The following is a 212,080-nucleotide window of genomic DNA, read 5'->3' as shown; positions in this document are numbered from 1 at the left end:
GAGAGACTGAAGTAGCCTAAATTGACATAATTAGTTCAGAGAAGGAGAAGGGATAGATAGGAGGTGGAGCGTGGTAATAGCTAGCACTATTGGAAGGGTGTAACCAGCAAGGGATTACTCTATGGGCTAACTAGGGAGGTAGCACTAAGAGTAAGGGGGTCACATTTAGAAACCGAAAAATTAGACCAACTATTCAGGCAAAATTTCTTGATTCTAAGTCAGGGGTGGCCAACGCACAGCTCGAGCCACACGTGGCTCTTCGAGCCATTAAATGTTACTCCTCCTCAGAGCCACGCCCCTGGAGCGCCATCCGCTGCGCTGTGCACACTCCTCAGCACTTGGTGGGAGAAGTGTGTGGCGGCTGCGGTGGCAGCTTGGCGAGTCACCAGCATCGCAACAGAGCTGGGGTGGGGGAGATGCTGGGGATGCCTGGTTCTGGAGGAGAGGAGGCTTGGGTTAGAGTGGGAGGTGGGGGTGCCTTCCTCTGGGGAAGGGCATTGAGCCATATATTAAATAAAAATACATATCTATAGATATAATAAATATATAATACGTGCACTCTGAGTCCCTAATTGGTTGGCCACCCCTGCACAAAGCTGAAGGATTATCCCCCACGCCCACTAATCGTCTGAGAAACACTTAGAAAACCCAGGGTGGAACAGAGCCCAGAGCCCCCAGAGAGGTAAAACAAAGAAATTAGACCTCTTGGTTCCACAGTTGCTGCTGAACTCAATGGGAAAGTCACCCACCCGGCACCTCAGAGCGAGTCAGGACTCATCTATTTGACCAAAAAAAATTATGTCTGGTAAATCATAACGTGAAGTGTATTTGGGGACTTTCGGGGGCCCGGCCCTCTAGCAGGTCGTTCAAATGCTGCGTTGGATTTAATGGAGTTACAAAAAAATTTGTGTCTCTTAGAAGCATTTTCAAGTTCTCTCACTTGTAAAGCACAAACCCCGAGGGCTCTGGCCTGTGGTCCCTTTGCCGAGCTGCATCACTAACACACCAGAAGTTGGGATGGGGAAGACTTACATTCTGAGTCACTCTCGCAGCCTCTGGCTTTATCCTTTGGATTCTGGGGGGTCCCAGTCACTGAACCTAATCTCAAAGCTTTTGGCCCTTTTGGTCCTGTTTCTTATCAAGGTCGTTGCCGCCCTCCCAAACAAGGTTAGTTTTTCTTGTCACCATGGAAATAGAAGAATGCCACCTTATTGGCTTCTAATGCTCATTCCATCTTAAAGAGACAGTGCACAAAACTGTCTTGCTCAGAGAATTGCCCTGGAATTATTTAAGGGCGCACAAGAAACTTGCATGAGAAAAGACAGGGTAGAGTGTAAGAAGCCCAGGACTCTCCAGCAGCAATAAATGATTTAAGGTAGATGTAATTCACATGAGCAGCTCTGTCTGGACAGCCTAGAGACACAGATCCCATTTAAGAAACGATCCGTAAAAGCACAGGGACCATCTGTGCAAACCTCTGCTTGCTGGCCCTCAATACCTTCCTACCTCGCGCCAGGGCCGGCAACACAACAGAGGAGTTTGCTCACCTTGTTAAAAGTTGCAGTCCTTCCCCTATGAGGCTGGCAGAAAGGTGAACGCTGTTTGTGGCAGTGTCCGTTTGCAATGTGACCACATCTCTAGGAGCCAGACAGTAACCAATTCATTCTTATTGGCCAGTAAGCAGCTTTCCAATGGTAATGACTTTTGGACATCATCGTCAACCATGGGCTCAGCACTCCGATCCCTCCCTCACCATTTCATTCCATCTTTCCCAGTCCAGTGCAGAGTGGCTTAGTTTCTGTAGACTAATTTTGCACCAACCTACCCATTCTCTGTGGGGTCTGCCTCTCAGCAATTTAAAATTTCTCTCCCCCAATTGCTGTGGGGTTATTTGCAATTTTTTTTTTTTTGTGAAGGGTTATTTCTGGTAAGTTGTAACGTGAATCTATTAAGGGCCTTCCAGGGGCCCAGTCCTCTGCCTAGCTATCTCATTGAGCTGGAAGGGACCTTGAGAGGTCATTGAGACCAGTCCCCTGCCCTCACAGAAGGAGCCATCACCATCCCTGACAGATTTTTTTTTAAATGTATTTGACCCAGCTCTCTAAATGGCCCCTCAAGAATTGACCTCACAACCCAGGGTTTAGCAGGCCAATGTTCAAACCGCTGAGCTCTCTCTACCCCTGTCCCCAAGGAGTTTATCTGAATGCAAGTAGATTTAAGAGGTTTTTAAAAGCATTTGTGGATTCTAGCAGCAGTTTCAAGTTCTTTAGTTTCTAAAATGCAACCCCCTTGCAAATCTGAATTGCAAAACCACCCCATCCATGGGACTGGGAACAGGGGGGATGGAGCCAGCGGCCAGGATCCAAGACCCAGGTGATATGGCGTGAAGCATGGTTCAAGGGCCATGAACAAGCCATGATGTTTAGACATCTAGTTTTACATTGCTTCAGTATTTTGAGACTGACATGACTGTGGGTGTCAAGAGGTTATTTTAAATGGAATTCAAAATTGATAACGTGGTCCTGATCCTAAAAATAATCAAAACATGGTAACTTTACCTGTGAGACAACCCCTAAACCATTCCTTGACACTCCTGTAAGTGGAAGTTCCATGGACACTGTATATGTGGAAGTGGAGGATCACATGGAAGGCTGATGAGGTACACAAATAGATTGTGCTCATCTGACAGTGTGCGTGTGCTGATGATTGACTGCTGGACTAATTAGGAAGACAGGTAGTCAGGGACAAGAGGACTCAATTCAGGAAGTTTTAGAGGGACAGCTGTGCAGAGATGCCTTTAGGCTGACAAGGAAAAAGGTTTCTTTCCCTGGCATCCACAGCTGAAAAGCTAACGCTGTAAGGGAAGAAAAATTACTCACCATCAATGACAGGTGTGTGGGACACTTAGCATTATAATGGAAACAGTGGAAGATTTTTAAGGAGGGTGCTGAAAGCTCCCTGTCAGCCCCCAACCTGAGATCAGGAGCAAAGGTCTGTCTCGAGGGAGACCTGGACAGGGTTCAGGGAAGAAGGCCACAGCTGGGGGAAGGCACTGGGCATGGAGGAGTAGGTGGGACCCCATGGGAGAGACCAAGAGCAGAACCCTGGCTGTGGAACCAGAAGCAGAGCCCAGGAAATGAAGCCCTGACAGTGTGTGTGGGGGGAGGGGAGGAATCAGGAACAAGAGCCTGAGCATGGGACCAGTGGTTGGGGAGTGAAGTGGGGGGGTCCCAGAGCAGACCCCTGTGTGAGGGACCAGCATGGGACCTGAGCCCAGGCAACGTGAGGGACTGGGGAGCTGAGTGTGGGTCAAGGGCACAAGTGTGAGACCCATCCCTACTTCCTGAGCCTATGGATAACAACGACCAGGGAAGAGATAAAACCTACATGATCATTCACCTATTTATAAAAGGCTCGCTCAGTTCTTCCTTCCCTAGAAGCACAAAGTTTTCAGTCGCAAAGTTTCATCAAGGAGCAAAGATTAAAACTAACACTGTTTAGCCACGTCTAACTACATAGATCGACTGTATTTTATCAACTTTTTTTTTTTTTAAAAAGGCTACGCCTGTTTTTAAGAGTACCAATCATCATGATCCCTTCCTTCCCCCCTTCTGTATATATGAGTATTTTGCTGTGCACTCAAACAAAAATGTTTATCTTTTTAAATGCATACAAAAATGCATGGAAAAACCACAGTGCATCCAGAGTAATGTAAAAAGGCATGTTTGTACCTTTTATTATCAAATTTACATTCTGCTATGAAACATTAGGTGCAAAAAGCAAATGAACAAAGAAGTTCCCAGTTTCTCAAAAATCTTGTGCAACTATCCAATGCAGTGGCTAAAGAGACCTCAAACCCAAACATTTGCTCTTTTCTATGTCGTTTGCTTTGATTACATAGATTTCCTTCTGCTTAAAACATATTCCATCCCACAGCTCATGTGTGCTTTTAGTGCACAGGTTTGTATGTTGTTTCACTTCATAGAAATTCAGGTGGTGAAATTAAAGCCCCGTGGTTCTACAGGCAGGAAATTAAACGTTTACTTTGCTTGCTTGTCATAAATATGCTCAAAACCTGAATAAGACAGGCACCAAGGTTGGCCGACTGACACTGCAGGAAGTGCTCTTCCTGGGTTTGTCCTGAAAGCAACAGACAAATTCCATCCTGCAAGTTTGTGGACACAGAAATTGTTTCAACTGCAGTTATTTGTTGCTGTTACCACTAGCTCCACCCAGCAGTGTAAGACACCTTGAATAAAATCAAGAGACCCTTTGTAGAATTTTAGATCATTCACATAAATACTTGTCACTAATGGGAGGCCAGAGACATTTTTTTCCAACTCGACAGGAATTAAACAGGCTGCCAAGATCATCATAAAGGCCTATCACAAAATGTTGTCTTTTAGATTTGGCACAAACCACTGGTGCATCCTTCAGGTCTCAGTATTCTTTGACCACGGAACTTCAGTACAAGTATACAAAAATCTACATGAAGTGTTCAAAGATGTATACAGCCGCATGTGCACAAGTGCTGGACAGCCAGCTGATGAGACACTCTCTACAAACACTTTATTAAACATTAGGTTAGGACAACTTGGTATCATTCAAATCATAACAGGTTATTAAAAAGCTTAACTCCATAAATGCATTTAATTACTGCTTTTAAATGAATTTCAACAGCAATTTGGTCTGAAAAGGAGTCCGACTCAGTTTTGATTCATCTGCTAAGAATACACAGCGATGGCAGTTAATATGAAACTAGTTAAAATACATACACATTAATTCGATACATGTTAAGAGTCTAGCTGTAGTTTACAATATTTATATGATAAATGCACATAAATGGGATATTAATTTGACATAACTGCTGTCAGACTGCGTGGTGTCCTATTGCTTTGTCACCTGATATTCCCCTGGGAACTGCAAAACACACAGGTGACATACCAAATGCTTAGTTCACTGGAGAACAAGTACTCACCTTGCCAAGTGAGGTAAGACCCTACTCCTGGTTAGGGAAGTCCACATAAATGCTTTGAATCAAAATTAGGAACACTTTTTGTCGTTTAGAACAGAATTAACCCACATGCATTATTTTAAAATTAACAGATTTAATGGAACTATTGAATGCTAATATATACCACTGATGGTGGCTGCTGAGAAGCATTGCGAAGCAGTAGTACTTGGAGTGGTTACTACTTTTCTGTTTTAGAAACAAGCTTTAGATCAAAACGCATCTTTAAGACACCTAAAAAAGTGTAAAAGTCATGTTATAAATGACAAAACTCCACTTATGAAGCTATCATTTCCTGATATGTTCCATTTAAAGGGCTTTTTTTTTTTAAAAATATAACAGGCACCAGATCAGCATGGTTGTGCCTTTTGCCAGTTATAACCAGTCATATGTTTGTTTCAGTCCAGTGGACCAGAGAATGCCACAAAAAGCTCCAGGTACACAGGTCTTAGAGAGTTTAGCCACCCTAGTTAAAACATGGCTGTTACCAAACCCGATCTAACGTTGTATGACTGGTTAGAGTGAATGGGCCCAAAGAGTATTAAAGCCTATATAAAAATTATTCTAGTGCAGGTAAAGACTGTTCAGTCAAAACATACATAGTTTGGAACTCTGATTTGATCCCTTATGCTAACTCATACTGGCCAGGTCCCCCCTAGGCCCACCACAGCTACATTTAGTAACTAAAGTATAATTGATAATTCAGTTGTACAGAACTGGGGTCAAGCTCAGTGTAACTAAAGTTACATAACAAACTACTCTATTTCACTTGGATTAAAAGACTTGCTCACAACAAACACTTACAGAGACCCAGCACTAAGCAGTTTGGACAGGGTTCTCTCTCCTCTCCCCGACCCAGTGTAGGCATATAGTTTTTCAAAGGAAAAACTTTTTCTGCTTAGATTACCTAGGATTCTTTTAAGTCCACTGGGGGTGGCTCATAGTGCCCTGCTACTCAGCACCCAAAGATGCCAAAAGGTTTATTTTCAAGTAACTTGTACATTTTTGTCCATTAAGTTTTCCAATGCAGTGAGCTTGCATCCTGAGATAATTATTAGTGTCACTCAGAATAGGGAGGCTTAGAACTGCTCTCCATCAAAAAAGAGGTGGCAGATTATCTTCAGACAATGACAAAACTCATTCCTATTTGTTACAGTGGCTACAGAAACTCCTCATGCTATCTTGTTGCTTCAGTGCCAGAAAGTCTTTAATGTTCTTTTTTTGTGCTAACTACAGTCCCAGAACAATTTTCCTGCACTGCTTCCTCAGAGAAATCTGAGTAACAGAATCCTGCCTAGAATGAGAAAGTGTCAAATATCAACTCCACTGGGTTTATATTGCTAAAGTCTCTCAACCATAGAGCCCATCCCGCAGTCCAGAGCAGAGTCAGTCTCAAAACTTTTAACATTGTCAAGTATATGCTCCCTGTTTAGATCAAATAAAAACAAACCTAGAAGCAAGCATTTATGTTTCATTCCCTTTTACAACATTAGAATGTGCCTGAGATTGTGTCTGTGTGCAAATATACCGTCTTTCATTAAAAATATATACATAGCATGCTTTGGAAAGCTCTCTTCGCTTGAAACAAACAACATTTCCTAGAATATAATATTTTCTCAGCTTAACGCCTACTGATTGCCCTCACTCAGTGTGCTTTCACCAGCCTTCAGAAAGCCCAGTACAACATCATTCTGTTAATACTCTAAGAACAGCACCATTGCACTCATCCACAGTGAAATCCCTACCCAGTTTGTACATGCAATGAAAAGTATAAAACAATGAAAAAAAAAAAGGATTTAATTTTTCAGTTGCAAAAGCAAACAAAGGAATCCGAGTTGTTCCTGTGCTTGTTCTTCACCACAGAGATGGATTTGGACCAATTACTCTGGGGCAGTACAGAATATATTCCTTGTTCCTTTTACTAGTAGCTTCAGTGGTACCTCTAACATTTGGTAAAACAATACAGTCCTGGGGGGGTGTGGGCGAGATAGCGCATTCTACAGGACGGTTATTGCCCTGGATACACAAATCTGAAAGCTGAAGATACGGGCGTTTGTTATTGACGTCTTTCATTCAAGCCAGGAAATCAGATTCCTAAAAAGTCTCAATATTTAGCTTTGGTTTCTTCTTTCCTGTGATCTCGTTCCAAATCTTTCTTCTTCCTTCCTCAGCTCCATCATCAACTCTCCCATCTCCCTCTTTTTCCACTTTAAACATCCGCATTCCTTCTGCAACCATCCATTCCACATTTGTATCAGATGTTCAGCCTTAATGTGTTTGTCCTGCTACAAGTCTGTTACTGAGAAACCACTCCATCTTCTTTTAACATACCCATTACTTTTGATGAGGATGTACAAAATGGAGCTGCAAGTGCCCCAATCATGACTGGAAGACTCTGGTTTCTTCTCAGTCCACCCATCAGATTACTACCTGCACTTAAAAATATCGCCGAGTCCTGCTTCTGCAGGCCAATTTCTGACCCTTGATTTTTTCCACAGTCTCCTGCCTCAGGGGGTTTGACTGCTCTGGTGATACCCAACCTCTTCAATCTGTTCACCAGATTCATCTTCTGTTGGTCTGGGTTAGGTGGGTTATGGAGTGGTTTCAGGCCACACCTCTCCTGCAAGAATGTTTCCGCAGGTCGTGATGCCAGGAAGTTTTCAGAGAGAGGTGCTCGTGTCTCAAAAGGCAGAGGGGAAGAACAAGGTGAGTGAGATGGAGAATTTGGTGGAGTAGAGGGAATGGGAAGAGTTCGTGGGGGCTGTAATATAGGTAGCTTTTCTGGTATGGGTCTATAGCAAACCTTGGCAGAAATGCCTTGTTCTTGCAAGAGTTTAGTCAGGCTGGTGGTGTTGCTCAAGGTGGTGGTAGGATCTTTTCTGTTGGTGATGAATTCTCCAATACTAAGTCTACAGGACACTGCTGGGGAACTCATCACTGGATGGTTAGTACTGTTACCGCTACTTCCAAATGACAATGGAGTGTACATGGAGCTGGAAAATACACACAAAACACACACACAATGTCACTATTACTGTACCATGCTCTGGAAACTTTCATATAACGTAGAGAAAGCTAATAATAGACTCACAATTCTGTATCCACCTATAACAAGATTCATTGCAACTTTTACAACTTCAGACTTTAGAATATTCAGAAAAATAAAGGACACTAGAAAGCACCTTACTGAAGGGAAGCATTTAGAAAACATCAAACCTTACAGGATCCTACACAACCAAACTAAATGATAAATTACAGTGCAGCACTTTTAAGTGCATTAAAACCACCATGAAGAAAGTACCCTACTAAAATATATTCATTCCCCACTTCCTAGTGCGCTGTAATAATTTTTGCTGTCCAAAGTGGGTTATGGTACAATGAAACTTGAGAATCCCTGGGCTAATTGTAATTGGGAAGGTGGGAACAGGTTACTGGTGCAGTTGTTTATTGGAGGGAATAGGGCAAACCCAATGGGGTTGATTGCAAACCATCATGGCACATATAAAAGTGATTTCTTTGTCAAGCCTTAGTTTGGAAGAGTATACTTTTAAAATGTCCTTGGTTGTGAAGCCAGAGATTAATACCATAAACTAGAATTTTTCCAAAGCCTATTACTACTTAAGATTGTCTTGATACATTTGAAAGAAATATAATTATAGAAGCATATAACGGATTTGCTGTGCGGAAAAACACATTGGTAGAGGGAGGCTGAAGATCTAAGCAGTTGCAAACCTGGTTCACCACTGCTGGAACCTGGAGGATTTGCAGAACTGCCACTTCAGCTGGTAAGAAGCTAAGAATTAACACTCTTCAGTCCAAGTTTTTTCTCTCCCACATATCCTCTGTTTCTTAATCCTTCTTTTCCATCCCCAATGCACCAACACTGTCAGCACCTCCCACTTGTCTCTACTACTAGAACAACTCAGTGCTTCATGACACAACATCTAGTTCAGAAATTCTCAAACTGTGGGTCTGGACGCCATTTTAATGGAGTTGCCAGGACTGGCTTAGACTTGCTGACTCCCAGCGTGAAAACCTGAGCTCCACTGCCCAGTGCCAAAGACAAACCTGAGGGATTCAGCTCTGGGCGGCAGGGCTCAAGTTAAAGGCACCTTGTGTGGGGCTTGGTCTTTGCCTTGGTTTCCTTCCCACCTGGGGCAGCAGGGCTTAGGTGGCCTCAGGCTTCACTCCCGCTTTCTAGGGTAATGTAGTGATTTTTGCTGTCCAAAAGGGGGTCATGGTACAATGAAGTGTGAGAATCCCTGGTCTAGTTTTCATTGGGAAGGTGGGAGCAGGTTGCTGGTGCAGCTGTTTATTTGAAAGAATGGGGAGAAACCAGACCAGATTTAAAGTGCTTTCTGGGTAAGACATCTATGACATTCTGAAGCCTCAGAACACCAAGATCCAGACCACTGATTTGTCTAAACTCTCACCCAGCGCTATAACTCAGGAGAAAAACCACCAAGATCCAATATACAAGCAATTAATAATGCTCCTAACCAACTTCACAAGGTCCTACCTGATCCCAAATTCCACAGAGGGTCATCTTGCATGAAGTGTGATCACCTTCACTGCATTAGTTTGGATAACTACAGAGGTACTATGTGGGAGGAGAACTCCATTAAGTGAGTCCTTTTTTAAAAACCCAATTCTTTACAAGTCCCCCCTGCAACAGTGAATCCCATCAGTGGACTATCTGCTGCATAGAGTTATATTTCCAGTTGCTGGTCTAAATTTACTTCCACAATAGGAGTGGAACCAGTGAGTGGTGAAGTTAAAGAGAGCAGTGTCCAGGGATATTTGTGTGCAAATGAGTGAGAATGACAACTCCATTCTCATAATTTTCTTCATACTTAAAACCACTTTTAAGAACATCAGTCCCAACTGCTCCTCCCTGGGGAAGATACATTTGTCTCTCTTTTCTCTACCTGGTCCATGCCCCAGGAGCAACTGATTTCCTGCAATAACTCTGAATGTTAAGAGACATCTTACCTGGGGGTAACCTGAGTGACATCAGAGGGATGAAGGATCCTACAGGTAGTGAAGGTAAACGTGGAGTTTGTGGAAGAGAGACACTTCCCTGGATTTGAGGCTGCAATGCACACAGAAAATACAGCCAATGGAGGACAAAAAAGGACTAATGCAATAAAGGTACCATTATTTCAGTTTTTATTTAATTTATTTATTTATTTATTTTGGGGGTGGGAGGAGTGTTAAGGACCAAAAAGGGAAAATCTTCCCACAGAGAAATATGTTAAATGGAAAAGATACATTCCTTTCTTTTTACAATGTAAGTGTCTTAAAATAAAACAAGGTAAGATGAAGTGAAATTGAGACAACTCCATATTGGAGTTTCTGCTTCTTTACAGAGTGTGCATCTTGCACATTAGTGAGAGTGCTGTACCTTGTGTTTTGACTGTAAGATTGATCCTAGAATCTAGGTTCATTTTACACTCTGATGCAAACTCTTCCCATGACCCAGGACACATCAAGTATCCATGTGTTAGTTTTCCCCATGAGTAAGAAAGGGGAAAGAAATAGTTATATTCTTCACAGGTGTGGCAAGGACTAGTTGCTGTTTGCCAAGTGCTTTGAAGATGGAGAGCACAGGAAGTGATCATTGATTTTTACTGACATGTGCTTCAGTTAACATTGTATGACTGCTGTCTTCTGGTACCTGGATGAAAACAAAGACTCACAAGAGGCTACTTCCTTAAACAAGTGTAAAATGAAGTTCTGCAAAGAAGTTTGCCTTTAAATTGCCCAGAGACAAATCCAGACTTCTTAATTCAGAAATCTCATATTGCTCAATCTACCGGTAGGCCATTGTATAGAAACCACTCACAGAAACACCTGCTGCAGGCAAGCATTATCTCCTCATACCAATAACAAGGGAGAAATCAGTGTTTAAATGAGCAGTTTTATTCCCTTACCGTGGCCTTATAGATCAATGAAAAAATCTGAAGCTTCAGGTTTTCAAAAATACAGTGCTTTCCCCGCCAACTGCTTTAAATGCAGATTAAATTTCTTCCTGATGGAATCTTTTTCATGCCTTCTAGGAACATTTAAACAAACAAAAAACAGATTTCCACGGAATAATTTTTTAAATCGGATTTTTTGTAATTTTATGAAAGGGGCCAATTGCTTTTTATACAATCCTGGTTCAGAATAGAGGAGTTCCCCTTTGATGAGCATACTTGGTTAAGAATTCAGTTTTTGGTCATGTCGAAAAACAACTTCCCCTGCAGCTGCATGCTCCATGAAAGCCCAGGCTTAGAGGTACAGTGCCACCTTCTGTATTGCCAGTGTTATATCCTGCAAAAACCCTGTTCCTGGAGATCCTCCGTCCAAGAACTAACCTGACTTCACTCTACTTAGCTTTAAAATCTGGCAAGGGTAACATACAACCTTATACAGCAATGATAAGAGACACCTTAAGGCAGCATCAGGAGTGGAGTATAAACCATAATAAGAGATACAGAAACCCCGCCCCCCCCCCCCAAACATCCATGACTCTTACCAGTGAGTGGCACTGTTGCTGAAGTAACAGGTGGTAGGAAGATCTCTGACATGGGCTTTGGCACGGCATGTTTCCTTTCCTCCAGGGAAGGCTGCTGCACTTGAAATGTTATACCTCCTTCCCCTTCTTCCTCATCTTCCTCCAAGTCAGAGATGTGGTAGACGGCATCCTCGGGCAATGGCGTAAAGCCTTTTGTGACAACACCTGGCCGTGGGTCAAGGATGGTACCTAGGTTGGGTTGAGCAAGCTGCTGCCAGTGGAACAGAGTCTGAGATCCTGAGGAGGAAAAACAGGGTGATGGGATTTTTCTGTTCAATTCTATTGAATCACAGGAGCGCCCAGAAAACAATACAACCTGGCCTACAGGTCATAATGGTATATGAGAAGCATTTAGATCAAGAGACTCAGAGTTAAACAGCAATGCCTACTACTGAGCAAGTGCTACTCTCGAGTCTCTTACCCTCAAGTAAATTGTGCTACCTCCAAGGTAGCAGATCACTGTCTTGCTTCAAGGGCTTCTAATTCTTGCGTACCAACCCATTCCCAGAGAAACACCAATTTAATTACCATACACAGAGATTTCACCACAAGTGACGCACAATGTTTCCGTCTGCTAGAGGGAGAAGGCAGATTATTTCCTCACCTTCAAGAGGTTTAACAATTTGTAATTTCTCTGGCAGGAGCACACGGAGGCTGGGAGAGCTCCCAGAAAAGTCAGTGAATTCTGAACTTGAACCCCTGGACAGACAGCTCTCTGCTGATGTGCTACAGCAACCAGCCTCTTCTTTCTGCTCTGCCAGCAAATGCATTTTACGCTCCAATTCCTCCTCAAAGAACTGCTTTTCACTCTGGTAGTTCTGCTGACGGAGGCGAAGCGTGTGCAGAGCCGTGGCTACATCTTTGTCTCCTGAGGTTCCAGGTTGATCCAGCTCCTGGTTGCTCCTTGGGGAAACATAAAATCAGAATAGGGATTTATGACTCAATCTGCTAATGCAGACATTTCTAAAGTAAAAAGGGGCCCAGGTTGGACGGAGTTTTGGGCCAAGGAGAAAACAATGAAGTTGCTTTAAAGACTTATTTAATTGGTGTAGTCAGTATCACAATATCTTGCAAGATCTCAGGCCTAAAAATCTGCAGACAAAGTTGGGTGGAGGCAGAATCCCACAGATTGATTATTAAAGAACAAAGCTAGCCAGTGTACAAGATAACCTGTTTGTTTTTTAACCTGAAGTCACTGAATTAACTACATAAGGATGTTTGTAGTTCTTTCTATTGTTTGCTTGCTCACATTCATCCTCTTCTGCCTTATAAACACCACTTAATCTCTTCCCCCTTCAACCTTGGTTCACAAAGCCATAGACATATATGACTTGCCAGCCCAATAGGTGTGGATATTAGTATTGAAAGTCAGGTCATCAGTGGACGAAACCTGGATTTACAATATCCCATAAGATGACAGAGGGAAGTTGCAACATTTAGCAGTTAGTTAACAGACAAAGGGAAATAGTCTGAAATACATTGCTGAGGTGAAAAAGCCGGGCCCCAGCTGCCATGGCAAGTCATCTCTAGTTTGGATGAGAGCAACAGGATTCTAGTTCAGCAACGAAAACTGGTAAATCCTATGTATGCATATATACCACTATTAATACAGGTAACCTAAAAATCACACTAGCGTACTGAGTCTCCTACTTTGAGATTTCCTCGGAGCTGCTCCTCTGATGCATGTTGTCCTCCACTTGCAGGCCAGACTGAAAGGGCTTTGAGGTCATAACAACACTTGAACGATTAGATCCAGGGATTGGTAGCAGGGCAGGAAATGAAGAAGAGCGATTATGTGTAACATTAGCAACCTTCACAGTATCAAACACCCGCTTTTGCTGCACCCTGGGAAAGGGAAAGAAAAACCACACTCAACTCCCTTTTCATCCTTGGAGGAAAAAACTGACCAATGACCAATAATATTCTCTGAAGTGTTCTGGGTGGGATACATTTAAAAAAAAAAAAAAGTTTTAAGCAATCACAAGACTTCTGCTAGGCTATGCAAGTCCAGTAAAAAGTGTAGAGAATCAGAGCCCAGAAAGAACAGAGGTCTGAGTGATGAAGCTCCTGAGGGGTATGCTCTCTCCTGCTGGAAAATACCACCCTCCAAGGGCTTGAAATTAAAAAAAAAAAAAAAAAAAGGAAGTGGCATTAATATCATCATGCAAGAACTTTCAAGGTCAATAAAATGTATTAAGTTCAGCCCTTATTCCTGAGTAAAAGCTCCAGGAAAAGGTCTTTAAGTTACTGGAAACTGATAGCATTTCTCTTCGGTTCTAGTCTCCCTTATAGAAGGCTTCCAGAGATTTTAATAGAGTTGAAATCATTGTGGTAATACAGAAATTAGTTTAAAACTTACAGAATTTGTGAATATCATCCTTTCAGTACATTTTAACCATCCCAGAGACCTCAAGAAGAGAGGTCTGTACTGGACTAAATTCCATAAGATTGTCAACAATGCTAGAAAGGGGATTTTTCTCCTGAAGGATAAGGAACTTTCCCATAAAGGCACAAATATCTAGAGATTCAGCCACTCCCAGCAACTACTGGAACCTCACAGACAACTAGTCTTTCCCTTGTATTTGCCTGTCTAGCAAAATGTCAAAGAAGAATGCCTATGGGAAGGCAATGAGAGATAGCAGTGGTAGTCTAAACACTACCAAAACAAAAAAGCAGCCCAGTAGCACTTTAAAGACTAAAAATAATTTATTATATGAACTTTTGTGGGACAGACGCACTTCAGACCATAGCCAGACCAGAACAGACTCCATATTTAAGGCACAGAGAACCAAAATAGGAATCAAGGTTGACAAATCAGAACATTATCATCAAGGTGAGCAAATCAGAGAGTAGGGGGTGCAGGGGTAGTCAAGAATTAGATAAAGCCAAGAATGCATAAGAGCCCCTATAATGACCTAGAAAATTCCCACTCCGGTTCAAACTGCGTGTTAATGTGTCGAAGGCAGAAGATGAACTTACTTTTGTTTACCAAAAACAGATTCTTCGTCTAGAATCATCTCTTTCCGCATTGAGCCCTCAATTTCTGCTGCAAGGGACTCCTGTAGGGAGCAAACCAATCAATTCAAATGCTCTCCTCAAGAAGTTGGGCAATCGACACCCAGTTACTTGCGGGTGTACACACACACACACACACACACACACACACACACCACACCCCCCCCCATTGTTTACTGTCAGTACACAGGCCTTGAGACACAGATGAAGGAGGTCAGGCACACATCAGAAAACATTTGCTGGCACAGCTAGTCCACCACAAAAGCTTTAAGTGTATATGCTCTTTATGCTAGCATAAAAGTGCTTTGCATGTATAGCTTATATTGGCTGCCCAAGCAAAAGAAAACAAAACCAAAACCAAATTTTATGCAGTACTAATGCATCTATACCAGGGCTTTCACCAGTATAAAAATAAAAATCAACTCCCTAACCAATATTACTATACTAACAAAAATTTCCAATGTAGACCTGGCCAAAGACACAGTTCCCCAAAAACATGAATCTAAAAGAAACCAAAATTTGCAATCTTAAGTTTTCCACTGATCATTTACAATCATGTCAAGGCTATGCATTTCTATTGGTTTTCAGCCCTGATTTCCTAAGAAGGGGATGACAGAGTAGTATATCGTGAAGATAAAATTACAGCAACATAGTGCACTACAGAAGGGTGATAACTTTCAGGAGCTGTTGTTTTTAAAAAAAAGCAGCTGTCAAGCTACTAAGGCCTCACTCGCACTGAGGAAAATATAATGGCTAAACTGGGGGCACGTTTTTCTTGAATTTCCCCACAAGAAAATGACTGAAATTTGCCACACCCTGTATGCAGCAGAACAGCCATTTAAAAGTTCGATCCACAACATGTTTGATTGTCACTTTTCCCATATAATGTGCTAGCAGTCTAATTTCTTTAAAAGATTTAGGTGCAATTGGGTTCATATGACACTGGTTCAAAAAAATAAAAATCTTGTGAGGCATTTGGATTTCTTAGCAAGCAACATGTTATAAAAACTAGGATGAACTTAAAGAAGAGATGGTGGCATGTTTGTTGGCAATACAAGGGAAGGAAAATGTGGAACACACGTGCAGAATGCAGTTTTAAAATCACTTCATTAGTGATTAAATGGACCAAATGGGGAAAATTTAAGAGATTACTTCAGATCTTAGATTCAGAAATAGGAAAAAACAGGCCATTCAATCCATCCCTCTGACACTGGCAGGACTACTCTCTGTGGCACTCTAGCCATTACAGCAAACAACAATGATTTTGCCCTTGCAATTCCATGATACTAAAAGCTGTTGGTAGCATTACAGCCCTACAACCTAGCAGTGCTGATACACCATGCTAAGAAAAACCACAAGATTCATTACCAAAGGAAATGCCCCACATGACTGGGGGCGGCAGAGATGTACACCAGGGCTGGCTCTGCTGCGCAGTTCCTTCACTTCTTCTTGCAATTCATGCAACAATCCCAGACATTCTGCATTCCAGTCCTGCAACTCATGCAGCTGCAACACAAAACAGGCCATTAAATGTAGCCTCCATCCGTAACAGAAGCAAAGACAGTACTGCAATGACCAAATGAATTAATTTACCCTGTTCTTTTCAGACAGCCTCTACCAACCCTGGGTTAAACCCTCACCACCAAACACAAACCAAGCTTGCTCTCCTCTTCCTCGCCCTGCTTCAAATGGGCAAATGCAAGCCCCCCTTACCTCTCCTGTCAGCTGTCTCTGGGCATCTTTTGAAGCTTGTAAGTGAAGTTTCAGCTCCTCCTTTTCAATCACATGCTGTAGGTACAAAAAGCAAAGCAAAATAGGTCGCTCAGATTATTTCCTCTTTTTCTTCTGGGGAAAAAAGTTCTTCCTCTCCAGAGCATCCTCTGAAATAAGCACGCTCCTAAAACAGCGGCCTGTCCTTCAATCTCTCCTTGACCTACTTTATGGACAGGTTGGAACTCCTGAATCCAGCATTCTCCGGTCCAGTGACATCCCTTGTTCTGCTGAACAAGGGATGTACCTGGACCAGAAAGCCAGGCAGGAGGGTGCTGCCCATATCCTCTGGCAGCCTGAACGTGCAGGGGTAGCCCCTAGGGCTGTAGCCATGTTCCCAGCATTGAGCTGGAGCTGGCTTCCCCTGGCAGCCCTGCAGGGCCTAGGGTAGCTGTGTGGGGCTGAAGGTGAGCCCCAGTGAGGGCCCAAGCCAGCTTTCCCTGGCAGCCCCAGGACATGGACAGTAGCCTGGCAGCAGCACTGGACTGGTCCCTGGGCAACAGAAAGAGGTAGGGGAGCAGCCCAGTGGCAGTGGGGGTGGTGGCTTGGGGATCCTGGCAGGGAACTTCCCTGGTCCAGAAAAGTCTCTTGTCCAGGACCAGTCATGTCCCAACCGTGCTGGATCAGGGAGGTGGAATTCATACACACCTCTTTGAGTTTATGCTGAAGATCAACAATCTGAGACAGGAGGGTTGAGATCTCTTCCTGATAGCGAATCAGCTCTTCACTCTTTCCAGATAACTCTTCTGTCATTCTGCCAATCTGAGCATGTGTTTCCCCTAAAGAGAGAGGGGAAATTAAAAAACAAAACAAAACACCACACACATTCAGTGTACAGCACTCCCTGCCACACACTCCAGGCAAAAAGATGAACACTGTAGTCTTCAAAGAACTGTGGAAGTCCTTAAGAATCAAATTTACTGTGTACACAGCTGGCTCTTTGGATCGCCAATATGATGAAAAGCACAGGAAGGCGCTGAACGTTAAACTCATACCATCTGTGACTGACCTCACACAGCGTGTACTGCAGTAAGACTGCCTGCATTATGTTTTTACAGCAGATCAGCTAACACACATCAGTTATGCCAAGGCAAAACACTCTAAAAAGGGATTTAAAAAAAAAAAAAACATGGAAGACATAGTTCATAACGTCTACCAGCCCCTTCATCTCACACCCTACAAAAAAAGGACTCCATGTGTCTTTCAAAAGATGCAGCAACCAGTGAATGAGAAGCCCAACCCTGATCAGCCCAAGAGAGTTTGAAACAAAACACAGGAGAGATCTTCAATAACTAGAAAGGAGATGAGAGAAAGATCCATTTTATGAGTTTCTGAAGTGCCTAGAGCACCTTTGAGTGCTATAGAGAGTCACGTCCTCCTTGGTGGCGGTACAGCAAAGTGCTGTGTAGCACAGTATCTAGCAACCTCCAGTCACTGAGGTTACACAACTTCTATAGAATACAATGGGAAGTCCTGTGGCACCTTATAGGCTAATAGATTTTTTGGAGCATAAGCTTCATCTGACATAGCAGGTCATTGCCCATGAAAGCTTATGCTCCAAAAAACTTCTTAGTCTAGAAGGTGCCATAGGACGTCCTTGTTGTTTTTGCGGATACAGGCTAACATGTCCACCACTCTGATCGAAGGAAACAATAAAGCAAGTAGACAATCAGATGGGCATTAAACCAAAACCCTTTATTGTTATTCAAAATATGGGCAGGCAACAGTGCAGAGTACTTTACAGGGATTATGCAAAAAAACCTTCTCACAAGATAATCCTATCTTCCTAGTGAATATGGGAGGAGGAATAGATAGATCAAATGAATATAAGTTTAAATTGCCAGATTACATAATTACCAACGATAGTTAATATCACTCCCAAATGGACTAGAGCGTGATTGCTTACGTTCGTACAGGGTAGGGGAATTTATGTAACTGTAAAGGAATGCAAATCATTCTTGCAGAGATTTCACTATGAATGCAAATTGATTTCAATGCTCTGTTAGGCATTGTTTCAGGAGGGGAGTTTGTGTGTGTCCATGGAGCTATGAGCAGGTAGAATGGGTAGTCAAGAGATCAAATATTGATCAGTTTAATAATTGCAAGAACAAGATCTACTATTCACAATCTCAGATATGTCCTGTAAAATGATCTCTGGGGAGACTGAAAATCTGTCTGGAAGCTCTTCGGAGCACTAAGCTTAGCTCTGTTTTTAAGAGCTCAGCTCTGCAAGAGGCATTCCATTTTTGGCAAACATCTCTCTTCATCTTTTGCATACCTATACGTTGGTCTTCCAACCGAAGCTCAGAGCCATAGTGATGCAGGAAGAAATCAGAGCTTATAAAACAGAATTGTTACTCTGAACTGGTCAAGTAGTTAGGCTTACTCACAGTTCATGGAAATATATGAAACTCTCCTCTGAGTTTAGGGATAGACAAAATCTGAACACAGGGAGATCAAACACCTTTCCCCTGTTTCTACTATGACATACAATCTGGGTACTCACTGAGCTCTTTGACACAGTTGCTGACCAGCTCCTGCTCTTTCGCTTCATATGTAATGGTTTCTGTCTTTAGATGACAAGCCTTCAAAGAAAATTAAAGAGCCAACATCAACTTCAAAATTACACTTCCATCTGAAAACCTTTTGTACATGCAGAAATTACTAGTAATGTCGGATGGTCACTCAAAATTTAGAGAAAACAAAATTCCCCCCCACTTTTTCCCCCATGTTGATTATTTTGAGCAGTTGACTGTACTTTCTGCTGAATTTACTTCACTACAATTAAACTTTCTGGTAGTTAGACATAGAAAAGAGGGGAACAACCTAAACAAAAAAAGCAAACGTAAAATGTAGCTGTAAGAACTCAAAGTTTGGTAGGGGAATTCAGGGAGTAGGTACTGTACTTGGAACTAGACAACTCAAGTTTACTACTAATGAATTCCTCAAAACAGAGGAATCCTGTAGTCTGGAAACTGAATGGAACATCAGTCACATCCACAAAGGCCACAGAATCTTTGAAAAGCTCTCAGAATAGGAACAACACTTTCATTTCTCCCACCATTTATCTATCTAGAATTGTAAGTTCTCTGGGTCAGAGATTGTTTGACTGTGTAAGTATGTACAACAGAAGCATACAGGGACCTCCATTTTGGTTGGCGTGTCTGTGTGCTACTGGAATAAAAACAAAACCATTAATACTAATAGCCTCCTTCCAGAGAATTTTCATTTGCTACAGGTTGCTGATAATCAGGGTCGGCTTATCAGAAAGCTCAGCAACTGGACCTGGGGAATCTATTTCAGAGAAAGGAATTGTAGATAAAAACACTTCCACAGAACATTATCACAATGAACTATAAATAGATCTTGGCATTGCTCATGAAATCAGGCCAACCAACAAGGAGCTCAGAGTGCCTGGGGATATTTACAACAGACCAACGTGAAATTAAGTAAAACAATAAAACTATAAAAAGCGCCTCAGTTAAAAGGGCCCAGGCAAAATGGCAGGGTAAAATTTAGCCTATCATAAGTGCCATAGGTTTACTATAGGCTGGGTTAACTGCACCATTCATTACTGTTGCTGCCTGATGCTTCCTCCACTGTCAGAGCATTTCCCATTGCTTGTAACTTTGCCAAATTTTAAGTGTTTAAGCTGAAAATTTAAGTGCTGGGTACTTGCCTCAAGCTGATTATTTACTTATTTAATAGAGAAATTCAGTAAAAATATCAGTTCCTGAGAAGATGGTCGGGGAATACACATGGTTTTACTCCAGTTAAAAATAATTCTAGTGCTCTTTACTTTGAAAGGTGATCGTGCCCCCAGGCTTCGGGGGTAGGAATTTGAAATACGGCAAAGGGTGTGTGTTAGAGATGTGCCTTTTGGTTTCCCTGTGGAAATCAGACCCCCATATTTGAACATGTTCTTGGGGGGTGGGGAAATCACTGTTCACACACTCAGCTGATGTAGAGATGGCAGCTAGGATTACTGTACGTTCCCATGTAGAGGACACAGCTGGGGGTGTCGGGGCGGGGAATGTACTGAAGGGGTGTTGGAAGAGTATCTGGGGTCTCACACTCAAGGGAGAGGGAGGAATGTATCACACTAACTGTCATGGTATCAGGGCAGCTGGTGCAGGTGGGGACACCATGAAAGCCAGCGCTTCTGTGTAGGCCTCTCCTGCACCCCAGGGCAGAGAGCAAGGACTCTGAGATCCCACAGTGGAGCAGCTGGTTTGGCCAAGAAGTGCTTACCAGCGCTGCTTAACTAGGGGGCTGAGCTGGACCAGGCCAAGGTGGGCAGGATGCGGCAGGTGCAAATGCAGGAGAGATATGCAGGGTACAGCAATGGTTTCCCCAGACATTTCTGCTTGTTTGAAACATCTGCCTAGATGGAGGGCTGACCCACACTACCACGGTGAGCTGGCTCAATCTAGACTAGCCCAGCTCTGGTGACAACGTAACTGGAGTTGGCAGAGTGTAGGCCAACCTACTGAGGCGCGTACGTCACACTGCATTGATGGGAGACTCTTCCCTTTACTTCCCTTGCTCTTCTCAGAGTGGTGGAGTTGACCAGCGAGCGCTCTGATTAAGTCAGCAGGCTGACACCCACTGCATGGACTGCAGCAGCACTGACCTGCTGGTAAACAGAGACTGGGCCAGAGGGTATTGAAAAAGGTCATGGCCAGGTGTATGGCAACCCGAATCCAGGGGTGGGCAGTAATTTTTTGCTGGCAGGGTGGGAACACTCCTGAGTTTTGGCAAGTGGTCAAGGGCTGAGCTTTTCTGTAGAGGAGGTGCAGGGTCTGGGACGGAGGGTGGGTGCAGAAGTGAATTCAGAGTCAAGGGCTGGGGTTCAGGAGAGGGTGTTTAGGTGAACGAGGGGACTGTGACCTGGGGCAGGGAATTAGGGTGCAGGACAGGATTTTCTGGCTGGGGGAAGGTGTAAGAGGAGGTGCAGGGTCTAGGAGGGAACTGTGACCTGGGGTGGGGAGGTGGGGGTTGCAGAGGATTTGGGTGGTGTCAGATGGCAGAACAAGGAGTAATGGTCAGAAGTTGAAGAGGGAGAGGTGTAGGTTAGATATTAGGAAAACTACTTCACCAGGCAGGTGGTGAAGCACTGGAATGCGTTGCCTAGAGAGGTGGTGGATTCTCCATCCCTTGAGGTTTTTAAGTCCTGGCTGGACAAAGTCCTGGCTGGGATGACTTAGTAGGGGTTGATCCTGCTTGAAGCAGGGGGCTGGACTAGATGACCTCCTGAGGTCCCTTCCAGCCCGATGATTCTGTGAGTCTATGACCTGGGACAGGGAGTGGGGTGCCAGAGGCAGGTTCTGACCTAGGCAGCTGCCAGCCAGCAGCCCAGTGGGACTCTGAGGCAGGTTCCCTGCCTGCTGCTCAAAACAGCTGGAGGCTTCCTCCCTGTGCTGTGCCCTGTGTAGGGAGGGGGTAGAGAAAGACTTTGCACACTGCCCCTGCCCTCAGCTCAATCACTGCAGCTCCCATTGGCCAATTTTCAAGAAGTATCCCCTTTCCCCCCAGCCCTGCAAGAGGTGCATGGTGCCCAGAGGGACTCTCCAGCCAGTATGAGCAGTCTTGAGGTCCTGGCAGGATGAGCTGTGGGCCAGATCAAAAGGTTTGGTGGACTGGAGCTGACCCATGGGCTGTATCTTGCCTGCCCCTTGACTAAGCACAATTAAAATCCCAGACATCTCGGTCTACACTAAGCATGCTTCCACCTAAAGAAGAACAGGACTTTTCCCTCACAATTACAGCTTCCCCAGCCTAGATATCCAACTCTCTCATCCATCTGCCCACATGGCTTCTAGAATGGAACAGGGCTGGGAACGTACCAAAACCCTACCCTTAAAAGGAGAGACGTGGCCGATTCCAACACTGTTGGCTCACAGCACTGCCCCCACACAGCAGGCCTGGGGGGCAGAGAGAAAGGACAGGACAGTACGACCAGCGAACAGAACATGGCTCCCAGACCCCTGAAAAGCCAAACTTGCTGATGCCAGAGAAGAAGATGACAGCTCCCCACAAATCAACCTGGAAAATCCTACGTCCTTGGATTTGCATTGGTGATGTCGGCACCACTCTCTGGGCTACTGTTCCACATTGAGGTGTAACCTCGGGAATGGTACACTCCATACAACGCTCGTCCCACAGCAAACAGAATGACAATTAGCAAGACTGCCTGAGCCGTAATGGTGGGATATGAAACATTCCCCTTCCAATACCAAAAAGCTCTTCTGTTTCAGCCAACAGTTAGTCAGGCAATGTAGTCTGGGGAAAGGAGGTGGCAAGAGAAAAGGAGAAGCCTTCCCCCCCCGCCGCCCATTTCCTCTACCACGGTGCTTATGGCATAGGACCAACTGAAGTTCCCAAACATGTGTCACTTCAGCCCCAACCTGACATAGCCTTCTTAAAAAGATTTAATATTTCAAATGGAGGGGCTGGACAACTTGTGATTTTAAGAATCATCCTTTGTACTGCCAAAGAGATGATGCTGGTTTAAATCCTGCAAATGTTCAGTGTCTCCCAAAGCTGTTCAAAGAATCACAGGGTTTCCATCTGCCAAAGTCCAGCTATTTGACAGGGACTTTTAAAATATATGAGACATTCCACAGGAAAGAGAATCCCAGACAGCAAAAGAGAGATGGCTTTAAAGGAGGCAGGATTGGCTCAAATTTAGTTCAATTATTCAACATTTCTAATGTGACTAATTTCCAGGACAGCAATAGGTTTCTACGACACAGAGCTTATTTGTAATTAATGACAACTTTCACCACCGTTGAGGGTTTTGTAGATAACATCTATGACTGATATGGGTTTAAGTACATTGTGGGAAGTCAGATAAAGGAGAAAAAAATATGGCCTAAAAAAAGGTGTAGTTCTTACTCAGTTCCCACATGCTCCAGGCTTTAAGTTCTGACTAGGTTTTCTAGGTTTTCCTAGGAGCAAAGGCCCATCCTTGTTGAGAACTACAGAACCAGGGGTAAAACAAGATTTTCTCCTCAAGCTAGTGATAACGGAACACATCAAAATAAAATTATATAATCCTTAACTGGATCATCACAAACCTAAGCAACTACATTATTGTATTCCTAGTAGCCCCCATCCTCTAGTTCTGCTAACACCAAGTTAATTATATTTTGTCTTAAAAATTGGGTGTTGATCTTGCAGAAATTTAAAACACATCCCAAAAACCTAAGGAGAAGATTATTCCCATTTAAGTCAATGGGGACACTCGCATACATCAAGTAAAAGATGCACAAATCTGTACAAGTGCAGCAAATCTGGAGGGGTACAAGAAACCTCACCCCAAACCCCCATGCAACTAAGAGTAACGTGTCAAGTCGGAGAATGCAGGCCTGCAGCAGGATGATGTTTTTACAGCGTCTCTAGCAGGATGTCAGGTAGTCACAACAGCAAGGATTGGAAGCTGGCTGTATAAATACTGTTTTGCAACTTTACAAGGCACATAAAAAATGAAACACACCTTTGATCGGAGAGCCAGGTTCTCCTCCTCCAGCTCCCTGAGCTTGTCCTGCAAAACATCCAGCTGCAAGAGACTATGTGACAGGCTGAAGGAGTCATTGAACCGAAGGGGTGTAGAGCAGCTGGAGTCTGTCTCACTTTCCTCAGAAGCAATTGAAACAATACGAAGCAACTCATCTTTTTTCGATAGTTCATGCTGCAGCTGGTTAACCTATATGTAAAGATTGGTATGTTTTGTAAATAAATTAACATTGCAAAGTATATTGTAGCTATGTATACTGTGTAGTTTCTGAATTCTTGGAACAAACATTATAGTTTGAATAGAAGTAAAAAACAATCCCAAAATTGTGACCAGATTTTTATTTATTTTTATGCTGGAAATTCAGCTTTTGTCTCACTTTGAAGACTATGCTGCTACACAGGTAGTGAAATTATGTTGCTATAAAAGACTGGATCTAAGAGTTCACGTAAAAAAAGCCCTGGGAACACAGTTACAATCACTGAACCCTAATATGATGAAAGTCAGAAGCTGGAGGCTGGCTGTAGAGCCCAGGACTGAGGTTGGGTGTGATGCCCGAGCGGGTGAAGAAGAGAGACAAGGGGCTAGGCCAGGCCACTTTCAAAAAAGTGGAAGGCCATGGCAATTTGGCTCCTCCGACTTCCCTGTTCTAGGGCCCCTGGGTCAGATTTTCAAAGATAGGTGTGTACAATCTCACACTTCCAAATTCTGTTACAAATGCCTGATATCAACACACAAAACTAAACTAAATCTTTGAACATATATATGGCCAGTTGGGCATGTACATTTGGTATCTGTATGCATATCTGTGCTTGCAGTTGTGCCCATTTCACTGAAAAATCTGGCCCTGTGATTCACTAGTCACAAAGGGAAAAATGTTTTTGATACAGTTTACTGGTCCTGTGCATGACCAAAAACCTCTTGGTAACAATTGTCACTGGACATACGATACTATAGTTGAGGAATATGCATAACAACTCACCAAAAGGTGGTATGTAAGATTTCTACAGAGAGCCAGTGGCCCATTGCTAATCATAATGAAAATATGTATGGATAATATATAATGAGTTATATATTTATACCAAAAATCACTGTCTAAATGTTTTACAGTTAAAGCAGGTTACTAAAAGGTTACATGCTTTGGATATGTTCCTTTTAGGAAGCAGAAGAGATCACAAAAATCTATGAGAGGAAATTCACAGGAGAAAAACAAAGAGCAGAGGGTGTCCTGTTTACAACTACAGACATAGAATGGTTAGGGGGTGAATCCAAAGACACAAGCAAACACAAAATTCTTCACCAAGGATGCAAGCTAACAGCATCTTTGTCTTATGAAAGGTGGGTCACAGTCAGCCTGTCTGCAAATGCTGCAATGATTTTGGATGATCTAAGCCCACAAGACATGGGAGAATCTTGTTAATTAAGTCTTGGTTCTAGAATGTGTGCGCCATTTTTTTTTTTTAAAGTGGGTTTGGTGGGATTCAATTTTGTAAGCGTTGCCAATTTTTGTGCATACACAAAAATATTTCCATTGCCTGCCTCTACGTTTTGATGGTAATCAAAGAGAAAGTTTTTCCATAACTTCTTAGAATTTGACGTAAGGCTTTCTCCCTGGTATATTTTGACATATGCTATCAAATGAATTCTGAAGCAACAAGGAGATCTGCCAGACCTAGAGGGGAGCAATGCTGCCAAGGGCCAGTGGAGTTGGGGAGCTGATCCCAGACTTCCTCATTATAAGGGCCAATGGCAGCAAGATTCCTCACAGCCCTGGGTATCCCGGGCAAGTGTGGCACTTTGATTACAATTTCATCCTTCATTAGCTCCTCTGTTGAGATGGCAGCATACGAGATGGATTTGAGCAAACAGCGAGAAAAAAAATACAGTAAGACAGACTAAACAAACAAGGAAAGCTGGAGGCAGAATCTGCAAGAGATTCCAGGTCCCAACACTACTAGTTCTGTGATCCTGAACAAGTCACTATATTTCTTTGGTTGTTTTATCATCTATAAAATGGGATAATATCCCTTATTTCAAATGAGTGTAGGAAGCTGAATTACTTGTTTCTGAAAATACATTATATTTCTTTGATTCAGAATAAGACCAGTGAGTATATTTATGATCATTTAGCCCTACTTTCTTGAAAGACTTTTTCTAAGTATCTGCAAAACCACATTCCCCTTAAGGGCCACAGTACTGAATTTTCATTGCTGGTTATTGAAATGATGCACTTGATGGAATGCTTCAGTATAATAAAGCAATTACGTGCTTCAACTATAATAAGCCCCTTCACCTTACGTATCCCTTCTCTCTCTGTATTAAACACTCACTTGGTCAAAGGCTTGTCCCAGTTGTTCTTCTAGCACTTCATTCTGTTCCGCTAGGGCATGGTTCCGCTTAAGAAGGGCTTGCCCAATCCGCGCCGCTAGCTCCAGGTCCCGATCCCGCTGCTCACAAATACCAGGAAAAACAAAATTTTTAGTTTTGATCAATAAATTCAACCTCAACTTAAATTCAGCCTAATTTCTGATGCTTCTGCCTCATTCACAAAGGCCAAATAATATAGAACTGCCACGGCTTCACTTTAAACTGAAAATGACTCACCGCAGCAATACATGCTAGCATAGTCGAACCATTTGTGAGCTAGAATACACGCTATTTCTTGACGTTACTCATCCACTCCCATAATCCTTTGAAACATCAGAGAAGTAGAGTCCGAGTAAATATTTTTTTTTGGGTGCTGGAATTTTTATTGTAGCCCTGTTTAGTTTGATGTAGGGACTTTCCCAACTCCACTAAGGCATCATTTTAAAGAGCTGTAGATCCCAGCTTCACAAATTCCCTCAGAGTAGAGCACAGTCCTTGGACTGGGAGGACAAGAAAGGGGACACACTAGAGGAAATACAAAGAGAAGAGGAGAAAGCAAGTTGCTACTTTCCCTCCTCAGCATGAGCTTTCACTAGGTTTACAGGATTTCATTAGAGTATTTTGTTTCTCAGCTGACGAAACTCACTGTGCACTCTGATGCCCCATGCCTGCCGTTGGAAGGCTCCTGTGCTACTATGTCAAAGACTAAAGGGCAAGAGGCATTTCCTTTTCTCCTTCTAAGTGACCACTGACACTCACTAGAAAGACCATTCAGACAGGCAAGTCAGTGCCCGGTAACTCCTGAAGAAAAGTTTGTATCCACATGTATGCTTAGCACTTTACAAATCAATACAACAGTAATTGGAGAGGACTGTACCTCAGCTAACAGATGTGTGACCATGTCGATGTCATTGTACGTTTTTGTCAACTGCTCCACCTTTTCTGTGCCGAGAACTGAAAACCAAACCCAGAAACACTTACTGTAGTAGTTTATGTACAAGAAGAATACAAGCAGAGAGAGATGTAAAACTTGCATTGGATTACTTAACCAGTATGCTATGCAGGGAATTTTGAGACGACCAGACAGGCTAATAATATTTAGTTTAGGAAGCATCAGAAAGTTTGAGGAAACCCACTTCAGGCAACACACATATGGAGCTTGATCACATAAAGGTGCAATTCTCAATTAAGTCAGCTGTAGTTCAGGGAGCTTTGCCAGAATGTGGTTTTACTGAAGTAATGGAGGAAACTCAATTTTCTGGATGAAGCCAAACTACAGAATGACCTGATCTGTACTGTCGTTGGTTGTGGGAGGGGGCAGCCTTGCATACCCAAGTAGCTGAGGATGTCTGTGGGCTTTATTCTTGAAGTACAATGATATCAGGGTGACTGTGCGGCAGTTGCAAGCAGAAAGACAGAAACCTTGGAGCACTAAGACTGTGCATGAATTAGCCCAGCATTCTCTTCATGTGTGTTTACAGAATCAAGTCCCAAGATTACATGGAATAAGAGGAAAACATGCATCATTTGCACCTACACACAGCCTACAAGCACAAACTTGCTGGGGTGGCAACCATGTCTGATGTGGAAAGCTAATGTCCTAATGAGCTTTGACATGGTGTTGAAAACTATTATATTCAGTATTATTAAGAAGTAAAAACACGGGGTTGAGTCAGGAGACCATCTAAAGATCAAGGAGGAATCACTCACAGCCACAAAAACGTTAAGTACCAGTGACTGCTATCGTCCATCCTTTCAAGGAAAAAAAGTAAAAGAAAACCTGAATTACCTTGTGTAAATTTCTGAGATCCACCCAAGGAGGAGGATGGAAGTTCAACAAGAGCTAGAATAGCAGAAAATGAGAGAGAGAAAAAAGGGCAAAGAGGAAGAATTAGATGCTAACAAAAGCGCCTCTACATTTTTCAGTTACTATTATTGATGCACACATTTTATATATAAAAATCCTAATTTTCACTTCTAAAAACCTTCCATTAAAGGGGATCCTACAGCTCTTTATAAACAATAATGAATTATGGTTTTGAAGTATCTGTTTATTATTTGATACAAGCATCAACAGGTGAACTCTGGCCTGCACTTGCAAGGGATGGTGTAGGTGGTGGCCGCCATTTACCAGAGCTTTTCCATTTAATTCTTTTACGATCCAAACCCATAAAGCAAGTGGCAACACAATTAAAGTAGCAATAAAAGTTTAAAGAGAGCTATCGAACTTTTCCATCTGCCAAACGTCTCCATGATCCTGTGCTAAAATTACTCCTTGCAAATGATTTTTTCTTTTTTCCTAGAAGCAATGACACCACCTTTCCTCAATGAAGGCTAGATGTACATGAGCTAAAGGGCTTTAAATATTGTTCTTTAATTTTTATAAAAAGGTATAACTAAATTAAAACACACCTACAGAACACAGACTATGGTCTGTTCTGGGCCTCACACTTAATTGTGACACATGGGTGAATCTGACTAGGTAACGTACAGTATTATATGTAAAAATGATGTAGCAAGGAAAAAAGTTCACTATTAATCTAGGGGAATATAGGCCAGGGTAGGAATAAAGCACATTTGGCATTCAGTTTGGGAGTAATTATGCAGCAAGTTGAAAAACAGAGGAAAATAGGAAAGAATAGCAAAGAAAAGAACCAAGGTGCACCGAATTGTTTTAGACAACACTTTGCTAAAAACACCACAAACCAACCCCCCTAAATCAAACATTTCTTATCCAATTAGCTCAGCAGGCAATTAAAACTACCTTCCACCTCTTTGTTTTTTTTACATGTACATATGCATGTGTGTGCACTTGTGCTCGTTCTACTGCTAGTTCCCATAATACTGGATATACAGCATGTGTTTGTGACCTTACTAGATGCTTTACTCCTTCTTGCTTATGTCTCTACACTTCCATTACTTCTAGCTTAACTATAATGAGGCTACCATGAGCATATGTCAGCTAGCATAAAAGTTATGTTTTTGAAACAGCTCTTTATTTACATATATTCTTATGGACTGAAGAATATATTTATCACTGTTGCCAAATAATCCTATTACTGTGTGAAACAGCCAAGTGTCCCTACACCTTTGTTGTACGTATAGATAAATGCAAAACACAAATCATCTGGTCTGTGTCCAACCACGTACATTACAAATGACAAATCACTAGGAATAATAAAGATACAGAAATGTCTGTAACGCAGCCCTTGTAACAAGGAATAAAGGACAGGAAAACAAAGATTCCCTTGTGCAGCCCAGAGACATTTTTCTTTTCCGTGACACACACTACACCTGCTTAGGACACACTATCCCAGGCATATTTTCAAAATTCAGGGAAAAGCAGAGTTCTCATTTAACCTCTCTTGTTTAAAAGCTTTTAAAATACCACTGACAAAAATATTAACTAATTAAATTCTGAGACATTCACTGCAGTCAATACTTTTGTTCTGTTTTGTATTTTTCCCTTTGGGAACTCTGAATTTATTCCTAATTGTGTCTCTGAGCAAGACAGACTCAGAAAAGCCTCCTTGCCAAATGGCAAATAGTCACCTCTCTTATTAGCAAATTGTGCAGTGAGTTGGATTTGCTCTAGCACTTGAAGAAGAGTGAACAGTAATTACTGAATGAAGAGACTCCAAAGCAGGGGTAAGTCAATAAGCAGACCGCAAGACAAATCTGGACCACCAGATGCTTTTGAACAGAACCCCCGCCACGGTTTTTTTTTTTTTATTCAAAATGTAATTACTGTCATTATTTCCTTATTGTCAAAGATTTTCAAGTGGGAATCCTGCCTATCCCTTGCCCCAAAAAAAAAAAAACACCTCACTATGCCTGCTCCAAAACTTCATGTGCCCCCTAGTCCTCATGATTCATGTGCCCAACCCTACACAAGCTTTAGCCATTGCAGGAGAAAGAACATAAGCAACTCTGCTTTGTAAACGTTCCTCTCATAAATCATTTTAACCAGATCTAGTCAGGGTTCTAATCAATACTCACACTTCTCATAAAAGTTTTCCATTTAGCACCCGGGGCAATATTCAGTACATCTTGGGATGTCCACCCTATCCACAAATATGCATTAACTTGGTAACTGATAATTTATGGAGAGAGAATGGCTTTGGTGTTTTGCTCCATACTCTCAATGTTTCCAGACAGCTTAACACCACGATCACACACAGTTTGTTGTGCCTTCCTCTCTCCACCCACTCACCTTGCACAGCGAATGCTGTGAACAACTCTTCATTTTGATTAATGTCCTTGTTATCTAGAGCCATGTTGCTGTCTCCATCCACATGTACAAAGCAGATCTAAAGAAAGATGATTACCATGCTAGCATCTCCAGCTGCAGCATGGCCTCCCCCAGCTTACTGAAAGCTCTGCCCAGTGCATACTCAGTGGTTTATTACACAAACATTCCTTCAGGCAGCGGTGGCCATAAAAAGGAGGAGCTTAACAGCAATAACCTAGAGCTTCCCCTGGAATAGGGTGTAATGCTACTGACACATTGGGACCCGACCTACATTATGTGCTTCATAAACCCTATAAATCGCATTTTCTCTCCTATATGCAACAGACAAAGCTTTAACCCCAAACAACAAAAATGACCTGGTATACAATTATGGAAAAATCAAACCTACCAAACGCTTAGATATTAAGTGGCAGGGCACCCTACTACTAGGTTATACTTCAAGGATGTACTTACATATTGTTTTCATAGTGCGCATGTAACGTAAGATATCCCTCAAGGACAGGATGATTTTATTCTACAGTAAACTCTGTTAAATACAGGGAGAGAACAGACCATGGGAAAAGAAGGCCTAGGTGACATGAATGAAAAAATGGAGAGCGCTTCAGTGACTTTTTCCTTCAATGGATTGGTGACAGGGGATAGTGTTTTTCTACACAAAAGGATCCATAAGGTCACTCGGGTTTCACTGGACCATCAGTTAGAAAGAACACACTGTATCACATCTGTATCAGAAGTTCTTTCAGAAGATTGGTGCAAGACACCCTCGTGAGAAGGACAGATGTACGTTCAGACCACCAGCTGATCATGATAACACTCAAGCTCGAGAGATACCACAACAGTGACCAAACTGGGACTGAGTTTCAACACGGAGCAGCTGAAGGATTTAGACATAAGAGCCGGTTTCCAAGTGGACCTGTTCAACAGATATCACTTCTGACAAATCATATTCTGGAAGATGTTACCGGCGAACAAATTTGGGACCATATCAAAACAGCCTGGAAAGAGACCTGCAATAAAACACCGGGAAAGAGGACAAGGCATCACAAAGAAAGGATTACAGCAAAAACCAAGAAAAAAGTGAAGGAACGAAAGGACAGAAAAGAATCAAAAGAAACAGCAAAACAAGAGCTGCCAAAGTGGAAACTCAGACTGCATTCAGAAGCCAATAAGAGCAGTTGAAAAGGCTGTAAAATGGGACAAGAACGTTGTGAAAAACTTTGCAGAACAAGTGGAACAAGATGAGGGACAGAGAAACTTGAAAGAGCTCTATAACATCACACAGAAGCTAGTTGGGTCACAGCGTACAGTGGATCAGCCAGCATAGGATAATGAGGGGCGTGTGCTAACAAACCCAAACTAGCAGCTCAGTAGATGAAAGGAACACTTTGAAGAGCTACCGAACCACACTGCCCTCATGTAACCTTCCAAGTTACCACCTGCAAATATACTGCCGCAAATTAACAGCGGCAAACCTACAAACGAAGAAACCAGAAAAGCCACTGCACATCTGAAAGGCAGAAAAGCACCTGTTCCAGACAACATCCCCGCAGAAGCGATCAAGGCAGGTAGTTAGACATCAGTCAACATGATGCATAATCTGTTTGGGAAAATACGGGACACCCCACAAGACTGGAATCATGACTACTTTATTATCAAGCTTCCAAAGGAAGTCAACCAGAAGGAATGCAAGAACTGGAGGGGCACCACGTTACTGTCTATTCCAGGGAAAGTGTTCAAGAGGATTGTCTTGGAGAGAATGAAGATGGAAATTGATAGACAGCTCAGGGAAGAACAGATTTCTGAAGCGAGAGATCCTGTACTGGCCAAATAGCAATTCTCAGAGTGATCAGTGAACAGTCACTAGAGTGGAACTCCCCACTGTACATAACCTTCAGAGGCTATGAAAAAGCCTTAGACAACGTTGACAGACACTTTATGGAAGCTACCACAACACCGTGGCATCCCATCCAAAATTATTAAATTGATTCGTGCAACGCATGAACTCTCGACATGCAGAGGTGTTCACAATGGCGTCCTGACAGAACCCATTAGCACACTGTTGCGAGTGTGACAAGGCTGCCTACTGCCACCTTTCCTGCTTTTGATCACAATGGACTGGATTACGAACAGCACAATAGATGGCCTTCAACGCGGCATTCAGTGGGCACTTCTCAAACAGGTAGAGGACATTGATTTTGCTGACAATGGTGCCCTCCTTTTACACCGACAAAGCATGGAACAAAAGGTGACAACATTAGACAAAACTGTCTCAGTGACTGGACTGAGCATTAAAAGGGAAAGACCAAGACAACGAGGATCAGCCAGTCCAACACCATCACCATCACACTGGGAGGGGATGACCTGGAAGATGTGAAGCAATTCACCTACGTGGGCAGTATTATGGGCAGTGACAGAGGAAGAGACAAGGATATCAATGCCAGGATAGGGAAACAAGAAGTCCTGTGGCACCTTATAGACGAACAGATATTTTGGAGAATAAGCTTTCATGGGCAAAGACCATGAAAGATAGGATAGGTAAGGATAGGGAAACCAACACGTGCATTCAAGACTCGTCCTATATGGACTTCAAAAATAATATCTGCAAAGATGAAACTGCATATCTTCAAAACACAAATGTGCAGAGTGTGCTCTTATATGGATACTAGACCTGGTGTACTAAAGTCTTCAAATCACAAGCTACAGACACTCAAACAGCTGCCTGAGGTACATCCTTCACAACAAAAGGCAAGACACTCACAAATGAGGAGATTTGGAACAGAGCAGGACAGGAACCACTTGACAGTCAAATCAAGAGAAGAAAGCGGGGATGGCTAGGCCACGCTCTCAGAAACCCATCATCCAGCACAGTTCACCAAGCTCTCACATGGAACCCACAAGGAAAAACGCAAAAGAGGAAGACCTTGAATAACGTGGAGAAGATCTACTGAGACTCAAGGACAATAGCTGGGATACTCCTGGAACCAGCTAGGAATTTTGTCTCAAGACAGAGTGGAGGAGACTTGTACTCCAGGTGGAGCATAGGTCATCTACAAGGGTTTAAGTCAAGTAAGTCAAAACTATGTCTTAACCAGCATTCTATCATCTGGAACGCTCAAATAACCAATATTTTAACCATACATAAATTCTAGTTACATTTTCCAAAAGTACTGTAAAGTGAACGTAAATACAAATAAATACAGCAAATATGGTATAAGTTTGCAGTGGACAATACTATTGTATGCAGAGTACTTTATTTACCAACAACATTTGTTTAATATCTAATCTTGTTTTTCTTTAGCGTTATGCATTGCTAGGCATACTTCTCTATTATCCAGAATATCTGAATATCCAGCAACCTCCCAGTCCCAGGGCTGCTGGATATGAAAGAGCTTACTGTATTTTCAGTTTTGGCTCAAATCTCTTGACCCAATCTGCTCTATCATACAAAAGAGACAAGGTGGATAACGCAACATTTTTTGACTAACAACCAAAATGTAGAGAAAGCAATGTACTTCCGCATTTTCAATGTGCTTCATTCTTTCTCACTGATATGTAGCTTGGCAAGGTATACTTGGTTTCTACTCGGAGTCACTTTGCCCTGGATCAGCAATGGGTACAGCTGACAAACTAAGATGGAATAACCCAAAGGGATATTTTCAGTATAAAGACCATCATTCCTCTTTTTTAATCCCTTCCCTCACATTCATTCTCTCCTGCACCTTATGTCCACACACACCCACATTTATGTCCTACTGGAAAGCAGTATGAATGCTAGCATTTCCCAAGACATCCTAAGTTTTAGAATTCTACCCAGTAAACACCGTGCTTCAGATTTATCTGTAATGTTCCTAGTGGATAAATTATTTTAAGGCAGGGCTTATCTGCACTCTGTGGTAATGAGTTCTACAAGGGTGTGATTTCTAATGCACACTAATGTATTGCACATTAATTGTTCATGAAGACCAGTTGGTGCATACTGAAGAGCCCCTAGGGTGCTCTAATTTAGTTTAGAGCATTAATACATAGCGTGCATCATCTGAATCTACATCGGGGTCAGCAACCTCCCTCATGGGTGCCAAGAGTGGCACACGAGCCCACTTTCATCAGCACGTGAGATGGGAACTCAGCCCCACCCCTCCTACCCTATGCAACCAGTGGCTTGCTCAAAGCCATGTCACCTGTGGTTCAACAAAAGACCAGCTAATGCTACCAACCACTACCTAAATGGTAAAGCTCTGCATCTTAATTTATTAATGAAGCTGTTGTAAGTAGGACTATTAGTGACTTTAAAAAGTATCACCAACACTCAGTCCATAGAGGTCAAAAGGTCAAATTTTAGCACTCTGCCTCAGAAAGATTGCTGACCTATGGTCTACACAAATAAAAATCAAGTGCAACACATTAGTGTGCTTTAGGCAACAGTCTTGCAGAACTCATCATCCCCCTGTGTAGGCAAGCTCCTAGTGTCAAATTTCCAGTATTTAAAGCAGTATTTATACAATGATACTAGGATTAAGTTATGGTTAGTGTATTGGGCCCAGTACACTTTAGAATGGTCATTTTTACAGTAACACTGTAATACTGATTTGAAGATCTTAGAAGACATCTCAGAATAATTGTTTCAGCTGGCATACGAAAGCTCTTCAGAAGTGGTCTAGAAAAAGCTGCAAGCATATTGCAAAGATTGGCTTGTACTGTTCTCTACACAGAGTACACCAGACTCTACTCTCAAGTACACTGGTATAAATCCAGAATAATTTTCCTGAGATCAATTCAGTTGCTCAGGATTGACGCGAGTGTAACCAACTAGAACCGGGGCAAACAGTTTTTGAAGAGGGGGAGGGGCACTCTAAGACTTTGAAAAGTCATCAAGGACTGCATTTTTCTATGGAGGGGGCATGGAGTCCGGGTTGGAGTTTGGGTTCAGAAGGGAGCTTGGGGTAGGAGGTGGAGGCACAGCAGGGGTGTAGTGTATGAGAGAGAATATGAGTAAAGGAGGGGGGTGTGACATAGGGCAGGGGTGATTGGGACGCAGGTACAAGAAAGGATTGGACCTGGGGGAAGGGTTTGAGACAGAGCTGTGATCTGGGTAAGGGAGCTGCAGAAGTCTCAAGAAAAGCCCATTGCCTACAATTACCAGCTTCTGGAAACTCCAGGTCAAAGACTCATGAATTAGATGAAGGACAGATGAAATGCTTCATGAGTGTGTGAGTTTTGATCTGAGGCTATACTGAATTTGTGACCATGGAGGTTTAAAGGGCTAACCTCCTGACAGACCCTGATGGAGTTGGGGTGATGAACTCTGTTTCCTCTGTAATGCTTTTATTGTAACAACAAATCTTGGATAGAAATGTTTGTGTCATGTCTCAGCTGTGGCCAATTCCACTGTTAGTCTCTGAAGAGAAAGCAACCAGGGCTGTTCAGGAAGTCTTACTTTACAGTATAATCCCCTGTGCAGCCTGGAAATAGCCTGGCCAGAAAGAAGAGAGATGCAACCTCTCTGCTCAAGAGCGGCAACAGCTCGTGAGACAGAAACCTAGATTAGGTGTCCTGGCTGAACATCGAAAGGAACATACAGGTGCAGACACCCTGTACTACGACCTGTTCAACTATTTCATTCCCCATTTATTGTCACTTCCACTGCAGAAAGCTAATATGCCCAACAATTGATTAAATATATGCAGTACCCAAGATGTTTTAATATTGAATATAGTTAATATAGTTCTATCCATATCCTGTGATAAAATCCCTATTGGCTGGGGCCCTTCTGTTCATCTGTATGATTGGACTTGTAAGGGTTAGTATCAGGTCTTTCAAAATCCACTGTCTGGTAGCCAGTGTCTAAGTAATAAAATTTGCAAGTGTCCTTCAAAGCATCCAGCGTTCAACAGCTGCCTAAGTCATTAATGACAGGATTAACTATTGTGTTTAATGGCTACCTTTTTAATTTCTGTAGAGTGACTGGAAATCACTGTAGGGACAAATCCTAAACACAGAGACATACAAAGACATCCAGATTATATATGACTCAAAATCTTGAAATGGAATGGCTGTTAATAATAATTCCTCTTACTTGGATTGAGTTTCACTATTTTTAATAAATGCATTATTTTGAAAACTACAGAAACACTTCTTACGTAACTCCAACACTCGCTTTCCTTCTAGAATATTGTTTCTTTGAAACAGGGTGGATTGGTTTAAATCACAAAAAAAACCCACATTCCAAAACATCGATTTAAATAAAGTTACCAAAAAAGCTAATACTGAACATGCTTAGAGCACTTAATTTGGAGTAAGACCCATTGAACTCACTGCACTGTTTTTCTCAAAAAAAGATACAGGATGGGGTTCCATGGGAAAAGCTGAGTTACACTGCAAGAGACTTGTGACATCACCATTATGGTCTGTGGCTATGATATTCCATAATAAATGGTGTGTATCATGTATATAAAATAGGAAAAAGGACAGTGGCAACTGGCAACTCTAGATTACTTACTGCAGCTTTCTGTATTGTACACTTAAGTGAGACTAACAAGGATTAGCTATAAACTAAACTTGTTTTCTCCCCTAGCATCATCCAACCTCAGATACAGCTCGGGAATTCACTTACACTAAACGGCAGAGAGAGAGTCTTGAAGAATGATGCGTTGCAAAGTGAATTATTTAGGTTACTAACCAGTTGATCCACTCAGGCATATCCATGTCATTTCCCCAACAATCCTTTTTCCTCATATTTCATTCTTGTAACTAGGCCCTGCATCATCATCTTGCACTGCTTACACTTCACACTTAAACACACACACACACACACACACACAAAGTTTCTTCAAACTATTACCACTTAGGGACTCTGATACCCAGAAGCCACGATGGCTTCTCTCTGCCAAAAGTGAGAGGAATATACAAAGCTCTGTGTATGTGCGCGCACTGAACAATGTCTTTCCTTTTTCTTTCCAATCCACTCCACTATTCCCTTCTATATTGTCATTGTCCTTTCCTGTATATTGGCCCTCTGCCTTAAGACAATGTCTCATCTCTTTTGCAGGGCTAGGCCAAAGTCCACCACCACATAAAGGACAGAACAAAGTCAGTTCTATCCAGCTTGTACTCTTCTTTTCATGTTACTTTTCAGACTGCTGAGAAATAGAAAGTCCAGAAGGTTTAAGAGGCAAGAGCTCAGTTGTTAGGCTGGACAGACTAGAGCCATTAATTCAGTTTTATGATACTGTTTGTGATAAGAATTAACTGTAATTAAACAAGAAATTCAGTATTTCACCGATGATTTAAAAACAAAAAACACCAGATTTAAATAAGGTTTATTTTTTAACACTATCAGTTATTATCCAGTCTGCTTTGAAATTCCTTCTTCTAACATTTCAGAAAAAATAAATTCCACTGGATGAACTGAAAAGTCACATTTAGTACCACCTTGAGGGATTTTCTTTGGGAGGAAAGGAGTCCCAAAGAATGCATAACATTACTGTCTTTATTTTCAGAAATCTGACCCATGCTACTGCCTTGGATTACAAACAATTACCAGAACAACCAAATTTTCTGAATCGGATTAAATGGATCTTACCCATGAAAGCTCATTACCTAAGAAATAAAGTTGTTAGCCTTTAAGGTACTACAGAACTGCTTGTTTGGTTTTTTTTTTTTGTGACCCTAACTAACACAGCTATACCTTAGAGACTAAATTTCTGAGTGTTTTGATTGTTTCAAAAGTCCTGCATTCTACTCTGAAGGCTACAAAACCAGTTTCTGGTGGACTGCTCTAAGGGCCTCTTTTCTAAGAGCATTATGATGGGGCTTTCTGACAGACAACAGAAGTACCTAAAGTAAAGTTGTTTTCAAATCTATGTAAACTATGGCCTCACTTTTTTCAGGACTCAGCCAAGAACACACACCCTGTTGATACACACCAATGTGCTTCAAGGCAACAGTAAAGCTTTCACTTTACTTGTTTTCAGATAAGAAAATTTAAACTAGGGTAATAACAGAGTTTAGTCAATATTTACATATCTGACACTTAGAACACTGAACTGAACCTTTGGAGTGAGAGAACAAAATTTTCTTTAGCATGTGGGACATTATGTCAAACAAAATCAGATCATTCCTTTTTATTCACTATACTCCCAAGGAAGTACGAAGCCCACCAGACTAAAATGACAAGAGATTCCTAGTGCAGGCACATACAAGGAAAATGTATTATTTCACCGTGAATATATATTATATTATATCCAAGCACAATATTAGCCTCTGTTAAAAGGCGTTGCTTTCCAGTTGCTGTATGGGAAGTCATTCGATTGCCCTATTTTCCTGAGGAAAAATATATACCTTATGTTCCTACTAACTCATGATAATACTCGTAATTTCTCCTACCCCCACATTCACTCCATTGGCAACGTACTTTGCCTTTTCATTTCACAAATTCAAATTCCTCAGGAATACTCTATGACTGGGCCATTTTCTCCCTAAAAAGCTGCCAGCTCTACTGTCAGGATTGATGGGAACTTACCCAGTTGATTGCCACTATCAATTTGTCTGCTTTTCTGGCATGTGCTGATCGGATTCTAATTGCAGTTATATTTGCAACTCACATGGAGTCTTCTACCACACAAAGAATCCCAAAGCACTTTACATGAGTCCAGCCCTGCAAGAGACTGAGCACTCTTGCTTCTGAGCAACAAACAAGAAAAGAGGTTGTTTGGCATCTTGTGTAATTAGGCCCTTCACAAACACTGCAAAGATGAAACGTGGCCAATTTTTTGCCGAAGGCCCTGAGGCAAATCCTTTCGCTGAAAGCAATTGCCATAGAATCATGACAGTTCATGTGGAGTAGACAGCGACTCTGCACTGCCCCTGCCTCAAGCGCTGACTCCATGGGTCCCTTTGGCCAGGGAATGTGGCCAATAGGAGAGACACAGACATTACCTGCGGGTGGAGTCACCTCCTCACCCTCCCCACCACCCTTGGACCACAGGAATGAGATGGTTGCTTCCGGGAGCAGTGCAGACAGGGAGCCTGCCTTAATCCTGCCTCACCACCCTCTTCCCCTCCGGTACCCCAGACCTCTCTCCCAACCTTGAGCCCCCTCCCAGAGCCAGCAACCTGCACGCCAATGGCCTGTCCCAACCTGAGCCTCCTCCCAGAGCCTGCAGCCCAATTCCCTGCCCTAATCCTGAGGCCCCTCCAGCCTCCAAACTTTGTCTGACCTTGTTCCCTGCACCCCCTGCTGCAAGCTGTGATGGAGTGGGGGGAGTGCATGTGTGAGTCAGGCTGGATGTCTGAGGCAAGCAGCAGCTCCCAGTGGCTAAGGATGACCCTGGGGCTACAACTGGCAGGTAACACCTCTGCCCTGAACAAAGAGGAGGGAGGAGCTGAGCTGGAGTTTTGAATCGGGGGCGGCAGTTAGGAAGCTGGGGAAAGAGGAGCTGGAAGGCAGCCAGCCGGAGGAGGGGGAAAGCTACACCCCAGAGGGGCACCCCTCCGGGTCTTCTCCCCAGGACGGGTTGGAAGGACTTTCTCTGGCTGCTGTGCTGTCGCTTCTGTGAGAAACTGGGCATCTGTTGCCTAATAAACCTTCTGTTGTACCTGCTGAGTGAGAGTCAATCCTAACAGCAGATGGGGTGCAGTGCAGGGGGACCCCTCAACCCCACCACACTGGTGTCAGCAGTGGGATGCACTGCACCCACGGATGAGCTCCCAGCAGTGGCTCTCTGAGCACAAGAGAAAGAAGGAGCCTCACAAGAGCCAGAGGGGGAGCAGAGCAATTCCTGCAGCTGCTGCTGGTGAGTGGATACCCCGGGAGGCAGCGGGGAGATGTATTATACCCGACTCCTAAAGGCAGAGCTAGCGGGGCTGTGCAGAGAGAGGGGCCTGACCGTGGGGAAGGTGACCAAGGCCCAGCTGATTGCCCAGCTGGAAGAGAATGACCGATCCAGGGGGGCAGAGCCTGTCCTGGCAGAAAGTGGCCGGTCAGCCTCGGGAAGCGTTTCGGATTCTCCGACAGGAGCAGGGGCTCGACGCCGTCAGACAGACGCGGTGCCCGCCAGGTCGCGCTCAGCTAGTGGTGGTCCATCGCGGGCAGAGTCCCCCACCGCAGAGCTGCGACGGCTGGAGCTCGAGGTGAGATTAAAGGAACTGGAGCACCAGGAACGGGACAGAGAGCGTGAGCACGAGCGCCAGGAACAAGAAAGAGAGCGTGAGCACGAGCGCCAGCTACAAGAGAGACAGCGGGAGGAGAGTGAGTGAGAGCGGGAGCATGAGCGAGCCATGGCAGAGGTGAGACGCCAAGAGGCCCCAGCTGCGGTAAGCGGGGAGAGGGCCAGATGGCTCGGGGTGGCCAGTCACTTGGAGACGCGTGTGCTGGCCCAGTGTCAGGACCCAGGGGACATGGATGAGTTCCTTACCGCCTTTGAGCGAGCCTGTGAGTTGCATGAGGTTCCCCCAGATGAGTGGCTCCGGCACTTCACCCCCTTGCTGGGCCAGAAGGGCGCAGTGGTGCTCAGCCAGCTGGAGGGGCTGCAGCCTGGGGACTATGAACGGTTCAAACAGGCCCTGCTGCATAAGTTCGGGCTGACTCCGGAGATGTACAAAAAGAAGTTCCAGGAGGCGCAGAAGAGGCCAGAGGAAACCCATGTAGATACAACCGCCCGCCTGAAGCAATACTACCAGAAGTGGGCGTTCGGAATGGGAGTCCAGTCCGTAGAGGACCTGATCGAGCTGGCGGTCGTGGAGCGATTCTACGAGATGTGCGCACCTGACCTGAGGGTGTGGCTCGTGGACCGGAAGCCAGAGGATTCACACAATGCAGGGAAACTGGCAGATGACTTCACAAACAGCCGGGCCAGGTTTGAAAGTGAGCCCCATAAAGAAAGTGAGCCCCGGGGAGAGAGGGAGTCCCGGAGGGACCGAGAATCTCAGAGAGACCGGTCCCTGACTGTACGACAGAGGGGACCACCTCTTGGGCAAGCCCAGGAAAGAGGGGCCAGCCACCTACCCCCCAGAGAGCCAAGCAGAGCCTGGGCAGAGCAGCCGGCCCGAGGGACACAACAAGACCCAGGCTGTTGTCGCTGTGGGCGAAAGGGGCATAGAGCAGCCCAGTGCCCCAAGCTCCCAGACAGGTTGAGCAGGCCGGGGGGTCGTGGAGTCAACTGGGTGGAGTCCCAGAAGCCCGAGAGGCTGGCGGCCAAGGCAGGTGGTGCTGACAATAGGCACTCGGATTGGGCTGAGTCCGCCCCACAGACCAGCTCACCAGGGGGACCAAATGCTCAGAGGTCAGTTTACAGAGTGGGGGCGGCACCACCTCTGTGGAGCAAACGGCTCAAACACCTCGAGATAGACGGGAAAAAGGTCACGGGGTTCTGGGACACAGGTGCTGACGTGACGCTGGCCTGACCCGGGGTGGTGGCATCGGGCTGCATGATACCCAATTCCCACCTGATGATAACAGGAATTGATGGGACCCCTTTCAAGGTGCCCATGGTGAGGGTGCACCTGAAATGGGGGGAAGAAGGAAGGCCCCAAGGAGGTGGGCGTGCACAGCCATTTGCCGGCGGATGTACTGATGGGGGCTGACCTGGAGAACTGGCAAGGTGAACGCCCTCGTGCCCTGGTCCTGACCCGTAGCCAAAGAAAACGAGGGGTACACTCCCCAGATTCAGGGGTACAAGCCCAGCCAAAGTCACAGGAGACACAGGGGCCAACCCTGAGAGAAAGGGGGCCCCCAAAAACCAGATCTCACAGGCCAGGGGTGCTGGAGCCAGACAGGGATGGGGAAGTAGAATCCGCCCCTGCCCCAGCCGAAGAATTTCAGGCAGAGCAGCAGAGAGACCCCTCCTTGCAGAAGCTGAGGGAACTGGCCAGTCTCAGCTCAGCTCCCCAGCTGGGGGAGGGCTGCAGGGAGAGATTCCTGTGGGAAAAGGGATTCCTGTACCGGGAATGGGCTCCCAGATGCAAAGCGGAGCCATGGAAGGTCCAGAGGCAACTGGTGGTTCCCCAAAAGTACCGGCGCAGGTTGCTGTACCTAGCCCATGATGTCCCGCTCGCAGGACACCAGGGGATCCACCGCACCAGGAGAAGGTTGTTACAGAACTTTTTTTGGCCAGGGATCTTTGCAGCTGTCCATCTGTATTGCCTGTCCTGCGATCCCTGCCAGAGGGTGGGGAAGACCCGGGACAAGGGGAAAGCTCCCCTGAGGCCACTGCCCATCATAGAGGAGCCTTTCCAGAAAGTGGCTATAGACATAGTGGGACCCTTCAGCAAGGCAACGCGTTTGGGGAAGAAATATATTTTGGTAGTGGTAGATTTTGCCACGCGATACCCAGAAGCAGTGGCCTTGACCTCTATCGACGCTGACACCGTGGCGGATGCACTGCTGTCCATTTTCAGCAGAGTGGGGTTCCCCAAGGAGGTCCTCACAGATCAGGGGTCCAACTTCACGTCAGCCCTACTGCAAAGCTTGTGGATCAAGTGTGGGGTCCAGCACACCTGGGCCACAGCCTACCACCCGCAGACCAATGGACTGGTGGAGAGGTTCAATGGGACTCTGAAGCAGATGCTGAGAACCTTCATGAATCAGCACCCCCATGACTGGGACAAGTACTTACCCCACCTGCTGTTTGCATACAGGGAGGTGCCCCAGGAATCCACGGGGTTCTCCCTGTTTGAGCTGCTGTACGGAAGGAGGGTACGGGGACCCTTGGACTTGCTCAGAGAAGAGTGGGAGGGGACGGCCTCTCCTGAAGGGGAGTCAGTGGTACAGTATGTACTGTCCTTCGGGGAAAAACTCACCGAGCTCATGGGCCTGGCCAGGGAGAACCTCTCCATGGCCCAAAGGAAGCAAAAGGTCTGGTATGACCGTAACGCCAGGGCCCGAGCCTATGCCACCGGGGACCAAGTGATGGTCCTTGTACCTGTGCAGCGGAACAAGCTGCAAGCGGCCTGGGATGGGCCCTTCAAGGTTGTCAAACAGCTAAATGACGTGAATTATGCGGTGGAACTGTCAAACCGGGCCCACAGCCACCGGCTCTATCATGTGAACGTGATGAAACCTTACTGGGACAGAGAGAACTTGCTGCTGGCCGTGTGCAGGCACTGGGAGGGGCAGGGAAATGATCCCTTGGTGGATTTACTCACAAGGGCTGGAGCCAGCTCCTTGCTGGAGTCTATTCCCCTCTCAGACCAGCTGACCTCTGCCCAGCAGACGGAGATCAAGGAGGTGCTGCATTCGCATCTACAGCTGTTCTCTGACAGACCGGGACGCACTGACCTAGCTGTCCACCGAATACAGACAGGCACCCACACCCCTATCAAGTGTGTGCCATTCAGAGCCACAGGGAAGACGGCTCAGGACATAGAGCCGGAGGTTGAAGACATGCTGGCTCTGGGGGTGATCCAACCCTCGTCCAGCCCCTGGGCCTCTCCCGTGGTGTTAGTCCCTAAAAAAGATGGGTCTGTTCGGTTTTGTGTGGACTATCGCAAGCTTAACGCCATCACTGTATTGGACGCTACCCCATGCCCAGGCCTGATGACCTTTTAGACAAGCTGGGGGGAGCCCGTTACCTCACCACGGGGTACTGGCAAGTGCCATTAGATGAAGATGCCCGGCTCAAGTCGGCTTTCATCACCCCTGTGGGGCTCTACGAGTTCCTGGTCCTGCCCTTTGGCCTCAAGGGGGCACCTGCTACCTTCCAGCGTCTGCTGGACCAGCTACTGAAAGGGATGGAGAGCTTTGCCCTGGCGTACATGGACGACGTTTGCATCTTCAGCCAGACGTGGGAGGACCATGTGTCCCAGGTCAAGCAGGTGCTGGACCGACTCCAGAAGGCTGGTCTGACTATCAAGGCAGGGAAGTGCAAGGTGGGAATGGCTGAGGTGACCTACCTGGGCCACAAGGTGGGCAGCGGCTGCTTAAAGCCAGAGCCAGCTAAAGTGGAGGCTGTCAGAGATTGGCCCACACCCCAGACTAAGAAGCAGGTCCAGGCCTTCATTGGGATGGCGGGGTACTACCGGAGGTTTGTGCCCCACTTTAGCTCCATCGCAGCCCCCCTCACAGAGCTGTGTAAAAAGGGAAAGCCTGACAAGGTGGTCTGGACCGAGCAGTGCCAAAAGGCCCTCTGCGCGCTGAAGGAGGCTCTGGTCAGGGCCCCAGTGCTGGCAAATCCAGACTTCAACAAACCCTTCCTGGTGTTCACCGATGCCTCAGATGTGGGGCTGGGGGCTGTGCTAATGCAGGTGAACGACAAGGGGGAGAAACACCCCATCGTGTACCTGAGTAAGAAGCTGCTGCCCCGGGAGCAGAACTACGCAGCCATAGAGAAGGAATGTCTGGCCATGGTGTGGGCACTGGGGAAGCTGCAGCCGTACTTGTCTGGACAGCGTTTCACCGTGTACACCGATCACTCACCCCTGACCTGGCTGCATCACATGAAAGGGGCCAACGCCAAGCTCCTGTGGTGGAGTCTGCTCCTGCAGGACTACGACATGGAGGTGGTCCATGTGAAGGGGAACAACAACACCATAGCTGATGCCCTGTCACGCAGGGAGGGCCCCGAACTTCCCCAGGTCACTGGCTAAGTGACCCCGCACAGTTCGGTCTGGAAGGGGGGAGAGATGTGATGGAGTGGGGGGAGTGCATGTGTGAGTCAGGCTGGATATCTGAGGCAAACAGCAGCTCCCAGTGGCTAAGGATGACCCTGGGGCTACAACTGGCAGGTAACACCTCTGCCCTGAACAAAGAGGAGGGAGGAGCTGAGCTGAGTTTTGAATCGGGGGCGGCAGTTAGGAAGCTGGGGAAAGGAGCTGGAAGGCAGCCAGCCGGAGGAGGGGGAAAGCTACACCCCAGAGGGGCCCCCCTCCGGGTCTTCTGCCCAGGACAGGTTGGAAGGACTGTCTCTGGCTGCTGTGCTGTCGCTTCTGAGAGAAACTGGGCATCTGTTGCCTAATAAACCTTCTGTTGTACCTGCTGAGTGAGAGTCAATCCTAACAGCAGATGGGGTGCAGTGCAGGGGGACCCCTGAACCCCATCACACTCAGCCAGGAGTCCCCCACACATGCTGTGCCCCTTCACCCCAGCCCACAGACTGCACTCCATTCCATACCCCCAACCTCTTCCCTGACCCAGTGAAAGCAAGTGAGGGGGATGGAGGGCGCAGGGCAAAGACTCAGAGAAGGGCAAGGGTGTTTGGATCTGTGTGATTACAGTTGGCAACTCTAAAAACAAGTTACAACTGGGACAAATTATGCACAGCCCTTAGTAGTACCTAGTATACTCCAGGTTTGTCGTCACCATGCTTAAAGAACCATATGCACGAATACTGTTTCTGCTATTTCTCCTCCAAGCCCAAATGATGTCCGCTGCTGTGAAACAGGACTATACTTATGACTCTCCCAAAGCATTACAGCAAGGAAACGCCACTGCCTGCACATAGACTACCAGCTTCCTGAAACAAGGAATCACACACTTCCCTCTGCACAGAGCTTTTTGTTTTGCCTGTGTTCACAAGACTCAATCTTTCAGGAGCAGTACTTCACAATCACTTTGTTTCACATGATGCAAAGATCTCAGGAATGACCAGAAACACTCACTCATGTAACGGAAGGTCTCCTCCGCAAGAACAGGAGAGAGGGGCTTGGGGACATGGCCACGACGGATGGGGGACTGGAGCCAGTCTTGGTTGTCATACGGATACAAAGTGTCCACCCGTAGCTTATACTCTGGTAACTGTTCTTCCAGCATGTTCACCAGTTCTACTTCTGAAAAGACTTCATTGGAGCAGACATCTAAAGATAAACATGTGACATGAAACCAAAGCATGCATATTGCTATTAAATCTGCTGTTTTAAAAACCCACCCAGAGAAAGTTTGAAAAGAATTGTTCTACATTGGAGAAATTACACAAAGATAATTTGATCAACAAATGAATTTGCAAAGTAGCTTGATTTTTAATATTGGTATTTACAATGTCCTCACGCTCCTTAATTGAGCCTAATTAATCTAGTAGACTTGAAGATTCTCATAGGCTTCCTGTCTCTAGTATATTTAAGCTTTACTATCTGTTTTTATGTTTGGCTATCACCATGGCAACTCCTACCACTTAGCTCTCTTATCTTCCACCTTACATTTTATCTATTGTAGGTTCTGTAGCCTTTACTCTGGCTGCACTTCCCTTATCTGATAGGAATACGCCCATCTTGAATATCATCTTCCAATTTTAACCACACTTTTTCCTTGCATTTCTGTTTCTCTCAATTGACTGACGAGTATCCCTTCTGTTATACTCTAACAGTAGGATACACTTCCTTTATATAAAACCTTTTTCTAAATCTTGAGAAATGTTATGGATCAGAGCGAACACATGGAAGGACTCCTCCCCACACCCCAAAATGGAGGGCAGCCTCTAGTTCTAGCATTTTATCAATTGCAAAATGAAAGGAAAGCGTGTTGGAACACACTGCATTTAGACACCACCATTCAAAGTTCACATACACCTAGCTCAGAAGCATCAGAACCTTATAGCCTGAGTGCCAAATGTACTTCAAAAGGGACAACTCCTAGGAACAGGTTCTTGGTCTCGTTCTGGTCCCTTTGCACTGCTCAAGGGAGGGGACATGCCAGAGGCCTGCTCAGGATTCTCCGTGCTCAGAGGCCAACCCCAAAGAAGTGATACATGCACTCACCCAGTATAAGGGATGGGAAACAGATGGGGCTTCCTGTGCTCTGCCTATACCAAGGGCTGGACAAAATATGTCCAGCAGGCTGGATCCAAGCCCACCAAGCCACCAGGTCCAGGCTGCGGGACCTTCAGCCAGCTCTCTGCCTGCTCCGCCCTCACTTGGGAATCAGAAAAGCAGGCTGTGGGGCATTGTGAATGCTGAGAGGCTGCGGGGGGGAGCTTCTCACACTGCCTCCACCCCAGCAGCTCCCATTGGCCAGAGCAGCACCATGGACCATGCAGCTGCTCTAAGCACATGCAGGAGCATAGAAGGCAGGAACCTTGGCCAAGGAACCTACTGGGCAGCTGTCCAGGAGCTGCCCAGGTAAGTACCTCCAAACCAGAGCTTACCTCTGGCATCCCAGCCCCTCTCTCCCTCCCGCGGCCCTCCCTCTCCTACCCCATATAACCCCAAACCACTGTACCCAGTCTCCTTCCCAGACCCTGCACCCCCCTCCAGGTCACAACCTCCTCCCAGACCTTGCACCCAAATCCCTTATCCCTAGTCACAACCCAAATCCCCACATTTCTGACTGAGGTAACAACCCCTCCTAGACCTTGCACTCCTTTCTGCACCCTACCTTTAAGTCAGAATCATCTCCTGCAGCCATACCCTCTCCCAGACCCTTCAGCCCTATCCCCTGCCCACGGTCACAACCCAAACCCTCTCACCCTCCTCCTCAGCCACAACCTGAACCCCTGCCCCAGGTCACAACTCTCCCCCAGACCCTGGATCCCTTCCTACACCGCTGCTTTTCCGTCCTTTCGTTCCTTCAACTTTTCTCAGTTTCTGCTGTGATCCATTCTTTGTGACTCCTTGTCCTCTTCCCCAGTGTTTTATCACAGGTCTCTTTCCAGGCTGTTTTGGTGTGTTCCCAAATTTGTTTCACTGTAGCATCTTTTGGGATGAGGTTTGCCAGAAGTGCAAATCTGTTGGACAGCTCCATTTGGAAACCAGCTCTTGTCGCTAAATCCTTTAGCTGCTCTGTGTTGAATCTTAATCCCAGATTGGTCACTGCTGTGGTATACCTCCCGATATTGAGTTTTAATGTGACCAAATGGTGGTCAGTACCTACATCTGCTCCTCTTCTAGCATGGACGCCCTGCATTGATCTTCTGAAAGAACTGCTGATACAGGTCTGACCAATTTGTTTTTTTGACTGGTGGTCCAGTGAAACCCAAGTGACCTTACGGACCTTTGTGTGTGGAAAAGCGCTATCACCAATCCATTGAAGGAACAAAAGTCACTGAAGTGCTCTCCATTTTCATTTTGTTGCCTAGGCCTTCTTTTCCCATGGTCTGGTCTCTGCCCGTATTTGTGCTTCCAACTTTCGCATTGAAATCGCCCATCAAAAATCAAGACATCCTTTCTTGCTTCCTGGTTCACAACACTTTGTAGTTAGTCATAGAAGTCTGTTTTATTTTCCTCAGCTGCTTCATTGGTTGGTGCATAATACTGCAAAAACAATACCTTCCACACTTTGGTGTAGAGTCTGGTTGTGATGATGCATGGTGATACTGCTGTTCACTCCATTAAAGCCTCTCTTGATAACATCAAACCCACACATTCTCGGCATGGTGCACCCTCTTCTTTGTATCCTGAATAGATAAGGGTTTCACCAGTTGCGAACAATAGCTGTCAAGACCGTATCCATCTTGCCTCACACGAGCCCAAAACTGTAGGCTTGTCCTGTTTCCTCTCCGCTACAATCTGTGCTGTCTTCCCCACTTGACACATGGCCTAAACATTCCATGTATCAAACTGGGTAGTTGCTGTGGGTGAGAGAAGGGTCATCTGCAGAGCAGCTTCCTTTCGGCTTTCCCTATCACGTTACATCCTCAATCCATGAGGCCTGCCAATTTCTCCCAAGACTTCTGTAGTTGTAGGTTTCTTGGTAGAGGTTTCTGTAACTTTTGATTTTTACAGATAGGGTTGACGAGTACCACAGAGGTAGCCGTGTTAGTCTGTATCTTCAAGAACAGCAAGAAGTCCTGTGGCACCTTATAGATTAACAGATATTTTGGAGCATAAGCTTTCGTGGGCAAAGACCCACTTCATCAGATGCGTGAGCAATAGGGTTAGAGAGATGATAGATCGGGTTGTTAACCCTAAGCCAACCCCTTTTACCTCAGGGAGACACAGTCCAAATTTGTCTGGAATCCAGCCTTTGATCTGTCCAGTTTGGGTGACCCTTCCAGGAGCTGTAACTCTCACTGTCATAGGTCTCTGGGTCATTGAGACACAAGCCACCTCACCTTGACAAGGAATGGACTGTTGGGTGTCATCTTTGCCAAGCACTGCCCTAAACTGAGGCACAGTGAATCAAGTTCCTATCCTGCTCTTTCTAGGGCTCCCACAACCCAGTAGAGAAACAAGGAACAGAGCTGTTAGTGCTCCATTCTCCTCCCCTCTCTACAGTGCAGCCGGTGGCCAGTAGCAGCAGGCAAAGGACAACAATAGCTCTGATGACTCCCAGCTCTTATCAGGACTTCTCCTGGAGTTACAGTGGTAGCATGAGGAAACTCCCTCCACCATAGTGGCAGGCCTGGTTCAAACATTTCAGTTTATAAGTCACAGGGTATACGTAACAAATGGTATGCTTTTTTTAGTTCACAATCATATACAAGTTTTCCCTCTCTCTTCTTAAGAGACAGAGTTGGATAGCACTCCACAGGCTGTCTCAAAAAGTGCTGTTTTATAGCCCAATCTGGATTCTTTAGAAACCTCAGAGCTAGATCAGTGGACTTGGGAATTTTTGGCACACAATCTCCTTTGGGTTACAAGTATGAAAGAAGGCACTGAATGCAGGAGAATTTAAATAAGTTACAGCAGAGAGATCCAGAAGGAAAGAATTTGGCTGCAATTCTCCACTCACTGTGGATGGGAAGGGAGAGGCAGGAATGGCCTGGAGTAACATCAGGATTTTTATCTGAAGATATAAAGTATTTTTATGACTTCCGCTATCACATTTGAACTCACATATTTCTTCCTACGTCAATTCCAACCACTCCTTCAAAAATCACCTGGATTCTTTACTACTCATTCATTCTATCTTTGACAAAAACCACACATTTATCTACTAAAGAAATGTTTTAAGTGGTAAGAAAAATAACGTCTGGTTTTCACCCATGGGGAATTAATTAATTTTAGGTTTACGAAGTATCTAATGTTCTTGTTCATATGTACTACTAGTTAAGTGTAGCACACAATTTCAAGATGAGATCAGGCCCTTCAGGCTAGCTGCGCTAAAAATACTGCATGAATGAGTGGTTCAGATTGCAGTTGCCCTTCCAGCTTACCAGTGATGCTCTCCGGATCTCCGTGGTCGATATTCATGAGGTTTCCTTCACAATTCAGTTATTTAAGAATGGCATTATGTGTTCAAGTTGTGCACTGTCCCTTTCTTGCTTTGGCTGAAGGACGGCTTTGGTTTGAAGTGAGAACCTTCAAGCTACGCAGCCATTAATTACATTGGGTTTCTTAACTCAATTCTACAAACTTGGTCATAGTCTCAATCTGCTATTGTCTTAGTTGACACTTGATACTTCATCTGACGAACAGGCCCCATCAGACGTTTCTATGATATATTGGCAAGCTTCTGATACTTGACTTCATGTGATGGTTTCTCTTAGATCAGCCATCATCTAGAAAGCAAACACATAGAATATGTTGGATAGTAATTCATACATTAAATGCAAAGAGCAGCATGAAGTTAAACAAATTCTCTGCCAAGACAATAAAACTGTTTTGGTAACTCACAGCTCTCATCTACTGCATGTTCCCCTTCCACCAATAAAATATTTAATTTGATACAGCTTTGTTCACTGATGAAGGACATTCTCCTTAGCCTTAAGATATAGGGGCTTAAGCTATGTAGATTTCCAGCAGCATCAGACAAAGGGTTTAATTATTTTTCAAAGTAATTGTTTCTAAAAGGCAGGACTTAGACCCCTCTTCAGAGAGATCAAAAGAATGCTAACACAACTGTACAACTTTGCTCTTTAGCAAAATTATTTTAATGAGGAAAAATTATGTCTATGAGCCCTAATAAAAATCAAAGGCTCACCATAAAAAATTCTCATACAATTGGTTGTGCCTACTTAGCATCCCAAGTCTAACATAGAAATGATGTTGCAGTTTAAGACTGAAGTTAACGGCCAGAACAGTTTAAAGAAGCAAAGCTTTTACTGTCCTCTAGTTAGGACACTTAAAAAAGAGCTTAATGTAGAAAGGGAGGCTAAAGAGAGGCCGCTGCAGCCAAGCTCTTTTGCCAACTTCAGCAATCTGAAATTTTCTTGAAGTTGTCGGTAAATTGTATTTTTCAGATTTTTCCTCAATCTCCCGTTATTTACCACAACTACCAAAGATCTGACTCACTGTCTATTGTAACATCTCATTGGGCAGGATCAGAATAGACAAGCCAGAAACTTCCCAAAGGGAGTCTGTGGTTTTCTCTATCTGTAGAATTTGGCTGTGGACCCAAGAAAAGACTTTCATCCATTAAAGTTGATTTAGACATGCCAGTGGCACTATCTTTTTTTAGAAAAAGAAACTCAGATTTTAGCTGCTCTAAAATAAGAGAATCCCAGATAATATACATTACTGCAGACAGTCAAAATATTCTTGGAGTGCCCTCCCCAACAAAAAATTATAGCCTATCTCTGACCTATACCTACATGGTTTAAGGTCCTTTGGTGATTTTTTTTTAGGAAGATTTCAGAAGTGCTCATCATTTTCCAGTATTTTCAAAAATAGGTTAGTGTTGCTATTTACTTCATAAAGGCTATCAAGAAATAGGTTGAAGAAGAAAGCCTAATATGAGCACTGTATGTTCTTATGGTGTCAGCAACGGCTCTGTTTCAGCTGGTGCTGGTTGTGGACTCGGCATGGCAGGCGCAGCTTGGTCTGCCAGTGATGACCACATAGCCCCTTCCGGCATTGCCGGTACTGCGGGGGGTTGAAGCCACTTTATCCGACGTGCAGCTTTTGAGTTTACTGTGAGAGGCAGGCTTGGCCTTGTGAGTGCCCAACGTGCCTGGTTCATTTCCCATGCTCATGCTGGACAGGGAGTACAATGGGAAAGGCTTACTCTTTGTCTTAGTCCCCAGTGAAGAGGCAATCAAGTGCCTGACAGGAGGGACACTGTCCACATTAAAATGTGGGTCTCGCATTGGTTCAAGAGCTTTACCAAAAAGGAGCAAATTCAGTTGCAGCTCCCTGTCCTTTCTAGCTCTCGCAGTAAAGCTCTTACAATGAGAGCATTTCTGAGGCATGTGAACCTCTCTGAGGCAACAGATACATCGAATAGCCGTCTGAGGCAGGCACATGATTGGGGCACTTGGAGCATTTTCTTAAATCCAGTGCTAATGACATCGCTGTGTGTTTCTTATTGCCTTTTTCCTTGTTCTACTATTTTTTGTAACAAGTCACGTTAAACTAGGTAGCCCAGGCTGTGGTGCTGGGAGAGCCAACACCTACCATGGAGCATCCACAGGGACAGCACTCAAAGAGCCACAGGGTTTGCGTATGTGTACTGAGAATAGTAGTATCATAAGTTTATAATATACCTAAATACTCAATATGAATTCCCCCCCGCATTATCTTTTAGGTGTTTGTATTCCCCAAACCTACAGAGCCACCATCTGCCACTGCCTCTTTTAAAGCAGCAACAACTCCCTACCTCCACTCCTATTACACATCACTATCTTCCTCCACATCACACTTGTCACCGTAAGCATGATCTGGCCAGATGGCACATTATGGGTATACACCTAAAAAGCCTTAACATTTCTAAGCAGAGTTTCCTTCCACCCAAGAGTTAGCAAGACGAAAGACTTCAAACTGCAGAAGCTTTCGAAAGCCAAACAAGCAAAGCTTTCACTATCCGTCAGAGCTCTGACCCCAGAGCCCTTTGGAGCGTTGCCTGAAGCGTGACCCCTTCCCTGTCATGTACCAACTGCTTCAGAAATGTTGTCAAACAAATTCATAGTCTCATACCAAAGATTAAAAAGACAGGACTAGTTTTAAGAACAGCCTAATAGAACTGCTAGTTCTGAATACTTACAAACTCTGAGGCTAGTAACAAATCCCTTTAGAATTACAAGCCCATTCATAAAAAGTGACCCTGCCATGAGATTGCATTGACCAAAAGCTGAAATGTCTAGCTCATCTTATCATGCCTAGTGCATGCTATTACACTGCAACAACAAAACAGATACTGTTGGATTGATCCCCACAAAACACCACCCCGAAGGGGGGGATGGAGAGAACCACACAGAAATTTGATTTGCATACGGAAGCAAGGGAGACACGGTTTTTAATTCCCATTTACGTGAGAACAGTTTACAAAGCAGATTGTTATGCTTTTGTTTTAAGTCTTGAACACACATGCAGCCGTGGTTTGTAAAACTGACATTTTAAGTGTATGGGATAGTGCCATCTAGAGGTAATCACTATCTAATTTTTCTTGAATGCATGAGCTCCAACCTTTGGAAACAGTCTCTGAAAGCAAGCACTTACGATGTCCCTTAGTCAGTATCTACAGGAGTGCTTCGTCCTTCCATGAGTGCCTTTTGAGGTTCCTTCCAGTTCTAGCATTCTGCAACATGCGAGCTTAAGGTCCTTTACATCGTTTGAGAATATTTATTACAAAAGTCTCTCTGAGTTGTCAGATTAGGCTCTGAGAAGTATGACAGAGAGATGCTATTCATAACATCTGCAACACACAAGTGACTTTTCCCACACACATTGGTTCTAAACTCCACAGGTAATCTGTGTTGTGAAGCGATATTTTTCTTTTGATCACAATTGGAGGGAGATCTGGAAAGCTGTTGCAGCTACGGACTTAAGTACAATTCACTTTTCTTTGTAAATGACTTGGAAAGGACAATGTATTTCAAAAACAATTTAGCCTAGAAAGTACAGGATGCTGCTCGGAAAGAGCCCTTGCTCAGATTAATCCCACTTGCATAGAGTTGCTTGCAGGTCCAAGACCAATCCAATTTCTCTCAGAAGTGAGCATTTTCTTAACTTTAATTGTTAACTTGTTTGCACAGACACGCTGTTACCCGCCCTCTACTGTTGAGAAACTGGCATGTTTAGTGCTGCTATTATTCACTTACCAGTTGCATGCATGCAGTTCCCATTCAGTGCACCTGAAATTGTGTATCTGCAAGTGACTGGATGGTTGACCTCTCTTATTTTTTTGTTACTAGCTCAGATAACTTATGGCAAGAAAGAGCCAAGACATAAAAAAACCATGTGGTTAGCACCAGTGGTTCCTATGAGCTGAGCGCTTGGGTGGCCACCCAGGATAGATTCAGGTACCACCCAGCTGATTAGCAGAGTGCCCACAGCCACCCAAAATTGGCAGCATGTTTCTCGTGGTGGTGCACATACGCACATGCCTTGGCCCACATAAAATTTATTCTGGCCATAGGTGGAAAAATTAGGAGGAACATTGGTCTGCAGCCCAGTAATTTATGTAAGCTAGTTTCAGTCACGCTGAGTCCCTGTAAATGTCACTAGACGGCAATAAAAGACCTACAGAACATTCAATGCTAACATTCTCCTCTGAAACCCCTTAAGCTTTCTCATGTGGCCCACTCCATCCCACACAGAAGTCTATAGCACAAAAATTGTCTATGTCTTTCCTGAAGAATGAACAACTTTTCCCTTTTCAATACATGTGATAAGACAGGAAAGTCAACCACTAGGATTTTTCAAAATAGATTTGGCAGGCTTCCATTTGGACCTTAAGACGGACTACACATAAGAGACTTCTCCATCTCTAGCTTCTATTGTGCAGCAATATAAGAGCGTCTTTAAGATTAAGAACAAGTTGTACCTCCCTAAACCAGGACTCTCTGGTCCGACAACATCTGTGGTATGTTCCTAGACTACAGACCCATCCACCAGCCCAGGGCTCTGCTTTATGGGGGAAAGCGCAGCCCAATGCTCTCCAGCTCCTCTGGGCTGGGGAAAGAGCACAGTGAAGAGATGCCTGGAGCTTTTTCCCTGCTGCTCTGATTGGCAGAACTGTGGCCAAAAGGAGCAGTGGGTGTGTGAGGGGGCGGTAGGTGTAGCAGTGCCTGGGGGCAACAGGAGACACAAAGCCATGTGTGTCTCCAGGGAACTGTGCAGGTAAGTGCCCCCACCCAGAACCCTCCACTCCAAGCCAGCTCCTGCATACCACCACCCACCCAGCCCAAGCCCACTTCCTGGCAACCGTAATCCCACTCTGAACCCCTAATTTTTGGCCCTACCCTCAAGCCTAGGGGCCCACAAAATCTACTAGCTTACCCTACACCCCCGTTTCTCAGTTGGGAACCAAGTCAGTGTGGGTGGTGAGAGTTTTTTTTTTCTGCTTCTCACTTGTGTGGCCCCTGACTGACTCTTCTGCGTGGCAGGGACCCCGACCCAAAAGAGGTTCCCCACCCCTGTTCTAATGGAAGCCATGTCTAAAGGGACAATGAGAAAGAGACCCCTACAATGGGGTTGGTTAAAAAAGTACTTTCCAAGTACACGGGAAGAGACAGAGAAGGGTCCTAGGATCCTGTACAGTAGGCTATGGTTGTTGTAAAGATTGTTATGTCACATTCTCTTAAATTGTGGTGAGAGGCATCTGTCCTTCCCTCTCCATGAGAGGCAGAAGTATTTTCACTATACAGTCATTCTTAACACATGGTTTTATGTGTAACAGTTACCACATATTCTCTTCAGCACGAGCTAAGAGACTGATAGGTGAAAACCTTCTTAGAGTGCCAGATAGGAGGTGCTCAGAACCTTCAAGTTCTACATTCTGCTTCACAATTAGGAGGAGGAGGCTTCTCAAGTCTGGCACGAATAGTTCCATAGTACTAGAATACCCACAATACGAACAACACGGCCAATCAGCTTGGTCACGTAACCCCCATAACTCCATTTTCCCACCTGGAAATAGTACTTACATTCCTCCCTGGATGGTCTATGGCTAAGTGAGTGTTTTTATAGCACTTAAGCAGAGAAGGTAGAATTCTTTATGAGAACTTGTTCTAACAAAAAGTATTTAAGATTAAACCACCTTTCATGATAGGCTGAGGGCAGATCTACTCTATAAACTCACATCAACATAAGTATACTGCTCGTGGGTGTGAAAAGCCGTGCAATACAGTTATACCACCCTAAACCGTGGTGAAAACAGCACTATACATGGTAGCGTGTTTCTCACTGATGTAGCTACTGCCTCTTGTGCAAGCAGATTAACTGCGCTCATGGAAGAAGTTCCCATATAAGGGTTTTCACGGAAGCACTATAGCAGTTCCACTGGAGGAGTCTAAGTGTTGACCAGCTCTGACTGATTAAATAATTGAATACAAAGCATTAACCCAGGAGCTACCATTCTTCAAACAAATACATACTTCCATATACATTCCAAAAGATCATTAGGAACGAGAATACCGACCACCCGATGACACTCCCCCTCAAGAGATTACTTTTAGCCACCCAAATTAAGCCATAAATTAATTTACATACCTGAAAGGACTGTTTCTTTTTAATTATGTTTGAAATGTGATTTATCCAAATTAAGATATGCTAAATCAGTATGTTACAATAACCACACATCCGCCTCATGCACGGAAACGCAGGCAGTGACAAAACTCAGGCTCCTCACTTGTGCCAGCTGAATAACTCTGACCACAAAACATTCCAAAGCCCTAAAACCACTAGACACAAATAGGGAACATGATGGGTTAGATCACTGACATCCCCTGTGACTGTCACGCAGTGTGCTGATCACACCACTGACGCCACCTACTCATCCTCTGGAGCACCCCACCACTCTGTCCTGCTGGGCCAGAAAACCTGGCATCCCCCAGCAAAGGCACAGAGGTGAGGTAACAGCTCCCCCAACACAGTAACAATGAGGGTGCACTTATAGGAACTTGACAGCACACATGAGCACAGCTCTCAAAAAGAGACCAAACCCCAAATAAATCTGTCATACTCTGTATAAGTTTCACACTGAGAAAGCTAATAAGTTCACCCCCTTTATAATGAAAAAGGCACGCACAGCTGTTGCGCCCCACAAACCCCAGTAACAACTATTTACAGGGGGTTTGATAATAAAAGTGTTTACAGTAGGGTCTCAACATTTGCGAGGGATCCATGTTGAGAACCATCGTGAGTGTTGAATTTCATGAATATGGCTCCCACCTGGAGCCCAGCTGCTGGCGCTCCTGCCTGGAGCCTTGGGGGAAGTGGAGGCTACCAGCGCTACTGCCCGGGGGCCCAGGGGAAGCGGCCACTTGCAAGTAATTGAGTTCGTGACCATTAAGTTTGTGAATTGTGAGACCTAATGTATTATGTATAAAAATATGATTTAAGTGACAAAGTGAAAACAGATAGATCAAAATAAGTTACTAAGCAAAAACAAACAAAAATACTTGCCTACGAAGCCTGATTTACTCAGAAAAATTGTTACAAAGCATGATTTCTCACCCTGTGTACACCACCTTCTGCCAACCTTGAAGTCTAGGAGGCTGAAGTGCAGCTTCAACTCTGTCAGTCTTGCATACACAAAGCATACCCACTTAAATGCTGCAGGGCGTTGTAAATTAGCATCTATTAATGGTAAGACTTGCACCACTGTACTAGAAATATGTAAAGAAGTATCTCAGGGTATGACTGTAAAGTGTACATAAGAAGCTTTAAATGGGTCCTCCTGATTTTTTTTTTTTTTTGTATTAAAGAAAAACCCATGCTATAGAGGCAGAAATGGCTATAATAACTAATAGCTGAAATTTCAAGCTACTGGATAGGTGTAAGTTTATGCACTAAAGCCAAAAATGGCAGAAAAAAGTTAAAAAAAAAAGGATGGTAGCAGAACACAAAACCCAGCGATAATTCAACCTGATGCAATTCTGAATAAAAATAAAAACTGGGTAATTATCCCAGGAATATTTTAAGCAAAAGGAACTTTCAACTATACTTTAAACTGTTTTTATTGCTTCCCACTGACTAAAAGCCATTTCCGTTAGGTTTGGGGTTATTACACGTGCCAATTGCACATATTTGTGTGGGTCAAAAATAAGAGGCGTAATGTTGTGGCGTCTTGGAAGTTGTTGTACATACTGCTTGTGTCGATAGAGTGCAGGGGCTGTAGTAGACTTGTGATTTGTCTGAGTGGTGAATGACCGGTCCAGGATCTGGTGGGTGGGCAGATGTGTTTGAAGACACTGCATGCATTGTGTATGGGTGGTTGTGCTGGGAGATGTGCTCATTTGTGCTGGTGGCAGCTGAGCAAAGTAATTCACAGTTTGTGCAGTCTCTCTCATACAACCAAGGCAATTGTTTAATCCTTTTTAGTTGTAGAGGAAGGGTGGTGATCAGTGGAGCTGTCTCCGACATCACAATGGTCTAGAACTCTTGGCATAACAGATACGCCCCTTATTGTAGCTGTACTCTCACACGGTTGTAATTCACAAATACAAATTGACTGAGAACTTAAACTGCATGGTAACAAACCCATGAAATCCAGTGATGACTTAACCTGGTAATACTCTAAATAAAAGAGCTCTCAAAAATGCTTGTAGATGCTTTTCTCATTTCAAATACCCAACAAACATTTTAGGCTTCTGAGTGACATTCCTGGAATCTTGTTGTGCACCTTCTGGTTGGCTGTATCATTGCGTTTTACATCACTATGGCATACCAGCATAACATTCGGAGGGCTGTGTCTGCTTAGAACTCGATACTGTGCACTTAGGTATTTCTAATCCAGCATCTAAGCATGTGTTATAAAAGGTGGAAAACCTGTTTTTACAAACTACATATTTGTAGTTAAGGAAGTCAAAACAGAGGAGCCTTGACCCACATTACATTTTTCTAGGGAATATCCCAAGAAATGGTAGCAAAAGTGGGAACCCTAGTCTAGACAGGGCACTAGCATTTTTACACTGCATTACCTAGAACTATCTTTAATAGGTTATGATGATAATATGCCTACATACAACATCCACCTTTGTAATTATACCAATGGTAGTAGAAAATGGTCATCCTTCCTCCCACCAAGAAAAAAGGCAAAAGCCTAGCACTGGGATCAAAGGGTAAGCAATAACCGTCCCCAAGTCACGCAGTAAGTTAACATAAGAAGCAGAAACAAAATGTAGACCTTCTGTTTTAGATTCATGCTCTAGGCTACTCAGTTGTAGTCCCTCTGAAGCAAAGCACACAATAAACCAAACCTCCCCTGATTAATTTCATTCAGAAAATGCCAAGAATAAAGCATTCTATTGATAAAAATCTACAGAGAATCTGTAAACAGAATCAGCTTCGACACTAAAGCTACAGTAAGAGACCACATTTGAGCAAGAAGGGTGGGAAGGAGTTTCTAAATAATTAATGGACCTTAGCAATCTGTATCTTGAATCTTCCACAGAGAAAAGAAAACTGTTAAAAACTCCACAGACTAGCTACTTCAGGCCCACACCCTGCAACAGTCAAGCAGGGAGAGCTCTGCGTGCTGCCCCTACCCCCAGCAAAATCTCTTAGTTGCTATTCTCCAGAAACCAGCCAATGGGACCTCAGAGATTTTGCAGGGGGAAGCATACAAAGCCATGCCCCTCCCTAGTACAGAGCACCACGTGGAATAGCCAGGGGGCTTGGGAAGCTGGCAGGCAGGGAAGCCTGCCTGAAAGTACCACAGGCCAGGAGCTGCTTAGGTAAGCACCTCCTCACCACACCCAGCACCTCTGGGACTGAATCCCAACTCACCCACTCCCCAGATACTGCAAAAAACTGCTAACACCCTTTCCCCAGGCCAGAAACCTCTCGGGAAACCCTACTCCTCCCAGACCCTGCACCCTATCTTCTGCTGCATGTCACAACCCCCTCTTTCACTCAGACTCCTCCTTAGATCCCCACATCCTCTCCTGCACCCCAGGCCCCTACTCCATGCTCCCTTTTGCACCCAACCTCTGTCCCAGACACCGCAGCGCTTGACCACTTAGCCAAAATCTTGAAGTGGGTCTCCATCAAAGTGCTACAAGCAGGGACAGTTTATGACATTTTGAGGCCCTAATTTGTGTAAGCAGTCCCATACCATAAAAATCTTATGTTGTATATTCAGAAAGAACATTTGACTAGAGAAACACAAAAGCTTTATGGTCTCATGGGAAAACAGAAGCTATACTGTACATATTTTTATACAGTGAATAATGAAAATGATCCTTGTAATACAAATAAATGAAAAAAATATTTTGATGCATTTTGTTAGAGAAATACAAAGTTTATCCAAGTTATATATAAAATATATTTAAATATGTTTATTCTAATTTTTTTGGTACAAAACAATGAACTGATGAGATATTTGTTTTGCCATACTATAAAAATACATTGAAGATTACCAAACATGACAGAGAAGCCAACACAAATTAATCTTCAGGCTATTACCAGCCAAGGGGAATGTTGTACCTGCTGTCATTCCTAAAACAAGTCCCACATGAGTACGAGGCTGGCAGGATTACTTCACAGCACTGCTGCTGCTTACCTCATATTTTTCGTGGTTTTGTCAGCAGTGAGATTATTTAAATAAGTTATGAAGGCATGGTAAAAATGTTAGCAATAGCAGCTAGTTAAAAAAGTGCTGTCTTAAGCAACTGATAGCACACTTACTTGAAAAAATATTCAATTTTACAAGTACATTTTTTTTCTTGGCCCCAGCCTCCTCCCATTTGTCAATAACCAACAATCAATGAAGGTTAAGGGTAGAATAAGGACATTTGTATACTCAGATGAGAATATTTTCCTTATATTTGAATGAAAATGTATATAGTTAAACAAATCTTTTCCACCTATCACATTTTAAACAGAGTCCAATTTTTTTCTCTCTTTTAAAGGCTCCATATTGAAGCTTAGTTAGTTTATATCTTAATTCGGCAGGGTCTGGGAGACCATTAAGAGACCAGGTTTATGAATTACCCTTCCAATTCGGCACAACTCCCACACCCACTCTGTGGGAAGAAAGTCCCATTGCCCCCTCCTCTATGCCTGTGCAAGCAATCACAGCTGCTGAAAAATCATCCTTGAGCTTGCAAGTATGTACCCCAGCCACACAACAGGGAATTCCATTGGTGTTGCCCAGTAAAGGAACAGGTCCATTGTTTCAAGTCAACAAAGATGTGGCTGGATATAAAGTTGGAAGCAGGAGGATGACAGGGGCTGGGTGAGTGAAGGAAGATAAAGGTAACTGGGTATCGGGGTGAAATGAGGAAGGAGAATGAAGGAGAGGAGAGGGGAGAGGGAACAGAAGGGACCGAGCAGAGGGTGACCAGGGATGCAGTGATAGGGGGGTGTGAAAGAGCACGGAGAGTGAGATGACCCGGTTAGAGATCGGGTGGGGGGGGGGGGGGGGGAGGCGTTAGAGGGCCAGGCCCATGGAGGTGACTGGGGGTGGGATGAAGCTGCCAGGAGACGGGCGGAACGACCCGGCAATGGAACTGACCGGGCCTGGGGGTGACCAGACCAGGGGTTACAGCGGAGTACAAGGCGGAGGAAGCAGACTGGGCTCAGAAGGGAGCTTGAAGCACGGCGGACGAGGCGGCACGGAGGGACCCTGGGGTGGCAGGATCAGGGGATGGGGAGGGCAGGGGTCACAGTGGCTGAAGGACCAGGGGCCGAACGAGACGGGGGGTGGGGGCCGGAGAGGACGGGGACGCGGGCAGCCCAAGGGCCTGACGCAGACGGACGGGGGTCAGAAGGCCGGGGGAGGGGGAACGGGGGGCCCGCCCGGAACTCTTACCCGCTCCGGGGACGGGCGAAGAAAAACCCGCAGGAGCCCCCAGCACTCCGGGAGCGGGCGTCCCCCATAGGCCCCCGCAGGCGCGAGCGGAGGAAGGGTGGGAAACCGCTTTCCTGCGTCATAAAATAGCGACCGCGCGGTGCCTCCGGACAGCTCGAGGACTACATTTCCCAGCATGCAACGGACAAGGCTCGCCATGGAGACTACGAGACCCAGCGTGCACTGGAGGCCGCGCGGCAGCCTGGGGCGGGTAGTCTCGCCCGGGAGCCGTCTCCGGTCCGGTCTCAGCTGGACGAGGGGCGGAGCTCAAAGTTTGAGACCGTTGCCAAAGAGAGGTCGCGGAGCGGCTGTGCCGCGGGTGCGCCCGGGCCAGGAGCCCGTGACTCTGGCAGTGAGGGAGGGGCTGGCGGGTCCTTGTCCGCCCCGCCGGCCCGCCCGCGCCGTGCTGAGGTGAGGGGAGACGGCGGGAGGGAGAGGAACTCTGGGCGCGCGCTGCCTGCGGCCGTCCTGAGCCTAGTCCGCGGGAGGGGCTGGGGCGGTGCCAGGTCCGTTGTGTGTGTTGGGGGGGGGCAGCTGGACGGGGCGGAGATAAGGGGGTCATTTAGGGGGGATATAGGTGGAGGAAGCAGGGGCGGGATGGGGCAGGGATAAGGGGGTGCATTGGGGGGACTAGCTCATAGGGCAGTGGCGGGATGGGGTAGGAATAAGGGGGTGCATTGGGGGGACTAGCTCATAGGGCAGGGGCGGGATGGGGCAGGGATAAGGGGGTGCATTGGGGGGACTAGCTCATAGGGCAGTGGCGGAGTGGGGTAGGAATAAGGGGGTGCGTTGGGGGACTAGCTCATAGGACAGGGGCGGGGTGGGGTAGGGATAAGGGGGTGCATTGGGGGGATTAGCTCATGGGATGGGCAGGATGGGGTAGGGATAAGGGGGTGCGTTGGGGGGACTAGCTCATGGGACGGGGCAGGATGGGGTAGGGATAAGGGGGTGCATTGGGGGGATTAGCTCATGGGATGGGCAGGATGGGGTAGGAATAAGGGGGTGCGTTGGGGGGGACTAGCTCATGGGACAGGGGCAGGATGGGGTAGGGATAAGGGGGTGCGTTGGGGGGGACTAGCTCATGGGACAGGGGCAGGATGGGGTAGGGATAAGGGGGTGCGTTGGGGGGACTAGCTCATGGGACAGGGCAGGATGGGGTAGGGATAAGGGGGTGTATTGGGGGGACTAGCTCATGGGACAGGGGCAGGATGGGGTAGGGATAAGGGGGTGCGTTGGGGGGTATAGCTGGAGGGAGCAGTGCAGGATGAGGCAGGGATAATGGGGCCTGTTGGGGGGGGAAATAGCTGGACGGGGCAGGATAGGGCAGGGATAAGGGGGTCTGTGGATGGGGGGATGTAGCTGTAGGGAGCAGCTATATGGGGCAGGGATAATGATAGGTCTGTGGGAGTGGGAATAGCCAGATGGGTCAGGGACGTAGTGACACAGGCAGCTAGTGCTCACAAGGGTAGGGAGTCTGGGGTTGCCACCCAGTGGAACAGGCAGGGGCATGAGGGAGCCCCCCATTTAGTAATTAGAGTTTTGGCCGGAGTGCAGGAGGAGCATTGCAGCTCCCGGATACCTTACAGGATACTTGGGGAGGGAGGTCACTTCAGGTCAGTCTCCAGTGACCAGCCATATCCACCTCCCCTGAAAGCCTAACTAAGCAGTGACTGATGTAGTTGAAATCTGCCTTAACCATAAAACTCTATGTGGGAAATCTGGGTTTTAGTGCTAGTTTGGTTACAGATTTCATGTGGGGCTTTAGGCAAGTCACTTGGGACCTGATTCTTAGAAATTGTGACTCATCACCCACAACTCCTGCAATGTTAGGTCATGTTGTGGGTGTTTGTCATGTCTGAAAACCAGGCCCCTAATCTCACCAACTGTACACTGGGAGAGGTGGCAGCGCTTGGTCAGAGGCAATCCCTGCTTGGGAGACGGCGTTGGTGCTTGTGAACGTTGCAGTGCTGACAGGGCTGTATGCAGAGACCCCGACTGAGGATGTCTCAGCCTTCCCAAGGCTCCAGGGAGGGTAGGAAATGTCCCTAGGAGTTCTTGTGTCTTACATGGCCCCTGGCACACAACCCCTGACCCCAGGTAATCCTCCCCCTCCCATCCATAGAACAGCTGTGGGGGGCACTGTGGGGCCATCAAAAACGTGGGGCCTGGGGCAGCTGCCCACCTCATCCTATGGTTGGGAGGGCTCTGGGTAGCAGGCCCACTCGTGGCCAACAGTGGAAAGTGGAGCGAGAACCCAAACCTAGCTTGCTCTACTCTTCCAGCCATGTCCCCCAGGGACAGAAGCTACCCATGGGGGGCATAGGGAGTCTGGTGACCCCCAAACACCATGGGTGGAAGGATTACTAGAGCTGGAGAGATGACACCAGCAACAGGAGTCTATGCCCTGCCTCCTCCTGCACTGATCAGCAGTGGTGGGGGCATTTCAGGGTTGCAGCTGAATTACAGCATCTTATTGCTGGGGTGGGAAGAATGAAGCAGCACTGCCAGAACTATGAAGCAGCAAAAGAAATGCAGACACCTTTGCCAAGATATCAGAGGGTATAGTGGAAAAAGGATACACCAGGGATGCCCAGCAGTGCTGCATGAAAATAAAGGAGCACAGGCAGGAGTACCAGCAAACAAAGAAGCAAACAGACGTTCTGGAGCATTGTCGCGGATGTTCCACTTCTGTGATAGCTGCATGGGATACTAGGGGTGGAGCCAACCACTGTCCTCAAACAGTCCATTAATGCCTCCTGAGACATGCCTCGGGTAGCCTCTGGCAACAGCAGGAAAGACATGGCAGATGAAGAAGAGGAGGAGAACAATGGTCAGCAGGGGAATGGAGCAGCTGATGTCATGGAACCTTTTTCATCTTCTCTTCCCAGGACATTTCACAGCCAGAAAGTGATGGCTGAGAGGACACATCTGATAAATTCTCATTTTTAATCATACTACAAGTGGGTTGTGTCAGTGGGCTGTGATCTGTGGTGGGCGCTGTACCTACACAGCTCAGGGCCCCTGGAACAACTTGTTAACTTGTCTGGTACATCCTCTCTGCACATGTCCATAAAACTCAGACAGGTCGTCTTTAGTTACTCACAGGAGGTTTTTGGGGAGGTCTGCCTTATTCTGACCTGCATGATAGGACACCTTTCCTTGCCTAGCCACCAGTAAGTAATCTGGTGTCACTGCACCACAGAGCAGTGCAGCATACTGACCAGCCTTCTGCCCATATTGAGTCAGCACCTGTTCCTTTTCAATGTTTGTTATTCTAAGGAAGCTGCTATCTCTCTTTGCAACCTACAGAAAGCAGGGGAAGGAATATTAATCTATTATGATAGCATAGGCTGCTCCCCTGTGCCTGGACCACCTCACTCCTTTCCCTTCCCCAGGCTGCTGGGGGAAGGGAAACTTTCACGGTCCCAAGAGAACGGGGAGAAGCAGGCAGTGGCCAGGAGAGGCACCCGGGCCCATTAGCACAAGCCTCACTACCCTGCCCTGTCCCCCTCCCACTCATTACCTGGACCCCTGGGGAAAGGCAAAGGCAAAGGCAAGGGTCAATGCCTCAGAAAAGCAGAGAGGGGAAGCACACAGTGACTGTCACTGTCATGTCCCTTAGTGCCCACCCCTCATCCCCTGGCACCTGCTTGCAGCATGCATAGCTGCAGAAACTGATTTTGCAGTCGCAGCCTTGAAAGCACGCCCCAGTCCGTGCCTTACCATGCCTGGAAGCAACCTGCATCAAGTGAGTCCCTTAAGATCTCTCTGTAGAATCTGCTGCCCAGAGGATGCTTAAACGCCAGATTTTGTCTTTTCACAGAACACATCCCTGTTGTGTTCCACAGAGGTTCTTTCCTGAAATTCTTCATCTACAATAAATTCATGTTTTCTTGCCTTACGGGCAACAGTGGGCTTGGCCACCACTCAGCCCCCTCTCCTGCAGCTGCTAGACTGGCACAGATCTGAAGGAGAAAATGAGCGTGGGAAGATATGTTCCTAGAATGTGTGCAAGCTGCCTGCTTGGACAGAGCACAGTTAAGTGACTGGAGGAGAACCACGCTAGAGGAGAGGAGGACAGATGGAGAGGACCAGAGAACACTTAAAGAGCTCAAAGTCCAGGCCCAGGGGGAGATGTTGATGTTCATGGTGCAGCAAACAGAGCTCTTGAGGTGCCTGGTACAAGAGCACAGAGACCCACTGCAGCCCATGATGAACCACATGCCCTCCTCATAGTGTGGCACCCTAGAATGGGAGGTGAGGGGAAGAAGTCTAGGGCATCCGTGCATTCCAGTCTCGGGGATGCTTCTCAGAGCAGAAGGCTGGCATTTCCCTCCACCTGTAATAGCAAATGCCTCTTAACCTTGCTTACCCACCTGGAAGCTCCTGTCATGAACACCTTTACTGTTCCCTGAGTAAAAATGATTAAGCTCACAAAAACAGTGTCTTAATTGTATTGCATGTGGGGAGGGCGGTTTTACAGGTTTTAGAGGCCAGCACACATCGTAGAGTGGGCATCTCCCTAACAGCAACAGACATGACAGTCATGTCATGTTGCTGTCTGGTCATTCATAAAACTGTTTTTCAAAGCCCCTAGCAGGGCCCTTCACTGTTCTCTCCTTATTGCCCTGATGTCTGGCTGCTCATAATTAGTGGCCAGGTGATCTGCCTCGGCCCTGCAGCCAGGCATTAATTTTTTCCCCCTTACTCCCACATAAAGTACGGAGCACACATGAGGCTGCCACCACAAGGGAATATTGCTTTCGCTGAGTTTAAATTGAGTGAGGAGGCTCCTGAACCTGGCTTTTAAATGGTCAAATGCACATTCTGCTAACATTCTGCATTTGCTTAGCCTGTAGTTGAACTGCTCCTTACTGTGGTCCAGGCTACTTGTGAATGGCTTCATAAGCCAAGGTAGTAAGAGGTAAGCTGGATCACCCAGGATCACTATTGGTATCTCCATGTGTTCAATGGTAATTTTCTGGTCTGGGAAGAAAGTTCTGTTCTGCAGCTTTCTGACCAGAGCAAGAGTTCCTAAAGATGTGCATATCATGCGCCTTTCCTAGCCACCCCATGTTGACATCAGTCAAATGACAATTGTGATCCACCAATGCCTGCAACACCATCAAGTACCCACTGGTGAATTATGTACTCTGTGGCAAGGTGGTGGTGCCAAGATAGGGATATGCATTCCATCTATTGGCCAGCTGTAGTTAGGGAACCCCATCATGAAGAACCATCCATTATGAGCTGCAGATTTCCCACAGTCATTGTCCTTCACTGTAGAAGTGTATTGATTGCCTTGGCTACCTGAATCACAGCAGCCCTCACTGTAGATTTACCCACTTCAGACTGATTGCCCACTAGCTGTCTGATGTTGCAAGCTTCCACAGGGCTATTGCCACTTTTGTTAGAGCAGGTCTTATTTTGGCATTGCAGCATTTCAGGGCATGGGGAAGGAATTTGCAAATTTCCAAGAAAGTGGCCTTACACATGCAGAAGTTTTGTAGCTACTGCTGATCATCCTATACCTCCAAAACAATGTGGTCCCACCAGTCTGAGCTTGCTTCATGGCATTGTATCTAGTGCGCCACTGTGTACAACCCATTGAGTACAGCCAACATCTCCCGTTTTTGCCTCACCAGTGTTTCACGTTTGTGCATGTCTACATCTGCTCCAGAGTCTTCATGGCTCTGACGGCTGCTTAGGGTCTGCACATATCACAGCAGAGTGCATGTGCTCGTAATACTTGCCAGAACAGTTTGAAGCTGAATAGGCTCCATGCTAGCCTTGCAATGACATCTGCATGGGTATGATAAAAAGGGCATGAAAACACTTTTTGCTGTTGCTTTCCAAAGGGAGGGAGAGGAGACAAGTGCACTATCGGAGGCTAACACCACACCCAGAACCCCCATAATGCTTGTTTGTCCTGTCAGACACTGAGAGCTTAACCCACAATGCAAGGGGGCAGCAGGAACTGTAGCATAGGTACTCATGGTGCATTGCTGACAAAGTCAAAGCTGCCCCACTCAGTGGGGATGCACTCCATTGACTTCACATGCCAGTGTAGACACTCACCCTCGACTGTACAAATTCAGGTGATACAAAATAAACATTAACAAATTCAACCCCATAGAAGTCTCTGGAAGTTATAAATCCATATGAATTCTAAATGCTTATTTAGTTATTTTTATTCATATCTGGAGTCCCTAAGCAGTGCTGAGTTAAATCCTATGTCTTTTTTGTATTATTATTTTAACTATGCATTGGAGGCACTTGTGAACGCTTTCAATCTGTACATGATAATTTCAGAAGTTTGTCTGGAGAAAAGGGAGAAGTTTGAGATAAGTGGAAAGTGTGATGCTTTATTTTCTAGCAGCAAACAGACGTACTCAGGCAGAAATATGGTGGTGGACAGCAGAAGTTTTTCATTTCTTAGAAATCATCTTGTGTCAACATAGTTTGCCAAATGAATTTAAATAAACAAAGATAACAGAAACAAAGTCGCAGTCCATTTGAAATCCCCTTGCTTGTTTGGCTTAGGGAAGGCTTTAGGTTTTCCCCCCCTCACTCGTGTTACCTAAAATGTCACCCTAAATTCAGTATCACTGCTGCTTTAAAGTTTGGAATTAAAATGCAGTGGGAAAACTTTAAACGAGCTTGTGTTTTGTAATTTGTGTGTGCAGTAGTCTCTAAGGCTATGTCTGCACTTGTGGTTTTAGTGCTCTCAGTTTCACTGTGGTAGTGAACCACTAAAAGAAAAGCTCTGGTTTGTGTACTCACTAAGGGTCACAGGCTTCAAAAGGTCTTTACATTTGCAGCATTTTCATTGCTGATGAAAGCAGCACTTTGAGGACAGCAATCCCACATAAGAACATAAGAATGGCCATACTGGGTCAGACCAAAGGTCCATCGAGCCCAGCATCCCATCTGCCGACGGTGGCCAATGCCAGGTGCCCCAGAGAAGGAGAACAGAAGACAATGATCAAGTGATTTATCTCCTGCCATCCATCTCCTGCCCTTGTTCTGAAGGCTAGGGCACCATACTTTATCCCTGGCTAATAGCCATTTATGGACCTAACCTGCAAAAATTTATCAAGCTCTTTTTTAAACCCTAATAGAGTCCTGGCCTTCACAGCCTCCTCGGGCAAGGAGTTCCACAGGTTGACTGTGCGCTGTGTGAAGAAAAATTTCCTTTTATTAGTTTTGAACCTACTACCCATCAATTTCATTTGGTGTCCCCTAGTTCTTGTATTATGGGAAAAGGTGCACCTTTCATGGGAAGTGAGGTGGGAGTGTGTGATCACAGGGTATCCTGGGTCTCTTCAGCACCCCCTCCCCTCAAACACTTGTCAGCTCCTGTAACTCAGCATTGCTGCAAGGAGGGGATCCTTTGCTTTGTGGAGCAAGCATTGTCACCAGGCCAGATGATAAGGGAGCGCTCAGGGCTGCCCCAATCAATAGATGAACTATGCAGCTGTGGAGCACCACAAAATTTGGGACACCAAATTGTCCCACATTTGCTGGTGCCCTAATAGCTGCTGCATGCTGCATTTCGGCTTCTGCAGCTGGCCCCATCCCTGCTCAGTGCCTCCACCCCATTGGCTCAGTGTTGGCTCATGCAGTCACTTCCATACCCCAGCTAGTGTCCCAAAGGGCTGTGCCCAACCACTGCTCACTAGGTGGCAGTGAGCAGCATGAGCTTGCGGGCTGGAGGGCTCAGGAGGAGCAGTATGCAGCCACACTGCCAGCTGGAGAGAAGCAGTGCTTTCCCCTCCCAGGGCAGAAGAGGAAAACGCTACTTTTCACTGGCTGGTGATGCATTCTTCCTCCCCTGCTAGATCCTCCAGCCTGCAGGCTCATGCTGCTCACTGATACCCATGCCTCCCGCCTGCTCCCCCGAGACTGCAGGTGAACCTCTCTGCTATGCTGTGCTTCTGTGCCTGCTGCTTCTGCTCCACAACTCCCACCTGCCCCATATGGGTAGTGCAGGTGGTGAACTGTGTATGGCACCAGCCTTGCTGGGGACAGTTCTGTAAGCACTCGTCAAGAAAATAGGAAGGGGAGTTTCAAAGTTCTAGGGACTTTATAGGAGGAGAGGTGCACATCTGTTTACTTGGACTCAGAGCATAGAAGGTGCTGATTAGTCACCTAAATACTACAGGATATCCTAAGGAGGCTACAAGCTCTGTGTACAGCATGTACGTGTCTTTGATTGCACATCACCAAAAAGCTTCACATGTAAAAGCCATAGGCCTCTCATGTTGGTGGGTTTCTTCTTGCAGTGAAAGTTCTGAGTTTCAGTGTAAAATGGCATTGACGAGTGTAGATGCTCTCCTGATTTTGTGCAAAAATGGGACTTTTTCCTCAAAAACGGACTTTTCCTGCTTTAAATGGCAAGTATAGAAATGCCCTAATTATATCCACTCACTGAATCTCTGGTTAGGTTGCCCTGGCAGAAAATACATCTCTAACATAGGGGGATGTAATTTTACTCAAGTCAATAGAGTTTCATTGGTTATAAGTGTGGCCAAGTGTGCTTTAAAAAGAAATATTAATGTGAATCACAAGGATGACTAAGCACAACCTTTTACCAGTATGCCTTGCTTGGTGAATAGTCACAGAGGTATCCGTGTTAGTCTGTATCATCACAAAGCAAAAAAGCAGTCCTGTAGCACTTTAAAAACTAAGAAAATAATGTATTAGGTGATGAGTTTTGTGGGACAGACTCACTTCTTCAGATTGGGAAATTCTCCTAAATGAAAACTGAGATGAAGAGAATTTAACAAAGAGGGGAAAAAAAACGAAAGTAAAACAGTTAAATCAGCTACATGGGACAGAAGGAGGGGGGAGGGGGTTAAGAAAACTACTCACTGCAAGTGTCTAATAAGTTAAATGGTCTGCCTGAAATCACTACAAATATCAAAGATGGGGAAACTGTCCTTGTGATGCGTAAAATAATTGATATCTTTGCTGAGTCCGAGGTGTAAAGCATCAAACTTGAGACAACTCTGTCCACATATTTATACTGGAGACACCATCACTAGACCTAACCACCTCAGTTACGCAATCCAGGGCTCATATGCCTGTACTTCCACCAATATGATGTATGCCATCATGTGCCAGCAATGCCCCTCTGCTGTGTTTACTGGACAAACTGGACAATCACTTCAGTGGACCCAAGTCAGACATTAGGAATGTGAATACACACAAAACTGCCAATGAGCATTTCAGTCAAGCAGGCCATAGCATTCAAGACTTGAAAGCCTACATTCTAAAACAAAGAAACTTTAATGCCAGATTACAAAGGGTGACATCTGAATTGGAGTTCATTTTCAAATTTGATACATTATATTATAATAAAAACAAAGACCCCAATAAACTGAGTAATAAGCTGATATATTTTGTGTTTCTCCAACTTTTTTACAAATGGTGGTTTGCTTTACTAAGGGTAATTTGTACTAGTGACTAAAACATAATCATGTAGGCACTATCACTCTATTTCTAGTCCAACAACTAACAAGAACAAAAGAAAAACAAAAACTGCAAAGAGATACCAAAGGATCTCACAAAACTGGATGATGAATCAATAAAATGGCAGCTGAACGCCAGTGCTGATAAGTGCAAAGTAATGCACATTGGAAAACATACAAATGATGGGGTCAAAATTGGCTTTTACCACTCACTTGGAGGCACTGTGGATAGTTTTCTTAAAACCTCTGCCTCAGTGTGTAGCAGAAGTCAAAAAGAGCTATCTGAGTGGTAGGAACCAATAGGAAAGATACAGATAATAAAAAGAAAATATCATGCTACTAAATAAATCTGTACTCATACCTTTAAAATGGCATGTAGTTCTAGCTGCCCCATCTCCGAAAAGATATGTTACAACTGGAAAAAGAGAAGAGCAACTTCCACATGAGGAGAGGTTAAAAAGATTAGGACTGTTCAGCTTGGAAGAGACTAAGAGGAAATATGAGAGAGGTCTATAAAATCATGAATGGTGTGGAGAAAGTGCACAGGGAAGTGTTATTTACCCCTTCATATACCACAAGAAACTGGGATCACACAATGAAATTAACAAGCAGTAGGTGTGCAGCAAACAGAAGGCATTATTTCTTCACACAATACACAGCTGATGTATGGAGCTTATTTCTGGGGGGATGTTGTGACAGTCAAAAGTATAAGTGTTTTGCTTGTTTTTCTTGAAAAAGATATTTCATGGAGCTATTAGCCAAGATGATCAGGGATGCAATCCCATATTCTGGGTGTCCCTAAATCTCTGCCAGAAGTTGGGACTGGATGACAGGACAGACAGATCGTTCCATAATTGCCATGTTCTGTTAATTCCCTCTGACGCAGCTGGCACTGGCCATTGTTGCAAGATGTGATACTGGGCTAGAAGAACCATGGGAAAGAATGTATAAATCTCTACAAGAACAAAAGGTTGATCAGAGGATAACAAACTACAGCAGATACTCCATCCTAACACACACACAAAAACAAAAAAAGAGGCAGGAGGAAGAACAGGTCGAGTGTGGAACAAGGAACAAAATTAGGATCATAGTAGTGAGAAGGATGCTCTCTGTCATTCATGATTCCAATTAGAGCAATTTCAACTTAGATGAAGGGACTCTATAGAAGTAATTAATATGCAGACGATATAATAATGACATCCTGCTGTAAGCATTTCTGGAAAAAATCCTCATGTTCCAAGAATACTTGTGATTTCTTCTGTGTTGCCTTTTTGAAAATCTCTCCTTGCATCAGATTTAATTGTATACATTCAAGAACCAGTGGTTGGTGGTTAGTGAAAATTTTGGGGAGAAAATTAGCTAATAGCTAAAAAATTAGGCTATGCTCTTTCAAGCAATCTCCCACCTGACTTTTAAAAAAAAAGTTTTTTGGGGCATTTTAACAAGTTTACAAATCCCTATCAAGTAAATATTAGGGACAACAGAATAATTACAACAGAAAGCTTTTGTTTAGAGAAACATAGTTATAGTCAACAGCTCTCACTATTCAGTGCAGTGTTATCACACTACAGAATGAGCATCTTTGTACTGCCCATGACAGGCTGATTCCTTCCACACATTGCACATCAAAATGGAATCTAATTCTAGTTAGCAGTGGTCACCAACTCAGCTGAGAATGATAGAAAGTTAGAAAAACAGCACTTGTTAAAGTAATTCTGTTACTTCCACTGTACAATTTATCAACTTGAATAGGTTTTAGCTGAAGATGGGATATAATCATACTCTTGTTTTTTCATGTTTTCGGATTTTTCCAAAGTAATCCAATAGCATAATTATTTTCTTGGTCATGGGAGTTGGTGGTGAATGTTGAATTTCCTTTCAAATTTTGGTGTCTTTATAGCTTGAAGTAAGTAAAGTGAAGTGATTGTGTTGCCCTGAGGTCTTTTTTTCCAAGTGGGTCTAACATCAGTGTTATCATCTCTATTAACTTCTGAAATTCAGTTTTTGGCTTACTTTTCTTGAGAGCAAGCTCTTCTGGAACCTGATTAGCACAGTTAGCTTTCTTTTGGAATAACAATGTGGTTTTTCCCCCTACACACTATCAGTGATCCATAACCCCATTTTTTTTTCAGTGCCTCTGTTCTTATAGTTGATTTTTAGGTAAACAATCTATCTGTTCAAAGAGTGATTCCAGATACAGGAGTTGGAAGTGGGGACTAAGCTTAGAAGATGAGGTTTCCTATATGATACAATGAGCAAGTCTGACCAATGAAACTATATACTGTTTAAGACTAGTATATTGAAACTTTGGTGAGAATAAGCAAGTCACACAGCCATATTACAAGCATTCATCATTATGTACTTACTACGAGAATTAGTAGTCAAGGAGGATGCTTTGGTGAAACTTCTTATAAAAGATGTTGGAATTCCCACAGTTTGTGACTAAGAGGAGAAACTGACATTTAGCTTGTGATTTTTTTTTTTTTAATATTGACTTGCATGTTGACACAGAAACAGCTATATTAACTCAGACCAATGGTCCACCTAGGCCAATATCCCGTCTTCTGACAGGTGCATCTGAGGGAATGAACAATAAATTGATACATTCCCAGCATCTGGCAAACAGGCTAAACACACTTCAATTGATGCACCTATCCTCCCTTGAACTTTTCTAGTTGTTTCTGAATCCTGTTACAGTCTTGACCTTCACAATATCTTCTGGTAAAGAGTACCATAGGTTGACTTCCTTTTAGCATTGATATAACTGTAATATTTTATTTTTAGGCTAAATGGATATGTGTGACCTTTCCCTGAACTAAAGCAGTTCCATGTCTTGTTTGGTAAGTCTACATCTAATGGGGCTTATATTATGCCATAATTCTCACAGTAGCACCTTGCAATTCAGCCATAAATCTAACTGAAATAAAACCTCTGTTCAAATGCCTTGCTATTTGCTGAGGGAAAACTCTATTCGTGCAATAAACAATAACAAATTCCTCATATAGATGCACAAGCAAAGTGTTCAGGAGAGTGCAGGTTTTTCTTCTAGCACCATGCAATAGTTTAGAGAGCTAATTAGTCTGTTGGTGCTCACTCATACTAGAGTGGGGCTCACTAATTTTAAATTAAGAAGAACCATAAACAGTTTTGAAATTTTATACAATCTATTTCTCCACTACGAAAGGTAGGGCATAGAAGTGGGTAAATGCATTGGGCCCTTAAATGCTACTGTTCTTAGGGGATTCTTCCACTTTCTCTGTTCCTTAGTTTACTTATACCCAAACTGGGGGGATTGGAGAAATGTTTTAGGGGTGTGGTGTGGCCCAGGCCTGCCTCTCCGAAAAGCGGGGAGGAGGTGTCACCCAGCCCCACTTTGCCCTCAGCACTGCTCCAGCATAGACCGCATCACCAGCTGCAGCACTGGCTCTGAGTGGGGCTTGCCCCAGCTCTGGCTCCAACTGGATCCCACCCTGACTACTGGGGAAAGGGGCAGACCACATTAAAGGGGGCAAAGCATAATTTTTGGGAACCACTTCATTAACATGATATGCACAGTTTCTTTTTGATGTGGTCCTGGACAACTGGAATGTGGCTTTGGGTAACTGATTTTAGTACATCCATTACAGTTCACTTACTGATGTAGTATATGTATCTCAAGGATTGTTCCTGTATTCTGCGGACAACAGTTGAATCTATCAGATCAGAAAAGCAATCTGAAAATAGCATCCATCAATACTTGGTAAGAATAAATTCAAATTGAAATAAGAGTTAACTTGCATAATTAAGTGGAAAAATGTAAAGTCAAGAAAACAAGCACTGTTCAATCAGGTGCTTCCAAAGATTAAGCTTACCAGTGTAATATTAACATGGCAGTCTTGTAAGTAAAATATGTAGTATTTTCATTCCACTTTTTCTTGCATCTAAAACCAAATTACTTACTCTTCAATCTATACTAGCAAAATTCAGAATGAATAATGTCTTCAAGTTTTATGCTGTGGTAGAAACCTTAATTTCTTGATTCTCAAAATGTGAGTGCTTGATTTCACACACACTTTCACTAGTGTGCATTTGTTTTTATATATACTCATATACAAACACAAATGTGTGTACCAATATTAAAACTAAGTCCTTTCACTACTAGGCAGATGAACCTGAGTTATCCTGGATTCATCCATCTGGAAGAGATGAAATGGCACTTTGTTCTTCTGATGTCTCTCATTATGAACTCCAGGTAGAAATAGGTAATGTAGTTCTATGCTGAAATGTATTTTGCCCATAGATGATTTTTTTTCCTACAAATGTGTATATTTGTCCTTGCTATTGAGTCACCAAAGACTATTTTAAGATATCACTAAATGTTTGCACACTTCTTGTCCTCTGATCTTACCTGATTGTTTTTCTGGTGTTGTGACATGACTTAATGTTTAAAAATACAATAGATATTCACAACGATACAAAAAATGTGCCTGAATATGATCTCTGTTCCAACTTGAAAAGATTTTTCATCTTGTTGCTAATTTTTTTTTTAAATAAATGACCACTCTCTTAATTTGTTACTTAAAAATAATACCTAGTAGAGAGCAAATCAGGACTGCTGTTTTGGCAGCTCTCCCACTTAACAGGGTTAAATTTCTTATTAGGCAGTATGCCTGGTAGATGGTCTTAAAAATGCAGCACCATGTTTAGGGTGAGTGCTGCCTGGTGGTAGCTCTTTTAAGTTGAACATCAGCTACGTAGTTGGCATTTGTAAGACACTTTGTTAGTCCTGAGAAATAAAGCTTGTTTAGAGAATTCTGATTAGACTTAACAAAAGTAAGAACCATGGCTTGCCTAGTTTTCTGGCTGATGTTACATGTAAGCATGCACTGTTAACTTCAACCTTAAAGCCAAAGATTCAGTGCAGTCAGCAAGGCATATTTCTGTTAAAAATGTAAAACTGTGTGACTATTAAGTGAGTTGGTTCTTTTTAAAACTACCTTCTATAATGGTAATGAAAGACAAATGGCTTGTTTCTGGTTCCAGGAAGAGGATTTAATAATTTAACTTCGATCTACCTGGCCCGACACACACCTACAGGAACTCCCGTGGCTGTAAGGATCACAGATTTAGAAAGCTGTTCTGAGGAACATTTGAAAGCTTTACAGGTAAAACAGTGGGATTTATATAAACATCTGACACTGGAACTATAATGTATGTGATTATATCTTGCAGTTAAACAGTAGCCTTGTTGTATGAATTGGTGCAAACTAAGTTAAGTGGCTCCCTTGTAAGGCAGAGATTCAAGTGAAGTTTTCTGGTGTACAACAGTTTTTCTGATCATGCAGGAATTCCAGTCTGAAACAAACTCTACACTCTTCACTAGAAAAAAGGATTGAGAATTAACAAGTAAACAACAGTTCTGTTCAGGTATGTCTACACAGCAGTGTTAGTGTGAAATAAGATATTTCGGTAGAGTTACTCCAGAATGTTGCATTTTGAAATAACACTGCTACACCCAAAATATATTTCAAAATACTACTTAGCTTTTTCCAAATACAGCATCTACACACAACAGAAATAGAGCCATTGGACGCAATATGGCTTATTTCTAAATAGGTTCTATTCCCTGTTTAAACACCCCTTATTTCGAAATAGTTATTTCAAAATAGGCACTATTCCTCACAGAATGAGGTTTACCTATTTTGAAATAAGCCAACCGCTATTTCAAATTATTTCAAAATAGCAGTTGCGTTGTGTAGACGCTAGGGAAATTATTTCGAAAGAATGGCTGTTATTTCAAAACAACTTTGCTGTGTAGACTTACACTTAGGTTGGGTCTACACGTGCCCCTTCCTTTCAAAAGGGGCATGTTAATGAGCAGGTTTGAAAGATGCTAATGAGGCATTGCAATGAATATGCAGGACCTCATTAGCATAATGGTGGCTGCAGCGATTCAAAAGTGCGGCTTTTCGAATCGCGGGCTGCCTGTGGAGACGGGACCTTCCGAAAGGACCCCACCCCCCAGTTTTTGAAAGCCCTTCTTCCCATCTGTGATTGGAAGAAGGGCTTTCGAAAACTGGGGGGAGGGTCCTTTCGGAAGGTCCCGTCTGCATGGGCGGCACATGATTCAAAAAGCCGCACTTTCAAATCGCCACGGCCGCCATTATGCTAATGAGGCACTGCATATTCATTGCAGCACCTTATTAGCATCTTTCGAACCTGCTCATTAATATGCCCCTTTCGAAAGGAAGGGGCATGTGTAGACCCAGCCTTAAACACTGAAAGCTTCAACAATTTATTAGAAATTTTCATTGCAAGTTGTGCAAATCATTTGCAGTCTACACTGTTTGACTCCAAACTTGTTAGCTAGTAGAACTATATTTACAAAATGGACATTTTTTTCAAAGTTATTGAGGACCTGTTGTAGTTAAGGATTTTGTCAAGGAAATTATCTTCCAAATAACTCCCTTTTGTTTAATTCTCTAGAGTGAGGTGGTGCTATCCCACTTTTTCCAGCACCCAAACATAATGACATTATGGACAGTGTTTACTTCTGGCAGCTGGCTTTGGGTCATCTCTCCATTCATGGCCTACAGTAAGAATTGTAACTACAACTTGGGGGAAAAGCTTACTGAATTAACTCTGGATTAGATAGATCAGTCCCTAGCTCCAAGCCTGTGGCTAGGGAAGACTGAAAGACAGACCCTCTTTACTTTCGGCATCACTTCTTTTGTGGAATTTGGATGTGTCTTACTTCCTTTATCTCAGATTTGTGAATTTTGCTTCTTATAACAGGCATTGTGAATTGGGGATGGGGTGAAATGGGAGGTTTCCAGTTCATGATTTAGAAGGTGGTAGACTTCATCTTTTGCTACTGGAAGAATCACTTTCTTTCAGTGACAGACTGGGAGGTGACTTTTTTCCTAGGCAACTGCCTGCCTATACAAGTAATTGTAAAGAGAGAACCATGTTTCTCCTAGAGGGTATGTGCACATTGAAGAGAGTGCTATATTATAGCAGGAATAAAGATCTGTACATAGCAAGATCTGCATTCTTAGCATGATTTTCTTTTCAGATTCAGCTAGTCACCTATTGAGGACTTACTTCCCTGAAGGAATGACTGAAGATTTGATAGGAAACATTCTGTTTGGTGCAGTTAGAGGGTTAAATTACATGCACCAAAATGGTTACATTCACAGGTATGAGACAATTAATACCATATAAGCAACACGCAAGCTTCCAAACTGAATCTGGTCATTAGTCTACTATTCAGTTTACCAGAAGCCTATTGCTGTGCAGGTGCACAAAAATTTTGGCCTGACATCCCCAAACATCCAGGTGTTTGCTGTGCTTTGGTTTGTTATGAAATGTAGTACAAAGCCAAAAAATCATTGTCAGATGTATTAATATGGTACAGGAAAAGGTCCTTTACAATCTCCAGTCTCCAAAGGGTCGTCATGTGCAGTCATATTACATTCACCATTACATGGAAGTTGTGCTCCCCAAAGTTACATTCCTAAAGTCATCCTTCATAATATATTTACCAGAAAAAAGATACTATCTGCATCCCTTGAAACTGGGTTGACTTTTCATCTTGTCTGTTTCTGGTACCATGGGGTACCCAGTTATTTCTTATTCTGAACCCATGCATTCCAGGTTCTGAGGATGTAAAAACACCTCCTAGGCCTGCACCAGGATAAATAGGTTTGTGAGGGGAAATCCCTTTCTGTTGCTATGACAAAACAATTAAATGTCCTGATACTGACAGTTTTCCTGTTTTCTTAAGCCACAGTTTACTTTAGCTAATGCAAGCTGTTATGGAATACTTAGCATACATGAACAGAATTGTTATAAAGGTTCATGTCAATTTGGGCTATATAACTGCTATATTAATGCTTAATATTATGTATACTGAAATGCTTGGAATTCATATTGTGGGCAGTATTATCAACTTTATATATATGCATGCTAACCACAGTATATCAGTCAACAAGTTGCAGCACTGACTTCCTCGTTACAGTTGTAACTTTTTTCTTAAGATTAGAAACCTGACACTTGAAAAGTCATGCCACAGCATCCTTAAAAGATGCTGACCAGCATCTGAAGAAGTGAGTTAACTCACGAAAGCTCATGCTCTAAACTTTTCTGTTAGTCTATAAGGTGCCACAGGACCCTTCGTTGCTGCTACAGATCCAGACTAACACGGCTACCCCTCTGATACTTGAGAACTCTAAAAAGCCTTTTTTTATTTGCTTTTCCCAAAAACTGCTAAAAACCCTGAGCTTCTCCTGATATTTTATTTTTAAAATGACAACTTTGTCCAGAAGCTCCACATTTGTCATATGCTAGTTGTGACTATTTTACATTTGACTTCATGGTTTTTCGTAAAAGTCAAGTTTTGCACACAAATTCTTACCCCCAAGAACTGGCTGGTCTTAAGCAAACGTTTTGTTGGGTCTTTGAGCTTCTGCCAAATGGTGAATTTACCAGGAATTTGTAGTGGAATTATGATGCTGCTTCGAAACTGGAAATATGGTTACCATAAACTAAAAAGAGGGCTTACTGAGGAAATTACTGATTTAAAAATAAGGCAAGTCTTGAAATGCAGAGGAATAATTTGAAAATAAACCTTAGATTTCATCTCATTGTTCATCTCAGCCTGTAGACAGAAAGCTTTCTGCCCACCTTCGAAATATTCAACATCCATTCTTTCTGTCTGTTGTCTCATACAGTGTTCGCTATATCTGACATGAAAACTGCCAAGTACCAGCTAAAGACCCAACCTGACTAGAGATAACAGCCTCATGTATCTTAACTTCACAGTAGATTTTGGCAAATGTTTCTTTCCCTATCCCTCAAATCCATTATAAACCAAATATTTCTCATTGACCTCCCTTCTATGCAGATGCCCCAGGCCGTACACCTAATTTTTCTTGACATAGCTCCTTTAGATGCACCTTTACCGCCATTCACTGTACACAATGACTGCAGATGCTAGAGTACCATGTTCACTAACACAGGCAGAGGACCTATGTATACTTTACACACATGTTGGCTTGACTATCTCCTTCATTGGGGAATATTTGGCTACAAACAAAACTGAATATTGAGGAAAGTTTAATTTGTTGTATTATAATACAAGTGCGCCAGCATAGGTGAATGCTAATGGGGATATGGTTATGGTGGCATGCAGGACCTTAGGTTTGATATCAGCTTTTTCAAACAGTGTTTCAAAACTCTTCCAGGGAGGCACTTCTTAGAATGAACACAATCTAAAGGATTCACATGGCAAAGTCAGGGTTTTTTAACTGTGCATTTTGGGTAAGAGAGTCAATGTTTATCCAATTTCTCTTCGCCCATCTTTAACATGCCTCTCAAGGTGGGCTATAGTATGACGATGTGGGTCAGACTGTCTCGTAAGTATTTTATGAACATATAGCAGGCTTTCTATTGTAGCAATAAGTAACATTAATCTGAGTGATTTTTATAACTACATTTTCTCACTTTGTTTCAGGAATATTAAAGCTAGCCACATTCTGATTTCAGGGGATGGTCTGGTTTCTCTGTCTGGCTTAAAAAATCTTTACAGTTTAATTAACAATGGACAGAGGTCAAAGGTTGTGTATGATTTCCCCCGTTTTAGTACTTCAGTGCTTCCTTGGCTGAGTCCTGAGCTACTAAGGCAGGTCAGTATAAACCAGTTCCTTTTGCCTTGAGTCTCTTGATATGCTGGTTTCCTTTTTTAAAATCTTTTATTTAGTAAGTCTGTGAAACGACCATAAAGGATTCGTGTGCAGCTTCCAAACTAAATTTCATATACAGCTTGCTTAAGAACCTTGAAATAAACTGAGGCTTTATGGCAGGCCCATGTCTTTCACCTCTTGTCTGTCACAAAGGTTCTAAAAAGAAAAGATCCTAATGGATGCAGGCTTTTTTTCCCCATGGCAACCTGAAAATAATGGCATTGACTCTTAACTATTCCTTTGGTCCAAATATCAACTGTGAAATCTATTAACAAGAACTGTGTACTTTAAATCTCTCTTACAGTCAGAGGGACCATAACTTGTTGGCTATGGGATATTAGGACTGGCTCCTGAAACAGTACTGTGCATACAGTGTTTCTGTAATATGCATCTTTTTGCAGTACATATTCAGTAATTCCTAGTATGGTGACATAATGCCTTCTCTCTCCCACAGGATTTGTATGGGTATAATCTGAAGTCTGACATTTACAGTGTGGGGATAACAGCATGTGAATTAGCCAATGGATATGTACCATTTCAAGATATACCTCGTGCAAAGGTAAAACATTAAACACATCTAAATCCTTCTCAGAACTTCATTGACAAGACTATTATTTCTCTTACAGATACTAATAATAAAGTTACTACTAAATATATTAAATGGCGTCTTTTTTAATTTCAAGTTTACATGCTGCTTTCTGGATCAAAGGAGTTTCCAACTCCTGACTCTCCTGAAAGATCCTATTACACCAACTCTGTTCCTGGAGCCTGAACAGAGTTCAGCTTTTACCACAATTACACAAACCCAAAGGCACACATCTATCTGATATACTTCTGAAAGAAGGAACTGCCTGTCCAGTGGCTTAGCCCCTCTAGGCACAATGATGTCTCTTTTGACTCCCCCCTATACTTCCCACACCTTCTTTCAGAACTCCACTTATCTGGCTTCTGGTTAATACTTTAACTCTCAGAGGCATAAGGCAGCTGTATAGCAGTTCGCACACACATTTACTTTTTTAATACTAAAGCATACAAAGCAGAGGAGAGGAGACCATATAAGACAACCATCTTAACCCCAGTGTCACTTTTTAGCTCACCTTCCCCTGGGAGTCCTTAAGGAACACTGGCATCCAGAATATGGGGTTATCCTTTGCATCATGCAGGGGATTACATGGCAGGTAATCTCTTCTTCAGCTTCTGTGACCTTGCTGTCGCTTGTCCATGGCTTCCTTTTCCTGTTTGGTTTGGTTTTTAACATTGCACCCTTCCCCTGGCTTCCTTGATTCTGTATTTTGGGCAAGCTTCCACTGCCCCTCTCTTCAGGGAACTAGGTGAAGTAGATTTCTCTCAAGGATGCAGCTGATTTGCAGCATTTTGTGCCGTTTAAATACTGTGATTAACCTGATATATTTCCCACTGTGCTCTTTGCTGTGAATTTGCTACAGAAAGTGTCAGAAAAGGAAGAGCTACATGCAGGCACTTACAGTTTTTCATAATATCAACGTGATTTTACAAATTGTATGAAGATACTACCAGTTCATCACAGCATCTAGAGGCTTATATAGCCACTGGAATCTTATACTGCCTTTCACCTTCCACCAGATGCTGCTGCATAAGCTGAAAGGTCCCACTTACTGTCCCTGGGATATAAATACCTTCCCATGTGGAGAATCCAGAATGAAGACCTCCCAGTCAGGTGTGGATTCTGGCATCGGTGAAAGCATGACACATACAATGACTAGTGAGAGATCCTCAAAAACGTTTTCCCCTGCTTTCTACAACTTGGTAGAGCTCTGTTTGCAACAGGACCCTGAAAAAAGGTAACTCACCCATGAACGCTAATATTCACTGCATAACCTAATGTGAATTTGGAATTTACTAAATCATATAAAACTGATGACAAATTCAGTGTTAAGATGAAGTGCATCTGGGTTTCTTTTCACAAGACTGAATTGTAAAGTGCCAGTCCAGCTCTCGGTCTGAAAAATAGTTTTCAACACACTTTTAAAATCTTATTTCATCACTTGAGTCTGAAGCTTTCTTGGAAAATGAATTGCCGGTTTCTAAAAACAAATATGAAAAAACACTTTTCAGCAAGGAAACGCGAGAAGGGCGAGTTCCAGAAATTCTGCTAGATTTCAGCAGGATGATATATGCCTCTTATACTTTATGGCTTCTGTAGAGGCTGAGAACCAAATGCTTTAGACCAATGAACTCATTGTCTCTAGTAATGCCCTCACAAGCAAGTTGAGGCAAAAAATGAAGGAAGCTTGTTCAGGCTCTACTTGTCCAGTGGATAAATAACCCTAGAGCCTCAAGTGCATGGTCAATCTGACATCTTCCACAAATATTAACACTTACTTTCAAAACATAATATTGTGTTTTCCATTCTATGATACAGGCCATCGGCAAGCAGTCTGCTGTCGCACACTTTCTTCAAACAGGTGAGCATACTAAATTCTTACCGTTTAGATGAACTAACCGAAGTCTAAGTAAATGGCAAAATATTAAAAGGTTGGGTTACAATGAAAGTAAAAGCAGATGGAATTCTCTTCTAAGAGCCAGGATGCCACAGACAGCTTTTTACAAAATGTCATATCCTCTACAATCCATAATGGCAGTCAAGCCCTCTGGTAAACAATTTGAAAACTTATTTAAAGAATTAAAATTTATTGAAGTGAACTTAACCATTTGAATAGTTTGATTAAAAAACACATTTTAAGTCAAGCTAGTCCTTTGACTACAAATTCACAAACCTCCATGTTGAACCTATTCTGAAGTGCCAAAACTAGTTTCAAACTCTGTCCTCTCCAGCATCATAGCACACAAAGCTAATGCTATGCTCTTTCATGCACTTTTAGTAAAGGTGTACAGTGTCTTTCAGTGGACTTGTATGTCCAGCACTACATTACTGTTTTTCCCCCCTCAGGTGAAAGAACAAACCAGGAGTTCCTTACTTTCATTGTTACCACCTCCTGTCCAACACAAAAGACCACAATTCCAGCCGCTGCCCTCAAGAGCAATCAGGCCTGAGCCTGGGTGTGTATGCCCACATGAAAGATACACAGAATGGGACTTTTAGAACAATGACAAACCATCATACCTCCCTCATGCTTCAAAGAAGGAAAATGTGATTTTTACTCGCTGCTTTTTCTTGTATTGGTTTAAGTACAAATACAAGAGCTATACTTGAACATCTGGCACTGTAAAATACAGCAGGCCTCACAATGCAGAAATAGTCCATATTAAGAATATTGATGCTTTTTATCCTTCTCTTTCCCTACCCCGTTGGACTGCTATTCCTTAGCAGAAGTCTGCTTCTATATCCTTATCTGCTATTGTGCTTATTCATAGAACTTCTACTTGAAGAATACTGCAATGAAGTGCCATCCTGAATTCCCAAATACCGCAGCATTATGTTCAGGTTCATATCAAGTTGCTGGTCTGTTAATCCCAGTGTCATGGTACCAACTCTTTTTACTGCCTTGTCCTCAAAGGAGCAAAGTGTTTTTTGTAACCTTTTAGAGGGTGCACTTTTGGCCTTTGATAAAGGACTTTATTAAATCTGTTTCTATACGTGCAAATGCCAAAGCTCATGTGTCTCCACATATCTGAGCTGTTCTTGTGTATCATTCTACTGACATACGATTAATATCTTTTAAGACTCTGTCTTTTAGGTTTTATTTAACTAGCCAGAGTCATTTTGGCAGCTTAATACTATTGCCCAGAAAAGTCTACACATTTTGCAACCTAATAGTCACTCTTCCACAGTAGCAATAGTTGCACCTGCCTTAGTACAAAATTGTACACTGGGTATAACACTCTGCTTTATTGCTTCACACTTTCAATTACCAAAGGAGTTATCATACTGTAAGGTAAAACTCAACTACTAACTCAACATGGTTGGTGCTTCTGACATATCCATTCAATGTACATTAACAACTAAAGAACATATAAGTAGTTAAAGGTAAGTTACTTATAATGTAGTACTATTAAGGGCTTATAAATTCTTTCAGCCAAACTGCAGATTTTCTTTAAAGAACTTAACCCTTCCATCACACTGAAAGAGCACAAGCTCATGCAAGCCAGGGACCAGTATTCTGTGTCATTTATTATTTGCTGTCTATGGCCTAGTAACCCTGAGCCTCTTTCATATTTGGTTCTTCCAGTTTAAACAAACAGGTCAGATTCAGTCCTGGCGGAAGAAATAATACAACATCCATTTGCCAGAATCTGAAGAGAACCTCAGTGTTTTTGATTATTTTAGGACACATAGTATGAATCTTCAAAATAGACCATTGTTCACAGAACAGAAATAAGTAAAACCATTATTTTAAAAGCCACAGTCTTACCTTTAAATTGTGGTTTAGTCAAGTTTTTAATCACAGAAATACAAGACTGTTAACCCTGGTTCCTGACTTAAATAAAATGTGTGGAATTTTAACATGATTTTAGCCACCAAGCGAACATGTTGAAGTGTAATAAGAGGATGGGTTTACCCTCGTATTAATGAAAAGTCTTTCTCCTCTCTGGTTTTGGGGGCTTTATTTTTAATTGTGGCATATCGTTTATACAGATAATTTGCAAATACTAGTATTTGTAAAGCAGAAGGACCTACAGCCATTGCAGGTCCTCGGGCAAAGAGGGAGGGGGCCCAGTCCATGCCCCTGGAAGGGGCATGGCCAAGGCTGGGGCCAAGCGCAATCAGCCACACATAGCAGCAGACCATGGCACTTCAAAGGGGCCCAGAGTGCCAGCCACCACTGCTACTTCAGCAGCAATAGCAGTGGTCAGAACTCCAGGACCCTTTAAAACTCCAGGCTTGGGGGCAACTGTCCCCTTTGCCACCTCTCTCAATTTGAAGGCCTGTTGTAAAGTGTAGGTCAAGCCTAATTAAACTGTAACATTTTAAAATAGGTGCACAAATGTATGTATTAAAAACATCTGTACTTCATTATAGCGCTCTTAATGAAGTAATTGAAAGTGTTCTTTTAGAAAATGAGGAACAACTGAAATTACTGTGGCTATTTAAATATTTGACAAACTATTTTACGCTAATCCATGTACGTTTTCAATTGGACAAATAGTGCCATGCATTATTAACTGGATGTATAAAAATAAGTGGAATAAGATGCTGTCCATAATTATTATAAACTGAGCTATGCAACCTACTTGTTACAGAGGTGTTACGTGCTCTTTCGGTTTCTGTATGTGGAAAATGAATAATTAAAATACCCAAGAAAGTTAATTAACAAAATAACTTCTATAACTTTTAAAATGAAGAATCTTTATTCAAAACTGTTAAAATTGAGTACTAACAATCTATTAGCTTCATACTTCTAAAACCAGAACAATGAAAAAGTACAAGTCTGTTGTCTTAATTTATTCTTATAGGCTAGTGCTACACTCACCCCTAGTGTCAGCAGCTTGATACAAATGAACAGTCTCAAATTCAAAATGGCCTCATTTGCATATATGAGCACCTCATTTGCATATTCATTGCAGAAAACAAACAGTGAGGATGTGGTTTGTTGGCAAAAACACCTTTTGTCAGTATCCCCTTAACCCTGATTTTTTCCAGGGATAAGGGGCTGGCGTCTGACGGGGTATTTGTTGGCAGAATCACATCTTCACTGCTTGTTTTCTGTCATGAATATGCAAATGAGCCACTCAGACATGTAAATGAGAGACCATTTTGAATTTTTGAGACTACTCATTTGCATCAAGCTGCCGACACTAAGGGTGACTGTAACATTAGCCATAAAGTATAATAAATCCCATTTCATCATAACACCCTGACCTGTGGAGAAGGAAGAAAGAATGCATTTTTGTTATTGAAAGGACAATGTTAAATGGGAAATACCAATTAAATATATTGGCACATTTTTGGAAAAGTATTATAATAGCAAAAGTGTATAAAATCATATGAGTTTTCATGTTCCAACTACCAGACGTTGGCAACAGAAAATTCAAGAAAGTAAAACTTGTGTATATGCTGGCAGTCTGAGCCAACTCCTTTTGTTCTGATTCAACAAGCCTTCCTATGCAACTGATGTTTAAAGACATCTTATATACCCCAAGACCGGGGTGTCCAACCTTTGTATTTGAACATGTAAAAAATTGCTGTGTCACTCCACAATGAAAAAACGTTGGATGCTCTGGTCTAGGGGTATATATGATGTCTTTAAACACCAGTTGCATAGGAAGGCTTGATGCTGTATTTGAAATTACTGGATGCTGAACTGGATCCTTCCCCTATCAGAAACTGTCATGAATGCTTAAAAGCAGAATAAAGCCCATTCTACTTTAGTTCTGCCAGCACTTGTCTGCAGACTGTTCAGTCTACATCAGTTATCTAGGCTGGGCTGAGCACAGTGGGTGGGCAGGGCACGGGGGGTGGGGGGGGCATGACATTTTGTAAGAGGGAAGGGCTGCAGCACGATCAGCTGCTGGGTGTCAGGCTCATCCATCGCACTAAAAATGTTAAAATATATTACTGTTTTATGTCTGTGTATTCACATTTATGTGCTGATTAATAAAGTTTTTACATTCTACATACTTATTTTCCTACACATGCTGAAAGGGGTTTTTTTTTTATATGAACATAAGTGAAATTTCCATCAGTTTGGATTACATTAGACAGGTTGGGGACCCCCTGCTAATTGCAGGGATGAAAAATGGGGCCCAATGTAAAAAGTTTGCTCACCCTGATCTAGGCAATAAATGAAGGGGCTAGAGGCAAACAAGTTCCAGAAATTTGAGTTCTTTTAATTCCACATGGAGATAAGGAACAGATGCTGACTGAGTGTGGACAGAAGGGCCGTGTCTACACGTGCACGCTACTTCGAAGTAGCGGCGCCAACTTCGAAATAGCGCCCGTCACGGCTACACGTGTTGGGCACTATTTCGAAGTTGAAATCGACATTAGGTGGCGAGACGTCGAAGTCGCTAACCCCATGAGGGGATGGGAATAGCGCCCTACTTCGAAGTTGAACGTCGAAGTAGGGCACGTGTAGACGATCCGCGTCCCACACCATCGAAATAGCGGGGTCCACCATGGTGGCCATCAGCTGAGGGGTTGAGAGACGCTCTCTCTCCAGCCCCTGCGGGGCGCTATGGTCATCGTGTGCAGCAGCCCTTAGCCCAGGGCTTCTGGCTGCTGCTGCCGCAGCTGGGGATCCATGCTGCATGCACAGGGTCTGCAACCAGTTCTCGGCTCTGTGGCTCTTGTGTTGTTTAATGCAACTGTGTCTGGGAGGGGCCCTTTAAGGGAGCGGCTTGCTGTTGAGTCCGCCCTGTGACCCTGTCTGCAGCTGTGCCTGGTACCCTTATTTCGATGTGTGCTACTTTGGCGTGTAGACGTTCCCTCGCAGCGCCTATTTCGATGTGGTGCTGCCCAATGTCGAAGTTGAACGTCGATGTTGCCAGCCCTGGAGGACGTGTAGACGACATTCATTGAAATAGACTATTTCGATGTCGATACATCAAAATAAGCTATTTCGATGTAGCATGCACGTGTAGACGTAGCCAAGGTGGTCAGTATACTGCATTGCTCTGTGCTGCAGTGATGCCAGTTTACTTACTGCTAGCTTGGCATGGAAAGGTGTCCTATCGAGGAGGTCAGAATAAGGCAGGCTTCTCCAAAACCCTTATGAGAAGGATTAAAGAATACCTGGCTGAGAGCTTTATGGAGATATGCAGGGAGGATGCCTGCTCCATCCCCAAATACATTAATAACTTGTTTCAGGGCCCCCCCCCCCGCCCCATCTGTGTGAGTACAGCATCTGCCACAGATCACACCCAATTGCCTTAACCCACTTGTAGCATGATTAAAAATGAGGACTCACCAGAGGTGGGCTCCCCACCATTAGCGTCCAGTAGCAAAATGTCCTGGGAAGAAGACATTAGCTCCAAAGTTAAAAAACAGGTTGTTGCTGTCGGTGAGCCCAGCTGCTGTATTCTCCTGCTCTCCAGTCTCTTCTTCCTCATCCACCATGTCTTCCCCATGGTTACGAGAGGCTAATTGAAGAATCTCTTCATAGACTGTTTGGGGCCAGTAGTTGGATGGAATCCCATGCAGCTGTTCATAAAAGGGGTATGTTCAGCAGTGACCTTTAACATCCATTTGCTTCCTTTGTCTTCTGGTACGCCTGCCTGAGTGCCTTTATTTTCATGTCCCTAGTGTATACTTTTCCCACCATGCCCTGTGAGCCATTGGCACAGAGGTCTGCATTGCTTTAGTTATTCCAGCACAGCTTCATCCCCCAACATAGCAATAAGGTCTTGGATCTCCTGCATGCGCCATGCTGGAGCTTGTCCGCAACCCTGAGAATTCATGGCCAGCTATACTGCTGAAGTGTGCTGCCTGTTTGCTCCCCAAACTGGCCAAACAGGAAATGAAATTCAAACTTTCCTGGTCCTGCATACCTAGAGAGCAGCAGAGCTGAAAGTGCTGGCCAGAGTGGCAATACTGTGGCACTGTAGGGCACATCTTGGAGGCCAACAATGTTGAACTTAATATGCCGTCTGCAGGCACCTACAGTTGACCACGCCAGGTCGAATTTAGTGTTACTCCTCGTGAAAAGCAGGCATACCAAACTTGACTTTAGGCACCTTTAGCGTCAGTGGAATGGCCCCTGTAATGGAGACTGATTGTGTAGACTCAAGGTATCTAATAGGCCTCCCGTTCACCACATGTGGGACAAGTGCTTGGCAGCAGCAGTGTTGGTGTCTCTGACCTGCCTGGCACATCTCCAGCTGTGGGGCCTGGTGCATCTCCAGCCACGAGATTCGGCACGTCTCCAGTGGCAGGACCTGGCAGGTCTGGTGAGTCACTGGCAGCTGGGGTGGGGGGGGTGCCTGGCTTTAGGAGGGAGGGGGTGTCTGTCTCCGCAGGGGTTGCGGGGGGCGTGTCTGGCTCGGCAGGGCTGTGGCAATCCTTAAATTCCTATTGCACACCACTGACTTGACCTAAGTCAGCTAAGTTCAACCTAATGTCATAACGTAGACCAGGTCATAGCAGAGATTCTCTTTTGGGCAGGTAAGCTCTGGTCACTAGAAAGTCCAGAGTGCCTCTAATCAAGTCAGTGCTCTCCAGTGGGCTTCTTCAGACTGATACTAAGACCAAAAAAATGACACAGGGCTAGTTCCTTGGAGACTGCTGACTACCCCTAGAACTGATTGAGGAACTAATTGTGTAAGTATGGAAATACTGCAATGTCTCACTGATGTAAGCGGAATCCAATTGCTTTATGAAGAGCCGTATGGCCAGGGAGAGCCTGAAGGAGAGGACTGGTATTGCTCTGAGCCCATTATGAAATGCAGGCAATGCCTGTGAGTCGGGTGGAGTCTACAAGAAAGTATGTATCCTGGAGTCAAGTCTGATGGTCCAGACCCTTGGCTCTAGGGATGGCGTTAAGACGGTTGCCATCACCATCCTGAAGTGCTGTGAAAAGCTAGCTGAGCTCAAGGACTGCTCTGTATCCTCTGCCCCTTTTAGAGATGAAGGCTGCATCTACACTACAAGATAAAATTGTATTTATTAATATCAATTTTGTAACTGGAACTTATAAATTTGATTTCGACTATACTCACCTCCCCACATGTTCCTCATAAAATCGACTTATTGCTGCTATACTCAGTTGGCAAACGTTGACTGTTGCAGTAGTGCATTGTGGGAACCTATTCTACAGTTCCCTCATTCCCCTAGCATTCTGGGTATGCTCGCTGGTCTTTGACAGCATCTTCCCACATTGCATTTTTCTCATTCCCCCTCCTGTGTTAAGCAAATCTCCATTTTTCCCATTGGAAGGAAGGAAAAGTAGGGCATCCATGGAGATGGCAAAATTAACAGAAATCTCTTTCTTTTTAACGGAATTATCCAGGATTTCATAAAAATCAGCAAGTGTGTGTCTTCTCAGCTGGCTATCTACTGACTGTATCCCCTTCCCCAGGATTGCATCCGATCCCTGAAAATAACACATGGACCCCGAAAAGCTTGAAAGAGTTGCTGAGGGGAGGGTATTTGGCTTTCCAGGACACTATTCTGCTTCTATGCACATTCTGTCTTCTCAACTGGCCATCCACTGACTGACCTTCTGTACCATGATTTCATCTGATCTCTAAAAATAACATAAGGAGCCTGAAAAGCTTGGGCAAAGTTAGAAGAAAGAGGATAGAAAAGATTAAGAAAAAATATTTTTGTCTTCCCTCTTCACTACACCCAGCAGGTACTGACGATAGTATATCGATATTAATGCTCCCTAACTCGAGCTAATGGTATTTACAGTGAAGACAGTCACGTAATATCAAGCTACCTGCCTCAAATTCAAATTTATCTCGTAGTGTAGATGCAGCCTAGGAAATAGTTGGAATAGACCCACTTTCTGATAAATTCAGTTGGACCCCAAGTGATTGCACCCATGAGCAGAAGAGACTGGCCCTCCTGCTTTAAGAGCTTGTCATAACAAAGGTTCCAGAAAAGAGAGGGTGGGATAGATTGTAACACTGCACGCTGATCACCCCTGGCATCCATTTGTCTGAGATGATGTGCTTCCAGGCAGGCAAGCAGTGGTATAGTCCACCTCAAAAACAGCAGGGTGGATGTAGAAGTATACACCAGAGTATCCAGGGGCAAAGGTTGCTCAATGCTATTGATCAAGCAGTCAAAACTCTTACAAGGAGGTGTAAGAGGCATTGGAAAAGGGACAGTGCATCCAAAACAGACTGGAAGGTGACAGCGGTTTAAGGTAGCCTATGGTCATAGCTCAAGTGCATGCAGAAGCAGGAATGTGGCTTGGTGCCAAAGCCTTGATGCATGTAGTACTGGAGAACAGTACATCCATAGGCAGGATAAATTTTCTGACAAGCACCGAAGCATGTGCAGATGCAGTGGAAACATATGCTGCCAGCTGCGGGTGCTGTGGGCACTCTGCTAACTAGCTAGGTGGCACCTAAATCTCTCCTGGGTGGCTGCCCAAGTGCTCCATACAGGGAACACAGCTGGAGAGGCCAAAGGGTGGCTTCTCTGACCTTGAAGATATAGAAGGGCGAACATATTGCACTGCAGAGAGCAGCTGAGTGACGTGCTGAATGATATCAAAGGCGGAGCCACTCTGAGTGGAAAACTTTTCTGCATACAATGTATATGGTACTGGTGCCTGGGTTCCGCTTACAGTCAAAACCTCTGTGGTATCCCTTAAAGGATACAGGATCTACTGGCAGTCAGATTTAGGGGGTGACTAACTCCCTAGTAGGGGAGAAAAGTTTTTTTTTCTTAGGAGCTCCAGTCAGGACTCTAGTTCTCACCAGGGCAGCTTGAAATGTTGATTCAGTGTATTGGGGGAAGAGCAAACAGATGGTGCCAGAGAGAGGGAGAATTGCATTAAGAGGAACTTCAACTTAAGTTCTCTTTGTCTTTTCTAAAGCTCCCTTTAAACATGTCTGGCCACTAGACATTGTTAGAATGCATGTCTCTTTAGGAATAAGACCTTTGGCAGATCTGTCAGGATTTAAAGATCCTTCAGCATAACCTAGTGTGCTGAAGTATTAAATCAAAGGTCTCGAAGGAAGACCAGCCAAATAAAGACAGTGGCTTTTAGGAAGGCAGATTTAGTAAACTCAGAGAACTGGTAGCTAAGTTCCCATGGAGAGCTCGACTACAAGGAAAAACAGTTGAAGACCACTGGCAACTTTTCAAAGAGACATTACTAAGGGTGCAAGAGCAAACCATTCCGCTGCACAGGAAGGGTAGGAAGTGTGGCAAGAGACCAGCTTGGCTTTACCAGCTCATGAATGACCTAAACGTCAAAAAGAACCTGCATAAAAAGTGGAAACTAGATCAAAAGACAAATAAAGAATATAAACAAATAACATGAATATAGTGCAAGTATATAAAAAGAGAAATAAAGCCAACCTGGGAAATTTCAGACACGTTAGCTTAACTTCAGCACCAGGAAAGATGAAGGAGTACACAATCAGGGAATCCAGCTGCAAACCTCTGGAGCATAATAAGCTGATAGGTAACAGCCAAAAACAAATCATGTCATACCAACCTGGCCGCTTTCTTTGCTAGGACAAGCCTTGTGGATAATGGGGAAATGGTGTATCTGGCCTTTAGTAAGGCAGTAGATAAAGTATTGCATGACCTTCTTATCAACAAACTAGGGAAATGCAACCTAAATAGGGCTATTATCAGGTGGCTACATAACTGATTGGATAATCATTCACAAAAATGACCAGCAGCTGATGAAGTGAGTCTGTGCTCACGAAAGCACATGCTCAAAACTTTTCTGTTAGTCTATAAGGTGCCACAGGACCCTTCGTTGCTGTTACAGATCCAGACTAACAGGGCTACCCCTCCGATACCATTCACAAAAAGTAGTTGGTTCACAGTCATGCTGGAAGGGAATAACCAGGTGGGTCAGGTTTGGGGTCAGTGCTGGACAATAGCTTCATCACTGCTTTAGATAATGGCATAACAGGTATGCTTATCAAGTTTGCAGATGGTACCAAGCTGGGAGGGGTTGGTTGCAAGGCTGAATTCAAAATAATCTGAGCAAACTGGAGAAATGGTCTGAGGAAAATAGGATGGTGGGCAATAAGGGCAAATGCAAAGTACTCCACTTCAGGAGGAAAAAAAATCAGTTTCATACATACAGCAATGGGAAGTGGCTCCCTAGGCTGGAGCATGCAGAACAGGATTGGAGGGAGGGGTCATCGTGTAGCACAAGCTGAATGCGTGGCAACAGTGTGACACTGGTGCAAAAAACCAAACATGATTCTGGACTACATTAACAAGCGTGTTGTGAGAAAGCCCTGAGAAGTAATTCTGCTGCTCTAATGCTGCACTGACTAAGCCTCAACTGGCATACCAGGTCCATTTCTGGGCTTTACATTTTAGGAACGTTGTGGAGAAACTGGAGAGAGAGTCCAGCAAAGCGCAACTAAAAGGATTAAAGGTCTAGAAAATATGGACTATGCAGATTAAAAGCACTGGGTTTGTTTAGTTTGGAAATGAGACGGCTGAGCAGGGACATGAAAGCAGCTTTCAAGTAGCTAGAAGGGTGTTACAAGAAGGAGGGAGAAAAAAATATGCTCCTTAGCTGCTGACGACGGGCCAAGAAACAATGGGCTTAAAGTGTGGCAAGGGAGGTTTATGTTGGACTTCAGGAAACTTCTGTCATGGCAGGTAAGGCCTAGAATAAATTGCCTTGGGGGTGGGGTGTAGAATCGTCATCTTCAGAGATTTGTAAGACCACATTGGCTAAATTTCTAACAGGGCTGACACAGCTGGTGCTTGGTCCTGCTGTGAGGGCAGGGGGACTGGGCTTGATGAACTCTCGAAGTCCTTCCAGGTCTCGTATTCTATGAGTCTATCATCTATGAGGGTATTAAATATAAATAAAACAGGAGAGGGGGAAAAATCACAGCACGTGAGGAAATGCAGAATGCTGCAGAACAATGGACACTAACTGCTCCATATGAAACCAAATGGGGTCAAGAAGGAACTGAGTTGTGCGCCTGCAAGTTCCATACCTTCCTTTATGCCCCCATATGTGCAGGCACAGGCCTGTGGCCTCTGCTTGACAGTCTTCAGTCAAGCGTGCACATCCTATGATGCAGCATGCACAGGGCTAGCCATAGGAAGAAGCAGCAACTTTCATGAACTGTGTCTACACGTGCACTTACTGTCTAATACACAGGCCGTCTTGGCAAAGAACGCAGGGTGTCCACATGTACAACACGTTCTGTCACAAGGAAATCGGAGGAACGCTCTGACTTCAAAATCTGGACACCCCCCCACCCCAAAATACTCTTGTGAAAGAAGTCACGTGTAGATGCTCCATGGCCTGCTCTTCCGAAAGAGGAGTCTGCCACGGCACTAGCCAGCTGGCACACACACAGGCACTCTGACCTGCAGCAGCGGGGGGCTCGGTGAGCCTGTGTCCAATTGCTCTCAAAGCTGCACAAACCCAGAAACCCCGTGGCGGGAAGCTGACCACATGAGAGGAGCAACGGCACGAGCTACTCCCAGCATGGCCTCACAGCTGGCCCCAGTGCACCTCTGCAAAGCAGTGGCTAACAGCTGCCTGCTGCAGTAGCCCAAGGGCCCCTGCCCTGCCTCCCCGGGTGAGGAAATAAATATATAAAGATACACATCTCATGGAACTGGAGGGGGCCTTGGCAGTCCCCTGTCCTCTCGGCAGGACCAAGCACCACCTCTATTTTATCGTGTGCACCGGATCCCTAAATGGCCCCCCCCAGGATTGAGCTCACAACCCTGGGTTTAGCCAGACCAGTTCTCAAACCACTGCACTAGCCCTTCCCCACACAAAAGGCCCCCCTCCTGCACAGAGCCCAAACTTTGAGACACCCTCCCCAGAGGCAGCAGAGAGGGGCCAGGCACCTCCATCAGTACCACCCCACTCAGCCTGGACCTGGAAACTGCAGCTGCATTCAGGTGACGACACCGCCAGCCTCCACCAGGCTGGAGTGGTGGAGCAACAACTCCAGCTGGAGGAGGCCAACCTGGACTGGTGGCGGGAGACCCGGGACTGCCTAGTGTCCTGCCTAGAGGATACACAGGGGACCCATCAGGAGCACGATGTCAATATGACTGGCCTCCTGGCTCACAGTGCTGCACCCCAGCTCCCAGCCCTATCTACCAGTGCTTCCCACCCCATCCCAGCCCTGCTGCAGACCCTGAACCAGGGAATGGGGCCGACAGAGTGCTCGTCCTCCAACCCCTGCCCAAGTGACCCTCTGTGGTCCAGGTCCCTCCCTGCCCCCGCTGGTTAAGGTCCTTCCCTGTCACTCTCCCAATTTTGATCCCTCCACATTCCACTCCTGGTTCAGCTCTCCCCCTACCCCTCCCCTCCCCATATATAGGTTGCCCCCTCCATTGTGAACAGTTTTGGTTTGTAAGGTTCATTGGTTGAAGATTTAACAGTAAAGGTTTTATTTCACAAAGATCCCCATCTCCCGTGTTCTTGTTGAGGGGGTGGATGTGTGGGTCAGGTGGTGGTGGTATGTGGTGAAGGCTGGATGCATGAGGGGACGGTAAGTGGGGGCTGTGCGTGGGAGCTGCTCATACCCAGGCCTGGACTTGGCCACCCACCCCTGGATGAAGGCATTCCCCTGGTTCTCCACAACCTTGTGGAGGGCACAGCAGGCACTCACCACCCGTGGGACACTCTGCTCCCCGACCTCCAGGTGTGAAAGGAGGCACCGCTACCGCCCCTTCAGGTGCCCAAAGGCCCGCTCCACAGCATTGCAGGCCTAGTTGAGGTGGGTGTTGAAGACCTCCTGGGTGGGGTCGAGGTGGCCAATATAGGGCTGCATGAGCCTTAGCTGTAGTGGGTAGGTGTCATCTGCCACCAGGCACAGTGGCATGGTGGTGTGTCTGACTGGGCGCTCCAGATGGGGTATGTAGGGCCTGCTGTCCATACTCTGGCAGAAGCCAGAATTCTGGTACACTCAGGCATCATGTGTTTGGCCTGCTCAGCCCACATAGACATCCATGAATTGGCCTTTGTGATCCACCAGGGCCTGGAAGACTACCAAGTTGTAGCCACTGCAGTTAATATAGTGGCCAGCCCTGTATGCCAGGGCATGGATGGAAATGTGCATCCTATCTCAGGCACCGAAGCAGTTGGGAAACCCGAGTGCTTTGAATCCCCTGATGGCAGCACCCAGGTCCCTGACATGGACAACTTGGTGGACGAGCGTCGCATTTATTGCACAGATAACCCGCATGGGATGGAGGACATGCGGTTTCATGAAGGCGTGGTGGGGAGTTCCCAACCACTACACACCCCCCATGCCCCTCCCAACCAGCAGCCCTGCCCCCTGCCCCCTTCCAGCCCTCAGCTGCTGAGGGGCCTCATGCCCAGGAGACCCTCCTCCCTGAAGCAGGAGTGTGACCCTCGCTCAGCTTACCTCCATGAAGACAGCTCCAACAGTGGCCTTGCCCACCACGACCTGATGCCCCACTGAGCGGTAGCTGTCCGGGGTAGCCAGTTTTCATGTAGCAATTGTGACCCACTTCTGAACAGGGAGAGCAGGCCACATGGTGGTGTTCTGGTGCCTCAGTCTGGGAGCGAGCCAGTGGCAGAGCTCCTGGAAGGTCTCCCTGCTCATGCGGCAGTTCTGCAGCCATCTGACATCGTCCCATTGCCCCAGAACCAGTCTCTCCCACCAGTCCAAGATGCTGGGGTGGCTCCAGAGGCACAGGGGCACCTGGGGGCAGGATCCAGGCTGGGGGGGTCTTCACATCCCTGCGGTGGCCTCTCGGTCTCCCAAGAAGGAGGCAAGGCGGCCACAATGACTGTGTGCAGCAGCTGTAGCACAGCGTCCGCAATCTCAGCATTTAAAGCCAGGAGCAGGTGCTCATTGTCCATTGTGCTGCGTGCCAGGCTCTCTTTGGCTTAGGGTAGCTCTGCAGGCCTTGGCTCATGCAGGGCAGGGGTGTTTGGGAGGGACCCTTTAAGGAAGTGACTGGCTGCAGGCCGTAGAAGGTCTTGGCGGCCATGTGACCCATCTGTGGTGCCTCTGGTGCCGTTCTTTTGAAAGAGTGCGCGTAGCTGTGTGGATGCTCCCTTTGAAAAGAATGGAGTGGTCTTTTGAAAGGGTGGGTCAAACCTTCTATCTGCTTTTGGTGTGTAGTCACGTGCTTTTGAAAGGCCAGGTTTTGATTGCTGTAATTTGATTTCTAGCCTTTTGAAAGAGAGCTCCTGCGTAGACACAGCTATCCTGGTTAGTAACAGAACATACACAATCAAACAATACGCAGCAAGAACATTTATTTATCGATACAGTGGGGAAAGAGAAGATGAAATATCACCTCCACATGAGATCTCTCAAGCCCTATCAAGTGTCTGTGGTTGAGTTTATTCACCATCTTTTTGGGATCTCAAGTTCTGTTGTAATATTCTTTGGATAATCTTACAAACAACTGCCCATTTTTCAGAAGCCAGTTTTACATGCTGCTCTTGACTGTCTAGAATATCAAATTTGGAATTGGTAGCATTTCCTGGATCATCACCAGCAGAAGGAGCAAGTGAAGTAGTGTAAGAACTTCCAGGCTGTACTCTGTGGGTCTCTTTAGTTGGACTACAAATACTTGGAGCAGTGTGTGATCTTGCAGAATGCAGTGGCTGGTACAGGATGACTTCTGGAACCTCTCCTAAATCACACAGAGCCCTTTCTACTGCTTTTTCAAGATGTCTAAATATTTCCATGTCTAATTCTTTTTTATCTGCATAATTCTGAATAGTAAGATAAAAATATCATATTAACAAATCTGAGCCTTGAAACTTAAATAGTATAGACACCAGCTAACATTAAAGAAATAAATAAAAACAATCCCTTATTATCAATAAAAAGTAAGCATATTTATAAACAAAAGCATTCAGAACCATCAACACAGTAATTGGTTTATCACTTATCCATAAACCATGTCCTTCTTTGTCTGTCCTCTTCCTGGTGTATCTTCTATCCTCAAAGATCATTCAATTACTATTCATAATAATCGTTTGTATTGAAATAGTGCCTCAGTAAGGACTTGAGTTACAATGTGCATTTTATGAGTTTCCTGTGGAGCACTTTAGAATAATGATGACCACCGTACATGTATATTTATATATGTACAGGGCAGCGTAGGGCAAAGAAAGTTTACCCCCTTTTTATTCATGGATCTCAAAGTGTTGTGCCAATTACATCAGTAATCACTTCACCTGCCACCTTGGAGGTGGAAGAGAAAAACTGTTTAAAAGCATTCTGCAACACTTACACAGTAGTTTAAAACAGGATAAATAGTCTATCACAGGAGTCTGCAAAGTCGGGGATGTGACATTTTGTAAGGGGGGCACAGTGCACTCGGCTCTCCCCCCACCCAGCTTCTGCTGCCTCCCCAGCCCTCTGATTTCTCCTGCATGGCTGTTACATTGCCAAGCGAAATCCTCCTCCCTCAGCTGCTGAGCCAATCAGCACATGCAGAGGCCCTGAGTCAAGTGGCTGGACACCTGGTGAGCTCCTGAATTGAAAAGGTACCCTCCTGGGGTCTTCTCCCCTGGAGCCTCCCCGCATCCCTTCCTGAGCCCCACCCCATGCACATCCCTTCCTGTGGTCCTCCCACAGGTTGGGGGGCCCCGCCTATTTTCAGGGCCAAAAAGGGGGGCTGCGACCTAAAGAGTTTGCTCACTCCTGGTCTACGATAATCCATGAAAACTACAGGGAAATGTAGGAGTGTGGGATGCAGTTTTACAATGTAGAATCTGGCCAGGGAACTATGGATAACACCCCATCTCTCACAAACAAATTGACATTGGATCTTTGTAATTATAAGAAATAAAAGTGAACCCGACTAGAAACGTAAAATTATTTGTATGGACAACACTGCAAAATAGCCTGATAAACAGCTGTTAAATCCAAACTGAAATAAAACCCGCACGAAAAGCAAAATCCTCAAAATGTAAGTGATAGGACCATAGGCAGAAGGGCTTTTTCAAGTAGTGTCACTACAGATGCTCACCTGTAGGTGTGTCTGCCCCTCCCCAAAAGGAGAAAAAAAAGGGTTTTCTTCTTTTGTCAGCCCCATACTGGGGGAAACCCTCTGGCCAGGAAACCTCACCTCCCTGGGACTTCAAAAAATGCCTCAGTTGCAAGGAATTTATCCCATTTGACTGATGGATGTTGTCAGTGCTTCTGCTGCCTGGGAGAGAAACATCCCGCAGAAGTGTAGTTTGTATCAATAACTGAAGCCCAGATCCAGAGAGCACAGAGAAATGAGGCTCTAATTCCTATTTACGGATTGGCCTTTCAACCAGCTGAGCTGGGGGAGTGAGCCCTCACCACAACCCTCTAATTCCAAAGGAGATGAGCCCAAGGAGATGCCCACAAGTCACATATATAAGGACTCTAAGGAAAGGGCCTTGAGTTCGTATAGGGAGCCCCCATTGGGCCAAAAACTATAATCAATATTGATGGCAATGAATCCATCTAAATCTGGTACTTTGAGGATGTCAGATTGTTCAGGGACACAATGGAGACTGGTAAGGAACCATCGGTACTATCAGGGTACAAGAAACACAGAAAATCTGCCTCGGGGAAGGCTCTGTTGGTATGAACATTGGTACTACCAGTGGTATATCAGGCACTGACAGACCATACTATCAGGGCCACATCATCAACACCACTGGTAAAGGTCTCTTGACACTGACAACTAGTACTGATGCTTTCAGGATAGCCAGACTTCTGTGACGCAACAGATCTTACTGGCTGGGTCTACACAGAACTCTGCTCAGCACTGAGCTATAGCTATGTCAGCTATACCAGCAGAACTATGCAAAGCGAGCTTCTTAGGATTGCAAATGGTTGCTTATATGCATAATCCTGAAACTCATTACCAGAGCCTCGTGAGATTTCGGTGCCAGCAGAAGGTGGTGCTTGCTTTGCAGAGGCCATGTGGACTTCCTGGTGACAGAGGGAGTTCTCGCTAGCAGTGGCACATCCACATGGCCTCTGCAATGCCAGAACCAAAATCTCACATGACTATGGTAAAGAGCCTCAGCACTATGCAAATAAGCAGCCATTTGCAATCCTGAGATGCTCGCTTTGCATAGCTCTGCCGGCAGCAGTGTTGAGCAGAGCTCCGTATAGACCCAGCCTTGGTGTGTGACACGTTGCTACCGAGCAGAGGCGAGCCACGCCCTGTTGTATAAAGCCTCCACTCAGTCCAGTACAATGCAGATGTAAGTTCTCGTAACTTTCTGTCATTGCTGTAAGTTTCAGTAAGCTTTGTAACAATAGCTTTGTTCTGAACAGGTAGCTTTGTTCTATATAGTTATACAGTAAACTCTTTGATAGCCGGCATCCATGGGACTGGAGGTTGCCGGATAATCAAATATTCTGGATTATGGAGAGTACTCACGCTGGGTGGGAGAGCAGAGGATCCTCTTGGCTGCACTTACACACAGCACAGATGGATGCAGGGCAGCGCTGGGGGGGCAGGGCATTGCTTTCCCTCTCTGTGCACAAACCCCAGCCCAGATGCCACTTCTCCTGCCGACCCTATGGCTACTGGCTAGGGCAAAAAGCTTCTGGTAACTGGGCACGTGCCAGCGCACACCCGACTTGGAATGCACATGAGCAATCACTTGAAGAAGAAACTTACTATACTATTTACAGTTATTCAGGATCATTTCCCTAACACGCCAGGGAAACTGAAATACTGGTGTTCTTTGATTTCCCCAGCAGCCAAACAGTGAAGAATGGCAACAACAATTTGGGTGACATTACAAACACATTTGGAGGAAAGGGGAAACTAAGACTGAGAGGTAACAATGATTTCAGTGTTCGGCATGCCTACTTAGAAGCTACCAGTTTATGAAGAGACACTATTCTGCCTCCAGATATTTAGAAAGTCATGTATTTGGTTTTCTATTTCAAATATTCATGAAGTAGAAAACAGAGAAAATTATCATTCTTACAGGTCTATTCTGTTATGCACACCAAATCAAATGGAAACTACTCACATACGATTTTTCTTGCAATGTTTTCGCAGAGTGCTGTAACTTTAGTTCAGACACTGTGGCAGCTGGTATCTTAGACTTGCTAAGTGATTTCTTTGGTCTCCCATCATCCTCTCTTTCTTGCTCGGCTTTCTGCTTCAGGCTTTCCTTGTTCAAAATGTCTGAGACTGTAGAGTGTTTTGAATCCTTCTTGGCTTCTGAAACACATGATCTTGGAGATGGTGGTTCAGAATGTTTTCGATGTTTTTCCTTTAACATCTCCGTACAGTTATTGAAACCAATTTGTTTCTCCTTTTTAAACTGTGTGCACATTAATACTTGTCCCTGGGGTGGGCAACATGATGCAACATGCTTCTTAGAACGCTTAGCATGTTTTTTTTTCCTTTTTGACTTCTTGTGAGACTTATCTGGTGACTTAGTTTCTTCCTCAGATCCCGAATGTACAAAGATAAATGTTTGAGGGTTTACAGGAAAGGACAGTGTTGGTTTGCAAAGATATTCCTTAAGTTCTGTTTGGACAGAGATATCATGTGCATTTAAGGAAGGAGACTCTACTGTTTCACGTGTTCCCTTCAAATTCTCATATGGCTGCTTTACTTTTAAAGATTTCCCAAAATCTGGTTTTGAATGCTCTACTTCTGCTTTACCAAAATAACTTTGTTGGTCCTGACTCTCTCCTTTTAAAATATTTTTTTGAGGAAGGTGTATGACTCTACTGGTTTGGGTTTCATCAATTAAATTAGCTACCACACATGTTACTTGCCCAGGAACATTCTCTACTGGAAGTTCTAACTTCTCTTTTCCTAAAACTGGCTTTTCGTTTATTATAGTGAGATTATCAAGGCTCTGGTTAGAATGATATTTCCCTTTCTGAAGTGTATATGTATCAGGAACTATCAGTGGTTTTCCTTTAACATTCTGCAAAAGCAGATTCTGACATACTCCCCCTAATTCCCTCTCATTGATTAACCCAGTTTCTGAAATACTTTCTATAGGAAGTTCTTGCAAGTTGCTGCTTAAAGTAGATTTTAGGCTTATTTCTGTTTCAGAAAGTTTGTCTCTATGACTTTCCTTCAGTATTTTGCTTAAGAGAGACTTCAGATGTACAAGTTTTGTTTCTGAAAGTCTATCTCTAAGGATTTTGGTTAACAGAGATTTTAGACTTAGATTTTGTTCTTCCTCAGGTAAATCTGACTCCACGGCCCTTGACAGTCTTTGGTTAGCTCTCAGCACAAACAAATTCTGGTATATCTTTTTTAACTCTTCCTCTGTGATCAACCCTATTTCAGAGATGCGTTTTACAATATGATCTTGGATCTTTTTGCTTAAAAATGACTTTAAATTCCTTATTTCTGTTTCTGAGAGTACCTCAGGAAGGAAGTCCTGTATAGGCTGACTTAAAACAGGTTCTTCTTGTGGTTTAGCAAGACTCCTACCAGAACGAACTTGATTTACATCACATAAGTCTGTCTCCACTGCTCCTGGCTGTCCTTTCAGAATGTTTGTCCAGGAATGTTTCTGATGTACTGTCTCTAACTCCTCTTTCATGATTAATCCTGTTTCTGAGAGTTTCTGTAGGAGATGATCCTGGAGACATTTGTTTAAAAACTCCTTTAAACTCATTATTTCTGTTTCCAAAAGTCTTTCTATGAGATAATCTTGGAGAGTTTTCTCTGAATCAGATTTTAGATTTATTTGTTGTTCAGAAAGCTCCCGCTTGTGATGATCTTGTCCTATGTTAGGTGAATTTGTCTCCATAGCCATCGGCAATCTGACTTTGATGATCTGCAGTGAGTGATTTTGGTGCTTTTTTCCTAACTCAATCTCTGTATTTGCCCCTGTTTGTGAATGTCCTTCTATGGCACCATTTTGTAGGTTTTGATTTAGATATTTTATTATTATTTCAGGTTCTGAACATTTTTCCTTGGATTGACCATTCCACTTCTTCAATAAATCTGCCTCACGCTTTGGTTGTCTCTCATCAACACCTGGAAAAGAAAAGTTTTGATGTTCCTTTCTTATCGCCATCTCTTCACTTTCCCTTGTTTCTAAAAGCCTTGATATGGGACGATCTTGCATATTTCGGTTGACAATAGATTTAAGACTGATTTCCATTTCTGAAAGCCTGTCTTCACAACTCTCATGCATTTTCTCAGCTAAATCTGGCACCAAAACCATTCCTGATCTGTCTTTAACTCCCTGTAATGACAGATTCTTGTGCTGCTTTTCTAACTCCAAATTGGTGATTATCCCTGTTTCAGAAAATCTTTCTATGAGACGATCTTGGAGGTTTTTACTCAAAACAGATTTTAAATTTACTATTTCTGGTTCTGAAAACATTTCCATGAATATATGTTTTCCAAGAAACTCTTTCTCTAAAATAACAGGTGATCCATCTATCATGCTCTGTAGGTTCTGGTATTCTTCTCCTAATCCCATCTTTGTTTCTACAACAATTTCTGAAAGTTTCTCTGAGACAAAGCCTTCCAGACTTTTGCTTAAAACAGATTTCAGCATTATTATTTTTATAAGTTTATCTATAAGAAAGTCTTCAAGAGTTTTACTTAAGAAAGACTTTAGATGTTCTATTTCTATTTCTGAAAGTTTTTCCTCTTGCCATTTCTCTGACAAATCTGTACTTATAGCCAGTGTTGGGGACTCTTCTTTAGCACCGATCCCATCTTCCTCTAAGTCCATCTCTGATTCTATAAGTTTTAATATGGATAGGTGCTGACCATTCGTGCTTAAATTAATATCTGAACTTCTTGCTGCAATATCTGAAGAGGCCTTGACAGGTGGATCTTGGTCTTCTTTAATATCTGCACAAGAAAGCTTGTTTTTCAGAAGAGTGAAAATAGGTATTTCTTGATCTTCTTTCTTTTCATTTTGTGCACTCGACTGTGTTCTACCTATGTGTCTCAAAAAAGGCTCAAACTTGTCTCCACTCAGGATAGGTTGCTGGTACTGTAACATAAAACACAAACAGATTAATATTTTTATGGGAGTTAATTAACATAATTTCATATATTACAGCAGTGCACCAGTTATTTAATTTTATCAGAACATTTATTCCAGACTCATTAAATAAAAACATGAAAATACATTTCATGAGAAATTTCAGTACGAATAATTCTCAAAATGCATACAATTTAATTCAAATTTAATCCAAATAAAATTTGTGAGGTTGTAAAAGCCCAACAGCAAAACTAATATTTTCAAAATTTAGTGCCCCAAGTTGAGCACTTAAATCCATATTCACTTAAAAAGAGGGCTAATCTGCAGAGGTGCTAAGCGTGTGCATCTACTATTGCTTCCAATGGAAGCTCTGGGTCACAAGCACCTCTGAAAATCAGAGCATTTTTTAAACAAATTGTCTGTACAGATATTTAGTAGCTTGACTTTGTGTACTACAGCTTGAAAAGTTTGGCCTAAATGATTTCCCAAAGCCACCCAGAGAGTTAGTGACACAGCTGGACTTCCTGGTTCCCTTCCCTGTACCTTTCACTTTAGACTCGACCATGCTGCCTGTTTAGTGTTACTTCTTTGGGTAAATGTACTGGAGAACCAAAACAATAGTTTCTGCACATACTGATCTGTTATTTGGAAGACTAACTTGTATTTTACACATGCTAATGACTGTTTATATCCACTGATGTAATAGCAGTACACATACTATTATTATTAGAGCAGGTGAAAATTTGGCTGAGTATACTGCAGTTCCCCTTCACAAAAAGCAAGCATGCCTCTTCACTTAACTTAGTTATTAAACAGGAATGTAAGACTACAAGGGCAAGTTTTAGCAGTTATACTGATAAAGTCATACAGGTGCAACTGCCTGTTTAGACACACTTACTCTGCTACAATAGAAGATTTTTTTGACGTAGCTTAAATCACTTCCCCCAAGTGACATAAGTTAACCTGAAAAAAGGCATACATACTGGAGTGTCTACATGGGGTATATCTTTTTTATACTAGTATGATTATGTTGGTTTCTAAATATTCGCACTTGGGACTATTTAGAAAACAACTGTAAGGCCACATTTTAAATTAAATTTTCTTCCAGCCCACCAAGAGAATTATTTATCTCTAGGGCCCTATCGTATTCACAGTAAAAAACAAACCCACCATAGTTTCAACCATGAAATACAGTTTCCCCACATAAAATCTGATGTTTTATGTGCTTTTACCCTATCTGGTACAGACGTCACAGGGGAGACTAGTGTTCTCAAACTGAGGGTTCTGACCCAAAAGGGAGTTGCAGGGGGTCTCAAATGAGTGACAAGGCAGTGCTCCACCGGCAGCAGCACAGAAGAAAAGGGGAAGCGGCAATATTATACTGTAAACCCTCGATTTTATGGACCCCAATTTAGTGGACTTGGGAAACAACAGATGCCCGCCAGCCCCCTTGTTGTTTCTGAAGTCCACTTAATCGGGGCCCATGAAATCCTAATACCCACCACCCACCCTCCCCTAAAAAAAAAGACAGACTTACCGGAGCTGCTGCTTCCAGCCGCTGAACCCTCCACCATGGCCTGGACTGCCACCAGAGCTGCCATGTGCCTCCCACCAGAGATGAGGTGTGTATTCAGGCAGACCACTTACATATGCTCCCCACCCGTAGTGGGAGGAGCATGTGGCGCCTCCGGCAGTGGCTCAGCGCCGGGCAGCTTCAGACACACTGCAGGTCCAGCTGTTCCAGCTGTGGCAGCGGGCTCCAGTGGCTCCTCCAGCAATGGCGTTTCTTATGAGTCAGGAACTTGCTTTTTTTTTTTTTTGTGGGTCGGGGGGGAGGAACTGGGTCAGGTGGAGCCTGGTGGGGAGGCAGTAAACCCTCGTATTTAACGGACACCCACCCCATTAGTCCATTAAACCAAGGGTTTACTGTTCCATTCACCACTACTTCCATGCTGCTGCCTTTAGAGCTGGGTGACTGTAGAGTGGTGGTTGCTGACTGAGGAACCAGACTGAGGTCTCAGCCAGCAGTCACTTCTCTCCAGCAGCCCAACTCTGAGGACAGCACTGCCGCCAGCAGCAGAGCAGAACTAAGGGTAGCATTACTACAATTCCCTCTGCAACAACCTTGTGAGCTCCCCCTCAAAACACCTTTTCGGGTTAGGATCTTTGCAGTTACAGCACTGTGAAAATTTCAAATTTAAAAAGCGGAAATAAGGAAATTTAAGATTGTAAAAAAAAGCCGATGATTATGAAATTGACCAAAATGGACAGTGAATTTGATAGGGCCCTGTTTATATCAAATAGCTATTCTCTGAAGATATGCGACACACAGGATTCTTGAATTTGTGCCACTGAGCAAAACAAAGGAAGGAATTTTCAAAGATTGAAGCCACCGAGCCCAGGAGCACAAGTCATTCATTGGCCTGGGACATGAAACTTAGATGCCCACTAAAGCTTAGCTTCAAATTGTAATGTCCTTTCAAGGAGAGATGGAAACTACTTATGTAAAAAGTTATTTAAAAATAAACGTGACAAAAAAGTTATGGACTCCTCAATACTGTGTGGAGAGGAGGGTGGATGAGTCATTATGAAGGGCCACAACGTATATCTAAGAGAACAGTCATGATAGGAAATTTACTTGAATAGTAAAAAAGAATAATGACTTATGATATAATGTGTGACAGAAATAGGAAGACTGAGGTTTGGAGCACTTTAAACAAACACACTATGGACACTGATACACTGAAGTACTCCATATATGGCAAGCAGGATACCTGTATTTGTATTACTGGATAATTTTCTAAACCTGAGAGGTGAGCCCCCTTTGATGACAAGCCAGCTGGTTCCAGATGTTCTATTTCTTCTTCAACATGTTTATTTTCCCATTCTGTTTCCCTCTCTTGAGTGACAGCAGTAATACTTTCTGAGTCCACACTTGTTCCCTGATCTTCTGAAGATTTCCTACTCAGATTTTCAGATACTTTCTTAGTTGACAATTTTTGAGAAGTAGTAGGTACAGATACTCCACCCACTGTGGGAAAAGAAAGATCTTCTTCAGATGCTGCATATTCCTGGGCATAGTTTAAATCTCTTTCCACACTTCTCAGTACTGTCTCTGCAATTCTCAAGGACAGGTCAGAATCCTCTTTGGGTTCATTCTGTAACTAAAGAAGAAATAACATTAACATTTTCTCTAATTTTTAAAGATTAAAAAGTCCAAAACACAGTCTGTAATAAGTACGTGCAACTCTCTTGGAAATCTATGTTAATTTCAGCAATGAGCTAAATAGCAGTGCATACGTAACCATGAGATTTAAGTGGGTACAGCATAAATGGGAATGTAGCTAAATTGCTCTGATATGGCATTCAGCAGTTTGCAAAACAATCATACTTTACACATTCACTTTTATGAATTTACAATAGTGCATGGGGATACTAACTTAACGGTGGAAGGTAAGGTCAGCTCTCCTGTTTTATCTTAAACTCATTATGTACCCACCCCACAGTTTAAATTCATCGCCAGCAAAAGCAGGTACACATTTTTAACTGATTTTAAAAGGAGTTGTACCCACTCAGACCAGGACTGAACTATTACCTAGAGATAACTACATTGGTCTAAATTACATTTATTTTGCAGATCCACTCTATGCAGTACTTTGTCACTCCCATCAGTTTCATAGTCAACTTGTACCACTATTTATGTAATTGGCTAATATGGCCCAGAGGCTGGATTTTTTGCTTAAATAATATTGTTGTTTTTTCTTCAAAACATTTGAAAGTAAAGATAAAAAAACCTCACTTTAACAATAATTTATGTGATTAGTTTTTAAATATCCAACATTACGCCAATCAATAAAACAGAAGGTACAGAAAGGAGGATAAAAGCAAATGAAATAAGAAAATGTTACATTACATTATTTCGATTAAGAGTCCCAGCTTGATCCCACCAAAGTTAATGGCCAAAATCCATTAACGTCAGTAAGGAGCAAGACCAGGCCCCAAGCAAAGGCAAACAAAATGACCAAAGTTAGCATTCTTTTGATTTTTTAAAAAATTCCTATGTATTACAGGCATTGTTTGCTGATAGTCCAGATAAGGACTTCTACAGAATCCGTCGTAATGAGTGCTACTGTCTCTAAGCATACATTGCCTTGATGACCTGAATAGATTATAAGTTTCCTCTCCTGGTTGAAGTGCTTCTTAATCAGACCTGTAACAGCAACGAAGGGTCCTGTGGCACCTTATAGACTAACAGAAAAGTTTTGAGCATGAGCTTTCATGAGCACGGACAAAAGCTCATGCTCAAAACTTTTCTGTTAGTCTATAAGGTGCCACAGGACCCTTCGTTGCTGTTACAGATCCAGACTAACACAGCTACGCCTCCGATACTAATCAGACCTATCAGTCTGCCCCCAAAGATGCCCAGCATTTCAAGTCCATAGCTGTCTACCTCCTTTATGATTGCTGAGATCTTAAATATCTGAAACATTGTTTTCATGGTCCAATAACTGATTCTGCCTTCAAGGGACGGGCTTTCATCAGGAGATTTTATAAAATGTGAGGGGTCAAAAAGTGGCTTTTATAAAATAGACATTTTGATCATTTCATTAACTAATGCTGTGTATAGTTTGGTTGGTTGGGTTTTTTTAAAGTAATTCTAGATGGTTAGCCTTCCTCTCAACCCTGTACACTTTATCTGGGCTTTGATGTCAAGACTGCTGGTTCCAAGCGCAGCAGGTGAGATATCAAAAGATGAAGGAAGGGCCTCTACAGTATTCACTAAACTGAACATGCACACGCGCGCGCGCGCGCACACACACACACACAAACTGAAAAACAGCTATAGCAAATATACAGTACAAAAAATGTTAGATAGAAAACTTAGGCTGTTCAAAATAAATGCCTATCAAAGATTTTGGGCATTAGATGTGGACAGACTTTAGTACCAGCTAAGAGAGCTGAGACATGGCCAATAAGCAGCTATCTCCAATAGAAGGAAGAACTGAATATTTTTGGGGCATCTGTTCTGTGTGCTAACATACAGACTCCCACCTGAAGCTGTCAAATGAAACCAAATGGTGTGGAGAAATGAGAACACCCAAGAGAAGTCTTAAGAAAAGCCCATAGCAAGGAGGGCAGACCAATCTATCTCAACACCATAGAGAAGATGGAATCTGCTGCAAATGACAGGAATGGAAGAAAACAGACACCGGAAACAATGTACACAAAGATGAACACCATCTAGTATGGAAAAGAATGACAGAGAAAATGAATAAAAGCAAGATATCAGAGGCACTAAAATTACATTTTAAAAACTGTATTGGAAACGTTACAATAAACAATGTGCAAGTGTCTTATTCATTGCAGCTGTAGGGTGGAGGAGAGTACGTTCTTCTAGTGATGTTGCAAAGGCAAAGAGTTTTTTCCATCATAACTAGTAGCCTTGTTTACTGTATGTAAAACACAAGTGAGTCCCAGCAACCTTTACACTTAAGGGTGACAATCAAAATATAAATCAGACTGGGTAGGAAAAAGTATGACCAATGATATGAAGGCAAATCTCCTCTCAGACAAAATATGATATGGGAAATTTAATGTTTACTCAGGACAGACAGGTCCTCCATTTTATATCATATCTTCCAAATGATCACCACCAGAATCATCACTTGAAGATAAACCCGATAGCCAAAAGAAGTTTTGCGATGGACTTCAGTGGAACCAGCATTTTACTCATTGAGTAATAGAGCACAGTTAAGAGAGTTAAAACACTTACCTCAGGAGTGCAAAGGGCTGAGCTGGACCCTGCTGGGATTTGAACTAATGGTTTCAGGGCATTATGGCATTTCAAGCCCTAAGTACAAACATTAACAATTCATTCTTTAAAAATACGATTCATTTTAGAGAATATGCACTTTACCTCAATTTCAGACAGCTGCTCTTCCTGTAACTGTGAATCAGCTTCAGGTCAGAAAATAATAATTAGAAACTACATACAATGTTTATCTTACTAATAAGATATGAAGTACTTTACAAGCAGAAACATGTTTAAATTCTAATTAATTCTTAATAAGTTAAAGGGATACTGCCAAGTTACACAAAACAGGTAAAAAACTAAATACTAATTTCAGCTCCTAAACTAGCTAGATCACCAGCATGGCAATTTACTTTAAGCAATTTCATATATAACTGCTGAGATACCTACTAAGAGTATGCTCTTTAAATATTTCCTTTCTAGCTACAGTTTTATGCAATTTTATTCTGTACTGCTGTATAGTAGCTGAAAACACAAACCATAATAGATGTTTCCATTAGTCAAATCTCATATGTAATAGAGGTTGAACCTCTCTAATCTGGAATTTTCTCATCTGGCAACATCCATAATCCTGGCATGATTTTAGTTAGCTGGATGACCACTTACCATGGATGTGGCCGAGTTTCCTGTGGTACCACAAAATTTGTTTACAGCCACCAGTCCGGGTTCTCAGTGTTCTATTCTGCTATTTAGCTGTAACTTACAGTGTTGGTAATTTGCTAGACAATACTGACCTCCTGTGGTTCAGCAAATTCTCTTGCTTGGCACTGGTCAGGTCCTGAGGGTGCCAGACAAGACACGTTCAACCTGCTTTCAGTTGTCTAATGCATTTAATAAAACTGAATATAACAACTCACAATAGGTCATTCACAAGACCTGCTTATTCATAATTTATAACTCTCAATGTTCATACCTATTCTAGCAAGTCATCCATTGGCTGATCATGACCATAACAAATAGCTTATAACAAAACTTAGAAAACACCTCAAAAGGTTTTTCATGGCAGTATCTTTTAAATCACATGACATTTGCCCTAAATTATAAGGAAAAAAATTAAAACTGAATTAAGACCAAAATTTGGAGCACATGTTCTTACTATGACTGGGACTTCTTCTAATACTGCTGTTTTCATTATTTTATTCATAATCATTTATATATAAACCAACTATATTTAAAATTATGAGTAGAGATAATTATATATTTTGCACTTGTAAAAAGCTAAAAACCATATTTTGGCACCGTCCTTTCAACTTGCCATTTTAAAAATTATAAAATATTAATGTTCTTCAAACCTGATGTGTCAGAACAGCTTCTGATTCTTTCCTTGGTAGTATGTTGTATCTTTCCAACCATCTCCTTGAAGCGAGAAGCCTAAAACCCAAAATGGTGAAAAGTGAAAGATTATTTGTCAGTATCTGAATTTCTTCTCCTGCGTATTCTTCATTACAGTCACACTTTTTGGTGTGAAAATTCTCAGAATACCACATTGTGAATTTTAGACACTTCATTTTAAACCTCTCAAGTAAGCTCACACTAAAAAGAAACTCTAGAAACAGACAACACTACTACAACTTTTCATCAGCGCATTCTGTCAAACATAAACCAAACACAAAAAAGGAAGTCTCTCTTCTTGCTACATGAAGTTCAAGATGAGGGAAGAGGGAAGCATCTCCTTATGCCTGTTGGTACACTCTCCTCATGCCACCAAGGCCTGGCCTGACTCCCAGGTGAATGGGCAAGGACAGGTTAAGCAGGAGAGGAGACCATAAGTTTAGTGCTCACTGTTATATGTGGTGATCATATGCTTTCATGCACAAACCACAACCCTGCACTTAAGTATGGTCTCTCCCTGAGCCATGTGCTTAAGCTCAGGAGCTACAGACTGCCCCCTAGTAATCATGCTTGAAGGACTGTCACTGAGAGCTAATAAGACAGCATTCTATGATTTTGAATCTCAGCTGCTTGTTCTTCCCTATAGAACAATGGGCCTTCTGCAGAGGGCCCATTTTTCCATGTGGATGAGCAAGAAGTTGAGATTTAAAATCCCAGAATGCAATCTCGTTAGTTCTTGGTGATAGTTTTTCAAGAAGGTATGAAACACTTTACAGGACAAGGCAACTGTGAAATTCAGTAATAAAGGTAGACTTTGCACAAGTTTAGATGTGTTCAACCCAATATAAAGTAAAGTTCCTCACCTATTTCTCCTCCAAGTGTGGGGCTGGGGAATGATGTAATTATCCCCAAATCAAGCATTAGGAATCCAGGAAATTTAGAGTTACAATTTAAAATAAATTCTAAACATTTAGCATATGCAAATGCCTTGTTAGGTCACCCAAACAATCCTACCTCTGCCGTTAGCAACTTCAGCAAAACTTATCAGTGAGTTAAAAAGAAAGACTAGCACCAATTCATATATTACTAAAAAAGTGATTTAGGAGGTTATTATTTGAGAAATAGTTGCATGCACTAACACGTTCCTCACTTTATACTGAGCTTTAAATGGAATTTAATGAGAACTAGTGTGATTTACTGGTAATATTTCATTAATAAGAAAACCAACATCAGTAAGTGTATGCAGAATGTTTTCTATGTGCTCTTTAGTTACCGGATTCTGCTCTGTCCTCATTTTAGGTCCCCTTTTCATGATGAGTTGATCTAAATACTCAGCCTTTTCAGCCCATGTTTTCAGACCCCGATATTCCTTTTTCATTTTTTCCAATCTAAATTGAAGAATCAGTCAAATTTTTTATTAGTGACCATTGTATGTGACTCAGAAAAAGGCCAAAGCTTAGTGCTTGAACTTACACATTTCGCCATTTACAACTGTACAGTTAAAAAAAAAACAGAAAAAGGGAACTCTAGATTCAGTAGATCACTACAAGAGACACTTTCCTCACCAACTCACTTGGTTTTAATCGCAGTTTGACCAAAGCAATTTGAAAAATATTCTTTCAGTATGTTGTCAGATAGACAGGTGATATCAATTACAATTAACATGGTAATCAAAGTCCTTCTTGTCTCATTCTTATTTGCTCCTCTTCTTTCAGTATTTCCATATATGAAAGTAGCCCATTAGTTTTATTTTAGTTCTGCCATTATGTACAAGACCAACTCAGTGTCTATTTCCAAACCAAATTCCTTCTGAGTGAGAGTCTGCCTTGGTATAACCAAGTCACAGATGGTAAAAATAGCAGATAAAGCAGAAAATGGCACGTGACCGGGCTGCCACCCTTGCAGATGGTGGTTCATACTTCTGCACAGCATAAAAGCACAAACAGTAATTAACAAAATGAACTCCCATCTACTCATACTCCCACATCCAAACTACTATCACTTTAAAAAAGAAAAAAATAAGGCTGAAGTGTACAAGTTAAATAAGAATGAATCCATTTTGTATCCTCTGCATAAAAATGCATATTTCTTGCCTGTTTCTAGGAAACACTCTAGTCAGCATGCTCTGAAGCATTTCTAGACCATCAGAAGGCACGCGAGATGTTGTAGGAATATCCTTCTCAAAAGGCTCTTCTGTCGCTTTCCATTCAGGAGATAAGAATCCTGAGGATCCCGTGTGTTGTGATGTGGTAATATTACTGCAAAAACAATTCAATATAAGATCAGCAGTAAAAGAAAGCGGTAATGCACAAATCATCTTTACAGAAACAATGAATAATCTCTATGCTACTTTATAAAAACAATGTAATAGCTATGGTTAAGAGTGCATTCTGTGTAATCATCTCACACCTTCCAAAAAATAGCCTTTAGTCTGAAATTTCTCATTCCTTCAGCCAAAAGAAATATCATTTTATAATTTTAATAAAATTCTGTTTTGTAAAGTTCTATTATCAGATGATTAAAAAATGGTATTTTTCATGCGTCATGAATACTCAGAACAATCGCAGCAGTTATGTCCAGGGCATACTGTGTTACTGAGAACACCAATTTGTTGGTTGTACATTAATGTATTTCTAAATTATGAAATGTTTGCCATTTGGCTTTGCATTCTGGAGCCATTTCCTCAGCTTGCACGGCCATGGCGATAGTACTGTCACAAGCAGACACACAGACATGTTGGGATAATGAGTTTCTTAATTAAATGGATGGTTCTGACCATTTTCAACATGTATTGTCATGATACCACATCCCCAACTCAGTCATCAACCTCTGTTCCCCATGAGAGTGGGGGAAAAGGGTGGGGAGAGAGAGGAGTCCTAATTGCTCTTTAGCAGTGCAGAGAAGTGAGGCATAACAGGCTAGAAGGGCAGTGCAGCACAGCAAAGTGGAGCAGGCTGCTGCTCCCACCGCCCATATGGTGAGTGAGGGGGAAGGATGGTCACCCTTGCTGCCTCCACCGTGCCTGACCCTCGGCCTTAAGTATGTCCCAGGTCCTGTTCCTAGGAAGTGGGGCAAGGGGGCAGAGTGGGGCTGGAGCAGGGTCTGTGGCATGGGAGAGTTTGCCTCCGGCCCTGTCCTTGGGGCACTGGGTGTGTTGCCTCATTCATGCCCGTCCTTGAGATGGCCCTAGTGTCCCTTGATTTCGGAGCACGTCCCAGTTATTTCTTCCACAATTTGTGATTTGCCACAATCACTTCTGGAGTCCCAGGTTGGGAGTGAGTATGTAACCCTTCTATGAATGCCAGGTGCCTAGGGGTGTTCAGCTCCTAGGGGTTTCTGTCAGTGATGCAACCAATCAGCTCGAGCCCCCACCCAGAGGCCTGGGACAATCTCACACCACCTGCTGGGTGCCTGTAAGGCAGCGCTTCCCCTCTCGCAACCACAGAGTCTAAGATAGAAGCAGCTTGTTTAATAACAATAGCCTAACCTAAGTTTACACAGTGACATATAGAATATATCTAAACAAAGGAGAGAGAAACCCCTTTAACAAGGCACCATCCCAATACTTTATAGAACCAAGTCTCTTGCTGAGGGCTCTTTGCCTTTACCCCACACACACTTATAGGGTGTACCTCGCACGGTGCAGTCCAAGACCCAGGGTCCACAGACACATCCCCACGGCGGTGCTAGCTGTCCACTTGTCCACAGCTTCCCTCTGACTGCCACTTGCTGGCCTCTCGCTGCTCCTCCTACCGGCGGTCCTCTGGTCATGCTGTCCACTGCTCCTCCTACTGGCCAGCTGCCAGTCACACTGTCCATCCATCCGCTGCTCCGCCTACCTGCTGTCCGCCAGTTGCGCCATCTGCTGCTCCTCCTACGAGCTGTCCACTGGTCATGCCAGCAGCTGCTTCTCCTACCAGCCATCCACTGGCTGAGCTGTCTGTCTGTCCATCGCTCCTCCTACTGGCTGGCTGCTGGTCACGCAGTCTGCTGTGGGTTTCGCCTGAAGCAAAACCCTGTGATTTGAGCTCTTAGTGGCCTCAGCTGATGCTCTGTAATTTCAGCTTTTAGTGGCCTCGGCTGCCACTCTGTAATTTCAGCTCTTAGTGGCCTTGGCTGCTGCTCTGTAATTTCAGCTCTTAATATCTACCAAAGTAGAGTCTCATAAAAAATACCAACACTAGTATCCAGCTCTCTCTTTTAACATGCAGGGAGGACTAGTCAAACCAGGCTTAAAACTATACTGCCAAGGCATAGGCAGGGCCAAGGCACTCAGCTAGCAAGTTCAACCAGTATCCCTCCCCTCCTGCTTTAGAACAGGGGAGCCCTGTGCCATGCATGTCTTATGTAATTATGATGACCGCCCTGTCCCCCACAATGACTTCAAGCATTGGTGAGGTTTCACAGTTCTTATACTGAGTGTTAGCATAAATTGTGATTTTACAACAATGTGTTTATAATAAACAAAACTTCCTTGCTACCTATCAGGCTTTGTTTGCAAGGTATCACATATGCACACCTTTGCATTCTCATGCAAATGATCTCTGGGGGAGACATTCCTCCCAGCCTTCAGCAGCACTGAGTTCCTGCCAGCACATTCCTTACAAGTAAATAGGTGTTTATACTTTTTCTGCAACACAAAGTACTTCTTTTTCATCCCTTCTGCCATAGATGGTATTGAGGCTATGGTGTAGCAGAGCACATTAGTGACATCAGACTCACTGGACCTCCCCTCAAGGCTATAACCAAAGGTGCTGGGTCCTGAAGGCCATGTCCTGGGTGCCCTAATGCGGGATGCCCCCCACTAGAATCTCCTCATGGCTTCATAGAAGGAGAATGATCCCTCTCTACCTTCTTCTTTTACAGTACCAGGGACTGTGAGCAGTGCCATGTGTTGGAAAAAACAGCTACTCGCCATTGTAACTGTTGTCCTTCGGGATGTGTTGCTCCTATGTATTCGAGTTAGGCACGTGGACGTGTGAGTGTGCATGGCAGTTGGAAAATTTTTCCCTAGTACTCATCAGTCAGGTTAGCTGGGGAGCCCCATGGAGTGGTGCCTTTTCCAAGCCTATATATGACTCTAATGATATATATGACTCTAATGATGTGACATCTCCTCAGTTCCTTCTTGCTGACCACTCCAACAGTGGGACAGGAGGGTGAGTTTCAAGAGTTACAATGGTGAGTAACTGCTTTTTCTTCTTCAAGTGCTTGCTCATATTTATTAGAGTTAGGTGATTCACGAGCCAAATCCAGGAGGAGGGGTTGGAGTCAACACGTGGCTGACTCAAGGACAGCAGCCCTGAAGGCTGTGTCCCATCTAGATTGCTGCATAGTGAGATGTGAAAGTATGTAGATAGGACCATGTCTCAGCATAGCAGATTTCCTGGAGAGGCATATGCACCAGGAAGGCAGCTGAAAAGGCCTGAGCTTGTGTAGAGTGCACTATAACAGGTGGCAGGGAAACCTTGGGAAGGTCATAGCACGTCTGTATGCAGGAGTAATCCAGGAAGAAATACACTGGGATGAAACTGTAAGTCCTTTCACGTGATCAGTAATGGCCATGAAGAGCTGCAAAGTCTTTTGGAAGGGCTTGGTCCCATCAATACAGAAAGCAAGTGCCCGCCTCACATAGAGAGAGTGCAGCTGCTGCTCCCACTGGGAGCTATGAGGTTTAGGTTAGAAGGCAGGCAGATGTCCTGGCTAGTATGGAAGCCTGAGACCACTTCTGGCAGGAAAGATGGGAGAGGGCAGAGTTGGATCTTGTCCTTATGGAACACCATGTATGGGGGCTTGGACATGAGGGCCAGGAACTTGAACACCTTTGTGGCAAAGGTGATGGCCACCAGGAAAGGTGGAGGAGGGAACAAATGGCCAGAGGTTTGTAGTGGGGGGCCCATAAACACCCAGAGCACCATTGTAGGCTGGAACCAGCTGATGAACCAGTGGGTGAAAGCAGTCCATGCCGTTGAGGTCATGCCCCACCACAGGTATGCGAAGACAGAGTGCCTGCCCCTTCTCGGATGGAAGGCCAAGATGGCCGTCAGGTGAATCTTTAGGGAGGAAGAAGCCAGGCCTTGCTGCTTCACATAAATGACATAACCTAGCACCTGCAGCACAGAGGTAGACACAGATACAAGATAGCACTGACTACATCAGCAGGAGAAGCGCATCCATTTGGCCAGATATGATCATCGTGTAGACAGCTTGCAGCTGCTAAGGAGGACCTGCCGCACCGACCCAAAGCACGCCTGTGAAGCAGGATTTAACCAGAACACTGCCATGCCATGATCATGACAGAGATCCTGAAGCATGAACAGACAGGCATTGAGCAGGACAGAGATTGAAGCTGCGAGTGCGACTGGTGCCACGAGTCAGAGCGACGCTGCCACAAAAGGCCATGCTGGGACTCAGACCAGGGGCAGGACTCCAAGCAGTTGGGCGCTGGTGCCTGAACAGGCATGGCTAGAGGAACAGGCTTACCCCTGCAGATGTGCTGATGTGCAGGGGCCTCAATATACGCCAGGGAACTTATTTCAGTAAGTTCCCATGCTGCCTGATATGATCAAGCACAGATGAAGGGTCAACTGGCACCGGATCACTTCTGGATGAGTCCAGGATGATGGGGCTTGGTGTGCATAATGCTGGGGCATCAGGATCCTGGGCCCCGGGAGCATCTGGTGCTGTCTGCCCTGAGAGCACCAAGGTTGATGCAGCTGGTGCCAATGGCTTAGGTATCTTGGAGGCGCACAACGGAAAGCGAGATCAGTGCCGTGCTAGAGGCCTCCAGCAAGATGAGCCCTTTTTTGGCACTGGGCCCGGAGCCAAAGACAGCGTGCTGTGTACCGAAGAAAGAGGTGCAGAGCCTTCAACATGGGCTGGAATGCTGACCCAGTGAGGAGCTGACAGACCTGAAAGTCACGCTCCTTAGGAATCCCCTGCTTGAAACTCCTGCAGATCTGGCACTTATCCGTTTGATGAGTTTCACCAAATAACGAAGACAGGAGTCATGAGGGTCACTCATTGGCATGGACTTTTGCATTGCTTAAAGTCCTGGTATTTGTTCATTCCCTTAATCCCCCCTTAGGGGAGAAGGCAGGAGAAGGAGAGACCTTCCCTACCAGAAGACTACCTAACACTGACTGGCTAAAAAGAGCAGTTATGCTAAATACAACTATTTACACAAGAAAGCTGGGGAGCTGTGGTGTTGCAATGGGTACTTCAACCACAATACAAATAACCTCAAAGGCAGTAAGAAAGGAATTGGGAGGGTGCCAGGTCAGAAGGGTCATATATAGACTCTGCAAAGGTGCTACTCCATGGGACTCCCCAGCTGACTCAACTGGTAGTTGCTAGGGGAAATCTTTCTGACAGCTGTGCATGTGTGCATACGCACACCCTGCTCAACTCAAACAACAAGCACTTGAAGAAGAACTGGCTTTACCAGCCAGGGAGCAGCATTGAGGCTCCTTAGAGGACTCCTTCCTTACTGCTGAGACATCTCACACCAGTGCTGCCAGTGTCATTCCCACGACTGGATGAGGGCAGAGGACCAATGCCATTAAGAAGAGATTCAGACAATACTCCTGCTCTCTCTTAGGCCTAAGCTTGAAGCTGCAAGTTGACCACTTCTCTGCCTGATGACCTCCTTCCCAATAATTAAGACAAAGAGTGTGAGGTTCACCTCATGCTTCCCACACCTTTCACACAACAAACTCCTGAGGCAGAGGCATGCCCCCGTGTTTGGGGAAAACTTGGGGGAGGGGGAACAGAGGGGCAAAGTAAGCTTACTATTAAACTAACTATGAAACTACAAACAAATGAACTACAAACACTATAAAATCTATTTGTAACTGATGAAAAAGAGAACTACTAACTAGGCACTTATGAATGGTACTTACTTGCAATAGTTACATTTGTCAAATGTCATATACACAACACATGGACAGACACACAGATGTCCATGATATTTTTAAATATCATTAACAAATATGATTTTTAGGAACCTTTGAGTCTCTGTTCTGTCTTCAGATGAGGGAATCCGAATAAACATGGACTGTTTAATGGTCTTCTGAAGTTCTGCCTCAGGATATTTCAACTACAAAAGAAAACCACTGATATTATATTGAATAAATAGCACCGGTATTGTAGCTAGTTCCATCCTAATGATAAGATAGACTCAGGAAATATCTGAATCTTTCAGTATAATCAGGGAGACTAAAAAAATTTGGGAAGACAAAAAAATACACAACAGCTCTACAAGTGAGGGTTAAGACAGTTTTGCTAATAATTTATCAACCAGTTACTGAAACCAATTTGTGAGTTGCCCAGTATGACAACTGAAATATTTTATAAAACCCACTCACATGGTTCCTATTATAGAAGGATGCTAGCTCCTCCCCAATTAAGATCAAAATGATTAGAAGACTGATTTTCAAAACCAAACCTTATCTGACCAAAAACAAACCAACCTATCTGAAATGTCTTATGCTACATCCCAGTCTAATCTTTTGAGAAAGTTTGGGACAAATCATACAAGGAATATTAGAGACAAGGAGGTATAAAAATTCAGGTTTTCCTATGATCTTTTTGGCTTATCTTGGCTTTTCATACCTTTTTCAAAGATTCACTTAAAAAAAATCAAGCTTTACTTCTGAGTTCCAGAGTAGAAATGCTTTTCCATGAAATTTTATAGGTATGTGTGACTTTATGGCTGCCTGCTGGAGGCCCTATTTCCTCCTATACACCAACACCAGGAAAGGAGCAGAAAAGATGGATCCTCCAGGTCTCCCAACACCCACTGTCAGTCAAATATTCCTATTCTCTTTGATTAGTAGTTCTTTCACAAAAGGCCAAGCTTCCTATTACTGTTGCCCAGAAGCAACCATTAGAAATACAAGTTCATAGCTAATACTCATAACTTTAAATACAAAATGCTACAGGCATCCTAATAGTATAAATAGAACAAGCAAATCATAAGCTTATTACAGACACCTAATTTGGCCCACCTTGTGCATGAGTTGTTGTAAACATACAACAGTGGTTGCATTAATGATCTGCATGTTCATATTACAATCCAGTAACATCACAACTGCTTTCAGCTCATTCTGCTGCTGCTGGGCCTATAATAAGTGCATCATCAAGGTCTGAATCAGTCATTGTTCCTGTGCCTTTGCTTTGCTTATCCAAGGCAGGAGTCCATTTCTGGACTAGCAAAATGCATGCTTCCTCCATTTTAGGCCTTGCTGAGGGCTTACACACAGTAAAACCCCAGTTCTGATACTATGGATGGGGTGGTGTGCTGATGTACCACTGTTCTCCTTAGACATATGGAGCATTGTGTAGAGTGTGCTCAGTCTAGAGGCCCAATGGTCAGCTCTTTTTGCTGAGTCTCTATGGCAGTCCTATTCTGAATTATGAAGAGTGTTAACTTCAGTCCTGCTGTGGTATACAGGTTTTCCCTTATGCCTGGTGGAGACAACCTAAGGGGGCTTGCAAGCTCCTTTTAATATTAAAGTCTCTGTTGAGGGATTAATAGGGAAACCATGTGCCTCCAGGTCATGGCCCTTAAACTAGGCAGGCATAATCAGTCCTCAACAATTCCTCCTCCTGTACCTTGTTCTCTTTCCTACCTCCTTTGCTTTTTTTCAGCTGGTGGGTCCTATTATCCTATCTCTACAGAGTTGTCCTTGGGTGATGTCTCACCAGGATAATGGCTGGATTTTTTTTTCTAGTCTGTTTGTTCCTCTGGCAATCATGCTGTACTTTGGGTTTTCAGCTCTTTTATTCTTGCAGTTGCTGTGAGGATGTGCCAGTCAGTAATGGCTGGTACCTGATGCTTTAATTTGTACACCTCCTATCAGAATGGGGCCTATACAGCCAGTGAAAGTTATCAAGAGTAAGAAAAGCCTAGTTTTCTGTTCTAATGTATTTACTAATGGGGCGGGCATCTAATATAATTTTAAGTATGCAACTTTTTTTATCTTTGTCTCAGTCAAATACTGTATCAAAGAATTTCTTCAATCTTTACAAAAGGAAGCCACATAAGGATTAGTCCAAGTTTTAGAAATATCCTCCATTTTTTTTATGCAAGTTGTATACCTCTGAGCTTTGGACTGGAATAGCTTTACTCCAAAGATCTTACAAAGAAAAAAGAGAGCTCCTAACCTGGTGCGAGTAGCCATATCCAAAACTTCCATAGCAGAACATAAACTCCACTTCCGCTGTGCAGAAAACCTGAAAATTAAACATTTTTCTCTTTTAAATATAACAATTAATTAATTGTTACAGAAAATATGCTTACAAGCAAGTTCCATGGCAAACATGTATGGTAAGTAAAGGGAAAAAATACATCACATACCCATTTTATTAATACATTACTTAATAGACAACTCCTATTAGGGATAAAAATATCTCAAGTTACTTTCCTATACAGTAACTGTTGTTCCTCAAGATGTGCTGCATAAATTCATTCCCCTGTGGGTGTCCATGCACTCAATGTGCCAAAGTCAGAGACTTTAGTACCTCATAACATTAGGTAGCGCATGTATCCTCGCATACCAAGCTGAGGGTACAAAGCAGTTACCATGTCCCTCTCTGTTCCTTCACACAGTTGGTAAACTAAACTCAAAGCTACAGGGAAGGTGGGAGGGTCATGGATAGAGCCATCCCATCCATGGGAGCCCTGCAGGGCTCAGGGTAGCCTAGCAGGTATAACAGAGGCTTTGCACCCACAGCAGGGATTGGGTGTGCCCCTGCACTCATCAGCAGCGGGAAGCGGAGTGACCCAGCCTAGCCTGCTCTGCTCCCTCGACTGACTTGAATATTTGTTTTCCACAGTGACCACTGAACAAACACTGAAGAGGCAATGTGGGTAAAAATAACCCCCAGATTCTTGCTGGGGATCCTGATACCATCTGTCCACACATTTGGCAGTGGGTTGGACAGAGGCCAGTTTCTCACAAAAGGTCTTTTGGGAATCCAGCAAGCTTCATTAATGGAAAGGACAATTGCTCCCAGAATGGAGGTTTGTAAGATATTCACTAGTTTGTGGATTGTCTTGCACAAGTTGTATTCCCAGAGATGTGGGCATCCACCCTCCTAATGAGGTTTTGAAAAACTTCACAGTTCTCAGTAAGGGGGCAAGGTTGACTGGGGAGATAGCATCACCTACGGAACAGAACAAAATACAGAGGGGGCCTAACCAGGGGTTTCTCTCTAGCATACTCTTCCTCTGTGGGGGTCCAAAAAGAAAGGGTTTCAGGTTAGGAGGAGGATCTTCTCTTGTTGCTTTAAGTGCTTGAACTGGCAACCTTTTCCTGGACCAACAGAGACCTAGATCTTCTTGGAGCAGTCGAGGACAGTGATTTTCAATCAGGGGTATGTGTACCCCTATGGATAAGCAGAGGTCTTTCAGGGGGTACATTAGTTCACCTAGATATTTGCCTAGTTTTACAGCCAGCTACATAAAAAGCACCAGCAACACCAGTGCAAAATAAAACATCTCATAGAAAGTGTCTCATTTGTGCTGTTCAGTAAAATATACACAATTCCAACTGACTTATTTTGTAATTATGTGGTAAATATGAAAAGTAATCAATTTTTCAGTAATAATGTGCTGTGACCCTCTTCTATTTTTGTGTTTGATTTTGTAAGCAACAACTTTAAAGTGAGGTGGCCCAAATATGAGGGTATGCACGAAAAATCAGACCCCTGAAAGGCTATAAGCAGGCTGGAAAGACTGAGAAACACTAGTTTAAGAGGCCCAGTCGGGTCAAGGACAGCCCATTCTTTGTACTGACACTGTGCTGGGCTATAATTGGACATGATTCACTGACATGCTGCTGCCTACCAGTCACTTGGAAAACAGCTCGACCCAACCCCTGGAGCACCCTCTCTTGGCAGTCTCTTACTTGATGTTATCCGTTTGTTCCCTACCACTCATAATGAACCCACGTCCCTTCTAGACCAAAGTGCCCTTTCTCAGGGTACTGCCCAAGGCAGTGCCCCCACACTCTGGGGTCCTCCCTTCCCAAGGAATCCCAATCCCCCATTCCCACCCTGCCAGTTGTCATCTAGCTCCTGCCTCAGGGGCAAACTGCAGTCTGAAATGGCCACTCATCATTGGCAAGGGGGTGTAGATCTTCTGCCTTCTCCTGCCCTGGCTGCCCCCCTGCAGCCCTAGGACCCTCAGGTCTTGTCTCAGACCCTGCAGCCTGGAAGTGGTGTCAGGCCAGTGTTCCCCATCTCTGCCTGCCTTTCCCTAGCTCTACTCTGTCTCAGGAAGGTTCCGTAGTGTCCCTGGAGCAAACATCTTCTCTTCTCTCAGGGCCATTTATACGACCCCAGCTGGTCCTTAATTGGCAACTAATTGCCACAGATGCAGGCTCCCATCTCAGCCCTCTCAGTGAGGGGCAACCACCCCCTTAAATGGGCATCATAATGGGAAGTCTTTATAATACTGTTCTAATTGGGTTTGTGTATCCCTATAGCATGATCTGCATGGTCATCCGAAAGACCTTGACAGATACAGGGAACTATCATGGTCAATGTCTGAAGATAAGGTAATATTACTCCCCTCAATGAATGGCAGAGCAATCCCAGTAGCTATCAATAGAGTTATGGGTGAAACAGTGCTGTCCCAAAAGTACCAACACTGATGATTTATCAGGCCATGTTATTGGAAGCTAATAGGGAGGACACAATGTCAACAATTGAGTTATTGTTGATGTGTGAAGAAGATGGAACCTCCAGTGCTGTGCTAATTAGTAAGGATACAATTTCATCAGAGGTATTTTTAGTAAAAGTCATGGATTGTTCTTGGAAAAGAAACAAAAATTATGACTCATGAGCTGTCTATGACTTATACCATAATACCTTTGATTGAATCTTGGGATTCAATCTGCAAGGTGCACTGCAGGAACAGGGGAACCTCTGGGGTTCCACAACACCAGCAGTAGGGGTAGGAGATCTGGGTCCTGTGACATTAGGTGTAAGGTGGAGGAAGTCCTGTTAGGAAGCCCTAAGTGAAGCAGGATCCACTCCTGCTCCAGTGCTAGTGAAGGTGGGGAAACAGTGGCTGTTGTGGATGTGGCTGCGAGAGGGAGGAGAAGCCAACGCCTTGAGCAAGCCACTGGTTCATCTGCTCCCATTGCCCCTAGGACCACTTCTCAGGCAGTCCCTTGGAGACAGCTGCCTGGGGCTAACAGAATAGAGGACAGTGTGGATGTGGGCTAGGTCCACTCCAGGAGCAGCCAAAGTGGCTGGGGCCAGGATCACCTAGGGTCAGCCATGCTGGCCCCTGCAGAAGTCACAGAGGTCACAGAACTGTAGCGACTGGTAGTGCTGATATACTTGAGGCCAGTGAGATCAGGACCAGACAAGGCAACTAGAGCCTGGAAGACAAACAAAAGATCTTTTGCCATGAAAAAGCCTGTGGCATCAATGCCACTGACTGTGGAGATAAGTGCTCAGCTACTGGCACCAAAGGTGCTGCACCCAACAGTGAAAGGGTTGTCTCTCTCTGGCAGAAGTGTAGACATTCATTTCAACAGACCTACGAATATGGAGTTAATAGTGCTACCTCAGATGGTGCTGGTGAGTGCCTACTGATTAGACCTCAACTCAGCACTAGAAGACTTTTTCAGAGCCCTTTTGATAGGCCAAGAATGAGACATGGAATGTGCATCATTCTGTGATGGTGTAGATAGTTTTCAATGTTTTAAGGAGGCTGCAGAAAAAAAGAGAGACAGCCAGCAGCATTTCTCACCCAATTTCAGCTTAGTGGATGAAGCAGTGTGACAGTACTTCAGAAAAACTATTCGACCTCTTGTCTCAGGGTCACTCTCTGAGGAAAGACGCACGGCCTCCATGAAACAATGTACTTTAAGGAAGAAATCCCTTTGTTCCTTTATTTTTGTCAGGATAGAGGAACTAATAGGATATTTACCCTCAGTATGGCCCTTGCTTAAGCAGATCAAGCAACTAACAGGGTTCACAGCCTTTTGTGCGGCACATGGTTCGATACCTGGGGTTCTCTGTACAGTAAATCCCAGTTAATGTGATCTACTATCTACTATAAACTATACCTATCTTAAAGAATTGTTGCTTGTAATCAAAGGCTGACTATCTGAAGCTCAAGAGTGATGAGAAATCCATCTCTCACCACAAGTAGTAGGAAGCAACTGAAAGGGAACTGGCAACCATGTCCCCTTTTGAGGCTCTGCACATAAGGGAAAATGGGAGCCCATAGCTGTAACTCTCTGAGTTGAGTGCACCGAACACACATACACTTCCAATACAATCACTCAAACGAGAAGTCGTCTACTTTCATTGTCTATTGCTCCTGATAATACACACATTCATCTGAGGACTGAATTCTGGAAGTCCGTGTTCACTCATTGGTTTTGCCTATAAAAGAGTAATGTACTAAAAACTCATAATGTTTAATCTGTCTAATTCATTTTTAAACTTCTCATGAAACATTGCATGTGTTTAAGAGTACATAAAGTAACATATACTGTATGTACTTTATTTCATACTGCTATGGGTCATATATAATGACTATATCAATCTTAATAGCCTGTAGTCTTTTTATGGCATAGACACAATGAGCTAGATTCACCTATGCAACCTACAGGGTGATATTCATCATGGAGAAAAAGCAAGCATTGTTGTTCCTGCTTATTTCCCTCCAAGGTTATGCCATGGGAACGCAAACTTAGTTTCTGCCAAGGTTTCCATAGCAGCTTCACCAAAAGAGTCTGCATGGGGGTGCAGTGACCATCGTCGCTATGCCCTCTTTCCACTCAGCACTCTCCAGTGTTGTGGATACAGTGGTGTAGCCAGACAGCCAGCCCCCTCTCAGACCAGCATTGCTGGGAACACAAGGGAGCCAAAACAACAGGGCACTTAACAAATTCCAGCACAGCCTTTGAAGCTGTGAGAAGCACAGGTGTGCTGCTGCAATGTGCCTCTGGTAACATATACAACGATTAGGCTCACAGCAGACAGAGAAGCTGTGACAGACATGGCTCTTAGCCCCTACTAAATAACGTGATGCACACACACCCACATCCTAGGTGGGAAAATATTTACCCTAATAAAAGAATGTCCAGTAGTCGAAACTTATTGTTTCTCTCCCTTGCAAGTGTAAACTACTCTTGCGAGAGCTGGTGTCACCCAGACAGACCAGCCCCAATTTGGCATAAGAAAGGAGAAAGAGAATAAACGAGTACAGAGGTATAAGTATGGGACCTACAGCACCATGATTTTTGAGTGCTTTTCACTATCTATCTGCTGGTCAGATAAGTGACAGCCTCCCAAGGCTTCTGCAGCTAAGAGGGTCCCTGAGCCTTGTCCCTTATTCATCTTTCCGCGGAATTGAGTGACCGATCCTGGCTTGGCACCGCTGGAATCGAGAGATGCAAGAGGGTAAGAAGCACCCACACCTGATCTCCTATCTTTAGTGTACACATATTTTGAAACAGAGCTCTATACTTTGTTGTCTTTCTTTGGGATTGTGGCTTCAGCTTTGTAACTTGTTTGTGTGTGTAACATCTATACATTTAAATAAGTAGGCACTAGCAATTTTGTAACCACATGATTAGAATCTAGTTTAATAAATTTTGGTAACCATTTGTGCATAAGCCTGACTTGTTTCTCTGGTTTACTGTAAAGCAGCCAACACAATTAAAGAACCTCAGCCGTTTTGGCTATAAAGCCTGGCCATTAGGTGAGAGTACTAAGAGCCTAGCGTTGAGTTGTGCCACCTCCACGGGGCAAACTCTTGGGGCGCCTGTCAGTCAATCCTGACTGCCCACTGCGAAGGAGCTCTGAGCTCTAGCAGTTAAAGTCACGGGTGTGGAAAGGCTCTTAGTGCTGCCATTGGGGCACCTGTCAGTCAGTGTTGACTGCCCACTGCGAAGGAGCTCTGAGCTCTAGCAGTTAAAGTCACGGGTGGTTAGGACCTTGGGGCATCCGTCAGCCTAGCCCGGGCTGCCCGCTGCGAAGGGACAGTGCGTCCTAGCGGTTAAAGTCACGGATGGTATAAAACGGGCATAGCTGGCACCTCACCAAACATCCTTGGCCATCGGCTAACAAGTGGCCATGTGTGGGTTCCTCTCAAAGGAGTTTTCGTTGCCCTGAAGTGTTATGCCATGGGAAGGCCCTACGGTGCCACAATCTCAATCCTGGCTTGAATTGCACCGCCAAGCCTACAAACTAATGTGTTGCAGAAACTGGAGGTGGTTCAGAATATTATGAAAATTAACATAGCCTAAAAATTTGGCTAGCATACACAGTTTTCAATAATGGATTTTTGTGAGTTACTTTTCCCTGATAATTTTAAGTCTGAAATGTTCTAATTATTCAGAATTTTTCTAAATTTATTATCAGTAGTATCAGTCCAATTCTTCTTACGTCCATCAGGCTGTGCTAGAACTACAGGGCATAAACTAATGCCCATGCACTATATGTAAACTTTACGACCTGACTGGTGTTCTGATGATTGAGTCCAGCCAAAAATGGGAGCCTACTTAACATTCTTTTCTTTCACTACCTTTTTTTCTCTTTTTAGTCACTTTAACACTGAGTACTCCTGGAAGTGGTCATTTTATATACATGTGTCAGTATACAATTAAACTTAATTTGCAATGACATGAAGTCACCGATGTGCATTATTTTGTAATTTTCACCAAAGAAATCCTACCAAGTTTCCAATCCTCATGGCACATATTTCAGTGAAGCGGCCTTTCTGCATATGTGAAGAAAGAAAATAAATATTTAAATTCACAAATCTCCAAAACTAGAGTTTTATAGCAGTGTATTAGCAAGCATGGAAGAAGAATATACAAAACATGTAACTACAACAGATGAAGATGCCACACACTTTTCCCACACATAGTTACAATTTAAAAATCAAATAAAAGGAAGCATATACAGAAAGGTAGTTGTCTGAGACAGTGTGAAAACAATTCCTGAGTTCAAATCCTAGCTCTGCTACTGTCACACGTTTTCTTTACAAAAGTTATTTAGAACCAGATTTTCAAATCTGAGTGTGAAAATTAGGTGTCAAGGGCCCAGATCCTACAAACACATGAGTAACATTATGCATGCAATTAGTCCAACAGATTCTCATCCTATTAATCACATCAGTTATGCATATGTCACTTTTTGCAAGTTTAGGACCCAGTTCTGTATTTAGGTGCATAAGCACTTGTTTTAGGAATCAACTTTTAACACAGAAGTTTGAAAAACCGGCCTTGAACCCTCAGTATTTCATGGATATTGAAATTTATCTACCTACAATATCTTTCTTATCTTGTGGAGATTACATTTTTGTAGGTACTTTAAAGATAGTGATACTTATACTGTGCTTTCTATTATTTTTGTGGTACAGTATCACCAAGTCAACTAACACTTGGACACTTACAGGGGGAAATATGGCTTTCTTCTATTAATTTCTCTATTGTTTCAATATAAACCAGCATACAAATATTACATATTAATTTGTATCCTGATGTTGTCAGTAAGGTTTATCTTGTGTACTACTTGCTAAAACATGCAGAACAAACCATTTAGAACCAAGTTAATCTTTACATTTGTCAGACCCACCTTAATGACTTCATAAAGATGTACCGTTGCTCTCCCCAGCAACCTTGGAAGGTCTTTTGGACCTTGAAATCCTACCAGTTCTAATACAATCCTATTTCGCTCATCCTGCTGCTGCCTTGGAACCTGAAAGTTAAATATACAACGGCTACATGCTATCTACACACAGCAACAAAAATGGTGGTTCACATGACAACAGGCTTAAAGCTGGGGCAAACTGACCTATTACAATACTCATTGCATATTTCTGAGCGGAACAAGTGGAGGCTGGGAACTCACATATCTCTCTGAAATCAATGCCATGTTAGCATGCACCTTCCATTCAGGCTAAACGGGGGAATAATTAAATGCCCCTCTGATTAGTGACAGAGGAAATAATGGAAACTTCCAATGTAAGACTAGCCTTCACACAAGCTCTGGGTAGCAGTTGGACCACCTGTTCCAATACGATGCCATGAGGGGTGACAAATGCATGGACTGGCACAGTGGTGACTGGTGCGAGGGTTCTGGGAGGCAGGGCACTGGCCACATGCCGCTGGCCTGTTCCCTACCCATGCTCTGCTCCTGCCCCGCCCTCTGTCCTACTGTGCCCGTCTGCCTCTTCCTGTGGAAGTGTCATGCCACATCCAATGAGCGTGTGGGCAGTTACCCCACTTCCCCGGAGCGGTGAGGCCTGACAGAAGCGCTAGTTAGGCAGCTTGTGTTACTCTAGGGCCATGCTGCTCTGGGGGAAGAGGGGAGACTGCCCCCCACACTCATCAGATAGTGGTGGTGGGGAATGATGCTGAGGATGCATATCCCTGTGCATTCCCACACATCACCCCTGGACTGGCAATAAATGTAATTATAGCTGTGTGTCAGAGGCAGAAAGAAAGCCGGGGACAGTAAGAAAACAATAGGTAATAGGGCTCTGACAGAAAGCTAAGAAAAAGGGGCTTTGGGATCAGAGTGCTAGCTGGACATGCAGGGTTGGAACAATGAACAAAGACACTACTTCCTGTTGGTTGACCTTAGGGCCTTCAGAGAAACAGGACTTGTGTATGTTCTTTGTAAAGAAACAAGCTTTGTGTACTTTCTTTGTACATAAATAGAACAGCAACAAACAAACATCAGACTATCATCTACTAAAGGAACCAACCCAAAACATCCTGACTTTTGGTTTACCACTTTGGTCAAACAGGGTAATAATTAAAACAAAAAGCAGTCAAGTAGCACTTTAAAGACTAAGCAAAATAATTTATTAGGTGAGCTTTCGTGGGACAGACCCACTTCTTCAGACCCTCTGTTACTAGGGTAATAATTAGTTTTAATTGCCTGAAGTACTCCGTTACTAGGGTAATAATTAGTTTCAATTGCCTGAAATAATAGGAATTTATGCTCCACAACAAAGGCTAAACGGAGAACCCCCTCCTGCCCACCAGCAAAGGTACTCTGACTTCCCCCATATCATCCATCATCAGTCCCACTAACTTGCACTTCTTCTCCCACCAGATTAAGCATGCTTTACTTTGCCAAAGATGGTATGGTGTAGTGAAACAGGCTGAAGTGTTGCTAAAGTATTTTTAAAAATAAGCCAAAAAATTCCACATCAAAACAAGTTAAGCTGGACATAAAGTTGTATCAGTATGTATGTGTATTAATAACTTCAGGGGAAATAAATATTAATAAAACATTGCGAATTTTAAAAAATACAAATATTTGAAAGCCGAGAAATTCAAAGTCAACACTTTAATCAATCGCCGGAAAATTAAAAAAATGCAGAGTTTAACTATCCACAGCAATCTTAAATCTGCCCTTTTATTCCCTTTACTCTAAACCATGGAACAACTGTATACCTGTTTATAATTTAGCTTGAACAATGACAGAAAAAGCCACATATCCCCATTACACTGTATCATACCTGACAAATGACGATTGAGCACCAAGTGAGCACTACAGGCCTTACTCAGCTTACCATATGCCAGTTTTACACCAATATAACTCAATTGATTTCAACAATATTACACCAAATCAAGTCCCACTGTTTCTGCACCCTAACCAACCAGAAAATATATCCAATTCGTCCTCCCTTGACAAGACAGAAATACATTATGTCACCTTTGGGCAGAGGAAAAGCAGCCTTGTGATTAAGGCTGTGGAGCAGGAGACTGCAGACTTTATTGCAGGGTTTTATTTTTTGTTGTTTTTTTTTTTTAAACTTTATGTACCCAGGTGTATACTGATTAAAAAAAGGATACTCACAAAATACCACAGTATATGACATTCCCTCCTCCTTGGCCCTGGAAAAACAGCTCTAGATATTTAGTGCTATCATGCTATTATGCCAATAATGAGAAATACATCATCAAAGAGCAGATACAGTAATAATACCTGTACAGAAAAATATTTCACTTCTTCAAAATGAATCACAATGTCCTTTCTGCTCTTCTTTAACTGTGATCTGAAAGTTTGTGGATTTGTGCATTTCATGACTTCATTAACGCTAATGCGAAGCAGCAAGTTTGTGTTATACTGTACGTTGACTGAAAGTCATCCATTTAGGAAGCATTTAAATATTTCTAGTGAGCCAGAAAGAATAAGTGAGTTTATTACATGACAGTGACTATCCTGAAAATAATGAGCAATATACAGTGAGATCTAATTCTCCTTACTGCTTGTGTGAGAAACCAATTTATAAATCCAGGTATTCTTTTAAGATTAAAATTTGTTTTGTTTTTTTCTGTCCATACTGGTACTTAACCAAGATAATACTGGTAGTTCTTCTTTCAGAAATAAACAGGTGTTTGACCACTAATATGAATTAATACTGGGTCCCCTCATCGTTGTACTATTGCCAATTTAATTGTTTCTCTTTTATGGGTAATTCAATTGCCCTGTATATCTTTACAATAGCTTTTTTTAAAAAAGATCAGACTTCAAATTCATCAGACTTGGTTGAGGGACTTAATGGCAGGATACTCTGATAGATATCATCACATTGAAGAATGCAGTGCACTGAACTATAGGACTTGTGATTACAATATTCAGAACCAAAACAGGCTGTCTATGATTAACTCTAATGCTAGGACGCTCATGTACTATTGAGGAGGAACATAATGAAAAGAAAAGTAAAAATTGACGGTTTATTATATATAATATTCATTTTTACAATAAAATTAAGATCACTTAGAAATATAAATATGTGAGAAACATGCTATTTAGTCAAACAAGAACTTTTATGCAGGCTGCCTGAAATACTCAGATTTCCCAAATATCTTCTGGTCAGGAACAGTAACATTGTGCATGGTTTTTAAACAATTTGTCACTATTTCATGGTGCACAATTCAGTTTAGATAGAGTACTGATTGCTATGTAACAATTCTAATCATTAAATGTCTTTGCTTTTTAAATTAACAACTGCTCTCTCCATTTAAACTTGCCTTTTGTTCCTACAGCACAGAAATAAGGAAGTGTACTCAGTGAGCACCCTTAGGACTCTATTACTGGCCTCCGGCTCAGTGCTAAGTTCCTCCTAAGTTCACACACTACATGAATGACAAGCTCAATAGCTAATGAAAGCGCTATCTCTTAAGTGAACTAAAGAACTTGCAGAGTGAGATGCTCTATGCTCCCCAGAGTACTGTGAAGATGTAGTCAGTACAAAGACAGAGGAAAATATGCTTAGCAGAAGGTTAGAAAATAAAAAGGGATACATTTTGATGTAAAATCTTTGCATAGCTTCACATGAACAGCCAGGCAACCAACCTAATGGAACACAAAAGAGAAATGATAAATTAATTCCAGAAAAATCTTGAAACTTTCTTAAGGCCCTGATAGAGCAATTTTTGTAGGGACATCTTAACACAAGAAGTTATTTGTAAAATCATTTTTAGCTTTGTGTAAAAACAATGTAGTAACTTAATCTTTATAAGCTGGTTAGAGGAAATACATTTCTAGAAAAATACAAGCTTCCAGGAAGCCCATAAAGGTGGAAACTTTTCCCTTTAGTCATTGGGCCAAATACTGGCGTCCTTATTCAATTTTGCCAAAGGAAATATTTCAGAGCTATAGTGAGAGAAAAATTAATTAATAATAGCATAAGACTCAATTTTAAAAACAACAAAACACTACAAAGGATACAGAGAGGGTGTATAAATCACACTTTTGGAGACCATTCAGGACATCTCAAACATGCCTATACTTTAGGCAAGGTATTATTGCTTCTTTAACATTTTAAATAACATTAAATAATTTTGTTTTGAGCAATACAATATTTATTTACATTTTTATAGACCAAATCCATGAATGTGGTATTAGATTTCCTTTTGGTACAGGCAAAGTTTGCCCCTGCTTTGTAAAAAGACAGTGAACTCATGGAGTCAGAGGCTATGTCTCCCCTGGTGATTATACAGTGCCTGATCCACACAACAACAAAAAAATCAACAGTAAACTGAACAATGAGTTTTCTTGGCTTCAGTTATGAATGGCAAAGCTTAATACAGGTTGAACGTCCCAAAACCAGCATTCGTTGGTCCCGCAACACCCATGATCTGGCCAGATCACAGATGTTACTGGACCAAAGACCCAGTTTGGGAGGCAACTGGGGAGAGACTCAGCCAGAGCCCTCCCTGGGTGGGGCAGCCCAGCAAAGGATGTGTCCCTGGCCAGAACTGGCCTTTGTGGGGCTAGAGCCACACCAGCAGCCTGGCCAGGGCTGAACCTGGTACTCGCTGCACTGGGGCCACACTGTCAGCCCATCCAGGGTTGCAGCCAGCCCCGGTGGCCAGGCTGGGACCAGAGCCAGCACCCCAGCCTTGGCTGCAGCCAGCCTCCAAAGCATCAGGCCTGCACGGGCTGCACCCAGGGGCTGGGGCTTGAGCTGGCACCCATGGGGCCATAGCCATATCCAGCACCTATGGGGCCAGAGCCACACTGGCAGCCCAGAAGGGGTAGAGCAAACCATTGGGTCTGTGGGGGTGGGGCTGGCTTGAAGCCTGGTTGGGGTCAGAGCCTGGCTGTGTCCCTCACCCGTGGGGCCAGGGCCAGTGCCATGTTCGAATTAGCAAGCCTGGAGCTGGCAGTGGAGCCTGTGGGGCCCATGTACAGATGCTTAGGTCAGGCTGGAGCCAGCCCTCATGGCTAGAAGCCTGAGTGTGGCTGCCCTTGTCAGCCCAGAAGGGGCCATGGTCTGTGCTGGAGATAAGAGGGCCACAGGGCTGGAGATGTCAGCAGCAGGGAGGAGAAGCAGCCTGGGTAATGGACATTAATAAGCATTCTGCAACATAAAATTTCAAGCACATCCCTGAACAAGCATATTCAAGTAAATCAGGTGACGACATTTTAGCAAAACTTGCACAGCAATTTTTAAATCTCTGTAAAAGCTTCATGCAGGAATTTTCAAACTCCCCTCATTTTGCAGGTATGTTAATAAAGAGATTCTCACAGACAATGCCTCCTCTCATTATCAATCACATGAACAACATGATGGGGTCAAATTTAGCTACGACCGATCAGGAAAGGGATCTTGGAGTTATAGTGGATAGTTCTCAGAAGACATCCACGCAGTGTGCAGCGGCAGTTAGTAAAGCAAATAGGATGTTAGGAATTATTAAGAAAGGGACAGATAATAAGACAAAAGATATCATACTTCCCCTATATAAAACTATGGTACGCCCACATCTTGAGTACTGTGTGCAGATGTGGTCTCCTCACCTCAAAAAAGATATATTGGCATTAGAAAAGGTTCAGAAAAGGGCGACTAAGATGATTTGGGGTTTGGAACGGGTCCCATATGGGGAGAGGCTAGAGAGACTGGGACTTTTCAGTCTGGAAAAGAGACGATTGAGGGGTGATATGATAGAGGTATATAAAATCATGAATGGTGTGGAGAAAGTGAATATAGAAAAATTATTTACCTTTTCCCATAATACAAGAGCTAGGGGACACCAAATGAAATTGATGGGTAGTAGGTTCAAAACTAATAAAAGGAAATTTTTCTTCACACAGCGCACAGTCAACTGTGGAACTCCTTGCCCGAGGAGGCTGTGAAGGCCAGGACTCTATTAGGGTTTAAAAAAGAGCTCGATAAATTTTTGCAGGTTAGGTCCATAAATGGCTATTAGCCAGTGGTAAACTATGGTGCCCTAGCCTTCAGTACAAGGGCAGGAGATGGATGGCAGGAGATAAATCACTTGATCATTGTCTTCTGTTCTCCTTCTCTGGGGCACCTGGCACTGGCCACTGTCGGCAGACGGGATACTGGGCTGGATGGACCTTTGGTCTGACCCAGTATGGCCATTCTTATGTTCTAACAACCCCCCTCTAATTTATGATTGCATTAATACCATGACAACCAGAACAAGTACTTAATTAAAATACATAAAACAGTCTTATTAAATTTACATGTTTGAAATGTAATTTAGTAACTGAAAATAAGAAGATGCAGCACTATGTGACCAGCCAACTCTCCAGTGATTGCCAGCTATTTCTTGAACCAATGGTTTGTAGTGTACACACCACATCTCCACAAGGCACTAAATTGCGGACATCTGCAGGTGGTTCTATCCCTTTCTCAGATGTCTTCAGAATTTTCTGCAAGAACTACCAAAAGAAAGAAAGAAAAAATTAGAATTGCCCTTTCAAAGAGGAAATATAGTACATTATTTCCTAATTCCAAGGTTAAAATATTACAAAACAAATCTATTTTGCAGCTTCCAACATAAGAGAACACCCCCACGTCCCCACCAGTGAATACAGTAAACCCTCGAGATTCGTGCAGTCAAGTTGTATGTGTTTTGGGTTAATGCAACCGCCACCCCTTACAGGAGTGGGAAACTGCTGCTGTCAGGAGCTGCGTCTACACGTGCACGCTACTTCGAAGTAGTGGCAGTAACTTCGAAATAGCGCCCGTCACGTCTACACGTGTTGGGCGCTATTTCGAAGTTGAAATCGACGTTAGGCGGCGAGACGTCGAAGTCGCTAACCCCATGAGCGGATGGGAATAGCGCCCTACTTCGACGTTCAACATCGAAGTAGGGACGTGTAGACGATCCGCGTCCCGCAACATCGAAATAGCGGGGTCCTCCATGGCGGCCATCAGCTGGGGGGTTGAGAGATACTCTCTCTCCAGCCCTTGCGGGGCTCTGTGGTCACCGTGGGCAGCAGCCCTTAGCCCAGGGCTTCTGGCTGCTGCTGCTGCAGCTGGGGGTCCGTGCTGCATATACAGGGTCTGCAACTAGTTGTTGGCTCTGTGTATCTTGCACTGTTTAATGAAAGTGTGTCTGGGAGGGGCCCTTTAAGGGAGCGGCTTGCTGTTGAGTCCGCCCCGTGACCCTGTCTGCAGCTGTGCCTGGCTCCCTTATTTCGATGTGTGCTACTTTGGCGTGTAGACGTTCCCTCGCTGTGCCTATTTCGATGTTGGGCTGAGCAACGTCGAAGTTGAACATCGACGTTGCCAGCCCTGGAGGACGTGTAGACGTTATTCATCGAAATAGCCTATTTCGATGTTGCAACATCGAAATAAGCTATTTCGAATTTGGGTGCACGTGTAGACGTAGCCATGGGCAGCAGCCTCAAATCAGGCTGCCACCTCTGACAGGAGTGGTTTCCTGGTCCCCAGAGTTGCGAGGAGCTGGGAACTAGGTAGCAGCCTGGCTCCCAGCTCCCCTCCATTTGCAGAGCTGGGAAACTGAGCAGGGTAAGCAACCTCTGGTTAATGTCCTGACTCTAAGGAGTAGAGGGGAGCTGGGAGCCAGGCTGCCCCTGGTTCCCAGCTCCCCTCCACTGGCTGGAGCCCGGAAACTGACCAAGGCTGCTGCCCTGCTCAGTATCCCCTCTCTGCAAGCATTGGGGAGATGGGAACCAGGCCGGCCCCTGGTTCCTGGCTCCCTCCCATACTGGGAACCAGGAAACTGACCAGCCCTGCTGTGTTGGTCAGTTTCCTGACTCCCATAGACTTGCAGGAAAATTTGAGTTACCTGGGGGGTTAAAGAAATGCAACCCCCACGTAACTCAAAGGTTTACTGTGGAAATCAAGTCTGAACCCCTACAATAATGTTCGTCTTTCTCCCACAAGAAAACATACAAACACAGGTGTTTGGATTATAAATGTGTATTCTTATGTATATTAACGGACTTATCTCTGCATTTCACGGACAATAACAAATATTCTACTCAATCTTAAAGAATTCTGAAACTGAGAAGGCATGTTTTCCCACAACAGGGATTCACAAGGCAACACTCAGAAGTGTAGTCACATAGGTTATCATCTGTTACTATCTTCAAAAAGTTATTTTGGCTGAAGCCTTATTCAATAAATTTTAAGTATGTTTGAAACAGAATTCTGTTCTCCCCATCTTCTAAGCATAAGGCATTTTTCACAAACAAAAACAAAAACTTAACCTTAGTCTTGGACAACAGATGGACTCAGCATACAAATGGAAAAATTAAGCACTAGCCAAAGAGTACGACAACATGGTGCCAAAAGGATTTTAGGGCCCCATGAACAGCTGATGATTAACTACTGTCTGAAATAATCTTTCAACAAATGAGTTTCTTATTATTACAACATAAGGAGCCACTATTCCAAATTACAACTAACAGCAGCCTATCATGCTGAAAATAACAGGAATTGCTAGCTGCTCCTTTTCTGAGTATTCAGTGTCAACTTTCTGAATCGGAAGATGAATGAAAATAAAATGCGTTAGTCATTCACACCATTCTAAGTACATCCATCATACTGAGTGGATGTCCACAGCGAATACTGATGTAGTGGAGAGGAGCCAGCCGCATGCAGTTTAACAGGACTAGCCACTAGCAGGCTGAGAGATAGTTTGTTTTATTGTTTACCTAAGTGTCCACAAGCACCACTTCCAGCAGCTCCCTTTGGCCAGTAACAGAAATCATGGGGGCTCTGGGAAACCCGTCTGGCAGCTTACCAGTGGCCTGGAAGTTCCTCATGTCTGTACTATAGTGGCTCAATCTAATTCTTGACCTTCCCCCCGACCCCTCCACTCTCTGATTTGCTCACCTTGATTATCTTTTTCTGATTTGTCCTCCTTGCTTACTGTTTTTGGTTCTCTGTGCCTTAAATATTGAGTCTGTTCTGGTCTGGCTATGGTCTGAAGAAGTGGGTCTGTCCCACGAAAGCTCACCTAATAAACCATTTTGCTAGTCTTTAAAGTGCTACTTGACTGCTTTTTCTTTTGATAAGGCTTTTATGTGAATCATCATCATCATCATCAACCACCACCCTGGGCTCAGCACCCATTGGTGTCAATGCCTCCCTCACTATTCCTTCCATCTTTCCCTGTCCAGTGCAGAGTGGCTTAGTTTCTGTAGACTAGCTCCACACCAACCTACTATATCATCTACCCATTTGCTGTGTGGTCCGCCTCTCATGTTCAAGCCATCCATTATGCCTAATACCAGGGTCTTGACTTTTTACCTGTGAATACCCAAGACTGAAGAACAATTAAGCAGCAAATAATATTTTTTTGCTGAGAAGTGAAACTTCTCTAGAAGACCACTTTTTAGAGCAAGGATCAGCAACCCCCAGCATGGGTTCCAAGAGCGGCAAATGAATCAATTTTCACTGGCACACAAAGTCAGAGCTCAGCCCTGTTCCTCTTCCACATGCAGCCGGAAGCTTATGCAAAGCCATGCCACCCGTGGGTGAGCAAAAGACCGGCTACTGTGACCAACACCACCTAAACAGTAAAGCTCTGCACCTTAATTTATTAAATGAAACTGTTGTCAATAGGATTGTTAGTGACTTTAGAAAGTATCACCAGCACTCAGACAATACACAGAGATCAAAAGGTCAACACTCGGCACTCCACCTCAGAAAGGCTGCTGACCCCTATCTTGACTTAGGGATACAGAAGGGACAGCTTGCACGTGCGTACGGATGCGTGCAAGTGTGTGCATACACACCTGGTGTGAAATGGAGCAACCAGATGGAATTTCAACACACGAGTCTACCCAGTCCCATACCTGCAGTCAACATGCTCCTACCCACCCCTCCACCCTTACCTCCAACACTACCACCACCCAACCCCATCACCCCTCCACCTCACTCACCACCGCTGGGTGTCCCTGCCCCCTGCCCTCCAACACCTCCGCCCCACACCTCGCCCTCACCAGCCCCCCATACTCTGCACCCCACCCTCCATGTTCGCCCCTCCAACACCTCCACCCCACCGCCCTCACGCCCCAACACCCCGCCCCCCCACACCTTCAGCAACGAACGCGCCCTGCCAAACTTGACAGCCTCGCGGCTGAAGCTCTCCAGCACCGAATCCAGCGAGCCGAGCCGGACGGAGGGGACCTGGGCGGGCGGCACCTCGGAGCCCCTCGCCCCGGAGCCCAGCATGGCGCCGACCGCGGCAACGGCCGCTCGCCCCCCCGCGCGCGCTCTAGCGGCTGGCGGAGGAACCCCGCCCTGGTCGCTGCCCGGAGCGCCTCGCACGCGCCTCTCCCCCTCCACCGCCGATCGCGCCTCGCGCGCGCCAGGCGCAGGAGCCTAGAGGAAGAGGGGGCGCCGGGGTGCCCTGAGGCCGGCTGCGGCACCCGCCCAATAGGCACCAGCCCGAGGATCTGAGAGTTTAATAGCTCATTGAACAACTACGCCCGCACGTGCTGCAAGCGGGACCACCGCCCTGAACCTAAGGGCGTGTCGGAGCCCGGCCACTCCCTCACGCTGTTTAACGAGACATAGCCACGTAGGGGCCGGCGGGGATGCAGGGACAGAGCCCACCGGTCCATAGGATAGTTCCAGGTGTAACCACCCACAGCTGGACTAGAACCTGAGGCCTTGGTGCAGGAACCTTTGTAGTTTCAGCTACAAGGGAGCTGGCTTGCAGACAGGGCTGTGGAGGAGACGCAGATCTACACAAAGTCACTGTTAGATACACAACTCCAGCAAGGACAGCTGGGTAACTGGAAGCAACGTATCCAGATCCATTTATCCAGCCGTCCACAGAGGGCGCTCAAGGAGAGAAACTCCTATCAACCTCCCTTACTCCACTAGAAATGCGTATTAGGATGGATTGTCAAGCCCTGCTGGTTGGAGTAAGTGCATCCCCCAGTCAGGCACACTACATTGAGCCCTGCAAGATCAAACCTTAGCAAGTTGATCTTCTGTTAAGTGTAGATGTACTCCCATTCTCTGTAAAGTGGCATCTACACTAGCCCCTCCTTTCAGAAGGGGTGTGTTAATGAGACAGTTGAGAAAATGCTAATTAGGTGCTGATCACCTGCTTAGCATAACAGCAGCTGCATATGATTCTAAAGCATCATGCCGCTTTTGAAACTCACACCACCCTTCTTGCCTCTGGGGCTGAGAACTGACCCCTCTGCCCCCCACCTCTACCCTCTGCCCCCCTTCTCCAAGGACAGGGACTGAGGCCCTCTGATGCTATAGCTCTGCCATCTGCCCCCAGCACATACCAGCCCCACTTCTGCATGCCAGGGCTCTCCCTCCTGCCACCAGCCATAGCTAAACAGAAAAGCCCTGCATCTTAATGTAGTTATTAATGAAGCTTTTGTAAATAGGACTATGAGGCTACATCTACACCAGAGATCTTTTGAAAGCTCTTCCAGAAGATCTCTTCTGACAGAACTTTTCATAAGAGTGCATCCACACACACAGCGTATCCAAAGAAGGATCTGCTCTTTCAAAAAAGCACATCCACACAGCCCCTGCTCTTTCAAAAGAATGGGCCAGGGATCGAAAATGAAGACTTTCTTCAAAAGAAGGGCCCTGCAAAGCATGTACACGTTTTCTTTCAAAAACAGCTTTTGAAAGGGCATGTTCTCCCTGAAACGGGAAAGGAAGTGTGATTGTGAAAGGACCACCACATTCTTCTGATTTATTTTTGAAAGAATGCTTTGTGTGTAGATGCTCCATGGGCTCTTTTGAAAGAAGCCCCTTCTTTCGAAAAAAACTTTTGAAAGAGCTTGCCAGTGTAGACGCAGCCTTGGTGACTTTAAAAAGTATCACCATCACTCAGACCATACATAGAGGTCTAAAGGTTAAATTTTGGCACTCTGCCTCAGAAAGGTTGCTGACCCCTGCCCTGACCAATCACATGCTTGAAAGTTTACAAGCCAGTCCTAACATATTGTAACAATTCTTTGACCAACTATATCCCACCACCTAGCAAAATTATACAGCAGACAAATAATTAAATAAATACACAGAGACCATACAAATTAACATAGAACAATGAACACCACAAACACAAACCAATATAGAAATGAGGGTTTCAGAACTACAGCTATTAACAAGTGAGTTCTTGCCAAACAGAAAACTTGCAAATTAAATTCTTCAAACTTTCTAGCATCTTTCATTTATCTGAAGATGTTAGATTGGATAGCCTTCTTAACAGCCTATTACCTTATTTCACTGTGACTGGTGTGGAATGAGAGTACGTGACCATACGCCTCCCAGCTTATGGCTGCCCCAGGTGATTAGTCAAAGACTTTAGCAAAAGAACACGGTTCAGACTCTTACAGGAAGACACTGCCCCCACACAGGCAAATCCCTGTACAATCTCCACTCTACTATCCTCATGCAAGGCCAACCATAACTTAGTTGTATGGATTTATTTTAGAGATGCACATGCAACATCCATAAAAACAAATACTGGAATTAACATTTTAAAGCAGCAGAATAGATTCTCTAGAAGGTTGCCTACACTTATTTTTAATTCTGATGACTATTTTAGTCGTTTTCAATGTCCTTATGAAAGGTTATACAAAGCACAAGAGAAAGTATCATGAACTGTTAATGCTCCTGAAAGGGGCTTGACGGACATCATTGAAAACTCTAGCTCCTCCACAAGGAGATTCAATATCAATGCTCCATTAGTGTTTCTTACCCTTCTTCTGAAAGTCTGTAGGTGAAAGAGTAGCACCTTCATAGTGACTGACCCTTTGGTCACTAGCTAACCCTGCCAAGGGGCTTTAATTGTAAGAGTATTTTTGTGCAGAGGAAATGTCTGTAAGGAACTGCACAGACTACTGTATTCCCCTTAAAACATACTTATTTGCATAATTTTTCACTAAAGAGAATTAAACAAGTGCATACACTCGTGCACAATGTGTGCTTTACTTCCTTATACTTCCCTGAGAAATGGGTTCTCCTTCCCAATTTTAATGTAATTGTTTATCAACAAGTACTAAGTTTTCTTCCTATGAGAAATCTGTTTGAATTTGTTCTTGTTTATCTATACAATAAAATGGGTATTTTATTACATATACACAAATCTTCTATTATTAACTCTAGGAAAAAGCTTCCTTCCCAATTCCTATACTTATTAAATGTAACATGAAACTATGTGATGTTGCTAGGAGAGAATGCATTCACTATCAAGAAATATATATTACAGAAACCATAGTAATATGGCTGAGCTCCACATTTCTTATTTTCAACAGTTATGAACAATACTAGCACTGTAATATTATTCATATTACTTTTACAATGGCCAGGTCTGAGGTAAGAAGAGGTCAAACTACTGAACCCACACCTGGTTTTTAATACTTAAATCTTCTCTGTAGAGAAACTTTTGGGAGTAATTTTGAAAATACCAAAGATTAATTTCATTTGTCAAAAAGACATTGTATTTAAGCATTTATTACATTGTATATGACATATGGCTGCCCAATTGCCATCTGGTTTCTTACTGTACATATTTACTCCATTTTGTAATATTCTGATGTCATAAGGACTTCTGTCAATAAAGTAAATGAAAAATTTGAAAATGTATTCACATCTCTTAAGCAAAACCACCTCTTTTAAATTATGCTCAGGCCTTGTCTATAAGTACAGTTTTGTTCACAAAATAGTGGAGATGTACACACTGCAATGCTCCTCCCACCAGTTTAACTTTCTTGCTACCATGTAGATTGAAGGTGTAGAGCTTTTTGTGGGAAAGTTAGATCAACAGTGTCAGCATAAATGGCTTCCAGTAGATGTTCAAATGCTGCTGTCTGTATACCTGGCTGCAGGGCATCTGTTCTTCCCCTTTAAAGCACTGGGAATTCTTGAAATTCAACATAAAGGGCTCACATCACATATTTGCAGATGACCATGGAGACTCATAAGAACATATTCCACACACTGAAATTGCTGGATCTGCTGGCTCTCTCAGGACAGGAGGCTATACACACTCCCAGCTTTGCTCCAGCAATGGGAGCTTGGATACTTACAGGAAGCCTTTTCATGGCATGTTGGAGAAGGGCTATGAATGAGTCATGTATTGATGCTATGAGACGATCAAGGAGCTAGAGCAGGCATACCAGAAGGCAAGAAAGTGCTATATCGAAGACCTGACATTCTACAAGAAACTGGACACCATTATCTGCGGCAACTCCACATCTGCTGCCCACAGCCCTGTGGATATTTCAAAGGGCTGGGGACAGCAGGCAGCAGATTGAATTCCACAGATGCAGTGGCAGATAAGAAAGTGGAGTTGGAGGTGAGATGGGACAGGGAAGAGTCATCCAGTACCATGGCAAGTACCACTAGTTCCTTTTCAGATTTGTAGCAACTAAAACACTGCATGCTCAGCTGCCTTATGTTCATTACACTGCTCACAAGGCTAGAGAGCAGTAATGAAGCCATGATTTCAGATGGAGATGGTAGGTGCACAGTTTACAGGGACCATTGAAAAACAGCACAGAATGTAGTTAGACATCCATGGAATGATGTTACAAAATACTGTATCATGGGACGGGCCCCACAACCAAGATGCACTCTGATCCATTTCCCATTCCTACTCCTCTTAGCAGCAGAATTTGTCCAAAAAGCTAGCTACTCATGGTGCACTACTCTCCTTCTCTCAAAATGTTATAGATTCAACTGTGCATGACACAGGGAGCATTATGGAAACACACACAATGTTGTTATTGCAGTTTATGGTCATTGGTGACATTTGTATCAACTTCATCCTGTGTTGTAGACATAGGCCTAGACAACATGCCAGCAACTAATTTTTCTACAATTAAAACAGATCACCCCAAAGGACTGCTGTTTTCTCTCTAACTTTATATTGCCAAAATAACTTTTATTCTATTTTTCATGAGATGACAAGTGGTTTTAGCTTTAAAAATATTTAACCATGTCCTAACAGATGAACTGATATTAGCATCAACACCCAAATGTAGCTGGATGAAGATAAAAACCAACAAGCAGTCCTATAGCACCTTAGAGACGAATGAATTTGCCACAGGACTTCTTATTTTTGAAGCCACAGACAACATGGCTATCCCTCTGAGATTAACAAACAAATGCTACTCACAAAAACATTTGCCCATCCGATCTTTTGTATCCCATCTGTCTTCCCATGCTATCTAGGTGGTGATGCTTACCAAACTAGTTTTATTTACCACAAAAGACTTACTTTTTCAGGGAAAAATAAAACTAAAATGCTTTATAGTCATGTTTCCAAAAATCTTTGGAAATTTTAAAAATACCATAATTAAAAGATCCATGAGAAACAAATATAACAATATAGAAAAATACAAATTTTGTTTTATGGAAAAACATTATATATAGCTGCAATCCATATAGGTAATAAGCTGTCAGTCTCAGCTACAATATGTGAAGATGCATTTTCTACACTACGACTGGACGTTGGGGCCCTTATCCAGCTGAGGAAATTCTTCTACTTCAGCATGAAACATCAGTTCTGGAACAGAAAGAAAACCAGTGTTTCTAAATGCTTTAGTGTAAAACCATATAAATTATTGCTGAATATTTTGTCTTGCTTTTCTCAGTCTTCCTCTTAACTGTCTTTTAAATAGTAAGAAACATCCCTGCCCCACTAAATTGCAATTATACTAGTATGATAAGGAATGTTCAGTGCCTGCAAACCACACAACAGCATCCTTCATTTGGACTAGACACATTTATCAAAATTACATATTGTGAAATTAACTAACCAGCCAAGTCGACACTAGAAAGTTTTAAAAAATACATTAAAATGAAAAAGTACAAATCAATTTAGAATGCTATCAATTTTTATCCATCTGGCAGCACATTTAGCTGAGAAAATGCATACTTCAGCATATGGCCAGATCTACCATATTTGCTGATGCTTCTCCATATGCTTCATGTGGTGATTATTTTGCTCAATGAAGTATGAGCTTTTTAGACTGTTTTTGAAAAGTTTTGACTATTTCAAACACACCAAAGCAAAGATATGAGATGAACCTTTTCAGAATTTTTCTCTCAAAACTTGTAAGACAGTATTCTCTAGTCAGGGGTGAGAGCCTGGGAACACAGAGGACAATGTTCTGGGTTCTGAGTCAGATCCTGCCATTAGCTCACCTTGGATAAGTCAATTTTACTTCTTTGAGTCTCAGCTTTCCCATTCCTAAAATGTTTTTTCAATAATATAATACTATTACATATTGCTTGTAATCCAAAGATTTTAAAATCCATCTGAATTTTTGCATTTAATCTTACCTCCAACACACCCCTCCCAACAGGGATGAATGACACTAGGAAGGAGATAGAGGACAGCAGGGGTCCGAGACATATAAAAAGTTGTCTAATAATGTTGTAAAACAGCTTGAAGAAACATTTTACAGCTGCATAAATCTACCAGATGCTATCACAGATTCTCTTTTTGTGTGTGCGTGTACGTGAGTGAGAGACACACACACCAGTTAACATGTAATTAAAATCTATGCAAACTACATATTCCCTAGATCAGCTGTGTTATGCTCAGTACAAGTCTGGAGGAGAGGTAAAGGTGGCATTAAGCTTAATGCCACCCTTTGGTTCCTTATCCTGGCATTCATGGGTCTTGGTCAAAGGCAGGAGAACAGCATCCTGTGTCTGCTCCAAACTCAGAGAAGGTACTGCCCTGGAGCTCTGGAGATGGTTCTGTGATACAAAGCCTGCAAAATTTGAACTAAACTTGTGATTCAATCACCACATAATAAATGACATACTATCGCTGTGTAAGGGAGATTACTGGACTTGGACCACTGGACAGAGGTACAGGGAGAGAGTAGATGGATAGGAAGGTTTAGGTGAAGACTACTCGGGCCTTTCTAGTCTGTTGAAAACAGTTTGCTGCCCCAGCTCTATTGTACATACATTCAGCAAATGTCATTTGTGAAATGTGCTCATTAAAAAAGAATATCGTTTTCTAAAATATAGAGTACATAATTTTCAAATGGTTTGAACTTCTGAATAAATATCATGTTTCCCTCCAAATAGTACCATGTTCCAAAACTTATTTTGTGTTAGCTAATACAAACTATTGGGTAGGTTTAATTGTTGAGTGAAATCACACAGGAAGAAAAAATTGATCCTATATCATTAAAAATGAGTGCTATTTCTTCAAACTTGAAAAAATTGGAAGAGACCAACCAAGGACAATTTCATTTGAAGAAGTGAATTCTTTGGAAAGATGAGTATTCAGAGGGAGAGAGAGAAGAGGAGGAAAAAAAAGGATTATAACAGGAATGTTTTCATCCATAACTGTAGCACTGATACACTTGAAGAACCAGCTCTGAACATATCACAAAGTAGATCTGGGAAAATCTGGACCAAAAGAATGTAGTCTCCAATCTTCTAGGTCTAAATGTTCCATACCTTCACTGTGATCCAGCTCCGGTCGGTAAGATAAGAAAAGCCAGGATAGCCCAACTAGAAGAGCCACGACCAGATTCACCACAATCCATGGATGAAGAATCTGTTCCTCTGCACCTGCAGTCCTAAGCAAAGCATTAGATACTTATTAGGGGACAGATAATTAGGCCTAGCCTGCTGTGTATACATTTTTATTTTAACAATTTACACTATGTAACACTCTGGGGGCTAGATGCTTTAACTGGCAAGATTAAAAACATCTAACAAAACCAAACACTGAATAACAAACGTTTCTCACATCATGCTCTAAAGGCTTTGGGGTCTGAAGGGCTGAGGAACAAAGTGACTATCAAGGGCTACGAACCATCTGAGAAGCCCCACTACCCAAGCATGGAGGAAGCATTCATATTAGATCTCAACACTAACCTCTTTCCCTGTCTGGGAGACAGAAAACGAGAAGTAGAATTAAATGGTCAAATGTCATCCTGTCAAAAGTCTAACAGGAGACCTCAAAGTTCCATTGTAGATAAATTAATATTTTAAATAATACTTGATGATTTGGAAAGGAGAATAAGTAGTGAAGTAGCAAAATTTGCAGAAGAGACTGTTGTAATTATGATTGTGACAGAGTGGCATGTATGTTTATCAAATTATAAATTCTATTTTCCTTTGTGTTGAACACTTGTCTGATCTTGCCTAATGGCTGCACTCCAAACAGCCGTCTTGCCTTGGAAAGGAGGATGACACCTTGCTGAAGGATGGTCTCCAAGAGTCAAGAAGATCAGAGTCTGGGACCATCAAATTTTATTCTCTTTCAACTACTGGCCCACCCTTGAAGGAGCAATGATCCTTCTATGCAAGGGACAATATGTCAGCAGTATCTTCTTGGTCACGGTCTTTTTATATAAATAACGAATCCCTGTGTTACTGTATAATAAAAAAAACACTTTTTTTTAAACATTTTCTTAAATACATATCTACATAACTGTTTGCCGTATTTGGTACCATTGTATTTGCAAGAGGATAGACTTTCAAATAGTGCCTAACTGCACCCACTTCAGGTGATAACGCATTAACAAATTTTCAAACAACTAGGAGCTAAGAACCAGGGGGGCAGTATGTCTCCCCTGTCATGGTCAGAAGATGGCACCATTGAAATTATAATTCAGTAGATTTTTTACAAATATAATGGCACCTCCCCCCTTACCTTTCTATCACTAATTTGCCTATAGAATGAGATTTTATTACATTTGGCTACCAGACTTCCTGAAAGCAGAAAAGGCAAGAAAGCCAAGCAGTAGCTTGTGAACACATATGACTCCAGAAAAAGTTCAAAAGACAGCTTTCGGGTCTGCCAGCTAAAAAGACTTAGAAGCTGGAATCTTGACATGTGATTTTGCATAGTCTTTGCAAATAAACAAAACTGCATCACAAAAAAATACCAAACTCAGTGAGGTTCTACTTCTAACAGGAACTTCTCCAGTGCCCTGAAACTGGACAAGTTTCTTGCGTGAAAAGTGTATGACATGAACAACAGTCATTTAGGTTTGGGGTTTTGTAGTTGCAGGTTGAGTTTTAACAGCTGTACCCCAAATGAAAATTTAAATATTCATGCAACACATTAAGCAAAAAGGAAGAGAAAAAAGGCAAAACACTTAAAATGAAAAAGTGAATTTTCATCTTCATAACTTTCCCATATCTTACCCCCAGCTTTTAAAGTGAAAAACTCTGTCTGGAAAATTTATCATATATCTTCATGTGGGACTGAATTTTAGGTGAAAGTTCTCAGGATGAACCAACACCTGATATTTAAGATCTATTCTTTCTGAACAGTGCTCGTCGCCACTGGCACTCATAAATACATCTCTCGTCTATCACAGCCCTTCTTAATTTGCTGGACAGAATCTCCTCCAAAAATGACATTGGCACTCTGCAGATTGATCTACAGAAGGAAACAAAATATGCCGCCTCCATGATGTGCTATTTCATAGTTTGGTTATTTCCAAAACTGGGTCCCCAGGACTTACCCAATCAAGATATACAAATAATACTTTAACCATTAGACACAACAATCCCTCACAGAGAGTTGCCAAGCGTTCTCAGTTCACAAAGTCAACAGGGGCTCAGTTTAAAGTCTTAAATGCAGAAATATTAGGAATTGTTTAGACCACTTTTAGCTGTATATGACTGTACATCACTAAGCCACTGTTGAACACTCTTACATGGTCTGTGTCATAGGCACTGCAAGAAAGCGTTAAGGATTTAAGATTAAAAATAATGCTATCTAGATTTCCTACCAGAGGCTCCCATTCTCCGAAGGTGGTGTATAGAGGTTGATTCTGTCACTTGTCATCTGCTGGCTCAAAGACAAGATGAGAGCAGCAAAGTATACTGGGAGAAATGGAAAGAAATTTGCAGCTTTCACTAATCTCACATGCAACACTGTTGAGTCACAGGACCAAGCTCTCTCTCTCCTTCTCCACTGTCTCCATCATCATAGAATATGCTGCTCATTTCTACTGCCCAATTTTCTTCTCCTCCAGCACTCTCCTTGACCTTTCAAATCTGCCACCTGCCCCCTGCTTTCTGCCTTTCTGTCCAAGTCTACTAACAACTTGCTGGCTAAGTCAAAGCGGTGTGTCATTGTTCTTGTTCTATTTGGCAGATGTGCTGCATTCACAATGGGAGAAAATAGAATTATAAAAAGAAATGAAGAGAAAAAGGAGTGAGAAGCACTAACAATCTCACCACTTATTTCAAACTTTTACATGGGACTAGCTGGCGAGACATTCAGCTCTTTGACCCTCCACTTATCATCTAACAGACAAAGTAACAATATTTAACATAATGTAATTTTTTTAAAAAAAGTAGAGAACAATTATGGATGAAATTTACATTACTAGTACCGGAAATTTCATGTTTAAACTCAGCCTTAAAAACATGCCAAGATGCATATAGGCTGTAATTATTTGCTACTGACTGTTACGATCTACAGCGTACTCACAGAAAGAGGCTATGGCTGCTGGGTCCAGGGTGAAGAGGCCTCGCACTGCTACTGATGCTTTAGCCAAATCAATCCTGAATAAAATATAAAGAAATGAAGGTCACTTATTTATAATCAAAGTTCTTCAAGGTGCCTGTGTGTGTATGCTGACAGGTACTGTGCTGCCTCTTGTGGTAGAGCCTTCTTCCAGAAACGTAACCCACAGCATTCTCACACCCTACCACACTTCCAGTGGCTACCCTAGGCTACAGCTGTTATTTCAAAATAACTTGGCTGTCATCTACAGTACGTGCACAATATTTCAGAATAGATTCAGACTAGCAGGTGCCTTATTTTGAAATCGGGAAGCCTCACTGCAGAAGTAGCACCTATTTCAAAATAGTAACAGAGAGGAAGCCATGCTAGTCTATACACTATCAAAACAAAAAGCAGTCAAGTAGCACTTTAAAGACTAGCAGAATAGTTTATTAGGTGAGCTTTCGTGGGACAGACCCACTTCTTCAGACCATAGCCAGACCAGAACAGACTCAATATTTAAGGCACAGAGAACCAAAAACAGTAAGCAAGGAGGACAAATCAGAAAAAGATAATAAAGGTGAGCAAATCAGACAGTGGAGGGGTGGGGCGGAGGTGGTCAAGAATTAGAGCCAATTAAGGCTTAATCTAATTCTTGACCTCCTCCCCCCCACCCCTCCACTCTCTGATTTGCTCACCTTGATTATCTTTTTCTGATTTGTCCTCCTTGCTTACTGTTTTTGGTTCTCTGTGCCTTAAATATTGAGTCTGTTCTGGTCTGGCTATGGTCTGAAGAAGTGGGTCTGTCCCACGAAAGCTCACCTAATAAACTATTCTGCTAGTCTTTAAAGTGCTACTTGACTGCTTTCTATTTCAAAATAAGCACTACTCCCTGTCTTAACAGCACCTATAGTCACTACTTTGAAATAAGTGCTGTGTGTTCAGACTATGTATTCTCAAATAGCTAAGTACTATTTCAAAATGCATTTTGTGTGTAGTAGCCCTATTTCGGAATAGCTATTCTGGAATAGCTCATTTTGAAATAAAGCTGTTATATAGATATAGCCCCAGAGACCTGGTCCAAGACACACTTACTGACAGTTCAGTCTGCAGCTCTGCAAATCTCAGCCACTGGACCCTGCCCGAGACAAGTGAAGGAAGAAACCACAGTGGAAGAATTAAAGCAAATACAAGAACTTTTGCTAATATGTAACACTCAGCAATGCATTATTAAGTCATTGATATATAGTCTGGAATTAAACTGTACTGTGATGGGTGTGGTCACAGAAGACTCCTTTGGATATGGTGTGCTGATCAAGCCACTGAAACCCTCAATCTCACCCTCTTGGACTTTCCCAACACCTTGTCCTAATGAGCCAGATCCTCTGGTCTCCTCCAGCAAAGGCACAGAGCTGGAGTAACTGAACTGATGGATACATAGGAAACAAATCAAGCCTGGGTAGGGGGTTGCAGCTTCTTGAAGCCATTCGGTTGCTTGTTGGTGGCAGCAGTCCCAGGGCAGAAACTTGCATCTTAGAATTAAGATCCAATGCATGATCAGGTACAAAGGAACTAGCCTCACGACCTTACTTGAGAAAGAGGAGCTCCAGTACCTCTCCCTATCCTTGTGGTCTTTTGGAATAAAGATTCTGCAAACTGAACGCACTGTAACTAGGCCTGTATGCAGGAGACGTGAAATGTACCCACACCCCCATGCCCACTTTCTCTCCCTTCCACCCTGCTGTACTGTGCACAGGGAGCCTGCAGAGCATGGTGGGAGAACCCAAGGCACCCGGCGAGGTAGGTCCTTGGCTAGCTCCCCACTAGAGAGCTGGCTCCTGAAGCAGGGAAGGGACTACATTTCACAACATGACCTGGGCTGCTAGAAACAAGAAAGGGAGGGGGAACGAGATAATATTGTTTTTCTCTTACACTATTACAGCAAGATCCCAGAAGGTAATTCCTATAAAACTTTTATTGCAGTAGACATTTTTAGTATAACAGAATCATTTTACTAATCACTGTTTTCACTCAAATGTTCTATTAACCTATCTTATTCATACTCAATGAACAACTAATTTGAACGCCTTTATATATAAAAAAGCCCATGTTGTTTACATTTACAAAAAAAAAAGCACACACATCCCAGAAATTCCTGCATATGGGCCTAATAAGAGAGGCAGTCCTTCTCCAAGGCATGTAAGGCAATTCATGTGCTCACTGGATAGAGGGGAAACAGCCACACAGGAAGTGCACCTCTTGATTCCTCCCATTTCTTCATTTGCCTCCTAACTCAAGAAAAATACTAACACTCAAACTCTACTTAATTAGCTAATCTAACTATTCCTAAGAAACCCCAAACAGACTTGAGTGATTCATATCTGACGAGGTACCTGACTGGAAGGAAGTGAGGTACAGGTTCAATCTCCCTGGTCTGGCACCCTCTCTAACAGTATAACCAACATTGTTTCTCTCTAGCCATACTGAGAGGTTCTTCTGGCTCTTCTGCAGCCAGAATAAAGAGCAGCAGCCACTAACTGTGAAGCTACAGGTCAGATACTCACATTCCATCTACATTTCAGTACAACAGTATCATATCAGGCTATTAAGAACAAGACCCATCCTAACACTACCCACTGTTACCAGATAAAGAAACAGATCTCAAAATGGATAAAGAAAACTTAGTTAACAGTAGTTCATCTGGTAAGCAATGACTTATCAATAGCTGAGGTTGTGGCATCACCATTCTATGACTGTCTTCGGTTTCCTACTGTTTTCTGTATAATCTGTCTGGTTTGTAATTGCTGCCACCTACTGTATAATTAATTTTGCTAGGTTTAAAAACAGTAAATCGGTTACAATTGGTTAGGTAATTCTGTTACAGTATATTATGATTGGTTAGTAAAATTATAATAAAATAATTGGCCAAGGTATAGCTAAGCAGGACTCAAGTTTCACTACCTAGACTGCGACAGAGAGGTAGCTGTGTTACTCTGTACTCCAACACCAGAAATCAGCAGAAATGTAGCACTTAAACTAGGGTCCAAGAAGGAAAACGGACGGAAAGGAAGGAAAGAACATCAAGCCGGAAAGATGGAAGATGGAACACCTTAAGGGGAACTCATCTCCCACAATCCTGAGGTACAGCAACCAGCATCCAGAGAGTGACTTTGTCCCAACAGGGGAGGTCTGCCTACCTTATCAGGACTGGTGAGCACGACACTGTGTGCTTAGCATGTATTCTGCCTTCTTGGTAATTGTAAATAAATAGAGAATAAGAATATTACTGTGTACATCTTTTTCGGTGGCACAGACCCTGCATACCCACAGGGAATTATGCCCTGAGCCCTAGGAATTGGGTAAGGGTGGGAGTTTAAACTAACAGAGTCACTCCTTAAGCCCCACGGATTGGGTAAAGGTGTGTGTCCCCTTGAGGGTGGAAGGGATAAGAAATTTGTGCGGATAACACGTTGGGGCCTGAGCAGTCCCAGACCAGGGATTTTGCCAGATGGGGAGGTCAATTCTATCCCCCTTCTGGCCTCTAGCCCCTGCCCGGGGCTCCCCTCCCAACTGTTGACCATGGCTTCCCAACCCTTTTTCCACCATGCAGGCTCCCAGCCACCGGCTCTCAGCCCCAGCCACTCCTCCCCAGCTGTTGCTTCCTGGGGCCACGGCTTCCCACCCAGTCTCAGCCATGGCTTCCCAGGGCCACAGCTTTCCAACCAGCCCCAGAGATGAGCTGCTGTAAGCCACCGCTCCCCGGATTGGAGCTTTCTGTGCAGCCCTGGCCATGGCTTTCCCAGGCCATGGCTTCCTGCCCAGCCCTGGCCACTGCTCCCCACTGCTGCTCTGAGGCCCAGGCTTCCTTGCTGCTGCTGCTGCCCTTACCCACCCTAGCTGCCAGACCAGCTGTGTCTGCCCTGCTCTGGGTTCTTGCCACTGGCTTAGCTGGCCTCTCCTCCTCCCAACCCCAGAACACTCTGGTCCTGGAAGATCCATGATCCAGTGCCAGATAAGAGAATGCTGGATTTTGGAGTTTCAATTTGTAGTAAAGATGCTCTTTTCCTATATAACCTTGCCCTCAGAACACCAGTGATCCTGACAGAAGGGACAGGGGACACAAAAGCACTCTAGCTTGCACAGGAAGACGAAGGATCCACCACAAGATGTGTACCATAAATGTGTACACAGAGCCACTCAGGGAAGAAAGCGTCAGGTTAAACAGTGCAGGGAGACAGGAGAACACTATCTTCTTTAGTACTTCACCACTCTGTTATTTTTGCAAAATGCATGTGTAAGCATCTTTTACATTCACTTAATGTAAAAAATATACTGCATAGAGAGGATACATTTTCTTTTTTCAAAGGTACAGCAGGGTAGAAACTAACTGCAGCAAACAAAATCTATAGTACACTCTATCCCAGGTGAGAGAAGAGCCACAGAAACAAACTTTATGATTAGATGACTTTAGAAAATACATATAGCATATAAAATGATGTAAGTTATACAAATGAACAAACATGTTACCTGTCAAAGGCTGAAATCGTGCTGATGGCCAGCAACAAGTAAAGAAAACTCTGAGCAGGATATGCTAAGGCCTTGTATTGCTGTAGCATGTTTGAGAGAGTGGATAGCTGGTTTCCTGCTAGAATATATATTACAATAATGTTCCATACAGCATAGCCAGCAAGGAAGCCATGAGTGAAGAGTCCCATCACCCTAAATAGATAAGGGATTGTTAGTGTCTTCACAAATAGCTGTAATCTCAGCAAGAGTTAATGCTCTAGACTGTCACAGAATCCTAGAAGCTGGAGATGGAAAAGACCTATCCATTCCATTGCTGTCAGGACAGGAAGGTTGTTCCTTAGATATTTTCTAGTGATTTCTCCAGTCTAGTTTAAAAAGTCCCAATCAATGGGGCTTCTATTTCTACATTTAAGAGACTTCTACACAACCTAAGAAGTCTTACTAAGGAAAATACACTGAAAAGCAGTAGGTGCTTGTATTCAAAAAGAATCCCTTATTTTCTAAAATTATACATTTATGATCTTTCCTATAGTTTAAATTCTGGTTGCTATGCTAGAACTTTTTACCACTCCCTTCAGAATTAGGCACTCTCAGTCAAAACAAAATATAATTAAATTTAATTTGCTAGAGTGCTGAGAAGCTTTAGGTCTAGTCCACCAATAGAACACCTTCTAGTTATTCAGTTCTGCACTCATCCAATTTTTTGTTCAGTGAGTCCAAAGATATTTATAGAAGGTAGACCAAGGTTCTCACTTTCAAAGCATTGCCCAGCCAGAGACACAAAGAAATGGATTTCACGCTATAGCGCCTTTCTTTCATCGAAATATTGACTTATCACATACCTGAAACCATGGTGCACTGAGAGTGCCACATCCCTAGTGGTCCATAAAGCCTTTACATCCATAAATACATCAACGTTTTCTGTGGTTTTAACCAATTCCGTGCGGTCAGCTGCCTGAAAACGCCCTGAAAAATAACAGCTCAACTCAGTCATAGAGATTACTACTACTTCCTCCTATTTGTACTTCAGTAATACTTTGCCCTTGTCTACATTAGAAAGTTTCACTGGCATACCGCTACCAACATAGCCATTTCTGCAGAGTGTGGTCATGTGTGTAGTAGAACAGTGTGTCCTCAGGATCGGCTTTTAAAGGACATAATGTACTGTAAGTGAGCAACACAGGTCCTCCATAATATCTCTTGGCACACTATCAAGGAATTTTTTGCACTGTTCATGAGATAATCATCACTCCTCTCTAGGACTGCTTTTAAATTAAATTTTTGCGGTCAACAACATGGACGCTGGATTGATCAAAGAATCTCTCATTTATGTTAAGAAAAGGGTTAGTGATTCTTTTGTATTCATGAAGTTTCTGTAACCAATCCTATAGAAGGGATAATGAGGAGTGGATGATACAGACAGTGAATGAAAGCACACTGACCAGCTGTACACAGGGGCACAGTGGTTCTTGGCAAAGAGATGGGACCAAATGGTGATGAAAACGCACGGTGACCTACAGAATTTTTGAATACAGAAGATCACACTCCTGGAGTTATGTTCTGAGCTCACCTCAGTCCTGCACTGCAGATACAACAGAATGACAGCTGCTTCAGTAGCAGAAAGACAGACAGCAATTGCTCTCTGGAAGCTTGCAATCCCAGACTGCTATTTGTCAGGAGACAATCAGTTCAGAACTGGAACAACTGACAGTAGGGATGGCCATCAGTCAGGTGGGCAAGGCAATTAAGAATGTCCAGATGCACAGAAGTATGACTGAGTAACGTGTTGGAAATAACAGATGGATTCTTCTCTAGCTATCTGTGGAAGGGTGATAACTGGGGCATTAACTTTTTAATTATTCTTGAAATGTCTAACATTACAAGAATGACAAATTACTTACGATTTTTTTCAACAAACACCTTGCTCACAGGCTGGCTAGCACCAGTGGGAGCAGCAAACACAGGATGTTGATCTGTTTTTTTTGTTTGTTCATCTTCAATAATGTCCTCTTCCTCCACTCCCAGTTCATTGGTACATTGTATTTCTGCTGGTCGAGTTTTCCTGTAGATAACAAAGAGAAAAAATAGTAACAGAGAGGAAGCCGTGCTAGTCTATATACTGTCAAAACAAAAAGCAGTCAAGGAGCACTTTAAAGACTAGCAGAATAGTTTATTAGGTGAGCTTTCGTGGGACAGACCCACTTCAGACCATAGCCAGACCAGAACAGACTCAATATTTAAGGCACAGAGAACCAAAAACAATAAGCAAGGAGGACAAATAAACCTGAGTCGGCTTTTATATTCAAATTCAGCACATTAACACGTGCTTTAAACCGGGATGGGAAGCTTCTGAGTCACTATAGGGGCTCATCTGCATACTTGGCTTTATCTAATTCTTGACCTTCCCCGCCCCACCCCACCCCTCCACTTTCTGATTTGCTCACCTTGATTATCTTTTTCTGATTTGTCCTCCTTGCTTACTGTTTTTGGTTCTCTGTGCCTTAAATATTGAGTCTGTTCTGGTCTGGCTATGGTCTGAAGAAGTGGGTCTGTCCCACGAAAGCTCACCTAATAAACTATTTTGCTAGTCTTTAAAGTGCTACTTGACTGCTTTTTGTTTTGATAAAGAGAAAGAGAATGACAACTGAAGCTTTAAAGCCTAATTTTACTGGTATGAAAATAAATACTGCTTACAAATATAACATTTCTTCTGCATACACCTGCTTGTAGGATTAGGACCTTTAATTCTTCTTTATGGAAGCATAAAATCACCGTAACACCACCCCACCCCCAACAACAACTTTTAATATGTTACAATTTTGTGGCAAAGCACTCAGGTGGGAAAAGAAAGACATGAAAAGATTACTATAATACTAAAGACTGCAGAAGAAAAAGTCATAGGCTAAAGAAACTGACATCGTTAGGTGGAAAGAGAAGCCAAAGGGTTTTAAAGGAGAAATATTCAGAAGCTGAAGGAAAGTGGAGATAAAGTAAAAGATGGATAAAGTAAAGATGTTCTGCCAAAGCTAAGAAATAAGAGGGAAAGTTAAAGAAAAGCAGAAATCGGATGACTGGTTTATATCTACACTATGGATGCCTAATTAGGTCAGTCAAGGTGTGAAAAGCTGTGACCTCTGTCCACCACACTTGTGCTAGCATAAGCTACTAACCCTCTTTTAGTAGGATAACTTTTTTTTAATTTATAAGAGGTGGTTTTATGACATCAGTGCAAAGCACAGCTTTGACAGTATTACTGAATCCACACAAGGATGCCTTTTGCAAGGGTGATATAGTGGTAAATCCTATACCATTAAAGCATTTTAGTTCAGAGATAGCCTATTTTACTTCAGAGATAGCCTATTTTACATATTCTGATTTATTTTTTTAATTTAAGTGACTTAAGTATTATATTTGTAGTATGGTCACAATTGTAGTGTAGCTTTGAAAAAAAAAATAAATTAACGGACAAAATAATAATTAATTGCCAAAGTCTACCTTAATATTTCTTAATACTAAGTTTTCAATCCATGACCACAGTGAATGCTAAAGAAACAAAGTTAGTCCCTGAACCTACACACATTTATACATATGTTCATCTTCACATACCGTGATTAGTTCTAGAGATGTTATGTCTTTGCAGGATCAGGGCCTTAAATATCAACATATATTAATATACAGCCAAATGTATTGTGCAGCAAGTATTACAGGGCACCTTGGAAGATCTCACTTTGTTTTTTTCCGATGTTTACGAATCACTGTTTCTTCAGAGGGCTGGGGATCCATGCCATTTCCAGTCTGAAAAAAGGATGCATCCGGCACATTCTTCTGGGTGAAAGAGGTTTCAGACTCTGAAGATTTAAAAGAAAAACGCAAAAATGATCTGCAAGCTAGTACAGAACAGGAAACATGCAATGAGGCATTTGTATGCTATAGTAACAAAAAGCACCCTGTTCTGATGTTCAGCTAATACAAAATGTTAACACAGTCAACTATTATTCTCCACTTCCAAAATTCAATGTGTCCACTAACCTTGGGACAATTTTAACCTATTTATCTTTTAATATATTTCTAACAATTAAGCTATTGTGATTGTTTGCTGCAATATAGTGCCAGTAAACTGAAGTAACACTTTCAAGTGCTTCAAAGGCAGCTTTCACAGCAAGGGCCCACGTGATGTTTCTCACATTAAAATACAAAATCTGGGATTGGTTGAAAAAAATTCTCTATTTTTCACTCAAAAAATAATCAAAATTCTTATGTTATTTTCTTGTGATGACATAAAATAATCCTGCCACTACTCTTGAAGCCTTTTAGTAGATCTAGACATCCTGACGTATTTCTTTTGGACTTAAAATAGCTACCTGAACTATACAATATTCAAAAAATACTACAAGATTGTTCTAATGTATGCCATTGTTAAAATGGGCATTCAAATTCAAAAACTATCAATAATTAAACATTGGAACATTAAACACTCCAAACTCAGGAAATTCCAAAACGTAAGTTTCTACCAGAGCATTGTTTTGGCTCCAATTCACAGCATACATGCATAAATTTTGTGGACTCAATTACAAAAACTAGCATCAATAATAAAATATGGATCATATTTAACAAGATACACAGAAACAGAAGATTATTACACAGGTGCAAGACAGCAAACTTATTGCAGTAGAAACCTGAATATCCAGAACTGCATTTTGGTTCCGTGTTGGACTTCTCAACCTAATGCTTCATTGACAAGAATTTTCCTTGACTCCAAGGAGTTATACCAGAGATGACTTGGACCTGTACATGCATGTGGTTCTAATGGTTTAAGAAATATAAACTTAGGAAGTGGGATAGTGAGACTTTATGCTGCAAAGCCTAATTCCATCTTCCCGCCTGTCACTCTCTACGCACCAGGAGGCATTCTCTTCTTCTTGCGTTTCCTTTGGGGTGGAGCATCCGGAACATCGGGAGTTAGAGGCTCACTACTCTCAGATGGTCGACGGACAGCTGAATGAACAATACCTTCTGAAAACCAAAATAAAAGGAAAAAAAATTCAGTTCAATGATAGCGTGGGTCTTCCTGGGAAGGAAACTAAGTGCACTTTTTCATATTTCCTCTCCCTCTGTTTAGCTACTTTGTGGAATTCATATTGAATATGCTTTGTGGACAAATGCTTCTCCCCTAGGAGATATTAAAGAATACCTGACAATTTTAAAATCTATTACAGGAACAGGCATACTAGTTTTGTGTTGAGTCCATTCAGAATTCAGAGAATTTTGTAAAATGATCAATTTGAAAAGCATCTCTTGGCCATCTGACAAAGCGAGTCTTTGCGCACAAAAGCTTATGCTCCAAAATATGTTAGTCTATAAGGTGCCACAGGACTTCTTGTTGCTTTTGAAGGTACAGACGAACTCAGCTACCTCTCTGATACTAGTATTAGGATGATAATTCTAACTAATATTGCTTCAGAAATAAAAAAAAAATCCATGATGTATAAAAAGCCTGTGACAGGTATGGAAATTTCCTACAATACCTTTGGGACATCTTATTGAATCACTTCGGAGTCCACTGTATTATAAATCCAAGTTTATGTACTATTGTGGGATTGTATGTAACTTCTCCCATGGAAACAGATGTGTTAAATCCTGGGAAATGCAAGGTACATCAAAGGACTATTTTAAACAATATAACAGAAGAGAAGAAACTTTCAAGACCATCCAAATTAAGTGAGTTTCTTAGGAAAAATATAAGGTAAGGGGAATGCAAATCTCCAGGACTTAACCTTTTGAAGTTGTGCCTTGAGAAGAAAGCCACTGATAGAAGAACTTCACTGAATCTACTTATGGTTTCTGAAGATTAGAGAATCAGACTATCTGAAGGAAAGGCTAACTAATGCATAGGGGTGCTTTCTCTTACGCTGTGGCCACACTTGGACAAAACTTCAAAATGGCCATGCTAATGGCCAAATTGAAGAATATTACTGAGGCACTGAAATGAATATTCAGCGCCTCATTAGCATTAGCAAGCTGCCAGCCACCGCGCTTTGAAATTGACGCTTTCAAATGCACATGTGGCTCGGCTACAGGGGCATCCTTTTTGAAAGGACCCTGCACATTTTGAAATCCCCTTATTCCTCTCAGCTGAGAGGAACAAAGGGATTTCAAAATGTGCGGGGTCCTTTCGAAATTCCCTTATTCCTCTCAGTAGAGAGGAATAAGGGGATTTTGAAATGTGCAAGGTCCTTTCAAAAAGGACCCCCCTCTAGCTGTGCGCATTCAAAAGCAGCACTTCTGAAGTGTTGCAGGTGGCAGCATGCTAATGAGGTGCTGAATATTAAATTCAGTGCCTCATTACTATTCTTCGATTTGGCCATTAGAATGGCGTTTTTGAAGTTTATAGTAAGTGTAGACATGGTCTTCGAGAACAGCTGTGAAGAACTTGTAATCACAGAAAAACCCCACAGTGAGATTTGAAGAACTGACTGCACCCCAGAGCCCTTGTTGGAGCGTGGTATAGTTTCTGGCAAGTTTATTAGCAGGAGTGTAAGTTCTTTTATTGCTTATACTATGTTCTCTCTGTAATGCTTTCACTATAAGACTATATATACACTTGATCAGAAAAGATTGAGGGGTAACTTCTAATTGGGCAATTATACGTTTATAGCCTCTGAAAGGAAAGCAAAGAAGGCCCGCTTAAACAATCTGGCTTGCTGGGGAATCACAGTATAGGGAGGGAACTTTGCAGCCGAGAAAAAAATAACCAGTCAGGAGGAAAAGAAACACCTCTGCCAAAGAGAAGTGATGGCTGGGAGTTGGAAGCCTAAAAGTGGGTGCTCTTGCTGGGCCATGAGTGGGAAACACAAATGCAATTGCTTTGAACTGTGACAATAAGTAATGAAGATGTAAGAGCCAGGAAAACTGAAAGTTGCATTGTTAGGAATGGTAGGTATGAAATACAAGAATTCATTCATGAGAAGACTGACTACAGAAGAAAGTTTCTCCAGCATTCCGAATATGTGTTTCACTCCTGGCAGCTTCTTACCCAGAGCATTTTTTCCTTTGGGCTTCTTTCTTTTTGGACGACTAAGTGGAATTTCATCTGCAGATTGTAAAATAAAAGAACCAGTTACACACTATGTAGTAACCCATGATCTCCATCACCTCCCTCTCAAACCAGAAAAGGAGGTCCCCTTTGGAAGAGAAGAGGATGGAGGTTTCCCAACCCCTTCTCTATAAAAGCCATGACAACCCATCTCAGCAGAAGAAAGGGAAGGAAGAGGAGTGGAGAAGCAACAGAAAATAAAAAGCCTGCCCAGATTTCAACACGTTGAAAAACCACACACACACCCCCACACCATTATTATTCCCCCTACAAAGCATCATTCTATTTTTATTGATATGCAGTAGAAAAAAAAAAACTTCTTTTGCAAAGCATAGTGTCCAATTCTGGTTAGTTCACAGACTGAGAATGAGCAGAGAATGAAAAAGTCAAGAAAAGAGCAATCACCCAAAACCATAAAGCACTTTCTAAACTCTTGATCTATATACACATAAAGCACTGAATAAATAAATTGTAATAGTTAGCACTCTGCTTTCAACCAAAACAAAGTGCAGGCACTAAACTTTAAAAATAGGATAAAATTGAAAGCAATAAGAGCTGAATTGTTAAACAGAAGACTATCTGTGCACAACACTTAACACTGAACAAACTCACCTTGGCTTCCACTTGAGATGCAACATTTTCCAATTCAGTATAAAAGTCAAGTCAGAAAGGGACACAAAATGAACAAGAATATTAGTTTTGAATCAGTTACAAGTCAGAACTGTGTTAGAGATCACAAAGTAATTGGTTTATGTGGTCACAGAACTCATGGAATCCTAGGGCTGGAAGGGACTTTAGGAAGTCATTGAGTCCAGCCCCCTGCCTGAAAAAAAATTGTTTGCTGCTCCTTTAGCTAACTTCTATTTTCATGTTTGTCTGTCTTTAAGGTGGTTGTTTTTTTTTTGTTTTTTTGTTTTTTTTTAAAGCAGCAGCATTTTAAGGGGGTACTTGGATCTCAACCAAGGCCCACTTGCTCTGCAGGCACTCTGCCACTGAGCTACATCCCCACAAACTTAACCTGCCACAGAACCTTGAAAGGCCCCCTGAGGGAGTGAACTCACAACCCTAGGCTTATAAGATCAATGCACTAACCCCTGAACACTCTCTCCCCCCACAAAGAATTAAAAAACAATTTCTTCCCAGTTTTCTCCCCCATTTTTAAAATGCTGTGTTGTGCATGTGTTTCTCTTTCCAATATGGGACAAAAGCAGGATCCTCAATGGGCGAAGAAAAAAAATCCTCTGAAACGCCCCCTCCCCTTTTTTTTAAAACCAACATTTAAATATTACATGATTAAGACTGCTTAGCAATTGACAGAATCATGGTCTGTTTGTTTCTTGTGACTATGTATAGTTTCTTGATTTGTTCGCTGTTCATGAGATTAAAAAACTTTCATTTTACCCAGCTCTTTAATTGGAACAGCAAAAAGTCCCGTGGCACCTTATAGACTAACAGATATTTTGGAGCATAAACTTTCATGGGCAAAGACCTGCTTTGTCAGATGCATCTGACGAAGAGGGTCTGTGCCCATGAAAGCTTATGCTCCAAAATATCTGCTAGTCTATAAGGCGCCAAAGGACTTCTTGCTGTTTTGGAAGATACAGACTAACTCAGCTACCTCTCTGATACTTGTTTAATTGGAACACGTCTTATAACACAAATTCATCAGAAAAGTTACATGACAAAGAAGCAAGCACCTAACAAAAATATTTAGACTCCTCATTGGTGTTTATAAGTTACCATATATATATGTCTAAAAACACTGAAGAAAATTTTTGACTTAACAGACCATAAAAGATTTCAATTATAGGAAAGGAATATATCTTAGCTCAGCATAACTGAACCCTTGGAATCACCAACTCTCTCCCTGTGTCTACACATGCCCCTTCCTTTCGAAAGGGGCATGTTAATGAGCAGGTTTGAAAAATGCTAATGAGGCGCTGCAATGAATATGCAGCACCTCATTAGCATAATGGTGGCCCCGGCGATTCAAAAGCGTGGCTTTTCGAATCGCGTGCCGCCAGTCAAGATGGGACCTTCCGAAAGGACAACCCCCCAGTTTTTGAAAGCCCTTCTTCCAATCACCAGACAGGAAGAAGGGTTTTCGAAAACTGGGCGGGGGGGGTGCTTTCGGAAGGTCCCATCTCCACGGGCGGCACACGATTCGAAAAGCCACACTTTTGAATTGCTGCGGCCGTCATTATGCTAATGAGGTGTTGCATATTCATTGCAACGCCTCATTAGCATCTTTTGAACCTGCTCATTAACATGCCCCTTTCGAAAGGAAGGGGCACGTGTAGACCCAGCCTCTGTCTTTTGTATTAATATGGCAAACACAGATTTTATTATTTATTCCACACACACAAACATGCAAGGCACCAGGCTGATTTTAAAAAAGGCTCTGCCCCCAAAGTGCTTGCAATTTAAAATATAGATGAGACACAACTTTCAAGAGCAATAAAGAACAAGGTAAGTGTTAGGAAAGGAGAACAAGAGGTTAAAATTAAAAAAGCTACTGGAACTGGAGTAGGCTTTAAAAGCTTTGATGCATTTTTCCCCTCCAAATGACAGAAGCAATGAGATATTATTAAACTATTTCCCAGTCTATTTATGGCATGACATTTCTTATGTACTTTATGACGGGAAAGTAAGTGTCTCATACCCCAAGACCTCTGGAAAGTCAAAAGGAAGAGTTACAAATTTGCAAATAATTACATTTTTAAGGCACTTTTTAAAACAGTTAAAAATTTATCCTAACAGCAAATGTCCCATAAAACCATTTTTTAGCCTAACAGCAAACTTATGAACATTAGTGTGCGGCAATTTTTGAGGTGAAATACAAAACTGAAATAAAGCTAAGTTTATAACAGAAGTGTTGACACAGACTTAACCCTACTTTCACAAAAGCAAGTTTAAACTTTGTTTAGCGCACAACTGAAAGAAGCATATTTGTCTCTTTAAGACACTTAGTAAAATCTCACTAAAATCAATGACAGCTCTCAGATTTTTGCTGAGCTCATTTTTCTTAATTTCACAACTTTCAAGTACATTCCAGTGCACAAAAATTACCATATTTCTTAGAATCAACTAATCTTACCTTGGAACAGGAGGAAGAACACGGGGTGGGCACTGAAATGAAAAAAAGGTCTTCCACTATTAAGTTATGAAACTATCTCCCTTCTAAGCCCCTGCTAAGCCATTTTACAGAAACCAGCTAATTCCAAGCATGACCAACACATCCAACATATACTAAATATTCTGAAAGGCAATTTTGAATATCACATACATAAGTAAACAAAATTTACACAAATGCATTGAGATCTTGGATGGAAGATGCTATGTAGAAACATAAAGGACTATCTAATACATGTTTGATGCCAATGCCTAAATTCAGCTGTGCTCCATTTAGAGAGCTACTATAGACACGTGTATTCTCTAAATATTTTTACTTGTCTTAAAATAAATTACACAAACAGGAAAGTTAACTAATCACTCCAGTCAGTTACTGAAAACATTATATATAAAATCCTGGCAAAATTAGGCATTTTATATCAACATAGTTGCAGATGATACTGCTGTATGAAGATGTACAGGTATTTCACTAGTGAAAAATATACATTTAGAGATCTAAACAACAGGAATTAAATACTCAAATCAAACTTTAAACAATAATTAAAAAATAGTCTAACATGATAACTGCAATAAAACACCTTTTATAATAATTTTGATAATAAGATCAAAACAAAATTTAAACTATAGAATAATGAAAGCTCTTGTTAACAGACTAGCCAAAATGTAGGTCACATGAACACATCTTTTTCTCAGCTAGAAAAAATGAGGCTGCTTAGAGTCTGACTTTGTATTAAATAAGTGAATGGACATAGGAAAAAACTCATGTTCCAAAGACTTTATTTCAATTAAAAAAAATATACAGATAACATAAATCAAGGCTCCTTAGAACCCAGCTCACCACTTGTCTCTTTCCCATAGCATTCAGAGTCAGTTTTTCAGAGAGAAACTAAGCAGCTTTCTAAACCTGGCAATGCGGACTCTGACCTCACTAATCCCTCACTGAAAATAAACTTCTGCTAGACTGGATTAGCTTGTCAGGAACTTCACCGTCCCTAGTATCACACTTATTTAAGTCTACTAGAGTTTTGCCACCAACTTTCCAAATGGGTCCTTAATACTGCTTGCAATCAGAAATCCAAGAGCCCATTATCCTTTAAACACAAGAGTATTCCTCAGGCATGCTAGTGTAATTAGAACAAGTGAGATGATTTATGAGATTGATGGTTTGCAGGGCTGGCCTCAAGTTGCTGTCCCAAGTTTTAGCTTTGTAGGCATGCAGAGACAGACAGTAAGTAATATTTACATGCAGGTGGGGCTGACCCCACCAATAAACAGCCACCTAGCCAGCTGCTACTTACACTTTCCAGAAGTGTAAGGGGATTCTATACAGAAATATGGTAAAAAGTGACAAATTGTTGCTAAAGCAAGGATAAACCCAAAAATCAGTCCAATTTTTGCTTATTTCTAAACCACCCATGATGAGGTACCTAAGACCCTGGGTAACTTTAAAAATTAATATCTGAACACCTTAAAGCAATTTTATGTAACAATTCTGTATTCAATAAACATTTTGTTACCGAAGTGTGAAAGCTGTAAAGAGCTATAAAGAGATCAAGCGTTTCTCTCAGCTATTCCACAAAAACGGAACAAAAACATTAAAAACAAAAACAGTTGTTGGCAAGTTTTGTTCTATTAAAATTTCTGTAAACGTTCCAGCACTGTGATGATATCTTCGATGACTTTATTACCATTTCATACTTCAAACTGCCGGACCCAAACATTTCTTATCCCAGTGCCATGGAAAAAGTGTACTGCAATGCACTTCTCAGGGGAACTTTATAACAAAACTACCACCACCATTTTCTGTTTACAGAGCACCTTCCAAGCCAAAGTATATCCTAGTTATGGGTATCAGAGGGGTACTCCAGTTAGTCTGTCCCTTCAAAACCAACAAGAAGCCCTGTGGCACCTTCTAGACTAGCAGATATTTTGGAGCATAAGTTAGTCTATAAAGGTGCCACGGGACTTCTCATTATTCCTAATTGCAGCAACAGTGGGAGCCCTCACAGGGGCAAAGCTGCCGTGGCCGCCAGCTTTCACAGCTGTGATTTACCCGACGCAGACCTCGCTTGCTGACTGCACACGGAATTGCCACCTAACACCGAAGGTGTCTATAAGGCGGCGCAGGACTTCTTGTTGTTTGAGGCGACCGACTCACACAGCTACCCCCACCCCCCCATACCTATAACTAGGAGGTAATCGCAGAGGCCGCCCCGCTCCCCGCGGTGTGGGCCGACCGGCTTGGAGCCCAGCTGCCAGCGCGCCCAGGCCGTCGAGCTCTACTGCGACTGGGCGCGGCAAGCCCGCGCTCTCCCCCGGGAGCGGCTCTCGGCCTGCAGCCGCTGCCAAGGGCTGGGCGACCGCGGCGCAGGCGGGGAGCGCGGCCGAAGAGCAGGTCGGGGTGACAGGCCCCCCTGCCAGCCGCGAAGGGATGTTCGCTGCCCAAACGCTCCCGCCAGCCTGAGAGAACGCGGCTCTAACGGTCACAAACAACCCGCAGACGAGCCCGCAACGGCCTCCCCGCCCCTCACCGAGTGGAGGCCCCACGGCGGGCTCTCCATGAGGCGCCAAGCCCGCAGCTACCGGCGGCGGCCGGGCCCCTCCCCCGTCTCCACGACGCCGCCGACGCGAGGGAAGGGGCGGGGCAGGCGGGCGGGATTTCCGGGAGGGGCCTGGTGCTGGAGTCCCCCGCTGGGGAGGCGATGGGAGGGAGCGCGGCCTGGCGTAACAGCAGTGCCCCTTGTCCTGCCGTCGGGCAAGGCCTGGGGGAGATGTCCCAGCACTGCCAGGCCCAGAGCGTTGCCTCCCTCCCTCGGTCGCAGAGGGAGCGTCGGTTTCACAGCGGTGCTCCGCAGGCCGCCGCGCGCAGCCCCCACCCCTTACGGGGGGCGGCTGGGGGGTCCCCTACCTCCCGACCCAGCCTCGGGGACGGCCTCTCCCTCTGAGGCTGGGGCTGCACAGCACAGCGAGTGGGGGACACCGCGGTATCCCAGCAGCCCCTGAAAGCCGCAGGCACTGCAAAATACACGGAGCTGATGTCGCGCTCAAGGCTGTCCCGTCTCTCCCGCTTTCTTTACACGGGGCCGAGTGGGGGAACCCCCCCCGCCCCCCCAGCGCTCAGAGGTGGCCAGCAAAGGCCGTAGTTGGAGCCTGTGCTCTTTTACCAGTCCTATTTGCTCATCTGGTGCTGTTGTGATCCCTCCGGCCCACGCGAGGTTCCTGTGGAATCCTAGAGAGGGAGGATCAGAAGGGAGAATAGGGGTTTGCACACCCAGGTGCTGGTAGAGATTACTACAAGGGCAGATAAAAATTATCACAGAAGAAAGGGTTACCCGCAGCAGAAATCCAGCCTGAGAAAAATAAAGCATGCCTCTTGGTGCACTTCTCAGAAACATCTGAACAAAACTCCCAGTATAGAAGTCTAATGGTGAGAGCTTCTGTCAATGGCTCATATTCCCCTGTCTGATCTGACTTGTTTTTTAACTCTTTTGATGCCTACTATTGATAATGGGCCATTTCCACCTTGCTGAATAGACCTTGTCAGCTCTGGCCCTCCCTTTTTCTAGAACTCCATTCTTTAAATACTCCTCTGAAATCACCACCCCCGCCCTCATGCATCTGATGAAGCAGGTCTTTGCCCACGAAAGCTTATGCTCCAAGTATCTGTTAGTTTATAAGGTGCCACAAGACTTCTTGTTGTTCTTAAAGCTACAGACTAACACAGTTACCTCTCTGATAACAGTATAGATATAGATTCCCTGTTCAATGACTGAATCACACAAGCTCTCACAGGCCAAAGTACAAGAAGGACCAAGAAGGTCAGAAAGAACTCCATATCGCTTGTCAAATCCAAAAACTATTTTCTAAATCTACCATTGCATTAAAATGTGTTTTTAATATCAACAATTAAATTTTAGCTGAACAAGTTAGTAGGTGCAGAAGGAACTGTGAAAATAGAAAAAATAAACCCCGAAGCTTTTCTTTAGAATTACAGATTCATCTGATAAAGTGGGTCTTTGCCCACAAAAGCTTATGCTTCAAAAAAATCTGTTAGTCTATATGGTGCCAGGGCTCGTCTTGTTTTGTGGATACAGATTAACACAGCTACCCCTCTGAAACTTGTATGTGTGTTTCTTAATTCTAATAGACAACATTACCATTTGGTATACTTATTTCTTGTAATGGTGAATGACTGGCACAACGCTTACATTAGAAAACTCAGGCAGCATCAAACACTGGACACTTTGGAGGTCCACAGTCTTGCTTTCCATAACTTTGGAAGTAAAACTTTATAATAATGCTTTAATGTTGTAATAAATCTGTTTCAAAGCAATTTAAAACAATCAAGGAAAAGGAAGTTACCAGTTTTTCCAGCTCACCTTGCAACCGTATTTCAGTAATACTGATTTGGATGTGAGAACAGTGCACAATAACCACATGCAAGTAAATACTTGATGAATTTATAGTATTCTGCATAAACTAGGACATAGGAGGATTCAGTTCTAGAGATACCATTATTCTTTCATATATTACATGCATCTTTTCATTACAGACATTAATACACATTGCTTCTAGTGGACAACAATGAATTACAATTAATGTATACCAAGATACACAAAAGAGCACTAGCTGTCCCTCCTTTGATGTTACATCTCATTTCTAAATGCTGGGCCAGAAATAGGGTTCTGTCAATCAACTGTGCACATCAGCCTTTGCCACTCCTACTTACTATTTGGGATCCCTAGCAACAAAAGGACCCAGAACTCAAGGATGCTTGCCTACACGTAAGCACATGTGTAATTTCACTGATTCAACTAGTCACCTGAATCAGCATTTGTTGTATCAGGCCCTTAACCTACCCCTATCTCTAGATTGATAAACTTGCTCTTGCAAATTGCTTCAGCTGTCATGTTATAGACTAGATCATCATTACATTTAGTGATATATTTTTACAAAGCTGATGATATCTCTCAGCACTCGGTAGCTGTCAAAATTAATTTTATCAGAAGGGTGAATGTGAGTTGGAGACTCATTTGTGTTGTGCATGGCATTAAACCTGTACCTCTACTTTAAAAAGAAATACCAGCTATGGAACTTGTTTGGGAGAGAATCAGGCAGCAGAAAAATACATTTATAAAGCTCTCTCTCTCTCTCTCTCTCTCAGTGCATCAAGTCAACCTACCAAATGTATTGCAAACTTGTTACATCTTGATAGAATCCCTTTCACAGTTTTGCTTTGGAAATATACAAGCATCATAAAAATCAAGAAGCCGCTAACAAAAAAGCAAGTAATGGGAAGCATTTTCCCTTTAACTCAGGTATAAGAAGACCGCAAATACATGCAAGAAAATAGATCTTTTATTTTTGTATTTCTGCGTAATTTTGTAATTCAGTAATTCTATTGTAATTCTACAATAGATTTGGGTTTGGTTTTTTTTTTTTGACACAAAACTGATGTGAAGCATCATGTGTTGCACTAAGAACTACAGTGTAAACAGTGTGGTTATCTTAGAGTAGCTTTTTACTAATCCCCTTGCCAAAGCTCTCCACACAAAGATAAATTCTTAGAATCCTGACAGGATTATTCTTGAGGTAAAACATTAGATACACTCTTGGTGAAGCTGCTTGCCTCTCAGGATTATGGCTGAGTGTCTGAACATATCCATGTAGCTGGGACCCACTGTGGCTCATCCTGAGCCTGATGGACTGCAGACAGCAGCTGTGCACAAGCCTCTTGTAAGTTGTCATTGACAATCACTTGATCAAAGAACTGGCCAAACTGAGCTTCCATTTTCTTAGCAGACTCCTCCATCTCCTGCAAATCTTCCTCCTGTAAGAGACAGCACAGACATATGAAACAGGACGGTTTCATGTGGGATGCTTTTGGACAGGTTTAGCCCAATTTTTAATTTCTGCTTTCCAAAAAGAGGAACTGGGGTTAGTTTCGAGAAGATAGAAATGGGAGCCAGGAGATTTGATTTCCTAGTTCTGCCATTAACTCAGTGTGTAACCTTGCGCAAAACACTTAACCTACTGTGCGTTTACATTTCCCATACTGCTACCTTACCTCAGGGCAGGTGTGAGGTTATTTCACTTATGTTCATAATACACTTTGAGATAAAGGGCACCATAAAAATACGAAGTGATATTATTATAAAGACCTTCTGTTCTGCCATGGTTCCCCCTGAAAATGCTGCAGGCATCTCTTCAGAAAACTTAATTACTACTTATCAGCTCCAAACCATTTGCATGCATGTCTTATTATAAACTGCATCCTTCTTGGAATAAGCCCCCCTGTCTTAAAATATGATTAGCTTATATTTGTTTTAGATTGAGAGAGTTCATGCAGGTAATTTTCAGTGGAGCTCAGTTCTGCAAGCCCTTTGTAAGTCACAGTTCTGACTGAAATCACTGCAAGTTCCACACAGCTTCCAGCATCAGTTATTTTGTAAGTCTCTTCAGGGTAGGGAACAGTTGGAGAATGGTATCATGGGCCAGAGCCTCAGCAAGTGTAAATATGTCATAGCTCTAGTGCACAGGTCTGCAACCTATCGCTCCGGAGCCGCATGTGGCTCTTGGACTTCTTTGTGGCCCCTGATGCTTGTAAAATAAAATCCTCCTGAATGCTTTTGATAAATGTGAACATATGACAGCCCAAAAATGAATCACTCATATCTAAATAGCAAATGACACGTGACCTCAAAAGGTTGCAAAAAACTCCCCACATTGTCCTCCAAAGACAGAGAAGGTTTGGGAGTGAAAGTCAGCAAGACAGTGTTACAAATACACATGTGAAGTGTAAGGAAATAAAATATGTAAAGTCTTTATCAATGCCCTGCAGTAAATATGTATCACATTACAATCATTGTGTGTGCACTGTTCTTAAAATAGGGGTTACAGAAAAGTACAGTTTGACATTATTTATTGAGTACTGTCTTGTATTCACATGCATTGTAGCTCTTGAATTATAGAAGTTTATACGAAACTGGGAAAAAATGGCTCTTCTTACTATTTTGGTTGCCAACCCCTGCTCTAGTGACTTTAGTGGGATTGCACCAATTTACACCAGTTGAGGACTGTCCCTGTCTGTAAATGTTTACATCAATAAATATAATTTGACTTCTAACCAACAACCACCCTAAGTTCGGTGTGCCATAACAATTATAATCAATTCTAAACCTTGGAAGCATGGCTGACTGCTTGCATGGTTCACAAGAAGTTTTCCTCTGCCACCATGTGCTGCACTGTATACTTGCCTAGATGATGTGGAGTTGCTGTCATTTGCTTCTGACGTAACACTATACTGCTAATGCTACAGGCAGGATCCAGATGTGACAGACCAGCCGTTTGATCAGTTTGCCACAGCTACATAGCTAATCTGCATATCCGTTTGTCAGCAGTATTTCCCCAAATTCCATGTTTTTAAATTATTTAATTAGGATCCCCTCCCACAGACAAAAGGAAGGAGCAGGGTGTCTAGATAGTCAGGAAACTAAACTTTTAAAACAAGATACTATGCTAGACAATGAAGGTCAAACTGAAGATTAGAAGTTAGAGAAACAAGTGTGAGATTCTATTTCTAATCTCGTTTAATTTTTGTCAAGTGTCAGTACAAAGTAAGACATCTATATTTTGCTGTAATATAGGTAGGATTGCAACACATGCAGAACACAGCAACCATGATTTTTTTTAAATATCTATTGCATATGTCACAGGAAAGGGATTCTCTGAGAGCACTGAAGGAAGAGGATTCCATATACAGGTTGCACCTCTTTCATTCGGCATCCTTGTAACTTGACCAGGGCAGAATGAAATAATTTGCTAGAACAAGGGAAGTCAATATTGTCTGTCAGCATCATCAATGCTTCCATTGCTTACTGGGCTCTTCGAAGATATTTAGAGGTAAATTAGAGGTGAAAAACAGCACAGAACACAAAGCCAGGAGAGGTGGCTGTAAACAAGCTGTATGGGACCATGGGAAGCTTCGGCACACTCAACAATGGTCATCCAGCTAACTAAAAGAATGCCAGAGTAAGGATGTTGCCAGACAGGAGTGTTCCAGATTACAGAGGTTCAACTTGTATTCAAACATTAATGATATGTAAGAGCCTTCTTAGAGGTCTAAGCACCTTAGCTATATGTTTAAAAAAATACAAATACAAAATGAATACTGAAAACAAATTTCCTCCAAAGAAACCCACATATGCCAATCTCAGAACACAATTTCCAGCCCTCTGGACCGCACTCACTCTCCAAAAACCCCAGGGAGAGAGAGAGGCTTCATAACAGGTGCTGAAGGTCACAACAGGTGACCTAAGGTACAAGGGTCCTTTAAAACATTAATACAATACAGGAATGTGGCAGGTTCTGACTGAATAAGCCCAATATGATCTGTTGCACCTCCTTCATTCTCCAAATCTCACCTTGAATTTCATGTTCACATAATAGTCAGTAATGATCCTGGCATTTTTCCGAGATTGTTTCATGCAGCACATACTGGGCGGCTTGATGAATATAATATAGGGTTTTAGTTCGTGGGTCCGAGCCATTTGGATACCCTGCAAGTCAAGATCAGGTAGCGGTTAAATGAAAATGTCCAAGTTGTATTCATGTAATATTTTATTCCCATTAAAAAACTGTTGTGTATCAATTTCTACACCTTGCAGTAATCTTACTAAAATATCTTGCTATTTTATAACTGCATTACTAATCTGTAACCAGCGGCACTGACAGCAGCCATGGGCCTGGGGGCAAGGTGGGAGGAGAACCTATCCCTGGAAAGGGCTGGACCAAAGGTGGAAGGGGCAGAGCTTTGTGCAGTCAACCCTGCCCTCCCTCTGGCTCCCCCCACCCTGCTCCAGTCTGTGCATGAAGCAGCAGTACAGTGCTCCACAGCAATTCAATGGGGCCTGGAGCTCCAGCTGCAGTAACAGTGGCTATGGGTCCCTTTGAATTGCCAGATCCAGGGGCAATCTCCTCCTTTTACCCCCCATCCCATCAACCGGCCTGTTATCATCCCACAAACTGGTCAGCATCTGCACCACACTAATCCATTCAGGAACCATATGAAATGGGAAATTATTTTAAGTATAATGAATTTAAAAATTTTAACATGGCTATTGAAAGGTTACAATCAGCTACATAATTAGGTAAAGGTTTGGTTGTGCAGGTGGTGTCAAAGGGCTTTAGTTTCTTTGACCATGGGATGCTGTTCCGGGCACAAGGATTGTTAGGAAAAGAAGAAAAAGCATCTTTGCAGGCAGGCTTGCAGACCTGGTGAGGAGGGCTTAAACCTAGGTTTGTTGGAAGATGCATGTTTTGCTCCTTGTTTCCTTCATTTTAACATTGCTCATTCAAATGCTCTTATAATCTGTAGGTTGTAGATAATATCTCTTTCATGAAGTGCAAGTCTTAGATCTGCCCTTCCCCACACCACACTGGTTCCCCATGGAGCAGTAGCTGTCGGGAGTGGGGAGCTTTCACAGGGTGACTGCAACCTGCTTCTCCACGGGGATGGAGGGCCACAGACCCGTGTCCTGTCTTAGGAGGGCAGGGGTGAGCCAGGCACAGAGCTCCATGAAGGTGTCCTTCTGCATGCAGAAGTTCTGCAGCCACTGCTGGTTGTCCCACTGCGCCGTGGATTTACCTGTGGTTCCAAATCCATGGAGTACCCCCCGCTTCCACCACACCAGTTCCGACCGATGGGAGCACATTTACCTGTGGTTCCAAATCCACTATACAGATCTTCCCTTCATCGAGAACTGTTCGCACAGCATCAACACTGGTGCCATACAGGTGTCCCTTGTATTCTCCATGTTCCAGCATTCTGCAAAAGAAGCGAGACAGGAGAAGAGAAATGAGGCAGATCCTTTCAGTAAGAGCCTCTGAAATTTTGCATTTAGCAATGAAAATCTGCAAGAGACTGAAGAGCTAAAGGATGATTAATCTTCTGTGAAAAATGAATTATGTATACACCTTTGCTGAGGATAAAAATCTAGAGTACAGCAAGACTGTCAGATCCAAATCTCCAGTCTCTGAATAGACTCCAGTATTATGCAGCTCTGCCTACTTCTGCTCCAGGAACCATATTTGAAAAGGTTCAGAGGTCATAGTTTTGACTGATCTCAAGACAGCTATGTGGAAATTCTCCATTGGTATTTACTTACAGTGAAGACAAAAACTAACAAATACTTCCTAGTTATGTAGCGTCAACCTCCAGGGGATCTTTAAGGGTTCATCTACACAGCAAACAACATCCCAAGCCCCGCAACAGTGTACAGACCTTCTGGGCTGGGTCTGTAGACCCAAGCTGTAATACTTAAACGCTGCACGATTTTTGCTGTGTAGACATACTCGAAAAAGTGTTTTACATGCTTTAAGGAATTATACTCCACAATAGGCCTTTGCATTAGGTAATTATTATCCTCATTTTACTAAATGGGGAAACTGCAGCATAGAAGTTAGAGGGGCACTCTGGAAAATGTGGTCTTAAAAAGGTTCCGGTGCTTACCATGGGGACGTTTGACTGCAAGGCCCAGCCGCCAGCAAAGAGCTGGACGTGGGATCAGGGTCTGATTTTGGTTGCTTTATTTTAGAAATGTAAAGTCTGATTTTTCATTAGTGTCGAGAACCCACAACTCCAACTGAAGTCAACAGGAACTGCAGGTGCTTGGCCCCTTCTAAAGAATCAGGTCTGAGGTTACTAGAATTAGGCAGTCAAAAACCAACCTAGTCAAAAGGAGAGGCTATGTTGAAAATCTGGGCCCAAGGGTATTTGAATATACCTGGGCTGCCCCTGGGACGGTATAGGGCCTCCAGCAACCCCTCTCCGCACCCATACCCCTGGAAGCACAGGGGGCCAGGAGAAGGGGCATCAGGGTGGAGCAGACTTCTGGTCCACTCCAGCTCTCAGTGCTAAGCTGAGTGTGGGGGCAGAGTGGATGAACCCCACTGGTGCCCCATGCCAGGATCTTGGCCCTAGGTAATTCTGTGGGTCCCATCCATAGGATAGTTGGGATGGTTGTCACAGGCCCCCAGAAGCACAGTGCCTGGGGCAGCTGCCTCAAACCATTCTATGGGTGGGAAGGCTCTGGAATATACACAGCAGACAGACATCTGCTGCTGGTCAGCGTCAGCTGACTCAGGCACATCAGGCTGTTTAATAGCAGGATAGTCATTCAGGCTTGGCGTGCAGCCTTAGCTCTGAGATCCTCCACCTACAGTGACTTTGATTTCCACCCAAGCCTAAGCTTTTACATTGCAGTTCAGCAGCCCCTTAGCTTGAGCTCAGCAAGCCCAAGTTAGCTGTGGACTTGAAGTGCAGTATGTGTCTATTTCAAGGCTCACAGCATAAGTCTGTGGCAGAGAGGAAAAGAACTCTCGTCTTCTGACTGCCAGCATTTGAGCTAAAGCACGAGACTATCTCCACCTTGGGGCATACTGAACTTTCGAAGTGAAGAGAGGAAAGCAATAGGAATCTCAGAGTTACCTGTGACTATACACCAGGTTTTCAAAGGTTTCCTTTGAGATGTAGTGATACTCACGACCATTCTCTTCGTAGCTCTTCTGAGCACGTGTGGTGTCTTAAGAAACAAAATATTTACAAGAATTTTTTTTTTAATTCTTCAATAAATCAATTTGAGAACAAAGTTCCTCGTGAAAAGGCAGGACTCCCAAACTCCATTTCTGGGAATGGGAATGTATACGTTTTAAAACTGTTCATTTTCACAAGTTATCAAAAGGAAATAAGAAAACTAATGGTTTCAACTTTCTAGCCACAGCAAAAACCCTGTCTACACTTCAGTGAGGTCAGTAAAACTTCCAAAACTGAATGTGTCCCCCAACTCGCCTTTGGGGTCTATTTTAAGTACAGTGAGCCTTGTTCTTGAAGAGAAAGTAAACCATTAGATTTAGACCTTGCTACACTACACAGCTTTGTCAACAAAAATCAGCTTTCATTGACAAATATGAGGGGAGAGATAGCTCAGTGGTTTGAGCAGTGGCCTGCTAAACACAGGGTTGTGAGCTCAATCGTTGAGGAGGCCATTTAGGGATTGGGGCAAATAGATGTCAGGGATGGTGCTTGGTCCTGCCACCAGGGCAGGGGACTGGACTAGATGACCTTCTGAGGTCCCTTCCAGTTCTAGGAGATATGTATCTCCTATAATTTCTGACAAGAGTGGAGCTGTACACATTGCAAGGCACCTGCTGATTTCTCTCTCCCCTTATCATCATCAATATGCCAAAAAATAAAACCTTGCAGTGCATTAAGACTATCCTAAAGGGCTAAGGCTACACTACAGTTCCTATGTTGGGATACCTTTGTCTCCTGAAACAGAAACCATGCAGACAAACACCATGCTCAAAATAGCAGGGTTATTTTGAGTGCAGTGTTTCATTCTCAGTAAGCCTCCTCATATGTGGATTAGGAGCAAGTTCAAAATAGCCCTTTATTTCTAACCCCGGTGTGGTGTAGCAGCACTGAGTTTGAAATAAGTTATGCAAGTCACACAACGCAAATTGCATAACTTATTTCGAGCAGGGGCTACAGTGTAGCCCTAGCCAAGTAGTTTAACAATTACCTGCACAACTCCACTTTATATCGTGTTACATTTCCTAGATTTCTCACAGAAATTAAATTTGAGGAATTGGACCAATTTATCATTTTAATATTGTATTAACATAGGGATATAGAGTCTTACACTTGTGGTGTTTTACCTTCAGACCCTCCTACTGTGTGAGCAGAGACACCAAATTTCTTTCAATTCAAGTCAGAGATAAGAAATTATATGAAACTGCTTTAGATGTAGTATGCTAAGAGGGAATTTAAGGTGTGCTAGTTCCTGGTCTATTTGGTTATCTATATGGCCCTCATTCTCATATTTGGAAACCTTCTTAACAAACATGCAATTAATTTATTTTCACCACTCCCCTGAGCCCCACTTTACTAAGGGGAAAAATGAGGCATAAGGAGATTAAAGGGACTTGTCCATGCAGGTAATTCACTGGCATTCCCAAAAATCAAACCCAAGCATGCCAAGAATCAAAGTAATGATGCCTTAACCAGAAGGTCATCCTTCCTCTTCCCCTGTCTACAGGAAAAACTGGCCAAAAAGACAGTTATGTTAAACAAAGCCCAGGAAAAGAAAGTAGAATTTTCTCCTTTCCTGTAGTTTTTAACAATCCACACTTCCCTTTATTTTTTGTAATCTAGATGCCTGTGCCCCATTAACAAATGCATACATTCAGAGCCCGCACAATTTTCTTGACTAATAAGGAAATCAGCTCTGCAGCAGAGTCTATCAATATTCTGTGGCAGAAACAGGCCCGTTGACAGGAATTCTGGGCTCCAGGACAGCATAATCTATGGGCCCCCCATTTCCTTTCCTCAGACAGAGCCACAGGTCCACTGTCACTCCTATCAGAGGATCCCAGGTGGGTCACAGCCCCATCTTCCACCTGGCTGGAGGTCATTTTCCTTTCACTCTCTGCCCCCTAATAACTCCAGCCCCGTCTGCCCCCAATGGTCCTGTGTCTAGCTTGGCTCCTTCCCCTCTCTGCCTCCAAGTAACACCCTACCCAGCTCAGCTCCTTCCCCTCTTTCCCTCCCAGTAACACCCTGCCCAGCTCTGGCCTCCATTGTTACTGTGCCCAGCTCAGCTCCTCTCCTCTGCCCCCCCAGCCCATGTTTGCTCCCACCAGCTCAGCTCCTTTCTCACAGCCGTCTCTGCCTCTGCCTCCACCCTGCTGCTCTTTCCCCATTCCAGCCTGGTTCTGCTGTCCCCCCCAACCCACCCCCCAGCCCTTGCTCCCTGCAGACCCATACCCAGCTCTACCCCAGAACTTGACTCCTTCCTCCTCTTTCCAGCCTGCCCTCTCCCTCCGTTCCAAGGCCAGCTCTCCCCTACCTGCTCACTCACAGGGGTTGCAGCCTCCAAGGCCACCTCCTGCCCTGCAGGTCCACAGATCTGAGCTCCAGGACTCCACGCAGTCCTACCACCCTGCTATAACAGTTCTATTTAAAGGGGCCTGTCACCCACGCAGGATTACAGCAATGGTGGTGGCAGTAGCAGCCTGGAATCCTTTAAGTCCACCAAGCCTGATGAAATTGCCCCTTTTGCCCCTTCCCTCCATTGGTGGAGCTGGGCAGGAGAGAGGGACATGATATTTCATGTTTTCTTTCCCCAGACAGGAAGTTAGAGAGCAAAAAGAACACCTCACATACGGGGCACAGCACTTTGAAAAAGATGAGGGTTCATTCCAATTAGCCGCCGTCTTAGCTCATTCACGCCGACCCCCGAAGGACCTGGATATTTAAAAAAAAAAAGCTACACACAGTAACTCTGGTGCATTGACTGGCACTCTACAGAAAATGGTTCACAAACTACAAGAAGATCATGTAAGTCAAATAACAAGTTCAGGTGTTGTCATAGGCAAGAACAGATGAAGCAAATGACTGGCATGGAAAATCAGGCTGCTGTTTCCTTCCCCAGGCTTCCCAGGTGGTGGCAGCACTAGATAAGTGCCTGAAAAAGTGCAGAATCGGTGTCAACACTTGGGAGAGCCTTGCCCAGGACCATCCCCAGTGGAGAGTAGTAATCCATGAGGAGGTGCCACAGTTTGAGAGGTCCTGCTGCGGTGCAGATGAGGAGAGGTGGCAAAAAAGAAAAGTGTGTCAAAAACTGCCCTGCACCCCTCCAACAGCTACCAACACCTGTGGCTCCAGAATCAGACTAGTAGGAGTGTGACAAAGACGTCCTACTGGTTATTGAGTGACCGCCTGATCCTGAAAGGTGCAAGGCACCCACTAAATTCAACAGCAGCTGTGACTATTTAGTACCCTGCAGGATCAGGTCATCTCTTTTCAGCAATAAAGCCAAGCCTGAAGAGGGCTCAGCAATTCCTATTGAAATTAAATATGTAAGTATGTACGGATGGAGGCAGGGTGAGAGGTTTTCCCCCTCACCACAAACATGCAGGTTTTTGCACCCAGCCAAAATACCAGCAGCTTCCAGCCAAACAGTTTTTAAATCTAAAACTTTCCCGTCCCATACCACGATGCTTGGCTTATGGCTGGGCAGTGAAAACGACTGCCCTGGCTGCTGGGAGTGGGGGCACGCTATGGTCAAGAGGCTGCTGAAAGGCCCACCCAGGAGGCAGCGGGGAGGAACCAGCTCCTGTGGGGCAGGAACCAGTTGTTCACACATTTTTCTCGTCACCATTCCTGGCAGCACGACACCTGCATCACCATTACAGCGCCCCCTGCTGCTTTTGAGCCTACTGAGCGGGCACCCACAGCTTAAAGGGCACCTAAGAAAGTTTGCCCAGAATGCCCATTTGTCCTGAGGCTGGCTCTATACTTTGCTAGAGAAAATCCGACTCGATGCACAATGACATCTGTTTAGATTCCTTACCTGAGTTTTTAACATCCCTCTCTCCATTGCTGGTTGGTTTGTTCTTAACCATAGTCCTATAAAGCATCACTTCAGGGTATTTGTCATAAAGGGGTTATAGATGTTTTATCAGTACTATTCACAGAATAACTCCCAAGAAGTTAAACTGGATTCTGTTCCCCTTTTCATCCAATACTTGTTACTGGAGCATTGTCTGGGAGTATGGCACTGCTGACAATGTTTACCCATTGAAGGTAAGATTTTGGAACAACAACACTGCACACAAGCACAGAGACGTCATAAAAAAGATGTCTGGCAAAATAAATGTAGGTCAAATTTTGGGTCGATTGACCTTTAAGAAATACCTTATTACAGTCATGACGCTGCCCACTGCAGTCAGTGGAAGGATTCCCAGGGCACAGGGCTTTTATTGACTCTCTCACTCTGTGAGGCCTTCAAGCAGCAAGGACACTTCCCATACTAGAGCTTGTATGATTGGCTTGTTCCTGTCAATTGCTGAAACATACCCACTAACACAATGAGTCGATTTCGGTCTGTAGGATGTCGCTGGTATCTCACCACCTCCTCATAAGGGGCTGTTACTGCGCTGTAACAGCTGCTGGGACACCGTGCGTAGCAGGACTGCTGGCTGCTCCGGGATTTCCTGCGGCACAGACGCATGCTTCTACGGAAACCAGCTGGGAAGGGCAGAAAGAGACTGATATTGAAAGCCAAGCACTGGCAGCAGGTGATAACCTGTTTGTCTATCTCCACGATATCCAATACGTTGGCCACTTGCCACACGTGGTGAATGGGACACCACAGTGTGGTGAATCTGGGCTCTGGAGTCACATGTGACTCTTGAAGCCTTTAAATGCGGCTCCTCAGAGCCGCATGTGAATGGCCTCCACCTGCTCTGCACACGTGCCCCAGTGAGTGGCAGCGGCTCCTTCCTCAGGCCCCACCATGGCTCCAGGCTCATTGTGGCTTGGGCTCCCTGCTGCCATGGCTCCCGCTCCAGCACAGCCCTGGTGTGGCTCCTGCAGCGGCAGCCTCTGGTGAATCACTGTGCATTGCCGGGGGCGGGGGGTGCCTGGCTCTGGGAGAGGGCAATAATTTGGAGGGAGAATGGGGGAATTTATTTGGAGGAGGCGGCTCGTGGTGCCTGACTCTGGTGGGAGGGCACAGATTTGGAGGGGGAGCATGGCAAATACAGAAGGACGACAACCACAAGTGTGACAATGCTTGAATTGCTATTGGACACCACTTGTCTATCTGAACCAACTCCCCCTATGCAACATAGAACACACTTTGAATTGTAGCTTTTCACAGAAAAAATATTTCTACTTATTGATACAACAATTCAGTGGAGTCTCTGAACCTAGCTCAGCTTTTCAAACAAGGAGCACAAGTATTGGAGGTCACTCTAAATTTTATCCGGATTAGAGCCCCACAAAAATGAATCTGCAAAACAAAACCAGAAGGAGATTTCCAGCTCTCTCTTTCATCATTAGGAAGGGGAGACCTATTCTGGAAAATTTAATAGGTCCAAAAATTCATTCTTCAAACTTCTCAACTGAAGTCAACCTTTGTTTCAGCAAGAGTTCTGGAGTTCACTTGCCAGAGACAGATTTGCTGCTTGGCCTCAACACCAGCAATGGAAACCTCATATGGTTTTCAGTGTATAGCTTGGGAAAGCCCCCGAGACAGTTCACAGCACAGCATGAAATATAAGGAGAAGAGCTGAAGGGCCAGAAGCTTAGTGCAGCTAAGTTATGATAACCTACTGGGGAGGTTGGCTTATTGGAAAAGAACCAACTAGCTAGGAGCTGGAAGGGACGGGTAGGTAACTGGAATCTAGAAAAGCAGAGCGCACACACACACTGTCAGGGAATCATCAGGGGAAGAGCAGAGGCATGCGTCTGAGAAAGGTCACATACGTTGGATTTAGCGGCAAACAAGCATCCAGTCTCAATTAAACCTTTTGCTCATCACTAATCACAACATACCAATAAAGACCCGTTGGCCAAATCCACTGAATTCTTCCTCTTCTGGAGCAAGAAGAGCAAACAAGTGGGAAACAGAAAAAAGGGTGAATACTGAACAGTCAGTTGACTTTCCCTCTAATCTTCTACATCACAGAATTGGAAATATTTAAGTTAATGGTAAGTAAGGGTACAAGTCTTTCATGGAGGTTATGGATGTCACAGGGCCCCCTCTTGCACTATGAGAACTGGCTTATGAATATGCACAATAGGTCATGCAACATCAGTTTCACTGTCACAGTCTGCTGAATCTGCATATCCTACTTTTGTGCATGTATAAAATTTATATGTGAAGTTAGAAATATGAAGTGTGGATTGGTTTATAATTTTAAATGTACTAAAGAGGACCATTACTGATGCTCCAGAAACAAAGACACAGTATTCAAGTCAACAACCTGTGAATGGTCGTGTTTGTCCTTTCAGCCCAAATGGTGGTTGGTCCTAGAAGGTAATATGACCATGCTACCCAATAGTGGAATCCATGTTAAACCTGGTATTTTTCCGTGAGCGTGGGTGGTGCTGAACAAAGTGTTCCTGTCCTGGGGGAAAGTCTATTTCAGCCATGGGAGACAGTCAGTCATTTGTCTTCAGCTGATCTTTGAAACTAACTGGCCCATCCTAAGAGGATACAAAGAGCTCTGAAGAAGCTGTGGAGCCATGCCAGAGTAAAGGACAAGAATTTTCAGGTGACACATTCCTCAGAGAATTACAACTACCTTTCTCTGTGTAAAACTTTTACATGGCATAAAATAGATTTATTTGGATTTTTCTTCCCATTTGAGGGTTGGTTTTCTGGGTGCTAAGACCTCCTGCAGCTCAGCTAGTTCAGTGTCTGTGGTGCTCTGCAAGAGGGTGGTAATCCCAGCTCTCTGTCTTGTCTGGGAGAGACTAGAGGATCTGGTCCAGCAGGACAGGATGGTGGGGAGCCGCAGCAAGCAGGAAGGCAGGTGTCAGAGGCATGATCAACGCACCCGAGGACAACTTTAAGAGGACTTCTGTGATTTAACACCTCACAATGGAAGTTGTGGCTTCCATGACTTTCCAGGACCTCTGACTTCCCATTACTGCTGCGCAGATGACCTTGGGGCTGCCCCAGCATCTGGGGAGGCCCCAGAACCAGCCACTGCTCAGGCAGATAGTCCTGCCCCAGCCATGGAGCAGCATCTAGGAGCAGCAGTTGCACCTCAGGTTGCGTCTCCTTCTGCTCCCCAGCAGTAGCGCCTCAGGCCGCCCCCTGCCCTGAGAATGAGCAGCAGCAGTGTCATGGCCCCAGACTGCCCCCCCAAACCAACAATGGAGAGATCAGCATGGACAGGTTATTGGCTGACCCATGACTTCTTTATTCTTGCCTGTGATCTGTCCATGACTTTCACTACAAATACCCATGACTTAATCATAGCTTTAGTTATCATGTCACTGAAATAAGGTTCATGAATCCTAGCATATCTCCTTCACTTCCATCTCCTGTTCTCATTTTTACACCTGTTCCTTACGTTCACCTGGAAAGCAACAGCCATGTCTACAGGGTTACCTTTTAAGACTAGACACTATATGGATGGGTGAATCACGAACAAATTAAGCACCAAAACTGTAACTGTAGGTTGCACAGTATTAGTCATAGGAGACTTGACAATAGATTCTACTCTTCACTTCTGTCAGGTTCTCAGAAGCTTTGCTTCCTGCCTGTGTACACCAGTAGGTATACACTAGTAACACCCCATTTTTGGTGATAGTGAGCAGTCTAACAAATAGTGGGATTATGGAGTATTGTCTGAAGACGTGCCAGTTATGGTTTTGTTAGCAAAGATAACAGACTTCTGGATCAGAGTGAAGTAAAATTGCATTGTAATCTGCCTATGTCACCTTCCATGATCATTCCCTCCGGAGCTCTTATTTGTTCTTCTGCCTGACCTGACTTCTCCACCTAGTGCTAACAAGCAAATTCAACCATTATGTACTATAATAGGCCTCAGTGCACCAAGTAACTGAGCTATTGTTTGTCACATTTTTCTGGCTTTTTTAGCAGATTGGTGTTTAAAATCTACAGGAGACAAAAGTTACCTTCTTTAAGCTCCTCTGGCGATTTGGATAAGAATGTACAAACAAGAAGAGAGAGGTGAAAAATTAGGGCTCTGAGGAGACTAAATCCAAGCTTAAGCAGGAAAAACTAGTCCATTTCATATGCAAATCAATTTGAGTGCAAACTCTGAAACACACAATGCAGACCCGAAATTAAAATAAGCACATGCCAGACAAAGCACAAAACTTAGACCTGAATTCTACATCCCTACACAAGATGGTGCGCCAATGTTTTTGGACATTCTCCAAAGTGTATGTGGAAAGTGAAACATATAGCTGCTCCAATGACTCCATTTTCAAGGTAAGAGTGCAGGCCTGAGCTAGAAGCGATCTTTGAACCCTTTTTCTTTGGCTGCCTGGAAACAGCCAAGAGGTGACTCAGACAATGAGCAGAATCTGTGAAAATTCACCTGGAACGCAGCCATTGCATGAGCAGCCGAGCGCAGAGATGGAAGCATATTCTGTTTTGTAAGCCTCAGGTTTGTTCTCAGAGAAAAGAATGAGGCTTCTATGAATTGGGCTAAAGCAGATGGGGAACAGCCCATGTTCATACCCTGGGTACCCTTGTGCAGCAGCAGCACCACAGCAGGGGGGTGGGGGCGGAAAAGAGGGCAAGTAATTTAACCAAACTAAGAAAGCCAGCAAACTTGAACTGAGAAACTTAAGTGATGTAGGATCTAATTTGTTCTAAAAGTTCTGTAGGGTTTCAGATGCACAATGGAATATGTACAGCAGGACACTTTCAAAAGTGTGATTGTAAAAATGTGACCTCATGAGGTTCCATGATTACTGTAGCTCAGTGATTCTATATGTAAGGGGCTCAGTTTACAATAATATATTTGTTTCTGTGCCCACTCTGCAAATGTAACCTCGGATTTAATAATCAAACTGGTTCTTCATTCACACTAATAAAAACACTGTGGTCAAAGTGAGGGTCTCACTTATATTTTGTGATCCCATTATCTTCTGGTTATCCCCTCTGACACCTGGGGCTTACACATGTGTAATGGATTAGAGCAGCGGTTCCCAACCTTCTCACTAGTGCGGACCTCTAGTCATCCCCCAAACCGTTCGCGGGCCCTCAATCATCCCCACATCAAAGCCAGTTCTAGCTACTATGTACACTTCATTAAATGAAAATAGAAACCACAACATTTTTGGGAAGCAATTAACATTACTGGAAAATATTTAAATAAAAAAAAATAAGACTAACTTTGCAATTTATTTAAAACTTATTTTCTATGAACATTTTATCCATCTTTTATTTTTTTCCACAGACCCCCAAGGGTCCAGGAACCCCCAGTTGGGAACCACTGGATTAGAGCTTAGTAAACATGATTATTGCTGCTGCACAAGAAGCAATAGGATTAAACTCAGTTTTCCTTGTGCACATAGGGTCTGCAAGTCTAACAGGAACAAACAGCAGTAAAACATTTTTTCTGTCACTGTGGTCACCAGATAAGGCTCTGAATAAATTCAGGGAGAAGTTCTATTGAGTAAAGAAGTACCATTTTCTAAAGTCACTTTTCAAAAGAGAATTCCACTTTAGTCTGATTGCTTTTATTTGGGGGTGGCAGAATACTCTTACTTGTCTGAGAGTGCTGAGGATGAAATAGAATTGAAGTTAGGCAGGAAGAATTTGACTTACCAGACTCAAAAGTTTCTTCATCTTTTAAGTCATCCAGATAGCAAAAACAGCAAATACATTTTCATTTAAATACTATTTTTGAATAATACAATTTTATCACATCAGAAATGATTTCCCCTTCAATACCACAGGGACCAACCACATAAGGCTCTCAGACATACTTCCACTCCTTTCTTTTAGTTCCATTAGAAATGATCTTGAGCTGCCAAGTGAGAATCTGGATCCATACTTCTGCCAAAAGTTGCTGAAAAGTGAGAATCGGGATCCAAATATCCATCAGAGTTTGACGCAGTCTGGATTTGGTGTTTTGATTTTTCCTCCTCTCTGCCATCAGTGAACCACATCTACCTCCTTGTATTTCATTCAATCCCATTCACAGGGTTAACATTCCTGACATCAACATGGTGTATCTAAAAATGCTGATAACAACATCATCCCCAACTCAAATGCCTCACTTACTTGCATTGAGAAATATAAAGCACAGGGGCTACACCCACACCTAGTGCCGGCAGCTTGATGCAAATAAGCAGCCATTAAAATGCAAAATGGTCACTCATTTGCATATTTCAGCTGCTCATTTACATATTCAGTGTAGAAATCAAGCAGTGAAGATGTGATTCTGCTGGCAAAAACCCCCTTTGTCAGCATCCCCTTATCCCTGTTAAAAATCAGGGACAAGGGGTTGCTGACAAAGAGGTTTTTGCTGGCAGAACTACGTCTACACTGCTTGTTTTCTTCTGTGAATATGCAAATAAGAGGCTCAAACATGCAAATGAGCAAGCATTTTGCATTTTCAAGACTGTTTATTTGCATCAAGCTGCTGGTACTAGGAGTGAATGTAGCACTAGCCAGTGGGAAACAGATCCTGCAATTTAGGAAGATAAGAATTGCCCTACTGAAATCAGACCTGCATTCCATATAATCCAGTATCATGTCTCCAAGAATGCCCTCTCTCAGTTGCTTCAAAGGACAGTGCAAGAAACCCTGTTACATAATAACTTACCTCCAAGAAAACTTCCTGTCTAACCTCATTAGTAAGAGTTTGGTTTGTGCTTTGGTAGCCCAAGCTCCAGAGTGCTGCAAGGGTCTGAATCATTTCTGAAGTTCTTGCCTTTTGAATCTGTATTAGTGTATTTTTATATAGTCTTGTTATCAGTAGATAAACTTCCTTTCATATTTGAATCCTGCTACACTTCTACTTCATTGAAACCATGTGGCAGTGAGTTCCAGAAAGTCTATAAAACCACACTAATTCATTATAGGTTTAGTGAGCCAAATCAAACCAACTACATTGTGCCACTTTATGTTAGCTCTGAATTTAGACTACTGAGTCAAAAAACTCCATAGTAAAGGCGCTGGATCTCAAACTGAATTGTGTGTGTATTTAGAAGAATCATTCATTTCCATCAAGTACCTTCACTACAAGCAGAAATTCACTATAACCAAAATTGCAATGCGTTTGGCCACAGTGCTTTGAAACCGGACTTTTTCTATACATGAGCATTTTCCATTTTATGCAAGAAACACTAATGGATTTTGTATATTGTTGCAGACACAGGCAAATCCCATTAAATAAAGTCAGTTACCTGTTTCTACACACTTCTCATCAATCTGCATGTCATGCTCTGCAGCTTATAATGGACAAGGAGAAAGGAAATAATTTGACTGTGAAAAGCATTGAAAAAATACCCCACCAAATTCAAGACAAACATCAGAATAAATGTAAATCCCCTACCACTGCAAAAATAGCTCAATTTGGATTAAAACATCTTCAGTATTTCAATAGTGCATCATTAAAGTACAATAACTTTCTCTTTCAATAGATGCTTCTTCTACCACCAATAATCAACAGGATTCACAGCTAGCAGGCAAGAACATCTCATTTGAATCTTCTAGCTGAAGCAATTCATCTGAATTGATGCAGTATTTGTATTTCAGCTGATCTACCTCAGAAGGATCATCTCTAACTAGTATCATTTCCCCAATACCCTTTGCATATTTTGCATGTTTGTTTTTCTAAAATGCTATGTAAATTGATTCATTAAAATTGTAAAGTTAAAGCTTTTAAAATGTCTCTCTCTTGTATTTGTAATAATCCCTTGGAAGCTTGAAACTGAAATCCTTATCAGCTTACTCTCTCCACTGCACGTGCCAGACTGGTCAACTCTTAGAGGCTCATGCAAGAGAAAGAAAGGGCCTGGAGCATGTACTTGGTGTAAGGCCTGAGTCCTGAGCTAAAGTCAGGAATTGTTATGAGTATCAGGCAGGCCCTGTTAAAAGCAGGTATTTGCCTGCAAGCCCACGTCCGTGACATGAACTCAGCACCAGTATTGCTAGTGCTGCTAAAACATGTGGTACACATAAGTACGTTCCACCAGGGCAGTACAAGGACGTCCCAACCTAGCACCTGATAAAATGGTTTGACACAAATGATGAACATTTGTTTGAAACATCAGGAGTGAGAGTGCAATGATGGGTGGTGAACAGGAATACTTTGCCTGAAACATCAGGAGGAAAGTACAATGAGGGCTAAACATGCCATGAAACTCCTAAGATGATACACACCTTATGTATCACAGACTGTACATCAGGAGTCAGCAACGAAAACAGCGAGAAGAGCCATGTCTTCCAATTTGGTAAAAACTTCACTAATTCAAGAACCACAATGTCAGGACACTACCCTGGTGACTTCTGCCCACAGTTCATGTAAGAATAGGGTGAATACTCTGGTTTTCAGTGCCTGCTAAGCTCAAAACACATGGTTTTGTCCTACTGCTCATATATTTCTGCAGACTGGCCCCATGAAAGGGCAGCTACCCAGCTGCAAGAACTTCATGGCAGGTGTGCCACATTCATTGCAGAAAGGTCAGAGATGCTCCTCTAATAGCACAGTCACCTCTTATCAGCCTCCCTCGCTCTGCACTGCCCTCAGTAGTAGACTCATCGGATTTTAAAACCAGAACGGACTAAAGTGGTCACCTAATCCAAGGGCAGGCAAAATATGGGCCATGAGCAAGATCTGTCCCACTGCCCACCAAGCTGCCAGAGCCCCGCAGGAGCCTCCATGAGGCTCCCTGCCTGCCCCGTGCCTGCTCTGCCCTCAGAGTAGATCTCTGAGCATGGTCAGTCTGAGGGTGAGACGGGAGAGGCGTTGTGCGCTGCCCCCACGCATAGCAAAATTTTGCAGCTCTGATTGGCTGGTTTCCAGCCAATGGGAGCTGCCTGTTTGCAGGGCAGGCAGCATGCCTAGTTCCACCCTCACCTCCAGGCAATCACACATGGCCTCTGAAGCCAGTGCTGAGGCATGGGAGGCATGGACCCTGGCTGAGGAACCAGCTGTGCTGCTGACTGGCAACCGCCCAAGTAAATGTCTCCTGGTCAGAGTTTGCTTCTGGCATCCCAGTCCCTCCATTCCCCCAGTCCTCTGCCCCCCCAATCCCAGGTAATCCAAACCCTCTGCTTTCCTGCTCCTGGAACCATAACCCCTTCCAGACTTTGCACCCGAATCCCCTACCAACCTCCTCAGTCACAGCCCAAATCCCTGCACTCCCTCCTGCATTCCTGCTCCAGCTCACAACCCTTTCCTTCCCCCAACACCCTTCGACACTACACACTCTTCTGCACCCCGCCTCCATCCCAGACCCAGCAACTTCTCTATGAATATCATGACAGAGTGAGGGCTTTGACTACTTACCAAATTCTTGGACGGCATTAAAATTATTGCCCACCCTTGACCTAATCTGACCTGCTGCAATACCCAGTTCATAGGTTTTCCCACAATAATGTCTCCTTCAGCCCCAATATCTTGTAGTAAGGAAGCAAGCCCACTCCCCTACTACTTTTTATTTTTTAAAATATACGTTTCCCAGCTGCTCCCAGCCTTAGGGGGCTGCTGCAGAAATTAGAGAAAGAGAAGGCTTTTTTTTTTTGTCTTCCAAATGGACACACCTTCCTGTCTGCATTAAAATTGGCCCCTTCCCCTTTCCATGCAACACAGGTTCTTGGTTTTCCAGTTTAAACAGCTGATCAGACACATGACTGTTGAGCTATGGGTATTTTTAAGGACCCACAACGAAGCATTTGTTTAGTCACCCTATTTATGCACAATGTAGATGGACTCGGCAGAGATGTAAAGGGAAAACTGGCCCCACCAATTCCGACGTATCCTTGTCAGTACACCTGTAGCAGCTAGTCGTTTTTGACTCTTTATAAACAGACAGTATTCTGTACAGTCAGATACCAGCTAATGCTGGACACAGCAACAGACATGAGGCATTTGGATCTAATGTAGAAATCCCAACCATCATCTCTTACCTTCTTCCACAGTACTCACTGCACATGGCAAATCCATTGAAGCAATTAAAAATAAACAAAACAGCTAAGGAGACTGCCAGTGCTACAGTTAACCAAGTAAAATCTACTGCAGCAGAAAAACTCTTGGAAATTGAAATTACAGAGCACTGACTTAACTATGAAATTTCTCTCATGGATCAACGTAATAGCAAGTATTAATGAAAGTCACCAAAACAGAGAAGTTGTGGGAGGGGGAAAGGGGAAGCAGGAGGAAAAGATATTTCCTGGCTGGGAAATTATTGCATTTAGAGACTCTAAAATGAGAATTTAGTTGTGAGGGGCACTTCTGGCTTCTTGCTCTACCAATGGAATCAATTGGTTAGATCTGTTTTTTTCATGTCATCTTAAGCACCAGGCAACTAAAAATGGCCATGAACTAGCATTGAAAGGAGGACAGAGACAGCTTTAATAAGAGAAATACAATTTAAAACTGTCAAACTTGTTCTAAAAGGAAGAGGCTATTTCCTGAAAGAATGAAAAATGAAACAGTAGGATTTTGTTAACTGAAATGCTGCATATGACACATTGCAGGGTATTTTCTAGTACAGAACTGCTAGTAATGCCTTAGTCTCCCTTCCATGGAAATATACCACAGACTTGTCTAACAAATGCTTTAGGAGAACACAAAGAGTAGACATTTCTTGCTATGAATAGCCTACATGTAAGGGTCAATTCCAGGAAGTGTTGAGTATTGTCAGCAGCCACTGACTGCAATGGGAGTTCAAGAGGCTCGACAAGTTACAGAATCGGATCCTAAATATGCTGTATTCTAATAACAATGATCCTTAGATTCCAAAACTGGTTATGTGCCAAATTCAGATACCTCTGCCACTCCCACAGATTTCAGTTCAGGTTCTGAGTGCATTTCTGAGGTCACAATGTGGCCCAGTGAACGATTCTTAGTATATAAACTCATTTATCACTTTTACTTTTTGTATTCCTGGATGAAACAAACAGCCCCTTTTTCCCCCACCCTCAATGGCAGCTGAAGAATTCTGCACTCACATATTGTTGATTTGAGACAGGCATGAGGCTGGAAGGGTTGAGACCACCAGAATTCTCGCTGCTTTCTGAACAGAAGGGAACCCATGACAATAAGAAATCAGTTCAGCATTGCTTTACTTCCTACTTAAATGCTCCATTCTATCGCCTGCACACAAAATTACATCAGTGCTCAGATTTACCTGAAGGATAAGCAATGTTAAAAAGCGCTAAAGCATCGCTAGTATTCTACTTCTCCAGCAGCTGTTGGAGGAAAGCCAGCATCCTATCAGACGTGCCTGAATACCAATATTCTACATTATTGGCCTGAAGGTCCTGTCCTATATTAATGCATGTCCTTAAGAACAGCATTATTAACAGTACTGCAGTGCACATGGGTGGAAGCGGGCAATGTGTTGTAGTGTGATCTTTGACACAAAGCCTTAAGTACAACTCCCTCTGGGCCCATGTGAGTCACAAATATAAGCTTATTTATTAGGTAACATGCTTATCTACAAAAGCTCATGACCTACTAAATATAGTTGCTAGTCTTTAAGGTGCTGCTGGACTGCTTCTCCTTGCCCCCTCCCCACCTTGTTTTTTTGGTGAAGCTACAGATTAACACAGCTCCCCCTCTAAAAATATGAGCTTATCAGTATGCAGTTGTTAGGACCAGTTAGGGGCACACTATGCTTTTTATTTATTTATTGCACCTTGGATAGGATGACATGGTTACAGGACTGCGCTAAAGACCTGTACAGAGGCAACATCTTATGAAAAGGTCCTTTCTAAATGTAAACTGACCATATGCAGAAAACAGGGCGGTAGCTTTGTAAACATGTCAACTCAGTTATGAGTATGAAAACACAAAGCAATCAATGCTTCACAGATATCTTTAAAACACTACAGTGATTTTTAGAAATAATTATGCTTCTGTGGCATATATTCCGATTTTTTCCTTTGCATATTTTGTATCACAAATGACAGTCCTCAGAAACCAGGGTCCTTAATCTTGGTCAGAAGCTATTTACCTTAGTTTATGTACATAGTGCTGACAATGTTAGGGGCTTTGCACACAAATATAAAGACAATGCCTCTGACCTGAATTACTTACAAAAAAAATCCTGTTCCATACAAACGTTCATAGTACTATTAAAACAGGAGAAGACACATACAAAAGGCTTATAATTGTCCACAAGACTATGGTCTACAACCTGTCAGGAACACTCACCCCAATGATGCCACAATACATCTGGGGGCTGAGCTACACAACTTTGTCCTCACCCACAACTATTTCCGATTTGGGGACACTTTATATCTTATTCTAGTCATCAGCACTGCTCTGGGGCACCTGCATAGCCCCACAATATGCCAACTGTTTTATGGCTGTGCCTAGAACACTGCTTCCTCAGCACCTGTCCCCTACTGCCCTTCTACTTACACTTCATCATATGGACCCATGGTAAGAAGACCCTTGAAGAATTCCCCAGGGATGTCAACAATTTCCACCCCACCATCAATCTGAGCCTGGACCATTCCATACAATAGATCCATTTCCTGGACCCTACAGTACATATCAATGAAGGTCACATTACCACCACTCTATATTGCAAACCCACCGATCACTATTCTTACCTACATGCCTCCAGCTTCCATTCAAGACACATCACATGATCCATTGTCTACAGCCAAGCCCTAAAGATACAACCATCTCTGCTCCAATCCCACTGACAGAAAAAACCTACAAGATCTTTATGAAGCCTTCATAAAACTTGAATCACTTGGGAAAGTAAATAAACAGACTGAAAGAGCCAAAAAAGTACACAGAAGTCACCTACTTCATGATAAACCCAACAAGGAAAACAACAGAACACCACTTGTCATTGTCTACAGCTTCTAGGTTAAACCCCTCCAGCACACCACTGAGAGTTTACAACCTATACTTCAACATGTTCCCTCACTCCTACAGACAGCCACACAACTTCAAGAAAATACTTACCAGCAGCTACACAGCACACCACAAGAACACTAACCCAGGAACCTATCTCTGCAACAAAGTCCGTTGTCAAATCTGTCCAAATATCCACACAAGTGACACCATCACAGGACCGAAACACATCAGCCATATCATCAGGAGCTCCTACACCTGAATGTCCACTAATGTGATATATGCCATCATGTGCCAGCAATGCCCTTCTGCCACGTACATTGGCAAACTGAACAGTCTTTGCACCAAAGGATGAATGGAAATAAATCTGACATCAGGAACTGGAATGCACATAAGCCTGGAGGGGAACACTTTAACCTTCCAGGACATTCAAAAATGGATTTAGAAGTAGCTATTCTTCTACAGAAAAATTTTAATCCAAAATTACAGAGGCAGACATCTGAATTGGAATTCATTTGCAAATGTGTCACATTTAAATTAGGCCTTCACAGAGATCTCATCTATCTTATGCATTATGAGGACAATTTCCCCACCTTTGTTGTCCTCAGGAGTTGAACACATCCAACTTAAATTTCCTTCATCTACTGGTCCTACTAGTGACAGGCACTCCTTTCTACTCTCTGACCCTCTCCTCGTAGCCCCCTTTGCCTCCCTTACATATAAGCCCTGGATTCTAAATGTCTAGTCCAGTCATCTGAAGAACTAGTCTTACGCACAAAAGCTCATGACCTAATAAATTTGTTAGTCTTTAAGGTGCTACAGGACTGCTTGTTATTGGTCAGGCACCAGTGCGTCTTTACTGACAATCAATCTGTTCTATGATTGCTAAGTTCAGCTCATGAAACTTAAGAGAACTGACTCAGCCAGTTTGAGCTCAGAAACCGTATATTTCCTTACCTCTTCAGAAGATGGTTAGACGGTATCAGCCCAGCACAGGCACTCAGGTCTGAGACCTGCCTGGCCTGCCACCAGAGAGCATCATTCTGGTCAACAATCTGAAGGATTTCACCCTTTTTAAAGGGCAAGCCTGCATCAGCACATGGTATGGCTGGATCCTGCAGAGGCCAATAATCTGCCATTGCTCGCACAAAGAGCTGATACAGGAGACACAGACAGAAGAGAAGGGAGCTTCTTCAGAACACATACAGTAGCAGTGTATCAAAACAAAAAGCAGTCAAGCAGCACTTTAAAGTCTAGCAAAATAGTTTATTAGGTGAGCTTTCGTGGGACAGACCCGCTTCTTCAGACCATAGCCAGACCAGAACAGACTCAATATTTAAGACACAGAGAACCAAAAACAGGAAGCAAGGAGGACAAATCAGAAAAAGATAATCAAGGTCCTCCTTGCTTACTGTTTTTGGTTCTCTGTGTCTTAAATATTGAGTCTGTTCTGGTCTGGCTATGGTCTGAAGAAGCGGGTCTATCCCACAAAAGCTCACCTAATAAACTATTTTGCTAGTCTTTAAAGTGCTGCTTGACTGCTTTTTGTTTTGATAGTGTATAGACTAGCACGGCTTACTCTCTGTTACTAGTAGCAGTGTATGTGTGTATAGTTACAACCTAAGGATCTGATCTGACTTCAGATGAAGTCCACAAAAGTTTAGCCATTAACTTCAATGAGAAGAACAGCAGGTCCAAAATCCAACTCTTTTCATGAAAAACCAAGTATACTGTGAACAATTTGACCATATCTCTCTCTCTGGAAGACTCCAGAGATGCCTTCGCTACCATTGACTTTACACCACAGCTTGTTATGCTGAATTACATTACTTACAGCAAACTTTTACTTTTGGTGGAGAAATATGGGTAGGCAAAATATGTCATTCGAGATTTCTGTGAGCTGGGCTAGCGACAAATGTCTTCTAAAGAACGTTACTCTCATATATCATATTTTGCAGACTGCCCAATGACGTCTAATGGGTTAACCATCTGCAGCAACAATAATAATCTAGAAGAAAAAAGTAAATCAATCTTACTGTTGTTTGGTTGCTGACTGGCCGATCAGAAACTGGAATCAGTTTGAACATAATTGTTCCCTGGGACATGGACTAAAAGATTTCAGAAGGGAAAGAAGAAAAAAGGGTCAAAATATATTTGCTACTGGTAATACACTGAAAGCCTTTTAAATTTCATCACTGCAAGATGAATTATGGCTCCAAAAGCCCATTATAAATATTCTTTCTACAGGATGGAAATTGCTTAGCTCAATGGCGTCCAAGACAAATTCACCGGATTGCCACACCCCCAGGCAGGTGCTGCCCCCACCCGCTTAGGCAGGCACCTCCCCAGCCAGGCACAGCCCCCCCTTCCCCCACTGCCGCAATATTACTCACTGCAGCTGGAGCCGCCCTGGGCTGGAGCCCAGAGGAGCTGCCCCCACCATACATTTGTCCCACCACCATGTGGTGGGGCATGTGCGTGGAGCTGCCAAATGGGCGAACCATGTATGTGGCTCTCCTGAGCCGCATTTGCCACATCTGACTGCCCCACTGGCCACATGTGGTGAATGGGGAGCGTACTGGACACCACAGGCTTAGCTCCACCACAAAACCATGCACAGAATTACTGTCATAACAAAGATCTTAAGAAGAAAGCTTGATTTAACTCGGGTGGGAAACTTTAGAACTTTGCTAAGATTTCCAATTGCTTTTAGTATAGGTTTTGTTTATATATTACTATACTATTACTATATATGTATACACCCCCTCCATATTACTATACTATTACTACATATATGTTCAGTATCAATTCACAATTAATTTTAGTTCTGAAGTTTAATTTAAAGTAACTAGACAGGACTGGCCTGTGCTAGCATACTTGCAGGGAAAAAATGTTTTCAAGATTTATAGAGTTTTTGCTGTGGTGAAGTTTGCATTTCTAATGGCATATTGTGCACCTGAAGAAAGGTGCAAATAGAGGGGGGAAAAAAAAGAAACAAACGAAAGGAATAGACAACCACCAGAGTGGAACCTCACTGATTGGCCTTTTAGCTGTTAATGCCAAGCAAGAATACTAAATATTGCAACCTGGGGAGAAAGCTAACAAGCATCAGGGACATTGCATCATGGAGTGATCTTCATTTGGTAATTTTGACCCAGGTGATTTTAATTTAAGTTGTTTCTGACAGTACTTGGTAATGTAGGAGTCATGCATTTTGTAGAAATGAATGAAGGGTTAGGAATTGTATGATTCTATTATTTAGACCCTGTTTGGAGAGCTCAAACAGCACATATACTATGTGCTGGTTCACTACCCAGGATGAACGTCACTCAAAATGAATCAACAGGCAAAGCTGTACATTAAAGACAAAAGTATTGCTTTGTGCACATGTTCCTCCCTTGAGGATCTTACATTGAAAATTTAGGCTGCTCTTTTTAAGGAACGTGTAATCCCGAAGATAGATAATTATACTTGAGCTACAAAGAAATAATAAAAAAAGAGCGATGCTAATTTCATACCAGAATGTGGATAACTTGCTCTGGTTCCAGTCCCTCCACTGGAACGCCATTCACCTCTACCAGTTTGTCTCCAGCATACAACAGCCCTTGAATAAAAAGACACAGGAAAGAAGACTCATGTATTATAGAGAAGATGTGATTCTCAGAAAAGTTCAGCTGTGGAGTGGAATACTGAAGAACAGCCCTGAAATAAGAACTACTCCTCTCCTAGATCTGGACCTGAGTCAGGAATTTCAGATCTGAAGCAGGATTGTGCTGTGGTAGAGTGGACAACTCTGCCACATGCTTTACTTGGTAATCATAAGCAATTGACTTGATTTCTCTGAGCCTCAGTTTGTCTAACTGTAGAATGGATGCAGTAACTCTTTTTGTATAGCATTCTGAGAACTAATGACAGTGAAAAGGGCTTACAGAGTGTGATGTGTTCTTATCCAAACTAGAGCTCCTGCAAAACTGATGTTTTTAGCTTCAGAGTTCTGGTACTGACGATTGTAGTAATAAGGTGAGTTAGAATGTGCAAATCTAGATCTGAAATTATTAATTATTCACAGGAAGCAGTGGGGAGAAGGGAAGTGAATAGGTGTTTGAGCTCCTCTTTAGTTCCTGAAGAAATATATTTGGTGAAGATAAGCAAAAATCACGGTCTATCATGCAAACACAAGGGGTAATTGTACCTTCCCCTTTAATTCAGTTAAACAGATTTTCTCTAATGTACACTAATTAATCCTAACAGGATCTCATTCAGCTGCCACATACAATGTTGATGAAGTTATCCTCAAGGCAAAGTCCCTGCTACACTACAGGTTGAACCTCTCTAATCTGGAACTCTCTCATCTGACAGCTTTTGTAATCCAGCATGATTTTAGTTAACTGGATGACCACTTATCGTGGGTGTGGCCAAGTTTCGCACAGTCCCATAAAATTTGTTTCCTGCCATCAGTCCTGGCTCTCACTGTTCTGTTCTGTGCTGTTATTTAGCTGTGATTTACTCCTAAATGTCTTCTAAGAGCCAGTTAGCAGTGGAAGTGCTGGAAATGGGCTAGACAATATTGACTTCCTGTGATCTGGCAATTCTCTCATCCAGGACTAGGGTTCCAGATGAGAAAGGTTCAACCTGTAATGGGAACTATTTTATTGTGAAGTGACTAGACCAGGCGCTAGTTATCCAAATTCTGGTATGCCATTCAGCGTGCTGGTGCTCATATCAGGTGTCACTGTTTTGTATTACTGCTTAACTCAGGCCAAATTTGTCCAAGTGTTAGTGCACAGTGTAAAGACTTTAAGACTGTGTTTGACGTTGGGCTTTCTGTCTCACCTCTCTCAAATACCACACATTTGCAACAGAATGAGAGATTCAGTGAGAAATAAAGTCAGAAGTACTTCAAGGTGAGGCAATTACTGCTATCGATATAGAACTGTACAAGGTATGTGCTTAAAGATTATAATGGGAGAGGTTTTTTTTCCTGCATCAAAAAATAGAGACTATTCCCCCACACCCGCCCTCAGTGCGTGGTTCATATGACACTTACCACTTCTGTCTGCTAACCCACCATGGATCACCCTAGCAACGACAATGTCACCAGTTATCTCATGGCGTTTAATGGTGGCACCCTAGCAACATAAAACAAACAAATTTTTGTTTGCATCCAATTTGCAAGTCTCTTTTGCTTAATGACTGGTGATTACTGAAAAAAGATTCCTTTCCCCCTTAAAGCTGCATAGTATTGCAAGACCCATAAGTACGGTGCACAATACATTAAAAGATCTTTAAGCCTCATTTGTTAAGGGACATGAACAAAATGGTCATTACACAGCCCAGTTGTCAATTCTCCCATTCCATATAATCATACATAGAACCTACTGTAATAGATCTCTTCCATCTCTAAATAGTATGATTTTCCAGTGCCAATCCCTATATTTACCACAAACATAGAACAATATAAAATCCTTAATTCACAAGGGCAAAACAAATTCCAAGACTTCCTTCTTCCCATTCTGTTTGCCAGGAAGACGTCTTATTTGTTCAAGATCAGTCTTGGTCAATTTAAAAGAGAATAGAATTAACATAATTTCAATAGCAGTGCTTATAAACAATCCCTTTATACAAAACACTTTATTCACCCTATTGCACACATTCAAATAATCCAAACACCAGAAAGTTTCTTTACCAGGGGCTGCTTGTTTTTCACTAAGCAGACAATCCTCATGGCTTCTTCATTTTCAGGGATGTTATCTGGCAGAGGCGGAAGGATTGGTTCAAAATCTTTCTGGGCCACAGTATCATGAGCTGAGAGTAACGCCTGCAACAAGAAGAAAGGGATGACCAAAGGTCATCCGAAAAATAGCTTTGACCAGGGCTGTCCAGGAGTCAGGAATGAATTTTTACGTGACACCACCTCCACCCCACAGTGGGTTACATTATTACTCTTTCTACTGAAATATTCCATCACTGAACATTTTTCATGATTTCTTGGCATTTAATCTCAGGAGAAGTATGACCTCATTTGGTGCTATGGACCAACCACACAAGACGGGTAATAGCTGTTAAGACAAAAGCCATTTGCTCATGTCAAAAACCTGCCCTACATCTCTTGGAAAATTTTTATAGATCCTACAAAAACAGAAATATTAAAAAAGAGGAGCAGCTTCCACCAGCCCCCTCTGAGAGCTGCAGATATTTAATTCTTTCACAGGGGTGATGAGACACAGGCTTTGTCCACACTAGTAACTGAGCGACAAAGCTTCTGCGAGTCTCACGTGCATAGTTCATTCTGCCCATAAATGATAAAAGCTTTGCCTTGACAAGTATTATTATAACCAGTGCTTTGTCAGCAGGAGTGCATAGACGAGTCCCTATAAGCTGTGTAGTGTAGACACACCACAGACTTCAGAGGTGTGAAAAACAATCTCGCACTTGCAAATTCACGGATACCATTATCCACTAACTTCTCCTTGCCATAACTAATCCAAGTCTCAATTGCCTCCTTTGCTGTCATTTGCAGGCAGCTGCAAATCTCATCTCCCACAGTACTTCAGTTTTTTCAGCAGTGATGTCTCGACTCCCCTTCCAGTGGCCAGCACTTGCCTTGAAGTGTGGATTCCGCAGAAGTCGTCTCAACTCTCTGATCTCTGCAGACTGAGGGACTCCATGCAACAGCTCCACCACCTGGAGCGGAAACCGGATGCATTTTAAACACGGTAGCGAACTACATTTGGTGAACCAGGATATAACAGACCTTTTCTTTAACTCCGTGCTGTAAGTGAATTCCCTTCCCCTCTTCAGTGCTACAGACAGATTTCATTACAAATATAAGCTTCTAGCATGAGCCATTAAGCTCCCAGCTAATTCTGTCCTGAGCTGATTAAAATCTTCCCATCAGGCTCCTTCATAGTCAACTCTTAGGACAACACAGATTATGAAATGGGAGGAGGGCTGATCTGTCTGTTAATGCACAGGGCCGGGCCTGCATGTGGGGGGACAGGTAAAGAGTGTGACTGCACCCCGACCTCCCAGACAAGAGCTGTGGGTATAAGAGGCAATGGGAGGTAATGCTTCCCCCAGCTCTTAGCACTCAACCTCTCCCCTCTTCCTATTCTTATTCTGGCCCTTCCTGAAAACTCCTACCACAGCAGTTTGTGGGCTCATGACTCTTCCCCTGAAAGTGGCTCTTTTAACAGTGAAAACCCCTTCCAGCTTGTCAGACCTATTAGCATAACAGAACCTGAGAGGCATTAACTGGTAATTAAAAGCATTTAACAGGCACATGCCAACCATGAATTTACTCAAAAAAGTTGCATATTATGTCCACAAGACCTTTGTGTAAAATTTGCTTTAAATATTTAATTAGTTTGTGGCTCAAACTTCTAAAATCACATCTCAAAAAATTCCTTTCATAGATATTTAGATGCACAACCTGAGTATTCAGGTTTAGCTGTAAATGTATGGCTCTTCAGAGAGGTTTTTAAGTAATTATTGAGAAGACCACTCTCATCTAAAAATCAGTGGCCAGGTAAGACAACCCAGTCCCAGGATTGTCCTCTTTTTCCCCTTCACACTGTACCCCAATGCCCACTCCCAGCCCCCACCTCCTGTACCCCCTTACACTTACACCCTGCCCTCAAACCCTCATGAACCCGGATGCTTTGCTCTGAGCCCCTCATATGCCCCAACCCTTACTTCTAAACACCTGACAGCCCCAGCACCCTGTCCTAACTTCTGCTCCCCTCCATTGCAACCCCCTACTCTGAACCCCATGCACCTCAACCCTTACTCCTGCACCCCCACACCCCAACCTACTGCCCTGAGCCTCCCACACTCCATTCCATAATTTTTGACTGACTCATAGATTTACTTAATATCTTAGAGCTGAGCTGTGTGTGGATAATATGCATTTTGGTGCGTTCACTAGCTTGAGTTGTTAGAAAGGATGATAATGCAGGTGCTCTAAGAGCAGAGTTCATTTTCTTTTTTACTTGATTTCCTATTCAAATAAACATCATAAGCATTTATCCTTGTTAATTATCCCTCATTTTAATATATTTTCTTCCACACCTACAGACCGTTTACAACATATATTTCTATCTAGGCTTTTTGTTAATATAGGTGGTATACATCTACACATGATCTCAGTATTGGTGTTGCATATAAGAAATTTTAACCTGCCCAGGAGAAAAATTCAACCTGTCCAAGGATGGAAAAAATCTCAGAGGGAACACTGCTGCCTTGCTGCGCATGCCGTCAGGAGAGCCATGGTGCATGCTTGGGGCTGGGGGCAGCTAGGAGAACCCTGGGTGTGCAGCAGCTAGGACCCTGGCAAGCAGAGCAGGTAGGAGTGGGGAGAAGGGTAGGGCAGCAAGTGCCCCTGTGCAGGGATGCTGAGGGAGAGGAGTAGGGCCAGGGTGGCTGAAAGGGGAATATGAGGCAGGGCCAGCTGGAGAGGGGCAGAGGCGGCAGGTCCCACTGTGGGGACAGGGAAGTGGTCCACAATTTACAAAAAAAACCACACACCACCACCCCCAGAAATTCCTGCGTACAGGCCAGGAACTCATAGTTACTTTGCCACAGAGTGTCAGATTCTGGACAGTCCACGTACTCTATGTGCTTTTGACCACCTATGGTACAAAGGAGAAAATTAGCAACTTGTCTCACTAGGGTCCAAGGCTAACTTCATTAACGCTTGTGATGTGCCCTGAGGTCCTTGGACAGACTGCACCCCAGATATGCAGAGTATTATGCGCTTTCTAGGCCTTTAATAATTTTTGTTGCTTTCTCTCTGGACTTTCTCCAATTTGGAAGGAGGTGGACAACAAAAATTATTAGAGGTCAAAAAAACAACCTGTGAGGAAAGAGTGAAAGAAATGGATTCGTTTAGTCTAGAAAAGAGAAGGCTATTAGGAGACATAAAAACATCTTTCACATACCTAAAATGGTGTTACAAAAAGGAGGGGAAAAATTTATTCTCCTTAACTTCTGGTGACAGGACAAAAAGTAATGGACTAAATTGCAGCAAGGGAAGTTTAGCTTCTGAAGTGTCAGGGCGGTTAAGCATTGGAATAAATTGCCTAGGAAGGTTTTTGAATCTCCAACACTGAAGATTTTTAAGATCAGGACAGACAAACATTGCCGGGGATGATCTAGATCAAGGGCCAGCAACCCTTCCAAGATGGAATGCTGAAATTTGACCTTTCGACTTCTGTGGAGGGTCCCAATGCCGCTGACACTTTTTAAAATCATTAATAGCCCTACTTACAACAGCTTCATTAATAAATAAATAAAGACGCACAGTTTTGCTGTTTAGGAGGTGGCTGGTAGCATTATCTGCTCTTTTGTTAATCCACAGGCAGCCTGGCTTTCAGGAAGCTCCCTGCTTCTTGGGGAATGAGGGGCAGGGCTAATCTCCCACCTTGCACGCCGATGAAAAACTAGATGGCGTTTGGTCCTGCCATGAGTGCAAGGAATGGACCTGATGACCTCTTGAAGTTCCTTCCAGTTCTAGTATTCTATGACTCTATTTTAAAAAAAGGAATATAGTCTTATATAATCTCACCTCCCGAGACAGTGCGTGTGCTTGGGGTGTGACAGGAACTGGTTTTCTTCTGACAGATTGATGAAGGCATTCATAAACCTTTAGGGTGAAATGGGGAGGGGGGTGGAGGAGGACAATGCAGTATCATTCAATGGATTCACACTGTGCAATGCTTCTGCAACCATGCTCAGATTGACATTATCTACAAACAATACCAAATGAGACACAATCTCAACTATGCTGAACGCTATGCTGTCCAGGGTCTCAAAAATAACCCAGACATTATAATCAAACCAGCTGACAAAGGGGGTGCTGTTGTCATCATGAATAAGTCAGACTATGAACAGGAGGCAGCCAGACAACTCTCCAACATCAAATTTTACAGACCTCTCTCTGCTGATTCAACTTTGGAATTCCAAAGGAAATTACAACAACTACTGAAGGAACTCCCTGCTGCTACTCAGGACCTTATTCACTCAGACACACAATCTGAGCCCCATGCTGGGATTATTCTATTTACTTCCCAAAATCCACAAACCTGGAAACCCCAGATGCCCTATCATTTCAGGTATTGGCACCCTTACCACTGGACTATCCAGTTACATGGACTCCCTCCTTAAATCCTATGCCACCAACGCTCCCAGCTATCTCCAAGATACCACTGAGGAAATTACAAAACATTAGAAAAGTTCCTGACAACACCATGCTTGCCACCATGGATGTAAAGGCTCTGTACACTAAATATTCCACACGAAGACAGATTACAAATGATCAGGAATACCATCCCTGATGTCACAACAGCCAATCTGGTGTCTGACCTCTGTAACTTTGTTCTCACCCACACTTATTTCCAATTTGGGGACAATTTATACCTCCGGATTAGTGGAGCTGCTATGGGCACCCGCATGGCACCAAATATGCTAATATATTTATGGCTGACCTGGAACAACAATTCCTCAGCTCTCGTCCCTTATTACCCCTCCTCTGTTTAAGATACATTGATGACATCTTAATGATTTGGACCCCTGGTGTAGACACTCTAGAAGAATTCCGCAGAGACTTTAACAATCTGCACCCCAACCATCAACTTATGTCTCAACTATTCCACGCGAGAGATACATTTCCTGGACACTACACTACAAATCAAGGATGGCCTGATCGGCACCACACTCTACTGGAAACCGACCGATCGCTATACTTAACTACACGCTTCTAGCTTCCATCCTGCACACACAACTAGATCCATTGTTTACAGTCAAGCCTGTAGGTAACAACCGCATTTGCTCTAATCCTATTGACAGAGACCCAAAACTACAAGATCTTTACCAAATTTTCATAAACCTGAATTACCCACCAGGCAAGGAATTAAGGAACTCCTTGCTGCTACTCAGGACCTTATTCACTCAGACTCACCATCTGAGCCCCATGTTGGATTATTCTATTTACTTCCCAAAATCCACATACCTGGAAACCCCAAACACCCTATCATTTCAGGTCTTGGCGCCCTTACCACTGGACTATCCAATTACGTGGACTCCCTCCTCAAACCCTATGCCGAAACAAATCGACAGGGCCAGATGAATACCCAGAGACCAGCTACTCCAAGATAGGCCCAAAAAAGCCAAGAACAGAACACCACTGGTCATTACCTACAGCCCCCAACTCAAACCACTGCAACACATTATCAAAGACCTACAACCTATTCTTAATCAGGATGCCACACTCCAGAAGGCCCTAGGTGACAGGCCTGTTCTCTCCTACAGACAGCCTCCATCCTGGAACTTTTCCTTGCAACAAAGCCTGTTGCCAACTTTGTCCACATATCTATTCTGGAGATACCATCGCTGGCCCTAACCAGGTTATTCACAGAATCATGAGCACACTCATGTTCCTCAACTAACATCATATATGCCATCATGTCCCAACAATGCCCAGATGCTTTGTATATTGGACAGACTTCAAAACTCTCTTAGACAAAGAATTAATGGGCATAAAACAGACATAAAAACACTCCTGATCCACAAACCTGTCAGCCAACACTTTAATGGAGTGGGCCATTCTGTTAATGACCTGAAAGTCTGCATCTTATTGAAGAGGAATTTTCACAACACTTTGGAAAGAGAGGCTGCTGAACTCTCTTTTATATTCAAATTCAATACATTAAACACATAGTTTGAACTGGGATGGGAATTTTTTAGGCCATTATAGGGGCTCTTTTGCACACTTGGCTTAATCTAATCCTTGACACCCCCCTCTTCTGCTTCTCTACTCTCTGATTTGCTCACCTTTATAATGTTTTTTCTCATTTGTCAACCTTGATTACTATTTTTGATTCTCTGTGCCTGAAATGTTGAGTCTGTTCTGGTATGGCTGTGGTCTGAAGAAGTGGGTCTGTCCCACAAAAGCTCATCACCTAATAAATTATTTTGTTGTCTTTAAAGTGCTACTGGACTCCTTTTTTGTTTTGATAGTATATAGACTCTCACAGCTTTCTCTCTGTTACTATTCAGGATGTGATCCATTCATATGGAAACATACACATAGTGCAATGCCCCACTACTAAGGATTTTCTAGGACTATCTAGAAAAAAAATCATAAGGGCCATCAGTCCTTCTGATTTAAGGCTTAACTTACCATCTGAGCCCAATGTTAAATCTCTGACATTGCAAAGGTGTACTAGATTTTCCACCTTAAGATAAACTAATAGATCACTGACAAAGGCAAGATGACAAGCTCATTGGACCAATGGTCTAATTCAATACGGCAGTCCTCAGAGATTCCACTATTTCCTTCTTTTCCCAACTACAATCCTTGGTCTAAAAGCAAAGTTATAGGAAATCACCCAGTTTAAAATACTTCAATGAAAATTTTATTCTCTGGAAGGTTTTTTAATTTTTGTTTCTGGGCCCATTTACAGTGTTTTAAAAATTCATCTCCTTCTAAAATGTTTAACTTAGATTTTTGAACTATTTTGTCTGAAAGGAAAATCTCCTTCCCAGTTCAAGATCTGACACTAGCATACAGCCCTCAATTATATGTCACATGAATGCAAATAATATAGGAAATAACACTTCACACATTAGCACTTTTCATTATTCATTCATACAAAACAGGGTATCACACCAATTTTACACCTGAGGTACAGTTTGCTACCTTAAATCTCACTGTGACTGCATGGTACTACCCAATTGGCCAGGTACACTGGGCTTTTCCACTTAACAGGAAGTATCTGGATTAATTAACCTGATGTCTCCAGATGGCACAGTGAGGCAGACAGTAGATGGAGATACTGTTCTCCCCGGAAGACTGGCCTTGAAGACACAGAGGGCTTTACCTTTAGGAGTGCTTGCAGCCAGGGAGATCGGAGCAGCTCATATAATACTCCAACGCCATTGGCATCTCTTTTACAGAACAGACTCAACTCTTGTAATGCTAGGGACAGAACATAAGACAAACCTGAGCCCAAAAAACAAGAGAAAGCAATGCATGTCAATACAAACAGCTGATCAAAAAAGCCAAGAAGGTAACTCACTTGCATTTACATTCCCTTATCAGGTGTCCTAGATACCCAACTGGTGATTCCTTAACAAGGAAAGGCTCCTTGTCAGCTTGGTGGTACATATCTTCTTATCAGTCATATGGCTATGTCTTCGCTGAGGGTGCTAGCTGCCTGCATCTAAGAAACGTGACCATTGTCTGGAAACGGTATCCCTCTGTTCGTTAGCTTTCTGGCCTGACCCTCTCGCAATGCTCAGTTCTTGGAGGTAAGGACTCTGACACACGTTTTTGGGAACACTAGTGATTTTGGATGCCCAACTTGAGAAATTTTAAAAAGGTGCCTTATCTGGAGGGCAGATGCTCAGTACTTTCGTGGGGGGAGGGAACAGGCTTCCCAAATACACTTATAAAAATTTTGGCCCTTCAGTTGTGTGTGTCTCACAACTGTCTGATACTACATAAAGAAAAAAAATCAGACCAAATTCCAAGCAAGAACAGGATTTGTCCCACTGTCTCCATTTTAAACTACTACTGATCTCTGTGACTTGACAGGGAAATCTGCAAGTTCTTTTTTGATTGGAAAAAAACATATAAGTCATGGTGTACCGGTCTCATGACTGTGTACTGCAAGAATCTCCATCTTCTCCTTCAGTCTAGGAGATTCTCCTTGTTTCTCTGAATGGAGCATTCGCAGCAGCAATATTTCACGAAACAGACTCCAAACTGGGAAGTGAAGAATAAGCACTCTAGAATAACTTTTAATTGGTCAGAAAGTAGAATAAAAACAGAATGGGGGATGGAAATAGAGTTCCACATTTCAAATGTCACAAAACAATATAACAACCCATTTCAATTAGATATGGACTGAGAAACCCAAAAGTAGGCAGGACTTGCCTCTCAGACTGAGCTCATGTCAACTGCCAAAGGTTCAAGTTAAATGCTTTTAGTCTGGTCTCTCTCTAATTTAAACAGTGCAGAAGAATATTATTCACAAAGCCATAGTGCCCCATACGGAAGCTACACATCAAATGTGGTCCTTAATACACTTTCCTTTAGTAAGTAGAGGTATTCTCTATCGGACATTTATGCCAAGGTTCATTGCTTTATCTCAATCAAAACAGTGCCCCGATGCTGGTAGCACAAGTTGGCACAACACCACATTTAATACCATCAGCAATTGACGGGAAAGGCTTATCTGAGCAAACCAATAACTGTTTGAATTCTACCCCCATATTAAACAAGGCATCTCTCATACAGCATCTAGCTCAAATCTTTACTCCTCTAACGTGACTCTCAGGTTCATGGTAAGTTCTTAAGGTGGCTCATAGATGGATAAAAATTTGAGCATCTAGAGTCAAAAGCCTTTGAGTCCTTAAGGCTGCAAAGTCTCTTAACTGTCTTACTGGAACAGAGTGATGGTCCTTCCAAGGGGAGGCCCTGAATGGTTTGTTGGATCTTATCCAGGAAGCCCTAGACCTTGAGGCATGAGCCCCTCCTCCTAGCAGTACCTGTGACAATGACAGAGGTGGCCACATCAGCTGCATCCAGGGCCACTTGTAGAGTGGCCCTGGAGGTCAGCTTGCCCTTCTCCACCTTAGCTGAGAATTTGTCCCAAGACTCTTGCAGTAGGTGCTCTGCAAATTTTGCCACTGACAAGGCTGTATTATAGGAGTACCTACTCACAGTGGTCTGCTGGTTCGAAATACGGAGCTGCAGGTCACTGTTGGAGTAACTTTTGTGTACATAAAGGTCAAGGTGCTTCACCTCACCATTTCTTATGTACTCATTGGTTTGTTTTACCAGCGATTCAGGGGAAGGGTGGGCATAGCCTCAGTTGGAGGACTGTGCCCAGTTCTGGGTACCACATTTGAAGAAAGACGTGGAGAAATTGGTCCAGATAAGAGCAACAAGAATGATTAAAGGTCTAGAGATATGACCTATGAGGGAAGACTGAAAGAACTGGGTTTGTTAGTTTAGAAAAGAGAAGACTTAGAGGGAACATGATAGCAGTTTTCAAGTACCTCAAAGAGGGTTACAAGGAGGAGGGACAAAAATTGTTGTCCTTGGCCTCTGAGAATAGGACAAGGAGCAATGGACTTAAATTACAGCAAGAGAAGTTTTCCCTAATGTCTAATAACTGTCAGGGTGGTTAAACACTGGAATAAATAACCTAGTGAGGTTGTGGAATCTCTGTCACTGGAGATATTTAAGAGTAGGTTAGATAGAAACCTATCAGGGATAGTTGAGACAGTGCTTGGTCCTGCCGAGAGGGCAGGAAACTGGACTCGATGACCCCTTGAGTTCCTTTCCCATTCTAGTGTTCTATGATTCTATGGAAGGTACTCATCACCACAAAATGGCATAAAATATTGCCTTTCGTTTTGTGTGGCAGTGGGGAGGCACAGAGGCCAGGGCTTGCCACACTGTCTTCAGGTTGTCTTTATCTGTGTCAGGGCAACATATGTAGGCCCCAAAAGGGTGAGAATGTCAGCCATCAGGTATACATCTTTGGTTGCTTCCTTTGCCTAGATGCTTATCCCCCAAGAAAAAACTTCTTCAAAAGTTGTTGGAGAACCCCTATTGTCCTCCACGGCAGCGGCCATAGCTGTACCCACTATCACCTCATCAAGGGAGTGATGAAGATGAAGTTCCCACAAGGGGCAGTTACTCCCTGACATTCACTCCATGGGAGACTTGTTCTGAGAAGTCGCACTCCCCCATAAGTCCCTTGTTGGGGCTGGTGGAGAACGGAATGGAGTTGACTCCCCTTGCGCAAACTGCATCCTTGGCATCAATGCAACAGTCGCTGCAAGAACCACCTCCAGTGTTGTGGTCGACGGTGCCAGCCCAGATGTCACTGGTGCCGGTAGCAGGATCACTGGTGCCAGAGTTCCCATAGTGGAAACCACCAACATTGTCCTGGAGTAGCAATGAGAACCTTGGCCCTGGCTCTAGTGGAAGGCCCAGGGGATTCAAAAGGGCCATGGTGTTGCCTGCTCTTACTGCACAGGCCATGATGCCTGGTGGAAGTGGTGGTCCCCAGCTGAATATGATGTCCTTCTCCTGCCAGATCGATAGTGATTGGGACTGGAGCCTGCACATCACCTGGGGGTCTCGAGCAGGGCTTGCACAGGGCTGGTATGTCCAACAGCACTGGAGCACTCCCAGTCAATGATGAGATGCTCTGTGCCAGGTCTGAAGACCCATGTTTGGATTGTGGTGGAAGAACTGCCTCCATCAAAACAACTTTCAGATGCTGAGCCTGACCTTTTAAGGTTTGAGGTCTGAAGGTTTTAAAATGGAGCAGCGATCCTTTTGATGGCTTTTGCCCAGACACTTTAGACACAAAGCACGAAGATTGCTCTTATAATAATCATATATGTAGATACACATCTCGCAGAACTGGAAAGGGCCATGGGAGGTCATTGAGTCCAGTCCCCGGCCCTCTTGGCATGGCCAAGCACCATCCATTTTTAATCTATTTGCCCCAGATCCCTAAATGGCCCCCTCAAGAGCTGAACTCACAATCCTGGGTTTAGCAGGTCAAAGCTCAAGCCACTGAGCTATCCCTCCCCGCTAAGTCTGCCCAAGTATCGGGGACTCGAGGGAGGGGAGTCCCCCTCCCCCAAAGAGCCCAACTTAACTACTAACTACAATGATTACTATTCAAGAATAACTATTTACAGTGGTAACAATAAAGCCAACTGCAACTGTGCTCATGAAGACAGGAGCACAGGGATGTCCTAACTAACCATCACTGGTGCTGAGAAGGAACTAGAGAGGGGACAGGGGGCAAAGGGGGTCAGTTGACCATGGAACAGAGATCTGGGCCCCTTTGAATTGCTCTGGCAGTGCTGTTGCATGTGCCCCGAGGGGCGCGGGGCTGAACGCCCTAGGCCCCGCCCCTTCCAAGGCACAGAACTAAACCCCCTTCTTCTCTCGCCCCAGGGCATCTCTCTGCACTGCTGGGGATGGGTTGGTAGGGCTCAATATTGGATGCCATGAAGGTGCCACTCCAAGGGGTGCCCACACTGACACTATGATTATCTGCTAGGGGGAAAAAAAATCTTCCAGCTACAGTGCTCATGCACATATACCTGACTGCCATGCACATGAACACACGCTCGAAGAAGGTGGTTATGTTACAGGTCAATCCAAAGGTAATGCTGCCTACATAAATTAATGAATTGCAACACAAGACTTTTGAACAAGGGAGCCAATGACAATACTAATGTATAAGTAGTGAATCCCATACCAACCCTTGTGAGATATACTGAACTTTATCTCCTGGATTACCAAAACAAGAAGGCAGCTGTCTTCCCAGGACTGCAGACAGGGAAATTGACAAGGTACTGCAGGAGACTTACTAGCTCAATCTGCTTATTAAAACAGATGGAATTACTGTCACTTTTACTGACCTCCTCAGTACCTATTTTCAGAAGTGCTTCTCTTCTCTTGGGCCGTGCCCTATCTTGGAAAGGCACCTGGGACCAGGGAGAGCATTCAGGAGAGAGACCTGATTCTGGTTTCATCGACGTACTATTGAATATACCTTATTCTCCACAAATTTGCATCCTCAGGGAGCAAAGAAAAGTAACATTTTAAGATCTTGGAGCTCTAGTAGGCTCTGGCGTACAGACTGGGCGCGGCACCATGCTAAGCATAGGGACCCACTCTGGTCAGCTTGTGCATGGCCGCTCTGGACCGGGGCGGTGTGCTGGGCAGGGAGCTGCTCTGGCTGGCTCGCACGCGGCTGTGCTGCAAGCCACTCTGGGTGGGGCACTGCACAGTGAGCCATTATAGCCAACCTGCACATGGTCATCCAGTGGGCCTCTCTGGACAGGGCGCCATGCCATACGGTGAGCTGCTCTGGATGGAGGGTACTGGGTGGAAGAGCAAAGGAGCTGCCGGCTGCTCACACATGGGATGGATTGCTGGTTAATTGAGAAGTCTAGTTATTTGAATCTCAGTTCAAACGTAGTTTACTGTATACTGATAAGACATTCATACCCCCTCTGAGAAGGCTGTATTGGTTTCAACAATCCTTTTATCACACACAGGCTTTTCCAGGCTGCCTTCCGCTGAATGCGCTGAGCAACTGGGGTTTATGTTCAGAAGTCAAAGCTATGCTGGAAAATTTCTTTTAGAGTAGTCTAAAAGTGCTTAAATTACATAGGATGACCATGTTCATCTCCATGTATTTGTTATCCCATATATAATTTTGTAGTAGGTGGTGAATACTAGCCAAGGAATAAGGACTTATTTTTATAGAGAATCTTCCACCCACAAGGATCTCAAAGCCATTTTCCAACTGTCCAATTCACTACCAAAAACCAAAATTGAGGCTCTGATTCATTCCTGATTGGACAAAACATGGAGAAAGTACAATCTATATTTTAAATATCAAATAATGAGGTTCTTGCTACATGTCCCCTGAAACACACAGGGGATACTGGGAAGACACATGTAGTAAGGCAGGATACAAACCCTAAAGAAAAATGTTACAATCCATAACATCACCTTCCTTATATGTCTTCCCAGAAGCCTTGGTCAGGAAGACAATTTTGGGAAAGTCTTTGAAATAAGTTCTGCCTTTTTGTCTTATGTCCGACAGGAATACACAGTTGCTCTTCACTGAAGTCTGAAAATAAAAAAAGTAGTTCCACAGGTGATGAGTGAAATTCTCACTAGAATTTTGAACCTTCTGTCCCTGTTTTCAAGAGTATTGTAATCACCAACCAAACCTGCATGTTGAGAAACCCATTGCATAAGTGAGCAGAGTTAAGTGATTGTATGATAGAAGCAAGTTGAAAAATGCTGCATCTCAGTGAA

At 43.5% G+C, this 212,080-nt stretch overlaps 6 protein-coding genes across 8 annotated transcripts; 1 reads left to right on the top strand and 5 right to left on the bottom strand.

The window, feature by feature from the left end:
* Window positions 1-3,713: 3,713 nt before the first annotated feature.
* TRAK2 (trafficking kinesin protein 2) lies at window positions 3,714-62,127 on the bottom strand. 2 transcript variants are annotated; one of them, XM_075000922.1, is made up of 17 exons: window positions 61,989-62,127; window positions 50,509-50,853; window positions 46,082-46,276; window positions 28,028-28,081; window positions 27,116-27,192; window positions 26,202-26,318; window positions 23,854-24,063; window positions 18,862-18,940; window positions 17,004-17,134; window positions 16,299-16,373; window positions 15,954-16,091; window positions 14,550-14,629; window positions 13,221-13,415; window positions 12,175-12,473; window positions 11,532-11,807; window positions 10,004-10,103; window positions 3,714-8,004 (listed from the first exon to the last, which is right to left on the bottom strand). In XM_075000922.1, the coding sequence occupies exons 2-17, from the start codon at window positions 50,543-50,545 to the stop codon at window positions 7,308-7,310; spliced, it is 2,760 nt and encodes a 919-aa protein (XP_074857023.1). In that variant the 5' UTR covers window positions 50,546-50,853; window positions 61,989-62,127; the 3' UTR covers window positions 3,714-7,307. The 2 variants fall into 2 exon arrangements, with proteins under 2 accessions (XP_074857023.1, XP_074857024.1); XM_075000923.1 differs by lacking the exon at window positions 28,028-28,081.
* A 177-nt stretch (window positions 62,128-62,304) lies between these two features.
* On the top strand, window positions 62,305-87,597 carry STRADB (STE20 related adaptor beta). Of its 2 annotated transcripts, XM_075001737.1 has the most exons (12): window positions 62,305-62,438; window positions 74,285-74,340; window positions 75,159-75,239; window positions 75,642-75,741; window positions 76,523-76,644; window positions 77,966-78,074; window positions 78,555-78,678; window positions 80,994-81,165; window positions 81,677-81,781; window positions 82,825-83,042; window positions 83,624-83,666; window positions 84,152-87,597. In XM_075001737.1, exons 2-12 carry the CDS (start codon window positions 74,329-74,331, stop codon window positions 84,302-84,304), a joined length of 1,239 nt encoding a protein of 412 aa, XP_074857838.1. In that variant the 5' UTR covers window positions 62,305-62,438; window positions 74,285-74,328; the 3' UTR covers window positions 84,305-87,597. The 2 variants fall into 2 exon arrangements, with proteins under 2 accessions (XP_074857838.1, XP_074857839.1); XM_075001738.1 differs by lacking the exons at window positions 62,305-62,438; window positions 74,285-74,340 and having other exon boundaries at window positions 75,147-75,239.
* A 10,422-nt stretch (window positions 87,598-98,019) lies between these two features.
* On the bottom strand, window positions 98,020-131,956 carry LOC142017062 (uncharacterized). Its single transcript, XM_075001681.1, has 10 exons — window positions 131,833-131,956; window positions 129,466-129,588; window positions 122,020-122,088; window positions 113,946-114,110; window positions 113,126-113,240; window positions 111,813-111,891; window positions 110,626-110,666; window positions 107,483-107,866; window positions 101,757-104,717; window positions 98,020-98,489 (listed from the first exon to the last, which is right to left on the bottom strand). The coding sequence occupies exons 2-10, from the start codon at window positions 129,477-129,479 to the stop codon at window positions 98,112-98,114; spliced, it is 4,206 nt and encodes a 1,401-aa protein (XP_074857782.1). The 5' UTR covers window positions 129,480-129,588; window positions 131,833-131,956; the 3' UTR covers window positions 98,020-98,111.
* CATSPERT (catsper channel auxiliary subunit tau) lies at window positions 131,309-140,696 on the bottom strand. The gene is made up of 5 exons (XM_075001680.1): window positions 139,676-140,696; window positions 135,958-136,041; window positions 135,357-135,500; window positions 133,155-133,206; window positions 131,309-131,984 (listed from the first exon to the last, which is right to left on the bottom strand). The coding sequence occupies exons 1-5, from the start codon at window positions 139,811-139,813 to the stop codon at window positions 131,773-131,775; spliced, it is 630 nt and encodes a 209-aa protein (XP_074857781.1). The 5' UTR covers window positions 139,814-140,696; the 3' UTR covers window positions 131,309-131,772.
* An 857-nt stretch (window positions 140,697-141,553) lies between these two features.
* Window positions 141,554-167,637, bottom strand: TMEM237 (transmembrane protein 237). The gene is made up of 13 exons (XM_075001550.1): window positions 167,352-167,637; window positions 164,786-164,817; window positions 162,301-162,311; window positions 161,629-161,685; window positions 159,495-159,608; window positions 158,323-158,443; window positions 156,497-156,657; window positions 155,438-155,561; window positions 154,596-154,787; window positions 150,054-150,127; window positions 149,347-149,440; window positions 147,053-147,174; window positions 141,554-145,133 (listed from the first exon to the last, which is right to left on the bottom strand). Exons 1-13 carry the CDS (start codon window positions 167,379-167,381, stop codon window positions 145,066-145,068), a joined length of 1,200 nt encoding a protein of 399 aa, XP_074857651.1. The 5' UTR covers window positions 167,382-167,637; the 3' UTR covers window positions 141,554-145,065.
* A 2,511-nt stretch (window positions 167,638-170,148) lies between these two features.
* Window positions 170,149-211,779, bottom strand: MPP4 (MAGUK p55 scaffold protein 4). The gene is made up of 22 exons (XM_075000875.1): window positions 211,769-211,779; window positions 206,855-206,971; window positions 206,085-206,182; window positions 202,772-202,849; window positions 199,810-199,890; window positions 198,893-199,024; window positions 198,254-198,335; window positions 196,725-196,810; window positions 195,243-195,314; window positions 194,164-194,360; window positions 191,343-191,407; window positions 190,299-190,316; window positions 187,571-187,609; window positions 185,985-186,005; window positions 184,319-184,333; window positions 182,222-182,263; window positions 180,740-180,910; window positions 179,045-179,125; window positions 176,309-176,402; window positions 174,538-174,646; window positions 173,244-173,378; window positions 170,149-170,650 (listed from the first exon to the last, which is right to left on the bottom strand). The coding sequence occupies exons 2-22, from the start codon at window positions 206,934-206,936 to the stop codon at window positions 170,459-170,461; spliced, it is 1,890 nt and encodes a 629-aa protein (XP_074856976.1). The 5' UTR covers window positions 206,937-206,971; window positions 211,769-211,779; the 3' UTR covers window positions 170,149-170,458.
* Between the last annotated feature and the right edge of the window lie 301 nt (window positions 211,780-212,080).

Source organism: Carettochelys insculpta, chromosome 8, assembly GCF_033958435.1.
Source record: "Carettochelys insculpta isolate YL-2023 chromosome 8, ASM3395843v1, whole genome shotgun sequence".
NCBI classification, from domain to species: Eukaryota; Metazoa; Chordata; order Testudines; family Carettochelyidae; genus Carettochelys; species Carettochelys insculpta.
Note: the sequence above shows the minus strand (reverse complement) of the source record. Positions and strands in the feature narration are given on the sequence as shown.

Coding starts and splice junctions, on each gene's coding strand:
- CATSPERT (XM_075001680.1), bottom strand. CDS start 139,813: ATGCTGGGCTCCGGGGCGAGGGGCTCCGAGGTGCCGCCCGCCCAGGTC. Junction 136,042..139,675: donor GGGCGCGTTCGTTGCTGAAG/GTGTGGGGGGGC, acceptor TTCTTTTGGTAG/TTCTTGCAGAAAATTCTGAA. Junction 133,207..135,356: donor CTCTTGTATTATGGGAAAAG/GTAAATAATTTT, acceptor GTGTTCCATTAG/GTTGGTTGCCTGGCTGTTCA.
- MPP4 (XM_075000875.1), bottom strand. CDS start 206,936: ATGCTCCATTCAGAGAAACAAGGAGAATCTCCTAGACTGAAGGAGAAG. Junction 206,183..206,854: donor AGTACACAGTCATGAGACCG/GTACACCATGAC, acceptor TTCTGTCCCTAG/CATTACAAGAGTTGAGTCTG. Junction 199,025..199,809: donor TGCGGAATCCACACTTCAAG/GCAAGTGCTGGC, acceptor TTCTTGTTGCAG/GCGTTACTCTCAGCTCATGA.
- STRADB (XM_075001737.1), top strand. Junction 75,742..76,522: donor TGAACTCCAGGTAGAAATAG/GTAATGTAGTTC, acceptor TTCTGGTTCCAG/GAAGAGGATTTAATAATTTA. Junction 76,645..77,965: donor AACATTTGAAAGCTTTACAG/GTAAAACAGTGG, acceptor TTAATTCTCTAG/AGTGAGGTGGTGCTATCCCA.
- LOC142017062 (XM_075001681.1), bottom strand. Junction 110,667..111,812: donor AAGCTGTTCTGACACATCAG/GTTTGAAGAACA, acceptor TCTGACCTGAAG/CTGATTCACAGTTACAGGAA. Junction 104,718..107,482: donor ATCCAGTAATACAAATACAG/GTATCCTGCTTG, acceptor TTTATGTTACAG/TACCAGCAACCTATCCTGAG.
- TMEM237 (XM_075001550.1), bottom strand. CDS start 167,381: ATGGAGAGCCCGCCGTGGGGCCTCCACTCG. Junction 155,562..156,496: donor GGTGTTTGTTGAAAAAAATC/GTAAGTAATTTG, acceptor GTTATTTTTCAG/GGCGTTTTCAGGCAGCTGAC. Junction 149,441..150,053: donor AGCAGCCATAGCCTCTTTCT/GTGAGTACGCTG, acceptor CATTTCTCCCAG/TATACTTTGCTGCTCTCATC.
- TRAK2 (XM_075000922.1), bottom strand. CDS start 50,545: ATGAATATCGACCACGGAGATCCGGAGAGCATCACTG. Junction 13,416..14,549: donor TCTGTTTTTGGTAAACAAAA/GTAAGTTCATCT, acceptor TCCCTTTCCCAG/GGTGCAGCAAAAGCGGGTGT. Junction 8,005..10,003: donor GTCACTCAGGTTACCCCCAG/GTAAGATGTCTC, acceptor TGTATTTTCCAG/CTCCATGTACACTCCATTGT.